The sequence below is a fragment of the Podarcis pityusensis genome (genome assembly GCF_964106645.2).
Source record: "Podarcis pityusensis genome assembly, chromosome: W".
NCBI classification, from domain to species: Eukaryota; Metazoa; Chordata; class Lepidosauria; order Squamata; family Lacertidae; genus Podarcis; species Podarcis pityusensis.
In genome coordinates, this window is record NC_138045.1 from 3,731,617 (window position 1) to 4,019,974 (window position 288,358).

A 288,358-nucleotide genomic window follows, 5' to 3' on the forward strand; every position below is an offset into this window, starting at 1 on the left:
CTCCCTCAGGGCTCTTAAGCTGTGGCGGTGAGTGCAGGCTCCGCCCCCTAGGCCAGATGGAGTTGGCAGGAAAGGGAGTGGCCCACCTAGCACTCACTAGAGCAGCAGCAGCAGCAACAGTGTCCCGGAAGCCTCCCTCAGGCCTCTTAAGCTGTGGCGGTGAGTGCAGACTCCGCCCCCTAGGCCAGATGGAGTTGGCAGGAAAGGGAGCGGCCCACCCAGCACTCTCTAGAGCAGCAGCAGTGTCCCGGAAGCCTCCCTCAGGCCTCTTAAGCTGTGGCGGTGAGTGCAGGCTCCGCCCCCTAGGCCAGATGGAGTTGGCAGGAGAGGGAGCGGCCCACCCAGCACTCACTAGAGCAGCAGCAGCAGTGTCCCGGACGCCTCCCTCAGGCCTCTTAAGCTGTGGCGGTGAGTGCAGGCTCCGCCCCCTAGGCCAGATGGAGTTGGCAGGAAAGGGAGCGGCCCACCCAGCACTCACTAGAGCAGCAGCAGTGTCCCGGACGCCTCCCTCAGGCCTCTTAAGCTGTGGCGGTGAGTGCAGGCTCCGCCCCCTAGGCCAGACGGAGTTGGCAGGAGAGGGAGCGGCCCACCCAGCACTCACTAGAGCAGCAGCAGTGTCCCGGAAGCCTCACTCAGGCCTCTTAAGCTGTTGCGGTGAGTGCAGGCTCCGCCCCCTAGGCCAGATGGAGTTGGCAGGAGAGGGAGCGGCCCACCCAGCACTCACTAGAGCAGCAGCAGCAACAGTGTCCCGGACGCCTCCCTCAGGCCTCTTAAGCTGTGGCGGTGAGTGCAGGCTCCGCCCCCTAGGCCAGATGGCGTTGGCAGGAAAGGGAGCGTCCCACCCAGCACTTACTAGAGCAGCAGCAGCAGTGTCCCAGAAGCCTCCCTCAGGCCTCTTCAGCTGTGGCGGTGAGTGCAGGCTCCGCCCCCTAGGCCAGATGGAGTTGGCAGGAAAGGGAGCGGCCCACCCAGCACTCACTAGAGCAGCAGCAGCAGCAGTGTCCCAGAAGCCTCCCTCAGGCCTCTTAAGCTGTGGCGGTGAGTACAGGCTCCGCCCCCTAGGCCAGATGGAGTTGGGAGGAAAGGAAGCGGCCCACCCAGCACTCACTAGAGCAGCAGCAGTGTCCCGGAAGCCTCCCTCAGGCCTCTTAAGCTGTGGCGGTGAGTGCAGGCTCCGCCCCCTAGGCCAGATGGAGTTGGCAGGAAAGGGAGCGGCCCACCCAGCACTCACTAGAGCAGCAGCAGCAGCAGTGTCCCAGAAGCCTCCCTCAGGCCTCTGAAGCTGTGGCGGTGAGTGCAGGCTCCGCCCCCTAGGCCAGATGGCGTTGGCAGGAAAGGGAGCGGCCCACCCAGCACTTACTAGAGCAGCAGCAGCAGCAGCAGTGTCCCAGAAGCCTCCCTCAGGCCTCTTCAGCTGTGGCGGTGAGTGCAGGCTCCGCCCCCTTGGCCCGATGGAGTTGGCAGGAAAGGGAGCGGCTCACCCAACACTCACTAGACCAGCAGCAGCAGCAGCAGTGTCCCAGAAGCCTCCCTCAGGCCTCTTAAGCTGTGGCGGTGCGTGCAGGCTCCGCCCCCTAGGCCAGATGGAGTTGGCAGGAAAGGGAGCGGCCCACCCAGCACTCTCTAGAGCAGCAGCAGTGTCCCGGAAGCCTCCCTCAGGCCTCTTAAGCTGTGGCGGTGAGTGCAGGCTCCGCCCCCTAGGCCAGATGGAGTTGGCAGGAAAGGGAGTGGCCCACCTAGCACTCACTAGAGCAGCAGCAGCAGCAACAGTGTCCAGGAAGCCTCCCTCAGGCCTCTTAAGCTGTGGCGGTGAGTGCAGACTCCGCCCCCTAGGCCAGATGGAGTTGGCAGGAAAGGGAGCGGCCCACCCAGCACTCACTAGAGCAGCAGCAGCAGTGTCCCGGACGCCACCCTCAGGCCTCTTAAGCTGTGGCGGTGAGTGCAGGCTCCGCCCCCTAGGCCAGATGGAGTTGGCAGGAAAGGGAGCGGCCCACCCAGCACTCACTAGAGCAGCAGCAGCAGTGTCCCAGAAGCCTCCCACAGGCCTCTTAAGCTGTGGCGGTGAGTGCAGGCTCCGCCCCCTAGGCCAGATGGAGTTGGCAGGAGAGGGAGCGGCCCACCCAGCACTCACTAGAGCAGCAGCAGCAGTGTCCCGGACGCCTCCCTCAGGCCTCTTAAGCTGTGGCGGTGAGTGCAGGCTCCGCCCCCTAGGCCAGATGGCGTTGGCAGGAAAGGGAGCGGCCCACCCAGCACTTACTAGAGCAGTAGTAGCAGCAGCAGTGTCCCAGAAGCCTCCCTCAGGCCTCTTAAGCTGTGGCGGTGAGTGCAAGCTCCGCCCCCTAGGCCAGATGGAGTTGGCAGGAAAGGGAGTGGCCCACCCAGCACTCACTAGAGCAGCAGCAGTGTCCCGGAAGCCTCCCTCAGGCCTCTTAAGCTGTGGCGGTGCGTGCAGGCTCCGCCCCCTAGGCCAGATAGAGTTGGCAGGAAAGGGAGCGGCCCACCCAGCACTCTCTAGAGCAGCAGCAGTGTCCGGGAAGCCTCCCTCAGGCCTCTTAAGCTGTGGCGGTGAGTGCAGGCTCCGCCCCCTAGGCCAGATGGAGTTGGCAGGAAAGGGAGTGGCCCACCTAGCACTCACTAGAGCAGCAGCAGCAGCAACAGTGTCCAGGAAGCCTCCCTCAGGCCTCTTAAGCTGTGGCGGTGAGTGCAGACTCCTCCCCCTAGGCCAGATGGAGTTGGCAGGAAAGGGAGCGGCCCACCCAGCACTCTCTAGAGCAGCAACAGTGTCCCGGAAGCCTCCCTCAGGCCTCTTAAGCTGTGGCGGTGAGTGCAGGCTCCACCCACTAGGCCAGATGGAGTCGGCAGGAAAGGGAGCGGCCCACCCAGCACTCACTAGAGCAGCAGCAGCAGTGTCCCAGAAGCCTCCCTCAGGCCTCTTAAGCTGTGGCGGTGAGTGCAGGCTCCGCCCCCTAGGCCAGATGGAGTTGGCAGGAAAGGGAGCGGCCCACCCAGCACTTACTAGAGCAGCAGCAGCAGTGTCCCAGAAGCCTCCCACAGGCCTCTTAAGCTGTGGCGGTGAGTGCAGGCTCCGCCCCCTAGGCCAGATGGAGTTGGCAGGAAAGGGAGCGGCCCACCCAGCACTCACTAGAGCAGCAGCAGCAGTGTCCCAGAAGCCTCCCACAGGCCTCTTAAGCTGTGGCGGTGAGTGCAGGCTCCGCCCCCTAGGCCAGATGGAGTTGGCAGGAGAGGGAGCGGCCCACCCAGCACTCACTAGAGCAGCAGCAGCAGTGTCCCGGACGCCACCCTCAGGCCTCTTAAGCTGTGGCGGTGAGTGCAGGCTCCGCCCCCTAGGCCAGATGGAGTTGGCAGGAAAGGGAGCGGCCCACCCAGCACTCACTAGAGCAGCAGCAGCAGTGTCCCAGAAGCCTCCCACAGGCCTCTTAAGCTGTGGCGGTGAGTGCAGGCTCCGCCCCCTAGGCCAGATGGAGTTGGCAGGAGAGGGAGCGGCCCACCCAGCACTCACTAGAGCAGCAGCAGCAGTGTCCCGGACGCCTCCCTCAGGCCTCTTAAGCTGTGGCGGTGAGTGCAGGCTCCGCCCCCTAGGCCAGATGGCGTTGGCAGGAAAGGGAGCGGCCCACCCAGCACTTACTAGAGCAGCAGCAGCAGCAGCAGTGTCCCAGAAGCCTCCCTCAGGCCTCTTCAGCTGTGGCGGTGAGTGCAGGCTCCGCCCCCTAGGCCAGATGGAGTTGGCAGGAAAGGGAGCGGCCCACCCAGCACTCACTAGAGCAGCAGCAGCAGTGTCCCAGAAGCCTCCCTCAGGCCTCTTAAGCTGTGGCGGTGAGTGCAGGCTCCGCCCCCTAGGCCAGATGGAGTTGGCAGGAAAGGGAGCGGCCCACCCAGCACTCACTAGAGCAGCAGCAGCAGCAGCAGCAGTGTCCCGGAAGCCTCCCTCAGGCCTCTTAAGCTGTGGCGGTGAGTGCAGGCTCCGCCCCCTAGGCCAGATGGAGTTAGCAGGAAAGGGAGCGGCCCACCTAGCACTCACTAGAGCAGCAGCAGCAGCAGCAGTGTCCCGGAAGCCTCCCTCAGGCCTCTTAAGCTGTGGCGGTGAGTGCAGGCTCCGCCCCCTAGGCCAGATGGAGTTGGCAGGAAAGGGAGCGGCCCACCCAGCACTCACTAGAGCAGCAGCAGCAGCAGCAGTGTCCCAGAAGCCTCCCTCAGGCCTCTGAAGCTGTGGCGGTGAGTGCAGGCTCCGCCCCCTAGGCCAGATGGCGTTGGCAGGAAAGGGAGCGGCCCACCCAGCACTTACTAGAGCAGCAGCAGCAGCAGCAGTGTCCCAGAAGCCTCCCTCAGGCCTCTTCAGCTGTGGTGGTGAGTGCAGGCTCCTCCCCTTAGGCCAGATGGAGTTTGCGGGAAAGGGAGCGGCCCACCCAGCACTCACTAGAGCAGCAGCAGTGTCCCGGAAGCCTCCCTCAGGCCTCTTAAGCTGTGGCGGTGAGTGAAGGCTCCGCCCCCTAGGCCAGATGGAGTTGGCAGGAAAGGGAGCGGCTCACCCAACACTCACTAGAGCAGCAGCAGCAGCAGCAGCAGTGTCCCAGAAGCCTCCCTCAGGCCTCTTCAGCTGTGGCGGTGAGTGCAGGCTCCGCCCCCTAGGCCAGATGGAGTTGGCAGGAAAGGGAGCGGCCCACCCAGCACTCACTAGAGCAGCAGCAGCAGCAGCAGCAGCAGTGTCCCGGAAGCCTCCCTCAGGCCTCTTCAGCTGTGGCGGTGCGTGCAGGCTCCGCCCCCTAGGCCAGATGGAGTTGGCAGGAAAGGGAGCGGCCCACCCAGCACTCTCTAGAGCAGCAGCAGTGTCCGGGAAGCCTCCCTCAGGGCTCTTAAGCTGTGGCGGTGAGTGCAGACTCCGCCCCCTAGGCCAGATGGAGTTGGCAGGAAAGGGAGTGGCCCACCTAGCACTCACTAGAGCAGCAGCAGCAGCAACAGTGTCCCGGAAGCCTCCCTCAGGCCTCTTAAGCTGTGGCGGTGAGTGCAGACTCCGCCCCCTAGGCCAGATGGAGTTGGCAGGAAAGGGAGCGGCCCACCCAGCACTCTCTAGAGCAGCAGCAGTGTCCCGGAAGCCTCCCTCAGGCCTCTTAAGCTGTGGCGGTGAGTGCAGGCTCCGCCCCCTAGGCCAGATGGAGTTGGCAGGAGAGGGAGCGGCCCACCCAGCACTCACTAGAGCAGCAGCAGCAGTGTCCCGGACGCCTCCCTCAGGCCTCTTAAGCTGTGGCGGTGAGTGCAGGCTCCGCCCCCTAGGCCAGATGGAGTTGGCAGGAAAGGGAGCGGCCCACCCAGCACTCACTAGAGCAGCAGCAGTGTCCCGGACGCCTCCCTCAGGCCTCTTAAGCTGTGGCGGTGAGTGCAGGCTCCGCCCCCTAGGCCAGATGGAGTTGGCAGGAGAGGGAGCGGCCCACCCAGCACTCACTAGAGCAGCAGCAGTGTCCCGGAAGCCTCCCTCAGGCCTCTTAAGCTGTTGCGGTGAGTGCAGGCTCCGCCCCCTAGGCCAGATGGAGTTGGCAGGAGAGGGAGCGGCCCACCCAGCACTCACTAGAGCAGCAGCAGCAACAGTGTCCCGGACGCCTCCCTCAGGCCTCTTAAGCTGTGGCGGTGAGTGCAGGCTCCGCCCCCTAGGCCAGATGGCGTTGGCAGGAAAGGGAGCGTCCCACCCAGCACTTACTAGAGCAGCAGCAGCAGTGTCCCAGAAGCCTCCCTCAGGCCTCTTCAGCTGTGGCGGTGAGTGCAGGCTCCGCCCCCTAGGCCAGATGGAGTTGGCAGGAAAGGGAGCGGCCCACCCAGCACTCACTAGAGCAGCAGCAGCAGCAGTGTCCCAGAAGCCTCCCTCAGGCCTCTTAAGCTGTGGCGGTGAGTGCAGGCTCCGCCCCCTAGGCCAGATGGAGTTGGCAGGAAAGGAAGCGGCCCACCCAGCACTCACTAGAGCAGCAGCAGTGTCCCGGAAGCCTCCCTCAGGCCTCTTAAGCTGTGGCGGTGAGTGCAGGCTCCGCCCCCTAGGCCAGATGGAGTTGGCAGGAAAGGGAGCGGCCCACCCAGCACTCACTAGAGCAGCAGCAGCAGCAGCAGTGTCCCAGAAGTCTCCCTCAGGCCTCTGAAGCTGTGGCGGTGAGTGCAGGCTCCGCCCCCTAGGCCAGATGGCGTTGGCAGGAAAGGGAGCGGCCCACCCAGCACTTACTAGAGCAGCAGCAGCAGCAGCAGTGTCCCAGAAGCCTCCCTCAGGCCTCTTCAGCTGTGGCGGTGAGTGCAGGCTCCGCCCCCTTGGCCCGATGGAGTTGGCAGGAAAGGGAGCGGCTCACCCAACACTCACTAGACCAGCAGCAGCAGCAGCAGTGTCCCAGAAGCCTCCCTCAGGCCTCTTAAGCTGTGGCGGTGCGTGCAGGCTCCGCCCCCTAGGCCAGATGGAGTTGGCAGGAAAGGGAGCGGCCCACCCAGCACTCTCTAGAGCAGCAGCAGTGTCCCGGAAGCCTCCCTCAGGCCTCTTAAGCTGTGGCGGTGAGTGCAGGCTCCGCCCCCTAGGCCAGATGGAGTTGGCAGGAAAGGGAGTGGCCCACCTAGCACTCACTAGAGCAGCAGCAGCAGCAACAGTGTCCAGGAAGCCTCCCTCAGGCCTCTTAAGCTGTGGCGGTGAGTGCAGACTCCGCCCCCTAGGCCAGATGGAGTTGGCAGGAAAGGGAGCGGCCCACCCAGCACTCTCTAGAGCAGCAGCAGTGTCCCGGAAGCCTCCCTCAGGCCTCTTAAGCTGTGGCGGTGAGTGCAGGCTCCGCCCCCTAGGCCAGATGGAGTTGGCAGGAGAGGGAGCGGCCCACCCAGCACTCACTAGAGCAGTAGCAGCAGTGTCCCGGACGCCTCCCTCAGGCCTCTTAAGCTGTGGCGGTGAGTGCAGGCTCCGCCCCCTAGGCCAGATGGAGTTGGCAGGAAAGGGAGCGGCCCACCCAGCACTCACTAGAGCAGCAGCAGCACTGTCCCAGAAGCCTCCCACAGGCCTCTTAAGCTGTGGCGGTGAGTGCAGGCTCCGTCCCCTAGGCCAGATGGAGTTGGCAGGAGAGGGAGCGGCCCACCCAGCACTCACTAGAGCAGCAGCAGTGTCCCGGAAGCCTCCCTCAGGCCTCTTAAGCTGTTGCGGTGAGTGCAGGCTCCGCCCCCTAGGCCAGATGGAGTTGGCAGGAAAGGGAGCGGCCCACCAAGCACTCACTAGAGCAGCAGCAGCAGCAGTGTCCCGGAAGCCTCCCTCAGGCCTCTTAAGCTGTTGCGGTGAGTGCAGGCTCCGCCCCCTAGGCCAGATGGAGTTGGCAGGAAAGGGAGCGGCCCACCCAGCACTCACTAGAGCAGCAGCAGCAGTGTCCCGGACGCCTCCCTCAGGCCTCTTAAGCTGTGGCGGTGAGTGCAGGCTCCGCCCCCTAGGCCAGATGGAGTTGGCAGGAAAGGGAGCGGCCCACCCAGCACTCACTAGAGCAGCAGCAGCAAAGAGCAAGATGATCCATGAGAATAAGTGCTTCAAAAACATGTTTTTGGGCCATGGTATGGCCAGGAGGCCGTGGATCCAATTTTTCTGTCGTACAGGCTGTGCCCCTGGCTATGACGTGTGATGTTTACGGTGAGTTATGGGTGGCCCAATGGAAAAAGCGTGCATCTGTGTTTTTTCTGGTGCAGGCTGTGCCCCTAGCTATCATGTGTAATTTGACGGTGAGTTTGGGTTGCCCCAATGCAAAAAACATGAGGATCAATGCGGATCCGTGCTTAGAAACAACGTTTTTGGGTTTATAACGGCCACATTTATGGGCCATGGAGCAGCCAGGAAGCAGTGGATCATAGATTTTTGTGGTGCAGGCTGTGCCCCTGGCTATAACGTGTGATTTGCCATAGAGTTTGGAATGGCCCAATGGAAAAAGAGTGAGGATCCATGAGGATCAGTGCTTTGAAACCCCGTTTTTGGGCCATGGAGCGGCTAGGAAGCTGTGGATCCGGGTTTTTTGTGGTGCAGGCTGTGCACATGACTATGATGTATGATTTGACAGTGAGTCAGGGGTGACCCAATGCAAAAAGCGTGAGGATCCATGAGAAGCCGTGCTTCGAAACCCCGTTTTTGGGTCTAGAAGGGCCAAGAAGCCATGGATCTGTGTTTTTTTCTGGTGCAGGCTCTGCCCCTAGCTATCATGTGTAATTCGACGGTGAGTTTGGGTTCGCCCAATGTAAAAAGCGTGAGGATTCATGAGGATACGTGCTTCAAAAACATGTTTTTGTGCCACGGTATCACCAGGAAGCTGTAGATCCATGTTTTTTGTGGTATAGGCTCTGCCCCGGCTATGATTTGTGATTTGACGGTGAGTTGGGTAGGCCCAATGCAGAAAGCGTGAGGATCCATGAGGATCAGTGCTTCGAAACCCCGTTTTTGGGCCATGGAGCGGCTAGGAAGCCGTGGAATTTTTTTAAATTTTTTTTGTGGTGCTGCTGTGACCCTAGCTATGATGTGTGATCTGAAGGTGAGTTAGGGAGGGGCCCAATGCAAAAAACATGAAGATCAATGAGGATTTGACTGCGATTTGACGGTGAGTTACAGTTGGCCCAATGCAAAAAGCGTGAGGATCCATGAGGAGCCGTGCATCGAAACCACATTTTTGGGCCTAGAACGACCAAGAAGCCATGGATCTGTTTTTTTCCTGGTGCAGGCTGTGCCCCTGGCTATGATGTGTGATTTGATGGTGAGGTAGGGGTGTCCCAATGCAAAAAGCGTGAGGATCCATGAGGACCCGTTCTTCGAATCCACGTTTTTGCGCCTAAAACGGCAAGGAAACCATGGATCTGAGTTTTTTGTGGTGCAGGCTGTGCCCCTCGCTATGATGTGTGTTTTGACGGTGAGTTATGGGGGGCCCAATGCAAAAAACATGAGGATCCATGCTTCGAAACCACGTTTTTGGGGCCATGGTTTGGCCAGGAAGCCGTAGATTCTTGTTTTTTGTGGTGAAGGCTGTGCCCCTGGCTATGATGTGTGATTTGACGGTGAGTTTGGGTTGGCCCAATGCAAAAAGCAAGATGATGCATGAGGATACGTGCTTCAAAAACATGTTTTTGGCCCACAGTATGACAAGGAAGTGGTGGATCCTAGTTTTTTGTGGTACAGGCTGTGCCCCTGGCTATGACGTGTGATTTTTACGGTGAGTTATGGGTGGCCCAGTGCAAAAAGCGTGAGGATCCATGAGGATCTATGCTTCGAAACCATGTTTTTGGGCTATGGAGTGGCGAGGAAGTTGTGGATCTGAGTTTTTTCTGGTGCAGGATGTGCCCCCGGCTATGACATGTGATTTGACGGTGAGTTTGTGTTGGCCCAATGTTAGAAGTGTGAGGATCCATGAGGATCCGTGCTTCAGAAGCACGTTTTTGGGCCACAGTGTCGCCAGGAAGCTGTGGATCTGTGGTTTTTGTGGTGAAGGCTGTGCCCATGGCCATGATGTTTGATCTGATGGTGACTTCGAGCTGATCTAGTGCAAAAACCATGAGGATCCATGAGGATCCGTGTTTTTTAACCATGTTTTTGCGCCATTGCGGCACCATGAAACAGTGGATGCGTGATTTGTTTGGTTCTGCCTACAGACTAAGATGTGGTCTGGAGTATCATGGTGTTTTTATTTTGTTTCAATATAAAAATCATATGAATTCATGAGGATCCATGTTTTTGTGGTGCTGCAGCGCGGCAAAGTGTTGGATCCACGTTTTTTGCCTTCCAGGTGTGATTTGACACTGGATTTGTTGGAGTTATTTTTTTAAAAGTGGAGGATCCATGAGGATCCGTGTAGATCCGCCTTTAACCCAGTCCCCCTACAGAGTAAGACATGGCCTACAGTATCATGGTGTTTTTATTTAATTTGAATGAAAAAATCATATGAATTCATGAGGATCCGTTTAAAATCAGCTGGATCCGCCTTTTCCCCTGTTCCTGTGAGGACTCTGCCGCCCAATCACCGCCGTGCTCAAGTCTCGTATTCCCGCCTCGCTTTACTTCTGCTCAGTCTAATCATATCGCGCAGCCGCAGTGTGCGAGCAAGGCATTTCCTAGATAACTCGGAAGTCTCGTCTCTAGAATGAGAACAATCATAGATTTCTAAGTCTATGCAGAGTCCGTAAGGAGACCGAGAAGCGGGAAGCAGAGCCGGAAGTGGCTCCGGGGTTCTTCCTAATACTGGTCTAAAATTTACTCTTTCCGGTCAGAGGCGGGACAGAAGGAGAGCGGGGCCACCTCCTAGGATGAGTATTTTCTGTTGCGGAGTGGGATGGGCCACTCCGACCGGAAATGCCTGGAGGGAGCGAGGCAAAGCCCCAGAACAGGAGAACGGGCTGGCGGTGTGAGGGTTGGGAAGGAGTGAGAGAGCGCAGCTGACTGCCTCGGAGACTCCTGCCCGGAGAAGCAGGTAAGGGGCGGTGGTGAAGGGGGAGTACAAAGAAATCATCATCATAACAACAGTTAATTATCATGAATTGTTGTTATGGGGTGCTGGTACTTCTATTCTCCTTCTCTCTCAGCTACTCCTCACAACTTTTTTTTTTTATTCCTCTCCCGTCATTTCTATCACATCCTAGAAGGTGCCTTTGCTTCTCCTCCTCTCCCCCATGCCAGGAGAGGGGTGCTCTCGTTATATATGGCTGTTTCTCTCCTGACTGAAGATGGGAAGGCCTGGGGGGAAACCGGGGGAAATGGGGAAAACCCCCAGGTATTTTCTGATTTTTTCCAAAGCCGCTTTTTTCCGGAAAAAATGAAAAAAAAGTTTCATATAGGTTGAATATTCCACACACTCTTTCCCCCCAATTTTTCCTGAAAAAAAATGGCTGGGGGGGGGGGGACTGAAAAAAACTGTTCCCTCCCCCCAATTTTTCCACCCCCCAGGCCTTCCAGCACCCACACTTTGGTGCCCCGTGCCAACTGGCACCAGGCAGGTGCTCTCACTGTACTCTTTCTGGGTGCTGCTCAAAACATTTTCGTTAGGGCCAGCCCATCTGAACACGTAGAAGCTGCATGTGATTTACTTCCTTTTAACCACTGCTGACTTTAAAGATCTTTTGAATACTCTTAAATACCTGCTTTTAACTGTGTTTTATCAATCATTTTAATATTCTGTTGTATATTTTTGTAAACTGTTTAGAAAGCTCTCTTACCATCATGCAGTTTATAATAAAGGTAAAGGGACCCCTGACCATGAGGTCCAGTCGCGGATGACTCTGGGGTTGCGGCGCTCATCTCGCTCTACTGGCCGAGGGAGCCGGCGTACAGCTTCCAGGTCATGTGGCCAGCATGATGAAGCCGCTTCTGGCGAACCAGAGCAGCGCACAGAAACACCGTTTACCTTCCCGCCGGAGCGGTACCTAGTGATCTACAGTGGTACCTTGGGTTACATACGCTTCAGGTTACAGACTCCGCTAACCCAGAAATAGTACCTCGGGTTAAGAACTTTGCTTCAGGATGAGAACAGAAATCGTGCTCCGGAGGTGCGGCAGCAGCAGGAGGCCCCATTAGCTAAAGTGGTGCTTCAGGTTAAGAACAGTTTCAGGTTAAGAACAGACCTCTGGAACAAATTAAGTACTTAACCCGAGGTACCACTGTACTTGCACTTTGACGTTCTTTCAAACTGCTAGGTGGGCAGGAGCAGGGACCGAGCAACGGGAGCTCACCCCGTCGCGGGGATTTGAACCGCCAACCTTCTGATCAGCAAGTCCTAGGCTCTGTGGTTTAACCCACAGCGCCACCCGCGTCCGGTTTATAATATATAATAACAAATTCAATAAAAAAACCAGAGTTTAAGCTGTAGTGCAACATACTATTCAGTAACTGGATGTTGGTTACTTCTTGGCCTGGCATGCAGAAAAAATGCCTTATGCTTTGCGCTGCCTGTGGTCAAGTAGAATCATAGAATCATAGAATCATAGAGTTGGAAGAGACCACAAGGGCCGTCGAGTCCAACCCCCTGCCAAGCAGGAAACACCGTCAGAGCACTGCTGACATACGGTTGTCAAGCCTCTGCTTAAAGACCTCCAAAGAAGGAGACTCCACCACACTCCTTGGCAGCAAATTCCACTGTCGAACAGCTCTTACTGTCAGGAAGTTCTTCCTAATGTTTAGGTGGAATCTTCTTTCTTGTAGTTTGGATCCATTGCTCCGTGTCCGCTTCTCTGGAGCAGCAGAAAACAACCTTTCTCCCTCCTCTATGTGACATCCTTTTATATAGTTGAACATGGCTATCATATCACCCCTTAACCTCCTCTTCTCCAGGCTAAACATGCCCAGCTCCCTTAGCCGTTCCTCATAAGGCATCGTTTCCAGGCCTTTGACCATTTTGGTTGCCCTCCTCTGGACACGTTCCAGTTTGTCAGTGTCCTTCTTGAACTGTGGTGCCCAGAACTGGACACAGTACTCCAGGTGAGGTCTGACCAGAGCAGAATACAGTGGCACTATTACTTCCCTTGATCTAGATGCTATACTCCTATTGATGCAGCCCAGAATTGCATTGGCTTTTTTAGCTGCCGCGTCACACTGTTGGCTCATGTCAAGTTTGTGGTCAGCCAAGACTCCTAGATCCTTTTCACATGTACGGCTCTCAAGCCAGGTGTCCCCCATCTTGTATTTGTGCCTCTCATTTTTTTTGCCCAAGTGCAATACTTTACATTTCTCCCTGTTAAAATTCATCTGGTTTGTTTTGGCCCAGTTCTCTAATCTGTCAAGGTCGTTTTGAAGTGTGATCCTGTCCTCTGGGGTGTTAGCCACCCCTCCCAGTTTGGTGTCATCTGCAAATTTGATCAGGATGCCCTTGAGTCCATCATCCAAGTCGTTGATAAAGATGTTGAATAAGACCGGGCCCAAGACAGAACCCTGTGGCACCCCACTAGTCACTCTTCTCCAGGATGAAGAGGAACCATTGATGAGCACCCTTTGGGTTCGGTCAGTCAGCCAGTTACAAATCCACTGAGTGGTAGCATAGTCAAGACCGCATTTTACCAGCTTCTTTACAAGAATATCATGGGGCACCTTGTCAAATGCCTTGCTGAAATCAAGGTAGGCTACATCCACTGCATTCCCTTCATCTACCAGGCTTGTAATTCTGTCAAAAAACGAGATCAGGTTAGTCTGACATGACTTCTTTTTCAGAAATCCATGCTGACTATTGGTGATCACAGCATTCCTTTCTAGGTGCTCACAGACTGTTTGCTTAATGATCTGCTCCAGAATCTTCCCTGGTATTGATGTCAGACTGACTGGGCGGTAATTATTTGGGTCCTCTCTTTCCCCCTTTTTGAAAATAGGGACAACATTTGCCCTCCTCCAGTCTGCCTTCGCCTGTTCTCCAGGAATACTCAAAGATGACTGCCAGTGGTTCTGAGATCACATCTGCCAGTTCTTTTAATACTCTTGGATGCAGTTCATCTGGCCCTGGAGACTTGAATACATCTAAACTAGCCAAGTATTCTTGTACTATCTCCTTAGTTATTCTGGGCTGTGTTTCCTCTACTGAATCACTTGCTCCAAATTCTTCAGGTCGGGCATTGTTTTCTTTATCGGAGAAGACTGAGGCAAAGAAGGCATGGAGGAGTTCAGCCCTTTCTGTGTCCCCAAGAGTGGTAGTCTCGTAATCTGGGGAACTGGGTTCGCGTCTCCGCTCCTCCACCTGCAGCTGCTGGGTGACCTTGGGCTAGTCACACTTCTTTGAAGTCTCTCAGCCCCACTCACCTCACAGAGTGTTTGTTGTGGGGGAGGAAGGGAAAGGAGATTGTGAGCCGCTTTGATACTCCTTAGGGGAGTGATAAAGGGGAATATCAAATCCAAACTCTTCTTCTTCTTCTGAGTGACCACACTGTTTCTTTGTTCTTCCTTTTGCTATGGACATACCCATAAAAGCCTTTTTTGTTGCTTTTAACCTCTCTAGCAAGCCTGAGTTCATTCTGTGCTTTAGCTTTTCTGACTTTGTGTCTACACGTGCTGGCTATTTGTTTGAATTCCTCTTTGGTGGTTTCCCCCCTTTTCCATTTTTTGTACACATCCTTTTTTAATCTTAACTCAGTTAAAAGTTCTTTAGATAGCCACCCTGGCTTCTTTAGGCACCTTCCATGTTTCCGTCTCATTGCTATTACCTGAAGTTGTGCTTTTACTATCTCCCTCTTAACAAACTGCCAGCCATCATGAACTCCCTTTCCTTTTAGTATTACTGTCCATGGGATCTCACCCAGCACTTCCCTAAGTTTTATGAAGTCGGCTTTCTTAAAGTCAAGAAATTGAGTCCTAGTATGCTTGGCTGCTCCTTTCCGCTGTATAGTAAACTTCAGAAGAGCATGATCACTCGCGCCTAATGATCCTTCCACTTCTACCCCACTAACCAGGTCATCAACATTGGTTCGGACCAGATCTAAAATGGCTGTTCCTCTTGTTGCTTCTCCCACTTTCTGGACAACGAAGTTGTCTGCAAGGCCAGTGAGGAATCTGTTTGACCTTATGCTCTTGGCTGAGTTTGACATCCAACAAATATCCGGGTAATTGAAGTCCCCCATTACTACTATCTCCCTTCCTTTTGCATGCTTGGCCATCTGTTCCAGGAAGGCATCATCTATGTCCTCCGTTTGGCTTGGGGATCTATAGTAAACTCCCACAATGAGGTCACTGTTATTCTTCTCTCCCTTAATTTTGAGCCAAATGCTCTCACTTTGGCTTTGAGGTTCTAAATCTTGGATCTCTTCACAGGTATACACATCCCTGACATATAACGCCACTCCTCCTCCTTTCTTGTCTGGTCTGTTTCTCTGAAATAGATTGTATCCCTCCATTATTACATTCCAATCGTGGGACTTACCCCACCAGGTTTCAGTGATGCCTATTATGTCATATTTAGTTTGCTGTACCAAGAGCTCAAGCTCATCTTGTTTGTTTATTTTATTTCCCATGCTTTGCGCATTAGTGTACAGACATTGAAGTCCATTAATCATTCCCCCGTGTCTCTTATTTAAGGATTTTTTCCTCCCACCACTAGGTCTGCGTGCTGTTTGCTCCATTTGGTCTATGACATTTGGATGATCATCTTCATCAATTGATAGACTCCTACCTTCAGGAGCACTGTCTCCCTCCCCCACATTAGTCAGTTTAAAGCCCTCCTGATGAGGTTTCTGAGATTTTTGGCAAAAACATTCCTCCCGACCGTTGTGAGGTGCAGCCCATCGCTTGCCAGAAGTCCATCTTCAAGAAACTGCAGTCCGTGATCTAAGAATCCAAACCGTTCCTGTTTACACCATTTGCGAAGCCAGCTGTTCACTTCCACTATTTTTCCCTCTCTCCCTGGGCCACGTCGTTCAACTGGGAGGACAGATGAGATGACAATTTGTGCATTTAATTGCTTCAATTTCCTGCCCAGAGCCTCGTAGTCTCTTTTGATCTTCTGGAGGCTATTGCTTGCAGTGTCATTGGTTCCCACATGAACCAAGAGGAAGGGGTATTTGTCAGTGGGTTTTATGATTCCTTGCAGTCGTTCAGTTACATCTTGGATCTTAGCCCCGGGGAGACAGCACACTTCCCGAGACATCTTGTCAGGCCCACAGATCACTGCTTCTGTTCCCCTCAGTAGGGAATGCCCTATCACCACTACACGCCTCCTCTTAGGTTTGGTCGGGGTTCTTCCGTGAGCTGTCCGTTCCAAGGTCGCCTGCACATTCCCTGAGGACTGACTTTGCCGCTCGTCTTCATATACCTGATCGACTGTAATGAGGGAGAGATCCTCAAATGGAGTCTGCTCTTCGTCTTCCATGCTAGGGGAGAGGACCTCAAAGCGATTGTGTATTTCTAAACAATCAGAGCGAACCCTGGGCCTCCTACTTCTTTGATTCATGTTTCTCCATATATCTGGCTCCTGTGTTGGTGAACTAGCCTCCTTCTCAGGGGAGTCCCCTGTCTCCTCCTTGGTGGAGACGGTGTGCTCTGTTGCTTCCAAGGAGAGCTCCAGCTCTCTAATTCTTTGGAGCGTAGCTTCACGTTCCTCCAGTTGCTGGACTTTGTCTTTTAAGAGGGTAATCAACATGCAGTTGCTGTAGGTAAAGCTGCCTGCAACCTTTGGCAAGATGGCAAACATTGCGCAGGAACCGCAGGCGACTGCAGCTGTTCCCTCCCCCTCCATCTTGAGAACGTGTCGTTGGGGGTGGCTACAGCGATCCTCCATCATAAAAAGCGTGAAGACAGGACAAATAACTCCCCCCACAAAAAAACCTAGGTCTCCCCCAACAAACGTTTGAGACTAGCTCCCCTAAATCTAAAAGAAACTTTGCTTTGAAACAGCAAAGCGGGAGAAGAGCTGCTGAATGGGGAGGAGAGAGGGACAGAGAGCCTGCTTCTTTAAAGGAGCAAAGCGGGAGAGGAGAGGAGCCGCTTACACGAGTGTAAGCGGCTCCTGTCCGGTTGGCTCCTTTAAAGCAAGCAGGCTCTCTGTCCCTCCTCCCCACTCAGCTCGCTAAATAGCAGCAAAGTTTTTCAGCTTGCTAAGCCGGGGGGGGGGGGGAGGATGAGCCAGGGAGGAGGGAGAGAAGCAGAGCAGCCTGCTTGCTTTAAAGGAGCCAAGCGGGAGAGGGGAGGAGCCTTCTCCCTTATACCCCTCTTCTGCATTATTAGCAGCATCCTTCTCCACACACTCGACGCGTGCTCCTTGTCCCTTGAGTGCTTTTCCTTCCCTCCCCACTTAAAACGTGGTTACAAAGCACAGATCCACATGGATCCTCAGGATTTTTGCACTGGGTCACCCCAAATTCACCATGAGATCACATAGCATGTCCGTGGCTACAGTTTGCACCAAAAAAATCACGCACCCACTGTTGCCTGGGGCCACAGTGGTGCAAAAACGTGGTTACAAACATGGATCCATATGGATCCTCAGGATTTTTGCATTGGGCTACCCCAAACTCACCGTCAGATCACATGTCTGTGGCCACAGCATGAACCACAAAAATCATACATCCACTGTTTCGTTTAGAATATTGTTTTCCTACTCTAAAAACTACGTGCGTGTTATGGTCGGGTGCGTGTTATCGAGCGAAAAATACGGTATATGTTATAAGAAAGTACTAGAAACTATAGTAAGAGTAAGGTAAGAAGTATAAGTACATTCAGTGTCGTAAATGTAAACTTACATCGGGAAATGACAGGAAGTCTGGGTTTTGTTTTTTTTAATAACTTTTATTCAAAATTAAAACAAAACATATTATCCAGAAACATATCATCCTTATTCCCCCCCCATTTTTCTCCCTCCCCTACCTCCCCCCACAGAACTCACCCCCCCACCCCCCGACTTCCCTCAGTTCCAGTCTTTGATTTCTCTAAAAATGCTGTTTCCTGCATGTTACGCAGTTGTATAAATCCTCAAACTATTTAGCTGATTATTATCAATAAAAAGTTTGTGAATGTTTATTCAAAACCAGCCAAGGAGTCCAGTTCGCTTTGTTGTGTCTTCGCATACTTTGTAGAGGGTTCCCATTCATCTTTAAAGTCACAGTTATCCTTGTCCCGTAGCTTGCATGTCAGTTTGGCCAGTTCTGCCTAGTCCATCCATTTTTCTGGCCATGATTCTTTAGTTGGGGTTTCTTCAGTCTTCCATCCGTGTGCTATTAGAACTCTTCCTGCCGTTGTCTTTTTTTTATAAAAAAAATGATATTTATTGAGAATTTAAAATTATAGAAAAAGAAAGGAAAAAACAAGAAAAAAGAAAAGGAAAAAAGGTAGACAAAAAGAGAGATTAAACAATATAAGTCAATAAAAACAAAAGTCAAAAAAAAACACACACACAATACATCAGAATCAAAAAACAAAAATAAACAAAAGATTTAAAAGCAAATCCAATATTCCCAAATCTTTATCTTTCATTAACTTGTTTCATCGACCTCCTCACACCTCCCTTTTTTGTATTCTAGTTTCTTCCTGCCGTTGTCGCATACATGAAGATGTTTTTCAACTTTTTTGGCAGGTCTTTCCCTACAATCCTCAACAAAAATGCCTCGGGTTTTTTAACAAATGTTAAATGGAACATTTTCTTCAATTCGTTGTATATCATTTCCCAATTTTTTTTAATTACCTTACAATCCCACCACATATGATAAAATGTCCCCTCCTTTTCCTTACACTTCCAACATCTATTTGAACTAGTTTTGTACATTTCCCCTAACTGCACTGGTGTTGTGTACCATCTGTACATCATCTTCATGTAATTCTCCTTCAATAGGGAACAGACTGTAAATTTTAAGTCAGTTTTCCATAATTTTTCCCAATCTTCCATCATAATGTTGTGACCTACATCTTGTGCCCATTTTATCATAACTGATTTTACCTCTTCATCTTTCGTCTCCCATTCTAATAGTATGCTGTATGCGGCCTTCAGTAGTTTCATTTTCCTTCAATCACTTCTGTTTGAAACCTAGATCTAGTATAGCTAAATCCTTTCTTGCTGTCTTCTTTATGTGTTTCATATAGTTGTCGATAATGCAACCAACTCTGAAAGTGCTCTTTGATCTCATCATAATCTCTTAATTTCCATTTTCCATCATGTTCCTTTAATAAATCAGCATATGTGAGCCATTTTCCTTTCTTTCCAAGTGGTTTGAGCAGTAATGCTTCATGTAGTGAAAGCCACCATGGGGTCTTTTGTTCCAATAAGTCTTTGTATCTCTCCCATACTCTCATTAGTGATTTCCTGATTATATGGTTGTAAAAACTTCTATGAACCTTCCCTTTCCCGTACCATAAGTATGCATGCCAGCCGAATCTGTTGTCATGTCCTTCTAGTTCTAATGCCTCTTGCTTATCCAATCTCATCCAGTCCCTGATCCATACCAAACAAGCAGATTCATAATACAATTTAAGGTCTGGGAGGGCAAACCTGCCTCTATCTTTTACATCTGTTTTATCCTTGGCCTTTTGTCCCCCCAGATAAATCTTGAAATCTCTTTCTGCCATTTTTTAAAACATTGATCTTTCAGAATGACTGGTATTGATTGAAAAAGAAATAGCATTTTTGGCAACACATTCATTTTAATCGCCAATATTTTTCCTAACGTTGAGAGATTCATTCTGCTCCATAGTTCTAAATTTCTTTTTACCTCAAGCCAAATTTTTTCATAGTTATTTTTAGATAGGTTTATATTTCTTGATGTTAACTGTAATGGATTTAGGGTTTGCTCGTGCGTAAGTTGCCGCCACTGCTGGCGAGGTTACCTGGTTAAACCCTTTCTGACTGAACAGCCTCCAGCATTGTGACTGTCTCAGTCGCTGGCAGAATCCGTCAGTGGGCGTTTCTTGAACTTCTTCCAGCACAAAAGTTCTTTGACGCCAAGTCTCCTCCTACTCTCCCTGCGCGGAAGTCTTCTGCGCAGGGAGGGTGTGGGCAGCGGAGGACCCGTACTCTCTCCGCTGGTCTCTGGTGAGGAGTCTTGGAGCCTCCTCTCCGATTCCCCCATCTGCCCCCCTTCTCTACTGGTCTTACGCTGATTTCCTTCCCCAGCGGACGGGCTGCCTCTCTCCCTACTGGGACCCTCTCCGCCATCCCTCTGGAGCCTTCCCTCCGCCTCTAGCTCCGATGGCAGTTCCCTGACATCCATCTCCCCCCCAGGACCCCCCCCCCACCCTCGGCCCGACCTTCTGATCCAACCTCGTCCTTTTCCTCGGCCGATGATGCGGGGAATCCCCTGAAGGAGCTGTCGCCATCCTCTGAGGATTCAAAACCCGCTTCCCACCCGCTCCGAACTCTTGCCGCGGGGTGGGCCTCCCAGTCTGATTCTTCTCCCTCTGACACCTCCCCTCCCTCCTCTTCGGAGGCAGGAAAACCCACAAATTCCTCTTCGTCGTCTGTGGTTCCAAATTCTTCCTCCCGGAATCTCGCTAGTGGTTTTGGTTTGTCTGGGAACAGGCTGTGGAATTCTTCCACTAGATACCCATCATTGACCGCCTCAGCGGGGACCCTGGCGCCCTCGCCACCTTGAATCGAGTATTTCCGTGGCTTGGTTGTGGAGTTCCCTCTCCTCTACCCGCGGGTGGGTGGTGACTCCTCCCTCCCACCCCGGGAATTCCCGCCCCTCCCTGTACGGTGAGAGTAGGGACCTATGGAACACCGGATGTATCTTCGTGCTGTCAGGCAACTTGAGCTTGAATGCCACAGGGTTCACCTGCTGTGTTACCTCAAAGGGTCCCAGCCGCCTCGGCTGCAACTTCTTGCACCCTCCCTTTAGGGGTAACCCTTGGGTTGACAACCACACTCGGTCTCCCAGCCGTATGGCCTCCCCCTCCCGACGGCGCTTGTCTGTCTGCCTCTTGTAAACTTCCTTGGCCCGCTCCAAGTTCATCTTGAGTTGCTGGAGCAAGGCCTCCATTTCTTCCACAAACTGCTCTGCCGTAGGTACACTCCACCCTTCCTCCCCCGTCCCCGGGAAGGCCCTGGGGTGACACCCATAATTGGCCATGAACGGGCTCATCCCCACGGGCACATGTTCAGCGTTATTGTACGCAAATTCAGCCAGTGCTAGTTGCTCTACCCAATCGTTCTGTCTCGTGCTGACGTAGCAGCGTAGGTATTGCTGGAGTATACTGTTCGCTCTTTCTGCTTGCCCGTTGGTTTCTGGGTGTCGTGCCGTCGAGAAGCCCACCTCTACCTGCAGCAAGCTCATGAGTTTCCTCCAGAACCGGGAAGTAAATTGTTTCCCGCGATCTGAGATGACCCTCGAGGGCGTCCCATGCAACCTGAAGATGTGATCCACAAACAACTTGGCTGTCTCCTCTGCCGTCACCGCATGTGAGCAAGCTATGAAATGGCACATCTTCGTCAGTAGATCGACTACTACCATGACTGCTGTCTTCCCCCTTGACTTTGGCAAATCTGTCATAAAATCAATGGACACCACCTCCCAGGGTCTTCCTGGCGTGGGTAAGGGTTCCAGTAACCCTGCGGGGGCAGCCCTCTCCCCCTTTGCCCTTTGGCAGCGGTCGCACCCCCGTACATATTCCCGTACATCCTCCCTCACCCTGGGCCACCAGAACTGCCTGGTGACGAGCAGCATGGTTTTGTGCTGTCCAAAGTGCCCAGCTGTAGGGTTGTCGTGGAGTTGTTTGAGTACCTTCCCCCTCAAGGTCTCCCCCAGTACATACAGCGCCCCCTTATAGTACAGCACCCCTTCCTTTTCTTCAAACCCTCCATGGTTTTCCCTTCCGTCTCGGAGTTCCCGGATTTTAGTTTGAGCGAACACGTCGTTTCTAGTAAGCCCGGCCAGTTCTCGTTTCCCAACCAAGGCTCCCCCCCACACCCATCGGTCCTCGGGGATCATGTGTCGGATCTCCGGTGGTCCCTCTCCTTCCATGTACTCCGGTTTCCGGGAGAGAGCATCTGGTCTCACGTTTTCCTCTCCTGGCACGTATCGGATTTCGAAGGAAAACTTGGAGAACTCCTGTGCCAATCGAATCTGTCTCTGGTTGAGTACTCGCGCGGTCCTCCAGTATTCCAAGTTCTTGTGATCAGTACAAACCTGGATCTTGTGCTGCGCCCCTATTAACAGATGTCTCCATCGGCGAAACGCCGCATAGATCGCCAGCAGGTCGCGGTCATACACCGTATAGTTTTGCTCCGACTTGCTCAGCTTCCTCGAGAAAAAGGCACACGGCTTCCAGTCCTGCTTGCCCCCCCCCCGGCTGCAAAAGTACCGCCCCAATGGCTCGGCCGGATGCGTCGGTCTCTAGCCTCATGGGGTTCTCCAGATTAACGTGCAGGAGCTGCTCTTCCGAAGCGAACTCCTTCTTCAGTCTTTCAAAGGATTGCTGGGCACTTTCTGTCCAGGCGAACTTCCTTTTGCTACTGAGACAATCTGTGATGGGCGCCGTCAAGTGGGCGAAGTTCTTGATGAACTTCCTGTAGAAGTTGCTGAACCCTAGGAACCTCTGCACATCCTTCAGATGCCCCACAATGTAGGCTACCCTTTGCTCATCGTTAGCAAAGTCATCATGCTGCAGTACCAAAGCGTACTCTATTTCCGTTCGGAACGCATTGTAGTCCTGGGGTTTCCCCCCAAACTTGTGTACCAGCCCCGGTACCTTCCTTGCGATGGGGGTGGGTCTGACCTGAGCATCCTGAGCTCGTCTTTCGTCCAGCCGCGCCGTCAGGAGAGCTACATGCTGTTCCAAGTCTCGGTTTCTCTCTACCAGACCTTGCACTGCAGCTGCTTGCTCCGTCTCTCCGGCTCCTCTGGTCTGGCTCATGGTGCTGCCTCTCTGGAGCTGCGCACAAGCAACGTTGGGGACTGACGGATTGCTGTAATGGATTTAGGGGTTGCTCGTGCGTAAGTTGCCGCCACTGCTAGCGAGGTTACCTGGTTAAACCCTTTCTGACTGAACAGCCTCCAGCATCGTGACTGTCTCAGTCGCTGGCAGAATCCGTCAGTGGGCGTTTCTTAAACCTTTTCCAGCATAAAAGTTGTTTGACGCCAAGTCTCCTCCTACTCTCCCTGCGCGGAAGCCTTCTGCGCAGGGAGGGTGTGGGCAGCGGAGGACCCATACTCTCTCCGCTGGTCTCCGGCGAGGAGTCTTGGAGCCTCCTCTCCGATTCCCCCATCTGCCCCCCTTCTCTACTGGTGTTACGCTGATTTCCTTCCCCAGCGGACGGGCTGCCTCTCTCCCTACTGGGACCCTCTCCGCCATCCCTCTGGAGCCTTCCCTCCGCCTCTAGCTCCGATGGCAGTTCCCTGACATTAACCAAATCCCTAAACGTTTAACCTTTTTATGGACTTCAATCTCAATGTTTTGTTCTAATTCAGTTCTTTCTTCTTATTTCATGTTTTTAACTAATAATTTAGTTTTATTCCTATTTAGCTTAAATTCTGCCACTTCCCCAAAATTCTGAATTTTTTCTATTACTTTAGGGAGTAAAGTTTTAGGTTCTTCCACTGTTATCACTAGGTCATCTGCATACGCTTTTAACTTGAATTCACTTTTCCCAGTTTTTACACCTGTAATCTCTTCATTTGCTCTTACGTTTTTTACAAGATCTTCCAAAACCAGAATAAACAATAATAGTGACAATGGGCATCCTTGTATTGTTCCTTTTTGGATCTTACAATCATCCGTTATCACCTGATTTATACTTAGTTTGGCTTTTTGTTCTGAATAGATTGCTGCTATTGCTTTAGGACCGCTTCTGATTTCTTCTAACAGCTTTATCATGAACTTCCAAGAAACATTATCAAAGGCTTTTTCAGCGTCTATATACATCGTTGCCACTTTCTTTTCATTTTTAGCCTCCAAATATTCTATTATATTCAAAATATTCCTTATATTCTCCTTCATTTGTTTTCCTGCTAAGAACCCGGCTTGATCTTGATGTATATATATATTTATTTATTTTTTAATCTGTTAGCTAGAATATTTGCGAACAATTTGTAATTGTTATTTAACAAGGAGATAGGCCTATAGTTTTTAATTTGCAGTAAATCTGCGTCTTGTTTTGGAATTACTGTTATATAGGCCTGTTTCCATGTTTCTGGGATTTCAGCTGTGTTCAGTATTTCATTCATGACATCTTTCAATGGGTTCGCTAATTGTTCATTTAATTTCTTATAATATTTTGCCGTAAAGCCATCTGGGCCTAGGGACTTGCCATTTTTAGAGCCTTTTATTGCCTCAAGTAGTTCTTGCATTGTTATCTGGGAGTTAAGGATATTCCTTTGTTTTTGTTTTAAATATGGCATATTGCTATTTCTGATGTACTCTTCTATCTTAAATGTTTTTTTCTTTCCCTTGTCTATACAGCTCAGAAAAATATTTAAGAAATCCTTCTCGTATTTCCTTCAGCTTGTCTATAATTCTGCCATTTATGTTAATTTTATTTATGGAGTTCCTTTGTTCATTTTTATTCACTTCCAGGCTAACAACTTCCCCGGTTTATTTGCATGCTCAAAATATTTTTGTTTTACTTTTTTTTATTTTCCAGCTGATTTCCTCGTTTATAATCATTGAATATTGGGTTTGTAATGTTTTGATTGCCTGTTTTACTGCCTCTTTATTTGCTTTGTTTGGCAGCTGTTTCTCCTTTTTCATAATTTCCTCTAATATTTCTTTTTTCTTTTTCTCTCTCAATTTCCTTTTAAATGAGTTTTGTTGTATAAAGAGTCCTCTCATTACAGCCTTGCTTGCATCCCAGACCGTCTGTAACTTTGTTTGCCCTTGACTATTTATTTCAAAATAATCCATCAAGGGCTTTTTTGCTTTTTCAACAAATTTGTGATCATCTAATAAATCATCATTTAATCTCCATCTAAAAGAGATTTGGCTTTCTTTTTGTAATTCCATAGTCAGGGAATTGTGGTCTGTAAAGGTTCTGGGATTGATTTCAAATTTTTTGACTCTTGTTTCCAATTCTTTGGAAATCCATACAGAGTCTATTCTTGAGCTGCTGTCATGTACATGGCTGTAAAAAGTATACTCTATCAAACATGTGTCTCATTCTCCAGATATCTATCAGCTTTAGAATTTGAGTCATGTCAAAAAAAGGTTTTGGCAGTTTACCATCTTTGGTCTCTTTTTTCCTGGCTGATCTGTCTTTGTCTAAAGTTGGAACTCCATTTAAGTCTCCCATTAATATAATCTTTTGATCTGCAAATTCAAGTAGTTCTGTTTCTAGTTTTCTGGAAAAAAAATGCTTTTTTATCATTAGGGGCATAAATACCAAGCAGTATCACTTTCTCTCCCTGGATTTTAATTTGTATTATTAAAATTCTGCCTTTTTCGTCCTGAATCAATTTGGGTTCAAGTGCAGGATTAATATAAAAAAACAACTCCTCTCTTTTTTGTTTTATCTGATGAGATGAAATCCATACCTAATTTTTTGTTAATTAAGACCCTTTTATGCTTTTTTGCAATATGTGTCTCTTGGGGACACATTATATCCAATTTCTGTTTTGCTATTACATGTTCAATCCGATGTCGTTTGGCTTCATAATTTAAACCGTTAACATTTCAACTCAGTAATTTAAGATTGGCCATTTCCAGAGTCAGTTACAATATCTGTTTTCCCTGAAAGCCTGTTCCAAGGCTTTCTTTTGCTCAGATCGGGGGTCTCCCCTGTCTTGTTTGGGGTCTAAGTCTCTCCTATTTTTATCCAGGAATTCTCTCGCCTGAAATTCTGATGTCAGTTTATATCTCCTCTTCATGTATGTAAAGGAGATACCCTCAGGAAATTCCCATTTGTATCTGATGTCAGCTCGCCTAAGAGCCGTTGTCAAAAACCGGTATTTTGTTGTTCTTAATCTCAATTTCAGAGGAATTTCTCTAAAAATGCCTACTTTCTGTCCAGCAACCACGAGATCATTTTCAAAGCTATTCTGAAGGATTGTGTCCTTCACTTTTTTTGTCACTAATGTTAACAAAATGTCTCCTGGCTGCTTCTGTTCTTCTCTGAAACGATTTAATTCCAAAACAGCTTTCAACTGAGCCATCCAGCCAATCTTTACTTTCCCCCATCCACTCTGAAATTGTCTGTGTCACATATGTCTCTAGGACTGGCTCAGAGTCAGAGTCTGGTAGCCCTCTGATTCTGACCGTCCTGTCCCGTTCTTGTAATTGCAGAAGTAAAACCTGATCTTCTAAATCACTCTGTTTCTCTTGAACCCCTTGTACCAATCCTGACATCCCTTTTTGTTCCTCTCTTACTTCTGTGACATCCTCTCTTAATTTTTCTAATTTATCTACCTTTGTCTCCAAATTGCTAACCTTATCTCCCAATATCCCAAACTGTTCTTTTAGAACTTTGTTTGAGTTCTCAATATCTCTATGTACTTGTTCCTTCAATGATAAATTAGATTTTTCCATGTCACTACAGACCTGTTGTGTAAATTCTTGCATTGATTTCATCATCTCTTTCCTAAATTCTAAAAGCTGCAGTGCAAAAGGGTCTGTCTGTTCTTTGTCGCCTTTTTCCCCATTATCGCCCTGTACACTGGCCCATCTTGCAGCTGCAGCAGCAACCGAAGCTGCTGTTTTACGTGTTGTTATTCTGTCTGGCCCCGACATTTATTATCTGTTGGTTCCATGTATTGTATGAGTTGTTCAAGGTCACACCTGCCAGCTCTGAATCTGTTCGGCTGTACAGCTATCACCCCCTCCCAGCTTTCTTCCGGTTTCCCTTTCCCTTTTGTCAGCTATCTCTCCCCCCGTCACACTTTCACATTCACTTTTATCCCCTAAGCAAAGGAAGATATAAAAAGAAAAAGGAAAAAAAAAGGGAAACTTTCAATAAAACATGTAACATAGAATATGTAAATACAATATTTAACAATAAGGGGGGGGGACCAGTTAATATTCCAAGAACAAGGGAGGTAAATTAAAAAAATATATTAGGCCAGTCAAATTTCCAGTATTGTCTTGGAACAAAAGGCACGCACAAAACAAATAAAAAAACCAGACTTCCGGGGAGGCGCCTCCGGCAATGGCTGAATTCCTCTGACCGGGAGGAATTTGCTCCGTGGGAACTTGGGTCTGGCCGCCACGGCGAAGGCGGAGACCCGTTAAAATCACAGGCGGGAGGAGCCTGTGAGCGTGGGATTCGGCGGGCACCTTTTGCGCCTCCCCCACTCACGGGGAACCCCGGTTTTTGGGGCTCCGGAGCGACATGGGGTGAGTGGCGCGGTGCATCGAATCGTCTGCTTCCACGGAGCGAAGCCGCATAGCGGTTGCCGGAGAGCGCTGACCTTTTCCTGTGGACAATTGGATTTTAAAAGTGGTTACCCGTGAGTAGAGTTTAAGCGGAAGAATTGGATTTCTAAATGTTGAATTTGGCATCGTAACGGGGAGGTTCAAAACAGGAAGTCCGCCTCCCCCTTTTGTAAATAGACTGAGGCAATGAAGTTGCAAGCTGGAGTCCTGGAAAGTCTTTTGTAAAAGATTAAATTTCCATCGGTAAAGAACAAAACCCCCCTTTGGAGGCAGGAGAAGAGGGGGGGAAGTTGAGGACTGAGTATGCCTGCAGGAGAGAGCGAAGAGATCTAAAACACCGCCGCTCTGACCCTGGAAACGGGCTGCTAGGAGGACTGACGTATTGTGGAATGTTCATTGACAGTGTTTAGAACGTTCATTGACAGCTAGTTAAACAAGAGAAATACATTGTTTCTACTGTTTCCGGCTGTTTCAAAAAGGAGTAAAAGTAACTGAAAATTGAAACTAACTTGAAACTAACTTTGGATTGTTTAAAAGAGGATACTATTGACTACTACAAATAGAAACTGTTTCCCCCTAGTGGAAGCTTTTGAAACCGGTTGCTTTACAAGAGTTGGGTTAGGGAAATTTCCAGCTGCAAGTTAAAAACCGTGAGACTCTGGGACTGACCTTGAATCTTTTAAGTGTTATGGTTAATGGAAGAGGAAAAACAGATCAGTTAACTGCTGACAAAACACTAAGGTCTGGGAGGACTTGGCAATAATCCAGGAGAGGTCCACCACCAGGTCCCCTTGCTCTTTTTGTTGCAGCCTTTGTACCAGTATATGTAAAACCAAGAGAAATGTTGACAGAAGAGGCCCTAGTGGCTGCGTTATTTAAGATAAATGACTCATTGGATCAGCTTCACAGGAAAATGGACACGATAAATGCGAAAGTGGATGTTCCAATCACTAAAATTAACGTAAATATAGAAAGTATAAATAATACCAATATAGAAATCACCCAGAAATTGACACAGGAACCGATTTTGGTATGGCAAACTGCGGAGGAGGCCAGGGAAAAAGTTGTTGTTGCTGAATGTAAAGAAACACAACTGGAGAGAAAGAGAGCCCCAGCTATACAGAAGCAACTTGATGAATATAAGTTGACGCTTGCGATGACTGAACTTAAAGAAAAACAGACGACTTTGAGGATTAGAGTTCACCTTTGGTGGACATGCCCAAGGATTAAGACACTTTGGGAGATGATTCATAATGAAATGGAAAAGGTATTTAAATATACCTTTTTGAAGAAACCAGAGGCCTTTCCCTTGGGCATGGTTGGCCAATTGGTGTTAAAGAAGGACAGAACTCTTTTCACGTATGTTACAATAGCAGCAAGAATACTCATTGTGAAGAACTGGAAGACACAAGATTTATCTATCCGGAAAGAATGGCAGATGAAGTTGATGGACTATATGGAATTGGCGGAAACGACTGGCAGAAATCCGAGACCAGGGAGAAGAGTCGGTGGAAGAAGATTGGAAAAAGTTTAAGACTATTTATAGAAATTTTGTTAAAATAATGAATGTTAGAAAAATGTTGGAATGAAGTTATACGGCTTCAGTAGAAATGCTATAAGGAATTAGGTATAAATAGATTAATAGAGTATTAAAGGGAAATATAAGATTAGAATATGTTAAGATAATTATAGAAGAGAAAACAGAGGAAGATGGAAAGGAATTGCTGAAACAATTAATAGAAGTGGAATACAAAAAGCGAGGTGTGAGGAGGTCGTGGAAATAAGGGAATGAAAGTTAAGATATCGAAATTGTTTTGTGTTTTAAATGGTTTGCGTCTTGATTTGTTAATCTTATGTTCTTTCTTTTTTTTGCTTTTTCTTTTCCTTTTTTGTTTTTCTGTTTTATTGTGTTTAAATGGTTGGAAAATCAATAAATATTATTTTTTTTTAAAAAAAAAAAACCAGCAGAGAAGACATTATTCTTTAAATTATACTTATCTACTTATAGTCTCTCAAATGGTGGTGGTTTGCAATATTTCCATAACTTGTAGGTCCTTTTAGTTAGTTCTTATTTTTAATCCCATGGCCGTAGTCTTGTTTTCCAAATCGCAAATTCACAGGCAACTAAAGTTCCAATTATCAAGCAGCTGAGGCTTTGATTAACAAATCTTATTTGGAGAACTCCCCCATTTCTTTTTTCTTTTTAAAGGGACGCGGGTGGCGCTGTGGGTAAAACGTCAGTGCCTAGGACTTGCCGATCGTATGGTCGGCGGTTCGAATCCCCACGACGGGGTGAGCTCCCGTCTTTCGGTCCCAGCTCTTGCCCACCTAGCAGTTCGAAAGCACCCCTAAAAAGTGCAAGTAGATAAATAGGTAGATATATAGCGGGAAGGTAAACGGCGTTTCCGTGTGCTGTGCTGGTGCTGGCTCGCCAGCTGCAGCTTCGTCACGCTGGCCACGTGACCCGGAAGTGTCTCCGGACAGCGCTGGCCCCCGGCATCTTAAGTGAGATGGGCGCACAACCCTAGAGTCGGACACTACTGGCCCGTACGGGCAGGGGTACCTTTACCCATTTCTTTTTGGGGTACTTTAGAGTACTTGGGAAGCTGTTCCAGGCTCTTTTCTACTTTTATTTTGGAGGTTGCCCCCCAAATGTGCAAGAGTTCCCTGCAGGCTTCCTGTCTTTACTTCCCCCTTTCTTCTTTAGCTCTTCCAAAATTTTTTATAAAGTTGCTTAAACCTCCAGCTGTGTAGATTTTCACTTATATCTCACTGGGTAACTGGATACAGTTAAAGTTGCAAGCCATTAGAATGTAACCATCCTTCCAGTCAAAGTTAGCTGTAGCAATTCTCCATAGCAATAAACAAGGTCTGAGTCCCATTCACAAAAAAATTCCCTTGCAGAGCCTGTCCGCAAAGATCGGAAACTGACTTCCTATTTTGTTTCCTTTTCGCCAAATTGAAGTTTTTGTTACGATATAGAAGCAATGCAGCTGCGAGCTGCTAGCTTGAAAACATCACATGATGTTGGGACTGTCCGTGGGAAACAGAGGGACAGTCAATTCACAGTGCGAAGCACCGGAATTAGCTCAGAGTGTAATATGAGCTGTACAGGAAGTACAGGAGGTGTTTGTCTCTCGACTGCTGGAGTTTGAAGAGAGCAGTCATGTTTTTTGTAACGCTGCAAAGACAGAAATAAAGGCATGTAAATACTTTTCTGTCTATCTCTTTCCCCTGCTGGGGGGGGGGAACAAAGAGGGGGGGGTGTTCTTCTCACGCTGAGAAGGATCGCCTATCGCGACCTCTGCCTGGGTCTTGCTGAGGAATGCAGACAGGGAGGTCAACAGGAGATCAAGCCAGGTGCCTGGAGAGTTGCCAGTTACTACTTAGATAGGCTTGAATCCCGACAGTTTTATGGTCTAACTGCGCCTTTAAATTGTTTTATTGGCTTTTACCTCTAATTAGGAAGGTCTGCTGCTTCTGGTGACGGATCGTAGCTTCAGCAGGAGGTTGCGTTGTTGCCTGGAGCGTTCTCAAGCCTCTTCCCCTTTCCTCCCGTGTGCTAAACAGCAGCCGGGGGGTGCTGGGGGGGGAGAATTCTTGCTCTGCAGGAACCCTTGGGTCCCCACACGCCTGTGGGGTTCTTTGGGGGGGGTGCGCTGAGCTCTGGCGCTGCCCTCAAAGCCTCTCCGCCGGCTCCGTGTCACAGACGACACTCAGCACACTGACATTTTCCTCTGCAGCAGCCGGAACTGAAGTCTGTTTTCATATAATTTAGTTTATTGGATTTTTTACTTTGGTTTATTTTTGTTTAGTTAGAAATTATAAGAAAAGAGTATGTACAAATACAAGTTTAAATCAATATTTAATGGTATAACTATTTAAGGCTGTACATGTACCTAAGATCGTGTATGGATATAAATTAATTAAAAAAAGAGAGAGATCGGCCCTTGGGGAGGATTGCGGCACCAGCAAACTATTAAAATACAATAGTTTTTCAGATATTAAAAGTTTCCCTAAACAGGGCTGCCTTCAGATGTCTTCTAAAAGTCTGGTAGTTGTTTTTCTCTTTGACATCTGATGGGAGGGCATTCCACAGGGCGGGCACCACTACCGAGAAGGCCCTCTGCCTGGTTCCCTGTAACTTGGCTTCTTGCAGTGAGGGAACCACCAGAAGGCCCTCTGGGCTGGACCTCAGTGTCTGGGCTGAACAATGGCTTTGACAGGGGCGCCAGTCATATCAGCCGAAAAATCCCCCAGACCTGTTTGGAATCCCACTGGATCCATCAGCCTTTGAGGGCAGACCTTTCTAATAGATCCCCCTCTGCGGAGGGGGAAAGGTGCTGACATCCTAAATCTCAACAGGAAGTGATCTGACCACGACAAGGGACTGATGTCAATGTCCGCCACCTTCAAATCACCCTCTTCCTGTCCAGTCCAGAAAACAAGGTCCGGAGTGTTGGCCTGCCTTGTGTGTTGGGCCGGTGACATGTTGAAACAGCCCCATGGTTGTTATGGCAGCCATGAAGTCCTGAGCCGCCCCAGAGCCAGCTGTCTCAACATGGATGTTGAAGTCTCCCAGAACCAGTAGTCTGGGAGTCCCCAACACTGCCTCCAAGACCAACTCTGTCATCTCAGGCAGGGAGACTGCTGGGCAGTGAGGCGGGTGGTAAACTAGCAGAATCCCTAATCTGTCCTGATTGCCCAACGCCAGGAACAAACAATCTAGGTCCCCCCCCCCACTGGACAGAGAGCCTGGAGATAGAGAATCTCTATGTTGTTGTTTAGTCGTTTAGTCGTGTCCGACTCTTCGTGACCCCATGGACCAGAGCACACCAGGCACTCCTGTCTTCCACTGCCTCCCGCAGTTTGGTCAGACTCATGTTTGTAGCTTCGAGAACACTGTCCAACCATCTTGTCCTCTGTCATCCCCTTCTCCTTGTGCCCTCCATCTTTCCCAACATCAGGGTCTTTTCCAGGGAGTCTTCTCTTCTCATGAGGTGGCCAAAGTGTTGGAGCCTCAGCTTCAGGATCTGTCCTTCCAGTGAGCACTCAGGGCTGATTTCCTTCAGAATGAAGAATAGGTTTGATCTTCTTGCAGTCCATGGGACTCTCAAGAGTCTCCTCCAGCACCATAATTCAAAAGCATCAATTCTGTGGTGATCAGCCTTCTTTATGGTCCAGCTCTCACTTCCATACATCACTACTGGGAAAACCATGGCTTTAACTATACGGACCTTTGTTGGCAAGGTGATGTCTCTGCTTTTTAAGATGCTGTCTAGGTTTGCCATCGCCTTTCTCCCAAGGAGCAGGCGTCTTTTAATTTTGTGGCTGCTGTCACCATCTGCAGTGATCATGGAGCCCAAGAAAGTGAAATCTCTCACTGCCTCCATTTCTTCCCCTTCTATTTGCCAGGAGGTGATGGGCCCAGTCGCCATGATCTTCGTTTTTTTGATGTTGAGCTTCAGACCATATTTTGCGCTCTCCTCTTTCACCCTCATTAAAAGGTTCTTTAATTCCTCCTCACTTTCTGCCATCAAGGTTGTGTCATCTGCATATCTGAGGTTGTTGGGGGAAAAAACAATTTAAAAGGCTATCGAAACAGTTTAAAAACAGTTTTTTTAAAAAAAGAGGTCCTCTCTGCTGAGCAGCAGTCCTCATGGGCCTGTCAGGCCCCGCTCTAGGCCAGGTGGAGAGAGGCAGGAATGGGGCCCTCAGGGACTCAGCAGAGGAGTCCTCTGGTTGAAACCCAGATATCGCCCAGTCCTACTATTGCATATCTCTGTCCAGGTGCTAAGTACTTTTATGCTGCTTTACAAATGTGTCCACCACCTAGTTGATTTGTGCAGTATATTTGCCTGTAAAATAAATATAAAGAAAGTAGTGGGGGTTATTGGGAATGTTTGATGTTTTATTGTGTTCTTTATCTGCAGGAAGCTGCCTAGAGTGGCTGGGGAAACCGAGTCAGATGGGCAGAGTACAAATAATAAAATTATGATTACTATTATTTGGTTACAAAGAACAGGAAGTAAGTGACACAGGGTGGCGTCACTAGAAAGTTATCTGTGATTAAGCCAAGAGTAAATGCAAACATGGGAAAAGTGAAAGTGAAAATTTCGCTAGCCTTTATCTGCTTTAATGTGTATTTGAGGTAAATATTTATATTTTATTAGAGAGAAATTTTGAATTGTCTTAAAACAAGCCTATCCAAGAAGCAGAGAACAGTTTACGTATTAAGGATCCATAGCTAAAGCTGAAGTTTGCGCATCCCATTTCTTGTGATCTTGTGGAATTTATCACTTCAAATTTCTAAACTGCTTCTCCTTTCCAAAAGGAAACTGGGGAGCTAACAACCATCAAACTGCTACATGTAAAAAACTGGAAGACATCAACTGAACCACAGGAAGCTATAGCTTTTAATGCATTCACTCTAAAACTTCCCTAAACTGTGTTAATGGTTTCAGAACTCACAGAGTTAAAGAGTTCTGGTGACGTCTCTTTCCTGAGGCGTGGTTAGAAACACTTAAGGGAGGGGTTTGACTCCGAGTGTTTCAGTCTGACTCTGGGACGCTATGCGAGAGGGAGAATGTGTCAGTTCTCGCCAGGTCTGAATTTATGGTGTTATTCTACATGATTAAAGGCTAAGAAGATAAGAAGGCCTTTGTGTCTGCTCTGAATTATTACACACGTGCTGCAATCCGCTTCTCACCGCTGTGTTCGCTCTGCTACCGGCAAGAGAAAGAGGCCTGAGGAGGACTTTCGCAGAGCACGGATAGCTTGCAAGCTACGCAAGGGAAGTGTGCCAGGCTCCATGTTCAGCCTCTGTTTACACTCTTGTCCGGCGTAATCCAAGAGGTTATGGATGCTTGCCAACGCTTTGAAGCATTGCAGGAACGTCCCACGTGTGGGGGAAGCCAGCAAGCTAGCTGAAAAGTTGCTGGGGCCAGCTGGAGCTCTGGAGCTGTGTCTTTGAAGCTGGAAGGAGCTCGCTGGGGAGGACCGGTCTGCCGGAGCCGGGAGGCGGAGGAAGCTACTGCCGAGACGTGAGTACGCTTAGCCCCCGGGGGAGGAGATGGCAGACGATCGTGAGTGCTGGTTTGAGGCCTATTGTTCTGGATGCAAGGAAGCCTGAGGTCGCTTGGGTAGCTCTCCAGGAAGCGTGTAAAGCTGGGGGCGGAAGCAAGGGCCGGGAGATGGCTGCATCAGGACAGGAGAGGCATGAGAGCACGGAAAGCCGGTACACAGCTGGGAAAGGCTGTGGGACCCCTGAGGGGGGCGAAGGGACTATTGCCACTGCTGCTGTTGCTGCTGGTTTAGCAGAGTCTAAAAGCTGCGTGGGTGATGCAACATGTCTGCGTGAGGAGCTTGGAGAGAGGCAAGCTCCTGGGGGCCCTTTACCCATCACTGGGGGTGCAGGAAAGCGTCCTGGGAGCCCTGGGAGCAGTGGGGGGGCGGTGAGCAGTAAAAGCTCAGAAAAGCCTCTTTTTCCAAAGGCTGCCAAGAGTTGTTTGCGTCGTGAGTCGAAGCCTGGGAAACAGGACAGAGCTAAAGGCTTCAAGGCCAGCCATCTGCTGCAGAGGGAGATACGTGCTGCAGAGCTGTCTGGGAACTCTGAGATAAGTCCAGTCTTCAGAGCAACGCCGGATGTTGCGGTTACGGACGCTGCCAAGGACAGGTGCAGCCAGGCGTTTGTTGGCATGGCAACGCTACAGAGCAATGCCAGCAGGGACACAGCTGTGAAGTGGGTGTTGGACTCAGGAGCGAGTCATCACCTGATAACGCCATCTGCTGGGGAGCTGCGGAATTGCAGAGCTGTTTCAGCTGGAATGACTGTTACATTAGCTGACGGGACAAAAAGAAAGTTTCTAAAGCAGCAAATGTCTATGTTTCTGTTTTGCAGGCGGAGCTGGAGTGCTTCATTGTACCAGGGATGAAGTGTTGCCTGTTATCGATTTCTGCTCTGGCGAAGCAGGGATACAAAATTTGTTTTGAAAATGATACCTGTTCCATTTTCAGAGGGGGGAGGCAACTTGTCAACATGGAAAGCAAGGACAATCTCTTTGTTCTGGAAACACCTCTGAAGGGTGGGGGGAATGCAGGGAAAGCACAGGCGCAGTGTGCTAGTGTTCCCAGCCATGATTCATGTGTTCATATATGGCACAAGAGAATGTCTCATGCTTGTTTGGAAGATGTTAAGAGGTTGCCAGGCTGCACCAAAGGTTGTAAAATCACGCCATGTGAGGGATCCCTAGTGTGCAGGGCATGCAGCAAGGTTCAAAGGTGCAGGTTTCCCGGGGTAAAGAGGGTAACCACAAAACCTTTTGAGTTGGTTCACACAGACCTTACAGGGCCAATGAAGTGTGAGAGTCTGGGTGGGGCCAGGTATCTGCTAACGATAGCGGATGATTTTTCTCAGAATTTATGGTCTTTCTCTCTCAGGACGCAGAGAGAAGCGGCGCAACTCATCCAGGATTGGGTTGCGGAGGTGGAACTAAGGTTCTCCACCAAGGTGCAAGAGTTCAGGAGCGACCGTGGGTCACAATTCACTGGGTCTGCTCTGAAGGAGTTCTTCAAGGAAAAGGGAATTCGTCACCAGGTGACGGGTGCAAAGTCTCCTCAAGAGAGAGGCGTGGCAGAGCACAGGAGTGAAGCACTGGCTGAAGTTGTCAGGGTTTTGCTGTGTGACTCTGGGCTGCCTCAGGGCTTTTGGAGTGAGGCTTGGAAGTTTGCCAGCTTTGTTTTTAACAGGTCCTACAATCACGATGTAGGTGACACACCGTATTTTCTGTTGCACAAGAGAAAGCCACAGGTGCATTTCTTCCGTTCGTTTGGTTCCAGGGCTTCAGTGCCAATACCAACAGCGCAACGGAAGGAGGGTGGTCCTAGGTACCAGGACATGATCTTCTGTGGGTATGATCCTGCAACAAATGGGTGGAAGTTTGCATACCCAGAGGGTGATCAGACCAAGCTGCTGGTCAGCAAGCATGCTGAGTTCTTTGAGCAGGGTGGTTGGTCACAGCCTAGGGTTGGTTCTGATTTTCTCTCAGAATGCTTGTCCGATTCTGAGGAGGAAGAAAGGGAGGAAGGAGAGGCAGAGGCGGAGCCTGTTGCTGAAGACCAGGTTGCTGATGATGGTCAAGCACAGGGGTGGGTTTCTCCACAGGTTAAGAGGGAACCCAAGAGCGAGCCTTCATCTCCTGTTAGCCAAGTGCAGGAGGCCCGAAGACGCAGCAAGTCAGAGGGGGAGTCTTCTGAGCTTGCTGGAGACACACTTGCTGACCCCAGTGGGTCAGGAGGAGCGCCCGAGGTTGTGCTCCGGCGGTCAACTCGGACCACAAAGGGGATTCCACCGGAGAGGTTTCAGGTCACCAGTGCGTGGGTTGGTTTCGCACAGTGTGATTCTAGGAGTGTGGAAGGGATTCAACAATTGCCTGGGATAGATGCCAGTGGGAGGCAAAAGGCAATGGGAGGTGAGTTGAACTCAAAGAGGTCTGTAAATAGGGGTTCACAGTTTCCCTCAGGATTCGTGACGAGAGGGGGTGTTAATGGTTTCAGAACTCACAGAGTTAAAGAGTTCTGGTGACGTCTCTTTCCTGAGGCGTGGTTAGAAACACTTAAGGGAGGGGTTTGACTCCGAGTGTTTCAGTCTGACTCTGGGACGCTATGCGAGAGGGAGAATGTGTCAGTTCTCGCCAGGTCTGAATTTATGGTGTTATTCTACATGATTAAAGGCTAAGAAGATAAGAAGGCCTTTGTGTCTGCTCTGAATTATTACACACGTGCTGCAATCCGCTTCTCACCGCTGTGTTCGCTCTGCTACCGGCAAGAGAAAGAGGCCTGAGGAGGACTTTCGCAGAGCACGGATAGCTTGCAAGCTACGCAAGGGAAGTGTGCCAGGCTCCATGTTCAGCCTCTGTTTACACTCTTGTCCGGCGTAATCCAAGAAACTGCATTTCAAAGGCCTTGAGAAATAATAATAAAAAGTGTTAACAATCTTCCTGGGTGCAACTATAGTATGAGACTGCCCAATTTCCCCTGGGAACATAGGAGGGTTGTGCATATATTCTCTTCAAGCATTGGCAGATTCCTTGTTCATTTTCTCGGTAGTGGTACCTGCCCTGTGGAACTCCCTCCCACAAGATGTTAACAAAAAAAACAACTACCAGACTTTTAGAAGATCTGAAGGCAGCCCTCTTTAGGGAAGCTTTTGATGTTTAACAGACCACTGTATTTTAATACTTTGTTGGAAGCCGCCCAGAGTGGCTGGGGAAACCCAGCCAGATGGGCGGGGTATAAATAAATAATAATAATAATAATTATTATTATTATTATTATTGCAACCACTTTGGATTACAACCATTTTGGATTACAACCACGTCAAACCCGGAACCTGTTTTGGTTTACAACCAGACCTCCAGAACGGATTATGGTTGTAAACCAAGGTACCACTGTATTGGTAGTTCTTGTATGTACAAGTATGGGTTTGTGTATGGGAGCTTCTCCCTGAGATAACTTGGGAAGGGCTGTAGCTCAGTGGTGGACCATCTGCTTTGAATTTAAACAGTCCCAGAGTCAGTTCTCACTATCTCCAGGTAGGGCTGGGTGTTGTCCTCTGTAGGAAACCCTGGAGAGCTGGTGCCAGTCAGTGCAGACAATATTGTGTTAGATGGAACACAACGATCCAACAGGAGGCAATGATGGCCACCAAATCAGATGGCTTTAAAAGAGGTTTGGGCAAATTCAAGGAGCATAATGCCGTCAATGACTACTACCTATGACAGCTATGCTCTGCCTCCATGGTTGGAGGCAATAATACTTCTGAATGCCAGTTTCTGGAAACAGCAGGAGGGGAGAGTGCAGTTGTGCTTGGGTGTTGCTTGCCAGTCTCCCACAGGCATCTGGTTGGCAACTGAGAACAGGGTGCTGGACTAGATGGGTGATTGGCCTGATATGTCAGGCTCATCTGTGTTCTTTTGTGTGGCTCGATATAAAGCAGCTTTCTATGTTGTTGAACTTTACTCAGAACATTTCTGTGTTCGTGTTTTCAAATAATTACAAATAATTATTTCTCTTTCTCTTTTTTTATTTTTGTGTTTATCTGCAGAATGGGTGCATGTCGTTGGTGCACCTCTGATGATTCAGTCATCAACCTGCTAAAAAGTTATGCTTCCTCTACATTGCCTGCAAATGAATTTGCTTCAGCCAATAATGACCTCTGTTACTGCATAGAGTGTGTGGATGAGTACCATAAAGCAAAGGATGAGTTGCCATCCTTCCATGAGGTAATTTGCTTTGATTGATAGCCCACTATATCCTGGCTGTGTTGGGGCTGGCTGATGACAGAGACAGTCATAGCAGATTTGGGCAGGCAGAAGGCCAGTAGTTATTTGATAGCTTCAGGGGTGGGTAGCTTGATTCAGCTGGTGGTAGAGGTTGGTGGGGTTGCTCACCTGAAGTCGCAGTGATGTCATCAGGTGACTCATTCCCCCCTCCCCTATGTGATGTGCAGCACTTTGAAGCCGCAACAACAACAAAATATTGGGGGTGCCAAACAAATCTCTTCCTTACCTTCCTCCCGCCTGCTGAAATCTGCTTTGGGCTGTAAAGTGGGTGGTAGCCACCCTGGTGTATGATCCTAAGAACTGGCTTAAAACAAGATCTCCAATTAAAAAAAGACAGCCCACATGACTGCCCCCTGGAGAGCTGATGGTCAAGCAGAGCAGGCAATACGTGGATAAATGGGCCAGTGATACAAAGCTGGTTTATATGTAAGAAATAGGATCTGTAAAGGTGCCCTTAGGAATGTAAGCACTGCGCAGTTCCAGCTCACTTAGAATAATAATAATAATTTATTATTTATACCCCGCCCATCTGGCTGGGTTTCCCCAGCCACTTGGGGCAGCTCCCAATCGGATATTAAAAACACAATACAGCATTAAACATTAAAAACTTCCCTAAACAGGGCTGCCTTCAGATGTCTTTTCCTTGACCTCTGATGGGAGGGCGTTCCACAGGGCAGGCACCTCTCCTGAGAAGGCCCTCTGCCTGGTTCCCTGTAACCTCACTTCTTGCAGTGAGGGAACCGCCAGAAGGCCCTTGGCGTTGGATCTCAGTGTCCGGGCTGAACGATGGGGTTGGAGACGCTCCTTCTGGACACAGAATTGACCTGCGCCTCCATGGACAGCTGTGAGTCCAAAATGACTCCCAGGCTGCACACCTGGTCCTTCAGGGGCACAGTTAACCCATTCAGGACCAGGGAGTCCCCCCCCGCCCGCCCCCCCAACAGTACTTCTGTCTTGTCAGGATTCAACCTCAATCTGTTAGCCGCCATCCATCCTCCAACCGCCTCCAGACACTCTCACAGGACCTTCACCGCCTTCACTGGTTCTGATTTAAGAGAGAGGTAAAGCTGGGTATCATCTGCATCCTGCATACACCCAGCCCAACCCCCCTGATGATCTCCCAGCGGCTTCATATAGATATAAAAAAGCACGGGGGAGAGGACGGAACCCTGAGGCACCCCACAAGTGAGAGCCCAAGGGTCTGAACATTCATGTTCATCTCCACTTTCTGGACACAGCCCAGGAGAAAGGAGCAGAACCACTGTATGACAGTGCCCCCAGCTCCCAGCCCCTCTAGACGGTCCAGAAGGATGTTATGGTCGATGGTAACAAAGGCGGCTGAGAGATCCAGCAGAACTAGGAAACAGCTCTCACCTTTGTCCCTAGCCCGCCGGAGATCATCGACCAGCGCGATCAAGGCAGTTTCAGTCCCCTGATGAGGCCTGAATCCCGATTGGAAGGGATCCAAATGGTTCGCATCCTCCAGGCGTGCTTGGAGTTGTTCAGCAACCACTCGCTCAATCACCTTGCCCAAGAATGGAAGATTTGAGACTGGGCGATAGTTGGCCATATTGACTGGGCCTAGAGATGTTTTTTTAAGAAGCAGTTTAATGACCGCCTCTTTCAGTGGGTCTGGGAAGGCTCCCTCACAGAGAGAAGCATTCACCACCCCGCAGAGCCCATCGCCCAGCCCTTCCCGGCTCGGTTTTATTAGCCAGGATGGGCAAGGATCAAGGAGTCAGGTGGTTGGTTTCACTCGTCCAAGCAGCCTGTCCACATTCTCGGAGGTAACAGATTGGAATTGATCCCATATAACATGACTAGACAGGACTCCAGCACTCTCCCGCCCTGGCCCTGCTCCCACGGTGGAGTCTACCTCCTTCCGAATCTGAGCGACTTCATCTGCAAAAAACTTTGCAAAAGCATTGCAGGAGACCTTGGGGTCCCTACCAGGCCCCGGTGACGAAGGTGGTTTCAATAGATTGCCAACCACCTGAAAGAGTCTCCTGCTGCTGTTTTCTGCAGATGCAGTAGAGGTAGTGAAGAAGGTCCTTTTCGCCGTCGCCACTTGGCAGGCTTGACGTTGAGCTCTAACCTGTGTCCGATCCGATTCAGAATGAGTTTTCCGCCACCGGCGCTCTAGCCATCTCAACGATTGTTTCACTGCCCTCAGATCCGGGGAAAACCACAGGGCTGTCTGGGCTCCATGCAATCGGAGAGGGCGCTTTGGAGCCAGGCAGTCAATAGCCCTGGTTAACTCCGGATTCCAACGGGAATCAGCTGAAAGGCCATCAACATGGGATAAAACATCCCCTACCACTCACTGGAAGCCATTTGGATCCATTAAGTGGTGGGGGCGGACCATCCAAATTGGTCCCACCTCCCTGCAGAGGGGAAGGGTCGCGGAGAAGTCCAGTTGCACCAGGAAGTGATCTGACCATTGGCACAGAATAAAAGTGTGGTGTAGCTTTTTCTGGGGGTGATGCACTTGCTCACTTAAACTTAATGGAGGGGAAAACACAGGGATTTGGACCAGGGAACAGCAATGTGAAAGGAGGGCAGGGATCTGTGAGTGGACAGAAATCTTCCTGTAAGACCTATTGCAGTCGTTAAGAGTCGTCAACAGGCTCATCTCAGCTATCTGCCAATCACCCATTCCCACCACCCTTCTGAGTAATACCCCTCCCCACCTTCTCACTATATAGAAGGATCTGGCAACTTCTGTTTCAGTGTATCTGAAGAAGTGTGCTTGCACACGAAAGCTCATACCAAGAACTAACTTAGTTGGTCTTTAAGGTGCTACTGGAAGGAATTTTTTTGTTTTGACTATGGCAGACCAACACGGCTACCTATCTGTAACTGGACAGAAATCTGTTAATGTTAATACATAACATAGCATACATTTAATATTGTTTCAGTTGTGTGTCACAAGCACATTAGCTATATAGCTTGCTGGGTTCTAGCCAACAATGTTTTCCAGGTAGACCCATTGAAATATATATCTGCCTAAATTAGTCATGCCCATTAATCTAAATCGGACTTCAGTTCAGAGAACACTAGATACAATCAACTGCATTTTTTTAAAGTTGCACTCATAAGCTGGCTGCAGCAATTATGAAAGTACCGTATTTTTCGCCCCATAGGACGCACCGCCCTATAGGACGCACCTAGTTTTTTTTTGGGGGGGGGGGAAAATAAAGGAAAAAAAAATATTTCCCCCCCAGGCACGGGGCTGGCGCGGGGGAAGCCCGAGCTTCCCCCGACCCCAGCCCCCAGAAGAGCCTGCTATCCGCAAGCCTAGGGAGCCACGCCGGTCTACCCAGGCTTGCGGACAGCTATGCGAAGCCCGGGCGTGCTGAGGCTTCCTAATGCAGGCAGCTCTGCCAAGCCGCGCCGGGCTCTGGAGGGTCGCGCAGAGCTGCGCGGACCCCGGGAGGGCAGGCAGCTCTGCGCGACCCTCTGGAGGCCGGCGCGGCTTGGCGCCGGGCTCCGGAGAGTCGCGCAGAGCTTCCTGAAGCCTGGAGAGCGAGAGCCTCTCGCTCTCCAGGCTTCAGCGAAAGCCTGTATTCGCCCCATAGGACGCACCCACATTTCCCCTTCATTTTTGGAGTGGAAAAAGTGCGTCCTATAGGGCGAAAAATACAGTAAATTTTCTGCATTTAACTCACTTTGTAAATAAGTCTTTCCTTGTGTGAAAAATAAAATTGCCTGCAAGTCCTTTTCTTCCCCTTGCAACCCTAATGTTTCTCTGTCTCTGTCTGTCTGTCTGTCTCTCTCTCTCTCCCTCTCCTTAAAAAGAAACGCCTGAGTTCCTCTTTGCTTTGAAAACAGCTCAAATTAACTGTTGCTGTTTAGACTTTCAAGTGGGAGCAGCTGCTTAGTTTTGTTTTGTCTCAGTCACCCTTGGTGTAACTCAAAATCTGAATTGCACGAAGCATGATCTAACTAATTAAGTCTGCTTAAGTGTACTATACAAAAAGCTATTACCAGCTGCAAACTTTGGAGGAGTTTTTTCACCATGCCCAGCTTTTTCCTCTCCTCTGTCTCATTCTTCTGGCATACACATTTTAATACTTATCTAACCCTGAAAAAGAGTTCCGGGGAGTGCCAAGACTTGCTGACTACATTCTGACATTTCAGCTTCTTCTAACAACAAGAAAAAAACTAATTAAAGTTGTAATGAATATAAGAAGAGCCTGATGAATCAAGCCAAAGGGGGCCCACCTAGTCCAACATCCTGTTCTCACAGTTAGTTGTGTGAAACCCATCAGCAGGACCCGAGCACAAGAGCCCCCTACCAGTGGCGGAGCGGAGAGCAGGCGGGGGTGGGGCTGGCATGCGCCACCCGCAGCGGTGTGGTACGGCCAGTGCAGGCGGGGGGGGGGCAGGTGCGATGGCACCCTGCCGGGATCGCGCTGCCGGGGGCGGTGCGCTCCCCCCCCACTCCTCGTCCTCCACCAGTGCCCCCTACCCTCCTGTAGTTTCCAGCAACTGGTATTCAGAAGCATTACTTCCTCCCAACTGTGGAGACAGATCATAGTCATCATGGCTAGGAGCCATTGATAGCCTTCTCCATGAATTTATCTAATCCTTCTTTTAAAGTCATCCAGGTTGGTGGCAACCACTGCCTCCTGTGAGAGCAAGTTCAATAGTTTAACTATGTGCTGCATGAAGAAGACCTTTCTTTTATTTGTCCTAAATCTTCAAGCATTCAGCTTCATTGGAAGTCCATGAATTCTAGTGTTATCAGAGAGGTAGGAAAACTTTTTTCCATGTCATGCAAACATTTATAAACTCCTACCATGTCACCCCTTACTCGCCTTTTCTTTAAACCAAGAAGTCCCAAACATTGCAACCTTTCTTCATAGGGGAGTCACTCTATTCTTTTCATCATTTTGGTGGCCCTTTTCTGAAGGTTTCCAAACTTTACAATATCATTTTTGAGGTGAAGCAACCAGAGCTGTGCACAGTACAGTGGTACCTTGGTTTAAGAACAGCTTAATTTATGAACAGCTTGATTAAGAATGCTGCAAACCCAGAAGTAGGTGTTTTGGTTTGTGAACTTTGCTTTGGAAGTAGAACATGTTCCGCTTCCTGTTGAGTGTAAATTGAGTCCCCTGCTGCTATGGGAAAGCATGCCTTGGTTTAAGAACGGACTTCCGGAACGGATTAAGTTCGTAAACCAGGGTACCACTGTATTCGGAATGTGGTTGCTCCATAGATTTGTATTGGTGTGCTTGGAATTTTTTTTTCTCTTAATGGACTAACGCTATGCCCTTGTTATTTTAACAATTTTCAAAGAGGTAGCCATGTTACTCTGTTGCAGCCTAAGCAACTAATTTCTTGGTCTTTAGGTGCCACTGGGCTTTCTGGGTTACTGCAGTTTTCTGTTTTTCTTTTGTCTGCCACCTCTTTGCCTTTCTGTTGTATTGCTTCCTTTCCTGTTTGGTTTAATGCTTAAGCGTCTTTTCAGTATTTTGTCTGGCCAGTTAGCCTGACTCATAAAACAGTTTGTTCTTCTTTGCCTGGATCTTCCAGGATCTTGGCTATATATCTTTTCTAAAACCTTGCACAGTTATTGAGAGTCCAAACGTGTGTTTGAAGACTGTGATTGAATTACAAGATGACCAGGGATATGTTTGTGTGGCTGCTGAATAGACTCCATGTAAGTAAAGTACACACCACCATTTGCCAGTGCTGAGCTCCATTCTGTCTTGACCCTTCCATTTGCAGCATTTTTGTGTTGGCACAGCTTTTAAATTTCATGTCTTATTTAAAAATGTCTTCTCTGCCTTTGAAATTGTTACAAAGGAAGCTGTCTTGTAGATAATTAGACCACTGGTCAATATAGCTCAGTATTGAGAGTCTCTCCCAGCCCTGCCTGGAGATGCCTGGGATTGAACCTGGGACCTTGTGCATGCAAATCAGGTGCTCTGAGCTGCAGCCCTTCCCCTTACAGCCCCTGCTGGGAATCTGAGGTGAGAGACCCACATAGCCCATAGTTGCCCCCAGTTCCAGTCACCACCACACAGAGGCAGCTGAAGGTCCAAAAAGTTTACTGATGCAGACGACATTACAGTTCTGGACAGTGCTATATACATACAGCTTGTAGGCTTTCCAGATACTATTGATGTCTAGCAACTTTAACCTGTTGCAGGATCTTAGCCAGACCCAGTTGAATATAGCAGAGCATATGCAGACTTCCAGAAGCAATCAGTTGCAGGCAGGTAGGATCCTCTTCATGGATCACTGCCTTGCCGTGGCGAAGGGGCTTGAATAACTCAGAGAAGCTATGAGCTATGCTGTGCAAGGCCACCCAAGATGGACAGGTCATAGTGGAGAGGTTTGACCAAACGTGATCCACCTGGAGCAGGAACCGGCAAGCCACTCCAGTATCCCTGCCAAGAAAACTTCATGGACAAAGACAACAGGCACATAAAAGTTATGATGCTGGAAGATGAGCGCCTCAGGTCGGAAGGCGTCCAACATGCTACTGAGGAAGAGCGGAGGACAAGTACAAGTAGATTCAGAGCTGATGAAGCGGCTGGGCCAAAGCCGAAAGGACGCTCAGTTGCGGATATGCCTGGAAGCGAAAGGAAAGTCCAATGCTGTAAAGAAAAATATTGTATAGGAATCTGGAATGTAAGAACCATGAACCAGGGTAAGTTGGATGTGGTCAAAAATGAGATGGCAAGAATAAATATTGACATCCTGGGCATCAGTGAACTAAAATGGACGGGAATGGGCGAATTCAGTTCGGATGACCATCATATCTACTACTGTGGGCAAGAATCCCGTAAAAGAAATGGAGTGGCCCTCATAGTCAACAAAAGAGTGGCAAAAGCTGTACTGGGATGCAATCTCAAAAATGATAGAATGATCTCGATACGAATCCAAGGCAGACCTTTTAACATCACAGTAATCCAAGTTTATGCACCAACCACTGGTGCTGAAGAAACTGAAATTGAGCAATTCTATGAAGACTTACAACACCTTATAGAAGTGACACCAAAGAAGGATGTTCTTCTCATTATAGGGGATTGGAATGCTAAAGTAGGGAATCAAGAGATAAAAGGAACAACTGGCAAGTTTGGCCTTGGAGATCAAAACGAAGCAGGGCAAAGGCTAATAGAGTTCTGTCAAGAGAACAAGCTGGTCATCACAAACACACTTTTCCAACAACACAAGAGACGACTCTACACATGGACATCACCAGATGGGCAGCATCGAAACCAGATTGATTATATTCTCTGCAGCCAAAGATGGAGAAGCTCTATACAGTCAGCAAAAACAAGACCTGGAGCTGACTGTGGCTCAGATCATCAGCTTCTTATAGCAAAATTCAAGCTTAAACTGAAGAAAGTAGGAAAAACCACTGGGCCGGTAAGATACAATCTAAGTCAAATCCCTTATGAATACACAGTGGAAGTGAGGAACAGGTTTAAAGATTTAGATTTGGTGGACAGAGCGCCTGAAGAACTATGGATGGAGGCTCGTAACATTATACAGGAGGCAGCAAGGAAAACCATCCCAATGAAAAGGAAATGCAAGAAAGCAAAGTGGCTGTCCAACAAGGCCTTACAAATAGAGGGAGAGAGAAGGCAAGCAAAATGCGAGGGAGATAGTGAAAGATACAGGAAATTGAATGCAGATTTCCAAAAAATAGCAAGGAGAGACAAGAGGGCCTTCTTAAACAAGCAATGCAAAGAAATAGAGGAAAGCAATAGAATGGGAAGAAGCAGAGATCTGTTCAAGAAAATTGGAGATATGAAAGGAACATTTCGTACAAAGATTACCATAATAAAAGACAAAAGTGGAAAGGACCTAACAGAAGCAGAAGACATCAAGAAGAGGTGGCAAGAATACACGGAGGAATTATACCACAAAGATATGGATGTCTCGTACACCCCAGGTAGTGTGGTTGCTGACCTTGAGCCAGACAGCCTATGGCAAGTTCTTAAAGAACTGGGAGTGCCTCATCTGTCTCCTGAGAAATCTCTATGTGGGACAAGAAGCTACAGTTAGAACTGGATATGGAACAACTGATTGGTTCAAAATTGGGAAAGGAGTACGACAAGGCTGTACATGGTCTCCCTGCTTATTTAACTTATATGCAGAATTCATCATGCGAAAGGCTGGGCTGGATGAGATTGCCGGAAGAAATATCAACAACCTCAGATATCAGGTTACATACGCTTCAGGTTACTGACTCCGCTAACCCAGAAATAGTGCTTCAGGTTAAGAACTTTGCTTCAGGATGAGAACAGAAATTGTGCTTCGGCAGTGCGGCGGCAGCAGGAGGCCCCATTAGCTAAAGTGGTGCTTCAGGTTAAGACCAGTTTCAGGTTAAGAACGGACCTCTGGAACGAATTAAGTACTTAACCCGAGGTACCACTGTACAAGGCTAAGATGCTTCCTTTCTCCCAACAGCTTCACGGGCCCAGAGTGTTCCTGATAAGCATCACCAGTCTCCTCCTCAAAATACCCAAACAGAGAGACAGTCTTTAGACAGTCAGGGATTTGAGGTTAGAGTAGGAAAAGGTTTTTGGTTGCTGCACTTCTGCATTGTTACTTGATTTAACTTTTGGCCCAGTATTTAGTTCTAGTTTTTCTGGTATACTGCTGCATTATTTCCTCTTTCTAGTCCCAGCTTTTGCCTTCTCTTTGAGAGAAGATAGAATTTAATGATTTCAAACACCCATCCCTTCATTATTTTGTTGTTCAGTCTAACTTTTGAGCTGCCATCCTGTGTTGGGGATTGGCTTAGGAACAGTTGTCTTTCATTTTTTTTTCAGTCTCTCTTTTCTCATTACAGAAGTCAGGTTAATTTTGTTTTTTGATTTCATATTGTTTCCTTTGTTCTCTGGTGATGCTCAGACAAAACTATTTTCACTTTTAAAGCTATTTTTTACTCTAATGTATTAACTGGATTAATTTTCCCTGGGCTTCCTTTGCTGGGTTGATTTAAACTTCTGCTTTGAATAGTTAGCTGTTTTTCTTTTTCTCCCTTTGGAAACCTAATATACTTTTAGGGGGGTGGTGGAGGAGGAAGGCCAGGAGCAGAATTGTCTCAGCAATAACTAATTTTGCCTGCTCTAATCAATGCATGTCACCATATGCTTTAATACAGTTTTATTTCACATTTAATTCACAGGCTAATTATTGTACTCTTCTTTTCTGTGAAGATGCTGTTCCTTAATTTTTCTTACCCCTAAATTTCATTGGGCTGTAGCCAATGTTAGTCCCACTCAGAGTAAACCCATTGAACTTTATGAACATGACTGGTGTACATTAATTTAAATGTGTCTACTCTGAGTAGAGTGAAGTCAAGTGGGCCTTAGAAAGCACTGCAAATAACAAGGCCAGTGGAAGTGATGGTATTCCAGCTGAACTATTTAACTTTTTAAATGATGATGCTGTTAAGGTGCTACACTCAATATGCCAGCAAGTTTGGAAAACTCATCAGTGACCAGAGGATTGGAGAAGATCAGTCTACATCCCAATCCCCAAGAAGGGCAGTGTCAAAGAATGCTCTAACTACCGCACAATTGCACTCATTTCACACGCTAGCAAGGTTATGCTTAAAATTCTACAAGGTAGGCTCAAGCAGTATGTGGACCGAGAACTCCCAGAAGTGCAAGCTGGATTTCGAAGGGGCAGAGGAACCAGAGACCAAATTGCAAACCTGCGCTGGATTATGGAGAAAGCTAGAGAGTTCCAGAAAGACATCTACTTCTGCTTCATTGACTATGCAAAAGCCTTTGACTGTGTTGACCACAGCAAACTATGGCAAGTTCTTAAAGAAATGGGAGTGCCTGATCACCTCATCTGTCTGCTGAGAAATCTCTATGTGGGACAAGAAGCTACAGTTAGATCTGGATATGGAACAACTGATTGGTTCAAAATTGGGAAAGGAGTACGACAAGGCTGTATATTGTCTCCCTGCTTATTTAACTTATATGCAGAATTCATCATGCGAAAGGCTGGGCTGGATGAGATTGCCGGAAGAAATATCAACAACCTCAGATATGCAGATGACACAACCTTGATGGCAGAAAGTGAGGAGGAATTAAAGAACCTTTTATTGAGGGTAAAAGAGGAGAGCGCAAAACATGGTCTGAAACTCAACATCCAAAAAACGAAGATCATGGCCACTGGTCCCATCACCTCCTGGCAAATAGAAGGGGAAGAAATGGAGGCAGTGAGAGATTTTACTTTCTTGGGCTCCATCACTGCAGATGGTGACAGCAGCCACAAAATTAAAAGACGCCTGGATACAACCTAATTATGCATAATGTACTTTTGCTTTCTTTTATCCTATATAATTCCTTGTGAGTTATACTTCTATAGCCAAGAAGCTTGAATGCAGTCATTTTTTATCTGTTGTGGTGTATATTTATATATATATATATGAAATAAATGATTCTGATTTATTCCTTCTTAAAACTGACGTGTTCTCTCTGGTTGTTGCCACTTGACCATTTAAGGCTTTTGAACAGAGATCTTCCTCAGTCTGCATCTCTATTGGAATAGCTTTTAGATAGTTTAATTATTTTATCACTTGTGTGTTTGGTGCCCTGGGTTCCTTTTGGGAGGAAGAGGGGGATATAAATTTAATAAATAATAATCTACAGATTCTGTTGTTTTCAGCTGGTGTCTTAGGACAGCAGAGTCAGTTGCTCTCTCTGTTCTAGAATTTTATAGGGTTCTCCCCCCCCCCCCCCATTGCAGATCCTGTGCAAGCTTGAAATCACTCGCCTTATTACCCACTTTGAGAAATCAATGCAGGAGGAAGATGACAGTGACCTCTTCATTGTAGACAAAGATGGGGAAACGCAACTGTGCCATTATACGGATTCCAACTTTGAGGAGAACCTCAGAGTGCCATTGTTGGAAATGCTGAAGTACCCCTACCTGTTACTTCATGAACGTCTCAGTGAGTATCTGGTGGCACCTGAACATGATCCAGTTCTCCCCCTGCATTAGTGGTTCAATAAAAGCAGCTATGGAAAGTCTTCTCAGAATACAGCTGGAGGTGATACGTTGACTGGGATTTGTTTTTTTGTTTTACTATCCCCCCCCCCCCCAAAAAAAAACCTATTACAAAAGGAGTATTATTTTTATTTATAGAATATATATTCTGCTGCTCATCTAGGGTTGTCACCTTTGGTTGGGCAAAATATGGGACTGGGCGGGGGGGGGGGGGCTAAAATTACTTTACCTGATGCAGAATGAAATGACTTCAAAGCAATCAATCAATGTTATTACGGCAAACAGCCAGCATACTAAACCAGAATTTCTGCATAATTCTCTACATAAGCAATAAAAATGTTAAATATGGGGTTTAACAATCAATATACTAATTGAATGTACTTAAAATGTGTGTTTAGAGGAATAAAATACCATAAAAGTTTAAAAGAATAGGAGTTTTAACTAAGAACTGTAGCAGTATATAACATTTTATGCAGCTGTGTAATCTTTTGCTTTCTTTGACTTATGGCTATTGCATAAAATCTAGCTACATTTCCAATGCTGGTCATACTCATAGGGAAGACCCAATGAAATTTATAGAGCTAAGTTAGCAATACACATTAATTTCAATGACTCATATCCTCCACACATGCTGAATTTCTGCCTGTCAGATGAATGGTAAATGTAGAACCCCAGCCAAAGAAAGAAAGAGAGCAACAAATTCTGTTTCTCTTCCTAACAGAGCTTTGCCTCCACCGTCCCTTTCTATATAGCTGCTAATGCCAATTCATTCACACACACACACACACACACACACACACACATATGCCTCATAGTCAGACAAGTTCATCCAACCACTAGGGTTACATCTTTTCTTGTCACATATTTGTTAAAAAGCTTTCATGTGTTATCTATAGGCATTCATAGAATCATAGAAATGTAGAGTTGGAAGGGACCCTGAGCGTCATTTAGTGCTATACCACTGTTCTTCCTCAGCTAGCAAAATGTACAGTGGTACCTCGGGTTAAGAACTTAATTCGTTCTGGAGGTCTCTTCTTAACCTGAAACTGTTCTTAACCTGAAGCACTACTTTAGCTACTTTACTGCCACTGCGCCGCCGGCATGCGATTTCTGTTCTTATCCTGAAGTAAAGTTCTTAACCCGAGGTACTAATAATATAATAATAATAACTTATTATTTATACCCCGCCCATCTGGATGAGTTTCCCCAGCCACTCTGGGCGGCTTCCAATCAAGTGTTAAAAACAATACAGCATTAACTATTAAAAACTTCCCTAAACAGGGCTGCCTTCAGATCTCTTTTAAAGAGAAGATAGCTGCTTATTTCCTTCACATCTGAAGGGAGGGCGTTCCACAGGGCGGGCGCCAATACCGAAAAGGCCCTCTATTTGGTTCCCTGTAACCTCACTTCTCGCAATGAGGGAACCGCCAGAAGGCCCTCGGCGCTGGATCTCAGTGTCCGGGCTGAACGATGGGGGTGGAGACGCTCCTTCAGGTATACTGGACCAAGGCCGTTTAAGGCTTTAAAGGTCAGCAACAACTCTTTGAATTGTGCTTGGAAGCGTACTGGGAGCCAATGCAGATCTCTCAGGACCGGTGTTAGGTGGTCCCGGCGGCCACTCCCAGTCACCAGTCTAGCTGCCGCATTCTGGATTAATTGCAGTTTCCGGGTCACCTTCAAAGGTAGCCCCACGTAGAGCGCATTGCAGTAGTCCAAGCGGGAGATAACCAGAGCATGCACCACTCTGGCGAGACAGTCCGCGGGCAGGTAGGGTCTCAGCCTGCATACCAGGTGGAGCTGGTAGACAGCCGCCCTGGACACAGAATTAACCTGCACCTCCATGGACAGCTGTGAGTCCAAAATGACTCCCAGGCTGCGCCCCTGGTCCTTCAGGGGCACAGTTACCCCATTCAGGACCAGGGAGTCCCCCCCACCCGCCCCCCCAAACAGTACTTCTGTCTTGTCAGGATTCAACCTCAATCTGTTAGCCGCCATCCATCCTCCAACCGCCTCCAGGCACTCACACAGGACCTTCACCGCCTTCACTGGTTCTGATTTAAAAGAGAGGTAGAGCTCGGTATTAGTAGAGCTGGGTACTATTTCTGGGTTAGCGGAGTCTGTAACCTGAAGCGTCTGTAACCTGAAGCTTCTGTAACCCGAGGTACCACTGTATTGGGCAAACCAAGTCCTGCCTATTTAAACAGACAGGAATAGCTTCCCTAAGCAGGTCACCATTTGGAGTTTCACCATTTGTCTAGAGGAAAGTAACTCAGTTCTAGCGATTCTGCCAGTCTCTGCTTCCTCTTCCTCCATTTGTAATCTAAGGGGTAGCAAGGTTGGTCTGCAATACAGGGGTATAAGAAGTGTTGAAAAAAATGATGACTTTTTAAAAATCCCACAACCAGTTCTAACAATTGTAGGTGACATGTGCCATCATAAAATATGCATTTAGTTCTGTGTGTGAGAAGGGCGGGGGGAAGCATCTTTCAAAAACAATTAATTGGCAGGATTAATAGAGGATACCAGGATTAACAGAAGACATCAGTGATCACTTGTATTCACACAGACCAGAGCTGCTGCTTTTGGGACAAAACACTAATAATAAAAAGGTAGTGGATCAAAACCAAGAAAGCCCCCTTCCCCAAATGCCTGACCATGTGATTCATTTTGCAAACAAAACAAAGCTAAGCTAAACACACTCCTTTCTGAACTTCATGAAACGGCGAGTCAGGTATCTCCCTTAAGACGCTTTATAGGATAAAACCATCTACATAGTGACTGTTCCTGTTCTATGATTCTTTGAGGATGACTTTCATCTTATGCAGGGATCATTTGCCTTCATATTATGGTGGTTCCAACAGCCCTAACATTTGGCGTTCTCTTTTTTAAATTGTTAGGTGAGCTGTGTGTGGAGGCTCTTTGTAAAATGGAGGAAATCAACTGCTCCTACCAGGTGGCTGGGAAACACCCTGGGATCTATCTGCTCATGGTACATCCTAATGAAGTGGTGAGCTGCTTTAATTTCCTTTTTCCGGTTATTCTTTTCTTCCTTTTCAGTTTTGCTACGTAGGATTAAGCTGTCCTAAACAGATGACAGATGAAATAGATCCTCCTTGACACAGTGCACAGTTAAACTATGGAACTTGCTCCCACACACTGGCATGTGGTCAATGGACATGGGGGACTAGGCTAGTCCCCTTAATCAGAGGTTTTCAACATGTGTGCCTTCATAGTCTGAAGCAATAATGCTTCTGATTGCCAGTTGCTGGAAACCACAGGAACGTGGATGCTCTTGTGCTTGGGTCCTGCTTGTGGGTTTCCCACTGGGGCATCAGGCTGGACACTCTGAGAAGAGGTTATAACAACAACAACAGCAACAACAACAACAACAACAACAACAACAACAACAACTATTTATTTATTTATTTATTCATTCATTCATTCATTCATTCCCCACCCATCTGGCTGGGTTTCCCCAGCCACTCGGGACGGGTCCCAACAGAATATTGAAAACACGATAAAACATCAAACATTAAAAACTTCCCTAAACAGGGGTGCCTTCAGATGTCTTCTAAAAGTCAGATAGTTGTTTATTTCCTTGACATTTGATGGGAGGGCATTCCACAGGGTGGGCACCACCACTGAGAAGGCCCTCTGCCTGGTTCCCTGTAACCTCACTTCTCGCAAGGAGGGAACCGCCAGAAGGCCCTCGGAGCTGGACCTCAGTGTCCGGGCTGAAAGATGGGGGTGGAGACGCTCCTTCAGGTATACTGGACCAAGGCCGTTTAGGGCTTTAAAGGTCAGCAACAACTCTTCGAATTGTGCTCGGGAACATTCTGGGAGCCAATGTAGGTCTTTCAGGACCAGTGTTATTTGGTCTCGGCGGCCACTCCCAGTCACCAGTCTAGCTGCTGCATTCTGGATTTGTTGTAGTTTCCGGGTCACCATCAAAGGTAGCCCCACATAGAGCATATTGCAGTAGTCCAAGCAGGAGATAACTAGAGCATGCATCACTCTTGCAAGACAGTCCACGGGCAGGTAGGGTCTCAGCCTGCATACCAGATGGAGCTGGTAGGCAGCTGCCCTGGACACAGAAATGACCTGCGCCTCCATGGACAGTTGTGAGTCCAAAATGACTCCCAGGCTGTGCCCCTGGTCCTGCAGGGGCACAGTTGCCCCATTCAGGACCAGGGAGTCCTCCACACCCACCCACCCCCTGTCCCCACAAAACAGTATTTCTGTCTTGTCAGGATTCAACCTCAATCTGTTAGCCGCCACCCATCCTGCAACCGCCTCCAGACACTCACACAGGACCTTCACTGCCTTCACTGGTTCTGATTTGAGAGAGGTAGAGCTAGGTAACATTTGCATACTGATGAACACATAGCCCAAACCCCCTGATGATCTCTCCCAGAGGCGTCATATAGATGTTAAAAAACATGGGGGAGAGGACAGAGCCCTGAGGCACCCCACAAGTGAGAGCCCAAGTTTCTGAACACTCATCCCCCAACACCACTTTCTGGACACGGGCCAGGAGGAAGGAGCAGAACCACTGTATAACAGTGCTCCCAGCTCCCAGCCCCTCTAGATGGCCCAGAAGAATGTCTTGGTTGATGGTATCAAAGTTTGCCCTGCGCCTTTGGGGGAAGCAGCCAGTGCCTGCCCGCCCACCCTGAACCCATCTCAGGGTGGTAGATTACTGCCAGTTTTTTATATTGGATCGTAGATCACAGCCTACTTGAAGATAGACATGCCTGCCCTAGGATAACCAAACTAGGTGTCTCCAGGAGAACATCTGCTATGACTTGAAGCAGCTTGGGCAGGGAATCCTTGGTGCAGCGGGGAAGTCGGTACACCAAAAGAAATCCTGTACTGCCCCTATTGCCCAACTTCCAGAACATGCACTCAGTAAACTGGGTCTTCCCAATAGGACGCCCGGTGTACACTAATGACTTCCTAAAAATCACTGCAACCCCCCCTCCCCACCCATATGACCTGGGTTGCTGTGGGTAAGAGAAACCTGGTGGACAAGCAGCGAGAAGGACAGGCCCATCTGCTTCATCCAACCAAGTCAGGTTACACATGCCAGGTCAAGTCCTCCATACTGGAGTAGATAGATGGGCCTGTTAGAACACGCTTCCTGCAAAAGGATGGTTGCTTCAAGATTGCATTACTACAATGCACTCTGTGTGACATTCCTTGCGCTTGATCCAGAAGCTGCAGTTAGTGCAGAATGGTGCATCATGGTTGCTGACAGGAATGAGACCGTGTCAGCATATAACACCTATGCTCACATACCTGCACTGGTTGCCCATTTGGTATATAAAACACTGAACAGCTTGCAACCAGTTTACTTGAGAGATGGCCTTACCCCATATATGCCCATTTGACTGCTTCAGTCTGCAGAACTGACACCGATACAGGTGTCACATAATACTCGTTCTGCCGTTGAAGGAAATCAATCTTTTAGCATGGCAGCACCTACACTTTGGGGCTCCCTGCCTACTAACATTACTGTACTCTTTTCAGCACCTGCTAAAAGCCAAGAAGAACACCATTCCAAAAATGAGTTTGACGATTCCCTTGCCTTTGATGAAAAGAGACACTTAAACTCTTTTTTAGCCCTCCCTTACCAGTCACAGGAAGAAATCATTAGCAGAACGACTTCCTTACAATACACCCTTATTCACTTTTGGCCTCCAGAGAAAGCTAATACAATCACGGATCAAATTATGGAAATAATGTCTAACCAACACAGAGGTAAACAAAGGGAAGAGGTGGAGAACCCCCCCCCCAATAAACAAAGATAATCAAATTGATAAGGAACACCCTCCTATCAGAGAGTATAACTATGCTGTCCCTTCAAGTTATTCTATAACCTCTATTGAATGGCTCCAAAGAAGATTTCTTAATCTGGAAGAATTAGCTCTCCCTGACCTGAAATCAACCACCCAAATTCTAACTACTAAAAAGGAGTTCTCTAACCCTTTGATAGGAGGCGGGTCTGTGTTTGTGGACAAAGTTGGGGAATCAAATCAAATTGTAGAACTGGATTGATATAATGATTCTTGTAATGAACAGTTCAATAGAGTTTTCAGCACCCAGTGCCACACAAACCTGGGGGGGGGACACACACACACATGAAGTTCAAGCCTTGTCTGACTATGAAGTTATAACTCCAATAAGGAATTCAGCAGGCCAGCCGCACAATCAACCTGTCCTCAACAATACATGCAAGGTCTTATCATGGAATGTGGCAGGATGGTCCCCCAAGTTAGAAGATATGAATTTTAAAGAATTCTGCATAAATTTTGATATTCTCTGCCTACAAGAAACTTAATAAAAACATTCCTTCCAGTAGCACCTTAGAGACTAACTAAGTTAGTTATTGGTATGAGCTTTCGTGTGCATGCACACTTCTTCAGAACATTATCTGTTGCTGGAATTCAGAAGCTGACAAAGACTTGACCAGCAATGAACTTTTTATTGCTTCACACACAGAGATAGCCAGACACACTCCACATTAGTAAGTTGCAGGATTGAGTTTCCGACTTCTCCTTCCCTCATTTAAGCCTCCCTCCCGGCAGCCTTCTGTGACTCAGCTCTAAATTGCTTTGCCCTTTTCTCTGCTGTACCCTCTCAAGCTCTGAAGGGAAGAGGGAAAGGGGCTGGAACAGAACTGTCTTGCAGAGCAGGAGACGTAGCCCTGTCAGAGTCTGTGCCCACACTGAGCCAATGTCAGGAACTGGCTAGATAAGTAGTGGTGGCAGCCAGTTAACCAGGAGGGACCAGGGAGTGACACTGGGGAAGAAGAGGATTTTGAGCCTGGTTCAGACTGGTGGGACATGGAAGAGCTATCCACGGAGGGAACTAGCAAGGAAGCATCAGAGCTGGAGAGTTTTGGGGAGGGGAGTCCTCTGATTTCCAGCAACAGACGGCGGCCAGCGCCTTCGCCAAAGACAATTTGGCTGCGCCGAGGGAGTGAAGCACCAGGATGGAGCTTTTTTCAGAGAAAGATGGCCAAGTTCTACGTCAGTGCCACGACAGCTCACTGGCGGGCCGCTTCGGACAGCATAAAACCTTGTATCACTTGATGCGGCAGGTTTTGGTTTTTTAAAAATCCTTTTTATTGGTTTTCCAATAAAAACAGCCAATCAACATATCCGGATCATAATCCAATTAAAAATAATAAACTAACATTTTAAAAAATGACCGATTATAGTCCAAATTGTAATTATTAATTTCCCCGGGCTCTCCATAGTCTGGACCTTTGAAGCATATCTCCAAATCTTTGTTCCTGCCTCTTCTCGTTGTTTCATATTTTCTGCCTTCTGATCTTAACGCTTTAAAGTTCTCTGTCCCTGGCTCTGCGATTCTCAGTCATGTCAGAATTCATATATCCTTTCATCTGTCGGATACAGCTTTATTTGTGTATATATATATTTTCCCCCTTCATGGATCACTGCCTTGCCGTGGTGAAGGGGTTTGAATAACTCAGAGAAGCTATGAGCTATGCCGTGCAAGGCCACCCAAGATGAACAGGTCATAGTGGACAGGTTTGACCAAACGTGATCCACCTGGAGCAGGAACCGGCAAGCCACTCCAGTATCCCTGCCAAGAAAACTTCATGGACAAAGACAACAGGCACATAAAAGTTATGATGCTGGAAGATGAGCCCCTCAGGTCGGAAGGCGTCCAACATGCTACTGAGGAAGAGCGGAGGACAAGTACAAGTAGATTCAGAGCTGATGAAGCAGCTGGGCCAAAGCCAAAAGGACGCTCAGTTGCGGATATGCCTGGAAGCGAAAGGAAAGTCCAATGCTGTAAAGAAAAATATTGTATAGGAATCTGGAATGTAAGAACCATGAACCAGGGTAAGTTGGATGTGGTCAAAAATGAGATGGCAAGATACTGACATCCTGGGCATCAGTGAACTAAAAAGGACGGGAATGGGCGAATTCAGTTCGGATGACCATCATATCTACTACTGTGGGCAAGAATCCCGTAAAAGAAATGGAGTGGCCCTCATAGTCAACAAAAGAGTGGCAAAAGCTGTACTGGGATGCAATCTCAAAAATGATAGAATGATCTCGATACGAATCCAAGGCAGACCTTTTAACATCACAGTAATCCAAGTTTATGCACCAACTACTGGTGCTGAAGAAACTGAAATTGAGCAATTCTATGAAGACTTACAACACCTTATAGAAGTGACACCAAAGAAGGATGTTCTTCTCATTATAGGGGATTGGAATGCTAAAGTAGGGAATCAAGAGATAAAAGGAACAACTGGCAAGTTTGGCCTTGGAGATCAAAACGAAGCAGGGCAAAGGCTAATAGAGTTCTGCCAAGAGAACAAGCTGGTCATCACAAACAAGCTTTTCCAACAACACAAGAGACGACTCTACACGTGGACATCACCAGATGGGCAGCATCGAAACCAGTTTGATTATATTCTCTGCAGCCAAAGATGGAGACGCTCTATACAGTCAGCAAAAACAAGACCTGGAGCTGACTGTGGCTCAGATCATCAGCTTCTTATAGCAAAATTCAAGCTTAAACTGAAGAAAGTAGGAAAAACCACTGGGCCAGTAAGATACAATCTAAGTCAAATCCCTTATAAATACACAGTGGAAGTGAACAGGTTTAAGGATTTAGATTTGGTGGACAGAGTGCCTGAAGAACTATGGATGGAGGCTCGTAACATTATACAGGAGGCAGCAAGGAAAACCATCCCAATGAAAAGGAAATGCAAGAAAGCAATGTGGCTGTCCAACGAGGCCTTACAAATAGCGGGGGAGAGAAGGCAAGCAAAATGCGAGGGAGATAGTGAAAGATACAGGAAATTGAATGCAGATTTCCAAAAAATAGCAAGGAGAGACAAGAACGCCTTCTTAAACGAGCAATGCAAAGAAATAGAGGAAAGCAATAGAATGGGAAAAACCAGAGATCTGTTTAAGAAAATTGGAGATATGAAAGGAACATTTCGTACAAAGATTACCATAATACAGTGGTGCCCCGCAAGACGAATGCCTCGCAAGACGGAAAACCCGCTAGACGAAAGGGTTTTCCGTTTTTGAGTTGCTTCGCAGGACGAATTTCCCTATGGGCTTGCTTTGCAAGACGAAAATGTCTTGCGAGTCTTGAGTTTTTTTTCGCTTTCCCCCCCTTTTTCTAAGCCGCTAAGCCGCTAATAGCCTTTTAGCAGCTATTCCGCTAAGCCGCTAAGCCTTTAATAGCCGCTAAACCGCTAATAGCGCTAATCCGCTAAGCCGCTAATAGGGTTGCTTCGCAAGACGAAAAAACCGCTAGACGAAGACACTCGCGGAACGGATTAATTTCGTCTTGCGAGGCACCACTGTAAAAGACAAAAGTGGAAAGGACCTAACAGAAGCAGAAGACATCAAGAAGAGGTGGCAAGAATACACAGAGGAATTATACCAGAAAGATTTGGATGTCTTGTACACCCCAGGTAGTGTGGTTGCTGACCTTGAGCCAGACATCCTGGAGAGTGGAGTCAAATGGGCCTTGGAAAGCACTGCTAATGACAAGGCCAGTGGAAGTGATGATATTCCAGCTGAACTATTTAAAATTTTAAACGATGATGCTGTTAAGGTGCTACACTCAATATGCCAGCAAATTTGGAAAACTCAGCAGTGGCCAGAGGATTGGAGAAGATCAGTCTACATCCCAATCCCAAAGAAGGGCAGTTTCAAAGAATGCTCCAACTACCGCACAATTGCACTCATTTCACACACTAGCAAGGTTATGCTTAAAATTCTACAAGTCAGGCTTAAGCAGTATGTGGACCGAGAACTCCCAGAAGTGCAAGCTGGATTTCGAAGGGGCAGAGGAACCAGAGACCAAATTGCAAACCTGCGCTGGATTATGGAGAAAGCTAGAGAGTTCCAGAAAGACATCTACTTCTGCTTCATTGACTATGCAAAAGCCTTTGACTGTGTTGACCACAGCAAACTATGGCAAGTTCTTAAAGAAATGGGAGTGCCTGATCACCTCATCTGTCTGCTGAGAAATCTCTATGTGGGACAAGAAGCTACAGTTAGAACTGGATATGGAACAACTGATTGGTTCAAAATTGGGAAAGGAGTACGACAAGGCTGTATATTGTCTCCCTGGGCCACTGGGCCCATCACCACCTGGCAAATAGAAGGGGAAGAAATGGAGGCAGTGAGATGTACGGGAATATGTACGGGGGTGCGACCGCTGCCAAAGGGCAAAGGGGGGGCGGGCTGCCCCCGCAGGATTACTGGAACCCTTACCCACGCCGGGAAAACCCTGGGAGGTGGTGTCCATTGATTTTATGACAGATTTGCCCAAGTCCCGGGGAAAGACAGCGGTCATGGTAGTGGTCGACCTACTGACAAAAATGTGCCATTTTATAGCTTGCTCACATGCTGTAACGGCAGAGGAAACAGCCCGGTTGTTTGTAGAGCACATCTTCAGGCTGCATGGCGCCCCCTTGAGGGTTATCTCCGACCGCGGGAAACAATTTACTTCCCGGTTCTGGAGGAAGCTCATGAGCTTGCTGCAGGTGGAGGTGGGTTTCTCGACGGCGAGACACCCGGAGACCAACGGGCAAGCAGAAAGAGCGAACAGTATACTCCAGCAATACCTACGCTGCTACGTCAGCGAGAGGCAGAACGATTGGGTGGAGAAACTAGCGCTGGCTGAATTCGCGTACAATAACGCGGAACACGTGTCCACGGGAATGAGCCCATTCATGGCCAACCATGGGTGTCATCCCAGGGCCTTCCCGGGGAGTGGGGAGGAAAACTGGAGTGTACCCGCGGCAGAGCAGTTTGTGGAAGAAATGGAGGCCCTGCACCAGCAACTTAAGATGAACTTGGAGCGGGCCAAGGAAACTTACAAGAGGCAGGCAGACAAGCACCGCAGGGAAGGGGAGACCATACGGGTGGGGGACCGGGTGTGGTTGTCCACCCAAGGGCTACCTTTCAAAGGGGGGTGCAAGAAGTTGCAGCCTAGACGGCTGGGACCTTTTGAGGTAACACAGCAAGTTAATCCCGTGGCATTTAAGCGCAAGTTGCCTGATAGCATGAAAATACACCCGGTTTTCCACAGGTCCCTGCTCTCACCGCATAGGGAGGGGCGGGAATTCCAGGGGCAAGAGGGAGAAGTCACCACACACCCGCAGGTAGAAGAAAGGGAACACCATCACAGGGCCACGGAAATACTGGACTCAAGGTGGCGAGGGCGCCAGGTGGAGTATTTGGTAGCTTGGGAGGGGGAACCCGGGTCCGAAAACACGTGGGTTCCCACGGAAGCCTTCGATGACAGGTATCTGGTGGAGGTATTCCACCGCCGGTTCCCGGACAAACCCAAACCCCTGGAGAGATTCTGGGAGGAGCAATTTGGAACCACAGACGATGAAGAGGTTTTTGAGGGATTTTCTGTCTCCGAGGAGGAGGGAGGAGAGGTTTCGGAGGAAGAAGAATCAGACTGGGAGAACCACCCCATTGGCAGGTGTAAGAGCGGGTGGGAAGCAGGTTTCAAATCCACAGAAGATGGTGACAGTTCCTTCCGGGGGTTCCCCGCCTCGTCGGCCGACGAAATGGAAGAAGTTGATCGCACAGGTCGGTCCAGGGGTGGAGGGGGTTCTGGGGGGGGAGGTGGATGTCAGGGAACTGACATCGGAGCGAGAGGCGAAGGGGAGGCTCCTAGATGATGCTGGAGAAGGACCCAGCAGCAGGGGGAGAAACAGCTCAGTAGAGGGGGAAGCAAATCAGCGCAACACCAGGGATAAAGGGGGGCAGATGGGGGAATCGGAGAGAGGGCTCCAGGACTCTTCACTGGAACTCAGTGAGGAGGGCACAGGTCCTCCGCTACCCACGCCCTCCCTGCGCAGAAGACTCCCGCGCAGTGAGAGGAGGAGGAGACTGGGTGTCAAACAACTTTTATGTTGGAAGAGGTTCAAGAAACGCCCACTGACGGATTCTGCCAGCGACTGAGGCAGCCACGATGAGAAAGGGCTGTGCAGTCAGAAAGGTTTAACAAGGCAAATTAGCCTAGAGAGGCACCAGTTTACGCACGAGTAACTCATACACACTACAACACGCTAGCAAGGTTATGCTTAAAATTCTACAAGGCAGGCTTAAGCAGTATGTGGACCGAGAACTCCCAGAAGTGCAAGCTGGATTTCGAAGGGGCAGAGGAACCAGAGACCAAATTGCAAACATGCGCTGGATTATGGAGAAAGCTAGAGAGTTCCAGAAAGGCATATACTTCTGCTTCATTGACTATGCAAAAGCCTTTGACTGTGTTGACCACAGCAAACTATGGCAAGTTCTTAAAGAAATGGGAGTGCCTGATCACCTCATCTGTCTCCTGAGAAATCTCTATGTGGGACAAGAAGCTACAGTTAGAACTGGATATGGAACAACTGATTGGTTCAAAATTGGGAAAGGAGTACGGCAAGGCTGTATATTGTCTCCCTGCTTATTTAACTTATATGCAGAATTCATCATGCGAAAGGCTGGGCTGGATGAGATTGCCGGAAGAAATATCAACAACCTCAGATATGCAGATGACACAACCTTGATGGCAGAAAGTGAGGAGGAATTAAAGAACCTTTTAATGAGGGTGAAAGAGGAGAGCGCAAAACATGGTTTGAAACTCAACATCAAAAAAACGAAGATCATGGCCACTGGTCCCATCACCTCCTGGCAAATAGAAGGGAAAGAAATGGAGGCAGTGAGAGATTTTACTTTCTTGGGCTCCATGATCACTGCAGATGGTGACAGCAGTCACGGAATTAAAAGACGCCTGCTCCTTGGGAGAAAGGCGATGGCAAACCTAGACATCTCTTAAAAAGCAGAGACATCACCTTGCCAACAAAGGTCCGTATAGTTAAAGCTATGGTTTTCCCAGTAGTGATGTATGGATGTGAGAGCTGGACCATAAAGAAGGCTGATCGCCGAAGAATTGATGCTTTTGAATTACGGTGCTGGAGGAGACTCTTGAGAGTCCCATGGACTGCAAGAAGATCAAACACATCAATTCTTAAGGAAATTAGCCCTGAGTGCTCACTGGAAGGACAGATCGTGAAGCTGAGGCTCCAATACTTTGGCCACCTCATGAGAAGAGAAGACTCCCTGGAAAAGACCCTTATGTTGCGAAAGATTGAGGGCACAAGAAGAAGGGGACGACAGAGGACGAGATGGTTGGACAGTGTTCTCGAAGCTGCTAACATGAGTTTGACAAAACTGCGGGAGGCAGTGGAAGACAGGAGTGCCTGGCGTGCTCTGGTCCATGGGGTCACGAAGAGTCGGACACGACTAAACGACTAAACAACAACAACATATATTTTTTCAAGTGTCTATTTGCTAGCACAGCTTTCCCTGACTCCGTTCCAATCTTCCAATCCGGGCTGTTGTCCAAGCTTTTCGTTTGAGATTTAATAACATAGTAGTTTCCACATTGTTATGTTATTACTGTAAATTGTTAAGCATGCTGTTTGCAATAATGCAATGTAAATGAGCTGTATTCCACAGATATAAGTCATTTGGCGATTGATCAGCCTCTCAGAGACCACACAATCCCCCCCTCTGGGCCCTAGAAGGGGGGCTGCTAGACATCCATCAGCCTTCTCTCTCGCTCATAATGAAAAACTTCTGCAAACAGCTGCACTATATGTAGTCCCAAATTGTTATCTCCAGTCATTACAAAGTCAGCCAGCAAATATCTCTCGCTTCTCTCAAAAAGGGGGGAATTCTCATTTTTCCGTTCTGCGTCATATTAACAAGCGCTGTCTTGTTTCTTCTTTCATCTTTATCATAGAATCATAGAATCATAGAGTTGGAAGAGACCACAAGGGCCATCGAGTCCAACCCCCTGCCAAGCAGGAAACACCATCAGAGCACTCCTGACATATGGTTGTCAAGCCTCTGCTTAAAGACCTCCAAAGAAGGAGACTCCACCACACTCCTTGGCAGCAAATTCCACTGTCGAACAGCTCTTACTGTCAGGAAGTTCTTCCTAATGTTTAGGTGGAATCTTCTTTCTTGTAGTTTGGATCCATTGCTCCGTGTCCGCTTCTCTGGAGCAGCAGAAAACAACCTTTCTCCCTCCTCTATGTGACATCCTTTTATATATTTGAACATGGCTATCATATCACCCCTTAACCTCCTCTTCTCCAGGCTAAACATGCCCAGCTCCCTTAGCCGTTCCTCATAAGGCATCGTTTCCAGGCCTTTGACCATTTTGGTTGCCCTCCTCTGGACACGTTCCAGTTTGTCAGTGTCCTTCTTGAACTGTGGTGCCCAGAACTGGACACAGTACTCCAGGTGAGGTCTGACCAGAGCAGAATACAGTGGCACTATTACTTCCCTTGATCTAGATGCTATACTCCTATTGATGCAGCCCAGAATTGCATTGGCTTTTTTAGCTGCCGCGTCACACTGTTGGCTCATGTCAAGTTTGTGGTCAACCAAGACTCCTAGATCCTTTTCACATGTACTGCTCTCAAGCCAGGTGTCCCCCATCTTGTATTTGTGCCTCTCATTTTTTTTGCCCAAGTGCAATACTTTACATTTCTCCCTGTTAAAATTCATCTTGTTTGTTTTGGCCCAGTTCTCTAATCTGTCAAGGTCGTTTTGAAGTGTGATCCTGTCCTCTGGGGTGTTAGCCACCCCTCCCAGTTTGGTGTCATCTGCAAATTTGATCAGGATGCCCTTGAGTCCATCATCCAAGTCGTTGATAAAGATGTTGAATAAGACCGGGCCCAAGACAGAACCCTGTGGCAGCCCACTAGTCACTCTTCTCCAGGATGAAGAGGAACCATTGATCAGCACCCTTTGGGTTCGGTCAGTCAGCCAGTTACAAATCCACTGAGTGGTAGCATAGTCAAGACCGCATTTTACCAGCTTCTTTACAAGAATATCATGGGGCACCTTGTCAAATGCCTTGCTGAAATCAAGGTAGGCTACATCCACTGCGTTCCCTTCATCTACCAGGCTTGTAATTCTGTCAAAAAACGAGATCAGGTTAGTCTGACATGACTTCTTTTTCAGAAATCCATGCTGACTATTGTTGATCACAGCATTCGTTTCTAGGTGCTCACAGACTGTTTGCTTAATGATCTGCTCCAGAATCTTCCCTGGTATTGATGTCAGACTGACTGGGCGGTAATTATTTGGGTCCTCTCTTTCCCCCCTTTTGAAAATAGGGACAACATTTGCCCTCCTCCAGTCTGCCTTCGCCTGTTCTCCAGGAATTCTCAAAGATGACTGCCAGTGGTTCTGAGATCACATCTGCCAGTTCTTTTAATACTCTTGGATGCAGTTCATCTGGCCCTGGAGACTTGAATACATCTAAACTAGCCAAGCATTCTTGTACTATCTCCTTAGTTATTCTGGGCTGTGTTTCCTCTGCTGAATCATTTGCTCCAAATTCTTCAGGTCGGGCATTGTTTTCTTTATCGGAGAAGACTGAGGCAAAGAAGGCATTGAGGAGTTCAGCCCTTTCTGTGTCCCCTGTTTGCATTTCACCATCTTCTCCTCTGAGTGACCCCACTGTTTCTTTGTTCTTCCTTTTGCTATGAACATACCCATAAAAGCCTTTTTGTTGCTTTTAACCTCTCTAGCAAGCCTGAGTTCATTCTGTGCTTTAGCTTTTCTGACTTTGTGTCTACACGTGCTGGCTATTTGTTTGAATTCCTCTTTGGTGGTTTCCCCCCTTTTCCATTTTTTGTACACATCCTTTTTTAATCTCAACTCAGTTAAAAGTTCTTTAGATAGCCACCCTGGCTTCTTTAGGCACCTTCCATGTTTCCGTCTCATTGGTATTGCCTGACGTTGTGCTTTTACTATCTCCCTCTTAACAAACTCCCAGCCATCATGAACTCCCTTTCCTTTTAGTATTACTGTCCATGGGATCTCACCCAGCACTTCCCTAAGTTTTATGAAGTCGGCTTTCTTAAAGTCAAGAAATTGAGTCCTAGTATGCTTGGCTGCTCCTTTCCGCTGTATAGTAAACTTCAGAAGAGCATGATCACTCGCGCCTAATGATCCTTCCACTTCTACCCCACTAACCAGGTCATCAACATTGGTTAGGACCAGATTTAAAATGGCTGTTCCTCTTGTTGCTTCTCCCACTTTCTGGACAACGAAGTTGCCTGCAAGGCCAGTGAGGAATCTGTTTGACCTTATGCTCTTGGCTGAGTTTGACATCCAACAAATATCCGGGTAATTGAAGTCCCCCATTACTACTATCTCCCTTCCTTTTGCATGCTTGGCCATCTGTTCCAGGAAGGCATCATCTATGTCCTCCGTTTGGCTTGGGGATCTATAGTAAACTCCCACAATGAGGTCACTGTTATTCTTCTCTCCCTTAATTTTGAGCCAAATGCTCTCACTTTGGCTTTGAGGTTCTAAATCTTGGATCTCTTCACAGGTATACACATCCCTGACATATAACGCCACTCCTCCTCCTTTCTTGTCTGGTCTGTTTCTCTGAAATAGATTGTATCCCTCCATTATTACATTCCAATCGTGGGACTTATCCCACCAGGTTTCAGTGATGCCTATTATGTCATATTTAGTTTGCTGTACCAAGAGCTCAAGCTCATCTTGTTTATTTCCCATGCTTTGCACATTAGTGTACAGACATTGAAGTCCATTAATCATTCCCCCGTGTCTCTTATTTAAGGATGTTTTCCTCCCACCACTAGGTCTGCGTGCTGTTTGCTCCATTTGGTCTATGACATTTGGATGATCATCTTCATCAATTGATAGACTCCTACCTTCAGGAGCACTGTCTCCCTCCCCCACATTAGTCAGTTTAAAGCCCTCCTGATGAGGTTTCTGAGATTTTTGGCCAAAACATTCCTCCCAACCGTTGTGAGGTGCAGCCCATCGCTTGCCAGAAGTCCATCTTCAAGAAACTGCAGCCCGTGATCTAAGAATCCAAACCGTTCCTATTTACACCATTTGCGAAGCCAGCTGTTCACTTCCACTATTTTCCCCTCTCTCCCTGGGCCACGTCGTTCAACTGGGAGGACAGATGAGATGACAATTTGTGCATTTAATTGCTTCAATTTCCTGCCCAGAGCCTCGTAGTCTCTTTTGATCTTCTGGAGGCTATTGCTTGCAGTGTCATTGGTTCCCACATGAACCAAGAGGAAGGGGTATTTGTCAGTGGGTTTTATGATTCCTTGCAGTCGTTCAGTTACATCTTGGATCTTAGCCCCGGGGAGACAGCACACTTCCCGAGACCTCTTGTCAGGCCCACAGATAACTGCTTCTGTTCCCCTCAGTAGGGAATCCCCTATCACCACTACACGCCTCCTCTTAGGTCTGGTCGGGGTTCTTCCGTGAGCTGTCCGTTCCAAGGTCACCTGCACATTCCCTGAGGACTGACTTTGCTGCTCGTCTTCATATACCTGATCGACTGTAATGAGGGAGAGATCCTCAAATGGAGTCTGCTCTTCGTCTTCCATGCTAGGGGAGAGGACCTCAAAGCGATTGTGTATTTCTAAACAATCAGAGCGAACCCTGGGCCTCCTACTTCTTTGAGTCCCGTTTCTCCATATATCTGGCTCCTGTGCTGGTGAACTAGCCTCTTTCTCAGGGGAGTCCCCTGTCTCCTCCTTGGTGGAGACGGTGTGCTCTGTTGCTTCCAAGAAGAGCTCCAGCTCTCTAATTCTTTGGAGCGTAGCTACATGTTCCTCCAGTTGCTGGACTTTGTCTTCTAAGAGGGCAATCAACATGCAATTGCTGCAGGTAAAGCTGCCTGCAACCTTTGGCAAGATGGCAAACATTGCGCAGGAACCGCAGGCGACTGCAGCTGTTCCCTCCCCCTCCATCTTGAGAACGTGTCGTTGGGGGTGGCTACAGCGATCCTCCATCATAAAAAGCGTGAAGACAGGACAAATAACTCCCCCCCCCAAAAAAAACCTAGGTCTCCCCCAACAAACGTTTGAGACTAGCTCCCCTAAATCTAAAAGATGGATCAAACCCTTTTTGCTCCTTCTTCAGCTGCTGCCCTGCAAGCTCTGATAAGCTCCTCCCACAGCTAATCACCTGCCTCAACAGAAACCCTGCCCCCTCTGACCTTTGCACAGGGAGAGCAGCTAATGAGCCACAAGTCTTTCAAGTCTAAGTAAAGCTGTGCAATTGAATACTTAATTATAAATAGAAGTCCGTCTGTACTCGTTTTTTTTTTAAGTTTCTTAATGAGGCTTGGCATTGAAAACCAAATGTAGATGTTAAGAAGAGAAAAAAGACACACCAAACACCTCCGTAATCCACACGCCATGATGAGAATCTCTTTGAAGAATCTCTTAAACACCAGGAACTGTACAGTTCTGCAGATTTTTCTTTAGTCTTCTTCGGTCCAGGCTATGTCTGTTTATTGTCCAATTCCAATCATTTTATCGAACAGATATTTCCGGCTATGAGAATGACATCGGAGAGTGCCAGCCGGGTCGTGCTCTGGGACCCAGTGTCCTGCCGCTTGCACCTTGATGCAGGCTGACAATCTCAGATGCGGCAGTTTTGGTGGCCGTGGGTGCCTGAGGACGTCAAGGAGTAGGTTCACGCCTGCAAAACCTGTCAGTGTGCCAAGTGGCCACAAGAAGCCCTGATGGGGCCACTGCAACCCCTGCCTACATCGCAGGGGCCCTGGGAGACCATAGCCATGGACTTCATTACTGAACTGCCGTCCTCGTGACAGCAGACTGTGATCTGGGTGGTGGTGGACCTGTTTACCAAGATGGCACATTTTGTGTCTTGCAAGGGGCTTCCAACAGCCTAAGAGACAGCCCAGTTCTTCGTAGATCATGTCTTCAAGCTGCACAGTCTGCCACAGCGAATTGTGTCTGAAAGAGGAGCCCAATTCACCTCCCAGTTCTGTAAGAAGGTCATGCAACTTCTGGACATGGAACTGCGCCTCTCTTCAGCTCATCATCCGGAGACCAACAGAGAGGCAGAGAGAACCAACAACACACTGCAGCAGTACCTGTGTTGTTACGTCAGTTACCAGCAGGATGACTGGGTGGCCTTGCTCCTCTTGGCCGAGTTTGCGTATAAAGAAGTCTGACCCATCTTCTTTAACTTTCCATATGCTGGTGGAATCCCACCATTCCAAATGGTTGGCTCGCATTGAAAGCAGAATCAGAACATGTGGCCTATCACTCGAGTCGCTGCTTATGCTCCCATAATTGGAAGCATTCCGGACAATCAAGTGCAGAATCCTAGAGATTGAATTCCAAGCCCTTAGCAGTACAGCCAATAAAACCGGTTCCCCATTGGGGTTGGGAATTCTACCCTCATTTGGCCAGGGCCCTCCATATTTACATTACCTTTATGCTCCCCACCTAAGCAGAGCTATTTCCCTCTCAAGATTTCACATCTTGCCATCTAGTAAGATGTTAGATTCTTGAAAATCCCTTATTCTGAAAGGCACTGCCCTTGTGGCACAAAACAGGCTGTATCTATCACACACGTTTTATTTCATTGCCCAGTTTATGCAAAAATAAATGATTAGTATTTGGCCCCCTTATTGAAGGAGGGGATCTTCCAGGGTGACCTATCTGTTGAATAACTGTAGGAATGACTTGGAGAATGCGGCAAGATTTTGGAGTGACGCCATGAAATTACGTCGCCATAGGTCCTAAGAGCCACCTTTGTATCTCACAACGTCTGGACAGTTTTATCCTAAAGTGCCTCCTACTATGTTTTGTTACCTGTGTTGTTTTCCAATCCATGTATACGACATACTCTTACTATGCCAATAAAGGAGATTGATTGAGAACTAACTTATACTTAAGAGTACACCCATTGAAGTTAACAAACCTAAGTTGATCGTGCCTGTCAGGGGACTGCCATCAAAAGGGGGGAGGGAGGCAGGAACGATAGGGAAACAGACATGCAGCTTCCGTCGCCTAGTTTTCACAAGGGAATCAAACATAAGGAAAAGAGGAGGAGATTGGGGGTGTCCAGGTTCTTATGTGGGGGGGGGGGGCGGAAGAACCCACTCTTGGAATCTGCTACTGACTGAGGCAGACATGAACTTTGGACTTCTGCACTGTACATAGTTTGCACCAAATAAAACCTATAAAAAGGCAGGTCGGAGTCCTGGCTGTTTACTCGTGAGCAACCATACGCATCCTTGACAGCGCCCATCAATTTCAGTGGGCCTGCTCTGCATAGGACTGACACAGGATACAACCCAAAGTAACATCCAAACTGTTCTACATTGTCATTAACACAGTTCTATTTTTAGTAATTCTGCCCAGAATCTTTTTTTTAAAAGGTTGTTGTTAAAAGGTGGTCTCTTGTCCCTCAGTGTCTAGGGTGGTTGGGAAGTGAGGAGGCTAGGAAGTTCACAACCTTCAAATAAGCATTTCTAGAAATAGATATCTAGGCTGTCTGGTTTGGAATTTGAACCTTTATTTTACGCTTTATAATAGTTGCTTTTCATGCCAACTTGCTTCCTGCCCCAATTTGTCTTAACAATTACTGTTGTGATTCCTTACTGTAGTAATTCCTAGTGTCCCTCCAAACCCACAGATTCGCCAGTGGGCCATCCTGAAAGCCAGGAGCCTGGGGAAGGTGGACAGGGACGACTATTACAACATCCAGGAAGTGTTGACGTGCTTGTTCAGAGTCATAGAGCTGGACCACTTTGAAAACTCTGATACTTATGACCTTGCAATAGTTGAGAAGGGGAATCTTATCTTGTTGCCTCGCCACCTGTATGATACCACCAGTTACAAAAACTACTGGCTAGGTGAGTAGAAGCAAGCTGAGATGTTAGGCATGAACCATTCTATAGAGAGTGGTAGCATTGTAGTACAGCAGAGATGGCTAAACCTTTTTGTCTTTTGGCGCATGGGCAACATTGGCTCATAACAAAACCTCTGAGGGCTTCATGCCAGCACTGTGTGTGCCCCCAAAATGGGCATGGGGTGAGCATGGGTACAACCACCCCACACTCAGTCTGTGTGTCTTCCCCTCCAGTGCATGCATGCGCACACACACACACAGACACACACACACACACACACACACACACACACGGAAAGCTACCTTACACTGAATTTGACCATTGGTCCATATAGCTAAAAGCTTACTAACCTGTGGTCTTAGATGTTGCTGGAATATGTTTCTCATAATCTTGGACTATTAGCTTGCCAGTTGGGGCTGATGGGAATTGTAGTCTAATAGAATTTAGAGGGCTGCAGGCTTGCGCCCTGAGGCTCCTTTTCTCCTGTTCCTTGTAGAATGAAAACTTTCCTTCCTTTACCTGTATCAGACATTTTTGTGTGGCATTTAACTGTTGCATATATCATTTTTAAAAATTACACCATCTCAACTATGTTTGTGCAACCTGTTCAAAGAAATGTGTAATGAAAGCTAACATGATGCCCTCCAGATGTTGTTGGATTCCCAACTCCCATCAGCCCTAGTCAGTATGGTCTGCTGCCAGGGATGATGGGAGTTGTATTCCCAAGCTCTAGAGGGCTCCAGAGATTAAAAGTTTGAGTGGCATGCTAGCAGGTGCAATGACAAAAGTAGGTTTTGTTTTGGTTGTGGATTAAGATCGGGAGTTAAGCCAACACCCAGTGATAGCTTCTGAACTTCCTCATTTTCATTGTTGTAGGTATCTGTATGTTGTTGATGGTGCTGGAAGAACAAGCCATGGATTTGTTGTTGTTTGGCCCAGACAAGCAGATTGACTTCATGCCGTGCATAATGAAGGCCATGAAGAAACCAACGGAGGGTAAGTAACTAATAATCATTGGGGGCAGTGATACAAGCAAATTAAAAACAGTCTGAGTGTCCACTCTCTTAAGGTAAAATCATTCCTTTCACAGAACTTGTACGCCAAGTAACTTACTTAATGTGGAAATGTTATGGTATAGTATATGATGGCTGACAGCTAGTTTCTTTTTTAAAAAAACTTTTTTATTTATTCAAAATGAAAAAGTAAAAGAAAAATCATCATTCCATTTTGCATATCATACTTTGGAAAAAAACAAAACAAAATCCATATACACAAAAATAAAGAAATACTAAAACTTTCACCCATGTAGCTTCCCTCCACCACAACTTGACATCCTTTATACTATAAATAGTTTAACATTGTGTCTTGTATTATCCAATATATATCCATTATTAATTTTAACTTAGTTTGATTCATCTTTACATACTTATTCTACGCATAGCAATATATTATTCTTAGAGCAGTGTTTTTTTCATATAGTCCTCAAAACATTGCCATTCCTTCCTTAGATTTTGGTTGGACTGATTTCTTATGGCTGCCGTTAATTTGGCCAATCTTATAAATTCACATAATTTAATTATCCAATCTTCTTTAGTGGGAATGATGTCTCCTTTCCAATTTCTAGCAGGTAGCAATCTGGCTGTGACTGTGGCATATAAAAACATCCTTTTCTTATCCTGTGGGATGTCATTTCCTAAAATACCCAATAGGAACGCCTCCAGTTTCTTCTCTCTAGAAATTTCAAACTTTTTTTTCTTTAATTCTTCATGGATACATCCCCAGAAGTTCTTAACTTTCTCACATCCCCACCATACATGGAACATTGTCCCCTCAATTTTATTACATTTCCAACACAGGTTGGATTTTAGTTTATATACCTTGACTAATTTAGAGGGTGTCATATACCACCTATATAACATTTTTACCAGATTTTCCATAATGGTGTAACAGGCGGTAAATCTGATGTCTGGTTTCCAAAGTTTTTCCCACTGCTCCATCTGCATTGTGTGGCAGATGTCCTGGGCCCATTTTACCATAACATCTTTTATTTGCTCATTTTTCAGGTCCCATTCAAGTAATAGATCTTAAATTTTAGATAATAATTTCTTATTGTTCTTTAATAATATAATTTGTAATTTGGATTCTTCTTTTCCGAAACCTATTTTTTTATCTGATACATTATTTAACTGGTGGTATTGTAGCCAATCGGTGAGATAATGCCTTATCTCTTCAAATGATTTCAATTTCATTTGCCCTTGATCTTCTTTTAGTAGTTGGCTGTAAGTTCCCCAATTGCTACTCATATTTATATTTTAACTGCGAAGGCCTCTAATGGGGACAGCCACCATGGCGTTTGAGGTTCAAGTAATGGTTGGTATCAGTCCACACCTTATAGAGGGCATTCCTAACTATATGATTAGTAAACCCACTGTGGACTTTGACTTTATTGTAGCCAAGGTAGGCATGCACACTGACAACTGGGAAATGCTGGCCTGTGAGCGCTCCAGTTGGAGAACAGCCTTTACCAAAGGTGTCCTGGGCTTTGAAGACACTCAAACTCAGGATGCAAGGGAGAAACGTGCTAAGAGGAAGGCACGCTTGGCAAATCCACACCGTGAACAACTCCTGCCCGGAAATCAATGTCCCCACTGTGAAAGGACGTGTGGGTCCAGAATTGGCCTCCACAGTCACTTAGGGACTCATTGTTAAAACCGTGTCTATGGAAGACAATCTTACTTGGCTACGAGTGATCGCCAAAGAAGAAAAAGAAGAAGCCACCCATATCTGTTGTTGTAACTCTCCAAGTCCAGTAAATCTGTCTTCTCTAACAAGATCCAATCCTTAATCCACGTCAGGAACGCTGCCTCGTAGTACTTTCTTAAATTTAGAAGTGCAAAGCCCCCTCTCTCTTTCTTACCCATCAGTAATTTGTTATTTATACGGGATTTCTTACTCAGCCAGATAAACATTGTCAAATCTTTTCTCCACCTATCTAAACATTCAATTTTCCCTATAATCGGGATCATTTGAAAAAAGGAAGATCATTTCGGGGAGCACATTCATTTTTATTACCAAGATTTTCCCCCAAAATGAAAGTTTTAGTTTGGTCCAAATTTCCAATTTTAAAAAAAATTCTTTCCAAGATTTATTATAATTATCATCAAAAAAGGTTAATATTTTACATTGTTACTTCAATTCTGAGATATTTTGCTTCTTTCACTATCATCAAACCCGTTTTATCCTGTAGCTCCTTTTTCTCCTAACCCCTTAAATTTTTAATCATTAGTTTTGTTTTTGATCTGTTGAGTTTAAATCTAGTACAATCCAGAAACCTCACCAAATGCTGATATTTTTTCCAACGCTTTAGGTATACTCGATTCTGGGTCTTCTACTGTAATGATTAAATCATCTGCAAAGGCTTTCACTTTGAAAGCCTTTTGGCCCAGGGTAATTCCTTTAATTTCTTCTTCATTCCTGAATACCAAGTTTAGTATTTCCAAAGTCAATATGAATAATAAAGGAGAGAGTGGCATAGCTGTCAACTTTTCCCTTTTCTTGCAAGGAATCCTATTCGGAATAAGGGAATTTCCCTTAAAAAAAGGGAAATGTTGACAGCTATGGAGAGTGGGCCTTTTTCTATTGATATATATTCTGTTTCTGCATTATTGATTATTAGGTTGGCTTTTTGTTTTTCATAAATAGCTTTTATGCCTTTGGTAAATTGTTCTCCCATTATAGCTAGGTCAATATCTTTCTTTAAAAATTTCCATGATAAATTATCGAAAGCCTTCTTGGCATCCACTAACATGAAAGCAACTTTCTTATTTGGCTTTAGGTCTAAATACTCAATTAAATCTATCACTACTCTCACGTTAGTTTTCATGTGATGGTCTGGGAGGAATCCGGCCTGATCTTGATTAATTACATCCTTTAGTACCGATTTCGGTCTGTTGGCCAGAATTCCTGCGTACAGTTTGTAATCGTCATTTAAAAGTGAGATAGGCCGATAATTGGTAACAGATTCACAAGGCGATCCTTGTTTATGGATTAGAATTATGTTCGCTTCTTGCCATGAATCTGAGATTTTACCATCTTAGATTATTTTGTTCATAAGTGATTTCATTGGTATGGCTAATGTCTCTTCCAATTTCTTATAATGGATTGCTGGTAGCCCGTCTGGATCAGGTGATTTGCCCAACTTTGAATGCGAAATAATCTGGTGCATCTCCATCATGGTAATTGGCGAATTTAGTTGGTCAATCTTCTCTTCTGGTATTTTGGGAATTTCTTTCCCTTGGAAATACTTTATTATGTCCTGTTCTTCCGCTATTCCTGCCTTATATAAATTTCAAAAGTATCCTAAAAAAGAATTGGTTATTCCTTCTTGGTTGTCAAGGTAAGTGTGGATAAGCCCCAAGGAGCAGAAATCAATTTGGTTGCACCTTCTTCAGATTGCTATTCTATGAATTAATTTCTGCAACTCTCACTCATTTATCCATAGTACATTTGTTGTAGCTGCTTCATGAGAAAAGCATCCAGTTCAGCAACATTAACCCCCCCCCCCATTATAACATTGCCTCATATATATTTACTTCTGCTTAAAATCTTCTGTCAGCACAGTTAATTCTTAAAATCATTAGGTTTTCAGACTTTCTTCATTTCTTACTGTTTGTTAAGCAGTGCTGTTGTATTGCATTCACCACTTGGGAGCACCATAACCATTCAAATGCAGTCATATCAGTGAAAATTTTCCTATTATCTGTTACTTTGTCAGTTTGCCAGCTCTGTGGAAGGAGGCCGTTACATATTAAAACACAGGGATAAGGAAGCCAGCCAAGCAAAGGCAAGACATATAGCAACATCCAGTTAAGGAGAGTGTTAAAATTGATTGATTGATTATATTTCTATCCTGCTTTTCACTCGAATGAATCCCAAAGCGGCTTACAAACAATAAATAATAACAACATGATAGAACATAAAAGAACATCACAGATGCAGGATAAATCATACAGAATAATTAACAAATTGTCAGTGAAACATCACAATTAAAGCAAAAGTCATATTATATGCTTAACAAATCAATGCAGCATTTATAATAAAAAACACTATTAACAATAAAAATATCGCAATCAAAAGATAAACTAAGCAAATTTTTGCAGTCAGGCAACAGCTTGATCACCTGCAGTAGGCAGCATGGAAGACTTGCAGGGGTTACAAGTTGCCCATGAATTCAGCATCAAGTCAGTTCTCCACCCCATTATATGTATTATAATTATATTATACATTATATGGAAAGGAAATATTTATTACAATTTATCCATCCAATCTCCTGTGTGTGGGTTAAGCAGAGTATTAAAACCCCGTATTTGGCAGCAAAATGTAGAAGCTTTGGAACTAGGCTGCAAAACCTTATCTCTTCTGAGCAATTCCAGCTTATAAACTGTCTTCCCTTTGGTTTCCCTCTTAAAAAAAGAATAGGGTAACAACTTATAATCTTATAAAGTAAACTTAAAATATAGTGTCTACTTACTTAACAGTCTTGCATTGGATCACAGGAATGAGTGAGTCTTTTTGTTGTTGTTTTTGCTGACTGTATAGAGCTTCTCCATCTTTGGCTGCAGAGAATATAATCAATCTGGTTTCGATGCTGCCCATCTGGTGATGTCCACGTGTAGAGTCGTCTCTTGTGTTGTTGGAAAAGCTTGTTTGTGATGACCAGCTTGTTCTCTTGGCAGAACTCTATTAGCCTTTGCCCTGCTTCGTTTTGATCTCCAAGGCCAAACTTGCCAGTTGTTCCTTTTATCTCTTGATTCCCTACTTTAGCATTCCAATCCCCTATAATGAGAAGAACATCCTTCTTTGGTGTCACTTCTATAAGGTGTTGTAAGTCTTCATAGAATTGCTCAATTTCAGTTTCTTCAGCACCAGTGGTTGGTGCATAAACTTGGATTACTGTGATGTTAAAAGGTCTGCCTTGGATTCGTATCGAGATCATTCTATCATTTTTGAGATTGCATCCCAGTACAGCTTTTGCCACTCTTTTGTTGACTATGAGGGCTACTCCATTTCTTTTACGGGATTCTTGCCCACAGTAGTAGATATGATGGTCATCCGAACGGAATTCGCCCATTCCCGTCCATTTTAGTTCACTGATGCCCAGGATGTCAATATTTATTCTTGCCATCTCATTTTTGACCACATCCAACTTACCCAGGTTCATGGTTCTTACATTCCAGGTTCCTATGCAATACTTTTCTTTACAGCATTGGACTTTCCTTTCGCTTCCAGGCATATCCGCAACTGAGCGTCCTTTCGGCTTTGGCCCAGCCACTTCATCAGCTCTGAATCTACTTGTACTTGTCCTCTGCTCTTCCTCAGTAGCATGTTGGACGCCTTCCGACTTGAGGGGCTCATCTTCCAGCGTCATAGCTTTTATATGCCTGTTGTCTTTGTCCATGGAGTTTTCTTGGCAGGGATACTGGAGTGGCTTGCCGGTTCCTGCTCCAGGTGGATCACGTTTGGTCAAACCTGTCCACTATGACCTGTTCATCTTGGGTGCCCTGCTTGGCATAGTTCATAGCTTCTCTGAGTTATTCAAGCCCCTTCGCCACGGCAAGGCAGTGATCCATGAAGGGGGAGTCTTTTTAGATGAGTGTAAAAAGCCTAGGACACACATTTTCACTGCCTTCTAATGGCTATGGTGGCTGATTTACCAGAAGTAATGTATTTAGAAGTAATGTATTTAGAATTCACCTCTATACCACCTCTGTTTGTAACCCAGGTGAGGGACCACCTTTTAAATAAACCTCTGGCACTTGGTAAGTGTGGATAAGCCCCAAGGAGCAGAAATCAATTTGGTTGCACCTTCTTCAGATTGATTTAATTAATTTCTGCAACTCTCATCTTGCTTTATTGGCCGAGGAAGCCGGCGTACAGCTTCCGGGTCATGTGGCCAGCATGACTAAGCCGCTTCTGGCGAACCAGAGCAGCACACGGAAACGCCGTTTACCTTCCCGCCGGAGCGGTACCTATTTATCTACTTGCACTTTGACGTGCTTTCAAACTGCTAGGTGGGCAGGAGCAGGGACCGAGCAACGGGAGCTCACCCTGTCGCGGGGATTTAAGAATATTGAGCTATAAGATCATAAAAATAAGACAAAAATTAAGCAGAAGTAATAAATATTTAAAGAACCGGAAGGGGAAGTTGAGGGAAGTCATGAGGAAGGTTTTTGTGTGTGTGTTTTTTATATGACAAATGTTACATTGTGTTATTTGGTTGAATATAAAATTGAAAAATCCAATAAAATTTATTTTAAAAAACCAGCATCATTGACCATATTACATGTATGGGAAACAAAACAGCTTTGACCATATCATTGCAAAAGTGTTTTACACAATAAAATGAACAAGGGCTCTGAGACGTATTTTGTTTTTATTAAATAATCAATAAAACTTATTTTTTTAAATACATCAGATGACATTGTAACATCAGAGGGTACAATTTTAACTATTCTCACGAATGTGTGAGTTATTTCAGGCTCAAAGAGACCTTAAACCTGTCCAAAAAAGTAATATTTTTTTTTTGTAAAAAAAAAACTTCAAAATCAATTTATTTTATAACCACAAAAAACGCCCTCCTTATTTTTACAGCATAATAAGTACATGGTTAGCCCATTCTACAACAAAAGTATGATACACGTGTTAGTTGTGGTTTGTGCGCTATGGCTTATTGAACATACCGGGAATAAAATGACAAAAATTCACTTTGAATGGTTGGTGACCTTTTTCTGTGGCACCTAATACCATTTTTATACCTTATTTTGAAAGAGACCACAATTAGCTTTATTTTGATACCAAAATAAGCCCAATCGGTTGAAAAATAAGCGAAACAGGAGTTTTTTTCTAAACTGACACAGAAATTGCATTAGCCTAAATTGCACAAAAATTGAAATTTTCAAAAAATTCTCCTGTGCCCAATTTTGGACCAAAAAATCTTTAAAAATTTATTTGAGGTTATCTCATAGTGGTGATGGCTTGTGAATGCTCTTTGCAATAAGTACCTCTGATCACTCAGAGATCAGATCACTCTGATCACTCAATCGCCACTTCCTGCCCACCTCCCTCTGCCTGTTCCTGCTCCTCCCTGGCATTCTCCGGCAGTACCATGACACATAAAAAAACCTGAAGAAAATCTGAGTCGTGAGAGCACGGTCAAATATTAAAATCAGGTGATTTGTGATTTGGCGTGGAATGATCCTCGGTTGAAATTCAACCTGATGGAGCCTTCCAAAGAACTCGTTCACTTATTTTTTGGAAGTTTTGGTTGGTCTGGATAAAAGGTGTTGCCTGATACTGGATTTTTACATTTTTTCTCTTGTACCCAACAAGTTTTTCTTTACTGTTTTTAAATTTACATGTTTTTATTGTCTTCTAAGTGCTATTTCCCATCTAAGCATGTTTTGATTTGTTTTTTTTTGTTTGTTTTTTTAGATGAAAGCATCAATCCTTTCTGGCCTGCGCTCCACTGTTTCATGGTGATCCTGGATAAGCTTGGGTCTAAAGTATGGGGACAGGTCATTGATCCAATCCAGGCATTTCAAACTATTGTCAACCATGCGAGCTATCAGAAAGCAAGAGAGACTATTCGCCAAAGTTGCATCAGGTTGGTCCTTTATCCTTTTATTATTATTTTTAAAATACAGCAGTTTGCACATTCTCTTTTCACAGAGGTAAATAATTCAGGTAAAATCCCAGTTAGCTGGAAGTATACAATTGTGGTCCCAATTTACAAGAAAGGACAACCTATAGATCTTGGCAACTATAGGCTAATTAGTTTGCTTTCCATAATGGGGAAATTATATGCCCATTTCATTTGCTTTAAATTAGCAACATTTCTTGAGGATAATAACATAACCTCTGAAGCCAAGGCTGCTTTCCGTACGAAGTATTCAACATCTGACCACTGTCTTGTGCTGTCACACCTAGCAGAGAAATATACTAGGACCACTCCAAGGCCATTTATATATGGCCTTTATGGACCTAAAATCTGCCTTTGACGCCATCCCTAGATCCAAATTATGGTCAAAGTTGTATTCAGTGATGGAGGACAAGAGACTCCTATACCTTATAAAAGCCTTATATAGTGATAGCAACATGTAGGTTGCTGGGGCAACTCTCTAACAAAATCACAATGTTAAGAGGGGTCAGATAGGATTGTATTCTGCCCCCCCCCCATTGTTTAATCTTTTTAGAAATGACTTAGAGGAAGTCTTAATGGGGCCAGAAGGACACTGTCCAAAGATGGGGGCAAGAAGCACCCCACTTCTGTTTGATTTGTATCTGAATAGAATGTGAAGTCTTTTTCAGTTGGATTTCTCACTCTCCATATGTCTGACAGGTCAAAAAAAACCTTTGGTAATCTGCCAGCATTCATTACTTTCTGTGTCTGTGTTTTATCCATAAGCGTTGATGCAACTCCATTCAGGTCCCCCATCAAAATCAATTTATAATCCAAATAGTCCAGAAGTCTTGTTTCCAAGTTCTTAAAAAATTCTGCTTTGCCATCATTTGGTGCATAAATTCCCAACAGCAAATATTTTTCGCCTTGTGCATTGATTTCTACTGCAATATATCTTCCCTCCTCTTTGAACATCATTTTGGGATTCCATTTTTCTTTCATGTAAACGACCACTCCTCTTTTCTTCACTTTGTCAGATGAAATGAATTCTTGACCAAGTCTCTTATTCTGAAGGACTTTTCTGTGTAATCTAGTAACATGAGTTTCTTGCAAACAAATTATGTCCAAATTCTGTTTTGCTAACACATGGTATACTTGGTTCCTTTTTGGTCGTGAGTTCAAACCATTAACATTCCATGAATATATTCTCAATACCATCTTAAACTATTCAGGAGATCCTGCGCCTGCCCCTGGCGTCTGCTCACTTTCCAATCCCAGACCCTTGGCATTTTTTTCCAGGAACCTTGTTTTTTCTTCGACGGTCCTAATTCTTTGTTTCCTTCCTTGAAATTTAAAGGAGAGGCCTTCTGGAAATTCCCACCTAAAAAAGATGTTCTTCCTTCTCAGAGTTCCAGCCAAGTCTGCGTAGTTATTCCTTAGGTTCAAAAAATGCTTTGGAATCTCCTTAAACAAAACAATTGGCTTATCTTTAATCTTCAAGCTTTTTTTGTAATGTAGACCCAATGTCAATCCTTAAGATTATCTTGTTCCAATTGGGGTGCGCCTCTTACTCTCAGTGGATTCTCCCGTTCCTTCATCTGTAAAAAAGCAATTGCATTGAGGGCATCCTGTTGAATCTTCTCCACGTCAGGCACTCTCACTGTTTCCAATTCCTTCAGTCTTGTTTTGTGGGCAGCAACTTCCTCCCTGACCTCTTGAATGCCTTTTTTCACATCTACAAATTCTTGTTTCAACTCCTGTACAGTCTGCTGAGTTCCTCTCACACCTGCTCTTATGTCTGTTAACATTTGCATCACCGACTCTTCAAAAGTTGGTGCTTTAGAAGGTCTTCTATCTTTACTTTTACTTTTCTCAGACTTATCTACCCCATTAGCCATAGCTATTCCATAGCTATTCCAAAGTTTCAAGGTCAGCTCACCCAGTCAGAGTCCACCAGGTTTTTAGTGCGCAGGCAGCAGCAGGCAGCCCAACAGCTTCCCTCTTTCAAAGTCTTATTCTCTTTCCTTATTTTATTTTATTTTATTGGAACCACAAAATTAGTTCAAACAGTTCAAGGAGGGTAAAAGAAACTCTGTGTGCTATTTTAACAATCTCAGATAGCAGCAGTTACTTTGTAATCCCCAAAGAGGAAAACGAAAGTTGAATGTATCTGCTCCCTTTGTGACATAATAATGGAGTCTAGCCTTCCCCTGCCGGGAGAACCGCTTCTAAAAAGAAAGAGTCTAATCCACTGTCAAGTCTATCTCAAGCAGGGTCTCAAATCAATCAAATTCTCCCCCCTTCCCCCTGCAGAAAGAGGGGTTTGACATATTTCCTTGGAAGTTTTGACAGGTCTTTTAAAGTTACGGCTTTGGTCAGCGGTAACTGCTTTCACTTTTACTTCAGCGGAAAGGGATTGACCTCCGTAATTTAAATCCCTTTCGTTCCAATTAACTGTCCAAATTAAAATCTTTTTTACTCACAATTGTCCAATCCTTGATAATTTGGTCGGAGAAATTGGTCGCTCACAATTGCCGGACTTGGAGCTTCGCGCTATGAAGAAAGTGAGTAAATTCCACAGTACCCGCGTCTCCAACCCCGCTCGCTCTCGGGGCTCTTATTAGAGCTTACCGGGGAGCAGAGGAGTCACTAAGGGTACCTGCCAGAACACCAGGTCCTCAGAAAGCCCGATCTGAGGTTTTTTGGGGGCTCCGCGACACTCTCGCGGTCGCCCCAATCTTCAAAACGCTGGGGCTCTTTCTTCCGAAAGAGCTCCCGTCCACCATTAATCGCGCGGCCAACCAGAAGCCTTTTCTTTTTTTTCCTTATTATTTACTGAAATTTTATTGATGTTAGCTGCCCTGAGCCCGGCTCTGGCCGGGGAGGGCAGGGTATAAATAAAATTTATTACTATTATTATATCATTTGCTATCTGTACTCCTAGCTCTTTACTCCATTTTTGACTTTCATATTCTAAATCGTATTTCTTCCTGTTAAGTAAAGTTTTATATAGGGCAAGTGTAGGATTTTTTGTTTTAGTTGCAGAGATTAAATCTTGTAACAGCATGGGTGTTTCCGATGCTGCTATAGCATCAGGGCCAAACTGCTTTTCCAACATATGTTTCAATTGGATATATTGCCAGTGTATTTCACTGGTTAATCCATACTTTACCTGCAAAGTCTTATATTCCACAAATTTGTAGTTCTCATCAATTAATTGATTCAGTGTCAAAATACCTTTTTCATCCAGTTTTGCCAAATTATTACAGTGGTACCTTGGGTTAGGAACTTAATTTGTTCTGGAGGTCCGTTCTTAACCTGAAACTGTTCTTAACCTGTGGTACCACTTTAGCTAATGGGGCGTCCCACTGCCGCCACACAATTTCTGTTCTCATCCTGAAGCAAAGTTCTTAACCTGAAGTACTATTTCTGGGTCAGCGGAGTCTGTAACCTGAAGCGTCTGTAACCCGAGGTACCACTGTACTTGATTTCCAATTTTTAGTTTTGGGTTGGCCCATATTGTTAATTTCTCATGCTGGTAAGGGTCATCCTTAGTATTTTTATATACGTTCATCCAAATTTTTATGGGTGCTTTAATAGTCTCCAGATTAATGGGATATTTCTTATAGTTGTAGCTGAGATTGGTCCACCCCACAAGAGATTCAATGAAACTATATTTGAGAGTAGCCCAACTGGGATTCCTGCTTGCTCTCCAGCAATTTGTCTTGCTCAGCAGGTAGGCCTGGTGATATAATTCCAGATTTGGGAGTCCAAAACCACCTTCCTTAGTTGGAAGTTGCATTTTATGTAATGATATTTTTGGCGGCTTTGTACCCCACAGGCACAATCTCAATATTTGATTTATTTTTTGAAAATATAAGTTGGGAATATATATTGGTAATCCTCTAAGAATGTATAAAAGCTTTGGAACAATAGTCATTTTGAGGACATTAACCTTTCCTCAAAGGGAAAGGTTTGGAGGTCCCCACCTTTCAATATCAAAATAAATTTATTTTATAATTTGATTCAAATGTAATTTTACAATTTGGTTAACATCTGATGAAATCATTATGCCCAAATATTTAATAAAGTCTTTGCACATCCAAAATTGATGGTTTTTATACAATGTAGCCTATTTGTATACAATGCCCTATTGGCAAAATCTCTGATTTTGTCCAATTTATGGAATAGCCCAATATTCAGCCAAAGGTTTTTATTTTCTCCATAATTATTGGAATTGTATCTTCTGGTTTTGTAATAAATAGAAGGTTGTCATCTGCAAATAATACAATTTTGTAATTTTCTTTGTTGTGTTTTACCTCCTTGATACGCTCATCTTGAATTATGACTCTTGTTAGTGGTTCCAGGCATAGATTAAATAGTAACGGAGACAGAGGGCATCCTTGTCTTGTTCCTTGTTTTAGATTAATCACATTAGATATTCTACCATTTGTAACAGTCCGAGATGTTGGATTTTTCTAAATCATTTTAATCCAGTTACTGTATTCTGTAGGGAAGGCAAATTTACATAACACGATCCCTATGAATTCTTTATAGATTCTATCGAAAGCCTTTTCTGCATCTAGTGACATTATCATAAACTCCTCTTGCTCTTTAAATTTATCAAATCTATTGTTAATCTTACATTATCTGTGGCTTGTCTTGTTTTTATAAAACCTGTTTGATTATTAAGTACCAAGTCTTGGATGACTTTTTGTAATTTTTCAGCCAGTATTGCATTCAGAATCTTTGCATCGACATTCATTAATGAAATTGGTCTGTAATTTGCACATTCAGTGGGGTCTTTGTTAGGTTTTGGTATAATTATTATTAAAGCTTCATTAAATGTTGCAGCATAGACACCTTTATACCTCATAAACTCATATTGTTTCCTCATAAACTTCTAGAAGTCTGGGGACTAATAAATTTTTGAATATTTTATACTATTCTATAGGGAAACCATCTGGTCCAGGTGATTTTCCATTACCCATTGTTTCTATTTCATTCTCAATATCAGGGGGGCTGATAGCATATCTTTGTGATATTCTTCAATGGTTGGTAGTTTAATATCCTGAAAAAAGTTTTCCACCTCATCCTCTGGTATATTTTCTGGCCCTTCATATAGCTTTTTGTAGAATTTTAAAAAATTGTTATTTATATCTGTTGATGAGGTCGCTGTGATTTTCCCCCCCTTTCTTATTAAAGGCATTATTTGGTTCATTTTCTTCTGCTTTAGATGATTAGCTAGAATTTTTGTCGGTCTTTCTCCCTGTTCCCAATATGTTTGTCTTAGACATAATAAGCTGAACTCAATTTTTTGAGCTAGTATATTATTCAGTTCTAGTGTTTGTTGTTGTATTCTTTCATATGTAACCCTAGACGGGTGTCAGGGAACTGCCATCGGAAGGAAGGGAAGTGAAAGGGCTCACACAGGTTGGGAGAGACTCAGCAGCTGAAGAGGGAACCAGTAGGGGGAGAGGAGCTGAGCTGAGGGAAAGGGAGCTGGAGGGATGGCTCAGAGACACTTCCAGCGAAAACAGTGGGGAGGTTTCAGGACCTCCTGTAGGGACACCCACTCCTCGCCGGAAACTGTCACGCAGAGAGTCCAGAAGACGTGTTTCCGTTAAGGAGCTTTTATGTTGGAAGCGATTCCGAAAGCAACCACTGTCGGAATCTGCCAGCGACTGACGGAGCCATGTTTAAGGGGCTCCGTTACAGACAGAGGTTTGCAAACTTGACCAAACTCTGAGGGACTAGGATTTTACACACAAGCAGCTCATCGTCCCATCACAGCATTCCGACAGTCTTCGTGAGCAGCTTGTGCAGGAGAAGGCATCATGAGCAACCCAGCCGGAACCGGAGAAGCAGGAGCTGGAGCGGGTCCAAGCCTGGAAGAAAGGTACCGGGTGTTGGAGGTCCAGCTAGCGCTGCAGACGGCGAGGCTTGAGGAGAGGAGGGCTCAGGATGCAGACAAAAAGGGGAAAGACACCCAGCTCGTCAGAAAGGTACCAGGATTGGTGCAGAAGTTTGGGGGGGAGCCCAAAGACTATCATGGCTTTCGGACAGAGATGCAATATGCCCTCAATCTGCAGTTTGATGAATTCCCTGACGAGGAATCACGAGTGGCTTTCGTGATTGGGCATCTTGAAAAGGGGGCGAGAGACTGGGTTAGACCCCTGATGGCAGCGAATAGTGACGTCCTAAAGGACACGATGAAGTTCTTTCGCGCCATGGATCTGATGTTTTCCAGCGATATTGAACAGGGAGTGGTCCGCAGACAGTTAATGGCTTGCAAACAGGGGAGCCGATCTGTCCGTGAGTACTGGACTGAGTTCACCATGTTGATCCATAAATTGGGGTGGGATCTATCGGCGGAACCCATTCAAATGCTCTTTGAAGAAGGGCTTTCTTCGGCTGTGAAAGACGAACTTTCCCGGGCGCCCAGGGCGGAGTCTATGGACCAGCTGACCAAATCAGCGCTGACCATAGGAGCGCGCCAGGAGGCGAGAGCATTGGAGAGGCGGGAAGGGAAGGGGGAACGTTGGAAGGAGTTCCGCATTCCAGACATTCCAGAGCCAACTTTCCCGCCGGCAGAGCCGATGGAAATCGGAACAGCGCGCGCGCGCGCAGTTTCAAAGCCCAGTGAGGGGGGAAAGAAGGAGGGAAAAGGCGCCCGGAAATGCTATCTCTGCCAACAGCCAGGTCACTTTGCCAGAGTCTGCCCCCAGAGGAAGGAATGGCAAGGGATGGTAGGAGCTGTGGAGGGAAGAGAGGAAGAAATACCGAAGCAAGTAAAAGCCAACGCCTGGCTGCCACCGTCGGGGCACAGCAGCCAGGCCAAAGAGCAGTGAAAGTGCCCACGCCAGAACCTCCTAAACCCGCCCTAGTGATAGAAGTGGCGCTAGAGCTGCCAAACGGACACCCTCTAAAGATAAAGGCGCTGTTGGACTCAGGCAGCTCCTGCAATTTCATGAGCAAAGAGTTTGCAGCTGAACACCAGATACAGACGATCCCTTTAAGCAACCCCCTGCAGGTGACCACGATCGATGGCAGGGAGCTGTTGGGAGGAGAAGTCAGCTTGCAGACCGTCCCAATGATAATGAAGGTGGCAAGGCACACCGAACTGATAGCGTTTAATGTGGCCACCTTGGGAGGAGCTCCCATTATATTGGGGATGAGCTGGCTAGCGTTACATGATCCGCTGGTGGGCTGGCATCAGAGAGTGGTTTCTTTTGGTTCAGCACATTGCTTAGAACACTGCAAAGAGGGAAAGGGTTTGGCAGGGGCCCAAGCCACCCTAGCAGGGACTGAAGTAACGGAGAACGTGAAGGTACCACGACAATACGCAGATCTCCGCGACGTCTTCAGCGAAAGGGAAGCTGACCAACTACCCCCGCATAGACCCTTTGACTGTCAAATCAATTTACTCCCTGGGGCACAGCTCCCTGTAGGCAAGCTGTACGCCATGTCAGACAGAGAGATGCAGGAGCTAAGAGAGTTCATTGACAAGAACCTGAAGAGAGGGTTCATCAGAGAGTCCAGGGCGGTGGGGGGCAGCCCAGTGTTTTTTGTGGATAAAAAAAACACGAACAAGCCGAGGCTTGTGTGTGACTTCAGGGCCTTAAATGCAGTGTCAGAACCAGTGGCTTTCCCTATGCCCAGGATTGACGGCATTTTGACAAGGGTCAGGAAGGGAAAGATTTTTACTAAACTGGACCTAAGGGGGGCGTACAACCTGATACGAATAAGGAAGGGGGATGAATGGAAAACCACCATGTTCACCCCTTTGGGGGCATTTGAATATTTAGTTATGCCCTTCGGCCTACAAGGAGGCTCCGCGTGCTTTCAATCGTTTATGAACCATGTCCTGGGGCCTTTGCTTTACAAGAATTGTGTGGCCTTCTTAGACGACGTGTTGGTGTATTCTGAGAATGAGGAGCAGCATGTGAGAGACGTCAGAGAAGTGTTGAGCAGGCTGCAAGCCAACCAGCTGTGGGTGAAACTGGAGAAGTGTCAGTTTCATACCAAGGAGGTGGAATTCCTGGGGTATCGCCTGTCAGACAAGGGATTGGCCATGGATCCCGGCAAGGTCCAGGCGGTGCTGGAATGGAAAACACCCAAAACAAGGAAGGATGTGCAGAGGTTCCTAGGATTTGGGAACTTCTATCGTAAGTTCATCCGAAACTTTGCCCACCTGACGGCGCCCATTACGGACTGTCTCAGCAGTAAGAAGAAGTTCGTTTGGACTGAGGAGGCGGAGCGAGCATTTGAGGAACTAAAAAGGGCCTTCGCCTCGGAACAACAACTCCTGCATGTGGATTTACAAAAACCGATGAGAGTGGAAACTGACGCATCAGACAGAGCTATTGGGGCGGTGCTTCTGCAGCCAGGGAAGGAGGAGTCAGAGTGGAGACCGTGTGCCTTTTTTTCGCGAAAGCTGAACAAATCCGAGAGGAACTACACGGTGTATGACCGAGAACTACTAGCCATTCATGAGGCGTTCCGGAGATGGAGGCACCTGCTAATTGGCGCACAACATAAGGTGCAAGTGTGCACTGACCACAAGAACCTAGAGTATTGGAGGACGGCACGAGTGCTCAACCAACGGCAAGTGAGATGGGCCCAGGAGTTCTCCAAATTTAACTTTGAGATTTGTTACGTGCCAGGCCCAGAGAACATTAGGGCGGACGCTCTCTCACGCAAACCTGAATATTTGGAGGGGGAGGGAGCACCCGAAGAGAGACATGTCATTCCAGAGGACCGCTGGGTGTGTGGGGCGGCATTGGTGGGACAAAGAGAACTGGTAGAGGAAACAGAGAATGATGAATACGCCCAGAATAAGCTCAGAGGTCTTAGGGGTGAGGGAGAGGAACCAGGGGGTTTCGAGGAAAGAAATGGAGCTTTGTATTACAAAGGGGCACTGTATATCCCTGAAGGAGACTTAAGGGGGAGGGTACTCAAGCAGTTGCACGACAGCCCCACGGCGGGGCATTTTGGACAACACAAAACCATGTGGTTGGTCACCAGGGAATTTTGGTGGCCTAAGGTGAGGGAAGATGTACGGGAGTATGTAAGAGGGTGTGAGCAATGCCAGCGAGCCAAAGGGGAGAGGCGGGCACCGGCGGGGCTATTAGAACCCTTACCAACCCCAGAACGACCTTGGGAGGCAGTGTCGATAGATTTTATGACTGATCTGCCGAAGTCCAAGGGGAAAACAGCCATCATGGTGGTGGTAGACCTACTAACAAAGATGTGCCACTTTGTAGCCTGCTCGCATGCAGTCACGGCGGAAGAGACAGCGAAGTTATTTGTAGAACACATTTTTAGGTTGCACGGGGTGCCATTGAGGGTGGTCTCAGACCGAGGAAAACAATTTACTTCCAGGTTCTGGAGGAAGCTCATGAGCTTACTGCAGGTGGAGGTCAACTTTTCGACTGCCCGGCACCCTGAAACCAACGGGCAGGCGGAAAGAGCAAACGGGGTCCTCCAGCAATACCTGAGGTGTTATGTCAATGACAGAGAGAATGACTGGGTAGAAAAGTTGGCGCTGGCGGAATTTGCCTACAACAATGCCGAGAATGTGTCCACAGGGATGAGCCCCTTCTTGGCTAATTATGGGTGTCATCCCAGGGCTTTCCCAGGGGGAGAAGGGGAGAGATGGGGTGTCCCGGCAGCCGAGCATTTTGTAGAAGAAATGGAAGCAATCCATCGTCAGCTCCAACTCAACTTAGAAAGGGCGAAGGAAGAATACAAGAGGCAGGCAGACAAGAACCGAAGGGAAGGTGAAACCATAAGGGTGGGAGATAGGGTGTGGCTGTCAACCCAAGGGTTGCCGTTCAAAGGAGGTTGTAAGAAATTAAGACCCAGGAGATTGGGTCCCTTTGAGGTCATTCAACAGGTCAACCCAGTGGCTTTCAGGCTCCGGTTACCCAACCACATGAAACTGCACCCAGTATTTCACAGGTCGTTACTGTCACCGTATGAGGGGGGACGAGAAGGGATGGCCACTCGGGGACCGGTCATAGAAGAAAGGGAATGCAGCAGCCATGTGGCAGAAATCCTCGACGCCAGGTGGAAGGGGGATCAGGTGGAGTATTTGGTAGCGTGGGAAGGAGAACCGGAGTCAGAAAACACTTGGGTAATGGCAGAAGATATCAATGACGAGGTATTGATAGAAACGTTCCATCAAAGGTTCCCAAGGAAACCTCAGCCTGTGGAGAGGTTCCGGAGGGAATACTTTGGGACCACCGATGAGGAGGAGGAGTTGGAAGGATTCTCGGAATCGGAAGGGGAAGGGGAGATGGACTCTGAGGAGGAGGAGTACTTCGAGACCAGGAACCGCAACAGGTGGAGAGAAGTGTTCGGGACATCGGAAGATGAAGGAAGTTCATTCCGGGGTTTTGCCTCCTCACCGCCCGTAGAGGAGGGGGCGAGAGGGGATGAAGGGGGCCCTGGAGGGGAGGTGGATGTCAGGGAACTGCCATCGGAAGGAAGGGAAGTGAAAGGGCTCACACAGGTTGGGAGAGACTCAGCAGCTGAAGAGGGAACCAGTAGGGGGAGAGGAGCTGAGCTGAGGGAAAGGGAGCTGGAGGGATGGCTCAGAGACACTTCCAGCGAAAACAGTGGGGAGGTTTCAGGACCTCCTGTAGGGACACCCACTCCTCGCCGGAAACTGTCACGCAGAGAGTCCAGAAGACGTGTTTCCGTTAAGGAGCTTTTATGTTGGAAGCGATTCCGAAAGCAACCACTGTCGGAATCTGCCAGCGACTGACGGAGCCATGTTTAAGGGGCTCCGTTACAGACAGAGGTTTGCAAACTTGACCAAACTCTGAGGGACTAGGATTTTACACACAAGCAGCTCATCGTCCCATCACAACGGGTTATTTGCCATATTGCCCCATAATGTTTTAAAAGTTTTTTTTAGGTTATTTTCTTTTAATTTTTGCATCTTGACCTTGTTGGCAGAGAAAGATATTTTCTTCCCTCTGATATAAGCTTTGTAGCCTTCCCATTCCTTCAGTCTTGGCGTTAATGATTTGGAGTTATTTTTAAAATATATTTGCGTATCTTGCGTTATATATTGAATGAAGTTTTTATCATTTAGTAATGATATATTAAGATACCATCTCCTCATACCTTCCTGGGTATTGGATAGATTACATTCCAATATTACTGCTGAGTGATCAGCTATAATGGGAATATCAATGTCACATCGGCTAGTAAAGGAGTGTAGTGATGCTGATGTTAAAAAAAAAATCAATTCTGTGCTGGGTATTGTGAATTCCTGCAAAATATGTATAGGATTTTTCCTTAGGATGGTGTAGTCTCCATGAATCCACTAAATTCCAGTATATCATATAATAATTAATTCTCTCTCTCTAACCTTCGTCTTTTTTTTCCTAGCTGTAGAAGTGGCGTCCATCTGCGGGTCTAAAATTTCATTAAAGTCTCCACCAATTATCAGATACTGATGTGATAAAGAGCTTAATTTCTTAAAACAGTTGTGAATAAACTTAATGGTCATCAGTATTAGGGGCATAGACATCGACTATTGCTATTTCTATCCCTTCTGTTTTAATTACAGTTATTAAACACTGACCATCTTCCTCTCTTATTATATCTTGCGTTTCATAAGACCAGCTGTAATGAGTATGGGTTGCTCGTGCGTAAGTTGCCGCCTCTCCTGGCTATGTTGCCTTGTTAAACCTTTCTGTCTGGACAGCCCTTCACTTCGTGGCTGCCTCAGTCGCTAGCAGAATCCGTCAGTGGGCGTTTCTTAAACCTTTTCCAACATAAAAGTTGTTTGACGCCAAGTCTCCTCCTACTCTCCCTGCGCGGAAGTCTTCTGCGCAGGGAGGGCGTGGGTAGCGGAGGACCCGTGCTCTCCCTGCTGGTGTCCAGTGAAGAGTCCTGGAGCCCTCTCGCCGATTCCCCCATCTGCCCCCCTTTATCCCTGGTGTTGCGCTGATTTGCTTCCCCATCTGCGGAGCTGCCTCTCTCCCTGCTGGGCCCTTCTCCAGCATCATTTGAGAGCCTTCCCTCCGCCTCTAGCTCCGATGTCAGTTCCCTGACACCAGCCTTTCCTAAATAGAATCGTGACTCCCTTTGCATTTTCATCTAGATTTGTTGAAAAAACTTCTTTTACCCATTGACTTTTCAAAGTTTGTGCCCCTTGTTCTGTCAAATGTGTTTCTTGTAATAGTCCTATATCAGCCTTTAATGACTGAAAATAGTTAAGTGTTAGGATCTGTTTTTTCCTTTCCTTTAATCCCTTGGCATCCATACCTATAATTCTCATATTATAAATTGCAGCTTTTATCTATAGGGTCTCTCATCCTCTATTTTTATCTTTGTCAAAGTTTTGGGAAGGCTTAGTATGAACCAAATATATTGCAAATTATTATCACTCTAATTAGAGACATCTATTAACCGTGCTTGTATTTAACATATGGATTGTGAAACAAAGTTAATTCACCTTCTTACATATCTAAATATATAGAGAGCAGATACTACCCGATCAATTTAATACACCCTGTAATTAAATTTTAAGTATTTCCAATCAAATAATTAGTATTTGAAAATATTCAAAGAGGGATAGAGAGAGAAAAGAGAGGAAACTAGGAAATAGCTCTAGCTACAAATAGGAAGAGTTCTGAAAAGGTAGGCACAAATATATACAAATGACCAACAATTTATAATAATAGTAACAGTACTAACGATAAAAAAGGAAAAAGAAAACTACTTAGTGTGAAATATTGCTCAGGGTAAAGGTCCTGCAGGCTTCCGTGGTTCATATCTGCTTTCCCCGGACCTCTGAGCACAGCAGAGTAAACACGGCGTATTTAGCCTTTTAGCCTTCTGCCCTCTGTGCTTGCCTTTAGTGTGCATAAATCAAAAGTCCAGTCAGCTTCTCTAATCTAGAAGCGTTTATTTACAGCAGTATAAATCATCATCCAGTGTCTGGTAAAAAGTACATCTCTGTTCCGTACAAAAAGGAATCCAGAATAACAGAACAAAGAAACAGATCCCGGATGTGTGACGTAGGATCTCTCCGCCCCCTCAGAAGGCAGGACATACGAACTGAGGTGTTTAACCCTGTAAGCTCAGGTTCTCCTCACACTTAGTACACTTAACAATAAAACACAAATAGATAACAAAAGAAAAAAAGAAAAAATGCATGACTTCCGCTCTGTAGAAGACGCAAACATTCACCCCTTCGAGCTCCTAATTTCACCAATATAATGGTTGGGAGCTTTTGACTTAGCACATAAGGATTTAAAGGAATTGTCGATTTGCTTCATTTCCCCCTTTTGATTATCAACTTACCGTATTTTTCGCTCTATAGGACGCACATTTTCCCCTCCAAAGATGAAGGGGAAATGTGTGTGCGTCCTATGGAGCGAATGCAGGCTCCTTGGCTCTGCGGCGACGCACCTGACCTGGAAGCCGGAGGAGGAACAGAAGGGTTTCCTTCTGTTCCTTCTCCAGCTTCGCTGAAGGGGCGCTGTGCCTTCTCCCTCTCTGCGCAGCGCCCCTTGAGCGACGCGGCTGTCATGCGAAGCCGGAGGAGGAAGAGAAGGGACAGGACGCGCCTGTCGTGGCTTCTGTCTTAGCCCTGCACAGCCTCTTCGGGCAGGGGAAGCCTTCATCCCGCTGCCCTGAAGAGGCTTGGCGCGGTTATCCCAGAAGCCAGAACAGCCACACGGTATCCCAGAAGCCAGATTCCTCTTGCTGTTCTGGCTTCTGGGATTCAGAATAATTTTTTCTTGTTTTCCTCCTCCCAAAACTAGGTGCGACCTATGATCCGGTGCACCCTATGGAGCGAAAAATACGGTATATACATAAGTAAACAACATATAATTACATGGTTTGAGACTTATTGAATGACAAATCAATATTTCCACGGCATTTCGACTTTAATAGTGGTATAAAACCAGTTGACTATTAACCTGAGGGTATATAGAATTCCACCATTATTAAATTACTAATATATCTAGAGTTTCATGGCTCTATGCCAAAGATACTTTGTTCAGATGGTGAGTCAACATGAGCTGGAGGTTCTTCAAGCAGAAAGGTCAGGTCAAAGAAGAGCTTCAAAATGGAGGGCATTACCCCACACCATTTTCAATTAGGGTAGGAGAAAAAGGAAAAGCCCCCCCTACCCTTCACCATGGCTCTTTATCCACAATTTATTGCTTGGAGGTAGGATATCGCATTATCATGGTTTTGAAAACGGCGCAGTTCATCATCTATCTTTAAGCAGAAAGTAGCTGGGAATATTGTAAAGTGTTGTATTTTTAATTCCCTTGCTAGTTTGTGAGCAGGAGCAAATAATCGTCTCTTTTCTGCCACCATTGGAACATAGTCCGGAAAAATAGAAATTATATTTCCCCTCCATTCAAGGGGTTTAGCATTCGACTTTTCCCGGAAAGTTTTAAGGATATAATCTCGCACCCTTGTGCACGCAAATTGAATTATTGTTATATATGTTTCCCCTCTTGCTTTCTTGGTTTTCAGTGGAAAACTTTTAACACCATTTATCTCCACCTTTAAATCCAGCTGTAGCTCCAGCATTTCCGTTAAACAGCTCTCTATATATTCAATTACCTGAATTCCTTCAGGAGGAAGGTTTTTAAGACCTAAAATTTTAAGGTTTTTCCTTCGATATCAGATTCCAACTGGAGTAAGCATTTGTCCATCAGGCTTTGTGTTGCAAATGATATTTCCTCCAAGACATTAACACGCTGTTCAAGTGTGTTCATATGAGATGTTAAAACTTGTAGATCTATTCTCATTTGTGATGTATCCTGTTTAATCGCTGACATTTCTGTCTTAAGCTCCCCAATGTCTTCTTTAATAGACCGTAATAAGTGAATCATCTCATGTGACTCTGACATTATTTGGCCTTCCTGCATTTCCGTTGCTCTTTTGTCAAAGCTTTTCTTTCTTTCTGTGGCTTTTGGGGAAGTTAGAGCTGATGCGTCTCGCTTCGTTTGTTTTGAGACTGTATTATTTTTTTGACATGCTCTTCTAGCCCTCAGCAAGCCCTCCGCGTCTTTTTGACGTTTGATATTGCCCAGCTGATAAAATGCTGATAAGCTCAGATATAATTGCTCTTAAGTTCCCTCCAAAACCTTCCTCCAGTCCATAAATCCTTAAATAGGTTTTAATCACCTTTAATTTATACTTCTCCTTGCATTCACGCTGCGGAGCTTCTCAGCGTGCCTGCTCACGCCTCCTTCCCAAGACCAGAAGTCCTCAGGACCCCAGGGCATCCTGATCAAATTTGCAGATGACACCAAACAGGGAGGGGTGGCTAACACCCCAGAGGACAGGATCACACTTCAAAACGACCTTGACAGATTAGAGAACTGGGCCAAAACAAACAAGATGAATTTTAACAGGGAGAAATGTAAAGTATTGCACTTGGGCAAAAAAAATGAGAGGCACAAATACAAGATGGGGGACACCTGGCTTGAGAGCAGTACATGTGAAAAGGATCTAGGAGTCTTGGTTGACCACAAACTTGACATGAGCCAACAGTGTGACGCGGCAGCTAAAAAAGCCAATGCAATTCTGGGCTGCATCAATAGGAGTATAGCATCTAGATCAAGGGAAGTAATAGTGCCACTGTATTCTGCTCTGGTCAGACCTCACCTGGAGTACTGTGTCCAGTTCTGGGCACCACAGTTCAAGAAGGACACTGACAAACTGGAACGTGTCCAGAGGAGGGCAACCAAAATGGTCAAAGGCCTGGAAACGATGCCTTATGAGGAACGGCTAAGGGAGCTGGGCATGTTTAGCCTGGAGAAGAGGAGGTTAAGGGGTGATATGATAGCCATGTTCAAATATATAAAAGGATGTCACATAGAGGAGGGAGAAAGGTTGTTTTCTGCTGCTCCAGAGAAGCGGACACGGAGCAATGGATCCAAACTACAAGAAAGAAGATTCCACCTAAACATTAGGAAGAACTTCCTGACAGTAAGAGCTGTTCGACAGTGGAATTTGCTGCCAAGGAGTGTGGTGGAGTCTCCTTCTTTGGAGGTCTTTAAGCAGAGGCTTGACAACCATATGTCAGGAGTGCTCTGATGGTGTTTCCTGCTTGGCAGGGGGTTGGACTCGATGGCCCTTGTGGTCTCTTCCAACTCTATGATTCTATGATTCTATGATAAAGATGAAAGAAGAAACAAGACAGCGCTTGTTAATATGACGCAGAACGGAAAAATGAGAATTCCCCCCTTTTTGAGAGAAGCGGGAGATATTTGCTGGCTGACTTTGTAATGACTGGAGATAACAATTTGGGACTACATATAGTGCAGCTGTTTGCAGAAGTTTTTCATTATGAGCGAGAGAGAAGGCTGATGGATGTCTAGCAGCCCCCCTTCTAGGGCCCAGAGGGGGGGATTGTGTGGTCTCTGAGAGGCTGATCAATCGCCAAATGACTTATATCTGTGGAATACAGCTCATTTACATTGCATTATTGCAAACAGTATGCTTAACAATTTACAGTAATAACATAACAATGTGGAAACTACTATGTTATTAAATCTCAAACGAAAAGCTTGGACAACAGCCCGGATTGGAAGATTGGAACGGAGTCAGGGAAAGCTGTGCTAGCAAATAGACACTTGAAAAAATATATGTTGTTGTTGTTTAGTCGTTTAGTCGTGTCCGACTCTTCGTGACCCCATGGACCAGAGCACGCCAGGCACTCCTGTCTTCCACTGCCTCCCGCAGTTTTGTCAAACTCATGTTAGCAGCTTCGAGAACACTGTCCAACCATCTCGTCCTCTGTCGTCCCCTTCTTCTTGTGCCCTCAATCTTTCGCAACATAAGGGTCTTTTCCAGGGAGTCTTCTCTTCTCATGAGGTGGCCAAAGTATTGGAGCCTCAGCTTCACGATCTGTCCTTCCAGTGAGCACTCAGGGCTAATTTCCTTAAGAATTGATGTGTTTGATCTTCTTGCAGTCCATGGGACTCTCAAGAGTCTCCTCCAGCACCGTAATTCAAAAGCATCAATTCTGTGGTGATCAGCCTTCTTTATGGTCCAGCTCTCACTTCCATACATCACAACTGGGAAAACCATAGCTTTAATTATACGGACCTTTGTTGGCAAGGTGATGTCTCTGCTTTTTAAGATGCTGTCTAGGTTTGCCATCGCCTTTCTCCCAAGGAGCAGGCGTCTTTTAATTCCGTGACTGCTGTCACCATCTGCAGTGATCATGGAGCCCAAGAAAGTAAAATCTCTCACTGCCTCCATTTCTTTCCCTTCTATTTGCCAGGAGGTGATGGGACCAGTGGCCATGATCTTCGTTTTTTTGATGTTGAGTTTCAAACCATGTTTTGCGCTCTCCTCTTTCACCCTCATTAAAAGGTTCTTTAATTCCTCCTCACTTTCTGCCATCAAGGTTGTGTCATCTGCATATCTGAGGTTGTTGATATTTCTTCCGGCAATCTCATCCAGCCCAGCCTTTCGCATGATGAATTCTGCATATAAGTTAAATAAGCAGGGAGACAATATACAGCCTTGCCGTACTCCTTTCCCAATTTTGAACCAATCAGTTGTTCCATATCCAGTTCTAACTGTAGCTTCTTGTCCCACATAGAGATTTCTCAGGAGACAGATGAGGTGATAAGGCACTCCCATTTCTTTAAGAACTTGCCATAGTTTGCTGTGGTCAACACAGTCAAAGGCTTTTGCATAGTCAATGAAGCAGAAGTATATGCCTTTCTGGAACTCTCTAGCTTTCTCCATAATCCAGCGCATGTTTGCAATTTGGTCTCTGGTTCCTCTGCCCCTTCGAAATCCAGCTTGCACTTCTGGGAGTTCTCGGTCCACATACTGCTTAAGCCTGCCTTGTAGAATTTTAAGCATAACCTTGCTAGCGTGTTGTAGTGTGTATGAGTTACTCGTGCGTAAACTGGTGCCTCTCTAGGCTAATTTGCCTTGTTAAACCTTTCTGACTGCACAGCCCTTTCTCATCGTGGCTGCCTCAGTCGCTGGCAGAATCCGTCAGTGGGCGTTTCTTGAACCTCTTCCAACATAAAAGTTGTTTGACACCCAGTCTCCTCCTCCTCTCACTGCGCGGGAGTCTTCTGCGCAGGGAGGGCGTGGGTAGCGGAGGACCTGTGCCCTCCTCACTGAGTTCCAGTGAAGAGTCCTGGAGCCCTCTCTCCGATTCCCCCATCTGCCCCCCTTTATCCCTGGTGTTGCGCTGATTTGCTTCCCCCTCTACTGAGCTGTTTCTCCCCCGGCTGCTGGGTCCTTCTCCAGCATCATCTAGGAGCCTCCCCTTCGCCTCTCGCTCCGATGTCAGTTCCCTGACATCCACCTCCCCCCCCAGAACCCCCTCCACCCCTGGACCGACCTGTGCGATCAACTTCTCCCATTTCGTCGGCCGACGAGGCGGGGAACCCCCGGAAGGAACTGTCACCATCTTCTGTGGATTTGAAACCTGCTTCCCACCCGCTCTTACACCTGCCAACGGGGTGGTCCTCCCAGTCTGATTCTTCTTCCTCCGAAACCTCTCCTCCCTCCTCCTCGGAGACAGAAAATCCCTCAAAAACCTCTTCATCGTCTGTGGTTCCAAATTGCTCCTCCCAGAATCTCTCCAGGGGTTTGGGTTTGTCCGGGAACCGGCGGTGGAATACCTCCACCAGATACCTGTCATCGAAGGCTTCCGTGGGAACCCACGTGTTTTCGGACCCGGGTTCCCCCTCCCAAGCTACCAAATACTCCACCTGGCGCCCTCGCCACCTTGAGTCCAGTATTTCCGTGGCCCTGTGATGGTGTTCCCTTTCTTCTACCTGCGGGTGTGTGGTGACTTCTCCCTCTTGCCCCTGGAATTCCCGCCCCTCCCTATGCGGTGAGAGCAGGGACCTGTGGAAAACCGGGTGTATTTTCATGCTATCAGGCAACTTGCGCTTAAATGCCACGGGATTAACTTGCTGTGTTACCTCAAAAGGTCCCAGCCGTCTAGGCTGCAACTTCTTGCACCCCCCTTTGAAAGGTAGCCCTTGGGTGGACAACCACACCCGGTCCCCCACCCGTATGGTCTCCCCTTCCCTGCGGTGCTTGTCTGCCTGCCTCTTGTAAGTTTCCTTGGCCCGCTCCAAGTTCATCTTAAGTTGCTGGTGCAGGGCCTCCATTTCTTCCACAAACTGCTCTGCCGCGGGTACACTCCAGTTTTCCTCCCCACTCCCCGGGAAGGCCCTGGGATGACACCCATGGTTGGCCATGAATGGGCTCATTCCCGTGGACACGTGTTCCGCGTTATTGTACGCGAATTCAGCCAGCGCTAGTTTCTCCACCCAATCGTTCTGCCTCTCGCTGACGTAGCAGCGTAGGTATTGCTGGAGTATACTGTTCGCTCTTTCTGCTTGCCCGTTGGTCTCCGGGTGTCTCGCCGTCGAGAAACCCACCTCCACCTGCAGCAAGCTCATGAGCTTCCTCCAGAACCGGGAAGTAAATTGTTTCCCGCGGTCGGAGATAACCCTCAAGGGGGCGCCATGCAGCCTGAAGATGTGCTCTACAAACAACCGGGCTGTTTCCTCTGCCGTTACAGCATGTGAGCAAGCTATAAAATGGCACATTTTTGTCAGTAGGTCGACCACTACCATGACCGCTGTCTTTCCCCGGGACTTGGGCAAATCTGTCATAAAATCAATGGACACCACCTCCCAGGGTTTTCCCGGCGTGGGTAAGGGTTCCAGTAATCCTGCGGGGGCAGCCCGCCCCCCCTTTGCCCTTTGGCAGCGGTCGCACCCCCGTACATATTCCCGTACATCTCACTGCCTCCATTTCTTCCCCTTCTATTTGCCAGGTGGTGATGGGCCCAGTGGCCCAGGGAGACAATATACAGCCTTGTCGTACTCCTTTCCCAATTTTGAACCAATCAGTTGTTCCATATCCAGTTCTAACTGTAGCTTCTTGTCCCACATAGAGATTTCTCAGCAGACAGATGAGGTGATCAGGCACTCCCATTTCTTTAAGAACTTGCCATAGTTTGCTGTGGTCAACACAGTCAAAGGCTTTTGCATAGTCAATGAAGCAGAAGTAGATGTCTTTCTGGAACTCTCTAGCTTTCTCCATAATCCAGCGCAGGTTTGCAATTTGGTCTCTGGTTCCTCTGCCCCTTCGAAATCCAGCTTGCACTTCTGGGAGTTCTCGGTCCACATACTGCTTAAGCCTGACTTGTAGAATTTTAAGCATAACCTTGCTAGTGTGTGAAATGAGTGCAATTGTGCGGTAGTTGGAGCATTCTTTGAAACTGCCCTTCTTTGGGATTGGGATGTAGACTGATCTTCTCCAATCCTCTGGCCACTGCTGAGTTTTCCAAATTTGCTGGCATATTGAGTGTAGCACCTTAACAGCATCATCGTTTAAAATTTTAAATAGTTCAGCTGGAATATCATCACTTCCACTGGCCTTGTTATTAGCAGTGCTTTCCAAGGCCCATTTGACTCCACTCTCCAGGATGTCTGGCTCAAGGTCAGCAACCACACTACCTGGGGTGTACAAGACATCCAAATCTTTCTGGTATAATTCCTCTGTGTATTCTTGCCACCTCTTCTTGATGTCTTCTGCTTCTGTTAGGTCCTTTCCACTTTTGTCTTTTACAGTGGTGCCTCGCAAGACGAAATTAATCCGTTCCGCGAGTGTCTTCGTCTAGCGGTTTTTTCGTCTTGCGAAGCAACCCTATTAGCGGCTTAGCGGATTAGCGCTATTAGCGGTTTAGCGGCTATTAAAGGCTTATCGGCTTAGCGGAATAGCTGCTAAAAGGCTATTAGCGGCTTAGCGGCTTAGAAAAAGGGGGGGAAAGCGAAAAAAAACTCAAGACTCGCAAGACATTTTCGTCTTGCAAAGCAAGCCCATAGGGAAATTCGTCCTGCGAAGCAACTCAAAAACGGAAAACCCTTTCGTCTAGCGGGTTTTCCATCTTGCGAGGCATTCGTCTTGCGGGGCACCACTGTATTATGGTAATCTTTGTACGAAATGTTCCTTTCATATCTCCAATTTTCTTAAACAGATCTCTGGTTTTTCCCATTCTATTGCTTTCCTCTATTTCTTTGCATTGCTCGTTTAAGAAGGCGTTCTTGTCTCTCCTTGCTATTTTTTGGAAATCTGCATTCAATTTCCTGTATCTTTCACTATCTCCCTCGCATTTTGCTTGCCTTCTCTCCCCCGCTATTTGTAAGGCCTCGTTGGACAGCCACATTGCTTTCTTGCATTTCCTTTTCATTGGGATGGTTTTCCTTGCTGCCTCCTGTATAATGTTACGAGCCTCCATCCATAGTTCTTCAGGCACTCTGTCCACCAAATCTAAATCCTTAAACCTGTTCACTTCCACTGTGTATTTATAAGGGATTTGACTTAGATTGTATCTTACTGGCCCAGTGGTTTTTCCTACTTTCTTCAGTTTAAGCTTGAATTTTGCTATAAGAAGCTGATGATCTGAGCCACAGTCAGCTCCAGGTCTTGTTTTTGCTGACTGTATAGAGCGTCTCCATCTTTGGCTGCAGAGAATATAATCAAACTGGTTTCGATGCTGCCCATCTGGTGATGTCCACGTGTAGAGTCGTCTCTTGTGTTGTTGGAAAAGCTTGTTTGTGATGACCAGCTTGTTCTCTTGGCAGAACTCTATTAGCCTTTGCCCTGCTTCGTTTTGATCTCCAAGGCCAAACTTGCCAGTTGTTCCTTTTATCTCTTGATTCCCTACTTTAGCATTCCAATCCCCTATAATGAGAAGAACATCCTTCTTTGGTGTCACTTCTATAAGGTGTTGTAAGTCTTCATAGAATTGCTCAATTTCAGTTTCTTCAGCGCCAGTAGTTGGTGCATAAACTTGGATTACTGTGATGTTAAAAGGTCTGCCTTGGATTCGTATCGAGATCATTCTATCATTTTTGAGATTGCATCCCAGTACAGCTTTTGCCACTCTTTTGTTGACTATGAGGGCCACTCCATTTCTTTTACGGGATTCTTGCCCACAGTAGTAGATATGATGGTCATCCGAACTGAATTCGCCCATTCCCGTCCTTAACCAAACAGTAGATAAAAACACATAAAACATGTAAATCAAGCCCTTTGTTTTAGACCTGTAGGGCACATACCATCCTCTGTGTGGTGTAGTGGTTAAGAGCGGTAGTCTCGTAATCTGGGGAACTGGGTTTGAGTCTCTGCTCCTCCACATGCAGCTGCTGGGTGACCTTGGGCCAGTCACACTTCTCTGAAGTCTCTCAGCCCCACTCACCTCAGAGAGTGTTTGTTGTGGGGGAGGAAGGGAAAGGAGAATGTTAGCCGCTTTGAGACTCCTTAAAGGGAGTGAAAGGCGGGATATCAAATCCAAACTCTTCTTCTTCTTCTTCTTCTCTGACGTATGTAAGGAGCAGTAAGGAGATATTGAACTGCCTTGTGTGTCCTGGGAATTTGTGTATGATCGGCAGAATAAAACTAACACGTATGTTAGTGTAATACTGGCAGTGGAGGAAAACATGGTCAATTGTTTCTATGTGTCCAGAACTGCAGGGGCATTTTCTCTCCTCATAAGGTGTCAGAGTGAAAGCTCTTCGCTGTTTTGGTATTTCAAGATTGTTTAAATATGCTATTGGATGAGGCGTTCCCAAAGCAAAGGAAGGATTAGACTCTGATAATAAAATACACACAGAGACTTGAACCAGCAAGACTCTGGGAGGAGTGTGTCTCTCACCATTTTTTATTTATTTCAAATTTATTTATTTTTTAATTTTAATTTTTTTTTGTAAGAAGAGTTTAAGATAGTAGAGGTTAAGGTAGCAGGGGTACTGTGTTCTCTTCATGTTCATGTATGTGTTCTTGTATCACATAACGATGTCTAGCAGATATTCCTAAAGGAGAGCGTAACATCCTCTGCCTATTCTTTTCTAAAATTGAGCAACGAGGCAGGACCCATTTCAGTCTGCTGAGGCAGCACTGAGTATCAGATAAATTTGCAGGAATGTAATTATAACTTCTTTGATTACACGTGAAAAACCAGCTATCTGGTAAGCGCACATGAGCATAATTAAAAGTAATCTGTTGAACACGTGAGCAGGTCCAAGTTGGCCTTCCTGTGTCCAGACAGCGAGTTGCTTTCTCACTGCAATTCACAATCCGAGCACAAGAGGTGTCTGGTGGTGCTGCAACTCTAGGTGTGTATAACAATATTGCATCCAGAGGTAACTTTTGTGTCACTGTTTCCCAATCATGGAGATTAGTATAACCAATGATACCTTTAGAAAGCCAGCCAGAAAATCACTTTCCCATGTTTGTGGCATGTGCCATATGGAAAGGCTGTGTACAAACAGGGAGTATACAATTTCCTAAGGTAGTGTGCATATCATATGTTTCACTCAGACAAAAATGAGAGACGTTAGCCACTTTAGCTAAACGCATCCACCAGTTATAGCTATGACTAGAAGAAGTTTCAGGGGGAAGATAGATACATTGAGTACTAAGGTATCAAGAAAACAAATAATACACGTGTTAAAATCAGCATAGAGTTCATATTTAGCTGAGTAATCAAGGCTATGAAAAAAGTCTCCGATTCCACTGGAACATCATGATGCTGAAATTGTGTCCTGGCATCAGAGGTCAAGGTCTTCAGCATTCCCCATGTCACCTTCGGGCATCCCTCAGCCTTTCAAGGATAAGGACGGGTGCGATGGACTTTCGCATGGGGTTGCTGAGCCTGTAGAGGCGGAGTCGGGGTCATGATCCTTGCAAAGTCCAGAATGGGGTTCTGCAGGCCTTGGTACCAGCGCATGTCTGGGCCGATAGGGATAGATACAGTGACTTGGAATCCACATAGGACCTGAGGAAGTAAGAACAGTAGGGTATCCCTGCCCCCAGGTAATCAAAGGAATGGGTCCCTCTCACTAAGGGTTGGGGAGCTGCTGGTACGTCACTAGAGGGTGTTCCAGAGGTACCTCTTTCCTACAATGGCATTTCATAGGAGAAAATTTATTAAGAAAGGGAACAGTTAATTGATTTAAGGTAAAGTTAACAGGAGTTAAAGCGCATGAAGGACATCCACCAACAATATCCTTAGCTCGTGTCAGAGGAATGGAAAAAATGTTTTATGCAGCTGCCTAGCTCCCTGGTGAAAAAATGTATGGCTGTCAATTGCATTAGAAAATAATGGTCAGAGAGATTTCAGAGCAGAATCAGCATGTTGATTACCTTCTGAAAGTGCATCTTTGCATCCTGTATGGGAGCAAACGTGAGAGTAAACATGAGCAGCATAGAAAGGCATAGTTCTATTTGTCAAGAGATATTTCAGTGTCAAGAACAAAGAGAGTAGATTAAAATCTAGCATCGGAGAAAGAGAGGAATTAGCCAAATGTGATAAAAAGATATCCCACTTCACACAAAATCACAAAATGCAGTGGACGTGTAGGCTGGTCTCTGTCAGTTTTCTGATTAGCTGCAAAAAAAAAATGCCAGTTATTTTCAGAGTCCTTATACGTTAAAACGCTCTAAAGGTGTTGAATAGGAACCTGTTTGAATCAAAACCAGGCATGAATCTTTTAGGAGGGTTAAAATAAACTATCCCAAATATAATCAGGAAATCCAAACTGATAGGGAAGAGAAGAACTCATTAAGGATTCGTGTTCCTGTTTAGAAAAAAGCAAATAAGCAGCAATATCAAATCCAGTGTTAGGCAATTTAGAGTGTAGCCACTCTAAAATCACTATTCTGTCAGCAGTGTCTGGGGGAAAAAGGAGTCCTGTAGGTGAAAACATTGTATTTAAGGAGAATCACGTGTATGAAGTGGCTCCAAAACTCTGCAACTGCTGTAAAGTAAATTCATTAGGAATTTTAAGTTCAGGGAGGAAAGGAGAAAAAACAGTCTGCAATAGCGATGAAGAATGAGTCTCACTGTCTGAGGTGGAAATCAGACCTGTATGCTATGTCTTAATTTTATAAACCACCGTAGGGAACTGGAACTGAAAAGTAGCAAGTTCTGCTGTCAGTAGATTCAAACCAGCACTGCCCTTAGCGGCATGGCGCAGATTTGTCACAGGAGACTGTGTGTTAGAAGAGCCAGCTATTGCTTCTAATTTAGCTTCAGTAAAAGACTGACAATCAGCTGGCACAACAGTCTTTGTTCTCCCATTTAGACTCAGGCTGGAAGGCCACCGGTCGCGGCATTGCCTGTCTTTAGCAGGATGAGCTGAAGGAGACAAAGCTGCTGCTAGGAGGGCAGATTTGTGAGTCTCGGTGTCAATATTCTGGCAAGGCTTACTCATTTGAGCAATCTCTGTTTCTGACTTCTGGTACATGACTTTAAGAGCAGTCTTGCAATCAGCATTTTCATAAGCCAATTGTTTCATTGAAACTTCAGAGGCTTCAAGATTTGGAATTAAAGTACTGGCTGCTCTTAGCCCATCAAGAATGCCATCCAAGCCATTTTCTGTCACACTTTGCTTCAATTTGTTAAAAACTGCGAAGGGCAATGATTCATGGGCTCTCTGTCCCTGTGCATTCTGAGCAACAGGACAGACTGCTAATAATGGCAATGTAACAGCTATTTTTTCTTCTTCACTGCTTCCTTCTGCCATATTTGGAATAGTCAATTTTTGCACTGTAGTCTGAGCCCTTTATGGAGCATTGCCCACTAATCACAGGTTAATCTGAAGAAGTGTGCATGCACACGAAAGCTTATACCTGAACAAACTTAGTTGGTCTATAAAGTGCTACTGGACAATTTTTTTATTATTTATTTCAACAGCGTCAGACCAACATGGCTACCTACCTGAATCTAGAATGACTGGTTTTGTTATGGCTGCCAAGGCCAGTAAAAAATTGCATTTTTTTCTGTAATGTGTTATTTTATCTAATGAAGGCCGGAAAAAGGAGGGGAAGGAGTGGAAAACTACCAAGAAGTGTTTCCTCTGTCAGCGGCCAGGACATTTTGCAAAGGTCTGTCCCCAACGAAAGGCCTGGCAAGGCATGAATGGGGACAGCAGGCCACGACGAGAAGGGGGAGGAGGGGCCGGTGCAGGGAAACGAGAAAGCCTGGCTGCCGACCAGCAGGGGCAGCAGCCAGGCCAGCGACCAATGGAGAAACGTGACTCAAAGAAGTAGGAGGCCCAGGGTTCGCTCTGATTGTTTAGAAATACACAATCGCTTTGAGGTCCTCTCCCCTAGCATGGAAGATGAAGAGCAGACTCCATTTGAGGATCTCTCCCTCATTACAGTCGATCAGGTATATGAAGATGAGCAGCAAAGTCAGTCCTCAGGGAATGTGCAGGCGACCTTGGAACGGACAGCTCACGGAAGAACCCCGACCAAACCTAAGAGGAGGCATGTAGTGGTGATAGGGGATGTTAAGCAGATTGATTTATTGCTCAGATAAGCCTGACGTCCGGCACGCTTCCACTGCGCAGCTCTGCTGGCCAGGCCTCTGCATTCCAAAGTCCACATTCCGATGCTCTGAGCAAAGCAGAGATCAACAGCGGCAAGAGAAAGCTGCAAAAACTCCAGTGCATGCTTCAGTGTGCTTAAATAAAGTCCACTCGGGATCTTAGCAGCTAAAAGCAGTTTTATTTACAGCAGACTATCCATTATCTATCACAGCGAACAGCATCGTGAAAACACGTCCTCTCTCCTCAAAAGCGAAAGTAGAGAGAAGAACAAAGGCTTGAGGCTCTTGGAAATGACGAACCTCCCCCCTCCCAACAGTAGGCAGGGCGGACTTCCGGGTTGGCGCCATCGCCGAATGGCGGACTCCCTCCGAGCTCCGGAGGGAGTCTGCTCGGCAGGGGCTGGGTCCTACCGCGCCGGTGACGCGGGGACCCTTAAAAACCACGGGCACGGAGTCTGTGGACATGGGTGACTCGGCTTGCACCATTAGCGCCCTCCCGACTCGTGAAGGAGCCTTTTTAAAGGCTTCGGATCGGGTGCCGGGGAGCGGCGTGGTGCTTTGAGTCTTCTGCTTTCCCTGCCGAGCGCAGCCGCATGCCATTCGACGGAGAGCGCTGACTTCTTCCATTGAAAGTTTGGACTGTTAACAACAACCCGTGAGTAATTGGGAAACCGGGTTCAAAATTTCGGATTTGGCACGAGCGGGGGCGATTTAAAAAGGAAGTCAATCCCCCCCCCCACTGTAAGCATTCCAAAACAAGGACTGGGTAACCAAGGTCCAAAGGGAAGTATACTCCTGATAAAAATCATTAATTTCACGATGGGAAATTATAAGAACTGTGCTGGAGGAGAAGAGTGGAGGGTGAGAAGAAAAATGCAACCCCCCCCCCCGGGAACCGGGGCGATTCGCGGAGCCTGGTGAAGAGAGACGGAGACTTTGACAGCTGTCAAAGTAGCTGTCAAAGCTGGAGAGTATAAAGAGGACTTTGTTATGAGGACTTTGCTGGTTAATTTTGTTACAATTTGCTATAATATGGATATAAACTGTTGGAAAATAAGCAACAATTTGACTTTTGGATTAGAGGATACAAAGTTATTACAATCCCCCTAGAGGGGTTTCGGGACATTACAAGAACGGTCGTAAGTGGAAAAATACTCTGGGATTCGCACAGGACTTGTTATCTTCTGGGAAAGCTGCAAAACTGAAATAGTATTTTGTCTACAGAGGTATTTACATTAAAGGAGACAATAGAATTTTCTATTGAAGAAAGGAAGGGACTGGACGTAAGTTTTTGTTCCTGAACAACAAACCTCTGTAGAGATACCAGATTTCTGAATTAGAAAGCTTTAGCAGCTGAACAGGACAAGAAACCTGAGAAAGTGAGGAATAAGAAGAACAAAGGACTGATTACGACACGGAAAGAACAACGGGAGGAGTGGTAAAGATCAAGGAAATTAAAGGCCTTTGTTAGATTGGACACTTGAAGTTAAATATTATTAAAATTAATAAATTAAAAGAAAACCGGCAAGATGGAATCGGGGAGAAATCTGGTCATGAATTGAGACTTCCAAGCTGATAATGTATAGACTGATGGACATGGGGAATTCAAACCGGGGAAGGGGGGGGGGAGATTTGGAATCCAAAGGCTGTGTAACCATCTTTTGAATTTTTCTATATCTCTTATTTTCTATTTCTTTACATAACTTACGGATGTCATTTTATTTTGATTGGACGTGTTTAAAAAAAAGGGAATTCGTGGAAGGAACTGGGGTGGATCTTGGGGAAAATCTTTTTTCTTTTCTTGTTAATGATGTGGGACGGTGGTAAGATTTCTACAATTCAATTTGGATAGTGGGTTAAACAAATTAAGCTTCAAATTGGGAGTGAGAGCTTGTAGAACCAAATTAAGGAAAGGGGAATACAGTCGGGGGGGGAGGGGGGGAGTCCCAGAAAGTAGGCAATGAAAGTAAGGTTTTTAAATATCTTTTTTTCTTTTTCTTTTTTCTTTGTATTTCTATATTTTTGGAAACTTTAATAAATATGATTTGAAAAAAAATAAAAAAAAACCAAAAAACAGTAGGCAGGGCGTACGCTCTGAGCTGTTTAACCCTGTAAGCTCAGGTTCTCCTCACACCCCCTCTCGCCCTGCGCTACTGTGGGGAAAGTAAGTACAGAACTTACCCCCAACTCCAAACCACCACAAAACTCCCCATGACGCTGGAAGCTTAAAGGTTTGGTAAATCCATCGGCCAAGTTACTGTGACTGGCACAGTACTTCAGCCGTATCAAACCTGACTGAACACTCTGACACACATTTTGGAAACGTATGTCCAGATGCTTGGTTCTGGCCTTAAATTGTGCAGATTCAGCCAATTTCAAACAGGGTTGATTGTCTTCCCAAACCGTGATGGGCAAGCTACAATCCCCATAGATCTCTTGCACCAAGCATCTATAGAACTCTAGTTCCCGGCACAAATCTGACAGTGCACTGAATTCAGCCTCAGTAGAAGACAGCGCAATGAGACTTTGCTTCCGGGACTTCCACCCAACCAGTGACTTCCCAAACTTTACCACCAACCCGGACACAGACTTGCGGTCCTGCGAATTCGCCCAGTCACTGTCCGCATAGCATGTGAGCTTCGCCTCACCTTCAGCTGGCAGCTTAAGACAGAAGTCTTTGGTATGCTGCAGGTAGCGCAGTACCCGCTTGATACCGTGCCAAGCACTCACACTGGGCTTTGACGCTTCCCTACTTAGCAGGTTGGTAGCAAAGGCAATGTCTGGTCTGCTCCATTGGGACAGATACAACAGACTACCTAGAGCTGACTGAAAGAGCTCAGCATTCTCAAACTCAGCACTTTCTGCTTGCTGGCTATCTTTCACGAAGTTCGTCTCCATGGGTGTCCGAACTCCTGCACAATCGGACATTCTGAACTTCTCAAGCAACTGCTCAATCTTGCCTTTCTGACTGAGCAAGAAGCTACCATCCTCAGTTCTCGCTATCTGGACGCCTAGGTAGATCTTTACTGCACCCAGGTTCTTGAGCTGAAACCGTTTCCCAAGCTCTTTGGCAAACTTCTGCACCTGTTTGTCTGCCTTTCCAACATGGATGATGTCATCAACGTAAAATAACACCGGTTCCTGTGAGTCTCCTGATCCTCTAAGGAACAGGCAACTGTCAGCAAGACTCTTCCTGAAACCTAGCTTCTCCAAAGCTTCATTCAGGCACAAGTTCCAATTCCTGGCCGACTGCTTCAGGCCGTAAATTGACTTGTGAAGTTTCCACACAGTACCTTGCTCATTGCCCTCAAACCCTGGAGGAGGAAGCATGTACAGATCCTCCTGGAGGTCTGAGTTCAAGTAAGCAACATCCACATCAAAGTGATGCACCAGCAAACCTCTTTGTGCAGCTACGGCCAAGACCAAGCGTAGAGATTCACTCCTAGAGGTGGGAGCATAAACTTCCGTATAATGCAACCCCCTGCACTGCGTGAATCCTCTCGCCACTAATCTGGCCTTATACTGCGGTTCTCCTGTCGCTGTGGGCTTAAGACGGTAAACCCAGCGGCTACCCACGGCCTGTTTGCCCACCGGCAACTTCGTGAGGGAGAACACACCTAGAGACTCCATTGAGTTCATCTCCTTCTGCATCGCCTCATGCCATTTCCTGGCTTCTTCCTGAGGCAGTTTCTGAACATCCTCAAAACTCTCGGGTTCAAACTGTGCCATTCCGACCCACACGCTAGTGACGGCAAACCTTTCAGGAGGTTTTCCCTTGGTCGTCTGAGTTGAACGGCGCAGCACTACTTCAGGAACCCCCTCTGACCCACTAGGGCCAGCCAGAACGTCCTTGGCATCAGAGAGCTCCCCCTCTGACTTACTGCGCCTTCTGGACTTCTCAGCCGAACCTGTGGGGGAAGATGGAGCACTGCATTGCTCAATCTTCACAGCCTTGGGAGAAGTTCTCCCCTCTGCCTGCACTGGGTCTGGACTCTGAGCCTCAGTAGCAGGTTCAACCTCTTTCTCTCCTTCATCAGCACAGTCTAGCAGACTCTCTGACAGGATGTCAGGGTTCCCATGTATCCTTGCCCAGCCACTCTGCTCACAGAATTCAGCACTGTTGCTGAGCAGAATCCTGGACTGATTCCCTGACGGATAAGCAAACCTCCATCCCTTGGTCCCTGGCTCATACCCACAAAAAATCATCTTTTGGGACTTGGGTTCACCTTTCTTGTGTTTGGCCTTTGGTATGAGGACCCAAGCCTCACAGCCAAAAACGCGGAAGTAGTGCACTTTCGGTTTCTTTCCGTGCAGCAAGAAATACGGTGTGTCACCTACCACTGAATTGAACGACCTGTTCAGAATAAAGTTGGCTGTTCGCCAAGCCTCCCCCCAAAAGCGCTGTGGGAGCCCGGCATCAAACAAAAGAGCTGCGGACATCTCCCCTAGAGTCCTATTTCTGCGTTCCGCGATCCCATTCTGTTGGGGACTGTGTGGAGAAGTCAACCTGTGTTGAATCCCCTTTTTGCGGAAGAAACTTTGCAGTGCAGACCCGGTGAACTCCCCACTGCGATCGCTCTGAAAGTTTTGCACCCATGTGGAAAACTGCAGTTTCACAGCCGCAATCCAGTCTTTGATTAGCGGCGCAGCTTCATTTTTGTGTCGGAGCGTGAAGATCCAGGAGTTGCGCGTATGGTCATCAATCAGAACCAGCGCAAATTTGGCTCCGCCCATACTGCTCACAGACATCGAACCAGACAAATCTGCATGAATCAACTGAAAAGCCCTAGTGTTCACCCTCTCAGACCTTGGGTACGTGCACGTTTTCACCTTTGCGGACTTGCACGCTCTGCAATCTAGAAACTTAGCACATGATTTCATTTTGCACCCTTGCGTACACTCTGGGAACTTCTTCACTGACCCCCAGGACACGTGTGCCATGCGTCGGTGCCATAAGTGAGCACACACATCATGAACTGGAACATTGGCACACTGTGCTTGAGCCTCCTCCGTGTCATCTGGACCTGCAAAAGAAGCATCTATCACAAACAACCTGTCTTTACATTTAACACTGACTAGGTGCTGTCCATTCTTAGAAATAGAACACTTATTGTTCTCAAAACACACTCTGTAGTTCTCAGCAAGAAGTGCACTGACAGACAGTTCCAGGACAGTCCTGGAACAACAAAAGCCTGGATTGAATCCTGTAAGAAAGAACAAAACAGTGAGCCAGTCTGCGTTAGTGGGTGTCGAGTCCCATCTGCTAAACAGACAGTCTTCCCAGAAGTTACAGAGGTGCAGTTCTCCAGGAATCCTGCAGATGGCACAAGATGATGGGAAGCGCCTGAGTCTATGACAAAAGCCAGCACAGCATCCTGTTGACAACTCTTGACTGCAGCCATAGAGGCTGCCAAATGTTTATGTTCAGTGTCTCTGCCAGCTGCCTTCGGCTTGCCTTTCCCACGCTTTGAAGAAGAGCCCTTTATCTGGTTGCTACGGGAGACGGCCTTCGGCTGTTCCTGTGCCTCCACTGGACATTCTCTCACCAGATGGGAGGGGGAGCCACAGCGATAACAGCGGCGACGCGTAGCAACAGCTCTCACAGCTCCCTCTTCAGCCATTCCTTTGTTCCCTGCACCCCCACTTTTGGGTGCACAGCCTGGGCCTGCACGCTCCCCAGCACTTTGGTTGTAGGCCTCAACATCACACGGCCCCTCGGAGACAAAGCAGCTACTCCCAGCTGTAACTTCAGGAACATGGCCAGCAGCCCCCTCTGGGCTCTCGGCTTCCTCCCTGCTCTCGGCTTTCTCCCGGCCCTGGGCTCCTGCTGAGCTCTCACACAGACTCCTCAGCACCTGCCAGGCGGCCTGAGCCGACTCAACGCCCTCCAGGTGGGGCAACAGCAAAGCGTCCACGCTTGCTCTCAACATGCAGAGCTCTCTTTGCATTCTCTGCTCTCTATCTTCCAGCAAAGCAGCCTCCATGTCTGCTGCACCATCTTGAGCAGCAACTGGCATGGGTGGGGCCGGCTCCTTCTGGGCTATATTCCAGAACCCTGTGGCCAAAAACCACCCCCTTACTCTTCTAACCCAGATATCCCAGGACTGGGTTGTGAGTTTTTCAAACGGGACATCATAAAAGTCCTGGAGCTCAGCCATCTCCTCCCCCAGTGCTCCCATTGGGGCTTTGAAGTACTCACGCGTACCAGCCAGCTTCAACGGAGAGGCCTCCAGTGGCTCTTTGCAGCACACAGCATGCAGCCAGTCTCCCTGCTTTTCTCCCAGGCAAAGCCTCAAAGCAGGATTTTTTTTCCCCTTCCGGCAGCAAAACAGCAGCTTCTCAGCTTTTTCACAGCCTTTTTAAGCACACAGCACTTCAAGCTTCAAAGCAGCTTCCTCTAATTGCAGTAACTGTCTCCCATAACCTGTTAAGCAGATTGATTTATTGCTCAGATAAGCCTGACGTCCAGCACTCTTCCGCTGCGCAGCTCTGCTGGCCAGGCCTCTGCATTCCAAAGTCCACATTCCGATGCTCTGAGCAAAGCAGAGATCAACAGCGGCAAGAGAAAGCTGCAAAAACTCCAGTGCATGCTTCAGTGTGCTTAAATAAAGTCCACTCAGGATCTTAGCAGCTAAAAGCAGTTTTATTTACAGCAGACTATCCATTATCTATCACAGCGAACAGCATCGTGAAAACACGTCCTCTCTCCTCAAAAGCGAAAGTAGAGAGAAGAACAAAGGCTTGAGGCTCTTGGAAATGACGAACCTCCCCCCTCCCAACAGTAGGCAGGGCGTACACTCTGAGCTGTTTAACCCTGTAAGCTCAGGTTCTCCTCACAGGGGATTCCCTATTGAGGGGAACAGAAGCAGTGATCTGTGGGCCTGACAAGATGTCTCGGGAAGTGTGCTGTCTCCCCGGGGCTAAGATCCAAGATGTAACTGAACGACTGCAAGGAATCATAAAACCCACTGACAAATACCCCTTCCTCTTGGTTCATGTGGGAACCAATGACACTGCAAGCAATAGCCTCCAGAAGATCAAAAGAGACTACGAGGCTCTGGGCAGGAAATTGAAGCAATTAAATGCACAAATTGTCATCTCTTCTGTCCTCCCAGTTGAACGACGTGGCCCAGGGAGAGAGGGAAAAATAGTGGAAGTGAACAGCTGGCTTCGCAAATGGTGTAAACAGGAACGGTTTGGATTCTTAGATCACGGGCTGCAGTTTCTTGAAGATGGACTTCTGGCAAGCGATGGGCTGCACCTCACAACGGTTGGGAGGAATGTTTTGGCCAAAAATCTCAGAAACCTCATCAGGAGGGCTTTAAACTGACTAATGTGGGGGAGGGAGACAGTGCTCCTGAAGGTAGGAGTCTATCAATTGATGAAGATGATCATCCAAATGTCATAGACCAAATGGAGCAAACAGCACGCAGACCTAGTGATGGGAGGAAAAAATCCTTAAATAAGAGTCACGGGGGAATGATTAATGGACTTCAATGTCTGTACACTAATGCGCAAAGCATGGGAAATAAACAAGATGAGCTTGAGCTCTTGGTACAGCAAACTAAATATGACATAATAGGCATCACTGAAACCTGGTGGGGTAAGTCCCACGATTGGAATGTAATAATGGAGGGATACAATCTATTTCAGAGAAACAGACCAGACAAGAAAGGAGGAGGAGTGGCATTATATGTCAGGGATGTGTATACCTGTGAAGAGATCCAAGATTTAGAACCTCAAAGCCAAAGTGAGAGCATTTGGCTCAAAATTAAGGGAGAGAAGAATAACAGTGACCTCATTGTGGGAGTTTACTATAGATCCCCAAGCCAAACGGAGGACATAGATGATGCCTTCCTGGAACAGATGGCCAAGCATGCAAAAGGAAGGGAGATAGTAGTAATGGGGGACTTCAATTACCTGGATATTTGTTGGATGTCAAACTCAGCCAAGAGCATAAGGTCAAACAGATTCCTCACTGGCCTTGCAGACAACTTCGTTGTCCAGAAAGTGGGAGAAGCAACAAGAGGAACAGCCATTTTAGATCTGGTCCTAACCAATGTTGATGACCTGGTTAGTGGGGTAGAAGTGGAAGGATCATTAGGCGCGAGTGATCATGCTCTTCTGAAGTTTACTATACAGCGGAAAGGAGCAGCCAAGCATACTAGGACTCAATTTCTTGACTTTAAGAAAGCCGACTTCATAAAACTTAGGGAAGTGCTGGGTGAGATCCCATGGACAGTAATACTAAAAGGAAAGGGAGTTCATGATGGCTGGCAGTTTGTTAAGAGGGAGATAGTAAAAGCACAACTTCAGGCAATAGCAATGAGACGGAAACATGGAAGGTGCCTAGAGAAGCCAGGGTGGCTATCTAAAGAACTTTTAACTGAGTTAAGATTAAAAAAGGATGTGTACAAAAAATGGAAAAGGGAGGAAACCACCAAAGAGGAATTCAAACAGCCGGCACGTGTAGACACAAAGTCAGAAAAGCTAAAGCACAGAATGAACTCAGGCTTGCTAGAGAGGTTAAAAGCAACAAAAAAGGCTTTTATGGGTATGTTCGTAGCAAAAGGAAGAACAAAGAAACAGTGGGGTCACTCAGAGGAGAAGATGGTGAAATGCAAACAGGGGACATAGAAAGGGCTGAACTCCTCCATGCCTTCTTTGCCTCAGTCTTCTCCGATAAAGAAAACAATGCCCGACCTGAAGAATTTGGAGCAAATGATTCAGCAGAGGAAACACAGCCCAGAACAACTAAGGAGATAGTACAAGAATACTTGGCTAGTTTAGATGTATTCAAGTCTCCAGGGCCAGATGAACTGCATCCAAGAGTATTAAAAGAACTGGCAGATGTGATCTCAGAACCACTGGCAGTCATCTTTGAGAATTCCTGGAGAACAGGCGAAGTCCCGGCAGACTGGAGGAGGGCAAATGTTGTCCCTATTTTCAAAAAGGGGGAAAGAGAGGACCCAAATAATTACCGCCCAGTCAGTCTGACATCAATACCAGGGAAGATTCTGGAGCAGATCATTAAGCAAACAGTCTGTGAGCACCTAGAAAGTAATGCTGTGATCACCAATAGTCAGCATGGATTTCTGAAAAAGAAGTCATGTCAGACTAACCTGATCTCGTTTTTTGACAGAATTACAAGCCTGGTAGATGAAGGGAACGCAGTGGATGTAGCCTACCTTGATTTCAGCAAGGCATTTGACAAGGTGCCCCATGATATTCTTGTAAAGAAGCTGGTAAAATGCGGTCTTGACTATGCTACCACTCAGTGGATTAGTAACTGGCTGACTGACCGAACCCAAAGGGTGCTTATCAATGGTTCCTCTTCATCCTGGAGAAGAGTGACTAGTGGGGTGCCACAGGGTTCTGTCTTGGGCCCGGTCTTATTCAACATCTTTATCAACGACTTGGATGATGGACTCAAGGGCATCCTGATCAAATTTGCAGATGACACCAAATTGGGAGGGGTGGCTAACACCCCAGAGGACAAGATCACACTTCAAAACGACCTTGACAGATTAGAGAACTGGGCCAAGAGAAACAAGATGAATTTTAACAGGGAGAAATGTAAAGTATTGCACTTGGGCAAAAAAAATGAGAGGCACAAATACAAGATGGGGGACACCTGGCTTGAGAGCCGTACATGTGAAAAGGATCTAGGAGTCTTGGTTGACCACAAACTTGACATGAGCCAACAGTGTGACGCGGCAGCTAAAAAAGCCAATGCAATTCTGGGCTGCATCAATAGGAGTATAGCATCTAGATCAAGGGAAGTAATAGTGCCACTGTATTCTGCTCTGGTCAGACCTCACCTGGAGTACTGTGTCCAGTTCTGGGCACCGCAGTTCAAGAAGGACACTGACAAACTGGAACGTGTCCAGAGGAGGGCAACCAAAATGGTCAAAGGCCTGGAAACGATGCCTTATGAGGAACGGCTAAGGGAGGTGGGCATGTTTAGCCTGGAGAAGGGGAGGTTAAGGGGTGATATGATAGCCATGTTCAAATATATAAAAGGATGTCACATAGAGGAGGGAGAAAGGTTGTTTTCTGCTGCTCCAGAGAAGCGGACACGGAGCAATGGATCCAAACTACAAGAAAGAAGATTCCACCTAAACATTAGGAAGAACTTCCTGACAGTAAGAGCTGTTCGACAGTGGAATTTGCTGCCAAGGAGTGTGGTGGAGTCTCCTTCTTTGGAGGTCTTTAAGCAGAGGCTTGAGAACCATATGTCAGGAGTGCTCTGATGGTGTTTCCTGCTTGGCAGGGGGTTGGACTCGATGGCCCTTGTGGTCTCTTCCAACTCTATGATTCTATGATTCTATGAATCCTCAGAAGATGATGACAGTTCTTTCAGGGGATTCCCTGCATTGTCGGTCGAAGAGAGAGAGGAGGAGGTATCGGAAGATCGTGCCGGGGGTGAGGGGGGTCCTGAGGAGGGGGTGGATGTCAGGGAACTGCCATCAGTACTGGAGGGGGAGTGCAAAAGCCAGAGGGATTTCAGAGAGTGTCCAGGGATCGGGAGAAGCAGCCCATCTTCTTGGCTAGAGAATCAGCGTAGCACCAGTGGAGAAGGGGGGCAGGTGGGGGAAGTGGCGAGGCGGTCCCATGACTCCTTACCTGGCACCAGCGGGGAGAGTAGGGGTACTCCGTTGCCCACGCCCTCCCTGCGCAGAAGGCTTTCGCGCAGAGAGGGTAGGCGGAGACTAGGCTTCAAAGAACTTCTTTGCTGGAAGAAGTTTAAGAAACACCCACTCACAGATTCTGCCAGCGATTGAGTCAGCCACGGGTGAGTGGCTGTCCGGACAGAAGAGGTTCAGTTTGGCAGCCCAGCCAGGTGTTTGCACCCAGCCAGGGAGATAGGCACCTGCTTACGCACGAGCAACCCCTAGAACCATTACAGTCCGTATAGTTAAAGCCATGGTTTTCCCAGTAGTGATGTATGGAAGTGAGAGGTGGACCATAAAGAAGGCTGATCGCTGAAGAATTGATGCTTTTGAATTCTGGTGCTGGAGGAGACTCTTGAGAGTCCCATGGACTGCAAGAAGATCAAACCTATCCATTCTTAAGGAAATCAGCCCTGAGTGCTCACTGGAAGGACAGATTCTGAAGCTGAGGCTCCAATACTTTGGCCACCTCATGAGAAGAGAAGACTCCCTGGAAATGACCCCCTTTCTCAGGCTGTGGAAACTTCGAGCAGTGAGAAAGAGTGGGTTGTTGGAAACAGAGTTCTGGAAACATCAAGTAAGATGGGAGCACCATGGGAAGGAGCTAATGAGAACTTTCAAGAATCTCTGAGAATACATCTCCACCCCAGCTACACTGGGAGACAACAGCAACTGTGGAAGAAATTCAAGGATGGAACAGCAGATAAAGGCCAAGGAATCCATAACTGGACCTAATTAGACTGACACATGTAGTGAAAAAGAAAATAATTAGAGCTTCTCATTTGAAAGCCTATGAAAAGTTAAATAATGACACGAAGAGAAATTACGAAGAATGCAACTGTTATTTAAATCTTTAATATAAGTTATAAGAACACGAATCACAGTAATATAAGAACTGGATAAACACATTGATCACAGAGCACGGGAAAGCACTAATTAAATTTTCTAAATCTGGAAATAATTGGAATTAATTTGATATTAATTGGTATTTGTATAATTGGGGGAAACTAATAAAAAATTGTTGTTGCTTTAAAATTTTTTTAAAACAGAACTCCACTCTGGACTTGTGTAGGCCTTTTCGTCTCCTGAAGATGTTCTGCAAGGCAGCAGAGGTTTAGGATCAGAGTTTTCCTTCTCCTAGATGGGCTACCTTCCCAGGTTGACGAGCCCCATCTGACCCTCACTTCCCTCTACAGCACATGCAGAAATTGCCTTCTTGACCATTGGACCTACTATTTGTCTTGTCCGCTCAATCTGTTGCAGCCTGTCTTTGCATGCAAGGGAAGTCCCTTACTCACTCTGGGTTTGAGACCCATCAGCTACCCTTACCTCATTTAGCTGGCCAGTGAAAGCCAGCTCCGTATTGCTCTCCTTTACTTTGGATCACATCAGCACTTTACATTCTTGGCACAATTTGAATTCCAACAGATATTGGGGAAGTTGAAGTCTCCCATGACTACTATACCTCTCTACCTCTCTTTTAAATTGGAACCAGTGAAGGCAGTGAATGTGCTGTGTGAGTGTCTGGAGGCGGCTGGAGGATGGATGGCGGCTAACAGATTAAGGTTGAATCCTGACAAGACAGAAGTACTGTTTTGGGGAGGCAAGGAGCAGGCGGGTGTGGGGGACTTACTGGTCTTGAACAGGGTAACTGTGCCCCTGAAGGACTAGGTGCGCAGCCTGGGAGTCTTTTACTTTTTCATCCTTAACCTCCCATTCCAATAATGTTCCATACATTCTTGAGATCACCTTGTTCTTATTTTGTAATAACTCTGTCTAGTAATGAGATTTCATTTTTAAAACCGTTTTTCTTGTCTGCCTTAAACACTTCATTTAGTTGGTGATACTGAATCCACCCTGTTAGGTGATGTCTTATTTCCTCGTACTCTTTTAATATCAAATTACTATCTTTTTCTTTTAGTAAATCCTTATATGTAGCCCAATTTAATTCTATGTTTTTCTTTTTTACCGTTATCGCTTCTAAGGGTGAAATCCACCAGGGTGTCTTAGGCTCCAGTAGTTCTTTGTATTTTACCCATACTCTATATATCAATTTTCTTATGATAGTATTAAGAAATCCCCTGTGGACCTTCACCTTTTTGTATCCTAAATACTCATGCCACCCATAGCAGTTATTAAGCCCTTCTAGGTCTAATAAGTCCCCGTCTTGTAATATTATCCACTCTTTTAAGTCTCTGACCCACTCTTAAACCTTTAATTTCTTGATTACATCTTATTATTTATGCTAATACTTCTAAAATAATCATTGTTTAATAAAGATACTGGTCTGAAATTCTTTGGGTATGGGGTTCCTTGATCCTGTTTGGGGATTAGTGTTATATATGCTTTTCCCCATGAAGATGGAATTTCTTCCCCTTGAAGAAAGTAAGAGCTTGACAGTAAGAGCTGTTCGACAGTGGAATTTGCTGCCAAGGAGTGTGGTGGAGTCTCCTTCATAGAATCATAGAATCATAGAATCATAGAATCATAGAATCATAGAATCATAGAGTTGGAAGAGACCACAAGGGCCATCGAGTCCAACCCCCTGCCAAGCAGGAAACACCATCAGAGCACTCCTGACATATGGTTGTCAAGCCTCTGCTTAAAGACCTCCAAAGAAGGAGACTCCACCACACTCCTTGGCAGCAAATTCCACTGTCGAACAGCTCTTACTGTCAGGAAGTTCTTCCTAATGTTTAGGTGGAATCTTCTTTCTTGTAGTTTGGATCCATTGCTCCGTGTCCGCTTCTCTGGAGCAGCAGAAAACAACCTTTCTCCCTCCTCTATGTGACATCCTTTTATATATTTGAACATGGCTATCATATCACCCCTTAACCTCCTCTTCTCCAGGCTAAACATGCCCAGCTCTCTTAGCCGTTCCTCATAAGGCATCGTTTCCAGGCCTTTGACCATTTTGGTTGCCCTCCTCTGGACACGTTCCAGTTTGTCAGTGTCCTTCTTGAACTGTGGTGCCCAGAACTGGACACAGTACTCCAGGTGAGGTCTGACCAGAGCAGAATACAGTGGCACTATTACTTCCCTTGATCTAGATGCTATACTCCTATTGATGCAGCCCAGAATTGCATTGGCTTTTTTAGCTGCCGCGTCACACTGTTGGCTCATGTCAAGTTTGTGGTCAACCAAGACTCCTAGATCCTTTTCACATGTACTGCTCTCAAGCCAGGTGTCCCCCATCTTGTATTTGTGCCTCTCATTTTTTTTGCCCAAGTGCAATACTTTACATTTCTCCCTCTTAAAATTCATCTTGTTTCTCTTGGCCCAGTTCTCTAATCTGTCAAGGTCGTTTTGAAGTGTGATCCTGTCCTCTGGGGTGTTAGCCACCCCTCCCAATTTGGTGTCATCTGCAAATTTGATCAGGATGCCCTTGAGTCCATCATCCAAGTCGTTGATAAAGATGTTGAATAAGACCGGGCCCAAGACAGAACCCTGTGGCACCCCACTAGTCACTCTTCTCCAGGATGAAGAGGAACCATTGATGAGCACCCTTTGGGTTCGGTCAGTCAGCCAGTTACAAATCCACTGAGTGGTAGCATAGTCAAGACCGCATTTTACCAGCTTCTTTACAAGAATATCATGAGGCACCTTGTCAAATGCCTTGCTGAAATCAAGGTAGGCTACATCCACTGCGTTCCCTTCATCTACCAGGCTTGTAATTCTGTCAAAAAACGAGATCAGGTTAGTCTGACATGACTTCTTTTTCAGAAATCCATGCTGACTATTGGTGATCACAGCATTCCTTTCTAGGTGCTCACAGACTGTTTGCTTAATGATCTGCTCCAGAATCTTCCCTGGTATTGATGTCAGACTGACTGGGCGGTAATTATTTGGGTCCTCTCTTTTCCCCTTTTTGAAAATAGGGACAACATTTGCCCTCCTCCAGTCTGCCGGGACTTCGCCTGTTCTCCAGGAATTCTCAAAGATGACTGCCAGTGGTTCTGAGATCACATCTGCCAGTTCTTTTAATACTCTTGGATGCAGTTCATCTGGCCCTGGAGACTTGAATACATCTAAACTAGCCAAGTATTCTTGTACTATCTCCTTAGTTATTCTGGGCTGTGTTTCCTTTGCTGAATCATTTGCTCCAAATTCTTCAGGTCGGGCATTGTTTTCTTTATCGGAGAAGACTGAGGCAAAGAAGGCATTGAGGAGTTCAGCTCTTTCTGTGTCCCCTGTTTGCATTTCACCATCTTCTCCTCTGAGTGACCCCACTGTTTCTTTGTTCTTCCTTTTGCTATGAACATACCCATAAAAGCCTTTTTTGTTGCTTTTAACCTCTCTAGCAAGCCTCAGTTCATTCTGTGCTTTAGCTTTTCTGACTTTGTGTCTACACGTGCTGGCTATTTGTTTGAATTCCTCTTTGGTGGTTTCCCCCCTTTTCCATTTTTTGTACACATCCTTTTTTAATCTTAACTCAGTTAAAAGTTCTTTAGATAGCCACCCTGGCTTCTTTAGGCACCTTCCATGTTTCTGTCTCATTGGTATTGCCTGACGTTGTGCTTTTAGTATCTCCCTCTTAACAAACTCCCAGCCATCATGAACTCCCTTTCCTTTTAGTATTATTGTCCATGGGATCTCACCCAGCACTTCCCTAAGTTTTATGAAGTCAGCTTTCTTAAAGTCAAGAAATTGAGTCCTAGTATGCTTGGCTGCTCCTTTCCGCTGTATAGTAAACTTCAGAAGAGCATGATCACTCGCGCCAATGATCCTTCCACTTCTACCCCACTAACCAGGTCATCAACATTGGTTAGGACCAGATCTAAAATGGCTGTTCCTCTTGTTGCTTCTCCCACTTTCTGGACAATGAAGTTGTCTGCAAGGCCAGTGAGGAATCTGTTTGACCTTATGCTCTTGGCTGAGTTTGACATCCAACAAATATCCGGGTAATTGAAGTCCCCCATTACTACTATCTCCCTTCCTTTTGCATGCTTGGCCATCTGTTCCAGGAAGGCATCATCTATGTCCTCTGTTTGGCTTGGGGATCTATAGTAAACTCCCACAATGAGGTCCCTGTTATTCTTCTCTCCCTTAATTTTGACCCAAATGCTCTCACTTTGGCTTTGAGGTTCTAAATCTTGGATCTCTTCACAGGTATACACATCCCTGACATATAACGCCACTCCTCCTCCTTTCTTGTCTGGTCTGTTTCTCTGAAATAGATTGTATCCCCCCATTATTACATTCCAATCGTGGGACTTATCCCACCAGGTTTCAGTGATGCCTATTATGTCATATTTGGAGGTCTTTAAGCAGAGGCTTGACAACCATATGTCAGGAGTGCTCTGATGGTGTTTCCTGCTTGGCAGGGGGTTGGACTCGATGGCCCTTGTGGTCTCTTCCAACTCTATGATTCTATGATTCTAAGAATTCGGTTCATTACCTCCATCAATGGCAATGCCAATGTTCCTTGGAATACTTTGTAATACACCAAGGATAGTCCATCAGGTCCTGGCGATTTCCCTAATTTGGCTTGGTTCACTGCCGTATTGACCTCCAGCACGGTTATCAGTGCATTGAGATTTTTGATTTGTTATTGGAGAGGTGTGGTGAATTAGATTCTAGGATGTACCGGTAGTTCTCTATTTTGGAAACTACAACTAATCCAGAATGCGGCAGCTAGTCTTGTGACTGGGAGTGGCTGCTAGGACCATATAACACCGGTCCTAAAGGATCTTCACTGGCTCCCAGTACGATTCCGAGCACAATTCAAAGTGTTGGTGCTGACCTTTAAAGTCCTAAATGACCTTATCCCAGTATACCTGAAGGAGAGTCTCCACCCCCATCATTCAGCCAGGACACTGAGGTCCTCTTCCGAGGGTCTTCTGCTGGTTCCCTCACTGCGAGAAGTGAAGTTAAAGGGAACCAGTCAGAAGGCCTTCTCAGTAGGTGGTGCCTTCCTGTAGAATGTCCTCCCTTCAGATGTCAAGGAGATAAAGATCTACACAACTTCTAGAAGACATCTGAAGGCAGCCCTGTATCAGGAAGTTTTTAGTGTTTTATTATGTTTTTATATATGCTGTAAGCCACCCAGAGTGACTGGGCAGGGTATAAATAATAAAATTATTGTTATTATTATTATTATTATTATTATTATTATTTGTTTGGTAATCTGCTCTAGTCATCCAAGTCTTCAGTCTGGCTTGGTGGTCTATAGCAGACACCCAAAATAAGGTCACTGTAGTTTCTCTCTCCTACAAGTTTTACCCATATACTCTCCTGATCAGGTTTGTGAGAGTCTTAGCAAACACATTTTTGCAAACCACTGTGAGATGCAGCCAGAAGTCCTTGCTTAAGAAAGTGGAGACCATGATCCAAGAAGCCAGACCCTTCCTGATGACACCACCTGTGCAGCCAGTGGTTTACCTCCAGTATTTCCCTCTCTCTTCCTGGGCCACAACCTTCAACAGGAAGGAGTGATGAAAAGACCACCTGTGCCCCAAGGCTCTTCAGCTTCCTGCCCAGAGTCTCTTTTTTTAAAAAAAAAAAAAATATTTATTCCAATTTTAAAATTACAGAAAAAGAAAGTAAAAAAACAACAAAAAAAAAAACAAATCACATGCATCTTATAAAAGACAAACAGTAAAAAGAGAAATACAAAAAACAAAAAATCACAATAAAAAATAACAAAAATCAAATTAAACCATTACAACCGTCTTCCCATTTACTTGTTTCCATGACTTCCTCTCACCTCCCTGCTTTGTATTCTAATTTGAATCGTATCTCCAGCAAATCCTTCTAACCTTCTTTTCATTTACTTATTTTAACATTCGAAAGTAGTTAATTCTCCTCTATCTTTATTTTACACTTCATATTTACTTATTCCATTATACCCTGTCTGCCAATACGATCTAATATTCTTCTCCAACCTTTTCTAACATTCTTTTATATTACAGTGTTTCTGAAGATATATTTTAAATTTTTTCCAGTCTTCTTCCATCGACCCTTCTTCCTGATCTCGAATTCTGCCGGTCATCTCAGCCAGTTCCATATAGTCTATCACTTTCCTCTGCCATTCTTCTCGGGTAGGCAATTCTTGTGTCTTCCAGTATTTCCCAATAAGTATTCTTGCCGCTGCTGTCGCATACATAAAAAAATTCCTGTCTTCCCTTCGCACCAATTGGCCGACCATGCCCAAGAGGAAGGCCTCTGGTTTCTTCAAGAAAGTATATTTCAATACCTTTTTTAATTCATTATAAATCATTTCCCAGAAGGCCTTGATCTTTGGGCACGTCCACCAAAGGTGAAAAAAGTACCTTCATTTTCTTTACATTTCCAACATTTATTATCAGGCAGATGATAGATTTTTGCTAGCTTGACTGGGGTTAAGTACCACCTATAAATCATTTTCATTATGTTTTCTCTTAAGGCGTTACAGGCCGTAAATTTCATACCTGTGGTCCATAACCGTTCCCAGTCAGCAAACATGATATTATGCCCAACATCTTGCGCCCATTTAATCATAGCAGATTTAACCATTTCATCCTGTGTATTCCATTTCAACAGCAGATTATACATTCTTGACAGATTTTTAGTTTTAGGTTCTAACAATTCCGTTTCCAGTTTAGATTTTTCCTCCTGGAAACCAATCTTTTTATCTAGGTTAAAAACCTCCCTTATTTGATAGTAGTGAAGCCAATCTCGAACTTTAGTTTTTAATTTATCAAAGCTCTGCAATTTTAATTTATCTCCAACTTGTTCTAAAATTTCACAATATTTTGGCCAATTTGTCTCCATATTTATTTTTTTCAATGCCTTTGCCTCCATTGGTGACAGCCACCTTGGTGTTTTACTTTCCAACAAATCCTTGTATCTCACCCAAACATTGAATAATGCTTTCCTGACAATATGATTCTTGAAGGCCTTATGCGCTTTGACTTTGTCATACCATAAATATGCATGCCATCCAAACACATTATCAAAACCTTCTAGATCTAAAATGTCCACATTTTCAAGAAGTAGCCAATCTTTCAGCCAACAAAAAGCGGCTGATTCATAGTAAAGTTTAAGATCTGGCAGGGCAAATCCCCCTCTTTCCTTCGCGTCTGTTAGTATCTTAAATTTTATTCTAGGCTTTTTGCCCTGCCAGATAAATTTGGAAATATCTCTTTGCCACCTCTTGAAACAGTCCATTTTATCCACAATTTGTAATGTTTGAAACAAAAACAACATTCTAGGCAATACATTCATCTTTATCACTGCAATTCGGCCCAACAATGATAACTTCAATTTTGACCATATTTCTAAATCCTTCTTCACTTCTGACCAACATTTTTCATAATTATCTTTAAACAAATTCACATTTTTGGCAGTCATATTCACCCCTAGATATTTCACTTTATTAACAATTGTTAATCCTGTCTCTTTCTGAAACCTCTCCTTTTAGCACTGGCTAAAAATTCCTCAGACATTCCACCAGACTTAGATTGTATTGCCGATACAGGCAAGCCAGCAGATGATTGCCTTCTATGTGTCCAAGGTTTCCCTGATCTCAAAGTTGACTGGTCTTTTTGACCATCAGCCATAACAAAGTGAAGGTCAAATTCCTTTCCCACGTCTGGTGTTCCTGTTTACAAGTGGAAAATTCCTTTCCTTTCCTGTAATTGCAGGGAGTCCCACTAGGTGGACACTGTTACCACCTAGCCAGTTACTGTCCTTTTAAAATAACAGGAGAAAGATACTAAGTACAAAGACAAAAATATAGAACAAAATGTAACTTTCCAGTTCTTTCCAATCTTTTCCCAACGAAATTGGCCACAATGTATCTTCTTTGCAGCCAACAAGCAGCTTTAACAGCCTTGACAGCTGAGACGTCCCACTGACAGGTCACTCTTTAAATCCTTAAATTTAAGCAGTCCGGTAGAATCAAGAGTCTTTCCCTTATCCCTCCAAAGGGTAGATCCCTCCAAAGTTCTCAGGTCAGAAAGAAACACTTATTTCTACCCGGACACTGAGGTCCAGCACCGAGGGCCTTCTGGCAGTTCCCTCACTACGAGAAGCCAAGTTACAGGGAACCAGGCAGAGGGCCTTCTCGGTAGTGGCGCCCTCCCTGTGGAACGCCCTCCCACCAGATGTCAAAGAGAACAACAACTACCAGACTTTTAGAAGACATCTGAAGGCAGCCCTGTTTAGGGAAGCTTTTAATGTTTGATGTATCATTGTATTTTAATATTCTTTTGGAAGCCGCCCAGAGTGGCTGGGGAAACCCAGCCAGATGGGCGGGGTATAAATAATAAATTATTATTATTATTATTATTATTATTTCAGTTCAATTTTCCCACGTTTAGCTCCAAATCTCTATGCTTTATTCCACATACAGTGCAGGGAAGCGGACTTCCTGTTTAGGCTTCCACCGCGGTAGCCAATTCAGACGTTTTTAAACGGCTTAAAACTTTTCCGCTTTTACGCAAGTAGTCCAATTAATCAAAATAATGCTCTTTTATCCAATTCTTCTACTCACGGTTAAATTTTAAGTCCAAATGTCCCAGGAATAAGTCAGCGCTCTCCAGCGCTCTCCAGCAACGGCAACACGGCTTCGCTCAGTGAAAGCAGCGATCCGCTCGCAGCACCGCGCTTCTCCCCCGCTCCCTTCTGAAGCCTTAAAAAAAGGCTTCCTTTCGGGTTGGGGGGGCGCTCCAAGGTGCCCGCCGAGCCTCCACGTTCGCAGGCGTCCGCGCCTGCGATTTCTAAGGGTCCCCGCTTCGCCGGAGCGCACAGGACCCGATCTCCCACTGAGCTACCCCCTCCGAAGATCAAAGGAGGTCAGCCATTGCTGCTGGCGCTAACCGGAAGTCCCTCCTGCCCAGAGTCTCATAGTCCTATGCTATACATTGAAGGCTTTGTGTGGCATTATTTATTTGTACCCACATGAACCAGAAGGAAGGGGTAGTGGTCAGTGGGCTGTATAAGACTTGGCAACTTCTCTATCACATCATGAATCACTACACCTGGAAAACAGCACCCCCCCCCCAGGACATACCTCCACACACTGCTGACTCTGTCCCCCTCAGTACCACCATCACACATCTCAGTGGCAGGAAGCATTCTGTACACTGTACCATCCGCAGCCAACTTGGTGTGTTTTGAATTCTGCAACTGCTGTACTTGATCCACTGGCTCAGAATCAGAAAATAGACTTCTAGCAGGGTAGGAGTTTAATGGGCTTGCAGGGCAGCAGTTGAGAGCTTGCAGGGCAGCAGTTGAAGAAGGAGCAAAAAGGGTTTTCTTGTGTGTGTGTGTGTGTGTTTCTTTGTGGCTGATTGGCTGCTCTCCCTGTGCAAAGGTCAGAGGGGGCAGGGTTTCTGTTGAGGCAGGTGATTAGCTGTGGGAGGAGCTTATCAGAGCTTGCAGGGCAGCAGTTGAAGAAGGAGCAAAAAGGGTTTTCTTGTGTGTGTGTGTGTTTCTTTGTGGCTCATTAGCTGCTCTCCCTGTGCAAAGGTCAGAGGGGGCAGGGTTTCTGTTGAGGCAGGTGATTAGCTGTGGGAGGAGCTTATCAGAGCTTGCAGGGCAGCGTTTGATCCATCTTTTAGATTTAGGGGAGCTAGTCTCAAACGTTTGTTGGGGGAGACCTAGGTTTTTTTGTGGGGGGAGTTATTTGTCCTGTCTTCACACTTTTTATGATGGAGGACCGCTGTAGCCACCCCCAACGACACGTTCTCAAGATGGAGGGGGAGGGAACAGCTGCAGTCGCCTGCGGTTCCTGCGCAATGTTTGCCATCTTGCCAAAGGTTGCAGGCAGCTTTACCTGCAGCAATTGCATGTTGATTGCCCTATTAAAAGACAAAGTCCAGCAACTGGAGGAACGTGTAGCTACGCTCCAAAGAATTAGAGAGCTGGAGCTCTTCTTGGAAGCAACAGAGCACACCGTCTCCACCAAGGAGGAGACAGGGGACTCCCCTGAGAAGGAGACTAGTTCACCAACACAGGAGCCAGATATATGGAGAAACGGGACTCAAAGAAGTAGGAGGCCCAGGGTTCGCTCTGATTGTTTAGAAATACACAATCGCTTTGAGGTCCTCTCCCCTAGCATGGAAGACGAAGAGCAGACTCCATTTGAGGATCTCTCCCTCATTACAGTCGATCAGGTATATGAAGACGAGCAGCAAAGTCAGTCCTCAGGGAATGTGCAGGCGACCTTGGAGCGGACAGCTCACGGAAGAACCCCGACCAAACCTAAGAGGAGGCGTGTAGTGGTGATAGGGGATTCCCTACTGAGGGGAACAGAAGCAGTGATCTGTGGGCCTGACAAGATGTCTCGGGAAGTGTGCTGTCTCCCCGGGGCTAAGATCCAAGATGTAACTGAACGACTGCAAGGAATCATAAAACCCACTGACAAATACCCCTTCCTCTTGGTTCATGTGGGAACCAATGACACTGCAAGCAATAGCCTCCAGAAGATCAAAAGAGACTACGAGGCTCTGGGCAGGAAATTGAAGCAATTAAATGCACAAATTGTCATCTCTTCTGTCCTCCCAGTTGAACGACGTGGCCCAGGGAGAGAGGGGAAAATAGTGGAAGTGAACAGCTGGCTTCGCAAATGTTGTAAACAGGAACGGTTTGGATTCTTAGATCACGGACTGCAGTTTCTTGAAGATGGACTTCTGGCAAGCGATGGGCTGCACCTCACAACAGTTGGGAGGAATGTTTTTGCCAAAAATCTCAGAAACCTCATCAGGAGGGCTTTAAACTGACTAATGTGGGGGAGGGAGACAGTGCTCCTGAAGGTAGGAGTCTATCAATTGATGAAGATGATCATCCAAATGTCATAGACCAAATGGAGCAACCAGCACGCAGACCTAGTGGTGGGAGGAAAAAATCCTTAAATAAGAGTCACGGGGGAATGATTAATGGACTTCAATGTCTGTACACTAATGCGCAAAGCATGGGAAATAAACAAGATGAGCTTGAGCTCTTGGTACAGCAAACTAAATATGACATAATAGGCATCACTGAAACCTGGTGGGATAAGTCCCACGATTGGAATGTAGTAATGGGGGGATACAATCTATTTCAGAGAAACAGACCAGACAAGAAAGGAGGAGGAGTGGCGTTATATGTCAGGGATGTGTATACCTGTGAAGAGATCCAAGATTTAGAACCTCAAAGCCAAAGTGAGAGCATTTGGCTCAAAATTAAGGGAGAGAAGAATAACAGTGACCTCATTGTGGGAGTTTACTATAGATCCCCAAGCCAAACGGAGGACATAGATGATGCCTTCCTGGAACAGATGGCCAAGCGTGCAAAAGGAAGGGAGATAGTAGTAATGGGGGACTTCAATTACCCGGATATTTGTTGGATGTCAAACTCAGCCAAGAGCATAAGGTCAAACAGATTCCTCACTGGCCTTGCAGACAACTTCGTTGTCCAGAAAGTGGGAGAAGCAACAAGAGGAACAGCCATTTTAGATCTGGTCCTAACCAATGTTGATGACCTGGTTAGTGGGGTAGAAGTGGAAGGATCATTAGGCGCGAGTGATCATGCTCTTCTGAAGTTTACTATACAGCGGAAAGGAGCAGCCAAGCATACTAGGACTCAATTTCTTGACTTTAAGAAAGCTGACTTCATAAAACTTAGGGAAGTGCTGGGTGAGATCCCATGGACAGTAATACTAAAAGGAAAGGGAGTTCATGATGGCTGGCAGTTTGTTAAGAGGAAGATACTAAAAGCACAACATCAGGCAATACCAATGAGACAGAAACATGGAAGGTGCCTAAAGAAGCCAGGGTGGCTATCTAAAGAACTTTTAACTGAGTTAAGATTAAAAAAGGATGTGTACAAAAAATGGAAAAGGGGGGAAACCACCAAAGAGGAATTCAAACAAATAGCCAGCACGTGTAGACACAAAGTCAGAAAAGCTAAAGCACAGAATGAACTCAGGCTTGCTAGAGAGGTTAAAAGCAACAAAAAAGGCTTTTATGGGTATGTCCGTAGCAAAAGGAAGAACAAAGAAACAGTGGGGTCACTCAGAGGAGAAGATGGTGAAATGCAAACAGGGGACACAGAAAGAGCTGAACTCCTCAATGCCTTCTTTGCCTCAGTCTTCTCCGATAAAGAAAACAATGCCCGACCTGAAGAATTTGGAGCAAATGATTCAGCAAAGGAAACACAGCCCAGAATAACTAAGGAGATAGTACAAGAATACTTGGCTAGTTTAGATGTATTCAAGTCTCCAGGGCCAGATGAACTGCATCCAAGAGTATTAAAAGAACTGGCAGATGTGATCTCAGAACCACTGGCAGTCATCTTTGAGAATTCCTGGAGAACAGGCGAAGTCCCGGCAGACTGGAGGAGGGCAAATGTTGTCCCTATTTTCAAAAAGGGGAAAAGAGAGGACCCAAATAATTACTGCCCAGTCAGTCTGACATCAATACCAGGGAAGATTCTGGAGCAGATCATTAAGCAAACAGTCTGTGAGCACCTAGAAAGGAATGCTGTGATCACCAATAGTCAGCATGGATTTCTGAAAAAGAAGTCATGTCAGACTAACCTGATCTCGTTTTTTGACAGAATTACAAGCCTGGTAGATGAAGGGAACGCAGTGGATGTAGCCTACCTTGATTTCAGCAAGGCATTTGACAAGGTGCCTCATGATATTCTTGTAAAGAAGCTGGTAAAATGCGGTCTTGACTATGCTACCACTCAGTGGATTTGTAACTGGCTGACTGACCGAACCCAAAGGGTGCTCATCAATGGTTCCTCTTCATCCTGGAGAAGAGTGACTAGTGGGGTGCCACAGGGTTCTTTCTTGGGACCGGTCTTATTCAACATCTTTATCAACGACTTGGATGATGGACTCAAGGGCATCCTGATCAAATTTGCAGATGACACCAAATTGGGAGGAGTGGCTAACACCCCAGAGGAAAGGATCACACTTCAAAATGACCTTGACAGATTAGAGAACTGGGCCAAAACAAACAAGATGAATTTTAACAGGGAGAAATGTAAAGTATTGCACTTGGGCAAAAAAAATGAGAGGCACAAATACAAGATGGGGGACACCTGGCTTGAGAGCCGTACATGTGAAAAGGATCTAGGAGTCTTGGTTGACCACAAACTTGACATGAGCCAACAGTGTGACGCGGCAGCTAAAAAAGCCAATGCAATTCTGGGCTGCATCAATAGGAGTATAGCATCTAGATCAAGGGAAGTAATAGTGCCACTGTATTCTGCTCTGGTCAGACCTCACCTGGAGTACTGTGTCCAGTTCTGGGCACCACAGTTCAAGAAGGACACTGACAAACTGGAACGTGTCCAGAGGAGGGCAACCAAAATGGTCAAAGGCCTGGAAACGATGCCTTATGAGGAACGGCTAAGGGAGCTGGGCATGTTTAGCCTGGAGAAGAGGAGGTTAAGGGGTGATATGATAGCCATGTTCAAATATATAAAAGGATGTCACATAGAGGAGGGAGAAAGGTTGTTTTCTGCTGCTCCAGAGAAGCGGACACGGAGCAATGGATCCAAACTACAAGAAAGAAGATTCCACCTAAACATTAGGAAGAACTTCCTGACAGTAAGAGCTGTTCGACAGTGGAATTTGCTGCCAAGGAGTGTGGTGGAGTCTCCTTCTTTGGAGGTCTTTAAGCAGAGGCTTGAGAACCATATGTCAGGAGTGCTCTGATGGTGTTTCCTGCTTGGCAGGGGGTTGGACTCGATGGCCCTTGTGGTCTCTTCCAACTCTATGATTCTATGATTCTAATGCCTCTAATCTGGGTTATCAGCATACTCATCCATGATCACCAGCCTTAGATCTGAAGGGGTTAGTTCAAGAATGGAAAAAGACTCCTCCAAGTCACTTTGGTGCTGCTAACACAGTGGTTTGGCTTAATCCCCAGAGGCGCACACCCTTGTCTCTCCAGACCAGGGCTTTTTTCCAGCCAGAACTGAGTTCCGCCACCTCTTCATAGCATACTGGCAGCTGTATAGCGTCACGGCACCCAGAGCTGCGTGTCAGAGGCTTTGGGCTGCATCCTGCCACTCGTGGCTTTGTGTCGGAGGCTGTGGGGCAGCACGTCAGAGGCGACTTTGTAATGTGGCAGTGGGGCAGAGAAGTGTGCCCCCCCAAAAGTGTTTTCTCCCTAAAAAAAGGCTTAGCAACTTTGGCTCCCCCCTAAAATAAGCTCAACAATTTAGTATTGTCCATCAAAAAAAATGGGAGTTCCTGCACCTCTTTTTCTAGAAAAAAAGCACTGTTCAAGACAGACTGATGCCAACAACAACATAATAGGGTCAGTCTCCTAAAAAATTCCTGTGTTTTGGTGCTCTCAAACATAATCTCTTATTGTCAGGGGTTCAGGGACAGAGGCACAGGGTAGGCAGGAGATGGAGAGCGATGGGGATGAATCCCAGGACAGCGAGGAAGAGGATGACAATGACTCAAGAGATTCCATGAGTCTTTCCAGCGAATCAGAGGATTCCCAGAAGGGGGCGCCGGTAGTCAAGGCCAGGGGAGCCCCAGGGGGGACGTGTCAGGAGCAGGGGGCCAGCGGGGATTCCCAAAGTGGCAGCTGGGCGTCAGGACCAGCCTCCCCGCCAGAGTGCAGCGAAGGGGGTGGAGGTTTCAGTGTATCAGGGGAAGCGGCTCCGGCAGCAGAGAAAGGAGGGAGGTCGGAGCAAGCCACCCTCCCGGAAGGGGAGGGGAGTAGTGAAGGGAGTAGTGTAGCTGTCAAAAGGAAGGTTAGAGGTTGGGCGCGTGCGCGCCAAGTTCAAATGTAGAGGCGCGCGGAAGTACAGGGAGCCCGGAGGAGGGGCCAGGTCCCAAAGCCCGCAGGAGGGGGCAAGAGCAGTCTGATTCCGCGTCAGAGGAATCCAGGAGGGGCGAAACCCCAGCAGGCAGAAAGACCCTGCGGAAAAGGAAAGAGAGAAAGAGGTGGAGCAGCGCAAGCCTCTTAAACTGGTGCAAGGGAGGGACGGATTCAGAGGGGACTTCAGCGGTCTCAGCCTAGCAGACGTAGGGCTGCGCGCCTCGGATGTGAAGCAAACAATGAACTGCAATAAACACTTTTGTATATAAGAAGAGACAGGCGTTGGTCTTTTGTGAGCTGAGACTTGAGGCAGCCCTGACACTTATACACTTCTAAACTAACATGTGATTTCTACTTCACCAATCACAGGATTATAGAAAACTTTCCTACAACTATTGCAACCCACTGACATCAATCTCGACCAGTGGCTTCAAAAAATGTGTGTCGTGACACCCTGGGGTGCCTTGGATGATGGTCAGGGGTGCAGCGAGCAACATGGGCCTCTGTCCCTCTTTCCTTCACTCCCTCGCATCTCTGCCTCCCATAGGCTTGCACAGCTGTTTGTTGCAGCAGCCCTGGCTACAAGCTCCCCAGGCGAGTGGTGCCTTTGGGGCTGGTCAGGGGGTGCTGGTTGCCAGGAGCTGAGGCAGCCTCGGAGTAAGCAAGCAGACTCAAGGGGCCCAGCCAGTCAGCCCACCAGCTCTTGCTGTTGGGAATGGACAGTGTGAGGAGACACTTCTCTTTGGGGCAGGGGGCACAGCTCAGACCAGGGACTGCAACAGCTACCTGGAGGACTCCCAATGAGAGGGAAGAGGAGAGGAGGCTGAGGGAACACTCCATGAGGGAGGGTGTTTGAAAAAGGGTGAGAGGCTGCCAGTTCTGCAGGTAAGGGGAAATGTAACCGGGCTCCTGAGCCCCACAGGGGTGCCACAGAAAGAATGTAGTTGGTCAAGGGATCCATGGACTCAAAAAGGTTGAAAACCTGTTCTAGACCAGTGAGAGAGCCCACCCCAAACTCCTCCTTTTAACAATGTCTTCATTAATCATTTATCAATGTCTTTTGGTTAATCACCCTGTTTATCATTTGTCTATCAACATCTGCTTTCCATTATCTGTGATTAATACATCAGTCCTATTGACCTAAGGTTAAATGCAAGTTCTGTTATGCCTAGCATTCTTTTATCCATTGTCACAGTGATTATATGCTTACATGTGATGGTTTGTGTATGCTATTCGCAATAAGCACCCTCTGCTCACTCAGAGAGGTATTTACAGTTCTTTATTTTGCATATGTAAAAGCAGCACAGTACAATCAGGCATCCGAATCGTCTGGTTCAGATTCGGGGAGTGGTCTTCTCCTGCTTCTCCTCCAACAGAAGAGATGGCTGGAATGTTCATGGGACCTCTCTGATCCCTGCGCTTTAACCCTCTCCTTTCCTGTGCCGAAGGCACAGGCATAGGCTCCCCGCCTGTACCTGAGCTCCCTGTGCGGTGCTGGGGCTCTGCTTCAGCATCGGAGAGCCTTGCCTCCTCCTGGCTCTCCCCCTCTTCCCCTTCCGTCATCTGCCGACCGTTTCCTTCTGACTGTTCCCACTCTGACTCTTTTCTTCCCCGACTCCAAGGCGTCCCTTGGCAGTCCCGTGACATTGCATTCCGTCAGAGTTTGTTCTCTCAGTGTACCAGGACACTGGGAACACATAACTTCTTGGTTAAAAATAATGTTTTTTCTCTGTTAGAATAGGTCAGTCAAAGTTCATACACAGATGATAAAACTAATACAGCATATGGAGTCCTAAAGGCTCAAAATGGATCCTGACAAGATGAAGGAAAATGGAAATTTCTCCTTCACGTAAACTATATCTTAGTGTTAAATTTGAAGCAGGCATTTGAGCAGAACCTGGGTCTCAGTTTAAGTTTGAGAATAATTTAAGTACTCCTTGTGACAAATTACATTGTAAGACCATAATCATTCCCATAGTCTTGGGACTCCAAGTCAGTGAGGAAATAACACTGAGCTTAATTACATTTTATTCTGTTCTTTTCTGCCTGCCCCGCCCCCCCCCCCAATCTCGAGCTTTCAGAATAGTGTGTACTACACATTTAAATAAGTAGCTAATGGTTTAAACCTGTCATGGACTGTCTGGATGCGGGGGAGTGGTGGGAGGTGCCAGCTGGAGAACCCCCAAGGGATCCTCCAGGGGAAGAAGGCTCAGAGCCAGGGGACTGATGGTGGGATGCTGAAGAGTGGTCAGAGGAAGAAGAGGGAGCGGACTGGGAGTAGGTGGTGTTGGAAGCTGAAGAGGTAACAGGGTTTAGTGAACAGGAAGAAGCTGGGGCAGAAAGTCATAATTCAGAGGCTGGAGAGGAAGGGGGCCAGTAGACCAAGAAGAGGCAGGCTGCTGAAGGACTAAGGAGTGTCTCCCTTCTGTGACCAGCTCCGCTCCCCCCGGCCTCCCAGAACATGCAGAGAAATGAAAAGAGCAGAGGAGAGATTGGTTGCGTGCAGACGTAGTCTCCGACTGCTTGGAAAAACCCCTGGAGAGGAGAGACCATAGGCAGCTGTGGGAGGGCAGGGACCTTCAGTCCTTGCAGCTTCTGCATTGGGCCAAGACCTACTGGGAAGAGTTGCTGGGATCACTAGGCCTGCACTGTTTTTGTTTCTTTGAATAAAGAGCTAACTTCACTGACACCAGTGTTTTTTTATTGCTGACCTTCACATGACTGGCTCCTGACAAAACCCTTGGCTTTCTTAATATTTTTGAAGGACTAAATCTGAGCCCATGTCGGACTATGGAGATGAATTTGTCACTTGCAGCCAACTGGCGTATGACTACCACATTGAAAAGCCCCACAAGGTAACTTGCTTGTTGATCTATCTTACTGTCTTCTTCCATGCTTGAAACATGGCTATGTGGACGGTTCTGGATTATAGTTATAGAGAAGTATCAAATCACATCTGTCCTCTAGAACAGAAGCAGTTTTCCTCCTCCATGTTTGTTTGAAGGGTGGTTTTTTATTGGCGACAGAATTCACCCCCTTGAAAACCTTGTCTTTTTTTCATTTTTTAAAAAAATGTTTCTAGCCTTGTTGGCTGGCAATACCCCCCCCCCCCAAAAAAAAAGATCACTGTATAGTGACTAGTATAGGGACAGGGGACCTGTGGCTACAACTCCCATAATCTCTGATTGTTGGCCATGCTAGCTGGGGCTGATGGAATTTGAAGTCCAGCAACACTTGAAGGGTGACAAATCCCCCTTTCCCCTCCTAGTGAAATCCTTGAAGTGAGGCGGGTTGTTGTTGGATATGCAGAGCAGGAAAGTTGAGAACATGCTGCTAAACATTGACTTCCTGTTTCCTGTTTCAGGATACCATTTGTCCTGATTACTGCCTCTACTTGTACAAAGATATCCAGACTCTGACCGACCTGTTACATTCTGACATCGGCCAAGACATGCAGTTGCACAACAGCACTTTTTTATGGTTCATCCCTTTTATCCACTCCCTTATGGACCTGAAGGACCTGGGGATTGCCTACAGCATAGTGGTCATTCATCACCTGTGTTTGGAAATCCAAAATGTCCTCAGTGGCACTGTTGAGACTTGTGACAAAGTGTCTGAGTTCTTCATCTGGATCTTGGTGTCTGTTGTTGAGTGCAGCCTTAAGAAAAATTGCCTTCATTTTCTGTGGATCAGCTCAGAAATGTGGGTGTGGATAGTGGTGAAATGTGTCATGCTTCCAAGTACGGTGTTCATGCCTGGCATTGAGAGAAGAGTAGTCAGGAATAGCTTAAGAAGCACAGTGACATCACCATCTTGGGAACCTGAACCCATACAGTTTGCCTGCATGAAACTGATCCGTAACATCCTGAAGGAAGGGTATCAGGTTGTGCAGTCACCCACTTGTAAGCAGTTCCTTGATGAACTCAACTTGCTTCGCCGTAGCCACAAGCACTGGGAGCTGAGTTCCCAGCAGGCTCTAGAATTACAGAACACTCTGAAGGAGATCATATGGAGCATCATGAGCAAATCGTTAAATCCTTCCTCCCTTGTGAAGAGCCCTCCTGTTTGTGTAACTTCACCTACTTTCCTGATGAACCACAAAAGGCAGGAAGACAGGTGTCCAATGAATATGGACAATGAGCACCTACCCTGCTTGTCTGTGTTAGCAAACAGACACATGGATGCCCAGAAAAATGTGGTGTCTCATCAATGGCCAGGGGTCCAAAACAAGCAAGATCCCTTCTACCAAAGCTTTGGCCTCGGTTTTCAAGACCTGGAGACCAAAGACTTCAGCACAAAGGAGAAGCCCAGTTCTTCCAGATCTCTTCCAGAAAAGAATGGTAACAGCAGCAGTGCTTTGGAGAGAAAGGTTGGTCTAAATGACCTTACAAGCAAAATCAGATCTCTGAAACCAGACAGCACCCTGCAATTAAAACTGTTACCTGAAAGCAGTAGGAGAGGAAATACCAATCTGGAGCCAGGAACAGAAAAGCTGCAGTTGGTCAGAGACAGAACAAAGAGCCAGGAAGGGCAGAGGAGTGAAATCATTGTAGCCAGAGGCAGCACATCAGACACATTGCCTTGCAAATCAGAGGCAAGCTCAGGCAAGGCCTCTGTTGTGTGTGCTAAAGGAAGCAGTTTACCCATTGACTCTAGCCAGGAAAGCATCATCCGTCACCAAAAATGCATTAAGAAGAAAGCTAAAGGAGCTGTTCAAACTTTGTCTGCCCGAGAGAGCAACAAGTTGTCTGCTGATGCAGATGATTCCCCAAACCAAGTCATTATTTCTGACGCTTCTTCAGATGAGGATGAAAACAAAATGAAAGCTGGTAGAGAGAGCAGGAAAGGGCAAGTGGACGTGTGCCTTGAGAAGAAATTCAGTGCCCCAGAGCAAGAGCCATTGACTGCTCCAGACCTCATACATCATACAGCAGCTCGTGAAGGCCACATCGGCAAGGGAAATGCAGTGGTATGCTCAAATTTCACAGGGATATGTGCTGGCAATGGAAGCTGTTCCAGGTGCACAGATCCAGTTCTGCCCAGTACATCAGCATCTGCCAGTCCTTCAGGGTCAGCACCTGCTGTCAAAGAATCCACTATTCAGCCAGGGAAGAGCTCTGCAGAATATGGGCAGGTTAAAACAGCTAGAGAAAGTCCCAAGGGAAGCATCAAGCCAAGCATGCACAGTAAAAAACCACTGCTGGCAAAACTGGCAAGATCTACTCCTGCTCTGGTCCCACCCAACGAAATCCAACATATGCCAGCCCCAACCTTAGTGACAGAAAAACATGGCCTATCAGAGAAAGTCCAAAGAGCAGCCGAAAATGCTCAGTGCACACAGGACAGTCTTCCTGAGTTGCGCAGTTACAGGGAAATTGTTGGCGAGGTGGATGTTCCCCAGGAAAGGACATCACAATTAGTAAATGCTCAGCAACTACCTACTAGAAATAAGAACAATTTTGCCTGCCAAAAACGTCAGCTCTATAGGCAGACAAACCCCAAAGAGAGAGAGAATTGTCAGTGTACTCACGGAGAAACTCAGGAGGCTCAGCCAGCCAAAAAACCCAAAGCGGCAGAGCTAAGACCTGTGCAGTCTGCCAGTATGGTGGGGGTGGAAAATCAGAAGGAAAGTTCTGCTGGAGCTAGTAAAACCAATCATTTGACCTTTCCAGATCCCTCCTCTAGCCCATGTGACGAGGATGTGGCTTTGAAAAAGAGAGAGCCCCAACTGAATGAGAACAAAGATGGTGACGGCTTCTTTCTTACACAGTTGGATCCAGTGGACATGGAACTGTGTTCACAAATAGAAGATGGCAGTTACCTCTCAAACATGGAAGTCAATATATCTGCAAGCCCACTGCAGGGTAGTGATGATGACTTGCAGTTCAAGACCCCGACGCTGAGCAGCATTCTCCAGCCTCGGATTTCAAACAACACCCCTCAGTTGCTGAATGTGCAAAATAACCATATTGTCATGGCGCTGCCCACCCCCAGAGCTGGTTCTTGGAACAAAGTGCACCAACCCTTTGCACAAGCAAACATTGTGAATGCCCAGCAGAGAGACCATGGGATTTTCACCAGAGAGGTGCTGAAGTGGAACTATGACATGTTTGCAAACTTTAAACTGTTTGGGCCACCAAGCCATCTCCTTCAGTCTATTGTTGCCCCTGTCACAGCCAAGTTTGAGGATTACAATGACTACTTCAATACTTTCTTCCCCTTAATGATGCTAAATGCATTTGAAACGGTAAGCTGGCAACAGACCACCTCGTTTTTCTCTTTCCTCCTCAAAGGAAATCCTCCCACTAGCTGCAATTAAACTCTCTCTCTGTCTCTCAATTTCAAAAGTTGACAAGTTGACACATGTTTCCAAATACACATCCATTTTGTGTTCAACTTCCCCGCCCCCCTCCATGGTTTCCCCCGTAATTTTTAAATTTGCTGCATATTATCAATATTCTATACCTTGTCTTTTCCACACTGTACTCAACAACAAGTATTCAGTTGCTGTTCTTCATTCAAATCCTACCTACATTTTAACATGTTTACAATAATTCTTTAAATATTCAACAAAAGGTTTCCACTCCTCCTTAAAACCTACCTCTTCTTGATCTCTAATTTCCATAGTTAAGTTTGCCAATTCGGCATACAGTGGTACCTCGCAAGACGAATGCCTCGCAAGACAAAAAACTCGCTAGACGAAAGGGTTTTTTGGTTTTTGAGCTGCTTCGCAAGACGATTTTCCCTATGGGCTTGCTTCGCAAGACGGAAACGTCTTGCAAGTTTGTTTCCTTTTTCTTAACACCGTTAATACAGTTGCGACTTGACTTTGAGGAGCAACTCATAGAACGCGGTGTGGTAGCCTTTTTTGAGGTTTTTAAAGACTTTGGTGATTTTTGAAGCTTTTCCAAAACTTTCCCGACACTGTGCTTCGCAAGAGGAAAAAAATCGCAAGACGACAAAACTCGCGGAACGAATTAATTTCGTTTTGCGAGGCACCACTGTATTCTGTCAGTTTAAACTGCCACTCTTCTTTAGTAGGTGTCTCCTGATTTCGCCATTTTTGTGCATAGAGTACTCTTGCTGCTGTTGTAGCATACAATTGGTTCGTCTGTCTTCTTGAAACATCTGACCCAGTTATCCCTAAGAGAAATGCCTTGGAGTTTTTTGGGAGCATCACCTTATGTAATTTTTTAACCTCATTATAAACCATCTCCCAAAAACTCTTAGCCACTTTACATGTCCACCACATCTGGTAAAAAGTGTCTTCTGCTTCTTTACATTTCCAACATAAGCCTGACTCTGATTTGTACATTTTTGCTAGCTTACTCGGTGCCAAGTACCATCTGTGAGTCATTTTCATAAAGTTTTCTTTCAAAACATAACACACTGAGAATTTTATATTCAATTTCTACAGTTTTCCCTATGCCTTCATCTCTATATTGTGCCCACATCGCTAGTTCAGTGGATCATAGCAGATTTATCTATTTCAATCTTTAGTTTCTCATCCTAAAAGCCTCTTATACATCTTTGAAATTAGTTTTTCTCTGTTCTCTAATAACTCTTTTTCAAACTGAGAGCTTTGATTAATAAACCCATGCTTCTTACCTTGTTTAAATACTTCAATCAGTTGATAGTATTGCAACCAATTGATCAACCAATCCTTTTTATCCTCTAACTTCTTAAGCAGGCATAGGCAAACTCGGCCCTCCAGATGTTTTGGGACTACAATTCCCATCATCCCTAGCTCACAGGACCAGTGGTCAGGGATGATGGGAGTTGTAGTCCCAAAACAGCTGGAGGGCCGAGTTTGCCTATGCCTGTTCTTAAGCATCACACCCTCTTCTGTGAGGTCCAGTAGGTCCCTATAGGTCACCCATTTCTTTTCCATGTTTTGTTTTTTTCTGTGAAATTGCTTTTTTAATTACATTTTTCAAAAATATTTTGACAAAAATACAGATCCAATATTTTCAAACAAATACCGTATTTTTCGCCCCATAGGACGCACCGCCCTATAGGACGCACCTAGTTTTTTTTTTGGGGGGGGGGGGAATAAAGAAAAAAGAGGTGTCTCGTTCATGCAAAAGGAATTTTTGTAAGCCTAACTGTTGCACTAGTGTAGTAGTGGACTCTAGGGTTTTTTGGCAAGGGGGAGCGGGGTTAAAAGTGTCCCATTTGGGTTTTTTTTGGATGGGGCAGGTGTTGAATGTTTTTATTTAGTTTTACAAATGTATGCATCAAAATTATGCTAATACATCAATAGACTTTTTTTTAAAGCAATACAGTCCTCCCTCCCAATCCCACTAAGCGAGAGCATGTGTATTTAACAAAATACATTGCATCACAATTGTCCATGAGTAGATGGAGGCTGCTAATTCGATGGATTCCCAAACAGGAAAGTAATAACAGAACATCATATGTCCATAAAATGGTTGGAGTCTTATGTTCAATATAGAGCTTTCATATATTTGGTAAGTTTCTTCGTTAATATCACTGTCCATACCTTTTGTCCTCATAAGAAAAGTTGCAAGTTTGCTAAATTTCTCCAGTTTTGTGCCACCAGTTGTTGGGCTGCTGCAAGCAGGGATTTTATTATTTCCTTAGACTGTAACTCCTCTTGCTCTCTGTGAAAATCAGTCAATAAAGTTAACTGTGGTGAGCCACAGACTCTCTGGGCCCCGTTTATGAGCAGGGAATCCTGCCCAATGGTTTTAGCAGCCCACATGTGGTGGAAGAGCAGTCTCTTAAGCCTATGCTTCCATTTCCCTGCAGATGGCACAGGAGTGGCTAGAGAACCAGAAATCAAAAGAGCAAAGGCCTTTTGAGTTGAATTTGCTGAACTTCAATGCAGACACAAATGAAGCAGATTTTACAAGTGAGTGAGAATTTCACTGCATATAAACAAATGGGAAGTAGAAATGCAGTCCTGTTTTTAATGGTGGTTGTAGTAGATAACAGAAGTGCTTGTGTTAACAGACTGTTGGGGTGAGCAGTCAAGGGCTATTATACTTTATTCTGCCTGTATCTTTTTTGCTTTTCTGCCCAACACAGAATGTTGATGTGTATTTTAGCCTGTTTTCAGTTTCTCGTTGATTTGATTTTTAAAAAATGTTTTAAATAATTTTTTTACCAATTATTTTATTGTTTTAATCTTTTGGTAAACTGCTTTGAAGTTGTGAAAAACCAAACAAGCGGTGTATAAATTTTATGAAATAAAATAAACCAATATCTGTGACAAACAAACTGATATCCAGGTGCTGCAAATGATGAAATGAATAATGAATAAAAATCAATATTATTTGATTAAAAAGGAAAAAAACGAGGTGTGCCTGCTTTATCGCAATACCCAGAATGCTTTCTCTCTCCAAAATGGACCTCAGCAGGTCTCACCAATGAAAAAGCTCATACAACTAAATTGAGTGAATATTTATTAGAATGTGCGACTGGGTAACCAAAAACATCTGGAATTCAAAGTTCAGCTGTAGCAACTTGTGCGCGACATGCCTACTGTTTTATTAAGAGCTTTTGGTAACAACGTAGTTGTATCTGTATGTGGCTAAATGCTTGCATATTTTTGTTGTGTTCAAATTACTTCTCCAGTTAACATCTCAAGAAGCAATTTAGACAAACAGCTGCACCCAAAGGAATGTGACTTGGTGTTCTTAATATTGTCTGAAAAGCAAAACTTCTGTAGCAAAGAAGGCAAGGCAGAGAGCTGTCCATTACGCCATGTGGGCTATGTGACTCGGTTTTATACTGGTAGGTGTTGTTGTTTTTTAAAAAAACTAATAAGTAAGTGTACAAAACAATTATGTTAGCCAACCCTTGGTGTCAGTAAGTTATTTGATTTGGGATGGGGGACCCATTTCTGCTATTTCAGCATGAAATTCTGGCTCAGTCCAGGTATTGCACCAAGCTTTGTGGTTAAGAAAGCTTAACTATAGTTTGGCATGAAGTTTTGAGTTGACAAACCATGGTTTATCATCCACTGGCAAGCCAAGAAGCCATGGATTGAGATCAGAAGCCATTGTTTGAAGTGGGGTTACAAGCCACGGTTTTGGGAAATGGAAGCAGGCAAAGAACTCTAAACAATGTACAGTCTGTTAATATGTATGCTAGAAAAGCTCTCAAATCATGATTTGAATGCTAGATGATAATGAATGCATACACTGTGGTTTCTGAATTGTACCCCTGTGTATCTCTCTCTCTCTCTCTCTCTCTCTCTCTCTCTCTCTCTCTCTCTCTCGCTCTCTCTCAGAGATGAAAGAGCAGGATGCCTGTCTCCTGTCTGTCAAGACACAAGGAAATTTGTCCGGTGTTGATAAGAATGTCAGGTGTGTGGTGGTCAGTTCTTTGGTGACAACGGAGCAAATGTTCAAGGCCCTCCTTCTTCTGAACCGAAGCCCTCTAGCCAAAGCCATAATCAGCCCACAAAACTCTGACTTCTGTCTGACAGGCTCAACTGTGGACTTGGAGACTTCTGTAAGTGTTTGTTTTAAAAGGCAATATAACCCACTTCTGACTTGGGGAGGTGCAAGATATTTTGCTACCCATTACACAAATCGTATGCCAATGAGCCAGGTGTTAAGCTGAAACTCCCTCAGAGGTGGGCAGAGAAGACCAGAGAGAGGCAAGAGAATATTTCTACTCCAGCAGCCAACTTTCCGGAGGTGGAGGCGGGGGATAGGAGGAGAGACAGTTAGCTGTTAAGATTAGCAGCAGATGGAAGCTTTCTCCTGCCATCTCCAGGGAAGCCTTCGGAATTATGGTTCACACACCGCCGCTTTTCAAGTGTTGCCCGTAACATGTGGTCACAAATCTGCATCTCTTGGGAACATGGTCTTTTAGATGTGAGACAAGGGTGGGGACCTCAGTCCCAGGGGCCAAATGCCACCCTCCAGGCCTCTCTGTTGTTGTTTTTTTAAATAATTTTTATTAATTTCCCAACACAAATAAACAATCATATCAGAATTTCCACAAATTTAACACTATTTGGACTTCCTTCAGCTTCTCTGACAATCATCCATATTTGCCTCCCAGTTACGCATTTCTTCTGTTTATATTGCCGTTAACCTTCCCTCCCACTTCTATTTCTTTCAAACAATATATCTCAACTTTCACGGTGCTTCTTGGAACCCCACTAGTGTTGTTTGCACATCACACGTTCTTTTCAGATATTCAACAAATTTCCCCCAGTCCTTGATGAACTTTTGGTCTCGTAGATATCTGATTTTCCCAGTTAGTCTGTCCAGTTCTGCATAGTCTGTCAGCTTCAGTCTCCATTCTTCTACCGTCGGTATTTCCTCTTGTTTCCATTTCTGGGCCAGTAGAATTCTTGCTGCTGTAACTGCATATTGGAAAAGTTTACAGTCCTTTCTTCTTATTTCCTTTCCTGTAATCCCTAAAAGAAATATGTCTGGTGTCAGGGCTGCCTCAAGTCTCAGCTCACAAAAGACCAACGCCTTTCTTTTCTTATATACAAAAGTGTTTATTGCAGTTCATTGTTTGCTTAAGATCCGAGGCGCGCAGCCCTACGTCTGCTAGGCTTAGACCGCTGAAGTCCCTTCTGAATCCGTCCCTCCCCTGCACCAGTTTAAGAGGCTTGCGCTGCTCCACCTCTTTCTCTCTTTCCTTTTCCGCAGGGTCTTTCTGCCCGCTGGGGTTTCGCCCCTCCTGGATTCCTCCGACGCGGAATCAGACTGCTCTTGCCCCCTCCTGCGGGCTTTGGGACCTGGCCCCTCCTCCGGGCTCCCTGTACTTCCGCGCGCCTCTACATTTGAACTTGGCGCGCGCGCCCAACCTCTAACTTTCCTTTTGACAGCTACGCTACTCCCTTCACTACTCCCCTCCCCTTCCGGGAGGGTGGCTTGCTCCGACCTCCCTCCTTTCTCTACTGCCGGAGCCGCCTCCCCTGATACACTGGAACCTCCACCCCCTTCGCTGCACTCTGGCGGGGAGGCTGGTCCTGACGCCCAGCTGCCACTTTGGGATCCCCCGCTGGCCCCCTGCTCCTGACACGTCCCCCCTGGGGCTCCCCTGGCCTTGACCACTGGCGCCCCCTTCTGGGAATCCTCTGATTCGCTGGAAAGACTCATGGAATCTCTAGAGTCATTGTCATCCTCTTCCTCGCTGTCCTGGGATTCATCCCCATCGCTCTCCATCTCCTGCCTACCCTGTGCCTCTGTCCCTGAACCCCTGACATCCATCCCCCCTCGAAGCCCCCCCCTTCCCCCCTCCCGCTGCTCGGGCGCAGGTTCCGGGAGCTCCGTTGTAGCGGGGGTAGATGCTGGATACAGTTCATCGACGTCGATCTCCTCTGCTTCCAGTTCAGTGTATGCGTGCTCGAAACCGGGGTCCTCCCCCAACACATCCAAACCCTTCCCTCCCCCTGTTACTTCAGGCGATGCTGCTTGCCAAGGCCCCCTTCGCCACCCCACTTCTGGTTGATCGTCCCACCAATAAGAGCGGTCCGTGTCCACCCCCGAGCACGATCCCCTTGGAGGGCTCGATTCCGGCGTGGTCTCCTCTGCGGAGGAGAACCCCCGGAAGGTGCTGCCTGAAAGTGTGGGCGTAAAAAGCCAGTCGTCAAAATACTCCTCTGGCATGGGCCTGTGTGGGAAGAGTGCATGGAACTCGTCTTTAAGAAGAGGTTCCTCCAGAGCATAATCTGGCACCCAACTGTTGGCGCTGGCCGGGGTACCTTCCCTGGCGAGGAGGTATTCCACTCCCTCCTCCCCCCATCTCGAGTCCAGAATTTCCGTGACCTCGTTGAGTGTCGGGGTCCTCGGTGACTTCCCCCCCCCTGGTGACTCTCTACGTGGGTCTGGTGCCGTCCCTGGCTCCTGAAATCTGTGTGGGGCCTTGTAGGGTGTAAGCACCGACCTATGAAAGACCGGGTGCATTCGGGAACCTTCTGGGAGGGTCAACCGAAAAGCTACGGGATTGATCCTGCCCTCAACTTGGTATGGCCCTAGCTGTTTGTGTCCTAGCTTCTTCTTAGCTAACGACTTGGCCGGCACCGCCTGGGCTGCTAACCATACCCAGTCCCCCACCTGGATGTCTTCTCCTGCCCTCCTGTGCCTGTCTGCCTGCACTTTGTAGGCGTGTTTAGCTAGTTCCAAGTGCCGTCGTAGCTCCTCGTGGACCTCCTGCAATTCTGCTGCTAAATGCTCAGCTCCCTGCGACTCCCCCTGCGTCGTTGTCTCCAACGCCGGGAAGGTTCTGGGATGTCGCCCATTGTTGGCGAAGAACGGTGTCAACCCCGTTGACGCATGCTTCGTGTTGTTGTAGGCAAACTCGGCCATCGGTAAGTAGTCCACCCAAGTTGCAGGCTTTTGATTGGCGTAACATCGCAGGTACTGCTGCATGATGGCGTTGACCCTCTCCGCTTGGCCGTTGGTTTGCGGGTGTCTCGCCGACGCTAAGTTGATCTTGACATTCAGGATGCCCAGGAGCTTCTGCCAGAAACTGGAAATGAATTGGCGACCCCGGTCGGACAGGATGGACCGCGGTAAGCCGTGCACCCGGAACACGTGGTCTATGAACAGCTTGGCGGTCTGTTCCGCTGTTGCCACCTTCGCGCAAGGAATGAAGTGCACCATCTTGGTGAACAGGTCTACAACCACAAGCACCGCCGTCTTGCCCCGCGAACTGGGCAGATCAGTAACAAAGTCCAGCGCCACCCTTTCCCACGGCTGTAGTGGCGTCTCCAGCGGTTCCAGCAATCCCGCTGGCTTCTTGTGCACTGGCTTGGACCTCTGACAAGTGTCACACCTGGCGACGTAATCCGCGACCTCTCCCCGCATCTGGGGCCACCAAAAGTCTCTGGCTACTAAGTCCGCCGTCTTTTCTTTGCCGAAGTGACCCGCGCTGGGTGCGTTGTGTAACTGCTGTAAAACCTTCGCGCGGAGATCGTCTCCCGGCACGTAGAGAGCACCTTTGCGGGTCAGCAGGCCGTCGCGTATCTGGAATTCGCCGTCCTTTGCTGTCCCTCTTCGCACCTCCTCCATCTTGGATTGTGCGAACGGATCCGTCTGTAGCGCGCGTCGTACCGCGTCCAGGTCCACGGCGGCGGAAGCGCACGCCCACGCTTGCGGTGCGAAAATGTGCCTGGCTGCCACTGGTGCCGCTTCCTCGAGATACTGCGGTTTCCTGGAGAGCGCATCCGCTATGACGTTGTTGTCTCCCGGGATATACTCTATCCAGAAATCGAAATCCGCAAAGAACTCCGCCCATCTCATGTGCCTCTGGCTCTGGAGCTTCGCCGTGCGCCAATACTCTAGGTTCTTGTGGTCCGTGCGGACCTGCACGGTGTGCTTGGCTCCGATAAGGAAGTGCCGCCACGCCTTGAAAGCCGCGTGGATGGCCAACAACTCCCTGTCCCAGATGGTGTAGTTCTGTTCCGACTTGCTGAGCTTCCGGGAATAGAAAGCGCAGGGCCTCCAGTTCCCTTGCGGATCTTCCTGCAAGAGGACGGCCCCCACTGCTCTGTCAGATGCGTCAGTCTCAACCCGCATGGGCCTGCTGGGATTTACGTGTAGCAGCTGGTCTTCGGACGCGAAGAGACTCTTAAGTCTCCTGAAGGACTGCTCCGCCTGGTCCATCCAGGTGAACTTTTTCTTCTTGGAACTGAGGGTGTCCGTGATAGCTGCCGTCTCTTTCGCGAAACCCCTGATGAACTTGCGGTAAAAGTTGGCGAAACCGACGAACCTCTGGACCTCCTTCCGATTGCGCGGGCTATTCCAGTCCAACACCGCGCGGACTTTGGCACTGTCCATGGCTAGTCCCTTGTCGGACAGCCGGTAGCCCAGGAAATCCACCTCCGTCACGTCGAACTGGCACTTCTCCAGTTTGGCGTAGAGTCTGTGCTCCCGTAGCCTCTGCAGGACCTCCTTTACGTCTCTCTCGTGAGTCTCCTGCGATTCTGAGAAGATCAGAATGTCGTCGAGGAAGCATACGCACTTCTTGTAGAGGAGTCCTGCTAGCACGTGGTGCATGAATGCTTGGAAACAGTGGGAGCCATTTTGGAGACCAAACGGCATAACTCTGTATTCATAGGTGCCCAGCGGCGTGAACATGGCCGTCTTCCACTCGTCACCTTCCCTCATGCGTATTAGATTGTATGCTCCGCGTAGATCCAACTTGGTGAAGATCCTCCCCTTCCTCACCGTCGCGAGCAGGTCGTCAATCTTGGGCATGGGGAAGGCCTTGGGCTTTGTCATCGAGTTGATGGCCCTATAGTCCACAATGAGCCTTTTTTGGGGCGTGTCCTTCTTCTTCACGAAAAACACAGGACTGCCCCCCACGGCCTTGGATTCTCGGATGAATCCCCGCTTCAAATTGTGATCTATGAACTCCCGGAGTTCCTGCATCTCATCTTCAGACATGGAATACAGCTTCGCAGTCGGCAGCGTCGCCCCTGGTAAGAGGTCAATTGCACAGTCGTAGGGCCGGTGGGGTGGTAATTGGTCAGCTTCCTTTTCGCAGAAGACCTCCAAAAACCCCTTGTACTTGTGGGGCACTGCCTGCACCATGCCTAGATGCAACTGTTGCCCTTCCTCCTGGCCCTCCTCCTCCTGGCCGGGCTGGATGCAATGTTGTGCGCAGTAGGACGAACCAAAGGTGAGCTGCCGCTGGTACCACGCTAATGATGGGCTGTGTCTATCCAGCCAACTCATGCCTAACACTATAGGCGTGTCTGACAGTTGGGTGACATTGAAACTGATGACCTCGCGATGATTCCCAATTTTCAGCAGCATGGGTGGCGTCTGTTGTACCACTTGCCCACCCAGCAACTTTCTGCCATCTACCGTGACTACGTTCAGAGGCAGCGTGGCTGGTAGTAGCGCTATGCGATGCTGCTTGATGAACTGCATCCCCACGAAGTCTGCGTTGCTCCCTGAGTCAATCGTAATGGGGACTTCCAGGGTGAGTCCATTAGGTAGCTGGAGAGTAGCAGTGAGCTGCACCACTGGCTTGGGTGGTAAGGGGTCTGTAGGCTGCAAAAGCGCTGGGGACTGCTTCACTGACTTGCCTGGCGGAGCCCCAGCATCTCTGCTTCCAGCCAGGCATTCTCGTTTCCCTGAAACTGTTCTCCTTGAAACGCTTCCCCTGTTACTGTTGCTAAGGCTGCAGTGTGCTTCTGGAGCCTCTGGGGACACTCTTTAGCCATGTGCTGTGCACTGTCACAGATGTAACACTTCCTGGTCCCTCTAGGAGGCTTCGCCTTGACTGCTCCGGACGCTGAGGCTCCGGCAGCTGGCTGAGCCTTTGCACCACCCAGATCCATTGGTTCCTCCCCTCCCTTCAGCATAGGCGAGGGATTTGTACGTCCCAGGTCCCTGGGAAGAAGAAAAGGAGGCGCTCTAGCTGGTGGGCGGACGTGACGCCCCTCCTCACTGTGCCAAGGGCGTTCTTCGTGGCGCACCCCTATCGTGAGTGCCCTCTGCACGACGTCTGCTAGGGTTTGAGGTCTGTCTCCCCTAGCCAGCTCATCTTTTACTGAGCCATGAAGCCCCTCCCAGAACAAGTCTCTCACTGCCAGGGAGTCCTTTTCCCAGCCCAGCACATTCAGCAATGCAAAAAAGCGAGAATGGTACTGACGCACTGTAGCCTTGCCCTGCCGCAATCCATGCATCTCCTGGTGCGCCACATCAACGTCAACGGTAGATTGGAAGCAAGCGTCCATGGCTTTGATAAATTCGTCAGAGTCCCTGCGGGCAAGACCATCTTCGCGCCACAAATTGCGTAACCAGGTTCTAGCTTCCCCATGCAAATGGGACACAATAAAGCCTACTTTCTCCTCCTCATCTTTGAAGTCTTTTCGAAGCAAATGCAGCGCGTATAGGACGTCTGCTCTGAAATTGGGATAATGCTTCAGGTTCCCATCGAAGTGGGCTACTAAATTGCCCCCCCTCCGTCCGAGACCGATTCCCTCTGATCTGGACCCCGGGAACCCCTGTTTGCACGCCTGATCCCACCTGGCTTGCAGATCCTGGCATCGCGCTTCTGCTTCGGCAACTGTCTTCTGAGAGACCCGTACTGCAACGGAGAGTTCAGCGACTGCGTTTTGCAGGGTCGTTATCTGCTCCTCAGTAGTCATGTCTGCCAAACTTCGTGAGCTTTGCAAAAAAAATTTTTTTGCAGTTTTTGAGAAGGGACTTACTGTCAGGGCTGCCTCAAGTCTCAGCTCACAAAAGACCAACGCCTTTCTTTTCTTATATACAAAAGTGTTTATTGCAGTTCATTGTTTGCTTAAGATCCGAGGCGCGCAGCCCTACGTCTGCTAGGCTTAGACCGCTGAAGTCCCTTCTGAATCCGTCCCTCCCCTGCACCAGTTTAAGAGGCTTGCGCTGCTCCACCTCTTTCTCTCTTTCCTTTTCCGCAGGGTCTTTCTGCCCGCTGGGGTTTCGCCCCTCCTGGATTCCTCCGACGCGGAATCAGACTGCTCTTGCCCCCTCCTGCGGGCTTTGGGACCTGGCCCCTCCTCCGGGCTCCCTGTACTTCCGCGCGCCTCTACATTTGAACTTGGCGCGCGCGCCCAACCTCTAACTTTCCTTTTGACAGCTACGCTACTCCCTTCACTACTCCCCTCCCCTTCCGGGAGGGTGGCTTGCTCCGACCTCCCTCCTTTCTCTACTGCCGGAGCCGCCTCCCCTGATACACTGGAACCTCCACCCCCTTCGCTGCACTCTGGCGGGGAGGCTGGTCCTGACGCCCAGCTGCCACTTTGGGATCCCCCGCTGGCCCCCTGCTCCTGACACGTCCCCCCTGGGGCTCCCCTGGCCTTGACCACCGGCGCCCCCTTCTGGGAATCCTCTGATTCGCTGGAAAGACTCATGGAATCTCTAGAGTCATTGTCATCCTCTTCCTCGCTGTCCTGGGATTCATCCCCATCGCTCTCCATCTCCTGCCTACCCTGTGCCTCTGTCCCTGAACCCCTGACATCTGGTTTCTTTGCAAATGTACATTTTAACATCTTTTTCATTTCATTGTATATCATCTCCCAAAATCCCTTCACTTTCTTACACTCCCACCACATGTGATAAAACGTTCCTTCTGTTTCCTTACATTTCCAACACTTATTACACGTCTTATACATTTTTGCTAATTTTACCGGTGTGATATACCATCTGTAAAACATTTTCTTTTAGTGCCATACAAGCAGTGAATCTTAAGTTCTCCTTCCACAGTTTTTCCCAATCCTCAAACTGTATATTGTAACCAAAATCTTTGGCCCATTGTACCATTACCGATTTAACTTCCTCATCTTTCGTATTCCATTCCAACAATATTTTGTACATTTTTGACAGAATTTTAGAATCATTATTTATCACTTCTGTCTGGAACTTTGAGTCTTTTTCTACATAACCCTTTTCTTTGATATCTTTTTTAAACATTTCATTAACCTGAAAATAATGCAACCAGTCATAAACATGTTCTCTAACTTGTTCGTATGGCTTTAGTTTCCATTTTCCTCCTTCTTTGATTATCAATTGACCATATGTAATCCAGTTACCGCTCATATTTATTTTCTTTACACTCATAACCTCTAATGGAGACAACCAGTGTGGAACTCTGGGTTCTAATAGGTTTTTGTACCTATCCCATATTTCTATTAGTGAGCGCCGAAATATGTGGTTCCCGAAACCTTTATGAATTTTATTCTTTTCACACCACAAATACCCGTGCCATCCAAATCTGCTGTCAAATCCTTCTAAATCTAATAACTCCTTATTCTCTAATTTTATCCATTCTTTCAACCAGCAAAGACATGCTGCTTCGTAGTATAGTTTCAAGTCCGGCAGAGCGAAGCCTCCTCTTTCCTTTGCATCTGTTAATAACTTAAATTTAATTCTCGGCTTCTTACCCTGCCAGATATACCTTGAGAGCACTCTTTGCCACTCTTTAAAAATTACTACCCCCTTTATTATGGGGATAGTCTGAAACAAAAATAACATCTTTGGAAGAACACTCATTTTAACCATAGAGATTCTACCCCAAAAAGATAACTTCAATCTTCCCCACATCTCCAAATCTTTCCTCATTCCATTCCAGACTGGTGTATAATTATTCTGAAACAAATCAATATTTTTAGGAGTTAACCAAATTCCTAAATATTTTACCTTTTTCACCACCTCTATCTCTATTCTTTGTTGCATTATTTCTATCATACTTTGATCCATATTTTTAGCAATTATTTTAGTTTTCTTCTTGTTTAGTCTGAACCCTGCCACATTTCCAAATTTCTCAATCTCTTCCAATATTTCTTTTACACTTTCTAATGGTTCTTCAATCGTAATTACTAGATCATCTGCAAAGGCTTTCACTTTGTATTCATTCTGACCAACTGTTACCCCTTTTATTAATTCATTTTGTCTCATCGACCTCAAAAAAACCTCTAGGACCATTATAAATAGCAGTGGTGAGAGTGGACATCCCTGTCTAGTTCCTTTTGTTATTTTGATATCTTCTGTAATCACATTATTAACAATTAATTTTGCTTTCTGCTCTGTATAAATTGCCTTTATCCCATTAAAAAACTCTATCCCCACATCCATATATTCCAAGTTCTTCAACATAAAATCCCAAGCAATATTGTCAAAGGCCTTTTCAGCATCTACAAACATTAATATAGTTTGTTTCTCATTCCTGGCAGTCAGATACTCCAAAATATTAATTACATTTCTTATATTCATCTGCCTGCCTGGAAGGAAACCCGCTTGATCTTTGTGAATAATTTCTTGCAATATCTTTTTCAATCTGTTCGCTAAAATCCATGCAAATATCTTATAGTCTGTATTAAGCAGTGAAATAGGCCTGTAATTTTTAACTTGTGTTAAATCTGAGTCCTGTTTAGGGATAAGTGTAATAAATGCTTCTTTCCACGTTTCAGGGATGCCTCTTTCTTTTAAAATAATGTTCATGACTTCTTTCAATGGTGTCATTAAAGCATCTCTCAGTTCTTTATAGTAGCCTGATGTAAATCCATCTGTTTCCAGGGGCTTTCCCCCTTTTCAGTTCCTTTATGGCCTCTTTTATCTCCTCGTTTCCTATTGGGGCATTCAGTTGGTCTTTCTTTTCTGCCGGGATCTTCTGCACCTTTTTTTCTTTCAAAAATCGTTCTATTTTCCTCATATTATTTCTTTTTCTGTTTTTATATAGTTGTCTATAAAAGTCCAAAAATCCTTTTCTAATTCCTTTCGGATTGTCAACCTCTTCTCCGGTTACAATAATTTTATTAATTGTATTTTGCTCTTTTCTCTTTTTGGTTTGCCACGCAAGCCATTTACCAGATTTGTTCGCAAATTCAAAGTTTTTTTGTCTTAACCTTTTAATATTCAGTTCTATTTCTTTATTTATGATCATTGCAAATTGTGTTTGTAAAGTCTTAATCTCTTGTTTTATTTTAAAATTATTTGGTTTTTTAATTAATTTTTGTTCATTGTCCATAATCTGCTTTAGGATTTCTTTTTTCCCTTTTTCTCTATTCTTATTCTTCAAAGAATTCTGTTGGATAAAGAAACCTCTCATCACTGCCTTGCTTGCATCCCATACTACACTCATCTTCGTTCCTTTATTGCTGTTGTCCACAAAATACTCAGTTAGTTTCTTTTGTGCTTTTTCAATGATTTTTTGATCGTCGAAGAGGTAATCATTGATTCTCCATCTAAAGGTTCTTTCCTCGAATCCTTTCAATTCCATTTTTATTGGATTATGGTCTGAAATTATTCTTGGTTGGATCTCAATTTGAAGAATTCTTGGAGTCAAATCGTTCGACACCCATATTTGATCTATTCTTGACATTGACTGATTCGGTTCAGAGAAATAAGTGAATTGTTTTTCCAATGGATATCTGAGTCTCCAAATATCGATCAAATTATAATTCTTTACCATTGCAAAAAAAGTCTTAGGCAATTTTCCTTCTTTGCTTGATGCATCTCTTAGTCTGTCCATTTCCAATGAGACCACTCCATTCATGTCTCCCATTACTATGATTTTCTGGTCCATATATTCAAATAGTTTTTCTTCTAAAGATTTATAAAAACCTGTCTTGTTTCCATTAGGTGCATAGATCCCGACAATTATCAAATTTTCGCCCTGCCATTTGATCCGTACTGCAATCATCTTTCCTTCTTCATCTTTGAAGATTTGTTGTGATTCAATTTTACTTTTGATATATAGAACTACCCCTCTTTTTTTCTCTTTATCTGAAGATACAAATTCGTTTCCTAATCTTTTGTTAATCAAAATTTTCCTATGTTTCCTTGCGACGTGTGTCTCTTGTAAACATATAATGTCCAGATTTTTCTTTTTTTTAAATTGTTCAATTTTATTCCGTTTCCCCCCCCTCATTCATCCCATTAATATTCCAATTCCATAATTTTAGTGCCATGGTGATTTCCAATTAAATAAATTTAGTTTGCTTTTTACGCTTTTATAATTTATCTGACTCTTCTTCTTCCTCTTCTTTTTCTTCTACCTTTTCCCCGTTCTCTTCTTCTTCTTCCCCCGATTCTAATTCATCCTTGGCACCTGCTCCTTTTTCTGCTCCTTTGACTTCTCCAATTTCTCCATCTTCTACTTTTAGTTCCTTATACCTTCTCAGAAACTTCCCTGTTTCTTCTGGACTCGTCAATCTGCGCTTTTTGGTTTTGTAGAAAAATGAAATTCCCTCCGGAAATTCCCACCTGAATTCAATGTTGTTTTTCTTAAGGACCTGCACCAGTGGTTTATACGGGTCTCTTCGTTTCAATAATCTTATTGGTATATCTTTAAAGATGATTATATAACTTCCATCTATATACAATCTTTTCTCTCTGTTCTTCTGTAATATCAAATTTCTCATTTCCCTGTCCTTAAAGGTGATTAGACAGTCTCCTGGGAATTTTCTTGTTTTTGATGTTCTTATTCTCATTCTAAATGCATTTTGTACTGTTTTAGCTACCTCTTCTATTGGTAATTCCATCCATTGGGCTAATTCCGATATCAGTCTCTCTTTAATATTTTCATTCTGTATTTCTGGAATAGCTCTCAACCTCAGATTAACTTCCCTCTGTCACAATTCATTCATAGCAATTGAATCTTTAATTTCTTCTTGTGATTTATTTAATTCCAACATCTCCACTCTAATCCTCTCTTCCTCTCGCTTCACTTCCTTCATTTCTTGTTTCGTCCTCTTAAATCCTTCCTCCAGCGATTGAGTTCTCTTAGATACCTCTTTTAATTGTCCTTTAAGTTCATTAACTGTCTCATCAATTTTTTTATCCATTTTCCCAATCTTATTATCTACTGATTCTAGTTTTGATTCTAAATTATTTTCACTTTGTTTTATTTCGGCAAACATTCTCAAAATTTCTGCTTTAAACTGTTTCTTGTTTGGACCCCTTCCTCTCTACTGGTGTCCCCCCATCTGCCCCTTTCTTTTGCTGGTGTGACATCTTTATTAATTATTCCTTATTATTCAAACAATCTTCAAATATTGATTGAACCAATTTTTACACTGTTACACTTTGTCAATTTTCCAATTTCTAATTATATCATATAGTTCAACTGTAGTTTGGGGATGATGAGGATAATGAAGAGTATAAGATCAGAGTAGAAACCGGAACAAAACAAACTAAATCTTCTTGCCACCAATTAGGCTATTCCTCAGAAAAAAATTGCTTCCCATATAAATCCAATACCTTGCCCAAAGGAAAAGGAATTTCCAAAAATCTTCCCACAAGGCTTCCCAGAAATCTTCCCATAAAAAACCCTTTCCAAGATTATATCCATAGAATCATAGAATCATAGAGTTGGAAGAGACCACAAGGGCCATCGAGTCCAACCCCCTGCCAAGCAATTCAATTAATTAAATCCAATTAATCACGTTCCAAAAAATTATATCCAAATGACAAAGGTCCAAAATTATATCCAAGTGACAAAATCTCAGAGGCAAAATTCCCAAAAAGATGAAGAAAAAAATAAAAACAAACGCAGAACCCTTCACTTGGACTAAAAAGGCACAAGTCACTTCTCAGTATTATATCCCTCAGTATTATATTCCTTCGCCAGGAAAAAAATCAGAGAAAAACAAATTGTAGTATCTCATTCCTTCCACTAGGGTAACAGACAGTTCCTTTAATATACGCAGTTTTAGACTTAAAAGTTCCCAATTCATAAAAAAAGGAAAGAAAAAAAAGGGGTTTCCCAATTGTAATTAATATGCTTAAGTGACAGAGGCAGCTATAATCCTATTTAGCATTAAGGATTCCCATAATAAAGTCTAAAAAGACCTTTATCCGCTGTTTCCACCTAACCGTCGTTCCAACAGAGTTTTAATAATGGAGTCGGAAGCTCCTTTTCCGTTTCAGTGTTCTTTGTTCTTTTAAAAGTGAAAGTAACAAAGCACTTCAGCCTTCTATGTTTCCCTCCGTTGCATCAAAGACCGCAAACTTCTTCAATCTTAACTTTCTGCTCTCCCTTTCTAACTTTAGCAGGCTTAAAACTTTGTAGCTTTTTAAAGAGTTACTTTTAAATAAAGTTCTAGGAGAGAAAGAAAACAGTAACCGCCAGTGGCAACTCACTTTCCCTTTCCAGCTCTGCGCGCCGTGTTGCGTCTATCCTGATTCCAGATGACAGCTGAACTCCAAACTTTTCTCTTTATATTTCGAATCTTTCCTTGATTTGTTACCATGAAATTATAATCCAATTAGGTCCGAATTTCTTCTATTTGAGAATGGAGCGCTTCTCTTGCAAGCTCGGGGCTTTGCTATTCGGGTGTAGAAAATGGCTTCCCGTAGCCCACAGCCCCGCTCCTCTGTTCTCTTCGCTCCTTTTGGAGTTACCTGACGGCCGGGCGGGCTGCTCCTGGCTTCGCTGGGAACCTGTCACTCCGGGTGACCCCCCAGAGATTAAATTTGGGGGCTACTGCGCCCTGTAGCACCCCTTTTCGCCCGAAATAGCACAGGATTCTCCTCACGGAAAAATCCTCGCTTGCGGCAGGATCGCGCTCCACCGGAAGTCCCTCCAGGCCTCTCTGGCTGGCACTTGCAAGTCTGCCTAGGCCACACACACTGTCCCCAGCGTGCGTACATTCCTCTGTACGCAGGAGAACTGCGACATACATCCAGTGGAGCTGTATGCATGCTTAGCAAAGTTCTGCAAGAAGCGAGGCTGTATAGGCGTGTGGCATCACGAAATTTATTAATTTACAGCAAATCAAAGCAACAAAACATGACTGGTGTGAGCAGTGTCTCTCACACACGTCTTCTCTGTCCGAAAGCAGAGAACAAAGAGCAGAAAAATAAAAACACACAGAACGGAAATTCTCTTGTCTGAGTTTCTGTTCCCACACTTCCAGCAGTGTGGAATGTAAATAAGGATCACATGATCCAGCAATGCGAGAATGAATTAGAGACACCCAGGCCTTGCCCTTCACTGGCCTTGCTTTGCACCCTCCTTGAGTGGTGGTGGTGTTATCTGCCTGGTTGGGATGTGTCCTTGAGCTCTGATCAAGCCTCTTGCTTGCCTGAATTTGGGAGGAGAGTGGTGTCTTGAATGTGAAGAAAGGTAAAACCCACCATGTTTGCGTTGCTCACTTTTGTCCCTGCCATGTGGCCCTCAGAATGTTGTTCTGGAAGGAATGTGGCCCTTGGACTGAAAAGGTCCCCCTGCCACTACCCAGTGCATAATTCCATCTACACCTTTTTTGTCTCCTGTTTGGCTGTATCTCACATGGACGTGAAATTTAGCTGCTTGGGAAATTCACTGAGTCCCACCTGTCTTTCCATAGCCAAAATTAAGCTTGAGCGCACATTACCTGTCTTAAGTCAACCTTCCCCCAGCCTGACACTCCCCAGGTGTTTGGGGCTACAACTCCCATCACCTCCAACCATTGGCCGTGCTGGCCAGGGCTGATGGGACTGGTAGTCCAAAACATCTGGTTGGCACAAAGCTGATGAACATCAGCAGCAGTCTTCCACAGTCTCCTCCTTCCTCTTCATTTATTTATTCAATTTATATCCCACTCTTCCTCCTGAAAGTTGAACTTGGGCCTTAGGAGAGAATGACATTGTGATAACATTCCTGTGGCAATTTTCTGCAAAATGAGAGGTCCATTGAAGAGAGACTTCCAAATCCTTGGGGCTTTTGTGCCTCTGAAGTGAGGACAGATAACGCAGGGTCAGTTTCCACAAAATGCTAAACCAAACCATGGCTTAGTTCAAACTTGCAGGTGCTCAAAGAGGAGATGGTGGCTAGTTTGATTCGCCTTGAGGTCCTGCTACTGTGAGCTAAACCATGGTTTGGCTTGCATGTGTCTTCTGGACTTGGACATGTGGTTCAAACTTTAAGTGAGGCAAACCACAGGCTTAAGTTTGGAAAACTTGCTGTAGCCCAAACCAAGACCTAGCTCACAGCAGTAGAATACTGTAAGCAAAGCCATCACAGTCTCCTGTTCTGCGAACCCACATGCTCACACTAAGCCATGGTTTGGCATTGTATTAGTGTGAACTAGGTCACAGAAATCTCGGAACGGTCCGTTCTGGTGAGAGATGCACCTTTGTCCTCTCCTTTGCCCCACAGTCTTCGTACATGAAGGAGCTTAATGAAGATCAAAGGACAGCTATTGAAACTGCTTACACCTTCGTGATGAAGCTGCCTTCATTGCCCAAAGTTTGCTTGATCCATGGGCCACCTGGGACTGGGAAATCTAAGACTATCCTTGGGCTCCTTTACCGAATCCTCAGCAAGGTAGGTCAGGTTGGTAACACCCTGCATGTGCTGGTCCTTGTAAGATGTGTGAGAATATCGAGAAGGCTGGACAACAAATGGCATTCCAGTAATAATAATAATTATTATTAATAATAATAATATAATTTATTTGCACCCTGCCTTCCATATGCAGCTTCCAGCGTATATAAAGACGTAGTAAAACATTAAGCCTTAAAAAGCTTCCCTATACAGGGCTGCCTTCAGATGTCTACTGAAGGTAATATAGTTACTCATCTCCTTGACATCTGATGGGAGGGCGTTCCACAGGGCACCACTACTGAGAAGGCTCTCTGTCTGGTTCCCTGTCACTTCACTTCTCGCAGTGGGAACCGCCAGAAGGCCCTCGGTGCTGGTTCTCTGTGTTCATGCTGGGCCAAGGGTGTTTAGGGATTTAAAGGTCAGCACCAACACTTTGAATTGTATTGGGAAACATACTGAGAGCCAAGGTACATCTTTCAGGACCAGTGTTATATGGTCTCGGCAGCCACTCCCAGTCACCAGTCTAGCTGCTGCATTCTGGATTAGTTGTAGTTTCCAAGTCACCTTCAAAGGTAGTCCCACATAGAGCGCATTGCGGTAGTCTAAGCAGGAGATAACTAGACCATGTATAACTCTGGTGGGACAGTGCGCAGGCAGGTAGGGTCTCAGCCTGCGTACCAGGTGGAGCTGGTAGACAGCCGCCCTGGACATAGAATTAACCTGGGACTCCATGGACAGCTGTGAGTCCAAAATGACTCCCAGGCCGCGCATCTGGTCCTTCAGGGGCACAGTTGCCCCATTCAGGAACAGGCTGTTGTGTGTCACATGCCTGTTTACTTTCAGCACTCGCTGGGAACTTCCGTTTGCATATAGCTTTTGCTTTGCTGTTTTGCTGGACACGAAGGGATGCAGACATGTTTTCCTTTGTTCCTGAACTATGCTGAATAAATGCTGTACATTATGCTTGCACATCTCTCTGTCTGCCTCTTCTGCTGTGAGGTGATTTACACACTCTGCTGACAGAGCGTGCACGGGTCTCTAAACGTATCTGAGGCTTGTGTGACTGTTTGATGCTGTTCCAAGGGAGACCGGCTGCCAACTGGTGGCTGGAGCCAGCTGGGGGCCTGTCTGATGCCTGCCTGATGCCCCCGACTCCTGGCAGTATCCCAACAAAAGGGTTTCGGGCCCAGATCCATGGCGCTTACAGGAGAGTAAGACTGCTGATGGCTCCCAGCAGAGACAGAGGTATGTGAAGCTGATTGTCCCGGCCACAGCTAGAAGGCTTTTGAAGTCTGTGCCAAGAACCAATTAGGCCGGAGAGAGAAGCACGCTATGTCTGATTTACGACGTGCTTAAGATAAGGCTGATTGTAAATTGTATCCAGTTCCAAGGCTTGCGTGAAGAGCAGGAATGGATCTTTTACAAGCCTCAGATGGGGTTCCGTGCCCAAAGCTTAATGGCCACAGTTATCAGACCTGGGCAAGGTACTGCAAGGCCAGTTGAGAAGGCTTGGTGTGTGGCACACTGTTTCTGAGGACCCCCAAGCACCTCTGATTGATGCATGGGTTGTACAAGATTCAAGAGCCATGGGGGTAATTCTGCTCTCAGTAGCTCCAGAAGAGTTAATTACCCTGGCTGGCAAGACCAGCTCGCGTGAGATGTGGGAGGGGCTTCAGGCCTCACATCTCCAACAAGAAGCTAGGTCTGTGTTGCTTTACTTCAAAAAGCTGCACAAGAAGTGTTTGGAGCCGGGGGGGGGAACCTCAGAAGTCATGTCCTAGAGTTACAGAAACTCAGACAGGAATTGACTCAAAAGAGGTTTCAACATGCCAGAATCTCTGTTTGCAATCCTTATCCTGGATTCTTTAGATGTGAGCTGCCGCGCTGTGGCGAGCCAGCTGGCAACTCTTCCTGCGCAGGAGCTCACAGCTTCAAAAGTTTTGGTGACCTTGCAAAACGAATATGATTGGAGGAATGCAGCTGAACCAGCTTGTGTGCTTCAGGGGGAGCAGTGTGGGAGAGCATTCCAGCCTCCAGGGGGAGCCAAGGCGTTGGCAGCTGTGAAGTGCTGGAACTGTGGAAATCAGGGTCACTTACAACGTCATTGCCCAAAGGCTGGAGGGAAACAAAAGAAGAAGCCTGCAGATGGCCAGAAGCAGGGGGGCAAGAAACCCAAGCTGGTGAAAAACAAGGCTTTGTTTGCTGGAACTGCTTCTCCAAAGGCCAAAGGCAGATTGGTTGTGGATTCAGGAGCGTTGACGCACGTAGTGAAGGATCGGCTTCTGTTTATTTCCTTCACACCTCAGGATGGGGAAATTCAGCAGGCTGATGGTAAGACTCTGAGAGTTGCAGGAGTCGGGACAGTGAAACTGGCAAGTCTGCATACAATCATCAGCAAAGTACTTTTTGTTCCAGATTCTGCAGACAATTTGCTCAGCATCCCACAGCTGACTGAGCAAGACTTTGAGATTTCTTTCAAGAAGGGCATCTGTGTCATCAGGAAGGGCAAAGAGGACATTTTGCATGCAAAGTTTGTTGATGGCTTGTTCTTGATAACTTATGATGACAAAGCTGTTGGTGTGTCTAATGTTGAATCTTTTTGTGTTGCACAAACTAACAAAGTTCTTCATGCAGGATGTATTCACGAGGCGCACCGAAGATTTGGTCACATGTCTTGTCAGGCACTGGCCAAAATGGCTGGGTTGGTTCAGGGTTTGAACATCAAGCCCTGTAAGTTTCACATGAAATGTGTATCTTGTGCAGAGAACAAGGTGAAGGTTGCTCCAAAAGGCAAGGTGTCTAGCAGACAGGCTTCCAAACCCTACCAGCTAGTCCACGCAGACCTGGTTGGTCCACTTGCTCCCTCTTTGGGTGGAGCAAGGTACTTCATGGTTTTAATTGATTCTTTTTCTAGGTACATTCATGTGTTTATGCTCCAGCAGAAGTCAGAAGTGTTTCCTAGGTTCAAGGCGTTCTGTGCTTGGTTGGAGAATGCTCACAGTAAACGCATTGGCTGTTTGTTTACTGATTGAGGCGGTGAATTCACTTCTCAGCAGTTTGAAGCTTTCCTGACTGAGAAGGGACTCCAGCACGACCTCTCAAGTCCCAGATCTCCATGGGAGAATGGACTTTGCGAGTGGGCAAACCAAACTTTGCTGCAAGGCCTAAAAACCTTGTTGCATGATGCCAATCTCCCTGAGAAATATTGGGCGGAGTCTTTGAATACTTTTGTTTATACGTATAATAGGAGACTGTCATCGCCTATTGGTTGTGCTCCCTATGAGAAGATGTTTGGTAAGAAACCTTACGTCAAGCACATGAGAATCTTTGGTTCTGACATGTGGGTCTGCACCCCACAGAGCAGCAAGCTTGGGAAGCGTGGGACACATGGTTTGTTCATGGGGTACGAAAAAGGTGCGTACAGGGTATTCATGACTGTCCATTAGGTTCACAAAGAGTGTTGAGTACAATCCTAAGTGGGGGGGGGGGATGTGGGAATTTTCCAGAGTCACTCAGAGGAGGATGAAGATGATGAGGAAGCTGAGGATGATGATCAGAGTTCGGATTCTAGTTCAGTGGGCGGCGCTGCTGCTGCTGTCAGCGACAGTGATGACACAGCAGACTACAAGAGCGCAAAGGCCTCAGTCAGACCATCTGATGCGTCTGACATTGAACTGGAAGAACCCCTGTTCACCATTGGCCACTTTTCTCCTAAGAAGGAGGAGATGAGTGCAGAAGACTTGCGTCTAGCACGCAGATCTGAAAGGGCCAAAAAAAGGCAAACCTCCAAAGAGATTTGCTGATGAGTTTGCTAAGACAGCAACTGCTGTTCTTGGTAGCTCAGAAAAGGTGTGGGAACCTTCAAGCTTCAAAGAGGTCCAGGAGTTAACCTCGAAGGATGCTGAACCATGGCTTAATGCCATGAAGGCTGAAGTTGATTACTTGAATAGGAACCAAACCTGGGAGCTGGTGCCAACAGTCCCAGGAATGAGGCTGGTTGGCAGCAAATGGGTCTTCAAGGCCAAGACAGACCAGAATGGCAAGGTTGTCAGGCACAAAGCCAGACTGGTCGCCAGAGGTTTTTCACAGATACCAGGACAGGAATAGAAGAAGAAGAAGAGTTTGGATTTGATATCCCGCCTTTCACTCCCCTTCAGGAGTCTCAAAGCGGCTAACAATCTCCTTTCCCTTCCTCCCCCACAACAAACACTCTGTGAGGTGAGTGAGGCTGAGAGACTTCAAAGAAGTGTGACTGGCCCAAGGTCACCCAGCAGCTGCATGTGGAGGAGCAGAGACGCGAACCCGGTTCCCCAGATTACGAGACTACCGCTCTTAACCACTACACCACACTGGCTCTCCAATACCAGAAGACCTACTCACCCACCGTCAAGTATGAGAGCATTAGACTAATGCTCAAGATTGTTGCAGAGGAGAAACTGCACGTTTCTCATCACAATGTGAACACAGCTTTTTTTGTACGGGATTTTGGGGGAGGAGCTGTATATGCTTCTACCTGATGGAGTGCAGGTACAGAAGGGAATGGTCTGTAAACTACGGAAGTCCCTATATGGCCTCAAGCAGAGTGCCAGGTGTTGTGACACAAAACTCACTGAGACATTGCTTTCTCTAGGTTTTCACCAAGGCATGTGTGTTTGTCAAAGAGGAGGGGCAAAACAAACGGTATTGTTTATGTTTTTTTGATGATCTTCTTTTGTTTTGGAAGAATCAGGCTTTGTACCAAAGCACCCTAGCTCAGCTGAAGGAGCACTTTGACATGAAGGATCTTGGTGAGGTATCTGTCAGGGAACTGCCATCGGAAGGAAGGGAAGTGAAAGGGCTCACACAGGTTGGGAGAGACTCAGCAGCTGAACCAGTAGGGGGAGAGGAGCTGAGCTGAGGGAAAGGGAGCTGGAGGGATGGCTCAGAGACACTTCCAGCGAAAACAGTGGGGAGGTTTCAGGACCTCCTGTAGGGACACCCACTCCTCGCCGGAAACTGTCACGCAGAGAGTCCAGAAGACGTGTTTCCGTTAAGGAGCTTTTATGTTGGAAGCGATTCCGAAAGCAACCACTGTCGGAATCTGCCAGCGACTGACGGAGCCATGTTTAAGGGGCTCCGTTACAGACAGAGGTTTGCAAACTTGACCAAACTCTGAGGGACTAGGATTTTACACACAAGCAGCTCATCGTCCCATCACAGCATTCCGACAGTCTTCGTGAGCAGCTTGTGCAGGAGAAGGCATCATGAGCAACCCAGCCGGAACCGGAGAAGCAGGAGCTGGAGCGGGTCCAAGCCTGGAAGAAAGGTACCGGGTGTTGGAGGTCCAGCTAGCGCTGCAGACGGCGAGGCTTGAGGAGAGGAGGGCTCAGGATGCAGACAAAAAAGGGAAAGACACCCAGCTCGTCAGAAAGGTACCAGGATTGGTGCAGAAGTTTGGGGGGGAGCCCAAAGACTATCATGGCTTTCGGACAGAGATGCAATATGCCCTCAATCTGCAGTTTGATGAATTCCCTGACGAGGAATCACGAGTGGCTTTCGTGATTGGGCATCTTGAAAAGGGGGCGAGAGACTGGGTTAGACCCCTGATGGCAGCGAATAGTGACGTCCTAAAGGACACGATGAAGTTCTTTCGCGCCATGGATCTGATGTTTTCCAGCGATATTGAACAGGGAGTGGTCCGCAGACAGTTAATGGCTTGCAAACAGGGGAGCCGATCTGTCCGTGAGTACTGGACTGAGTTCACCATGTTGATCCATAAATTGGGGTGGGATCTATCGGCGGAACCCATTCAAATGCTCTTTGAAGAAGGGCTTTCTTCGGCTGTGAAAGACGAACTTTCCCGGGCGCCCAGGGCGGAGTCTATGGACCAGCTGACCAAATCAGCGCTGACCATAGGAGCGCGCCAGGAGGCGAGAGCATTGGAGAGGCGGGAAGGGAAGGGGGAACGTTGGAAGGAGTTCCGCATTCCAGACATTCCAGAGCCAACTTTCCCGCCGGCAGAGCCGATGGAAATCGGAACAGCGCGCGCGCGCGCAGTTTCAAAGCCCAGTGAGGGGGGAAAGAAGGAGGGAAAAGGCGCCCGGAAATGCTATCTCTGCCAACAGCCAGGTCACTTTGCCAGAGTCTGCCCCCAGAGGAAGGAATGGCAAGGGATGGTAGGAGCTGTGGAGGGAAGAGAGGAAGAAATACCGAAGCAAGTAAAAGCCAACGCCTGGCTGCCACCGTCGGGGCACAGCAGCCAGGCCAAAGAGCAGTGAAAGTGCCCACGCCAGAACCTCCTAAACCCGCCCTAGTGATAGAAGTGGCGCTAGAGCTGCCAAACGGACACCCTCTAAAGATAAAGGCGCTGTTGGACTCAGGCAGCTCCTGCAATTTCATGAGCAAAGAGTTTGCAGCTGAACACCAGATACAGACGATCCCTTTAAGCAACCCCCTGCAGGTGACCACGATCGATGGCAGGGAGCTGTTGGGAGGAGAAGTCAGCTTGCAGACCGTCCCAATGATAATGAAGGTGGCAAGGCACACCGAACTGATAGCGTTTAATGTGGCCACCTTGGGAGGAGCTCCCATTATATTGGGGATGAGCTGGCTAGCGTTACATGATCCGCTGGTGGGCTGGCATCAGAGAGTGGTTTCTTTTGGTTCAGCACATTGCTTAGAACACTGCAAAGAGGGAAAGGGTTTGGCAGGGGCCCAAGCCACCCTAGCAGGGACTGAAGTAACGGAGAACGTGAAGGTACCACGACAATACGCAGATCTCCGCGACGTCTTCAGCGAAAGGGAAGCTGACCAACTACCCCCGCATAGACCCTTTGACTGTCAAATCAATTTACTCCCTGGGGCACAGCTCCCTGTAGGCAAGCTGTACGCCATGTCAGACAGAGAGATGCAGGAGCTAAGAGAGTTCATTGACAAGAACCTGAAGAGAGGGTTCATCAGAGAGTCCAGGGCGGTGGGGGGCAGCCCAGTGTTTTTTGTGGATAAAAAAAACACGAACAAGCCGAGGCTTGTGTGTGACTTCAGGGCCTTAAATGCAGTGTCAGAACCAGTGGCTTTCCCTATGCCCAGGATTGACGACATTTTGACAAGGGTCAGGAAGGGAAAGATTTTTACTAAACTGGACCTAAGGGGGGCGTACAACCTGATACGAATAAGGAAGGGGGATGAATGGAAAACCACCATGTTCACCCCTTTGGGGGCATTTGAATATTTAGTTATGCCCTTCGGCCTACAAGGAGGCTCCGCGTGCTTTCAATCGTTTATGAACCACGTCCTGGGGCCTTTGCTTTACAAGAATTGTGTGGCCTTCTTAGACGACGTGTTGGTGTATTCTGAGAATGAGGAGCAGCATGTGAGAGACGTCAGAGAAGTGTTGAGCAGGCTGCAAGCCAACCAGCTGTGGGTGAAACTGGAGAAGTGTCAGTTTCATACCAAGGAGGTGGAATTCCTGGGGTATCGCCTGTCAGACAAGGGATTGGCCATGGATCCCGGCAAGGTCCAGGCGGTGCTGGAATGGAAAACACCCAAAACAAGGAAGGATGTGCAGAGGTTCCTAGGATTTGGGAACTTCTATCGTAAGTTCATCCGAAACTTTGCCCACCTGACGGCGCCCATTACGGACTGTCTCAGCAGTAAGAAGAAGTTCGTTTGGACTGAGGAGGCGGAGCGAGCATTTGAGGAACTAAAAAGGGCCTTCGCCTCGGAACAACAACTCCTGCATGTGGATTTACAAAAACCGATGAGAGTGGAAACTGACGCATCAGACAGAGCTATTGGGGCGGTGCTTCTGCAGCCAGGGAAGGAGGAGTCAGAGTGGAGACCGTGTGCCTTTTTTTCGCGAAAGCTGAACAAATCCGAGAGGAACTACACGGTGTATGACCGAGAACTACTAGCCATTCATGAGGCGTTCCGGAGATGGAGGCACCTGCTAATTGGCGCACAACATAAGGTGCAAGTGTGCACTGACCACAAGAACCTAGAGTATTGGAGGACGGCACGAGTGCTCAACCAACGGCAAGTGAGATGGGCCCAGGAGTTCTCCAAATTTAACTTTGAGATTTGTTACGTGCCAGGCCCAGAGAACATTAGGGCGGACGCTCTCTCACGCAAACCTGAATATTTGGAGGGGGAGGGAGCACCAGAAGAGAGACATGTCATTCCAGAGGACCGCTGGGTGTGTGGGGCGGCATTGGTGGGACAAAGAGAACTGGTAGAGGAAACAGAGAATGATGAATACGCCCAGAATAAGCTCAGAGGTCTTAGGGGTGAGGGAGAGGAACCAGGGGGTTTCGAGGAAAGAAATGGAGCTTTGTATTACAAAGGGGCACTGTATATCCCTGAAGGAGACTTAAGGGGGAGGGTACTCAAGCAGTTGCACGACAGCCCCACGGCGGGGCATTTTGGACAACACAAAACCATGTGGTTGGTCACCAGGGAATTTTGGTGGCCTAAGGTGAGGGAAGATGTACGGGAGTATGTAAGAGGGTGTGAGCAATGCCAGCGAGCCAAAGGGGAGAGGCGGGCACCGGCGGGGCTATTAGAACCCTTACCAACCCCAGAACGACCTTGGGAGGCAGTGTCGATAGATTTTATGACTGATCTGCCGAAGTCCAAGGGGAAAACAGCCATCATGGTGGTGGTAGACCTACTAACAAAGATGTGCCACTTTGTAGCCTGCTCGCATGCAGTCACGGCGGAAGAGACAGCGAAGTTATTTGTAGAACACATTTTTAGGTTGCACGGGGTGCCATTGAGGGTGGTCTCAGACCGAGGAAAACAATTTACTTCCAGGTTCTGGAGGAAGCTCATGAGCTTACTGCAGGTGGAGGTCAACTTTTCGACTGCCCGGCACCCTGAAACCAACGGGCAGGCGGAAAGAGCAAACGGGGTCCTCCAGCAATACCTGAGGTGTTATGTCAATGACAGAGAGAATGACTGGGTAGAAAAGTTGGCGCTGGCGGAATTTGCCTACAACAATGCCGAGAATGTGTCCACAGGGATGAGCCCCTTCTTGGCTAATTATGGGTGTCATCCCAGGGCTTTCCCAGGGGGAGAAGGGGAGAGATGGGGTGTCCCGGCAGCCGAGCATTTTGTAGAAGAAATGGAAGCAATCCATCGTCAGCTCCAACTCAACTTAGAAAGGGCGAAGGAAGAATACAAGAGGCAGGCAGACAAGAACCGAAGGGAAGGTGAAACCATAAGGGTGGGAGATAGGGTGTGGCTGTCAACCCAAGGGTTGCCGTTCAAAGGAGGTTGTAAGAAATTAAGACCCAGGAGATTGGGTCCCTTTGAGGTCATTCAACAGGTCAACCCAGTGGCTTTCAGGCTCCGGTTACCCAACCACATGAAACTGCACCCAGTATTTCACAGGTCGTTACTGTCACCGTATGAGGGGGGACGAGAAGGGATGGCCACTCGGGGACCGGTCATAGAAGAAAGGGAATGCAGCAGCCATGTGGCAGAAATCCTCGACGCCAGATGGAAGGGGGATCAGGTGGAGTATTTGGTAGCGTGGGAAGGAGAACCGGAGTCAGAAAACACTTGGGTAATGGCAGAAGATATCAATGACGAGGTATTGATAGAAACGTTCCATCAAAGGTTCCCAAGGAAACCTCAGCCTGTGGAGAGGTTCCGGAGGGAATACTTTGGGACCACCGATGAGGAGGAGGAGTTGGAAGGATTCTCGGAATCGGAAGGGGAAGGGGAGATGGACTCTGAGGAGGAGGAGTACTTCGAGACCAGGAACCGCAACAGGTGGAGAGAAGTGTTCGGGACATCGGAAGATGAAGGAAGTTCATTCCGGGGTTTTGCCTCCTCACCGCCCGTAGAGGAGGGGGCGAGAGGGGATGAAGGGGGCCCTGGAGGGGAGGTGGATGTCAGGGAACTGCCATCGGAAGGAAGGGAAGTGAAAGGGCTCACACAGGTTGGGAGAGACTCAGCAGCTGAAGAGGGAACCAGTAGGGGGAGAGGAGCTGAGCTGAGGGAAAGGGAGCTGGAGGGATGGCTCAGAGACACTTCCAGCGAAAACAGTGGGGAGGTTTCAGGACCTCCTGTAGGGACACCCACTCCTCGCCGGAAACTGTCACGCAGAGAGTCCAGAAGACGTGTTTCCGTTAAGGAGCTTTTATGTTGGAAGCGATTCCGAAAGCAACCACTGTCGGAATCTGCCAGCGACTGACGGAGCCATGTTTAAGGGGCTCCGTTACAGACAGAGGTTTGCAAACTTGACCAAACTCTGAGGGACTAGGATTTTACACACAAGCAGCTCATCGTCCCATCACAGCATCCAACTATCTTTCTCTGCAGGTGGAGAAGGACCAAGCAGGTAATTTTCTGGTACACCAAACACAGAAAATTGCTGGTGTATTAACCAGGCTGAATTTGGTTGATGCAAACCCAGCAGAAACACTGATGGTGACAGTCCCCCACCCACCCCCTGCCCCCCTGAAACAGTACTTCTGTCTTGTCAGGATTCAGTCTCAATCTGTTAGCCGCCATCTATCCTCCAACCACCTCCAGACACTCACGCAAGACATTCTTTTTTTTAAAAAAAATATATTTATTAATAGTTTCAGAATTACAAAAAAAAGAAAAAATAAGAAACAACACTACAATACATAAAAAAGGAGAAAAAAAGCAAAACATAAAAGCCAATACAACAATACAGCAAAAATATAAAAAAGAAGAAAAAAAAGACACAAATCCCATATTACATATCTTTAACTTCCATTTGCTTGTTTCATTGACCTCCTCACACCTCCCTTTTTGTATTCTAGTTTAATTAGTTATTTCAGCAAGTTCTTTCCATCTTTCTCAATTTTTATTAGATAATTTATCTTAATTTATCTTAACAATTTAACCTATTAATTAACTCAACAAATCCTTTCCATCTTTTCCCCATATTCTGTTATTCAAATTACCATAATTTATTTAACCTTATCTTACCGTAAAATACCTTAGAGCTTGATACTTAATACTCAGTTATACATAACTCCTCATATCATTTCTACTAGAGCCATATAGTTTCATTCCAACATTTTCCCTAATATTCATTAATTTTAGATTAATTCCCTAAATAAAAATTTTTCTTTATAAATTTTCTTCCAGTCTTCATCCAACGTCTCTTCTTCCTGGTCTCGGGTCATGTCAGTCCTTACTGGTCCCACGATCTTAATCTCACAGCTGTAGAGTCCTCAAGTAGACTGCAGCAACAATTTAACAAGCTCCCTCTAGAGGAGACAATTTCTATTTGTATCCATCTTTTTAAGGCAAGTCCAACAAAGGAAAATTACTTTCATTTTTCAGATATTTTGTTTCTTTGGAATGCAAAAGGCAACATTGGAATCAGTTTATTTCTCTTCTTTAGCTATCTGTCAAAGTATTCCATTCACAGTCAATGAACCTCTCCAGCAATTTCTGTCTCTGACACCCCGTTCCCAGGTTAGAGACGGTGGAAACTTATCTTTCTTCACTCCCTCTCCTGCAGGCATTAAACAAAGTCCCCCCCCCCCCTTTTCTCCTGATTCCAAGGGGGTTTCAGTAGTTATAAATGAAGGAAATTTAGACTTTTTTACGACTTTCCAGGCTTTAGCTTACAAGGTTTTTGCTTCAGTCTATATACAAAAAGCGGAAGGCGGACTTCCTGTTTTGAACCTTCCCACTTCGGTGCCAAATTAAGATATTTCTTGATCCAATTTTCCGTTTCTACTCACGGGTACTTGTTTTAAATCCAATTGTCCACAGGAAAAAGTCAGCGCTCTCCGGCAATGGCTGTGCGGCTTCACTCCGTGAAAGTAGCAATCAGTTCGCAGCACCGCGCCGCTCACCCCACTTCACTCCGGAACCCCAAAATGGGATTCCCCGTGAGTAGGGGAGGCGCTCCTGGTGCCCTGCCGAACCCCACGTTCCCAGGCTTCCTCCGCCTGGGATTTCTAGTGGGTCCCCACCTTCGCCGCGGCGGGAAAACCCAGTTTCCACGGAGCCAGTTCCTCCGGTTGGAGGAACTCTGCCATTCGCCGATGGCGCTAACCCGGAAGTCCACTCACGCAAGACATTCACCCCCTTCACTGGTTCTGGTTCCTTAGCTGTCTCAGTGATTGTTTCATCGCCCTCAGCTCTGGAGAACATCACGGGGCTGTCCGGGCTCCATTCAGTTGGAGCGCTTTGGAGCCAGACAGTCGATAGCCCTGGTTAACTCCGCATTCCAGCAGTCCACCAGGGAATCCGCTGAAAGGCCATCAACATGGGATAAAACATTCCCTACCACTCTCTGGAAACCATTTTGTGAGGAGTGTGTGTGGTTGCTCACGAAGATAACAGCCAGGACTCCCACCTGTCTTTTACAGGTTTTATTGAGTGCAAAACTATGTACAGTCCAGAGGTCCAAAATCAATGTCTGCCTCAATCACTAGCAGATTCCGGAAGTGCCTTTTTCCTGTTTGCCCTCCAGCATAAAAGCCCGGGAAAACCACTCTCCCCCTCTTTTCCTTACGTGTAATTCCCTGGCAAAAAAAAAGAGGCACTTCCAACTCCCTGGGAGCGGTGCCGTGGCTCATCTCAGCCTGACTGAGCCTTTGCATCCTCCCCCCCTTTCTCTCGTCATCCGTTTCTCCTAAAGGCTCGCTTTCACCAGACTCTGACAAGGTGCAGCTGCTCAACAAAGGAGGAGGCTGTCTGTACGTTCCTGTCCTCCCTCCCTTGAAGGCAGACCCCTGACACATTTGGATCCATTAAGTGGCGGGGGCGGACCATCCGAATCGGTCCCGCCTCCCTGCAGAGGGGAAGGGTCGCAGAAAAGTGAAGGATCGCAGGAAGTGATCCGACCATGGCACTTCTTTTGTTTTTGCTTTTACTTAGCGTTGGGATTCAACTGCTGGAATTTGCCCTGGGGCCGCCTGCAAGCCCCTGAAACTCCGAGCGTCCTCCGATGTGTGCAGCACTGAAAAAGGCATCTCCCTTCTTCTCCAGGGTGCTCCAGCAACATAAATCAGCTTGATTTATGCACACTATACTTCTAGCGTTACGCAGCAACAAGCGTGGGACTTTGTAGATCTAAGCTACTATTTATTTACACTCTATATACAGACTGTTAGGATCGTCCTACTCACGTGTAGGACACTGGCAGAGACACATGCCTGACTGGCATGTTCTCTCCCTCCTGGTCAGTCGTTCGGGAGCTTCAAAAGCTTTCTTCAGCCCAAACATCACAGTGGCTGATACCAAGAAGCATCAACACACTTAGGGATCCTACAGAGTATTTGCAGTTTGCATAACAGAACTCAGTAGCACAGCATTTTGGCTAATCTACTTTTATTTACATATAATACTTCCTCTTTCTCATCAGACAGCAAAAAGAAAAAGAACAAAAAACAATAGTCCCACTTCACGGAACACAGTAACATAAACATCCTGTCTCCGTCACTTCCCATACTGTGGAATGAAAACATACACCATCATGTGATAGACAACAATCCCATGACTGCAGACACGGAGCAAGAATCCTAACATCCTCCCCCGATGCATGAGCAGTGTTGTAGTCATCAGTGTAACTGCAACAACCATACAGATGTCATACACACAGTATACCCCTGTACCATCCATTCCACCCTTGGAACTACATGCAACTGGATTGGCCTTGGGCCTTACCATCTTGCACTTCTGACTAGTCTTGGCGTCATAGTTCTCCTGACTATCAAGAAGTTTCACACCTGGCTTTGTTGGGACTCGAACCCCAGCCTCGTTCCTCTCTGAGGAATCGGGGTTGGCACACATGGCCTTTGGACATGGTTCAGCTTCCTTCTCCAAGGAAACAGTGTCTACCCTTACAGCCTTTGGGTGTGGTTTCCCGTCCTTTGAGGACAAACCCTGTATCCCTTTCAAGACTTCGGATTCCAAGACCTGTGTCGAGCCACTAGCCACAGCTAAAACTGCAATAGCTGTGTTAGCAAACTCCTGAGCATACCTGGTGGTAGCTGTCTCAGATCTGTACACCAGGCACACGTCTTTCACTGTATCAGTGGAACTCGCCTCACTTTCAGCATCAGCAGCAGACTCAATATCTGAGTCTGAAGCAATGGGGTTGCCTTGGAAAACACACACATTTCCTCCCCATTTTTCACTGCACTCAACATCCCTAGTGAGTAAAATCATCTTGGCATGAGGTCTCAGTACTTTGTACAAGCCACCATACCCGAGGAAGAATCTATGCTTCCTGCCTTGTGACGTCTGCACCCACATGTCAGACCCATCTGTTGGTCCCTTTGCACATCTTGGGTTTACCTTGTCGCAGTCCCTAGCAGAACTTTTGTCTGAATCCAGGGAAAGGCCTTGCAAACTATGTTTGCTGAGCGTGTCACTCTGTTGCCTCTGAATCCATACATCAGAATCTCCATTACCAATAGGGTGTGAGGAGAACCTGAGCTTACAGGGTTAAACAGCTCAGAGTGTACGCTCTGCCTACTGGTGGGAGGGGGGAACTTCTACGTCAGTTCCGAGAGACTCAAGTCTTTGTTCTTTCTCTCTACTTTCGCTTTTGAGGAGAGAGGACGTGTTTTCGCGATGCTGTTCGCTGTGATAGATAATGGATAGTCTGCTGTAAATAAAACTGCTTTTAGCTGCTAAGATCCTGTGTGGACTTTATTTAAGCACACTGAAGAATGCACTGGAGTGTTTTGCAGTCTTCCTCTTGCCGCTGTTGATCTCTGCTATGCTCAGATATGTCGGACTTTGGAATGCAGAGGCCTACGCAGGGGAAGTGTGCCGGACCTCACGCTTATCTGAGCAATAAATCAATATACTCTGACAGTGTCGGGGAAGCAGCCCACCAGGTGCGGAGGAAAATGACGAGGAGTCATGGGTGAAGGTTTAAGCAAGGAGTGAGCTCTCTCTCCCAGCAGCCTTGCATGTTTATTAGCCTTGTGCACATTACATCATGTTGCATATACACGTGTAGCACTCGGGTGGAAAACAGCTAGGGTATGCATTTCTTAGAATAACTATTCTCTACCAGGACATAACTCCAGACAGCATGACAGCCGCGTAAGCTTTGTGGTTAGGCAGCGCGACAGTGACCCAGGCGAGTGAGGGGAACAAGTCAGCAGATGCTTCCTCTTGCACAATCTTGCACAAGGGTGCTATTTTTCTATTGCATCCCCACATGCCCTCCTTTTTTATATTATTTAATCAGAGTCATAAATTTCATTCCGAGGCAGAAGCTCGCCAGGGTCGCACACAGCGCGCTGGTAACCAGGTAGGCCGTCCATCCAGGTCCACTGCCGCGTAGCCGCGTCCCCAGGAGATGAGTGGCACAGGACCATGCCATGTTGGATCAGGTAGCTGTCTGTAAGATACAAGAGGTCGAGCCAAAGGCTCTGCTTTTCGAAAATGAATCTCAGCCGGTGTATATTCCCTATTATGGGGATACAAAAGATGGTTAAGAGTGAATAAAACTATGCACAATTGAAGGAATCTCGGCAGAGGGGGCATTTCGACCTCTAAGTTGTTTGGACAGCAGAGTCTTGAAGGTCAGGTGCGCCCTCTCCACAATCGCCTGTCCTGTTGAATTAAAAGGCAAACCATGGATTAATTTCACATTCCATAAATCACAAAAGGATGAAAACTGAGAGGAAATATAGGCTGGGCCATTATCCGTTTTAATGCTTTGTGGCTTACCCATCACAGCAAAACAGCGCAGGGTGTGCTGAATGACGTGACGAGCGGTCTCACCCTTCAATGGGGTGGCCCAGATAAATCCAGATGAGGTGTCCACTGTCAAGTGAACTTTTGAAAATGGGGCGAGCAGAGGGGTGTGAGTAACATCCATCTGCCAAACCGCAAGAGGGGACGTACCCCTAGGGTTCACCGCATCAAAAGGAATCATGGTTCGAGCTTTAGAACAGGTAGAACATTGAGAGACAATGTCTCGTGCCTGTGCAATAGGGATTTTAAACATTTTTGCCAAAACTTTAGCAGGCTGGTGAAAGGTAGAATGAGAGAGAATAGGGTCAGAAAACAAGGAAAACACTTCAGATCGCAGTGCAGCGTCTGCCACGGCATTTCCCTGAGCCAAAAACCCTGGGTGATTGGTGTGGGAACGAAGGTGTGCAACATAAAAAGGATGACGGCGTTCTTGAATAAGATACTGCAAGGTAGAAAAAAGAACAAACAAATCAGCATCTAACGCAGGCGTGATATAAGAAACAGGCAGGGAAGACAGAAGGCGATACACATATTGTGTATCAACAAGCAAATTAAAAGGTTTATCAGGAAAGAGTTGAAAGGCAAGGATTACAGCAGCAAGTTCAGCCCGCTGGGCGGACCTCTGTTGCTCAGTAAATTCAGTTTTCCATTTTTCACCCTCCTCCCATGCTACCACCCCCCGCGTTTTTGACCCATCAGTAAAAAGGGTAAGGGCAGAGGGGATGGGGGTTGGAGAAAGAGCAGTTTTTAAAGTATAGACAGTTTGAGAAAGAAAAGCCAGGCGTGGATCAGAGGGGGGATTATGCGTGATGGTTCCCAAAAAATCCACAAGTGCTACTTGAGTAGCCACGGAGGTGGAAATCAGGTGTTGTGTTTCTGTGAGTGAAAAAGGCAAATAAATTTTTTCAACGTCCAGTCCAGAGAGGGCTTTTGCTCGAGCGCGCCCTTTAATTACCAAATCCATTACAGCCGCTGGAGAGGAATAAATGTTACGCGGTGGAGTATGCGGAAGGTGGATCCATTCCACAATGTTGACACCCGAGGGGGCAGCCGATTTCTGTGAGTAGAGAATGGCTGTAGGCAGCAAAGGTGTGGAAAAAATTGCCAAGGATAACTGCACATTGTGCAGAGTGTCTATGCGATCCACCATTCGGTCTCTTAATAAAGCATTAACCTGTTGTAAGGCTTGTAGCATTTCTTCTGTAACTGAGATGACTTCTCCGGGTAGTTTGTGTCCTTGTAAGGCAGAAAACAATGGTGACAAGGTGCTAGTAGGCAGATTAAGGTAATTCTTTATCCAATTCAGGTGTCCCAAAAGTTGTTGATGGTCAACCAGCCGTAGGCGGGCAGGAAAAGACAATTGGGGAACAACCGGAATGGCAGCTTGTTGTGTCAATTTGTGTCCAAGATATAACATAGGCAAAGTTTGCTGAACCTTATCTGGGGCAATACACAGTCCAAAATCTGTGAGGGCAGATGTAAGGTCTCTTAATAATTCCACTGATATGTGCTTCGCAGCCACAAGGATATCAACTGGGTGGAGGCTTTGACAGGCTGGCGCTTCTCCCCCGACACCCAAAACCTGCGCAGCTGCCTTTGTGGGCCATTCGGGAGGCCAGTCTTGTTTAGCAATCACAGTAACATCTGCCCCTGTATCCAGAACCCCCTCTACCTCACGTCCACCCAGTGTCATTTTTAATGTAGGGCGCTGAGCTGTGAGAGGCATTGCAGCAGCAATTAAGGGGGGATTTGTAGGAGTTGTGGCATCCGCAGGGAGCAGTATGACTTTAGCCACTGGCGTGCCAGATGAAAAACCTAAGAGGGGGGCTGCTTGTTTAATTGCAGTCCCCAGTGGCGTCGGCGGAGGCTGATAATCTGGTGGTCGTGGCGGAGTAAAAGGTGGTGGTAGAAGCGGTGCAGCCGGATATATGAAAGGCATATTCAGGACTGTTTTTTGTTGTGGTTGCAACGAAGCCAAGAGGATGTTTTTGGGCGTAAGAGTTGCCATGCAGCCACGGACTTTAGCCCAGGCACTGAGGACGTGAAGATTTATGCGGCCATGGCCATGAAAGTGGTCGCCAATTCTGTTCCAGGCTGGAATTTCCCATGTCCCATCCTCAGGGAACCATGGACAATGTTCATCTATGGCCAGAATCAATGCAATTAGATCACCTTCAGGAACTTGCTGTTTATTTTCCCGAAGGAGGTGCTGCATGTCTTTTAAAAATTGTTTCTGAGGGTTGGAGAGCGCAGAACCCATGATAAAAATAGAAAAATAGCTACTCACCGGGGATCCGAAGATGAGAAGGCGCCTTGAGCCACAGCCGGGCGGGTGAGTAGCAGGGAGGACCGTCTTTGACAGCACGCGTCCTGGAAGCCGTTCAGGCAATCACACGAGGCACCATTTGTCGGGGAACCAGCCCACCAGGTGCGGAGGAAAATGACGAGGAGTCATGGGTGAAGGTTTAAGCAAGGAGTGAGCTCTCTCTCCCAGCAGCCTTGCATGTTTATTAGCCTTGTGCACATTACATCATGTTGCATATACACGTGTAGCACTCGGGTGGAAAACAGCTAGGGTATGCATTTCTTAGAATAACTATTCTCTACCAGGACATAACTCCAGACAGCATGACAGCCGCGTAAGCTTTGTGGTTAGGCAGCGCGACAGTGACCCAGGCGAGTGAGGGGAACAAGTCAGCAGATGCTTCCTCTTGCACAATCTTGCACAAGGGTGCTATTTTTCTATTGCATCCCCACATGACAGGTTATGGGCAATTACTGCAATTAGAGGAAGCCTGCCTTTGATGTGCTGTGTGCCTAAAAAGGCTGAGAACCTGAGAAGCTGCTGTTTTTGCTGCCGGAAGGCAAAAGTCCTGCTTTGAGGCTTGGCCTGGGAGAAAGCAGGGAAGCTGGCTGCAATGCTGTGTGCTGCAAAGAGCCACTGGAGGCCTCTCCTTTGAAGCTGGCTGGTACGCGTGAGTACGTCAAAGCCCCAATGGGAGCACTGGGGGAGGACATGGCTGAGCTCCAGGACTTTTATGATGTCCCGTTTGAAAAGCTCACAACCCAGTCCTGGGATATCTGGGTTAGAAGAGTCAGGGGGTGGTTTTTGGCCACAGGGTTCTGGAGTATAGCCCAGAAGGAGCCGGCCCCACCCATGCCAGTTGCTGCTGAAGAAGGAGGAGCAGAACGGGAGGCTGCTTTGCTGGAAGATAGAGAGCAGAGAATGCAAAGGGAGCTCTGCATGTTGAGAGCAAGCGTGGACGCTATCCTGTTGCCCCACCTGGAGGGCGTTGAATCGGCTCAGGCCGCCTGGCAGGTGCTGAGGAGTCTGTGTGAGAACTCAGCAGGAGCCCAGGGCCGGGAGAAAGCCGAGAGCAGGGAGGAAGCCGAGAGCCCAGAGGGGGCTGCTAGCCATGTTCCTGAAGTTACAGCTGGGAGTAGCTGCTTTGTCTCCGAGGGGCCGTGTGATGTTGAGGCCTACAACCAGAGTGCTGGGGAGCGTGCAGGCCCAGGCTGTGCACCCAAAGGTGGGGGTGCTGGGAACAAAGGAATGGCTGAAGAGGGAGCTGTGAGAGCTGTTGCTACGTGTCACCGCTGTTATCGCTGTGGCTCCCCCTCCCATCTGGTGAGAGAATGTCCAGTGGAGCAACAGCCGAAGGTCGTCTCCCGTAGCAACCAGATAAAGGGCTCGTCTTCAAAGCGTGGGAAAGGCAAGCCGAAGGCAGCTGGCAGAGACACTGAACGTAAACATTTGGCTGCCTCTATGGCTGCAGTCAAGAGTTGTCAACAGGATGCTGTGCTGGCTTTTGTGATCGACAGTAGAGCCTCCCATCACCTAGTGCCATCTGCAGGATTCCTGGAGAACTGCACCTCTGTAAAATCTGGGAAGACTGTCTGTTTAGCAGATGGGACTCGACACCCACTCACGCAGACTGGCTCACTGTTTTGTTCTTTCTTACAGGATTCAATCCAGGCTTTTGTTGTTCCAGGACTGTCCTGGAACTGTCTGTCAGTGCACTTCTTGCTGAGAACTACAGAGTGTGTTTTGAGAACAATAAGTGTTCTATTTCCAAGAATGGACAGCACCTAGTCAGTGTTGAATGTAAAGACAGGTTGTTTGTGATAAATGCTTCTTTTGCAGGTCCAGATGACATGGAGGAGGCTCAGGCGCAGTGTGCCAATGTTCCAGTTCATGATGCGTGTCCCCACTTATGGCACCGACGCATGGCACACGTGTCCTGGGGGTCAGTGATGAGGATCCCAGAGTATACGCAAGGGTGCAAAATGAAATCATGTGCTAAGTTTCTAGATTGCAGAGCGTGCAAGTCCGCAAAGGTGAAAACGTGCACGTACCCAAGGTCTGAGAGGGTGACCACTAGGGCTTTTCAATTAATTCATGCAGAATTGTGTGGACCGTTTTCTGTGAGCAGTTTGGACGGAGCCAAATTTGCGCTGGTTCTGATTGATGACCATATGAGGAATTCTTGGTCCTTCTTGCTTCAACGCAAAGATGAAGCTGCGCCGCTAATCAAAGACTGGATTGCCGCTGTGGAACTGCAGTTTTCCACACGGGTGCAAAACTTTCAGAGCGATCGCGGTGGGGAGTTCACCGGGTCTGCACTGCAAAGTTTCTTCCGCAAAAAGGGGATTCAACACAGGTTGACTTCTCCACACAGTCCCCAACAGAATGGGATCGCGGAACGCAGAAATAGGACTCTAGGGGAGATGTCCGCAGCGCTTTTGTTTGATGCCAGGCTCCCACAGCGCTTTTGGGGGGAGGCTTGGCGAATGGCCAACTTTATTCTGAACAGGTCGTTCAATTCAGTGGTAGGTGACACACCGTACTTCTTGCTCCATGGCAAGAAACCGAAGGTGCACTACTTCCGCGTTTTTGGCTGTGAGGCTTGAGTCCTCATACCAAAGGCCAAACGCAAGAAAGGTGAACCCAGGTCCCAAAATATGATTTTTTTGTGGGTATGAGCCAGGGACCAAGGGGTGGAGGTTTGTGTATCCGTCAGGGAATCAGTCCAGGATTCTGCTCAGCAACAGTGCTGAATTCTGTGAGCAGAGTGGCTGGGCAAGGATACATGGGAACCCTGACATCCTGTCAGAGAGTCTGCTAGACTCTGCTGATGAAGGAGAGGAAGAGGTTGAACCTGCTACTGAGGCTCAGAGTCCAGGCCCATTGCAGGCAGAGGGGAGAACTTCTCCCAAGGCTGTGAAGAGTGAGCAACGCAGTGCTCCATCTTCCCCCACAGGTTCGGCTGAGAAGTCCAGAAGGCGCAGTAAGTCAGAGGGGGAGCTCTCTGATGCCAAGGACGTTCTGGCTGGCCCTAGTGGGTCAGAGGGGGTTCCTGAAGTAGTGCTGCACCGTTCAACGCGGACGACCAAGGGGAAACCTCCTGAAAGGTTTGCCGTCACTAGCGTGTGGGTCGGAATGGCACAGTGTGAACCCGAGAGTTTTGAGGATGTTCAGAAACTGCCTCAAGAAGAAGCCAGGAAATGGCATGAGGCGATGCAGAAGGAGATGAACTCAAGGGAGTCGCTAGGTGTGTTCTCCCTCACGAAGTTGCCGGTGGGTGAAAAGGCAGTGGGTAGCCGCTGGGTTTACCGTCTTAAACCCACAGCGACAGGAGAACCGCAGTATAAGGCCAGACTAGTGGCGAGAAGATTCACGCAGCGCAGGGGGTTGCATTATACGGAAATTTATGCGCCCACATGTAGGAGTGAGTCTCTACGCTTGGTCTTGGCCATCGCTGCACAAAGAGGTTTGCTGGTGCATCACTTTGATGTGGATGTTGCTTACTTGAACTCAGACCTCCAGGAGGATCTGTACATGCTTCCTCCTCCTGGGTTTGAGGGCAATGAGCAAGGTACTGTGTGGAAACTTCACAGGTCAATTTACGGCCTGAAGCAGTCGGCCAGGAATTGGAACTTGTGCCTGAATGAAGCTTTGGAGAAGCTAGGTTTCAGGAAGAGTCTTGCTGACAGTTGCCTGTTCCTTAGAGGATCAGGAGACTCACTGGAACTGGTGTTGTTTTATGTTGATGACATCATCCATGTTGGAAAGGCAGACAAACAGGTGCAGAAGTTTGCCAAAGAGCTTGGGAAACGGTTTCAGCTCAAGAACCTGGGTGCAATAAAGATCTACCTAGGCGTCCAGATAGCGAGAACTGAGGATGGTAGCTTCTTGCTCAGTCAGAAAGGCAAGATTGAGCAGTTGCTTGAGAAGTTCAGAATGTCCGATTGTGCAGGAGTTCGGACACCCATTTAGACGAACTTCGTGAAAGATAGCCAGCAAGCAGAAAGTGCTGAGTTTGAGAATGCTGAGCTCTTTCAGTCAGCTCTAGGTAGTCTGTTGTATCTGTCCCAATGGAGCAGACCAGACATTGCCTTTGCTACCAACCTGCTAAGTAGGGAAGCGTCAAAGCCCAGTGTGAGTGCTTGGCACGGTATCAAGCGGGTACTGCGCTACCTGCAGCATACCAAAGACTTCTGTCTTAAGCTGCCAGCTGAAGGTGAGGCGAAGTTCACATGCTATGCGGACAGTGACTGGGCGAATTCGCAGGACCGCAAGTCTGTGTCTGGGTTGGTGATAAAGTTTGGGAAGTCACTAGTTGGGTGGAAGTCCCGGAAGCAAAGTCTCATTGCGCTGTCTTCCACTGAGGCTGAATTCAGTGCACTGTCAGATTTGTGCCGGGAACTAGAGTTCTATAGATGCTTGGTGCAAGAGATCTATGGGGATTGTAGCTTGCCCATCACGGTTTGGGAAGACAATCAACCCTGTTTGAAATTGGCTGAATCTGTGCAATTTAATTTTTTTTTTTTTAATATAGATTTTTATTGGTTTTACAGCATTTTTTAAACAATACAAACAAATAAAAAGACAAACAAACATGTATAGTTTCACAACCTTTTTTCCATAACCTTCGTTTCTCGGACTCCCCCATACCTCCCCTTTCTGCATCCCTGTTTGCAAAATTATTTCAGCAGCTTTTGAGCAATTTTATCAAATATATGTCCTCTTAGTCCTTTCTCTAACTTAATCTTATGTCACTGTTTCCCCTTTTCTCTCAGCACCTCGGCATTTTAGCATTCATCAATTTTATAATAGCTCTTAAGATAAGTTTTAAATTTCTTCCAGTCCTCTTCCGCCGTCTCTTTCCTCTGATCACGGATTCTGCCAGTCATCTTGAATCTGCGCAATTTAAGGCCAGAACCAAGCATCTGGACATACGTTTCCAAAATGTGTGTCAGAGTGTTCAGTCAGGTTTGATACGACTGAAGTACTGTGCCAGTCACAGTAACCTGGCCGATGGATTTACCAAACCTTTAAGCTTCCAGCGTCATGGGGAGTTTTGTGGTGGTTTGGAGTTGGGGGTAAGTTCTGTACTTACTTTCTCCACCGCAGCGCAGAGCGAGATGGGGTGTGAGGAGAACCTGAGCTTACAGGGTTAAACAGCTCAGAGTGTACGCTCTGCCTACTGGTGGGAGGGGGGAACTTCTACGTCAGTTCCGAGAGACTCAAGTCTTTGTTCTTTCTCTCTACTTTCGCTTTTGAGGAGAGAGGACGTGTTTTCACGATGCTGTTCGCTGTGATAGATAATGGATAGTCTGCTGTAAATAAAACTGCTTTTAGCTGCTAAGATCCTGTGTGGACTTTATTTAAGCACACTGAAGAATGCACTGGAGTGTTTTGCAGTCTTCCTCTTGCCGCTGTTGATCTCTGCTATGCTCAGATATGTCGGACTTTGGAATGCAGAGGCCTACGCAGGGGAAGTGTGCCGGACCTCACGCTTATCTGAACAATAAATCAATATACTCTGACATAGGGTGCCTTTGTAAGATACCCATATCGCCTCCTTCCTTTGGTTTGTCCTGAGCACATTTGGTACACCTGACCATCTTCGTGTCAGACACCAGCAATCTGGAAGACCCATGCACACATCCTGCATGAAAAAGATGGTTATCAGACATAGCATCACTTGTCTCTCCAACTTTCCCACCATCCCCCATGTTAACATCACAACATAGTAAGAACAAGCCATTTATAATGTCGCTTTCGTTCTTCTGGATGGTTGCACGCTGTTTGTTGACATAAACAGAACATCCAGGCTGCATCAGCTGGGCTTCTCAACCTGGAATGAAAAACACATTAGACATCACAACTTTACAGCTTTTCGGTTCCACGATCCCGGTGCTATGTACCTCCAAGAAGTCTCCACCCGATTGGTGGATCAGACCTGTAATGGATTTAGGGGTTGCTCGTGCGTAAGTTGCCGCCACTCCTGGCTAGGTTACCTGGTTAAACCCTTTCTGACTGAACAGCCTCTAGCATCGTGACTGTCTCAGTCGCTGGCAGAATCCGTCAGTGGGCGTTTCTTAAACTTCTTCCAGCACAAAAGTTCTTTGACGCCTAGTCTCCGCCTAGACTCCCTGCGCGGAAGCCTTCTGCGCAGGGAGGGTGTGGGCAGCGGAGGACCCGTACTCTCTCCGCTGGTCTCTGGCGAGGAGTCTTGGAGCCTCCTCTCCGATTCCCCCATCTGCCCCCCTTCTCTACTGGTGTTACGCTGATTTCCTTCCCCAGCGGACGGGCTGCCTCTCTCCCTACTGGGACCCTCTCCGGCATCCCTCTGGAGCCTTCCCTCCGCCTCTAGCTCCGATGGCAGTTCCCTGACAGCTACAAAATGGTTATCCTTGGGATGAGACAATATCTTTGCTGCATCTTTGCATCTCTGGCCTTGCTTCATGTCGCCCGTCGGAAACGCTGCAAATGTTCCTGACTTTTGAACTCTGTCCAAACTTCTCACAGGAAAAACTTTCCAATGCTTCAAACACAGCAGTGCCACCTGCTGGTTGCAGTGAAGATTGGGATGACATGGCAGTCAACTCCCCTTGCTACTCCTGCTTTGGAGATTTCTGGCCCTTAACAGGAACAGGAAACAACCCCCTTGTGCATTCTTCCTTCAAAAGCCTCTCTTCTGTGAAGCTTTCAGTGTCAGGAACACAACCCTCTCTGGGATACTGTATCAGCTTTCCCTGGGGTATTACTTCTGGCAGTCCGCTCAGCAATTGCCTCCCACTGCGTGTGGGCGTCGGAGACAGCAAATCTAGCCCTCCGAACCTCTCTGGCATCCCGTTTAGCAGCCCCCGCCATCTTGAAGTGTCCATCGTGTGACGCAGCTTCAATTCCTGCTGAACATACACACTGTCTGGCATAAGACACAGCCTTTGTCTCAAACTGCCTTTTCAGTTCCAGGAACAAAACAACCCCCCCCCCCCTTCTTCCCAGGCTTTTTGCCTTGTCTGCTATTATGCAGCTTCATCGGGGGACTTACTCCCCCATAGCTTCACAAGTCTTGCCGCAGCACTCCTCCAGCTTTCACTTTCTGCCGCTACCCATTCTCTGCTCAGGGAATGATTCAGAAGCATCGGGAAATGTCCTCCCTTTGTAGCACATAAATCAGGGCTACATTCTTGGCAAAGGCTTGCAGCACCAAGCAGCTTTTCTCTCTCTGTCAAAAAGCAGCTTTTCCCATTTTCTCTACGTAACTTAGGGAGTGGGATTTTTGCCCCTTCTAGAAAGGTCTATTCCACAGCTTAGTTCAAGCTGAAACTACCTTTTTACAGTCCTTATCAGACGGCCACTATAAATCAACCCTTCTTCTGCCAGCTGTAATTAGTGCCTGGCAAGAACTTCAAAGGCCTCTCGCCTTCTTCTGTGCACGGGCACAAAAACAGTCCAGCCTGTCTTTGCTTTCACTTTTAGGCATTTGCTATACTCGCAGACTGTCTCCTTCTGCCTTCACTCTGCCAGTTCCAGGAGACTCCAACTGGGACAAAAACAGCCCCCGGTCCTTCCTCTGCTGGCACTGGGTCTGTGGGACCCTGGCAGAGACACATGCCCGACTGGCATTTTCTCTTCCTCCTGGTCGGTCGTTCGGGAGCTTCAAAAACTTTCTTCAGACGGAACATCACAGCGACTGATACCAAGAAGCATCAGCACACTTAGGGATCCTGCAGAGTATTTGCAGTTTGCGTAACAGAACTCAGCAGCACAGCATTTTGGCTAATCTACTTTTATTTACATATAATACACTTGGAGCATTCTGACTTAGCTGCTTCCTCTTTCTCATCAGACGGCAAAGAAAAAAAGAACAAAAGACAATAGTCCCACTTCACGGAACACAGTAACATAAACATCCTGTCTCCGTCACTTCCCACACTGTGGGATGAAAACACACTGTCATGTGATAGACAACAATCCCAAGACTTCAAACATGGAGTAAGAATCCTAACACAGACTACAGCATAATGGCGTCCGTTCTCTCCAGCGCCGCGAGAACAGAAGAAGTGAAAGTACAGTCCAAAGTACATACAATGAAAGAGAGATAAGGCTGTCTTCCGTTCCCACAGTCTTCTCAGACAGGCATGTGATTTACAACAAACTCAAATGCAGCGTCGGTGGAGTGAAATGTTAACACTCTCCCCCATTTCAGGTAACCAATGCTGCATAGGCTAACACAGCAGTAAGTGAAGTGAACATACTGTTGTCATACACATAATATACCCCTGTAGTACCCGTTCCACGTTTGGAACTCCCTGCAGCTGGACTGGCCTTGTGCCTGACCATTTTGCACTTCTGGTTACCTTCCTTCCATGGGACTAGAGCCTTAGCTCTGTTCCTGTCTGAAGAAACAGTGTTGACCCTTGCAGCCTTTGACTGTGGTTTCGCATCCTTTGAGGACAAACCCTGTACCCCTTGCAAGACCTCAGGCTCTGAAACCTGTCCTGAGCTACTAGCCACAGCTATATTTGCAACAGCTGTGTTAGCAAACTCACGAGCATACCTAGTGGGCTTTCCCCCCATAGCTCTTCCAGATCTGCGCATCAGGCACAGGTCTTCTTTATAGGGCTTCTCTTCTTTGAGAGAATAGTGACTCATAGTGAACAGTGGTTCCTTCAATTCTCGATCAGACTGTTCTGATGGTCTGAGCGATGTAATTGCACTCTGGTAATCTGCTGCATCAGTGGAACTTCTACCTGTGCTCCCACTGTCACTGTCATTATCAGATTCCCCATCTGAGCCATCATCAATGGGATAAGTTTGGAAAATAGTTACATTTGTTGGGAGATAACGCCAAGGCCTTGTGCCTTCCCCCAATGCAGCGTCGCCCAGGATTTATCACTCCAGTCTCCCGTCACGCTAATGCGACCCATACCCTCCTGGGACATGAGCACACGACCAGCAGAGTCCAAAATAGACACGTTAGCCTTGAGGTGTAACATCTAATCCTTATTTATTGTAACGAAATCAAACATAAGAGTACAAACACTACAAAATAAACATGGTTCCTCTTTCTCTTCCTCGGAGAGAATGCTGAAACAAAACATCACTGTGAGAGAACAGTGGGAGGAAGGGAGCAAACAGTGTATCTCCCTTTCTGCTTATATAGCTGTAACAATCAGCAGCTGAAATGCATTACATACAGACACGTGATCCAACAATCCTATAACTGCAGCATAGGGAGGGGTGAAATCCTAACATCCTCCCCCATTTCAAGTAACCCGTAGCTGCAGTGTTTCAGCCTAACTGCAACCGCTGTATATAAATCTGAAGTTGTTCCCTGTTAACAACTTTTGATAACAGATTGGCTGGAATTTCATTTCCCAGCATGTAGGACACTTGAATAAGTCCTTTCTGAATACACTCCCTTGCACGTTGTAATCTTAATTGTAAGTGTTCTTTGCTTACATCCCTCTGTAGCGAGTAAAGACAAACATGCTCTATTGTCCTGATACATTTAAATAGGACATTTCACATTCACTCTTAGGTCTTTAAACAGCTGTAATAACCATTCACAATCTAGAAGTGCATATGGCAGTGCATTCAATTCAACCTTGTAAGAATTTAGGCTTACTGTTGTCTGCTTTTTACATGACCATTCGAAAATACATTGGTTATACATGTAGCACACTCCAGAAGTGCTCTTGCTGTCTGTGATGTCACCTCTGAAACTTGCATCTGCAAAAATCTCAAGACCTCCAGATTTTTGGTTGGTAAATTTTAGTCTGTAGTGCATAGACCTCTTTAGATAGCGTGCTATGCGTTTCAGTGCCTTCCAGTCTTTAATCGTAGGATTGTTAGTGTGTCTGCTCAGCAAATTAGTGCTGACAGCTATATCAGGCCTCGAACACTGGGCAATAAAATTTAGCTTGCCTAGAATACATCTGTACAGAGCAACATCAGAAAATGCTTTGTCAGTGTCATCTAACAGCCTGTCACCATTGGTGTATCTACAGGGTTTGCGTCAACCAAATTCAGTTTGGTCAATACATTAGCAATTTTCTGTGATTGGTGTACCAAGATATCACCTCCCTGGTTTCTTTCTACCTCCAGAGAAAGATAGTTTGTTACATTGCCAAGATCTTTCATATCAAAATGCTCCTTCAGTTGAGCTAGGGTTATTTTGTACAAAGCCTTGATCTTTCCAAAAGAAAAGATCATCAACAAAGCATACACAATACAGTTTGTTTTGATAAACAAACATGGATCTGCTTTGCCTTGATGAAAGTCTAGAGAAAACAACGTCTCTGTTAATTAAGTATTCCAACATCGGGCACTTTGTTTGAGACCATACAAGGATTTTTTTGAACACAAATCAATCCTTTCTTTACCTATATTCCGTCAGGTGAATGTATATAAATCTGTTCACCCAGGTCCCCGTACAGAAATGCAGTGTTGACATCATGATGAGAAACGTTTAGTTTCTCCTTTGCAGCAATTTTGAGCATAAGCCTAATGCTCTCATACTTCATGGTGGGAGAGTAGGTCTCGTGATAATCTTGACCTAGTACCTGCGAAAATCCTCTTGCGACCAACCTGGCCTTATGTCTCACTACCTTGCCACTCTGGTCTGTCTTGGCCTTAAAGACCCATTTGCTATCAATTAGCTTCATTCCTGGTACCATTGGAACTAGTTCCCATGTTTTGTTTCTCTCTAAGGAATTTAGCTCAGCCTGCATGGCATTTAACCATGGTTCAGCATCCTTCGGGGTTAACTCTTTGACCTCTTGGAAGCTTGAAGGCTCTTGAATCTTCCCTGAGTTATTTATAACAGTTGTAGCTGTCTTTTCAAACTCATCAACAAATCTTTTAGGTGGTCTGCCCTTTGTGGCTCTTTCAGATCTGCAAATTATGCACAAGTCTTCAGGACTAATCTCCTCTTTCTTAGGAGAATCGCGGCCAATAGTAAACTGTGGCTCCAGACCCCAATCAGTGAGTGAGGCCTTTGCACTCTTGTAGTCTGCCGTGTCATCACTGTCATCAGCAGCACTACCACCTCTCACTGAACTGGTGTCTGAACCGGTGTCATCATCAGATTTCTCATCATTATTAGTATCAGGATAACATTGGAAAATTCCTACATTTTCTCCCCACTTTGCATTATATTCAACACTCCTAGTGAATCTCACTGTCTTCGTGTCAGACATTAATACTCTGTAAGCACCTTTTTCGTATCCCACGAATATTCCATGCATACCACGTTTGCTCAGCTTGGTGCTCTGAGGTGTGTGAACCCACATGTCAGAACCAAAAATTCTCAACTGTTTAACAACTGGTTTCCTGCCAAACAACTTTTCATAAGGTATGCAACCTATTGGTGAAGAAATGTTTCTGTTATGCACATAAGTAAAACAATTGAAAACTTCGGCCCAATATGAATCAGGCAAATTAGCATCACTCAAGAGATTTCATGCCCTGCTGGAGCGTTTGATTTGCCCTTTCACAGAGACCATTTTGCCATGGAGCTCTGTTGGATTCCTTTCTCAGCTAGAAAAGCTTCAAACTGCTGAGAAGAGAATTCTGCCGTCAGTGAAAAGACAACCCACTTGTCTCTTGTGGGCATTCTGCAGCCAAGCGCAGAATTCCTTGAACTTAGGAAACGCTTCTGACTTCTACTTGAGCAAGAAAACATAAATATATCTTGAAAACTGATCTATCCATACCATGAAATATTGTGCTTTACCTAAAGATGGCTTGAATGGACCAACAAGGTCTGCGTGCACAATTTGGTAGGGCTCTTTGGCTTCCTTGCCAGATATTTTACCCTTTGGAGCAACCTAGACCTTGTGTTCTGCACATGATTTACCGTATTTTTCGCACCATAGGACGCACCGGACAATAGGACGCACCTTGTTTTAGAGGGGGGAGAACAAGAAAAAAAAATCTCCCCCTCTCTGCCCAGCGCCCCTTCAGCGAAGCGGCAGGAGGCGCTGCGCAGAGAGGGGGAGAATTTTCCCCCTCTTGTTTTCCTACTCTAAAACAAGGTGCCTTTTAAGGTGCGTTCAGGCGGCTACCTTGGAAGCCTGGAGAGCGAGAGGGGTCGGTGTGCACCGACCCCTCTCGCTCTCTAGGCTTCAGGTTCCTTTCGACCTGCTCTTTGGGGCTGGCGGGGGGAAGCCCACCACCAGCCCCAAAGAGCAGGTCAGGGAGCAGCGGAAAGGCGCAGCGGAGAGGCTGCTGCCATAGTCGCGCGTCACCTCTCCAGCTGGGAGAGGGTCGCGGGGCTATGGCTTCTTTAGCCCCGCACGCGCTCTCCCAGCTGGAGAGGTGACGCGCGGCTATAGAGGCTCCTGCCATAGCCACATGTCACCTCTCCAGCTGGGAGAGGGTCGCGGGGCTATGGCTTCTTTAGCCCCGCGCGCGCTCTCCCGGCTGGAGAGGTGACGCGCGGCTATGGAGGCTCCTGCCATAGCCACGCGTCACCTCTCCAGCCGGGAGAGGGTCGCGGGGCTATGGTGTCTTCGCTCCATAGGACGCACACACATTTCCCCTTCATTTTTGAAGGGGGAAAAGTGTGTCCTATAGAGCGAAAAATACGGTACATTTCATGTGAAATCTGCAGAGTTTAATGGTCATCCCCTTTACCAGATCAGGCATCTTGGCAATGGCCTGAAAATTTAGATGGCCGAGCCTCCTGTGATGGTCATGGAAACAATTTGCATGCGAAATTTTGTTAGTAGACATTGCACAACACATCTCATTACTTTGCATATCAACATCAGTATCAACATCATCATTGGATAATAAGAATCAGCCATTCACACAGTCAGCATATAGAAGATCTCTTCTGTTCTTCCTGATGATACATTTCTTCCTGCTGAAGGAAATGTTCAACTCTTGCACTGTGAGCTGAGAAATGCTCAGCAAGTTGTCCACCAAACCTGGAACAAAAAGAACATTACAAATCGTGGTCTGCCGATTCCTTCCATTTTGCCGTGTACTCAACATCCCTAGTGAGAAGAACTATGTTGGTGTCAGACATCAATACTCTGTACTGGCCTTTTTTGTAACCCAGAAATATACCGTGTGCACCACATTTGCCGAGCTTCTTGCTCTGTGGTGTCTCCACCCACACGTGAGACCCGAAAATCCAAAGGTGTTTGACATAAGGTACCTTCTGGAACAGTTTCTCATAGGGTGTGCATTTCATAACTTTGGAGTATCTCCTGTTATGAATTTAAATATAACAATTCAGCAATTCAGTCCAAAACTCATTTGGCAAGCCTGCACTAAGCAGTAACGCTTTCATGTCCTGTTGCAACACCTGGTTTATCCTTACACACAAACCGTCGTTCCATGAAGACTTCTGGGTAGCAACTTTGTGCTTCACCCCTTGTTCAGTCAGGAAACTCCCAAATTCCTGTGAAACAAAATCCTGTCTCTGATCTGTGAAAAGACAATAAATTTTCACATCCTGAACAGCTTTTACCCATGCACAAAATTCTTTGAACTTTGTTAGAATCTGATTCTTCCTTTTTAACATATAAATCCATGAGGCAATGGGTCTTCTGCATGATGCCATTAGCAGGCAACAAGGCAAGTACCCCGAGGCTGCATTTCTTGTATGCGGGGATTTCAACCAGGCAGAGTTGAAAGTGGTCCTACCTAAATTCTATCAACACATAAAGTGTGCAACCAGGGGAGAAAAGACTCTGGACAGGCTGTATACAAATGTCAAACAGGCCTATAAGGCCGAACCATTGGCACATCTAGGCCAATCTGATCATGTGTCCCTGCTCCTGACTCCTGAATATATTCCATTGAGGAAACGGACTCCAGCTATAAAGAGGGATATTACAATATGGCCAGCTGAAGCATCCCAACAACTACAAGACTGTTTTCATGACACCGATTGGGAGGTATTCGCCCAACAGGATGTAGAGACTCATATTGAGCAAGTGTTGGACTATATTAGGTTCTGCACTGACAATGTAACACGGAGGCGCCAGATAAAGATCTACCCAAACAGGAAACCATGGATGACAAGGGAGGTCCAGGGGTTGCTAAAGGCAAGAAATACTGCTTTCAGAAGTGGAAATAAGTCGCTGTACAGCTTAGCTAGAGCCGATCTAAAGAGAGGTAACTGTGTAGCAAAGGAGGTGTATAGACAGCGGCTGGAGAATCATCTACAAAGTAACGACACCAGGCAGGTGTGGCAAGGTGTACAAGAATTAACAGGGTATAAATCCAAGGACTCCCTGGCAGACGAGGGAGGGGCATCCCTCGCAGAGGATTTGAATGCCTTTTTTGCCCGTTTTGAAGTAACATCTGCAGCAACACCTGCTGAGGCGTTACCAACACCACCACCACTCCCTGTGAAGGCTTTGCCATCATCACCACCATTACCATCATCAGTACAAAGGAATGTAGTAGTCTCTGTGGAAAATGAAGAGATGAGGAAGGTGTTGAAGGGAATCAACCCAAGGAAGGCCACAGGGCCAGATGGGGTAGCTGGAAGGGTATTGAGGGACTGTGCAGATCAACTAGCAGGAGTTTTCACTGGGATTTTAAATCGATCCCTAGCCCAGGCTATTGTTCCATCCTGCCTGAAGTCCTCTATTATCGTTCCAATAGCAAAAAAATCTAACCCGGAAGATCTGAATGATTTTCGTCCAGTAGCACTCACACCTATAATCATGAAGTGCTTTGAAAAGCTGGTATGAAATTATGTCATTGCCTGCCTACCAGAGGGACTGGACACATTCCAATTTGCTTATAAAACGAAAAGATCGACAGAGGACGCTGTTGCGATTGCCCTCCATGCCGTCCTTGCACATTTGGAGCAGCGGGGGGGTTATGCCAGACTGCTTTTTTTTAGATTTCAGCTCGGCATTTAATACCATTCTACCACAACGTCTGATGTCTAAACTGGAAGATCTGGGGCTTCCGTTATCACTTTGTGGGTGGATATTGGACTTTTTGTCAGACCGCCCCCAGAGGGTTCGGTTGGGCCCTTATACCTCTAATATGCTTAAGACTAACACAGGAACACCACAGGGATGCGTACTCAGTCCGCTCCTTTATGTCCTCTATACGTACGATTGTGTCGCTACTCACCCTAATAACAGGGTTGTTAAATTTGCAGATGACACAACCGTGATTGGGCTCATCCCTGAAAGGGAGGGTGAAACGGATTATAGAGATGAGGTGGAGCGGCTGACAGAGTGGTGTAGAGCTAACAACTTGCTCATAAATACAAGGAAGACAAAGGAGCTTGTGGTGGACTTCAGGAGACAGAAGAGCAACGTCCAGCCACTTTTGATTGATGGTGTCTGTGTGGAGAGGGTAACAACGTTCAGATTTTGGGGCATTGAATTACAAGAGGATCTGTCCTGGAGTGTCAACACAAGGGGGCTTGTGAAGAAGGCGCAGCAGAGACTGTACTTTTTGAGAATACTAAGGAAAAACCATCTTCCGCAGAAACTGCTGCTTGCCTTCTATCACTGTGCCATTGAGAGCGTGCTCACTTATGGCTTATGTGTATGGTACGGAAGCTGTACTACCCAGGACAGGATGGGGTTGTGCAGGGTTGTTAAGGCAGCAGAGAGCATTGTTGGCTGCCCACTCTCCACCTTAGAGCAGATTTATGCCACAAGGTGCCATAGGAAGGCACTGGACATAGTAAAAGATCCATCGCATCCTGGTCACTGTCTCTTCGAGCTCTTGCCGTCGGGACGGAGATGCAGGACGATGAAGACAAGAACGAGCCGTCTTAAGAACAGCTTCTTCTCCAGAGCGATCTCGGCCCTGAATGGGAAGCCCGGACTTTGAAAGTCATCTAATCTCCCTTGCTGTATTATACTGTATTGTTTAATTAGTGTTTTTATGGAGCAGTCAAGTAATTTTGTTGTCCCCGAAGGGGGCAATGACAATAAAGATATTATTATTATTTTATTCAGAATAGGAATCAACCACAATCAGGTAGTACTTGGCATTGCCTCTAGAGGGTGATAGAGGACCAATTACATCAGCATGCACCTGGTGAAAAGCTCTTTTGACTATTTTACTAGGCTTTCTGCCCTTTTGAGCCACAGTGACCTTTGTTTCTACACATCACATGTGTTACATCATTATCAACATCATCATTACATTCATTACTGTCAAATGAAAGTAAATACAGCCCGTCCTCATTGTAGGCAAACAGAAGATCATCTCCATCCTTTGCGATGATGCACTTCTCCCTGTCAAAAGAAACACAGAAATCTTGTGCAGTTAGCTGAGAAACACTGAGCAAATTATAAGTCAGTCCCGGAACATATAGTACATTTTGTACTGAGGTCTGGATGCTTTCAAGGTATGTTTTCCTAATACCTTCACTTCGCAGACAACGTCCATCTGCCTGTTTGATGGTGTCATTCTGCTCCTTAAAGGTAACAAACAAACCTTTCTGACTACAGAGATGAAATGTCGCCCCCGTATCTACCACAAAAGCATTATGGGTAGGTGAGGTGGTGCATTGCATGATCAAAGCAAGTGCCTGGGTAGAGCTGGGCTTGGCACAATTCTTGCCTCCCACCCCTCCGCTCCTTGTAGCTTCCTTGGGCTTCTGGTGCTTCCTGCAGTCACGTTGCAGGTGGCCTTTCTCCCTACACTTGAAACACGACAGGGCTTTCAAAGCAACGGCCCCCTCTGCACCTTGCACCGCCGACAGGGGTGCTTTTGAGGCTTCGGCCTCCCCCTCATCAGCTACAAGTGCCATTTGGCGGTCAGACTCATTCAGAAGCATTGAACAGACTCTCTGGACTGTTAAATCAGCAGCTGGCAGAGCTCCAAGCTGCGATGCAACAACCACATATGACGTATCCATGCTGTTGATTATCATAAAACAGAAAAGGGACTCCGGAAGCAGGACCTCCCTCTGCTCCAACTGGTCACACTGAAACTTCATCTGTGTAAGATGTTTTTGCAAATCTCCCCCAGTTCTCAGCTTCATACTGGAAAGCTTCTGGAAATATAATAGGGCGGATCCTGCGGCGATGCGAAGATGCGCTTCTCTTAGAGCAAGCCAGACTGCCTGTGCTGTCACCAAACCCTGGATATGGATCAGTTTGTTATCTGATACATGCAACATGATCACAGCCCTCACCTGTTTATTGGCATCACACCACCGTCTGGTTGGTACCTGTGGCATTGGGTCATCTGTAACAAACCACAGTCTTTGTCGAAGCAAAAGCGCTTCCATTTTTACACACCATCCTGAATAATTATTGCCCATCAGAAGCAGACAGGACATCGTTCCGATTCCGTGCTTGGAATCCATCTCGGCTTTTACTTTATAGCCAAAAGCCTTTGCAGCATCAAACAGCAGCTAGCAGTCAGCAGTCATAAATTTCAACAAGCAGCTCGCTAATTCCAGTGGCAGCGCTCACTTTCCGAGGTTTTAATTGCCTCGTAAATCACAGTACTCGCAGCTCCCCACTCCTGGCTGGAATGCAGGTCTCTTTCTCATGGCTCATTGCAGCTTCACACCGTGCTTCTGTGCCGATCGGCAGGCTCCCCCCGGACGCAAAACCGGCGTCGCTGCTCCAGAGTGCGATGGCCCGGAACCATCCTCTGCTACCAATGTTGGAATTTGCCCTGGGGCTGCCTGCAAGCCCCCGAAACTCCAAACGTCCTCCGATGTGCGCAGCACTGGAAAAGGCATCTCCCTTCTTCTCCAGGGTGCTCCAGCGACATAAATCAGCTTGATTTATGCACGCTATACTTCTAGCGTTACACAGCAACAAGCGTGGGACATTGTAGATCTAAGCTACTATTTATTTACACTCTATATACAGACTACAGCATAATGGTGTCCGTTCTCTTCCAAGAGAACAGAAGAAGTGAAAGTACAGTCCAAAGTACATACAATGAAAGAGAGATAAGGCTGTCTTCCGTTCCCATAGTCTTCTCAGACAGGCATGTGATTTACAACAATCTCAAATGCAGCGACGGTGGAGTGAAATGCTACCATCAACCTCAATCCATGAGCCACCATTCATCCTCCAACCACCTCCAGACACTCACACAGAACATTCACTGCCTTCACTGGTTGTGATTTAAATGAGAGGTAGAGCTGGGTATCGTCTGCATACTGGTGAACACCCAGCCCAAACGCCCTGATGATCTCTTCTAATGACTTCATATACAGTTGCAATTGAAATTATTCAATCCCCATTGCTCATCAGGCTTATTATCAAAATTTACAGACTTTAAACTGTTTGCAATGAGCAAATAAAACAAAAGCAATTGAAATAGCTCAACACTACAGATTCTTCAAGTGGTTTTCCCAAATTCAGCTGACATTGTAACTTATACTGCAACTTGTGGGGGACAGAACCCTGAGGCACCCCACAAGTGAGCACCCAGGGGTCTGAACACTCATCCCCCAACACCACTTTCTGGACACGACCCAGGAGGAAGGAGCGGAACCACTGTATAACAGTGCCCTCAGCTCCCAACCCCTCTAGACTGTCCAGAAGGATGTCATGGTCAATTATCTCAAAGGCTGCTGAAAGATCCAGCAGAACTAGGAAAAAGCTTTCACCTTAGTCCCTAGCCTGGCGGAGGTAATTGACAAGCGCAACCAATGTAATTTCAGTCCCCTGATGAGGCCTGAATCCTGACTAGAAGGGATCCAAATGGTCCACATCCTCCATACATTGTTCAGCAACCACCCGCTCAGTTTCCTTGCCCAAGAATGGAAGATTTGATACTGGGCGATAGTTGGCCATATGGGCTGAGTCCAAAAATGTTTTTTTTTAAGAAGCGGTTTAATAACCACTTCTTTCAGTGGGTCTGGGATGACTCCCTTACAGAGGGAAGCATTCACCACACCGCAGAGCACATCGCCCAGCCCTTCCCAGCTCTCTTTTATTAGCCAGGATGGGCAAGGATCAAGGAGACAGGTGGTCGGTTTCACTCGTCCAAGCAGCCTGTCCACATCCTCGGAGGTAACAGATTGGAATTGATCCCATGCAACTTGACTAGACAGGACTCTAGCACTCTCCCGCCCCAGCCCTGTTCCCACGGTGGAGTCTACCTCTTTCCGAACCTGAGCAACTTTATCTGCAAAAAAACTTTGCAAAAAACCATTGCAGGAGATCTTGGGGTCCTCACCAGGCCCCAATGGCGAAGGTTGTTCCCTTAGATTGCAAACCACCTGAGTCTTCTGCTGCTGTTTTCTGCAGATGCAATAGAGGCTCGCCGTTGAGCTGTAACCCATGTTCTGTCTGATTCGGAGTGGGATTTCTGCCACTGGCTCTCTAGCTGTCTCAACGATTGTTTCATTGCCCTCAGATCCGTGGAAACCCACGGGGCTGTCTGGGTTCCATGCAATCTGAGAGGGCGCTTTGGAGCCAGACAGTCGATAGCCCTGGTTAACTCCGCATTCCAGCGGGCCACCAGGGAATCAGCTGAAAGGCCATCAACATGGGATAAGACATTCCCTGCCACCCTTTGGAAACCATTTGGATCCATTACGTGGTGGGGCAGACCATCCAAGTAGGTCCCACCTTCCTGCAGTGGGGAAGGGTCATGGAGAAGTCTAGTTGCACCAGGAAGTGATCCAGGCTGTCTTATTTCAACGGCAAATAATAAGAACCACATATATTATGTTACGTAAAATGTGGGGTGCTGGGTTATTGTTGTTAATTAATGGGAAGGGACATAGCTAAAGTGGTAGAGCATCTGATCTGCATGCAGAAAGGGTCCCGTGTTCAATCCCTGGCATATTCAGATAGAGCTAGGAAAGGCTTCCCGCTTAAAACCCTGGAGACCTTCTGATTATTATTATTATTATTTATTAGATTTATATACCGTCCTTCCTCACAATATCTCAGGGCTGTTCACAGGATGAAAATGCAAGGTAAATAGTTAAAATAAAAACAAAACAATACGCCCCCTCCCACAAACACATTTAAAAGGCTGTAAAATAGTCTTATAAAACCAAAAAATACAAAAACAAAATACAAATTAACATGTAACACATAACATTTAAGAACAACTAAAAACAACCCTACCCCTCAAATAAGCAACACCCACCCAAGTTAAAATCCCATCCCCATTAACACCATTATTTTTGCAAAAGGGGGTTGGCCCACACCCTCATTGGCCCACACCCTTTGGTGTTGCCCTGCTGGAGGCATCCTTGCTGATGCCAGTCAGTGTACACAATATTTAAGGAGTTCGGCCAGTATAAAGACGCTTCCTATGTTTCCATATAAACAGTGTTCAATAAATTAAAGAATGAATGCTCCTCTATTATATACTGGTTTTAGACTGGTGCTGTTTTTTTATTTTAGATAGGGTTGAAATTATCTAATCTGGACCCCATTAAAGGTCAAAAGGTAAAGGACCTCTGGACAGTTAAGTCCAGTCAAAGGCGACTATGGGGTGTGGCGCTCATCTCGCTGCAGGCTGAGGGAGCCGGTGTTTGTTCACAGACAGCTTTCCGGGTCATGCGGCCAGCATGACTAACCACTTCTGGCGCAACGGGACACCGTGATAAGTGCCAGAGCGCACGGAAACACAATTTACCTTCCTGCTGCATTGTTATCTACTTATCTACTCACGCTGGTGCACTTTCAAACTGCTGGGTTGGCAGGAGCTTGGACAAAGCAATAGGAGCTCAGAGGCTCAGTGGTTTAGACCACAGCGCAACCCACATCCCTTGGACCCCATTTGTTGGGATGTGAATAGATGCTAGGAAAGGACAATATCTAATAAATATATCCTCTGCTAGCATCTATTCACATCCCAACACTTTCTTCTCTTTTAATTGGGCCTGTTCTTGTCCATTTTGTACTTGCAAGGAACCAATTCTTCCAGGACGCGGCACCTACTCTCTGGAATCCCCTGCCCACTGAAATTAAGCAGGTGCCTTCCTTGTACCATTTTATTTATTTTTATTTTTTTAAAAATAATTTTTATTAACCGACCAATCAAATCAAATCAAATCAAATCTCATCACATAAATTCCGAATTACAAAGCCGAATTTTAATTTTTTTGTTGGGGGGACCCATATTTCTAGTTCTGAATGGGATTCCAATCATCTTCTTGCTGCTGCGTTCATATCCACAAATCTGTCCAAATAATGTTCATAATTCTATCCAGTCCTATCTTGCTGTTCTCACATCTCATCTTGTTCGTATATTTTTCTTTTTTTCTTTATGATCTCTTCTGATAATCTCCTTAAGCAGGTAAACACCAGTTATAATCCTGTGTGAATTTTCCGTTCGTCCAATCATCATGTCGAGATGGTTTCCATATATCATCACTTTCATAAATAAAAGCACTCTTTCCATCATCAGTCTCGCAGATCTGTCGCCCTTCCTTGTACCATTTTAGACGTACTCAAAACATTTCCATTTAGGCAAGCCTACCCAGCTGTACAATTTTATTATGTACGTTTGTTCTTTTAAAAAAAATGTTGATTTTTATCTCTTTCTTTTATTGCTTTATTATTTTACTATTTTTAAAGTCTGATTTTTTTGCTATTTTGTATGAATGTTTTATTTCACTCTATGTATATATTTTTAATTAAGCAGTATATAAAACATGTTAAATAAAAAAAAAACAGAAAATATGCAGGCACTGTTTTTCTTTGGACAGAAATGCAGTGGTTTGCATTACATACGCTTCAGGTTACAGACTCCGCTAACCCAGAAATAGTGCTTCAGGTTAAGAACTTTGCTTCAGGATAAGAACAGAAATTGTGCTCCGGCAGCGCAACGGCAGCAGGAGGCCCCATTAGCAAAAGTGTTACCTGAGGTTAAGAACAGTTTCAGGTTAAGAAAGGACCTCCGGAACAAATTAAGTACGTAACCAGAGGTAGCACTGTAAAATGCTGGAGAATACTAAGCCTTCTAAATTGCTATGTATTGGGTCACACAAGGACACAAAAGATGCAAGAGGAGGGGGGAAAGTGACAACTCTAAATGGTTAAGGACTCCTTTTTTCGTGTCATTTTCCTTTAAAAATAAATTTCAGAGTGCACATCTGGGGTGTATCTATAGGAGGCAGTGATGTTAAAAGAGGATTGGATAAATTCATGGCTAGGCTATGCTCTGTTTCCATTGTCAGAGGCAGTAATCCTTCTGAATACTAGTTTCTTGAAACCACAGGAGGGGAAGGTGCTCGTATGCTCATGTTTTGCTCTCTGGTTTCCCACAGGCATCTGGGTGGCCCCCATGGGAACAGGATGCTGGACTAGATGGGTCATTGGAGTAGTCCAGCAGGCTCTTTTTAGTCCTACTTGGAATAGACCCTTTGAAATTACTGTGCATGAGTAACATAGGCCCCATAATTTTAATGTGTGCACTTTGAATAAAACTTAGTTGGTGTTATGTACTGAGTTGAATAGGATCCAAAATGCAGCAGTCTGATTGGTCCGCAGGAGCCACCCAATCCAGCTCCAGGTGGAAGTGAATCCGCAACCTGATTGGCCTACAGGAGAATCCCGGAATTAGCCAATCATGTGCGACCCATTGTTTAAATAATGTATATAAAGCAGACAGTTTGGGGAAACTTCCATTCCTCGCTACTATGAGCTGAATAAAGAGCATGAAATCCACACTCGACTCCGAGTATATTTCAGTTGGATATGACCCTTGGGCTTTAAAAAGGGACTTTGATCTGAAAAGGTGGAAGACGACTGCCCTGCATTATTGCACTTAACTTTTTCTCAGTCTTCTTTATGCCCAGAGTGCAGAACTAGAACTAATGGCTAAATATTAGAGGGTACTTCACAGGGGCAGGAGCTTTTCAAAAGTGCACAGGACTGCCTCTGGAGGTGGGCAGGCTTTCCATTACAGTGGGTCTTTTACCCAGCTATTTTTTCAGGGATGTTGTGGTTGCATCCTGCATTTTAGACCCTTTGTCCGGCAGGGGATTGGACTAGATGACCTCTGAAAGACCCAACTTCAATTACCGTATGCACTCCTAGTCTGGGCATGACTATATGGTTGATTTGTTTCAATGGGTATATTCTAGGTATATTTTACAACCCTATGACTTTTTTCCCCCTTTAAATCTCCAGAGATCTGGGAAAGAGACTCCTGTAGAAAGCAAGATCAAGAGGAACCGTGTGCTGGTCTGTGCTCCGTCCAACGCTGCTCTAGATCACCTCATGAAAATAATGATTGTTGAGTTCAAGGAAAAATGTCAGGACAAGGAAAAGCCTTTGGGTATGATGAGTTCTTGGCCAGTTCTCATCTGTGGAATTCATAGCTGGAGGGAGCAATTGGCTTGGTCATAACTGAAGAATAAGACATTATTCCGCGTTTAAGTCACTTAGACCCCCCCCCCCACCTGCCAGTATAGGTAGTGGGTGCTTTGCTTTTCCTAAGGCATTTGTCCTTGCAGAGAATCCATCTGAAATCCTTTGGAACAGGGTTGGATCTTGGTGGTGGACCATGTGTTTGGAATGCTGAAGGCCCCCAATCTAATCTCCCTGATGCCCTCTGTTTATCCTGTAGACTCCAAGCAAAGCCTTTCTTGTACATCCTTACACTTTTTAAAGGTTCTTTGGGATCCTTTTAGTGCTGCACGTACCTACTAAAAGCTTTGCTGCACTTATTTTTACTGGTTTTAGTGTTGTATTTTTATTTTGTTGTTTTGTCTTGTTTTCTGTAAGCTGCCCTAAGGGTGTCTGCAGCAAAAGAACCTTGACGAGGAACGAGTTTCATAGTTGACTGCGCACTGTGTGAATAAGTAATTTTTAAAATCTGTCCTAAGACTTCCAGCATTTAGCATTTTAAGATACCCACGAGTTCCAGTGTTATGAGACAGAGGGAGAAACTTTTCTGTAGCCACTCTCTCCATACCTTGCATAATTCTATAAACATCTGGCTTGTTGCCTCTTGCCTTTTCTCTAAACCAAAAAGTCCCAAATGTTACAACCTTTCCTTGTAGGGGAGTTGCTGTATCCCCTTGGTCATTTTGGTTGCCATTTTTTGAACTTTTTCTAACTCTTATTGAGGATGTGCAAGATGCAGATTTCAGGATTTGCTAAGCAGATCAAAAGTATTTCTTTGCCAAATGTCTTTCTAGTTTAAAAAAGCTAGCTGTACTTCAGCAGGGCTCTAAGTGTCTGTTTCACACCCAGGAAACTGTGGTGACATCAACCTGGTGAGGCTGGGGGAAGAAAAATTGATCAGCAAGGACGTACAGAAATTCAGTCTGGGTGCCCAGGCCAATCGCAGAATGAGTGAGTAGTTTGTAAAGGGTTCCTCCCTCACACCATTTGCTGTCTCCTAATTAGTCTGCTTAACAGTGGGGTTCAAAAGTTGGTTCGTCATAGCCCCGAGTCTCTGTTCTATCTGGGACAGACCTTTCCCAGATTGTGAGCAGGGATGAAATCCCGTAACACCATCCTATCCCTCCCATCCTATCCTGGTCTGCAGCCAAAGATGTTTATTTTATCAAATATATACTCTGGCTTTTACTCTGGCTTTATCTAAGCATAATTAAACAATAAAGCATCACACACAAAACAAAAAATATAACTGAAATCACTTCAGCTATAAAGTCTTCTTAAAAGTCATTCCCAGCAGTTTTAAATCAGTTTCGTAATTGGGGTATAACAGGAACCTCTGGGTTGTAATGTTAGTAGACCCATTGAAATCAATGGAGCTGACTGGCACTGGATATTGTTATAAAGATTGGGTGTCACCCCCCACTCTGCTAAGCAGTAGCAAACTTCTAGGCGGTGTTCCAGGTGCTCACCCAGGATCTGTGTTCCTTTGAGAATCAAGGTGCGGCAGAGGCTTGTGTAGCTTTAAGAAATATGATTTATTCACATATTTACACCTGAGTTTAGATAAAGGGAGTCCAGATCTTACAGTATGGTCATCTCAAGAAGGGCTTGTTCCCTGTTCTCCCAGCCTGCCTGCTCAAGATGGAACTTTCTCTCTCCGCCTCCCTTTCTTCTTCCCAGCACACCTTGCTAAAGGCACTCTTTTCATGTTACCTCAAATACAGTCACCCAGGGAAGCCTTCTAAATCCCTGGTTACTGTTCACACCTCAGGACAGTGGGGAAGGACAGCTCTCTTGCATTGCCAATGGCCCTTAATGGTCCTGTATTGTTCATCATGCGAAAGGCGGGGCTGGATGAATCCCTAGCCGGAATTAAGATTCGGAATTAAGAAATATCAACAACCTCAGATATGCAGATGACACAACCTTGATGGCAGAAAGTGAGGAGGAATTAAAGAACCTTTTAATGAGGGTGAAAGAGGAGAGCGCAAAATATGGTCTGAAGCTCAACATCAAAAAAACGAAGATAATGGCCACTGGTCCCATCACTTCCTGGCAAATAGAAGGGGAAGAAATGGAGGCAGTGAGAGACTTTACTTTCTTGGGCTCCATGATCACTGCAGATGGTGACAGCAGCCACGAAATTAAAAGACGCTTGCTTCTTGGGAGAAAAGCAATGACAAACCTAGACAGCATCTTCAAAAGCAGAGACATTACCTTGCCAACAAAGGTCCGTATAGTTAAAGCTATGGTTTTCCCAGTAGTGATGTATGGAAGTGAGAGCTGGACCATAAAGAAGGCTGATCGCCGAAGAATTGATGCTTTTGAGTTATGGTGCTGGAGGAGACTCTTGAGAGTCCCTTGGACTGCAAGAAGATCAAACCTATCCATTCTTAAGGAAATCAGCCCTGAGTGCTCACTGGAAGGACAGATCCTGAAGTTGAGACTCCAATACTTTGGCCACCGCATGAGAAGAGAAGACTCCCTGGAAAAGACCCTGATGTTGGGAAAGATGGAGGGCACAAGGAGAAGGGGACGACAGAGGACGAGATGGCTGGACAGTGTTCTTGAAGCTACGAACATGAGTTTGACCAAACTGCGGGAGGCAGTGGAAGACAGGAGTGCCTGGCGTGCTCTGGTTCATGGAGTCACGAAGAGTCGGACACGACTAAATGACTAAACAACAATTGTTTCTTAATGGCCATAGCTTGGCTAGGTCGTTTTGCATAGGCTAGCCCAGGAATTCCTCTGCAGCTTGTATATTACCTTCATATCCCAAATAATCAAAACCTTACCATTTATTAATTTCTAGGGATCCCCCCACCATATAACAATATAACAGTATAAACCCACAGTTTAATGAATGTCAGAAGCATTGAATTTCAGTGTGAGAATGGTAAGCAACCAAAGTTCCATTTTGAAAGTGGGATATAAATTTCTAAATTAAAAGCATTTGGTTGGATTCCTTAGGCCGAGCAGCCCTTGGGAAAGATCAAGACATCCACAAGCGGAAGAAAGAGATAGATCAACGACTGGATGCTCTTTCTTGCCAGTGTGCTATAGACAAAAGCCAAAGCAAAGAGAAGGTACTTGTTAGTTGCCATGTGTAATTTGACCAGGATTATTATATCCTACTCAGTCTGTCCGGTAGGCTGTGGTCTGAAACTGTAGTTCAGACATGCTCTTCAGTTCAAAGTGTGAAGGCTTGGAGGCACAGCGGATGGGCCGAAACCTGATGTGGGGTAGTGGGGAGACACATGTTTTACTTGCTCAAATGCTCAGTCTTCAGTTAAAGTGGGGATCAAGTAGCAGGGAGGCTGTTCAGAACTTTTTTCTTTCTTTCCGTAAGCAGCCCTATACTGAGTCAGAAAATAGATCCATCTAGCTCAGGCTTCCTCAAGCTCGGCCCTCCAGATATTTTGAGACTACAATTCCCATCATCCCTGACCACTGGTTCTGCTAGCTAGGGATCATGGGAGTTGTAGGCCAAAAACATCGGGAGTGCTGAGGTTCAGGAAGCCTGATCTAGCTCATTATTGTCAACATTGACAGGCAGCAACTCTCCAGGGTTTCAGACAGGGTTACCTGGCAGCCCTACCTAGAGATACCATTGGGGATTGAATCTGGGACCTTTTGCATCCAAAGTAGATGCTCTACCACTGAGCTATGCCCTTCCCCATGATTGGTTGAGTATTCGTGTCAAAAACGAGTAAATTCCCACCCACCTCATCTTTCTTTCAGAAACAACAGTTAGAGCAGGAAACTCGCAGGCTTGCAGAAGAGAGCAAGAGGCTCACTGTTCAACTGAAGGAGGTATGAGTTTTATCACTAAGATGCTCTTAAAAACAACCTTGGTGAACTGCTTCATCTCATCATGCAAAAAAGTGCTTGTGTCTTGGATTAGCTCCAGCTAGGAAATCAGAATATCTCTCCTGTTAGTACAGATCACTGATTGTGCTGCTACTCTGTTGCACATCAGCCACGTGCCATTATCTCAGCCAAATCATAGACTAGGGTTGCCATAGGTCTGGGAAATCCTGGACATGTCATCTTTTGTTGGGCCAACATGCCCACCCCGGGGGATTTTTACATTTTAAAGGAAATGTCTGGGTTGGGGGGGGGGGCTGGTTTGCTTGTTTGTTTGTTTGTGTTTGGCTTGGGCATGGGAGGCTTGGGCACTGGTGGCTTTCTCCCACTTCCTCTTTCAGCTCTATGGACTGTATACAATTAATTTTTACCCATTTAGATTAATGAGCCTAATGGGCTCGTCATGTTCATTCACTGGATTGGATACAACCCTATGTGCTTTCCAAGCTGGGTTAGGGTAACTTTCCTCACCACCTCATGCCATAGAAGGTGAGGCTGTGGCTTGGTGGGCACCGAGAGAAATTCTAAGGGGCACTGTTGCATTCCTGAGCACCACATGGGTGAACACATACACCTTCATACGGACTCTAAGCAGGTATTTGGCTGTGTTTATCCTGAGTCATAGGAGCATTGGGAAGCTGCTTTATACTGAGTCAGGCCATTGATCTAACTTGGTCAGTATTGTTTGCCCTATCTGGAGATATTGGCGATTGAAGCTGACACCTCCTGCATGCAAAATGGGTACCCCTTCACAGAACCATGGCCTGTCATTTTAGCATCCAATCCAGTTCTTCTTCTAAAAGCAGCTGACTTCATCTTCAACCACACACTGAGCATGGACTTGTTTTGCCTGCCTGACCATGGCTGCTGTTGCAAAAACAAAACAGGCAGCTGAAAGAAAACTGGTCTCTGTCTAAAAATTAGGTGCTCTTAAAAAGGAAGTTCCTGGCTCTTGTGTTTCCCAGGTTTGTGGGCGATCGCAAAGCGACATGAAAACGAACATCATCCTGGAGTCTCACATCATCTGCTGCACACTGAGCACCAGTGGGAGCAGCCTGCTGGGTGCAGTATTCCAGCGGCTGGACTGTGATCCTCTGAGTTGCGTCATCGTGGACATGGTTAGTGGGGGATATAGGCACTACAGTAGCAAGGGCATATTTGGGGCAGGAGGATGGAGGGTGTCTTTAGTACCTTTTACAGATTGCAGAAACAGCCCTGTTCACTTTGGCTGCCTTGTTTTGTATTTATACAAATGTTTCCCCACCACCAGCACCCTCTTCTGACATTAAAAGCCCTCAAGGCAGCTTTTTGGTTTGATGTGTTTTGACTGTTTTTAGTGGTGTTGCCTGCTTTTTTTCTCTTTTTTATTTCAAGGCGTGCAGAGGTGGTTTGCCAAAGGGGGGTGGGTGGGCAGACGGGGGAGTCAGATCATTGCCAGTTTTTCTTTTGTGAAATAAGTATTTTCTTGTGTCCTTAACTGTTACTTACCGTATTTTTCGCTCCATAGGGCGCACCGGACCATAGGGTGCACCTAGGTTTTTTTTTGGGGGGGGGGAATAAAGGGGGAAAAATATTCCCCCCCCCCCCCAGCTCCAAAGAGCAAAGAAGCCAAGACAGCGAGTGGGATCCATCCCGCTGGCTGTCTTGGCTTCCTCTTTAGCCACGTGCAACCTCTCCAGCCGGGAGAGGCTGTGCGCGGCTTCGTTTTTAGCCGTGGGGCTGGGGCGGGGGAAGCCCCCAAAACAGGTCCAGGAGCGGCGGCAAGATTGCGCGCAACCTCGCCGCCACTCCTGGAGCTTGCGGGGCTGGGGGCAGGGGAAGCTCGCCCTTCCCCGACCCCAGCATCCAGAACAGACAGCTATCCGCAAGCCTTCCGAGCGCAGCGGGAGTTCCTGCCGGGCTCCGAAGGCTTGCGGATAGCTGCCTGAAGCCGGGGGAGCGCAGCGGGAGTTGGCACTGCGCTCCCTGGGTTTCAGGCTGCAGGCTGCTATCCGGCTTCAGGCAGCTATCCGCAAGCCTTCGGAGCCCGGCGGGAACACCCGCTGCGCTCCGAAGGCTTGCGGATAGCTGCCTGAAGCCTGGAGAGTGAGAGGGGTCGGTGCGCACCGACCCCTCTCGCTCTCCAGGCTTCAGCAAAAGCCTGCATTCGCTCCATAGGACGCACACACATTTACCCTTCATTTTTGGAGGGGGAAAAGTGCATCCTATAGAGCGAAAAATACAGTAGATTTCCAAATATGCCCTTGAGCCCAAAAAGGTTGGGGACTCCTTAGGAACATAGGAATGTGCCTTATACTAAATCAGACCATTGCTCCATCTTGCTCAGTATTGTCCACACTGACTTACAGCAGCTCTCCAAGGTTTTAGGCAGGAATCTCTCCCAGCCCTACCTGGAGATGCCAAGGACTGAACCTGGGACCTTCTGCACACAAGACAGCTGCCTTCTGGAGGACATCATGTCAGCTACCCATGAGTAGCCTTAGGCAATCCCCTCTCTGCAAGAACCTTTTACATAATTACAGAAAGCTCTTTGAATGCTTATGGAAAATCGCTACATAAGTACTAAATAACATTAATGTCAGCGAAGCAGCTCCAGTCAAGCTCTAAGCCTGGGAGGCCATGAACCACTTGATCCAACCAGATGATCACCTGCTAATTCACCTGACCAGCCTAACCCTAATAGCATGTCACAGTGGGGAAACCTAAATCCCTGATTGGCACTTGTTCTGTAGTGGTTGGTAACGTGGGCCTGGTGTGTGCATGAAGACGAAAAGAGAGAAAGAGGAGGCAAGCTGCTGTGCTTACTGATTAAATGTATTTTTACTGTTGCTGCTCTATACGTTTCAGAGTACATAACTCCCTTCAGGAGCTTTAAATGCTTACAAATTCCTTAGACCCAGAAACACTCTCTTCTGTAAACCTGAGCTCAGAAAACAGCTCTGAATAATCTGCGAAGCAACCTTTTTTTCTTTCTGCACCTCTACAATGAATCAGGTTTACAGTTTGTTGTTGGGGTTTTTTTGGTTTTGTTTTTTTAAAACTTTAATCAGTAAGCACAGTAGCTTGCCTCCTCTTTCTCTGACCCTGGGCCTAATCACTACATTGAAAGCCTTCCTTTTGCTGTTCATCCAGTCCAAGCATGTTGGTGCTGAGCAGCATGCCCCTCATTGAAAATTCTTCCAGAGGAGTCGTACCCAAAGATACCTGGGGCAGGAAGGGGTGAGCATGGAATTTTATAGAACTATAGTAACAGCTTTATAGAATTATAGGAACAGCTGTAGGCTGCCAAGACACGCTTCTCACCTGACAGCCTGATGCCTAAATTAAGTGTCCGCATTATAAATGTAGGCCATCAGTTGAAAGCACTCGGTCTTCAACCATGCAGGTTCCCAGTTGTACCATTTAGCGAAAGTTGACACCATCCCTAGCCCTGGTCATGAGTGCTTTGCACATTTTGAGGGTGGAAATTTTGACTTCCATGCCTAGGTAACTTAAATCTCAAGTTGAAGAAGCTGCTGCCACCCTTTAAAAACAAAAACAGAAACAGAAAACCCCCCACACACTTCAGAATTCAGTTGCTGTAGTCCAGGGTGGCCAACTCCCAAGAGACTGCGATCTACTCACAGAGTTAAAAATTGGCAGTGATCTACCCCATTTTGGGGGGTGCAGCCAGTGTTCTACTAGTCTTGTTTGCACGCTAACATTAAGATGTGTGGTTTAGCATTATGTGATACAGCTTCAGTTGATGGAACTTGTCGTTCCAACATTTTTGGAAGGCACCAGCTGGGGTGGGAAAGCTGAACTATATCAAAGTAATCATACAGGGAAAGCAAATTGTATTGAAGTTGGAGGCAACCAAATAAACGTTGGAGAGCTAGGAACTTATTTTTTTTAAGCAAGATCCTTGAGTAGCTCCCTGCTATGGATAGGCCCTTGTGGTCTCTTCCAACTCTATGATTCTGTGATTCTATGATTCTATGATTCTATGATTCTATGATTCTATGATTCTATTCTATGATTCTATGGATCGAAAGAAAACTGGATCCAGAGGGTCAGGGGAGGCTATTATGTCAGAATGGATGAGTTGCAGATGTGGTATAGCAGGATTTGATACAAGGCGACTTGTGCGGCGAGATCTTAAGATCTCTCTCGATCTCTCTCATTTAAACTGGTCCCTTTGTCTTTTTAAAAGGCCATGCAGGCTTGTGAGGTTGAAACTATCATCCCACTCATTCATGGCTGCAAAAAGCTGGTCCTGGTTGGAGACCCAAAGCAGCTCCCTCCTACAGTTCAATCTATGGTGAGTATGTCAACAATTAAGGTGTTTTGACTATCCCAGAAAAAAGTTGTAGAGCTGAAAACTGACAGGCTGTTTATAAGCATCTAATGACCCTGCTTTTGGCATAAATGAAGTAAAACATCTATCAGGTCCTTAATGGTGTATGAGCTGCCTACGGTGAAAATGATTCAATTAGTTTATCTGATCAAATTATTTACACAATTCTGTGAGTTTCTGTGAAATCAGCCTGTGTGATTACCATGTTAGTAGACAACATCCCTTTTGGTTAAAAAGAAGTGTATATACCAAGTACTGTTTTTCTGGGAGACACTCCAATGGCTGGTAGGGCAGAGGCAAGAGTAGATAGGGCCAATGCTTTAAGAATGTATTTTTGTATATGTATATCACGGGATATTCCCATAGCAGTAGCCTTTGAGAGACTTTTATTTTTCTCAAGCATCACCATTTCTCTTAGTTCTGATATGCTGCAAAGAGCATAAGGAGAGGGGAGAAGTTCCTGCACCCTCTTACGCTGCCATCTTTCCCACTTTCAAATAAATAAAAGATTGGGTTATTTTGTGGGACTGTTTCCCAAGCCTCTTGGGTAGCCCAGAATAGTTCACTCATTCCTAATCTCTAGTTCAAATACAGGTGAAACTCGGAAAATTAGAATATCGTGGAAAAGTTCATTTATTTCAGTAATTCAACTTAAAAGGTGAAACTAATATATGAGATAGACTCATGACATGCAAAGCGAGATATGTCAAGCCTTTATTTGTTATAATTGTGATGATCATGGCGTACAGCTGATGAAAACCCCAAATTAACAATCTCAGAAAATTAGAATATTAAATGAAATCAGCAAAACAAGGATTGCAAATAGAGCAATATTGGACCTCTGAGACATGAGACCGAGCAATGCAGAAGGGCTGAAGGCTGCTATTGAAGCAGCCTGGTCTTCCATAACACCTCAGCAGTGCCACAGGCTGATAGCATCCATTCCACGCCGCATTGAGGCAGTAATTGATGCAAGTACTGAGTACATATGCATGCTTCTACTTCTCATCTCTTGTTCTTTAATTGTTGCTGCCTGTGCTTAACCCATTCTCTGAAAGTTTTACTCCTCCTCCCCTCCCTTGCTTTGGCAGAAAGCTGAGGATTACGGCTACAGGCAGTCTCTGATGGGCCGACTCTGCAGACACCTGAATGGGCAAATCCAAGAAAAACACAGTGACAGGCTTCCAGTCCTGTGCTTGAGGACTCAGTACAGGATGCACCCAGAGATCTGCCTCTTCCCTTCCAATTACATCTACGACCATGGCCTGAAAACTGACCGGTGTGTAGACATCTTACTAATTTTTTTACCTTGCCTCAAGGCAACAGGCATTTCATGAAAAGGTGACCTAAGTGTAGACATCAGTTCCACATTACCCTGGAATTTTGGCTGGTGGTCAGGGATGGTGGGGGTTGTATTCCAGCAACACCTGGAGGGTCCTGCTTTAGCTCATCATATCTGGTGTGTTTGTGTGAATGAATGTACTTGCTCTGACACTACTGGTGAGTACTTAGTTGAATGAAAATTCTGTGCATGATCATAGGCCTCAAACCTGACTCTTTCCAGCAACCTAATTTGATACTTTAATTTTTTTCTTCCATTCTAACCACTTTCTTGTTCTTTCTTTTTTAATATACTGTATATTAAAAATGATGGTGTTAAAGTCCATCCATGTACAGTTTTTAGTGAACGTTCCCTAATAGTTGCTGACAGAAATTTATATGGTGCTTTTGTCCATAAATTGTTCTGTTTAACCTCTTCAGTGTTTATATCCCAATTTAATTCCCACCAGCTTTTTAGATTTTGTTGGGGGCAAAATTGGTTCTCAATAAGTGTTTTGTATAAAAGGGAAATGCTATCTCTTATTACTATATTTTCATATTCTGTTAGTTTACTTGTAGCTTCATTTTTAATCTGTGTATTTGTAAGAAATGATCTCGGCTGATATCCTAACAGCCATGAAATTTGATTATTTTCTAAACGTACTTGCATTTCTGCTATTGTAAGAGGTTGTATAAGCCTCTGGATTTTTCTGTATAAGCCTCTGGATTTTTTGCCCTTCCACTGCTATTCACTGAATATGTTTGTCATGCTGTTTGAATATTCCCCTTCATGTAGAAAACGATGACATCAGGGAGAACAGTTTCTGTCATCCCCCACACCACCTCCCTGACATGCTAGTTTTCTCTATGTGGGGAACATCATGTGAATGATTATGTGACGGATAGTGTTTCCTCCTGCAGTGAAGAATTGAGCAAATAGACCTCAGCACACTGCTTTTTAAAAGCTATTATGATTTCTCTTTTTTTATATATAAATAATTTTTATTAACCGACCAATCAAATCAAATCAAATCACATCACATAAATTCCGAATTACAAAGCCGAATTTTAAATTTTTGTTGAGGGGACCCATATTTCAAGTTTCGAAGGGGGATTCCGATCATCTTCTTGCTACTGTGTTCATATCCAAATCAGTCCAAATAAAGTTCATAATTCTATCCAGTCTTATCTTGCTGTTTCCACATCTCATCTTATTTGTACATTACATTTTTTCTTTTTCTTTATGATCTCTTCTGATAATCTCCTTGAGCAGATAAACACCAATTATATCCTGTGTGGATTTTTCCGTTCGACCAATCCTCATATCGTGATGGTTTCCATATATCATCACTTTCATAAATAACATCGCTCTTTCCATCATTAATCTCAGGATCTGTCGTTTTTTAGTCCCACTGAGGAGTCTCACCCACAGTATAAAAACAGCTCTTTTCCTCCTCCCACACTCAAGTCCTCCGACAGAGCTTACCAATATGGCGACGGTATTTTTAACTGCGTCATTCCAGAGCTCTTAAACTTTCCACACTCTTCTTAAAACATGCTTTCGTTAGAAAAATTATCTCCACACAGACGTAAATCCACAGCTTAAGTCATTAAAGCGGCATTTCTGACTTGTGAGGGGGGGGGGTTCTTGTTTTATCACATAGAGGAAAGAAAGAAAGGTTTTTTCCCCCTCCCCCATCAGTCCTTTTGCCATACCGAGTCTTAGCTGTCTTCTCATGATTGATTCTTGTTCCTCCGACTCGTCTTGTTTATCAGAGAACTCTTCAGTTAGCAGTCTTTACTCCCCCTCCTTCCTTGAAATATGTGCATTCGCTTCTTCCTAATTGTTCCTTTTGAAGTTCTTGCAGCTAGCGGCGCGGATCAGAGACGGCGTCCAGGAGCGCCGAGATCCACAGGGGGGCATTCTGCCTAGTGCCCCCATCCCCTCAAATTCGGGGGTGGTATAGGGCATAGCAGGCACGGGCAGCCCCCCCAATCCTGGGGGGGGGGGGTAGGGAGGCTATTTACTCCCATCCCAGCCTCCTAATTACCCCCTGTGGGTCGGAGAGATGTTATTGTCAGCCATCTTCCGATGCGCCCCTAGTGGCCCCTCAAAAGCTATTATGATTTCTCATTGCATTATAGATGGACAGAAGAGAGCCGATTCTCTTTGGAATGGCCCTTCCTACCGTACCTCCTCTTTGATGTTTTGGATGGCCAGGAAGAACAGGAGAGCAAGTAAGTTTTTCATTTATTTGCTTTGTGAATTTGTAGTCGCACTTTTCAAAGTGGCTAGCAGGAGTAAAATAAAGAAACAAAATTTAAAATCCCACATAAAGCCAACACTGTTTTTTATTAATTACATTTGTTAGCTCCTTTTTACACAAACAAATCTCAAAGCAACTTAACAGATAAAAACAATGAAAACTTAAAACACAATGTGTAATTTCATACATTTCTATCATGTCGCCTGTTTTCTAAAGTAAAAAGTCCCAAATGCTGCCACCTTTCCTCTTAGGGGAGTCACTCCATCCCCCTCATCATCCCCCTCATCAAGCAAGCTTGTTTTCTCCTTCTCTGGAGGGTAGGACTCAAACCAATGGCTTTAGGTTACAATAAAGGAGACTCCAACTATATACCTGGAAGAACTTTATGACAGTAAGAGCTGCTTGACAGTGAAATGGACTCCCTCAGGTGACTGTGGACTCTCCTTCCTTGCAGGATTTTAAGCAGAGGTTGGATGGCCATCTGTCATGAGTGCTTTAGTTGGAATTCCTGCATTGCAGGGGGGTTGGACTAGATTACCCTTGGGGTCCCTTCCAACTCTACAGTTCTTTGAGTGTATGTCCCAAAAGAACCCTAAGAGAGAGAATCTGTGATAACTTTTAAAATGAGGCACACATCCAGATACAAGGCCTTCAGCTCATCCCTTTCTCCCTCCCCTTCTATTTCTTTCTTGTTCAGTTCCTTCATTAATCTCCAGGAAGTTAAGCTGGTAATAGAATTAATGAAGTTAATTAAGAGCAAAAAGAGAGACATCAGCTTTCGCAACATTGGGATCATCACCCCATGCAGTGCTCAGAAAAGAAGGATCCTGAGCCAGCTGGAGAAAGAATTTGGAGAAAATAGGTAAGAATTTCACAAGCCTTGAATGGCATTAAAATCCCTTTAACTGGGCCTCTTGATTCAGCAGAGTGTCAGTCAAGTTACTGGAGGTGAAGTTTACTCTCAATTGAATCATGATTAAGTTGTTGAAATACTGCATTCAGTGTGCAATAGGCCCTCCAGATGCTGCTGGACTTCAGCTCCCATCAGTCCCAGGCAGTATGGCCTGTTGGCAGCGATGATGCGGGATACCGTCCAGCATCATCTGGAGGACCATGGGTTTCTCATTCCTGGTGTACAAAAGCACTGTAAGTATCCCCCCTGTCTGCCTCCAAAAGTGATGTCGCTTGTGAGGCCTTGCATGCTGATGAAGTACATCCCAAGCAAATGAGACTACGCTTGTGCGTAGTCATCCCTTGTTAGCCTTATCTCTCACTTCCCTGAACTTATTATTTAATAAAATAAAAACTTCCCTCTGTTGTTTCCCTGTTGCTAAAATGTGCGGTACATTGTTGGTTCCCTGGGGCAGGGATCTTCCTTATTTGTTGATGGTAGTCGGTAAAGCGTCTGTATACTGATAGCTCAGCACAATATCCCTGTGGGATGTAATCCATTGGTGCAGTCAAATGCAACATTCCTTATTTCCCTAGCGTGGGCACAGGCAGGGGGACATCCAGTCAGGGTAACGTCCTCTTCCACTGGTGTGGAGCATCCCTCCCCTGCATGTGACCTAGGAGATGGGCATCGCTCTGGCTGACTCCATAAAAGTGCCGAGTCATGCAGCCATTTTCTCAGTCTTGTTTGTCTTGCTTCACTTGCTTTCTATTCTCTTGTTTATCTTTTGCTGCCATGCTGCTCTCCTCCATCCATTTTGTTGTCTTAATGTAATTTTGCTGTCTGCTGGCTCTCAGCCAGCAGCACATGAGTTCAGTCTCCATATGAGATGAACTCAGACTCTTTATTGTGTAACTACCAAGTAAAGCCTGCCTTTCAGGGATCAAATGAACTGAAATGTGAGTAAACATTTTGTTACTTTACTCAGAAAGACTCTTGTGTCTTTATTCTTTGAAGAGGGATTAAAGGGGACACCAGGAAAGATAAAGTCACTCAGATTCGGGAAGAGGTAGACTCCACCGTGGCAGCAGGGCCGGGGCGGGAGAGTGCTAGAGTCCTGTCTAGTCAAGTTGCGTGGGATCAAGTCCAATCTGTTACCTCCGAGGATGTGGACAGGCTGCTTAGACAAGTGAAACCAACCACCTGTCTCCTTGACAGCCCATCCTGGCTCATAAAAGCAAGCTGGGAAGTGCTGGGCTGGGAGATGGGTGGTGAATGCTTTCCTCTGTGAGGGAGCCTTCCCAGACCCACTGAAAGAGGCAATTATTAAACCGCTTCTTAAAAAAGCATCTTTGGACCCAGCCCATATGGCCAACTATTGCCCAGTCTCAAAACTTCCATTCTTGGGCAAGGTGATTGAGCGGGTGGCTGTGATAGCATTTCACTCCACCGTCGCTGCATTTGAGATTGTTGTAAATCACATGCCTGTCTGAGAAGACTATGGGAACGGAAGACATCCTTATCTCTCTTTCGTTGTATGTACTTTGGACTGTACTTTCACTTCTTCTGTTCTCTCGGAAAAGAACGGACACCATTATGCTGTAGTCTGTATATAGTGTGTAAATAAATCCCTAGGGCGTTTTCCTCCCCCCCCCCAAATTTTTTTTATTGGTTTTCACAATATTATAAACAAACAAACACAACAAACATAAATCATAGCCTTATTGAAAATTACACTTATTAACTTTGTTAAGTGACTTCCTCGCTTCCCCTTGGTTGAATTTCACTGCATGTCCTTTTAACGGTTTTCCAAATCCCAATTCTTATGAAATTTAACTTCAACATTAACATCCTTAAATCCTCACCTTATGGAATTAAACATATTAATTCATCACTTAACATAAATAAAATCCTAAGCCAATCAAGTATCTGCAAGCTGTTTTCAGTTAATTTAACTTAACAAATTTAACTAGATAATCATTAAATTTAATCCACTCTTCCTGATACTCCTCCTCCTTCTGGTCGCAGACTCTTCCGGTTAGGTTGGCTAGCTCCGAAAAATCCATCATCTTCATCTGCCATTCTTCTATCATTGGTAATTCTTGGGTTTTCCACTTTTTAGCTAACAAATTACGAGCAGCAGTTGTGGCATACAAAAATAATTTAACATCTTTCTTGGGCAATTCCAAACCTGTTATTCCAAGAAGAAAGGCCTCTGGTTTCTTTATAAATGTATATTTCAACATTTTTTTCAATTCATTATAAATCTTTACCCAGAAGTCTTTCGCCTTGGGACAGGTCCACCACATATGATAAAAGGTTCCTTTCTTTTCTTTACATTTCCAACATATATTGTCACAATTATGATATATCTTTGCTAATTTTACAGGAGTCAAATACCATCTATACATCATTTTCATTATATTTTCCTTTAACAGAGTACATGCGGTGAACTTGACCCCTTTCTTCCACAATCTTTCCCAGTCCTCAAACATTATATTATTTTCTTCATCTCTTGCCCAATCTATCACCATAGATTTAACTTGTTCATCTTTTGTGTGCCACTCCAACAATAGCTTGTACATTTTAGATAAATTTTTATCTTTAGTATCCAACAACTCGGTCTCCAACTTAGATTTTTCATAAGCAAAACCATTTTTCTTATCCAATTTATACAATTCGTTGATCTGGTGGTAATGTAACCAGTTTAGCTTATCTTTAACTTGATCAAATGGTTTTAATTTGTAACCTCCTTCTTCTTCTATTAATAAATCATAATATCTCAACCATTTGGTGTCCATATTTAGTTTTTTCTGGGCCTTTGCCTTCATTGGTGAAAGCCATCTGGGCGTCTTTCTTTCTAAGAGTTCTTTATATTTTATACAAACATTATACAACGATTTCCTAATTGCATGGTTTTTAAATGCATTATGGGCCTTTACCTTGTCATACCATAAATATGCATGCCAACCGAACACATTGTTGAATCCCTCCAAATCTAATAGATCTGTGTCTTCTGGTTGCATCCATTCTTTAATCCAGCAAAGTGCAGCAGCTTCAAAATAGATTTTTAAATCTGGTGGGGAAAATCCCCCCCTTTCTTTAGAATCCGTAACTAATTTATATTTAATTCTGGGTTTCCTCCCCTGCCAGATAAATCTAGAGAGTGCTTTCTGCCATTCTTTAAAGCATTTCGCATTATCTATAATTGGGAGGGCTTGAAACAGGAAGAGCATCTTTGGCAGCACATTCATCTTAATCACAGAAATCCGGCCCATTAATGACAATTTTAAATTTGACCATATCTCCAAATCTCTCTTAATTTCATTCCATAATTTCTCATAATTATCTTTGTACAAGTTCAGATTTTTCCCAGACAGGTTCACGCCCAAATATTTAACTTTTTTCACAAAATCTAGGCCCGTTTTTTCTTGTAATAGTTTTCTTTCTTCATTATCCAGATTTTTCTCAATTACTTTGGTCTTGCTCTTGTTTAATTTAAATCCTGCTACCTGACCAAACTCTTGTATCAGCTCCAGTGCTTTGACTGCACTGGAATCTGGATCTTGTAATGTCAGAACTAGATCATCAGCAAAGGCTTTTAATTTATATTGTTTCGAACCTACTGTAATACCTTTGACTTGTTCATCTTTTCTAATCATAGACCTCCAGGACTGAAATAAACAGCAGAGGGGAAAGTGGGCACCCTTGTCTGGTTCCTTTCTCAATTCTAATTTCCTCTGAAACCACATTATTTACAATAATTTTGGCTTTTTGTTCTAGATAGATCGCTTTAATACCATTTAAAAAATCATGACCTATCCCCATACTCTCTAAATTATGTAACATAAAACTCCAAGAAACATTGTCAAAGGCTTTCTCTGCATCAATAAACATTAACATTGCTTTACAACTCTTTCTTGCTTCTAACTTTTCCAAAATAACTACAACATTTCTAATGTTGTCTTTCATATGTCTTCCAGGCAGAAATCCTGCCTGGTCTTTATGAATATACTCAGATAAAACCTTCTTTAGCCTTTTGGCCAGTATGTTTGCAAAAATTTTATAATCCACATTGAGTAGGGAGATTGGTCTGTAGTTTTTAACATTGGATCTATCTTGACCCTGTTTAGGAATCAGAGTAATATAAGCTTGCTTCCAGGTTTCAGGTGCTTTGCCCCCTCCCAAAATCGAATTAGATACTTCTACCAGAGGTTGAATGAGCCAGTCTTTCAATGTCTTATAATATTTCGCTGATAGACCATCAGGTCCTGGTGTCTTGCCAAGTTGCATTGAATTTATTGCCTGTTCCACTTCCTGGTTTGTAATTAAACCTTTTAGTAGATTCTTTTTATCCTCTGGAATCTGTTGCAACCCATTAGTCTTTATAAATTGCTCGATTTTCCCTATATCTTCTTTATCCTTTTTATACAGTTGTTTATAATATTTGTAAAAGCATTTTCTAATGTCTGCAGGATTCTCTACAGATTTTCCTTCTGCATCAATGTTTGTAATAGTACTTTGTTTTTGTCTCTTCTTTAGTTGCCAGGCTAATAATTTCCCACATTTATTTGCAGATTCAAAATTTCTTTGTCTCATCCTTCTTATCTTCCATTCAATTTCTTGATTTACTAACTGTGAATATTGAACCTGTAGGGCTTTAATTTCTTTTTGGATCTGCAAATTCTTTGGGTTTCCTCTAAGCTTCTTCTCTCTATTGTTTAGTTGTTCCATAATTTTATCTTTTGTCTCATTCTGTGACTTTCTCCTAATTGTGTTTTGTTGTATCAGAAACCCTCTCATTACCGCTTTGCTGGCCTCCCAAATAACCCTTATTTCCGTTCCTTGATTCATATTAAGTTCAAAATAATCCTTTAGGGTTTTTTGGGCCTTATTAACAATTAATGAACTTCTCAACAGATCATCATTCAGTTGCCATCTGAAGAAGCCTCCCCAGGGCGTTTTCCAACAGGTTGCAGAACAACTCCAGGCAAGCCTGGAGGATGCGGACCATTTGGATCCCTTCCATTTGCGATTCAGGCTTCATCATGGGACTGAAACTGCCTTGGTCGTGCTGGTTGATGATCTCCGGCGGGCTAGGGACAGAGGTGAAAGCTGTTTCCTAGTTCTGCTGGATCTCTCAGCGGCCTTTGACACCATCGACCACGACATCCTTCTGGACCGTCTAGAGGGGCTGGGAGCTGGGGGCACTGTTAGACAGTGATTCCTCTCCTTCCTCCTGGGCCGTGTTCAGAAAGTGGAGTTAGGGGATGGATGTTCGGACCCCTGGGCTCTCACTTGTGGGGTGCCTCAGGGTTCCGTCCTCTCCCCCATGTTTTCTAACATCTATCTGAAGCCTCTGGGAGAGATCATCAGGGGGTTTGGGCTATGTGTTCATCAGTATGCGAATGTTACCCAGCTCTACCTCTCTTCCAGATCAGAACCAGTGAAGGCAGTGAAGGTCTTGGGTGAGTGTCTGGAGGTGGTTGCAGGATGGGTGGCGGCTAACAGATTGAGGCTGAATCCTGACAAGACAGAAGTACTGTTTTGGGGGGACAGGGGGCAGGTGGGTGTGGAGGACTGCGTGGTTCTGAAAGGGGCAACTGTGCCCCTGAAGGACCAGATGCACAGCCTGGGAGTCATTTTGAACTCACAGCTGTCCATGGAGGCGCAGGTCAATTCTGTGTCCAGGGCGGCTGTCTACCAACTCCACCTGGTACGCAGGCTGAGACCCTACCTGCCCGCGGACTGTCTCGCCAGAGTGGTGCATGCTCTAGTTATCTCCCGCTTGAACTATTGCAATGCGCTCTACATGGGGCTACCTTTGTTTTTTTGTTTTTTAAAAAATAATATTTATTACTTTTCCAACAATTTAAACACTACAAAAAAAATGAACAATACAATACAATACAAAAACACTACATAACACTAACACATTAAACTAACAAAACAAAACAAAAACAGTTTAGAACACATCAAACAATTTCAATATCTTATCTTTCATTCACTTATTTCAACGACCTCCTCATACCTCCCTTTTTGTATTCCACTTCTATTAATTGTTTCAGCAATTCCTTTCCATCTTCCTCTGTTTTCTATCCTATAATTATCTTAACACATTCTAACCTTATTTTTCCCTTTAATACTCTATTAATCTATTTGTACTTAATTCCTTATAACATTTCTACTAAAGCCATATAACTTCATTCCAACATATAACAACATTCCTCTTTGTTTTTGTCTTAATCCTTTAACTTAATATATTATAACTTTGGATTCTCATCTGTTAACAATCCATTTTTACGTACACCTTTATAACACTGCTGCTAAGACCACTTAATTTCATTCTGACATCATTCTAACATTCATTAATTTTGCAATATTTTTGTAAATAGTCTTTAAATTTCTTCCAATCTTCTTCCACCGACTCTTCTCCCTGGTCTCAGATTCTGCCAGTCATTTCCGCCAGTTCCATGTAGTCCATCACCTTCATCTGCCATTCTTCCAGAGTGGGTAAATCTTGTGTCTTCCAATACTTTGCAATAAGTATTCTTGCTGCTGTTGTGGCATACATAAAGAAAATTTTGTCCTTCTTTGGCACCAATTGGCCGACCATGCCCAGGAGAAAGGCCTCTGGTTTCTTCAAGAAGGTATATTTATATACCTTTTTCATTTCATTATAGATCATCTCTCAGAAAGCCTTAATCCTTGGGCAAGTCCACCAAAGGTGAAAGAATGTACCTTCAGTCTCTTTACATTTCCAACATTTATTATCGGGCAAATGATAGATTTTTGCAAGCTTGACTGGTGTCATGTACCACCTGTATATCATTTTCATAATATTCTCTCTTAAGGCATTACATACCATAAACTTCATACCTGTGGTCCATAACTGTTCCCAGTCAGCCATCATTATGTTATGTCCAACATCTTGTGCCCACTTAATCATAGCAGATTTCACCGTTTCATCCTGAGTATTCCATTTCAACAGCAAGTTATACATCTTTGATAAAATCTTAGTTTTGGGGTCTAACAGTTCTGTTTCTAATTTTGATTTTTCCACCTGGAAGCCTATTTTCTTGTCCAAATTGTATGCCTCCATTATCTGATAATAATGAAGCCAATCTCGCACTTTGTTTTTTAGTTTCTCAAAACTCTGCAGTTTCAATCTATCTCCCTCTTGTTCCAGAATTTCCCAATATTTCGGCCATTTGGCCTCCATATTGAGCTTTTTCTGAGCTTTCGCTTCCATCGGTGACAGCCACCTTGGGGTTTTATTTTCCAGTAGGTCTTTATATCTTATCCAGACATTAAACAATGCTTTCCTGACAATATGATTTTTAAATGCTTTATGTGCTTTGACCTTATCATACCACAAATATGCATGCCATCCAAATACATTATTAAAACCTTCTAAGTCCAAAATGTCTGTGTTTTCAAGAAGCAGCCATTCTTTCAGCCAGCAAAAAGCTGCTGATTCATAATAAAGTTTAAGGTCTAGCAGGGCAAATCCACCTCTTTCCTTTGCATCCGTTAGTATTTTAAATTTTATGCTAGGCTTCTTGCCCTGCCAGACAAATCTAGAAATATCTCTCTGCCACTTCTTGAAGCAATCCATTTTGTCCAAAATTTGCAATGTTTGAAAGAGAAATAACATTCTAGGCAATACATTCATTTTTATCACAGCTATACGGCCTAGCAGTGAAAGCTTCAAATTTGACCAAATTTCTAAGTCTTTTTTCACTTCAGCCCAGCATTTTTCATAGTTGTCTTTAAATAGATTCCCATTTTTAGCTGTAATGTTAATCCCCAGGTATTTCACTTTCTTAACCACTGTTAAACCTGTCTCATTCTGAAACCTCTCTCTCTCAATCGCAGTTAAGTTTTTCTCTAAGACCTTTGTTTTTAACTTATTCAATTTAAATCCTGCAACCTGACCAAATTCTTGAATCAATTCCAAAACCCTTTTAGTACTAGATTCTGGCTCCTGTAATGTCAATACTAAGTCATCTGCAAATGCTCTCAATTTGAACTGTTTAGCTCCGACTTGTATACCTTTAACCAATTGGTCCCTTCTAATCATATTCAGCAGGACCTCCAGGACCGATATAAAAAGCAATGGGGAGATTGGGCAACCTTGTCGTGTCCCTTTTTCTATCTTAAATTCCTCCGTCACCACGTTATTTACAATTAATTTAGCCTTTTGTTCTGAATAAATTGCACTTATACTGTTTTCAAAGCCTTGGCCTACCCCCATCCCCTGTATGTTCTTTTTCATAAAACTCCAAGAAATATTGTCAAAGGCTTTCTCCGCGTCCACAAATATCAAAACTGCCTTGGTATTTATATTCACTTGTAGCTTTTCTAAAATATTGATTATGTTTCTCACATTGTCAGACAAATGTCTACCCGGGAGAAAGCCTGCTTGATCTTTATGTATCTCTTCCATTAGGACTCTTTTTAGTCTTTTAGCCAAAATGTCTGCAAAGATTTTATAATCCACATTGAGCAGTGATATGGAGGGAGGAGCCAACATGGCGCCGAGGTAAGACGCGCTTACCGGTGCTCTTCGGACTTCTTTTAATCTTCTTTTAATCTTTTATACTTTTATCTCAACTGACTCAGTCAGTTTTTGAAGTATTTTATAATTGCTGCAGCCGCATACTATGGAAACTCTTTGAGAGATTTGGCCCTGCTCCAGACTGCTGCAAGCTGCTCTTTGTTTCTCTCGTATCAGCGGGCTGGTTTTAGCTGCTAAAGGAGTTGAGAACGCCATTATCTTAATTGCGTGTCAAGTGTTATGTTATTTTAAGAATCGTATAATCTCTGGCCTGAGGAAAGCATGGGTCAGAAAAAACGCTTGAGAGACTTTGACGAGCCCCTATCATCCCCTAAACCAAAACTATCAAGGTTGGTGCCACACCGGAATGGAGGAGGGAGTGACCACGCCGAGCAATGCTTTGCAGTGGAAACCCAAAATCGCTTCCAACCTCTAATTGATTTAGAAGCTACTCCGATTCCGATGACTCAAAATGTTTCAAATGTAAAGCCTGTAAAGGAGAATATGAAAGAAAAACTCTCATCGCAGGAAGATGGTTTGGCATCTGTTATGGGGGAGTTCCCCAGTTGTGAGCAGTTACACTTAGTAATTAAGACCCTTCACTGTATTTTTAAAAGGCTGGACGAGGTATCTTCACAATTATCCAATATCCTGCTGAAAATCGGAAAACTTGAATCAACAACACAATCTTCAGTTTGTGAGGTCAAAAACTTATTGCCTCACCCCCATTCAGATAAAATACTGGAGACTAAAACTAAATATGTCTTAAATTCCCAATTGAACAATCAGATATTAACTTTGCAACCCAAGAAAAGTTGCCTTTCTGTCAGGTCGGAAATAGGAAGATGGTCAACGCTAGAAGGAGCTAAAGACTGCTTAAGCAAACTTTTAAAAATTAAGAAACATCAGATTGACCTATATGCTGTGATGCCCCTTCCCCGGCAGACCAACTTCTTGAAGGTGATACTTGCGTTCCACTCTGAAAAGATACCATCTATTATTGTTAGGAGGAAAACGCTTTTGTCCATGGCCGACATTGTAGCAACGAGGGTTTTTACAGACAGCAAGATCAAACCCCTTCTAAATAGGTGCCCTGGCGGTGAGGACATTAGGACAAGAGACTCTGCCTTACTTCAAAATACTGTCAGGCCCAACCATGATGACTCTGCAGCGTGCCATCCGCGACCAAACTCGATACCCTCTCAAACTGCTATATATGAGGATGATAATCTGCAGACTGCCCTCGACGAAAGGGAACTTATTGATTCATTCAGAGCCCTCCCTCCGAAAGAACAGTCGGTGATGATGCAAAGATTTGACACGCTTAAATCTCAGCTTTTGCAAGTCCAACATAGAGGGGAAGATACTAACGATGTCTCAAATAATCCCACTTGGGCCCACCGGACAGAAGTGGTTGACCTTCTTCAGCTCAGCCCCACTCTGAATTCAAAAACCATCCGACAAGACTCAAATCTTCAAGTTGCTTCTGCAGCGTGCGCTACATCACGAGACGACCAGGCTCTGCCATCCTCACTGAACCTTCATCTATATTCATCAACCAACATACCTAAGGACGAAATTCTGATTTCCCTGCTTGACTCAAATCCCTCTTTAACTCACTCATCTATGCCAGAGCTAGAATCTTCTCCAGTTTCGTCCAGATATAGAAGTAGTCCACAAGTGATGCCCCTGAGAGAGTCTTCCGCAATTTCCACCTCCGTGATGCCCCCTCAATTACCTCCTTCAAAGGAAACTGCGAATGTTACACCTCGGGACCCGCCGTCAGAAACGATTGAAGACCCGATGGGACGCATCAATAAAATAATCCGAATGTCGGATGATAAATCTGCGAGAGGGTCTACCCCGACGGACTCAATTTCCCCCTACCTGGGTATTTCTCTGTCAAGTTGTACCAAGAATTTCGAAATGAAGAGACTTCCTGTTCAGAGATCTACTTTCAGTGGATCATCCACGGTGTGCCAACAGTCGAACAAATTGTTAAAAACTTTAATTTGCAGGGCGCCTCACAGTTACCATCTTCCCAAAGTAAAATAACTGACTTTTTTGTTACATCTTCAGTCTTTAACAGAGAGTCTGCCCCCCCTCCGTTTTGACTGTTAAAAGAACAACATAGAAGTCCCCAGCTAGCAGTCCTAAGTTGGAACATTGCTGGCTGGAAAAGGAAAAGATTAGATCCCGAATTTCTGTCCTATATAAACTCTTTCCAGATAATCCTTTTGCAAGAAACATGGGAAGAAGATAAAATAGATATAAATGGCTTTGAACTGATATCACTTCCAGCTATCCCCTCCCAGAAAGGTGGCCGGTCCAGAGGCGGTCTTGCAATCGCCATATCGCTTAAAATGAGAGCTAAACTCTCGCTAGTTCATACCTTTCCTCCTTTTGCTTTTACTGGTCTGATTTCAAGTGAAAAATTCTCACTATTAATCACCAATGTTTATCTTCCTCCAGGTGGTCTGATATCAGACCTTCATTATAGATGGGATTCTCTGGAAGATCATTTATTGGCATGCTATGTTAAGTACCCTAATATTCCATCGATAATGGGTGGTGACTTCAATGCACGTACAGCTGCCAACTGGAATGGGATAATTAAGGCCAAGTGGTGGGTATCTCCCCCCTACCCAAAATCTGATTTAATCTCTTTCACATCAAGAAGATCTAAGGACAACAGAGTGAATGAGGCGGGAGTCCTTCTTTATCAATTGGCCATTCGTATGAATTTGAACATTCTAAATGGCAACTGCCCTCCGGACGTGCCAGGTGAATTCACTCATTTGGGCACAACATCAAATAGTGTCCTAGATTATCTTCTAGTCTCAGAAGACCTATTTTCAAACTTCTTTTATCTCAAAGTAGATAATGTACAATCCAGTGATCACCTACCTCTAGCGGCCAAGCTAACGCTTGACTGGCACCCGGTTAGCGGAACACACCCAATTCATGTAGGTTTAAATGCCACAGCTCAAGTAAGAGGCATTAAATGGTCCATGAAACAGGCCCAAAAATATGCAGAATTCTTCCAGAGGAATAGCTCCGAATCCCTTATTGTTTCATTGGCGGAGCTGTCTGAACCAAATAGGATACTGGAGTGGTTCTTCCACTTCTCTGCAGATTTAACTAGCTTCTTTACGATGCCGGCTCACCTGGCTAACCGAGATCAACCCAGGTTCGGTGCACCTTGGTTTGATGCCAAATGTAAGCAAGCTAGACTCTCTCTCTGTTGTATCTACAACAGATATAAAGCCTCTGGAGCTGAAACTCTCCCCCCAGAGTACTTGCAGGCCAAAATTGCTTACAAACAGGCACAGAAGTCAGCCAAGCACGAGTGGCAGCTAAGACGTTGGCAAGCGCTGATTGCTGCCTCTAAGCTTCGCAGCTCTCGCGGTTTTTGGAATTTAATCAACAAAAGATCGAGGAAATACCCATTGACGGTTATCCCAGCCCCGACATGGGAACAATTTCTAAGAAAATATTTCTCCCAGACAGACATCTCTAACATCCAATCTGATACTCTCTCAAGTCACTTGCCCATATGGCCAGATACTGACCCGGAGGAAATAGTAGATTTAATTGCTAAACTGAAAACTGATAAAGCCCCAGGGCCCGATCTGATCCCGGCGGAAGCTATTAAACAACACCCAATATGGTGGGCTAAAATTCTTGCAAAAATCTTTGATGCAATCAATGCCACGGGCCAGATACCTACATCATGGAAGGAGTCCATCATAATTCCTATATATAAAAAAGGACCACCAGAGGACCCAGGAAACTATCGTAATATCAGTTTATTATCAATCATCGGAAAAATCTACACTCGCTTCTTGCTAACCAGACTAACCCAATGGGCCGAAGATTCCAATCTGATAGGCCATGAACAGGTCGGGTTTAGACCAAATCGCGCTTCTATTGACCATGCTATAATTCTATATCATTTGGCGCGGAAGTATTCTTCCCTTACTCATGGTCTTCTATGTGCCGCTTTTATAGACCTGAAGGCGGCTTTTGACAGTATCTCTAGAGAGCTGTTATGGGAAAAACTGGCAAAGTGGGGCATAGAAAAAAGTCTGTTGTGGCTATTGATTAAATTACATGAAGGGACGGCTGCTAGGGTTAGGTTAACACCTGAGGGCGATCTCACAAACTCAGTTCCAATAAACAAGGGGGTACGACAAGGGTGTATCCTTGCCCCCTATCTTTTTAACCTTTATATTAGTGACATGAGGACGCCCCTAGCTGAGGCCCAAACCTCCATTCATGCACCCAGGCTTGCAGACTATCGCTGCCCCTTATTATTGTACGCTGACGATGCGGTGATCCTCTCTTATTCTCGAATCGGTTTGAGGAGGGCCCTTAAGATTTTTGCATCATATTGCCAAACAAATTTACTTACTATTAACCATTCCAAATCTAAAGTCCTAATTTTTTCCAGGAGTCGTAAACTGTATAGATGGGAACTTGAGGGGAAGCCAATTGAACAAGTTTACAAATTTCAATATCTAGGAATTTACTTCCAGTATAATATGGGATGGAAAGCGCATATCACATATTTACAAAACAAGGTGAAAGCCCTTATCTACGCTCTACTACGCTTCTTCTTTACTGAGGGGGCTATGCATGTTCCATCCGCCTTAAAAGTTTATAGTGCAAAAGTGGTTGCAACTATGGCCTATGCGGTCCCTTTATGGGGCGCCTTTGTAAACCTCTTGCCTCTGGTGACATTGCAAAATCTTTTTCTAAGACGCCTTTTGAAACTACCCTCCTGTGTAAGCAACTCTGCCATTCGCTTAGAACTTAAGACCCCCTCCCTTGAGATTCTGATGTGGAGACATGCCTTTAATTATTGGCTGTCCCTTTGGCATAAATTGCCAAACTACCATCTTATTCAGTGCCTTTGGAGAGATGAATTCACCAGCCCATGGGCAACAAAAATCCATTCCAAACTGTTGTCTTATGGAATCTCTCCTTCCGATATACTTAATTTAGATCTAATTACAGCTAAAAAGGTCATCAAACAAAGACTGGAGGAGGTAGATTTACAACAAAATCTTACCACAGGTGGAGGTACATGTTCCCCGATATACCAGGGCATTACATCTATGTCCCAGATACCTCGATATCTGTCTACTTTATCGGCTGCGTCGCATAGATTCGCATTTGTTAGAGCCAGATTTAATGTGTTCCCCTCAAATGTGCTGAGCAATAGATTTTCTAACGGTAAAATCTCTGTTTTGTGCGCATGTGACAACAAATCGATAGAATCCCTTTATCATATCTTGTTTAATTGCCCCTTATACAATGTTCCCCGATCAAGGATCCTGAGTTCAATCATTCTGGAAATTGCTGCTAAACCACCTGAATTACATCTAGCTTATCTACTCCAGGACATTGACTCTTATAGAACTTTACAGGTTGCTAGATTCCTGATCTCAGTTCTGTCATATAAAAGACTTCATGGAATGCTGCATGACTATTAAAAATTCAGTAAACTCTATGCACCATCTTTATCTTCAAGGCCATAACACGGTACATTTAGAGATTATGCGTTGAAATATTTTAGTTGATATTTTAGATTGTAAAATGCTATTGATTTTATCTATTGATTTTTATCTATTGATTTGTTTTACCTTGTGGGCTTATAGCCGAATAAAGTATTATCTATCTATCTATCTGAGCAGTGATATGGGGCGGTAGTTCTTAAGCTGGGTCTTTTCAGTCTCTTTTTTCTGTACAAGTGTAATATACGCTTCTTTCCACGACTCTGGTGCCCTTTTCTCACCCATTATTTCTTTACAGACTTCCTTTAAAGGTTGTACTAGCCATTCTTTCAAGGATCTGTAGTATCTAGAAGTCAGTCCATCCGGTCCTGGAGATTTACCTAGTTGCATATTCTGAATGGCACCTTCTACCTCCTGTTCAGTTATTTTATAGTTCAGCATTAATTTATTTACTTGAGAGATTTTTTGTAATCCATTTGTTTTCCAAAATCGGTCTACATCAATTTATTTCTGTGGCCCTTGTGTATATAGTTGTTTAAAGTACCTCTGGAATCAATTTCTAATCTCAACTGGGTTCTGTATATTCCTTCCTTCCACTTCTAAATTTGTGACAGTATTTAGTTTTTGTCTTTTTTTCATTTGCCAAGCCAACAATTTCCCACATTTATTAGCCGACTCAAATGTCTTTTGTCTCATTTGTTTAATTTTCCATTCTATCTCCTGATTCATCATTTTCATGTATTGTACTTGATGTAACTTTATTTCTCTCCAAATCTCTTGCGACTTTGGTTTTGCTCTCAATTTCTTTTCACTTTCCTTTATTTTCTCCAATATTTTATCCTTCTTCTCATTTTGGATTCTCTTCTTTAATGCATTCTGTTGTATCAAGAACTCTCTTATAACAGCTTTGCTTGCGTCCCAGATTACTCTTTTTTCAACATTGGTGTTCATATTTATCTCAAAATAGTCTCTCAAGGTTTTTTGGGCCTTCTTAATCACTTCTTCATCTCTAAATAAGGTATCATTCATCCTCCATCTGAAGGAACCGGTTGGTGTTAGTTTCATCTCCATCTTAACAGCATTATGGTCGGAGCAGGTTTTCGGGCAGATTTCCGCTTTTCTTGTCTTTGGTGCCATTCCTCTAGTTACCCATATTTGGTCAATTCTTGTCCATGTCAGTTTGGCTTCAGAGAAGAAGGTTCCCTCTCTGGCCAAGGGATTCTTTGTTCTCCAAATATCAACTAAGTCCAAGTTGTCTGTCATCTCAAAAAAGGTTTTCGGTAGTCTACCATCCTTAGTGACTACCTGTCTTTGTGCCTTGTCCATATGTGTAGATACCACTCCGATCATATCTCCCATCAAAATCACATTATAGTCCAAATAGTCCATCAAGGTCTCATGCAACTTTTTAAAGAATTCAGATTTCCCCTCATTTGGTGCATAAACTCCTACTATTAAGAATTTCTCTCCTTGTATTTGAATTTCAATTGCCACAAATCTTCCTTGGACATCTTTGAAGATAAATTTCGGTAATAGTCTCTCCTTTGCATAAATCACTACTCCTCTTTTTTTAACTTTATCCGAGGAAATAAATTCCTGGCCCAGTCTTTTATTGATCAATACTTTCCTGTGTAGCCTTGTTACATGTGTTTCCTGTAAACCAATCAAGTCCAATTGTTCCTTTTTTAATAAATGAAACACAGATTTCCTTTTCTGAGGGGAGTTGAGACCATTACAATTCCAGCTTAATAGTTGCAGAGCCATGATGTAGTTACTTTACTTCTCCTCCAACTGCACCAAGTGCCTGTTCCTGTTCTGTCGGTGGTATCACCTTATCCAGGCGGTCTTTTAATTCAAAAGGTAGTCTTGGTATGTCTAAAATTCCTCTTTCTAGTATTCTTGACTCTTCTCCAGCTTCTTTCTGCAGGTCTTCTCCATGGTCTCTCAAAAATCTTTCTTTGTCTTCCTCTGATCTTATTTTTATCTTTCTTCCTTTGAAGCTAAAGGAAAGGCCTTGGGGGAATTCCCACCTAAAGATGATTTTGTTGCTTCTCAGCAGGGCAACCAGATCTCTATAATTGGACCTAAGGTCCAAAAGATATTTTGGAATGTCCTTAAATATCTCCACCTTTGACTGATGTATTTCCAAAGTCTTCTGGAAGTGCAGACTCAAGATTTTGTCTCTCTCCTCTTTTGTTCGGAGGGTGATCAAACAGTCTCTCACCCTGTTCTTCTTCCCTCCTCTTCCAAGCCTGAAAGCACTCACTATCTTAAAATTATCCTTCTCCAAATCTGGGTTCCAAAAGTCTGCAAATTCCTGCGTAAGAAAGTCAGTCAAGTTGTCTTTCTCAAGTTCAGGTACGGCCCTGATCCTCAAATTCGTTTGCTTCTCCTTCAATTCAATCATAGACAATATTGACCTGTGGTCTTCAAGTTGCTTGTGTATCGGTGGTATCTTCTCTTCTACAGCAACTGCTATTTCCTTTGCTTCTTCAGCTGTCTTCCGGGTCAAAATAGATTCCTGTAGCAATTTCTCAATAGTTTCTGTGTTAGTATTTACCTTCTATCCCAAATTGTTGATACTTGTGGTATTTTGATCAATTTTAACTGATGCTTCAGCTACTTGTTTACTTAGTTTTTCCAGAGATTCATTAATTTTACCTAGTGCCTGAGCTAAAACATCTTCGGATGCCATTCCTTTGGGTTTAGATTGTGCCAATGCAGCCCCTGTTGGTAAGCCAGAAGGGCCAGATGTTGATGCTGTTCGCTGCAGCCCAACGTCTGGGCGAAATGATCTACCAGACCTCGTTGTTTTTGCCTGAAGCAAATCTATTTTCTCTTTTCCATTTGCCATAACACTCTAGATAAGGCCCAAGGTCAATCCCACGACCAGAATTTGTTTTGAAGTGGAAAATCCCCCTGGCCCAGTTGTTATTGTAACAGTTTCAAACTTCCTCTAGGGGGACGCAGTAGCAGTCCGAAGTTGTTACCTTAAAAAAAATAACCTTTTTTCTTTTAATCCCCCAGTTCACAAAATAGACGACAGTTTCAATTTTCAGTTATTTTCCAGTTACTTTGAAACCAGGAGAATCATAGAATCATAGAATCATAGAGTTGGAAGAGACCACAAGGGCCATCGAGTCCAACCCCCTGCCAAGCAGGAAACACCATCAGAGCACTCCTGACATATGATTGTCAAACCTCTGCTTAAAGACCTCCAAAGAAGGAGACTCCACCACACTCCTTGGCAGCAAATTCCACTGTCAAACAGCTCTTACTGTCAGGAAGTTCTTCCTAATGTTTAGGTGGAATCTTCTTTCTTGTAGTTTAGAAGCCAGCCAGAAATATTGTATCCCACTTGTATCTCACTTGCAGAGTTATCTGTCAAAAAGTACTTTCACCAACAGCGCATTTCACAGTACGGCATTCTTATTGTTCATTGGCAACCCGTTCCCAGGTTTTAAGCGGTGGATTTTAGCTTCCTTTTCTCTCTTTTTACAGGGAAATACAGTTCACACCTTTCCCCCCTCCTCTCCTGCAGTCAAGGGGGGAAATCGCTTGTTTTGATGATAGAATTATAGTCCTTTTCAAGCGTCTTTCAAGGTTTTAGCTTACAAGTTCATTGCTTTACTCTATTTACAAAGAACGGAAGGCAGACTTCCTGTTTATGCCTCTCCGCTTCGGTATCAAATTACTTCTTTATTCTTTGTTCTCCTTTATTTCCCAAATTAGCCTACTCACGGATAGTTGTTTTGTAGTCAAATTGTCACAGGAAAAAGGTAGCGCTCTCTGGTAACGGCTGTGCGGCTTCGCTCCACGGAAGAAGCAGTTGACTCACAGCACCGCGCCGCTTCCCCGCTTCACTCCGGAGCCCGTAATCGGACTCCTTTGCAGATTGGGGGGGGGCGCAAAAGGTGCCCGCCGAGTCCCATGGTCACAGGCTTCACCCGCCTGTGATTTTTTCAAGGGTCCCCGCTTCGCCGTAGCGGAACAGACCCGATTTCCGTAGAGCTGGTCCCTCCAGATCAGAGGGAGTCCGCCATTACCGATGGCACCACCCCGGAAGTCTAGGAAGTCCAAAATGTCTGTGTTTTCAAGAAGCAGCAATTCTCTCAGCCAACAAAAAGCAGCTGATTCATAATAAAGTTTAAGGTCTGGCAGGGCAAATCCACCTCTTTCTTTGGCATCAGTTAATATCTTAAATTTTATTCGAGGCTTCTTGCCCTGCCAAACAAATCTGGAAATATCTTTCTGCCACTTCTTGAAACAATCCATCTTATCCAAAATTTGCAATGTTTGAAACAAAAACATCCTTGGCAACACATTCATTTTTATCACAGCAATTCGGCCTAACAATGATAACTTCAAATTTGTCCATATTTCTAAATCCTTTTTCACTTCAATCCAACATTTTTCATAATTATCCTTAAATAAATTCACATTTTTGGCAGTCATGGTAACCCCTAAATATTTCACTTTCTTAACTAATGTTAGTCCTGTCTCCTCCTGAAACTTCTCTCTCTCATTCACAGTTAAGTTTTTCTCTAAAACCTTAGTTTTCATCTTGTTCAACTTAAAACCTGCTACCTGTCCGAATTCTTGAATCAGTTCCAATACCCTTTTAGTACTAGATTCTGGCTCCTGTAAAGTCAATACTAAGTCATCAGCAAATGCTTTCAATTTGTACTGTTTAGCTCCCACTTGTATACCTTTAACCTCTTGGTCCTTTCTAATCATATTTAATAAAACCTCAAGGACCGATATAAAAAGCAATGGAGAAATTGGGCAACCTTGTCGTGTCCCTTTCTCAATCTTAAACTCTTCTGTCACTACATTATTCACAATTAATTTTGCCTTTTGTTCTGAATAAATTGCACCTATACCATTTTCAAAACCTTGACCTACCCCCATCCCCTGTAGATTCTTCTTCATAAAACTCCAAGAAATGTTGTCAAAGGCTTTCTCTGCATCCACAAATATCAAGACTGCCTTAGTATTGATATTCACTTGTAGTTTTTCTAGAATATTAATTATATTCCTCATATTATCAGACAAATGTCTGCCCGGGAGAAAGCCCGCTTGGTCTTTATGAATTTCTTCCACTAACACCTTTTTTAATCTTTTAGCCAAAATATCTGTAAAAATTTTGTAATCCACATTAAGCAGCGATATGGGGCGGTAGTTCTTGAGCTGTGTCTTTTCAATCTCTGTTTTCGGTATAAGTGTAATGTAAGCTTCCTTCCACGACTCTGGTGCCTTTCTCCCTTCCAATATTTCATTGCAGACTTCCTTCAATGGTTGTATTAACCATTCTTTCAAAGATCTGTAATATCTTGAAGTCAAACCATCTGGTCCTGGAGATTTACCTAATTGCATGTTCTGGATGGCCCCTTCCACCTCCTGATCCGTTATTTTGTGATTCAACATTAGCTGTTTTTCCTGAGAGATTTTGTATAGTCCATTTATTTTCAAAAATCGATCAATGTCCATTTCTTTCTGCTTCTCCTGTGTATAAGGTTGTCTGAAATACCTCTGAAAACACTTCCTGATCTCCACTGGGTTCTGTATATTCTTTCCTTCCACTTCCAAATTCGTAATAGTATTAAGTTTTTGTCTTTTTTTCATTTGCCAGGCCAACAATTTTCCACACTTATTTGCCGATTCAAATGTCTTTTGCCTCATCTGTTTAATCTTCCATTCTCTTTCCTGATTCATCAGCTTTGTATATTGTACTTGGTATAACTTTATCTCTTTCAGGATCTCCTGTGACTTTGGTTTTGCTCTCAGTTTCTTCTCTCCTTCCTTTATTTCCCCCAGGATTTTGTCCTTTTTTTCATTCTGAGTTCTCTTCTTAATTGCATTCTGTTGTATTAGGAATCCTCTCATAACCGCTTTGCTTGCGTCCCAAATTACTCTTTTTTCCACTGTAGTATTCATGTTTATCTCGAAATAGTCTTTTAGAGTTTTTGGGGCCTTCTTGGTCACCTCTTCATTCCTAAACAAAGTATCGTTCATCCTCCATCTAAAGGAACCAATTGGAGTCAATTTCATTTCCATCTTAACAGCATTATGGTCAGAACAAGTTTTGGGGCAAATCTCCACTTTGCTGATCTTCGGAGCCAATCCCCTGGTTACCCAGATTTGGTCAATTCTTGTCCATGTCATTTTAGCCTCAGAGAAGAAAGTTCCCTCTCTTCCCAGAGGGTTCTTCATTCTCCAAATGTCAACTAAATCCATATTTTCAGTCATGTCAAAAAAAGTTTTTGGTAGTCTACCATCTTTGGTGACTACCTGTCTCTGTGCCTTGTCCATATTTGTAGACACCACTCCATTCATATCTCCCGTCAAGATCATATTATAGTCCATGTAGTCCATCAGAGTCTCGTGTAGCTTCTTAAAGAACTCTGATTTTCCTTCATACATGGGGCTACCTTTGAAGGTGACCTGGAAACTGCAATTAATCCAGAATGCGGCAGCTAGACTGGTGACTGGGAGTGGCCGCCAGGAGCATATAACACCAGTCTTTTTTTCTTTCTTTTTTTTTGAATTTTTTTTATTAACAATTTCAACATAGCAAATTATCTAAGCAAATCATCTTGGACACGGGGACTTGTAATTTGTAAAAAGATGTTGACAAATGTTTATTTAAATAAAGTTCTATTTATCCCTTGTGAAAAACAAAAAAAAACAAATCATCTTCCTTATTCCCCCCCCATTTTTCCCTCCCACCTCCCCAACAAACCCTCCCTCCCTCCCCCCTACGACTTCCCTCAGCTCCTCTCTGATTTCTCATCCAGTGTTAACTTTCGCATATTATAAAACTGTATACATCCTTATATTATCTATCTTCTATGTTATCCCTCAATAAATTTGTGTATGTTTATTCAAAACCTGCCAGGGAGTCCAATTCATTTTGTTGTTTTTTTAGGTAATTTGTAAAAGGTTCCCATTCTTCTTTGAGGTCACAGTTGTCCTTGTCTCGTAGTTTGCATGTCAATTTCGCCAGTTCTGCATAGTTCATCAGTTTCTCTTGCCACTGTTCTTTTGTCAGGATTTCCTCATTCTTCCATCCTTGTGCAATCAAGACTCTTGCCGCTGTTGTCACATACATAAATAAGTTATTTCTTTTCCTTGGCAGGTCTTTCCCTACAATCCTTAACAAAAGTGCTTCTGGTTTTTTTACAAATGTTAATTTAAGCATTTTCTTCAACTCATTATATATCATTTCCCCAAAATTTTTAATTTCTCTACATTCCCACCGCATTTGGTAAAAAGTCCCTTCTATTTCTTTACACTTCCAGCATACATTTGACCCGGTTTTATACATTCCTGCAATCTGTACTGGTGTTATATACCATCTATACATCACTTTCATATAATTTTCTTTCAAAAGAGAACAGTCTGTAAATTTTAAATCTATTCTCCACAATTTAACCCAATCTTCAAATTGTATATTATGTCCTATATCTTGTGCCCATTTGATCATGACCGATTTCACCTCATCTTTTGTTTCCCATTCTAGCAGAATACTATATGCGCCGTACAGCAACTTCACTTTTCCTTCTATCACTTCCTTTTGAAATCTAGAAGTAGTATAACTAAATCCTTTCTTGTTGTCTTCTTTGTATATCTTGTGTAATTGCTTGTAATGTAACCAACTCTGAAAATGATCTTTTATTTCCTCATACTCTTTTAGCTTCCATTTTCCTTCTCGGTCCTTTAGTAAATCACTGTATGTAAGCCATTTTCCTTTTTTACCAAGTGGCTTGAGCAGCAAAGCTTCAAGTGGTGAGAGCCACCAAGGTGTCTTTTGTTCTATTAAATCTTTATATCTCTCCCAAACCCTCATTAATGATTTCCTAATTATATGATTATAAAATCCTTTATGTACTTTTCCTTTCCCATACCATAGATATGCATGCCATCCAAATCTATTATCATGACCTTCCAAATCCAATGCTTCTTGCTTTTCCAGCTTTATCCAGTCCCTAATCCATACCAAACATGCAGCCTCATAATACAATTTAAGGTATGGGAGGGCAGGCCAAACCGCCTCTTTCTTTTGTATCTGTAAGTAACTTATACTTTATCCTTGGCCTTTTGCGCCCCCCCCCCCCCGATAAACTTTGAAATTTCCTTCTGCCATTTTTTAAGGCAATCATCTTTTACCATTACTGGGACTGACTGGAACAGAAATAGCATTTTTGGCAAAACATTCATTTTTACCGCTACTATTTTTCCTAGCAGGGAGAGGTTCATTCTGCTCCATAATTCTAAATTTCTTTTTATCTCGAGCCACACTTTTTCATAATTATCTTTGTAAATATTTATGTTTCTTGATGTTAACCATATCCCTAAATATTTGACCCTTTTATGGACTTCTATCTCGATATTTTGCTCCAACTCTTTTTTCTCTTCTTCCTCCAAACTTTTGACTAATAATTTAGTTTTATTCCTATCTACTTTAAATCCTGCCACTTCCCCAAATTTTGAATCTTTTCTATAACTCCAGGGAGAGATTTTTTTGGACATATAACACCAGTCTTGAAAGACCTACATTGGCTCCCAGTATGTTTCCAATCACAATTCAAAGTGTTGGTGTTGACCTTTAAAGCCCTAAACGGCCTCGGCCCAGTATACCTGAAGGAGCATCTCCACCCCCATCGTTCAGCCCAGACACTGAGGTCCAGCTGCGAGGGCCTTCTGCTGGTTCCCTCACTGCAAGATGTGAGGTTACAGGGAACCAGGCAGAGGGCCTTCTCAGTGGTGGCACCTGCCCTGTGGAATGCCCTCCCATCAGATGTCAAGGAAATAAACAACTATCTGACTTTTAGAAGACATTTGAAGGCAGCCCTGTTTAGGGAAGTTTTTAATGTTTGATGTTTTATTCTGTTTTTAATCTGTTGGGAGCTGCCCAGAGTGGTGCCCATAATAATCAAATGCGACCCCGCAGAAACCAGGCTCCCTGGTTTACTGAGGAGCTCCGGAAAATGAAGCGGGACCTCAGACGGCTAGAGCGAGTAATGGCAGGGTGCCCGCGACGGAGCCTCAAGAACATCTTATAGGGTTTTTATGAAAACCTACGAGATGGCAGTGAAGGCCGCTAAGAAGTCTTACTTCTCGGCCTCCGTTGCATCCGCTAGCTCTCGCCCGGCGCAATTATTTAGTATAATTAGGTCTTTAACGTCCCTCGAGGGACAGCCAAATTTAAATAACAATTTGACACACAGCTGTGAGGCATTTGCAAGCTTTTTTGCGGAGAAGGTCCTGTTGCTCCACTGTGACCTCCCTGCCAATTTGGATACAATAACGGAACTGGAGGCCCCTCGACTGTCCTCGGGTCCAGTATTGGACCACTTTGACCGGATATCCCCAGCCAATGTGGACAGACTCCTCCGAGCTGGAAAGCCCACCACCTGTCCTCTTGACCCGTGCCCGTCTTGGCTGATTAGAGCGTGTCCAGACGAGGTGCGGACCCCCCTGGGGGGTATCATCAATTTGTCCCTTGGCACCAGGACATTCCCAGAGGAACTGAAGGAGGCAGTGGTGCGTCCGCTCTTAAAGAAAACATCATTAGATCCCTTAGATCTATCCAATTACCGCCCGGTTTTGAATCTTCCATTCCTGGGTAAGGTGATTGAGAGAGCGGTTGCTGAACAGCTTGGTGGGTTTCTGGATGAAACATCGGCTTTGGATCCATTCCAGTCCGGCTTCCGCGCTGGTCATGGGACCGAGACGGCTCTGGTCGCCCTAACAGATGATCTCCGCAGGCAGCTGGATCGAGGTGGGTCGGGGCTGCTGATTCTTCTAGACCTGTCAGCAGCTTTCGACATGGTTGATCACGAACTTCTGGACCACCGCCTTGCCGACGTGGGGATCCAGGGCACAGTCCTTCAGTGGCTGCGCTCGTTTCTCTCTGGTCGGGGACAGAAGGTGGCGCTTGGGGGGAATTGTCATTGCGCCACTCCTTGCTTTGTGGAGTGCCTCAGGGTGCGATACTCTCCCCGATGCTTTTCAACATCTTTATGCGCCCCCTCGCCCAACTTGTCCGGAGTTTTGGGCTGGGCTGCCATCAGTATGCTGATGACACCCAACTCTATCTGTTGATGGATGGCCATCCTGACTCGGCCCCAGACACACTGATCAGATGTTTGGAAGCTGTGGCTGGATGGTTATGTGGGAGTCGGTTGAAGTTAAATCTTTCGAAGACAGAGGTCCTTTGGCTGGGTCGGGACGATATAGGATTGGGGGGGCAACTCCCATCTCTTACAGGGCCGCAATTAGTGCCAGCACTGTCCGTTAAGAGTTTGGGTGTAATCTTCGACACCTCCGTTTCCATGGAGGCGCAGATTACAGCTATAACAAAGATGGCATTTTTTCATCTCCACCAAGCTAAGCAGTTGGCTCCTTACCTCTCTCGCCCTGACCTAGCCACTGTGATCCACGCGACGGTCACCTCCAGACTGGATTATTGTAACTCGCTCTACGTGGGGCTGCCCTTGAAGACTGACCCAGAAACTCCAGCGGGTGCAGAATGCCGCGGCAAGACTCCTTACGGGGTCCTCGCTGCAAGATCACATTCACCCGGTGCTATACCAGCTGCACTGGCTCCCGGTGGAGTACAGGATCAGGTTTAAGGTGCTGGCTTTAACCTTTAAAGCCCTGTACGGCCTAGGACCCTCATACCTACGGGACCGCCTCTCCTGGTATGTCCCACAGAGGAACTTACGGTCTTCAGACAAAAACATCTTGGAGGTCCCGGGCCACAGAGAGGTTAGGCTGGCCTCAACTAGAGCCAGGGCTTTTTCGGCTGTGGCTCCGATCTGGTGGAACGCTCTGTCACAAGAGACTAGGGCCCTGCGGGACTTGACATCTTTCCGCAGGGCCTGCAAGACAGAGCTGTTCCACCAGGCCTTTGGCCAGGGCACAGCCTGACTCCCTCCTTTGGCAATCTTCACAGAACTCTAGCCCAATGGTTGCCATCAATTTGATTTGAATTAATTTTAGAATGAAATGGTTTCTAATGTTGCATTATTTTATTGTTGTTAGCCGCCCTGAGCCTGGCTTCAGCTGGGGAGGGCGGGATATAAATAAAATTTATATTTCAAACGAATCCGCAAGCTAGCTTCCAATGAGGGGAATCTGCTCTGCTACATCACTTACTAGCATGAGTGAAGGAAGGATAATACTTATTCAATATATCCTTTCCTACTATCCTTAACATTCCCACAACCACCCCCCCATCTCATTTGTTCTTGCAACAGCAGTGTGTAAAATACAGGTTATATTCCCATTTTACATTTGAGAAAAGTGAGGCGCAACAGCCCGCCTACTGTCTCAAGTAATCTCTCCAATCTACCATGTGCTCCCTCGCTTGCTCTCTCACTGTTTACATAGTTTTCTATTTCAGACAAGAAGTGTGGAGTTTTCTTTAACTTCATAAAAGTGTGGTTTGTTTCCTTTTCAATCAGTTTCACCTCTCTTTTGGGGATGAGTGGTGGTGGTAAAGAGAGAAGTGTATTTAGGATGGCACCATACGACATTCCTTTTCTCTACAGAGTTGGGGAAGTTGACCTCGTGGATGGGTTCCACGGCCGTGAGAAGGACTGTATCATTGTGTCCTGTGTTCGAGTGAACAGCATGCAAGGATCAGTTGGGTAAGACTTTGCTGTCATAGTGCGAGGTGACAACTGAGGTGCCTCAACTTGGCAATTCTGACACTTAAGATGTGATCCTTGGGGTGGTCAAGTATGTGGGCCACTGTCCACAATTCAAGGTTGGAACAAGGGGTGTTGGAGCCCCTATGGTGGTCTTGTACTCCACTCTTGACCACCTGTGATGCCCGCAAGGGATCTTATGAGAGGAGTTCCCAAAGTGTGGCACTCTGGCAGGGCCAAGGCTGTGTTAGCTTCCTCATTTCACCTCCCTTATCCCAATGAATTTACAATTCCTTATGTTGGCGAATCTGGGAGGGGGCTTCCACTGTATCTAGCTGGAGGGGGGGGGAGAAGAGGGGGCCTCTAACCAGTGGTAGCAACTCTTCTGGCTCTTCCAGAAAAAAATAGCAGGATGTGAAAGTGCCTGCCTGTCCCACAACCCAAAAACTGTGTGTATGTGCCCTTCTGTCAAACTGCCTGGAAGGAACCTAATGGCAGTCTAGGGTAGCACACAATAAAAGCCAGATCTTGAAGCCAGAAGTTCATATTGTAAGTGGAGGTGCAGTGTGTGTTGAAGGTGAGGGGCACTTTGTCAGCTTACAACTGAACTATATATCTGGGAGGTGGGCGAACAGGGAAGTTGAGGGGTTGGCAAGGCCAGAAGGAAGCATTGGGCTTTGGGGCAGAATGGAGGGCAGAGTGCAGACACCCTCTTGCCTCTCCTCTTCTGTAGCTTCAGATGGGTCACAAAATGGGGAGCCCCTATCAGAGGGCTCCTGGCTTCTATGGGTCCAGTGCTTTTAGATGCGCCCCAGAAGAACTGCTGTTCAAGTGTCAAGGTGGGAGTCGAGAGCAGGTCAGGAATAACTCACAAGGGGCTGAAATCAGGCAAGCAGGGTTGGACTTCTTTTTATTATTTTATTTAAAAGTTGGGGGGGGGGGTTAGAAGGAGAAAAAATTTCACTGTTGTGCTAATGATGCATTTCTGTTTTTCAAGTCACCTGAATCACAACAAATAGTATTACTCCACCAACAGGTTGTGCTGGATAGGCAGCTGAAGGTCCTGACGTGGAATGAAGCTGGTTTCCACCACCAGCCCACTTCCTTTCCACATGTGTTTTTTTTATGGTGGTGGGGGTGTCTGCGCTTGGAAGCCACATGGTGGCGGGTAGGGAGCAGCTGAAATTGCAAAAGCAGAGCATGGACAGATTTTAAGATTTATTCCTCCTTGGTGGGAATGCCTGAAACTTTTTTAAAGCCTTTGAAATTTAAACAGGGATTTAGTTGAACCCCACAGTGGTAGCTAGTAGGGCACTGTGGACATAGCTGCCCATCCTGAGCCAGCCTTACATACAGGGTTTTTTCCCATCCCTAGGTGTCAGAGGCTTTATGCTGTCAAGCCGGCATAGATAAAACTCCGGGCTCACGGCCAGTTCCAATCTATTTGATTCATTGACAAAGTTCAAAAGTACATCTCCAGTGTTTCAATTAACGTCCGACCCCTTTGGCACAGTTGCCGCGTCTGCTCCCCCCCCCCTTTTTTTTTTACCCAGCATGCAAGTCTGCGGAAACCCCGCCCCTGACTTCCTCTGTGTACAGAATGACTTGTTCCAGGCTCATCCTCCTCCCCCCCTGCCTCTGACTCGCTGTCAGATGACAGGCTGCTAATGATCTCTTTAGGCTCTCTATAAGTGCTGGTTTCTGTTCTTAAATCTTCTCCCGTCTTCCTCTCCCTGACACTAGGTTTCTGAAGAGTCTGCAGCAACTGAATATCACCATCACCCGAGCCAAGTACAGTCTCTTCATCCTTGGACACCTGCAAACGCTCATGGTACGTGGAAGAAGAAATAAACACCTTTGTGGAGGGTTAATGGTGGTGTCCTGGGCTTGGCCCAAAGACACCTGGATTTATACACACACACAAACTCCCCATATCACCTCCAAAAGCTATAAATCAAGCCTACTTCATAGGGTTGTTTGGAAGGAGAGCATAACAGGATTCAGGGGTGCCCACAGGATTTTCTGAGCACAGTACCCTGTATAGATTGGGCCCTCTGCCCACACTTGCAAAAGAGGGCACACGTTGGCTCTGCTGGCTGTGGCAAGTGGGAGTTGTAGTTCAAAACATCTGGAAAGCATCAGGCTGGCCAAAAGGTGTCGTAAGTAATTATGTATTTTGAATCAGCAGTGTTAGGGGAAATATTGGGCAGCATTTGCTTATTTATTGAATTTATGTTCTGCCCAAATGAGCCCAGTGTGGTAAACATGCCACACACAGAATAAATGTTAAAGCATTCTAAAAACAGCTACGATTAAAAATCTGGGGGGGGGGGGGGACCTTTCTCTCATCCAGTGATCTCAGCATTGCTATGAACAGTGTTCTTCAACCACCAAAAGTGCCTGGCTAAACAAACATGTTTTCAAATGCCTCCTGAAAGCCAATGATGAGGGAGAAAGGCATAGCTCCCCAGGGAGGGCATTCCACAAAGAGGGAGCCACCACTGAGAAGGCCCTGTCGCTTGTGGGTGCCCAGAGGAACCTGAAACTCAGGTTTCATAAATTATAAAACAATTAGGTTACTTTAGGTCTTTCCACAATTGAGCTTAAACTGGCAATACTATATTCCAGAGCTAAGGAAGCTCTGCTGCCTCCCAGTGTTGCTGGACTACAACTCCCGTCTTCTGACCTTTAGCTATGCTGGCTGGGGCTGGTGGGAATTGGAACCCAACAACACAGCTTCCCCACCACTGCTATTTTTCATGCAAGACCAAGCATGGCACTTCAGGGGGTGGACCATTTGATCTGATCCACCAAGGTTGTTCGTGAGAGGCTGTAAGGGCAGGGACTGGGAATCCTACAGCCCTACAGATGTTGTACAACTCCCATCAGCCACAGCCAGCATAGCCAATGGTCAAGGGATGGTGGGAGATGTAGTTAAGCAGCATATAGAGGGCCACAGAAGTTCTCCACTCGTCTCAGTGTTTTAACATGCCAAACTGTGTGGTGGGGAGGGTTTATTTCAAGCAGAGAAAGGGATCGGGTTCTCTACCATGCCAGTTGCTTCTGCGCCATCAGACTCTTCTCTATCCTGACACTTTTCTCCCAGCCAGGCTCTTGGACTGGGAGTGAGCCCTGTCGGGAGAAAAGTAGGTGGAGTGGGGGAGACTTCAGCACCCTCTTTCCCATCCTGCCACTTTTCTGTGTGAAATCACAATCACTCACATACGTATGCACTCAGTCTTATTATGGTCACTTTTGTCAGTCTTGTACTGCAATGACTTTGCCACTAGAGGGCCTCCAATCCAGATTTCTCCATTTGGAAGTCCTGGTGATGATGGTTTGCTGTTGCTCCTGTAAAGTGGCAGAGTTGTTAGTGGACTTGCATTAAACAATACTTGTTTCTCTGTCACTGGTGGTTCTATAGCTGCAGTGAGGAGGGAAGAATAATTGTAGCCTATGTACAAATATATCAAAAATCGAAAGGAAGTTCTGTGTCCTAATTTCTACTGACACCCATTATTAGTGGTCTTTAGTATTTCAGATTAATTTAGCCAGTCTTTTTCAAGCTAAGGTCTCCTCCATTTTTCCTTGTGGAATGCTGTTGAGAGGCATACTCCAAAAGCAGATGGAGCCAGAGACCCACACAATCACACTCGCCCTTTCCTGCAGTGCAACAGAAGTTAGAAGAATCTCCTCAGAGGGAGCAGGTGGGATTGACAAGTTGAAGGGTGGTGGGCTGACTGGGAATGCTGGGGGGGACTGATTTGGTCACCAGGTTCCTGTCCCTGCCTTTGAAGAAAAGAGAACTGGGAGCAAGCTACAACAGCCTCTACTTTGAGGCAGCAGGATTAACTTCGAATCCATGAATTTTCCCAACTCTTGTTTATAAACCGTCACTACCGCACCTGCCCAGTCTCCTGTCCTAATAATTTATTGTTTCTTAAAATAAAATAAAAACCATTGTAGGAAAATGAAGATTGGAGTGCTTTGATTCAAGATGCTCAGAAAAGAGGTGCCATCATCAAGACCTCCAGTGCCAAATACAATGTTCCTTGCTATGCAAGTGATGCTAAGAAGATCATGAAGCCCATGGCAGTCCAGCAGAGCCAAACAAGGACAGGTGAGTGCAGCATCTGAGTTGCATGGAGCTCCTGGACGACATACCTGGCAATACTCAGCTGGTGCTCCTGCTCCAGGAAACAGTGAGGCATGGCCCTTGCCAGTATCTCAGGATTCCTCTTCCCTAAAGCCATTCTTTCCTACACAGGCTAAACCTGTCCAAGAGCTGGCCAAAAGATCCAGCAATGAAAGTGAAGGCCTCAGATGAATTGCTGGAAATCTAGGCCCCCCTTGATGCCAAGCGACAGAGGACAATGCAGTAGCCCCACAGTCCCTCCCGTATACTCAGAACCTTTTATTGTGGCTGCTGGTGTACTTTGCTCCACAGCCTTTTCCTGGATTGCAAGGTCATCTGCCTGAAAGATAATGCATTTTGAGTGATTGTTTTCTATATCATGGAGAGTTAGGCAGCCTGCTTCCTGTGCTGTAAACTTCAAGAAATCACACACTGTAAATGTTGGGTGTAGTGTATATCTGTACGGCATGTAGAGAAACTTATCTTTTAGAGGTGAAACAGGCCTGGCTGTGGCCACAGTTAAATCACATGCCCCTGGGGTGAGTGTCCTGACATGTGCCTCGTCACATGCAAACAGCTCACCATGAGAGTTTGGCTTGCTGGTGTCTCAGGTTAGCATGTCCAGCCCTCATTGGGCCAGCACGCCTGGGTGAGTGCTGAAGTTGTTCCTGCTGCCATATTTCTTTCTGGCCCTAAAATTTAATTTGGCAAGAGCGACACCACTTATTTCTTAGTTCACATTTTTATTCTTTTGTATACATGATAAAAATATTTATAGATAATAATTTAAAAAGAAGGCACTGTGTACATAATGTTGCAACAGGGAACATAGCAGGCATTTCATAGAAGTGATTTGTGCAGATTTCTGCAAGTGTAAAAGATGAAGATTTCCTTTTGCATTGGATCTGCTGCCACTTAGGAGCCAAGGAGCCATGGGCCAAGTGCATCCTCACATTGCAGCCTCCCCGACAAATTGACATCCAGCAGTCTGGCAAGATGAGCTTTGGCAGGAGAGACTGTAATCTAACCTGGTGCCTTCCAGATGTTTTGGACTACAATTCCCATCAGCCCTGGCCAGCTGTATGACGCTGAAACTGATGTGAGAGCGCAAAACCTTCACTGACTGGGGCTGATGGGAGTTGTAGTCCAAAACATCTGGACAGCATCTGGTTGGAGAAGTTTGCAGGCTGGAGAGGACTGTTGTTATGATTATCACTGATGTTTTGGAATGTGTTTCTAATGTACATCGCCCTGAGATCTTTTGATAAAGAGCAGTATATAGATCAAATCATTATTATTACTACTACTCTGACAGTTAATTCTTGGTTTCCTTCACATAGAACAGGAGATCAAAAAATGCTATTCAGCAAAGTGTTCGAGCAGCATTAACATTTTGGTACAACTGTCTGCTTCTTCAGTGTAATAGCTGAAATGTAAATTTAAAAGTACATTTACATTTTTTGAGAAAAATAAAACCAAAAGTAATGAAATACAAATTGTTTTCACAATATGTTCTGCTTTTTCTGAATTGTATGTGTGTTGGCCTCAGAGATGATTTTTAATAGAGAGGAGTTCCCTTCAGCTATTTCCCTCATGCTCTCTCTTGTGTCCAACTTGTGAAGTAACCTCAGTGGCCTTACAGCTGTTTAGTGTGCTGTACCCAAGGCGGTAAGGTCAAAGGAAAGGAGCTAGACAAAGAATGATCCAATAAGTCCTCAACGGCAGAACAGGCGGATGATAATGGTATGCTACAATGGCTGTGAGGGCGGATGAAGGCTGCAGCAGATAAGAATCTACTGGTTGTCGTGATTACTCAGGCCATCAGAATAGAGGCTTACTGCGAAGACAGCACGTTGGTCAGCGTGCACTGATCTACACACACAAAACAAATTCACAAACGGGCATCTTCCAAAAGCCAGTCCCAAACCTGTTATGACCACTTAGGTCCTTTTAATCTGTTTACATGTTTAGCATAGATGAGACCCAGTACACTCTAGGAAGGCACAAGTAAACCCCAGACAACCAATACTGGATTTTCTCTATAACATTGCTTTATTGATCAACAAACATGACAAGACAGGGAACATGCACTCAGTCATATACGCATCCATACATACTCACCCATACTCACCACTCTTCACTGAATGGGCCAGATTCAGTAAGAGTCACGGGTGACCAGACGACAGCGCTGTCAAATGTCTGGCACGCAACTGAGGCTGGAGAGCTTTGTCATTTATACACCTTATTCATTTGATGTGTGGCATTACACAACTCCTTGCTCCTTGTTTTTAGCGTGTTTTTGGCATCTCATATCCTTGTCCTTGGCATCATCTCACAACTCTTATCTGAATGTTGTGCAAAGTTTTGCAGCCCACCTCCAAGCCTCCTTGCTGTACTGTTCCCGGCACACACTGTTTTTGCCAAAACAATGTGATGTTTTCCACAGTCCATTAGCGCTTATACATTTTTGTCTACTTGAAGAAGCCATGGTCCGATCTGAAAAATACAAATATTTAGGTTACAAAACTATAAAAAATAAAGAAAAATTAAGTTTGCAAATCAATAATTACCATGTGCTTAGGGTAGATCAACGTGTCAGTGTCCACTTATCCCCAGTGTAAATATGACATATTGGCAAAAGTTGGAAATTGAAAGATAACTATAGCACGTGCACAAAAATCGATTTCAAATTTGAAATCAGCATTGAAAGAACATAAAAGAACAGTTGAAAAATCTCATGCAACAGAAAATGAAAAAAAAATTGTTCCCCAGTATACTGTGTATCCCAAGGGAATACATTTTTTTGCATACCTCCAACTGTACATAGATATACATATTCAATGCTATATAAGTCACTTACATTTATACTCATATTGTACTACTTTGGCTATGTGTTTAATAAAATATTGAATTCTTGCATTGTGAAAAACAAAGCTTATGGTGAAAAGTGAAAAACATGAATTAAACTAGAGCTTACAGAACAAAACCAACTTCAGATATGAAAACAGCACGTCAAAATTAGGTTAGAACAACTGCAGTTGTCAATGCAAAAAAAATAAAATGTTTCCCAGTGTTAATAAACTGTGTTAATAAACTGGGAGGGGTGGCTAACACCCCAGAGGACAGGATCACACTTCAGAACGACCTTGACAGATTAGAGAACTGGGCCAAAACAAACAAGATGAATTTTAACAGGGAGAAATGTAAAGTATTGCACTTGGGCAAAAAAAATGAGAGGCACAAATACAAGATGGGGGACACCTGGCTTGAGAGCAGTACATGTGAAAAGGATCTAGGAGTCTTGGTTGACCACAAACTTGACATGAGCCAACAGTGTGACGCGGCAGCTAAAAAAGCCAATGCAATTCTGGGCTGCATCAATAGGAGTATAGCATCTAGATCAAGGGAAGTAATAGTGCCACTGTATTCTGCTCTGGTCAGACCTCACCTGGAGTACTGTGTCCAGTTCTGGGCACCACAGTTCAAGAAGGACACTGACAAACTGGAACGTGTCCAGAGGAGGGCAACCAAAATGGTCAAAGGCCTGGAAACGATGCCTTACGAGGAACGGCTAAGGGAGCTGGGCATGTTTAGCCTGGAGAAGAGGAGGTTAAGGGGTGATATGATAGCCATGTTCAACTATATAAAAGGATGTCACATAGAGGAGGGAGAAAGGTTGTTTTCTGCTGCTCCAGAGAAGCGGACACGGAGCAATGGATCCAAACTACAAAAAAGAAGATTCCACCTAAACATTAAGAAGAACTTCCTGACAGTAAGAGCTGTTCGACAGTGGAATTTGCTGCCAAGGAGTGTGGTGGAGTCTCCTTCTTTGGAGGTCTTTAAGCAGAGGCTTGACAACCATATGTCAGGAGTGCTCTGATGGTGTTTCCTGCTTGGCAGGGGGTTGGACTCGATGGCCCTTGTGGTCTCTTCCAACTCTATGATTCTATGATTCTATGATAATACACTCCATGATGGCTATCAAGATTATACCTCAATGCAGGCTTCAAGCAAGGAAACCAAGGCGTAAAATGAACACTCAAGCCCTTCAAGATCCTATTAAGCAGGATTGCTTCCAAACAACTCTTAAGGACCATCTGTTTTCAGAATTCCCTGATAACATCAAGGAACACTGGGCCAAGCTAAAAACATCCATTAGTGCAGCCTGTGAACAAATTATCGGATGCTGTAATGGTTCTAAGGGGTTGCTCGTGCGTAAGCACGTGCCTATCTCCCTGGCTGGGTGCAAACACCTGGCTGGGCTGCCAAAGTGAACCTCTTCTGTCCGGACAGCCACTCACCTGTGGCTGACTCAATCGCTGGCAGAATCCGTGAGTGGGCGTTTCTTAAACTTCTTCCAGCAAAGAAGTTCTTTGACGCCTAGTCTCCGCCTACCCTCTCTGCGCGAAAGCCTTCTGCGCAGGGAGGGTGTGGGCAACGGAGGACCCCTACTCTCCCCACTGGTCCCAGGCAAGGAGTCATGGGGCCGCCTCGCCACTTCCCCCACCTGCCCCCCTTCTCCACTGGTGCTACGCTGATTCTCTTCCCCAGAAGATGGGCTGCTCCTCCCGATCCCTGGACGCTCTCTGGAATCCCTCTGGCTTTTGCGCTCCCCCTCCAGTACTGATGGCAGTTCCCTGACAGATACCAAACCAAGAAACACCAGGACTGGTTTGATGAGAATAACAGTGAGATTGAACGCCTTATGAACAAGAAAAGGAAGGCCTTTCAGATCTGGCAAAGAGATAGAAACTATGCCACTAAGTAAAAACATGCCAACACTAAGGCCGAGGTTCAAAGAAGAACCAGAGAACTAAAGAACACCTGTTGGATAAAAAAAAGCTCAAGAGATCCAACACTTAGCCGACACTCATGATACACAGAGTTTCTTTAAGCCACAAAGACCATCTATGAACCAATAAATCATGGCATATGCCCCCTATGCTCAACAGACGGTACCACACTTCTAAAAGATAAAAGAAGCTGTTGCACTGCGCTGGAAAGAACATTACCAACATCTCCTTAACCACAACTCCCCCGTAGCTGCTGAGCTCCTCTAGCAAATTCCGCAAAACCAAGTTAGAGATGAGCTTGTACACACATCAACACTACCAGCTTTCTCTAACCAACCCACAACACAACACTAACATTGACCACTCTATATATACAGGTAGAATTAGGTGAAAGGTTGCATGAGTCATTGTAGGCCGTTGACTCATGCTGACTTAGTTCTTTTAGCATTAAAGAAACAGCGGCCAATTTTTAGCCGTGACACCCCTTCTGTTTCTTAAATGCAAAAAACCCCAACAGAAAACAAAACATACATACACTATATACATAAACCCAGTTTTGTCATCAATTCATTACGACATGTTGCTGGCAAAGGCTTGGTAAACAAATCAGCAATATTATCTTGTGATTGACAATACTCCAGTTTGATTACCCCATTCTGTACGCAATCTCTAACATTTGCATGACGGATAGCAATATGCTTTGATGCAGACTTCGTTATTTCTGAGCCCACTAATTCAATGCACAATTGACTATCTTCATATGCTTGGATAGGCAAATCTATTTTACAATCTAGCTCTTTTAGTATCTGTATAAACCACATGATTTCATTGCATGCTAGTGACAGGCTCCCATATTCTGCCTCACAGGATGAGGTTGCAACAAATCCTTGTTTCTTTGACCTCCATCCAATTATGGAATTGGCAAACATCATAACCATTCCACTTGTAGGTTTTCTGGTAGCTACACAGCTTTCCCAGTTCGCATCAACAAATACTTCTAGTTTTTCATCTTGTGTACTAGATATCTTCAAACATACATTTAATGTCCCCTTTAGATATCTGATAAGCCTTTTCAAAGCACACCAATCGGCAGTACTGGGTTTAGATACACGTTGGCTCAGAACATTTGCAGCACACGCAATGTCTGGCCTTGACCACTGGCTCAAATATAACAGTGATCCTATTTTTGAGTGATACAACTCAGGCTGATCAAATTCACCATCACACACTGTCTTTGGGAAATCTGGTGTCATGGGAGTCTGAACTGGCTTGCAGTTTTCCATGCCAAACTGCTCTATCAAATGAAGAATTTTCTCCTTCTGGCTCAATAGGAAGCTTCCTTCGGCTTCCCACCTTACTTCTACTCCCAAGTAATTGCTTACAGGCCCTAAGGCTTTAAGCTTAAACCTCTTTTCCAGCTGACTTGTTAGCTTCTGGATCTCATCTGTGGAACTCCCTGCTACAAGCAAATAATCAACGAAGACTAAGAGCATTAGATATTTGTTGCCTGTCCCCTTTGTGTAGAGGCATGGATCAGCCACACTCCTTTTAAAACCAAGTTTTACAAGGGCTTCATTTAAACGCTGGTTCCAACACCTTCCACTTTGTTTGAGACCATAGACAGCCTTTTTCAAATGCCAAACTGCACCATTCCCCTCTTCAAACCCAGGGGGTTGTCTCATTAACACTTCATGGTCTAAATCTGCATGCAGATATGCAGCATCAACATCAAAATGGTGCACTGCTAATTGTCTTACAGCAGCAATGGAAAGCATTAAATGAAAGGTTTCACTCTTTACAGTGGGATAAAACACTTCATCATAACTCTCCCCTTTAATCTGAGTGAACCCTTTGGCTACTAATCTGGCTTGAAAACATGGTTTCCCAGATGCAAGGGTTTTCCTTTTATAAACCCACTTGCATGACACCACTCTGCCATCAGGTGGCGGCATTATGACCTCAAACACGTACATTTAAAAGAGTCCATTTCTTCTTTCATAGCTTGTTCCCACAAAGCACGTTCCCCAGGGGGTAAGTCTAAGACTTCATTATAACTTTGTTGTTCCACACAACTCACATTGTTTTCTGCTGCTCCAGAGAAGCGGACACAGAGCAATGGATCCAAACTACAAGAAAGAAGATTCCACCTAAACATTAGGAAGAACTTCCTGACAGTAAGAGCTGTTCGACAGTGGAATTTGCTGCCAAGGAGTGTGGTGGAGTCTCCTTCTTTGGAGGTCTTTAAGCAGAGGCTTGACAACCATATGTCAGGAGTGCTCTGATGGTGTTTCCTGCTTGGCAGGGGGTTGGACTCAATGGCCCTTGTGGTCTCTTCCAACTCTATGATTCTAGGCATATTTTCACTCCTCCTAGGGTCAAACGTTGAGGAGGTACACCCTTGTTTGAACACTGAGAGCGTCTAGCCACAACTACTTCCTGCTCCCTTATCTCTGGCTCTTCTTCCTCTACCTCTAGAGAAATATTATCTATTGCCAAATCTTTTGGGAAAATCTGCCTTCTCCTGCTCCTGTGTTGCCAATGGCTGAGAAGAAACCTCTTCTCTTACTTGCAGGAGCAGTAGGTAATCTGGGTTGGCATGGATCGTAGTCCATCTGTCCTGGTCAGCAAAGTCTGCACTTTGTGACAAAACCAAGCATCCTGGGAGTAAATTGAAACACCACCCTTTGCCATAGGACTGATACCCCACAAACTGCAGTCTCTGCAATCTAGCACCCCCTTTTTGGTGTTGAGCTTTGGGGATATTTACATGTGCCCAAGAACCCCAGTTATGATCATCAACCACTCTGGTTCTTTCCCAAACAACACACGATAAGGAAAATCCTTTATAGAGCTTGACCAGGTTCTATTAATCAGAAAGTTACTCAAGGGCATCCTGATCAAATTTGCAGATGACACCAAACTGGGAGGGGTGGCTAACACCCCAGGGGACAGGATCACGCTTCAAAACGACCTTGACAGATTAGAGAACTGGGCCAATACAAACATGATGAATTTTAACAGGGAGAAATGTAAAGTATTGCACTTGGGCAAAAAAAATGAGAGGCACAAATACAAGATGGGGGACACCTGGCTTGAGAGCAGTACATGTGAAAAGGATCTAGGAGTCTTGGTTGACCACAAACTTGACATGAGCCAACAGTGTGACGCGGCAGCTAAAAAAGCCAATGCAATTCTGGGCTGCATCAATAGGAGTCTAGATCAAGGGAAGTACCGTAATAGTGCCACTGTATTCTGCTCTGGTCAGACCTCACCTGGAGTACTGTGTCCAGTTCTGGGCACCACAGTTCAAGAAGGACACTGACAAACTGGAACGTGTCCAGAGGAGGGCAACCAAAATGGTCAAAGGCCTGGAAACGATGCCTTATGAGGAACGGCTAAGGGAGCTGGGCATGTTTAGCCTGGAGAAGAGGAGGTTAAGGGGTGATATGATAGGCATGTTCAACTATATAAAAGGATGTCACATAGAGGAGAGAGAAAGGTTGTTTTCTGCTGCTCCAGAGAAGCGGACACGGAGCAATGGATCCAAACTACAAGAAAGAAGATTCCACCTAAACATTAGGAAGAACTTCCTGACAGTAAGAGCTGTTCGACAGTGGAATTTGCTGCCAAGGAGTGTGGTGGAGTCTCCTTCTTTGGAGGTCTTTAAGCAGAGGCTTGACAACCATATGTCAGGAGTGCTCTGATGGTGTTTCCTGCTTGGCAGGGGGTTGGACTCAATGGCCCTTGTGGTCTCTTCCAACTCTATGATTCTATGATTCTAAGTTTGCTGTGAGGAAAGCCTCACCCCACAGCCTATGGTTGTGACCTGATCCTGCATCCACTAGCAGGTAATCCTTTACTGACTTTATTACAGCCCCACGTCTTTCACACAGACCATTTTCAGCAGGGTTATAAGGGTTAGTCAAATGATGAGTGATACCCTTACGTCGCAACCATGCCCAAAATTGTTTGTTCAGAAATTCTCCGCCCCTATCTGTTTGCAACTGCACAACAGGGTGAGCGAAGAGCTTTTCAGCTTGGGCAACCCATTCTCTGAATGTGGGGAAACACTCCGATTTCTGCTTTAACAACAACAACCAACTAAAACGTGATTTATCATCTATTACCAGAAAAGCATATCTGGTGCCCCCTTCAGTCTTCTGTGGGAAAGGACCTATCATGTCACAATGGACAAGTTCTAAAACTTCTTTAGATACTCTGTCACTTTTAGAAGCCACAGGCTTCCTCTTAGATTTGGCCATTTTACGTACATTGCAATCTAGGAAACAGTTACAGCTATTTACTTTTAGGTTCTTGCACACCTTTTGCATCTTTGAAAGCACACGAAAATTTGCATGACCCACTTTCCTATGTAATTCAGGTACACACCCCTTATGAACTGGCAAATTATCCTGAACCACCTAGGCTGCTTTAACAGGCTTGTCCTGCATTACATATAACCCATTTTCCATCTTTGCATGGCCACATACCTGTGTTCCATTCTTTATCAAACAACCATCCTGCATGAACTTAACACTATTTATTGTTGTTGTTGTTTAGTCATTTAGTCGTGTCCGACTCTTCGTGACCCCATGGACAAGAGCACGCCAGGCACGCCTGTCTTCCACTGCCTCCCGCAGTTTGGTCAAATGCATGCTGGTAGCTTCGAGAACACTGTCCATGTTAGATAATTGATTTATTGCTCAGATAAGCCTGAGGTCCGGCACACTTCCCATCGCAGCTCTGCATTCCAATGTCCACATCTGAGCATAGCAGAGTTCGTCAGCGGCAAGAGGAAACTGCAAAAAAAACTCCAGTGCATTCTTCAGTGTGCTTAAATAAAGTCCACACAGGATCTTAGCAGCTAAAAGCAGTTTTATTTACAGCAGACTATCCATTATCTATCACAGCTGTCAGGGGTTCAGGAGCAGAGGCAAGGGCAAGGGAGGAAACAGAGAGCGAGGGGGAGGAGGCAGAAGAAAAGATGAGTGATGACGACGACCCGAGATCTCCGAGTCTTTCCAGTGAATCAGAAGATTCACAGAAAGGAGCACCAGTGGCCAGGGCAAGGGGGGAGCCTAGGGGGACACCCCAGGAAGATAGAGCCAGAGGGGACTCAGAGGGGAGCAGTTGGAAATCGGGACCAGCGTCACCGCCAGAGAGCAGGGAAGAGGAAGGGCGCCAGGGATCAAGCGCTGGCAGCTCACAACAGGGGGGAGGGCACGAGTCAGGAGTGGCCACACCTCCATCGGGGAGCGAAGAAACGGTCAGACGGAAGGTGGAAGGTTGGGCGCGCGCGCCAAGTTCAAATGCACAGGAAGGTGGCGCAGTAGGCAGCCCGGAAAGGGAGCCAGGTCCTAAAGCCCGCCGAAAGGAGGGAGAAGAGTCAGGGGGGTCAGCGTCAGCGTCAGAGGAATCCCGGAAGGAAGAGACCCCGGGGGGCAGAGGGACCCAGAGAAGAACAGTCAGGCGGAAAAGGTGGAGCAAGGCTAGGATATTAAGTTGGTGTACAAGGGGCGGAGACTCAGATGGAGCTTCGCCGATCTAACCATTAGACGTAGGGTTGCACGCAGCAGCTTGAGAATGGAAACTGTAACTCAATAAAGACTTTTATTTAATGATCGCTGGCTAGCGTGATCCTCTGTGAGCTAGGATCTGGAAGCAACTCTGACAGTAAGCTCCATCCCTTAAATTGTGGGCATCTACAGCCTCGCGGAGAGGAGAGAAAGCGGGTGCCTACTAGCGAGCTCACGAACGGCAGACAACATGACGGCCGAACAGCAGATAGTGGAACTCAGAGAAGCAGTGTCGCGCCTGAATGCCGAGGCTCTTGCATCCAGGAAGAGAGAGGAGGACGCAGCTGCCGCCTACAGGGATCTCCAGGTCAGGTTGGAAGTGCTTACGAAGCAAGGGCAACTGACACCCAAACCGGAGGGGATTGGGTTGGGGAGACGAACAGGCGGTTTGGTCTCTCACTTCGATGGGAATTTGCAACAGTACCCCAACTTTAGAGCAGATGTAATGTGTGCACTGCAACTGCTGAACAAAGACTTTAGAGATGAGCAAGAGAAGGTGGGATTCATCATGTCCCATTTGCATGGAGATGCTAAAGCATGGCTGCGCAATTTGTGGAGAGATAAGGATCCGGCGCTCCAAAATGCGGATGCCTTTATTAAAGCGATGGATGGGTGCTTTTTATCAAGCATTGACGTGGATCTTGCTCGGCAGCAGATACATGGACTGAAGCAAGGGAGGGCCAGCGTAAGGCAGTACCATGCCCGCTTTTTCGCTTTGGTCAGTGCTCTGGAATGGGACAGAGATTCGGCTCCTGTAAGAGACCTGTTTTGGGAGGGATTGCACGGCTCGGTTAAAGATGAAATTGCGAGGGGGGAGAGACCCCGGACCACGCAGGAGATCGTTCAGAGGGTGCTGGCGGTGGGGGTGCGGCTGGAAGGACGTCCGTGGAGCAGGGACGAAGGGCGTGGAGGGCGCGAACCAGCCAGGGGCTCCTCCTTCCTTCCCAGAGAAGCAGCGCGTGCGCAATCCACGCCTCTGCCAGGAGGAGGAGCGGAACCTATGGAGGTTGGAGGTGCAAGGGCTCAGTCAGCAGCCAGAGCCCTAGCACCGGCAGCAGTGAAAGCGAAGCCTCCTAGAGGGAACAGGAAGTGTTACATCTGCGATGATCCACAGCATATGGCGAAAGAGTGTCCCCAGAGGCTCCACAAGCACACTGCAGCCTCAGCAATGGTAACTGCAGCAACGCAGCAAGGACAACCACAGCAGGGAAACGAAGGAGTCTGGTTGGAAGAAGAGGCACTGGGGCCCAGCCAGACGTGTCAGTGAAGCAGTCCCCAGAGATTTTACAGCCCATGGACCCCCTCCCGCCCAAACCGGTAGTGAAGCTCACCGCGTCGCTCCAGCTGCCCAATGGAATCACCATGGACGTGCCAATCACCATTGACTCCGGAAGCAATGCGGACTTTATAGGGCAGGACTTTGTCGACCGGCACGCTATACAGTTGCTGCCTGCCACGCTGCCCCTGCAGGTTGTCACGGTGGATGGCAGGGAGCTGCTAGGGGGGCAAGTGGTGAAGCAGACGCCACCAATGGTGATGCGACTTGGGAATCACAGGGAAATCATCAGCTTCAATGTCACTCAACTATCGGACACGCCCATTGTATTGGGCATGAGTTGGCTGGACAAGCACAGCCCGACGCTGGCTTGGTACCAGAGGCAGCTGACCTTCGGCTCTTCCTTTTGCGCTGAACACTGCATCGTGCCCAGGCAGGAAGGAGGGGAAGAGGAGTCACAGCTGCAGCTAGGCACGCTGCAAGCGGTTCCCCACAAGTACGCGGAATTTTTGGAGGTTTTCTGCGAGAAGGAGGCAGACAGGCTACCCCCCCACAGACCATATGACTGCAAAATTGACCTGCTGCCGGGGGCGGCGCTGCCCAAAGGGAAGCTGTATTCCATGTCTGAGGACGAACTGCAGGAACTCAAAGAGTTCATAGATCATAATTTGGAGCGCGGTTTCATCCGAGAGTCCAAGGCAGCGGGGGGCAGTCCGGTATTCTTTGTTAAGAAGCGGGACACGCCCCAAAAAAGACTTGTAGTGGACTTTCGCATCTTGAACAGTGTGACCAAGCCATCGGACTTCCCCATGCCCCGAATCGACGACCTCCTCGCAAAGGTACGGAAGGGCAGAGTGTTCACCAAGTTGGACCTGCGAGGGGCATACAACCTCATTCGCATGCGGGAAGGAGATGAGTGGAAGACAGCCATGTTCACGCCCCTGGGCACCTACGAATATAGAGTTATGCCTTTTGGATTGCAAAATGGCTCCCACGTTTTTCAAGCTTTCATGCATCACGTGTTGGCGGGGCTCCTCTACAAGACGTGCGTCTGTTTCTTGGATGACATCCTGATCTTTTCAGAATCGCAGCAGGAGCATGACAGACACGTCAAGGAAGTGCTGAGCAGGCTACAGCAACATAGGCTTTACGCCAAGCTGGAGAAGTGCCAATTCGACGTGACAGAGGTGGATTTCCTGGGCTACAAGTTGTCTGATAAAGGGCTCGCCATGGACAGCGCCAAGGTCCGAGCAGTGTTGGATTGGAAAAGCCCACGCAACCGGAAGGAGGTCCAACGGTTTGTCGGCTTCGCGAACTTCTATCGCAAGTTTATCAAAGGCTTTGCGATGCAGACAGCGGCCATCACAGACACGCTCAGCTCCAAGAAAAAGAAGTTCATCTGGACAGAGCAGGCGGAGCAGTCCTTTCAGGCACTCAAGCGTCTCTTCGCGTCGGAAGAGCAGCTGCTTCATGTCAACCCCAGCAGGCCGATGAGGGTGGAGACAGACGCTTCGGACAGAGCCGTGGGAGCAGTCCTGCTGCAGAAAGACCCGCAGGGGGTTTGGAGGCCGGGAGCGTTTTTTTCAAGGAAGCTCAGCAAGTCCGAACAGAACTACACCATCTGGGACAGGGAGTTGCTGGCCATTCATGCAGCGTTCAAAGCGTGGAGGCACTTCCTGATCGGCGCCAAGCACACGGTGCAGGTCTGCACGGACCACAAGAATCTAGAGCACTGGCGCACGGCACAGTTCCTGAACCAGAGGCAGATACGTTGGGCTGAGTTCTTTGCGAATTTCGACTTCCGAATAGAATATGTCCCGGGGGACACCAACATCATGGCGGATGCTCTCTCCCGTAAGCCACAGTATCTGGAGGAGGCAACGCCAGCGGCCGCCATGCACATCTTCGCACCGACAGTGTGGGCGTGCGCGGCGGCAACAGTTGACCTGGATGCGGTGCGACGAGCGTTGCAGGATGACTCCTTCGCGCAAGCAAAGATGGCAGAGGTGCACAGGGGCACGGCAGCGACCGACGAGTTCCAGCTGCGAGATGGTTTGCTCATCCGTAAAGGGGCCATCTACGTGCCGGGAGACGAACTTCGCGCCAAGGTACTGCAGCAGCTGCACGACGCGCCCACTGCCGGGCACTTTGGCAAGGAGAAGACGGTGGAATTAGTAGCCAGAGACTTCTGGTGGCCCGGAATGAGAGGGGAAGTCGCGGACTACGTGGCGAGGTGTGACACCTGCCAGAGGGCCAAACCAGTGCACAGACCGCCGGCCGGACTGCTGGAACCGCTGCAAACTCCGTTCGAACCATGGGAGAGAGTGGCCCTGGACTTTGTCACGGATCTGCCCAGCTCGAGGGGCAGGACGGCTGTGCTGGTGGTGGTGGACTTGTTCTCCAAGATGGCACATTTCATTCCGTGTGCGAAGGTGGCCACGGCGGAACAAACCGCCAAACTGTTCATAGACCACGTGTTCAAGGTTCACGGTCTGCCGCGGTCTATTCTGTCCGACCGAGGGCGACAGTTCATCTCGAACTTCTGGCAGAGGCTGATGGGCTTCCTGAACGTCAAGATCAACCTGGCGTCGGCTAGACACCCGCAGACCAACGGGCAAGCGGAGCGGGTCAATGCCATCATGCAGCAGTACCTGAGATGTTATGCGAATCAACAGCCTGCGACGTGGGTGGATTACCTGCCTCTCGCCGAGTTCGCCTACAACAACACGAAGCACGTGTCCACGGGGGTCACGCCGTTCTTCGCCAACAACGGGAGGCACCCCAGAACCTTCCCGGGACTGGAAAGAATGGGGGAGGGGGAGCCGCAGACAGCAGATGCGTTCGCGTCGGAGTTGCAGGAGGTCCACGATCAGCTGCGGCGGCACCTGGAGCTGGCTAAACACGCATACAAGGTACAAGCGGACAAACACAGAAGGGTTGGCGAAGAGATCCATGTGGGAGACTGGGTCTGGTTAGCAGCCCACGCAGTGCCGGCCAGGTCGTTGGCGAAGAAGAAACTAGGGCATAAACAACTGGGGCCCTACCAAGTCGAAGAACAGGTCAACCCGGTGGCTTTCAGGCTGGCTCTTCCGGAGGGTTCCAGAATGCATCCGGTGTTCCACAGATCGGTGCTCACTCCCTACAAGGCACCTCACAGGTTTCAGGAACCAGGAACGGCACCGGGTCCGCTCCGAGAGAGAACCGGGCAAGGGGGAGTGGCACAGGAGGAGTGCATCAACGAAGTCACGGAGATTTTGGACTCCAGATGGGGGGAAGAGGGGGTAGAATACCTTCTCGCCAAGGAGGGCACCCCGGCCAGTGCCAACAGCTGGGTGCCGGGCTACGCTTTAGACGAACCTCTGCTCAAAGAAGAGTTTCATGCCCTCTTCCCACATAGGCCAATGCCAGCAGACCTTTTCGACGACTGGCTTTTCACGCCCACGCTTTCAGCCAGCACGTTCCGGGGGTTCGACTCGGACGAGGAACCGACACGAGACGCCCGTTCCCCGGAGGGGTCACCCTCGGGATCTGCTTCAGAACCCTCGTATTGGTGGGATGATCGACCAGAGGAGCAGTTCCGCAGAAGGTGGCTGGAGGGTCCAGGACGAGCAACGTCTCCAGAAGGCAACGAGGGAGAGACGGACATGGACGTTTTCGGGGACGACCCGGGTTTCGAGCACGGCGGCACAGAGATGGAAGCGGAGGTGACCGTCGTCAACGAGAGCAGGGAGGAAGAACCGGAAGACTTCGGATGGCGGCCCGCCAGGGGAAGCGAACTGTATCCGACATTCGTCCCCCTGACACGGCAGCACCCAGATCCCGCACCGGAAGGAGGGGAGGGGGGAAGAGGGGGCTTCGAGGGGGGGATGGATGTCAGGGGTTCAGGAGCAGAGGCAAGGGCAAGGGAGGAAACAGAGAGCAAGGGGGAGGAGGCAGAAGAAAAGATGAGTGATGACGACGACCCGAGATCTCCGAGTCTTTCCAGTGAATCAGAAGATTCACAGAAAGGAGCACCAGTGGCCAGGGCAAGGGGGGAGCCTAGGGGGACACCCCAGGAAGATAGAGCCAGAGGGGACTCAGAGGGGAGCAGTTGGAAATCGGGACCAGCGTCACCGCCAGAGAGCAGGGAAGAGGAAGGGCGCCAGGGATCAAGCGCTGGCAGCTCACAACAGGGGGGAGGGCACGAGTCAGGAGTGGCCACACCTCCATCGGGGAGCGAAGAAACGGTCAGACGGAAGGTGGAAGGTTGGGCGCGCGCGCCAAGTTCAAATGCACAGGAAGGTGGCGCAGTAGGCAGCCCGGAAAGGGAGCCAGGTCCTAAAGCCCGCCGAAAGGAGGGAGAAGAGTCAGGGGGGTCAGCGTCAGCGTCAGAGGAATCCCGGAAGGAAGAGACCCCGGGGGGCAGAGGGACCCAGAGAAGAACAGTCAGGCGGAAAAGGTGGAGCAAGGCTAGGATATTAAGTTGGTGTACAAGGGGCGGAGACTCAGATGGAGCTTCGCCGATCTAACCATTAGACGTAGGGTTGCACGCAGCAGCTTGAGAATGGAAACTGTAACTCAATAAAGACTTTTATTTAATGATCGCTGGCTAGCGTGATCCTCTGTGAGCTAGGATCTGGAAGCAACTCTGACAACAGATGTCAGGGGTTCAGGAGCAGAGGCAAGGGCAAGGGAGGAAACAGAGAGCGAGGGGGAGGAGGCAGAAGAAAAGATGAGTGATGACGACGACCCGAGATCTCCGAGTCTTTCCAGTGAATCAGAAGATTCACAGAAAGGAGCACCAGTGGCCAGGGCAAGGGGGGAGCCTAGGGGGACACCCCAGGAAGATAGAGCCAGAGGGGACTCAGAGGGGAGCAGTTGGAAATCGGGACCAGCGTCACCGCCAGAGAGCAGGGAAGAGGAAGGGCGCCAGGGATCAAGCGCTGGCAGCTCACAACAGGGGGGAGGGCACGAGTCAGGAGTGGCCACACCTCCATCGGGGAGCGAAGAAACGGTCAGACGGAAGGTGGAAGGTTGGGCGCGCGCGCCAAGTTCAAATGCACAGGAAGGTGGCGCAGTAGGCAGCCCGGAAAGGGAGCCAGGTCCTAAAGCCCGCCGAAAGGAGGGAGAAGAGTCAGGGGGGTCAGCGTCAGCGTCAGAGGAATCCCGGAAGGAAGAGACCCCGGGGGGCAGAGGGACCCAGAGAAGAACAGTCAGGCGGAAAAGGTGGAGCAAGGCTAGGATATTAAGTTGGTGTACAAGGGGCGGAGACTCAGATGGAGCTTCGCCGATCTAACCATTAGACGTAGGGTTGCACGCAGCAGCTTGAGAATGGAAACTGTAACTCAATAAAGACTTTTATTTAATGATCGCTGGCTAGCGTGATCCTCTGTGAGCTAGGATCTGGAAGCAACTCTGACAACAGATGTCAGGGGTTCAGGAGCAGAGGCAAGGGCAAGGGAGGAAACAGAGAGCGAGGGGGAGGAGGCAGAAGAAAAGATGAGTGATGACGACGACCCGAGATCTCCGAGTCTTTCCAGTGAATCAGAAGATTCACAGAAAGGAGCACCAGTGGCCAGGGCAAGGGGGGAGCCTAGGGGGACACCCCAGGAAGATAGAGCCAGAGGGGACTCAGAGGGGAGCAGTTGGAAATCGGGACCAGCGTCACCGCCAGAGAGCAGGGAAGAGGAAGGGCGCCAGGGGTCAAGCGCTGGCAGCTCACAACAGGGGGGAGGGCACGAGTCAGGAGTGGCCACACCTCCATCGGGGAGCGAAGAAACGGTCAGACGGAAGGTGGAAGGTTGGGCGCGCGCGCCAAGTTCAAATGCACAGGAAGGTGGCGCAGTAGGCAGCCCGGAAAGGGAGCCAGGTCCTAAAGCACGCCGAAAGGAGGGAGAAGAGTCAGGGGGGTCAGCGTCAGCGTCAGAGGAATCCCGGAAGGAAGAGACCCCGGGGGGCAGAGGGACCCAGAGAAGAACAGTCAGGCGGAAAAGGTGGAGCAAGGCTAGGATATTAAGTTGGTGTACAAGGGGCGGAGACTCAGATGGAGCTTCGCCGATCTAACCATTAGACGTAGGGTTGCACGCAGCAGCTTGAGAATGGAAACTGTAACTCAATAAAGACTTTTATTTAATGATCGCTGGCTAGCGTGATCCTCTGTGAGCTAGGATCTGGAAGCAGCTCTGACAACAGCGAACAGCATCGCGAAAACACGTCCTCTCTCCTCAAAAGCGAAAGTAGAGAGAAAGAACAAAGGCTTTAGCCTCTCGGAAATGACGCAGCATTTCCCCCCTCCTTTCCACAGTACGCAGAGCGTACACTCTGAGCTGTTTAACCCTGTAAGCTCAGGTTCTCCTCACACCCCCTCTCGCTCTGCGCTACTGTGGGGAAAGTAAGTACAGAACTTACCCCCAACTCCAAACCACCACAAAACTCCCCATGACGCTGGAAGCTTAAAGGTTTGGTAAATCCATCGGCCAGGTTACTGTGACTGGCACAGTACTTCAGTCGTATCAAACCTGACTGAACACTCTGACACACATTTTGGAAACGTATGTCCAGATGCTTGGTTCTGGCCTTAAATTGCGCAGACTCAGCCAACTTCAAACAAGGCTGATTGTCTTCCCAAACCGTGATGGGCAAGCTACAATCCCCATAGATCTCTTGCACCAAGCATCTATAGAACTCTAGTTCCCGGCACAAATCTGACAGTGCACTGAATTCAGCCTCAGTAGAAGACAGCGCAATGAGACTTTGCTTCCGGGACTTCCACCCAACCAGTGACTTCCCAAACTTTATCACCAACCCGGACACAGACTTGCGGTCCTGCGAATTCGCCCAGTCACTGTCCGCATAGCATGTGAGCTTCGCCTCACCTTCAGCTGGCAGCTTAAGACAGAAGTCTTTGGTATGCTGCAGGTAGCGCAGTACCCGCTTGATACCGTGCCAAGCACTCACACTGGGCTTTGACGCTTCCCTACTTAGCAGGTTGGTAGCAAAGGCAATGTCTGGTCTGCTCCATTGGGACAGATACAACAGACTACCTAGAGCTGACTGAAAGAGCTCAGCATTCTCAAACTCAGCACTTTCTGCTTGCTGGCTATCTTTCACGAAGTTCGTCTCCATGGGTGTCCGAACTCCTGCACAATCGGACATTCTGAACTTCTCAAGCAACTGCTCAATCTTGCCTTTCTGACTGAGCAAGAAGCTACCATCCTCAGTTCTCGCTATCTTGACGCCTAGGTAGATCTTTACTGCACCCAGGTTCTTGAGCTGAAACCGTTTCCCAAGCTCTTTGGCAAACTTCTGCACCTGTTTGTCTGCCTTTCCAACATGGATGATGTCATCAACGTAAAACAACACCAGTTCCTGTGAGTCTCCTGATCCTCTAAGGAACAGGCAACTGTCAGCAAGACTCTTCCTGAAACCTAGCTTCTCCAAAGCTTCATTCAGGCACAAGTTCCAATTCCTGGCCGACTGCTTCAGGCCGTAAATTGACTTGTGAAGTTTCCACACAGTACCTCGCTCATTGCCCTCAAACCCTGGAGGAGGAAGCATGTACAGATCCTCCTGGAGGTCTGAGTTCAAGTAAGCAACATCCACATCAAAGTGATGCACCGGCAAACCTCTTTGTGCAGCGATGGCCAAGACCAAGCGTAGAGACTCACTCCTACACGTGGGCGCATAAATCTCCGTATAATGCAACCCCCTGCGCTGCGTGAATCCTCTCGCCACTAATCTGGCCTTATACTGCGGTTCTCCTGTCGCTGTGGGCTTAAGACGGTAAACCCAGCGGCTACCCACTGCCTTTTCACCCACCGGCAACTTCGTGAGGGAGAACACACCTAGAGACTCCATTGAGTTCATCTCCTTCTGCATCGCCTCATGCCATTTCCTGGCTTCTTCCTGAGGCAGTTTCTGAACATCCTCAAAACTCTCGGGTTCACACTGTGCCATTCCGACCCACACGCTAGTGACGGCAAACCTTTCAGGAGGTTTCCCCTTGGTCGTCCGTGTTGAACGGCGCAGCACTACTTCAGGAACCCCCTCTGACCCACTAGGGCCAGCCAGAACGTCCTTGGCATCAGAGAGCTCCCCCTCTGACTTACTGTGCCTCCTGGACTTCTCAGCCGAACCTGTGGGGGAAGATGGAGCACTGCGTTGCTCAAACTTCACAGCCTTGGGAGAAGTTCTCCCCTCTGCCTGTACTGGGCCTGGCCTCTGAGCCTCAGTAGCAGGTTCAACCTCTTCCTCTCCTTCATCAGCAGAGTCTAGCAGACTCTCTGACAGGATGTCAGGGTTCCCATGTATCCTTGCCCAGCCACTCTGCTCACAGAATTCAGCACTGTTGCTGAGCAGAATCCTGGACTGATTCCCTGACGGATACGCAAACCTCCACCCCTTGGTCCCTGGCTCATACCCACAAAAAATCATCTTTTGGGACTTGGGTTCACCTTTCTTGCGTTTGGCCTTTGGTATGGGGACCCAAGCCTCACAGCCAAAAACGCGGAAGTAGTGCACCTTCGGTTTCTTGCCATGGAGCAAGAAGTACGGTGTGTCACCTACCACTGAATTGAACGACCTGTTCAGAATAAAGTTGGCCGTTCGCCAAGCCTCCCCCCAAAAACGCTGTGGGAGCCCGGCATCAAACAAAAGAGCTGCGGACATCTCCCCTAGAGTCCTATTTCTGCGTTCCGCGATCCCATTCTGTTGGGGACTGTGTGGAGAAGTCAACCTGTGTTGAATCCCCTTTTTGCTGAAGAAACTTTGCAGTGCAGACCCGGTGAACTCCCCACCGCGATCGCTCTGAAAGTTTTGCACCCGTGTGGAAAACTGCAGTTCCACAGCCGCAATCCAGTCTTTGATTAGCGGTGCAGCTTCATCTTTGCGCCGAAGCGTGAACGTCCAAGAATTCCTCGTATGGTCATCAATCAGAACCAGCGCAAATTTGGCTCCGCCCAAACTGCTCACAGAAAACGGACCTGACAAATCTGCATGAATTAATTGAAAAGCCCTAGTGGTCACCCTCTCAGACCTAGGGTATGTGCACGTTTTCACCTTTGCGGACTTGCACGCTCTGCAATCTAGAAACTTAGCACATGATTTCATTTTGCACCCTTGCGTATACTCTGGGATCTTCATCACTGACCCCAACGACACGTGTGCCATGCGTCGGTGCCAGAGATGTGGACACGCATCATGAACTGGAACATTGGCACACTGTGCTTGAGCCTCCTCCGTGTCATCCGTGTCATCTGGACCTGCAAAAGAAGCATTTATCACAAACAACCTGTCTTTACATTCAACACTGACTAGGTGCTGTCCATTCTTGGAAATAGAACACTTATTGTTCTCAAAACACACTCTGTAGTTCTCAGCAAGAAGTGCACTGACAGACAACAACGCGCAGGACAGTCCTGGAACAACAAAAGCCTGGATTGAATCCTGCAAGAAAGAACAAAACAGTGAGCCACTCTGCGTGAGTGGGTGTCGAGTCCCATCTGCTAAACAGACAGTCTTCCCAGATTTTACAGAGGTGCAGTTCTCCAGGAATCCACCAGATGGCACGAGATGATGGGAGGCGCCTGAGTCGATAACAAAAGCCAGCACAGCATCCTGTTGACAACTCTTGACTACAGCCATAGAGGCAGCCAAATGTTTACGTTCAGTGTCTCTGCCAGCTGCCTTCGGCTTGCCTTTCCCACGCTTTGAAGAAGAGCTCTTTATCTGGTTGCTACGGGAGACGGCCTTCGGCTGTTCCTGTGCCTCCACTGGACATTCTCTCACCAGATGGGAGGGGGAGCCACAGCGATAACAGCGGCGACGCCTAGCAACAGCTCTCACAGCTCCCTCTTCAGCCATTCCTTTGTTCCCAGCACCCCCACCTTCGGGTGCACAGCCTGGGCCTGCACGCTCCCCAGCACTCTGGTTGTAGGCCTCAACATCACACGGCCCCTCGGAGACAAAGCAGCTACTCCCAGCTGTAACTTCAGGAACATGGCCAGCAGCCCCCTCTGGGCTCTCAGCTTCCTGCCTGCTCTCGGCTTTCTCCCGGCCCTGGGCTCCTGCTGAGCTCTTACACAGACTCCTCAGCACCTGCCAGGCGGCCTGAGCCGACTCAACGCCCTCCAGGTGGGGCAACAGGATAGCGTCCACGCTTGCTCTCAACATGCAGAGCTCCCTTTGCATTCTCAGCTCTCTATCTTCCAGGAGAGCAGCCTCCAGTTCTGCTCCTCCTTCTTCAGCAGCAACTGGCATGGGTGGGGCCGGCTCCTTCTGGGCTATACCCCAGAACCCTGTGGCCAAAAACCACCCCCTGACTCTTCTAACCCAGATATCCCAGGACTGGGTTGTGAGCTTTTCAAACGGGACATCATAAAAGTCCTGGAGCTCAGCCATCTCCTCCCCCAGTGCTCCCATTGGGGCTTTGAAGTACTCACGCGTACCAGCCAGCTTCAAAGGAGAGGCCTCCAGTGGCTCCTTGCAGCACACAGCATTGCAGCCAGCTTCCCTGCTTTCCTCCCAGGCGAAGCCTCAAAGCAGGACTTTTGCCTTCCGGCAGCAAAAACAACAGCTTCTCAGTTTTTCAGCCTTCTTAAGCACACAGCACATCAAAGCAGGCTTCAAAGCAGCTTCCTCTAATTGCAATTACTGCCTCCATAACCTGTTAGGTAATTGATTTATTGCTCAGATAAGCCTGAGGTCCGGCACACTTCCCATCGCAGCTCTGCATTCCAATGTCCACATCTGAGCATAGCAGAGTTCGTCAGCGGCAAGAGGAAACTGCAAAAAAAAACTCCAGTGCATTCTTCAGTGTGCTTAAATAAAGTCCACACAGGATCTTAGCAGCTAAAAGCAGTTTTATTTACAGCAGACTATCCATTATCTATCACAGCGAACAGCATCGCGAAAACACGTCCTCTCTCCTCAAAAGCGAAAGTAGAGAGAAAGAACAAAGGCTTTAGCCTCTCGGAAATGACGCAGCATTTCCCCCCTCCTTTCCACAGTACGCAGAGCGTACACTCTGAGCTGTTTAACCCTGTAAGCTCAGGTTCTCCTCACAGTCCAGCCATCTCGTCCTCTGTCGTCCCCTTCTCCTTGTGCCCTCCATCTTTCCCAACATCAGGGTCTTTTCCAGGGAGTCTTCTCTTCTCATGAGGTGGCCAAAGTATTGGAGCCTCAGCTTCACGATCTGTCCTGCATATATACCCTGCATTAATCAAACAGCTTACAGAGAGTAAACAATCATCCAAACTGCTGACAAACAGAATCTCTGGTAGAGTAGTGTTCAAGCACTGCAGGAAACATATTCCCTGGCCATCAATCTTGCTCCTACGACCATCAGCAAGATAGATCGAGTCTTTTCTGTCGACTGGCTTCTCGAGGGTCCTATAGTCCTCCTTATTGTTGCAGATAACCCTGCTGCTGCCAGAGTGCAGCAACCACATTCCTTGAGGTATCCTCTCCTTTCAAGAAAATGCAGACCCAAGCTGAGCAGAACGCGTGTTCTTCTTCCCTGAAGAGAACCCCTTCTGCTTACATTTCTGTGTCGATTGCTGTCTCTGCTCCATGTCGTCTCCTGGAAGTCTTGCCCTGCATTGACGCTGGAGATGCCCAGGTTGGTTGCATCTATAGCACCTCCTCAATGCCATGGCCAAGTCCAAACCTTGGCGTTGCTCCATTGGCAGATTCTGCTGCTGGCCCCCTTGGCTGTAACTCCTTCGCTCTTGGAGTTCAGCCTGTCTATCTGGCCTCCTTTCTGCTTCTTTGGTCAATCTTCCAACCACATACTCAAGGGTCAGATCTCAGGGACACATACTCTCCATGCTGTTAATCACGGGCAACCAGCTTTCAGGCAAACTTGAAAGGATAATGTACGTTTGGTCAGTCCCATCATAACGCTTACCTCTTTGCTGCAGTTGAAGAAACAGATTTCAGCATTTGAAGAGTTACAATCCCCACAGATCTCTTGTACCAGGCATCTATAGAACTCCAGTTCCCGGCACAAATCCGACAGTGGAGGACAGCGCAATGAGACTTTGCTTCCAGGACTTCCACCCAATAAGAGATTCCCCAACCTTTATTACCATCCCAGATACGGACTTCCCGTCATCCAGATTCGCCCAGTTGCTGTCTGTCCAGCACGTGAGCTTCGTCTCACCAGCAGCTGACAGTTTGAGACTGAAGTCCTTGGTATCCTGCAGGTACCACAGTACCCGCTTGATACCATTCCAGGGACTTACACTGGGCTTCGTAGCTTCCCTACTGAGCAGATTGGTAGCAAACGCAATGTCTGGTCTGCTCCATTGGGACCGATCCAACAGACTACCCAGAGCTGACTGAAAGAGCTCAGCGTTCTCGAACTCAGCGTGTTCTGCTAGCTGACTGTCTTTCACGTAGCTTGTCTCCATGGGTGTCCTGAGTCCTGCACAATGAGACATTCTGAACTTCTCAAGCAACTGCTCAATCTTGCCTTTCTGACTGAGCAAGAAGCTACCATTTTCAGTTCTAACTATTTGCACACCTAGGTAGATCTTTACTGCACCTAGGTTCTTGAGCTGAAAACGTTTACCAAGCTCTTTGGCAAATTTCTGCACCCGTTTGTTTGCCCCTGAGAAGTGAATGATGTCATCAACAAAGACCAAAACCATTTCCTGTGACTCTCCTGACCCTTTAAGGTACAGGCAGCTGTCAGCAAGACTCTTCCTGAAACCTAGCTTCTCTAAGGCTTCATTCAGACACAAGTTCCAATTCCTGGCTGATTGTCTTAGCCCATAAATCGATTTGTGCAATCTCCACACAATGCCTTGCCCCTCGCCCTCAAACCCTGTAGGAGGGAGCATGTACAACTCCTCCTGGAGGTCTGAGTTCAAATAGGCTACATCCACATCAAAGTGATGCACCTGCAAACCTCTTTGTGCAGCAATGGCTAAGAGCATGTGCAGAGTTTCACTTCTGGAAGTAGGAGCATATACTTCAGTATAATGCAGTCTCTTCCACTGCGTGAACCCTCTGGCTACTAGCCTAGCCTTGTACTGCGGTTCTCCAGTTGCTGTGGGTTTAAGACAGTAAACCCAGCGGCTACTCACAGCCTGTTTGCCAGCCGGCAACGTTGTGAGGGAGAACAGACCTAGAGACTCCATTGAGCTCATCTCCTTCTGCATTGTCTCATGCCATTTCCTGGCTTCTTCCTGAGGCAGTTTCTGAACATCCTCAAAACACTCAGGTTCACACTGTGCCATACCAACCCACACACTTGTGACTGTAAACCTGTCAGGAGGTTTACCTTTTGTTGTCTGAGTTGAAAGTCTCAACTCAACTTCAGGTACCCCCTCTGACTCACTAGGGCCAGCTAGAACGTCCTTGGCATCAGAGAGCTCCCCCCTCTGACTTACGACACCGTCTAGACTTCTCACCTGAACCTGTGGGAGAGGAAGGAGCACTCCTCTGTTCAAGCTTCACCGCTTTAGGAGAAGTTCTCCCCTCTACCTGTTCTGGGTCAGGACTCTGTGCCTCAGCAGCAGGTTCAACCTCTTCCTCTTCTTTATCAGCAGAGTCAAGCAGACTCTCTGAAAGAACATCAGGGTTCCCATGTATGCGTGCCCACCCACTCTGCTCACAGAATTCAGCACTGTTGCTGAGCAGAATCCTGGACTGCTCGCCTGTTGCATAGGCAAATCTCCACCCCTTGGTCCCTGGCTCATACCCACAGAAAATCATCTTTTGAGACCTAGGGCCACCCTTTCTGCATTTGGCCTTTGGTGTAAGGACCCAAGCCTCGCAGCCAAAAACACGGACGAAATGCACCTTGGGCTTCTTGCCGTGCAGCAGAAAATAGGGTGTGTCCCCTACAACAGAGTTAAAACAACCTGTTCAAAGTGAAGTTGGCCGTCTTCCAAAATCCCCCTCAAAAGCGCTGGGGAAGCCCGGCATCAAACAGCAATGCTGCAAACATTTCCTGCAGTGTTCTTGACGGAAGCCAGCCGTCGCAAATGGCGCAGTTTAGCATAAAATAAAGACACAGAGAGCCAGCAATATTTTCAGGATGGTATGAGCAGCTCCTTTCGAACTTCTCTCCTCTCCGGTCTCTTTTATTATCCTTTGTTCTCTCCTGTCGCATGGCCGTTTGCCAATGTATCACGTTACCTACATCCGGTCATGGCTTTAACCCACCCATCGCCATATAAGGTTATACACTTAATACACTGCAAGGCACGGACATGCAGGTCACCGAGGTCAGCGAGGCACCAGATGGCTCTACAAGCCTTTGCCATGACTTCATGGCTCCCACATGCCCTCTTTCTTTATTTTATTAATCAGAGCCATATATGTCAGTACCAATACGGTTATATTGAGCGCGATAGGCGACTCTTGTGAGGCCAGAAGCAGGCCGCTGACGGGAGAACCATGCAGTACATACAGAGGTTAAAGAAGGAATACATTGTATACAGCAACACAAAATAATGCAAATAACTACTATAATGATCACTAAAATCAATAAATGTCGAAGCCAACTTCCATCCGGAAGCCAAGAATATAAGAATTCTGATTCCAAGCTGCATGGTAGGCTTCCTTTCTAGTTTATTAGCCATGCACTGGTGTCACTCCTATAGCACTGAGATTGGTCACTGTATGTTCCTGTAAGAGAACAAGCGCTATTAAAAGTGAAAATCAATGTATATTGACAGTTTGGATATATGCCCCATGACTCTTTCCCCTCTTTAATTTGAAAACAAATGGGGGCAGGCTCATGGAGGGTCAATTGTACTGGAGGCCAAAAAGTTTGCTTAGGGGATATAATATTAGTAAATTGAAAAGATCCATTGACAGGCACACCATGAAGCATTATGCCGGAATGACTGGCAAAAGGCGGCATGTGCATACACAGCCAACATTTAGAAGCATGCAATAAACTGGTAAACATAATCATATCTTGTACAAAAATATTATCCCTCCATATCTTATGATAATTTCCTCCCCTAAAAGTCTTATTCAACAATACCGTTCTTCTAGTTCAAGAGTGGCTGAGCCGTGGATACTGCCAGCCAGAGTAGGAAGCTGGCAACAGCTGCTTGCCAGCTGATGAGGTGAAATATGGTGGTTTCAACTGGACTGGGTCGTCTGCTTCTCTTCCTTGTATAACGGTGCAGCAAAGGATGGCAAGGCAGATGGTGAGGAAGACAAACACTGCCAGATGCAGCTCGTGTGCAGCACCTCTAGGTGGCGCATGCGGAAAGGTTCCAATGCTTCACCCACAAAATGTTGACAAAGTGTAGGGGAGTTCCACATGCCCTGAGGCAGGACAACCCACTGATATCGCTGGGTGGGCTGCGAATTGTTCTATACTGGCAATGTAAAAGCAAACCGTTCCCTGTCTGCTGGAGCCAGTGGGATGAAGATGGTTCAATGTGGCCGAAAGTCAATTGTTCAGAAATAAGCTGTTCAGAAACCAAGCTGGTGCCGCTGCTGCGGATTTTTCTTTTGGTAGAGGCCACTGTTCTACCCACACTGGGGTATCGGTGATCCTGGTTTGCCACACTGGAAACAAGTTGTATCGGTGGCTACAGGCTGGTTTTCATTTAGCGCCGCCGCTAACAGATGAGCCTTGTGGGTGGCTGTACCTACAGACTGACAAATGCGAAGCATGGCTGCTGTGTCTGTGGTAGGATTGTGTATTATCGGTCGCAATGCAAGTTTACAATCCTCATTGGCATTTTCAAAGGCCAATTGTTTGATAATTATTTGTTTGGCTTCAGGATTTTCAATTTGGCGACTCACTGCTGTAAGCAGCCTGTCCATAAAGGAAGAATATGATTCTCTTGCCTCTTGCCTGGTTGAACCCCACCTTGATTGAATACTGGGTTCTGGGATTTTTCTCATTGCTTGTTTAGCAGCAAGAGCAGTGTCCCTCAATAAGATTTGCAGCAGTGTGGCTTGCACTGAAGCCTGAACGAAGGGACCACGCCCCATCATGGCATCTATGACGTCTGCGAGGGTAATAGTTGGATTATTTCCTCTGACTTGTTGTAACAAAGCCGGGGCATAAGCACGGCAGGCAGTTTCCCATTTGTGGGCAAACAAAACACCAGCTGATGGGGGTAACACTGTATGGGCCAAAAGCTTGATGTCCTCTGGAACCAAGAGCTGGGCTAATGTGGCTTCTAAAAGCGCCTGCGTATATGGGGCTTGGAGTCCATTGGTCTTTACTGACTGCTGCAGCTCTTTCAAGATCTTAAAGTCAAAAGGTTGGTGTTGGGCTTGAGTTGCTGCTGGAGCGCCAGCAGGGGGCACAATAACAGGGAATGCCATAGTATCCTGAATTAAGGAACAGGCAAGGACTGCACGTTGAAAAGGGGTAGCTGGTTCTGCCGCGGAAAGAGCAGGATCATTGCCAGCCAGACCACGGTATTTTTGCAGGATTGGGTCCTCTGGTGAGGAACTGTAGTCCGGAGGTTTGGGGTCTGGGGCTGCTGGCAAGGCAAGTATCGGAACAGACGCTAACACAGCAGGCTGGACTAAGGAAGCTGGAGGTTGTGTTGGCAATGCAGCCATGGAGATATTTTTTGGTGATAAAGAGCCCATGGCGTAACGAACCTTGCACCATTCATTTAGAATCCGAATACCAATGCTGGGGTGCCCATGAAAATGTGCCCCAATCTTGTCCCAATGTTTCAATTCCCAAGTCCCATCTGCAGGAAACCAGTGGCAATGCTCATCAATGGCCAGAATAAGCTGTATCAAATCACCCTCCGGAACTTCCAATTTGTTGGAGGAGAGGAGAAATTGTAAGTCTTTTAAAAATTTCTGTTGGGGAGTAGACAAAGAGCTGCCCATTTTCCTAAAATCGAGATAAAAGGGATCGAACTCACCGGGATCTTTTTAAGATGTGAAGCGCTTGCAACCCTTGCTGGGCGTGGTGAGCCGATGATATGGGTTGCGTGGATCGAAAAACCTCATACGGTTTTCTTTTAAAAGCCTCAGACGTATTCTTTTAGTCAGCCTCACACGGGGCACCACTTGACGGAAGCCAGCCGTCACAAATGGCGCAGTTTAGCATAAAATAAAGACACAGAGAGCCAGCAATATTTTCAGGATGGTATGAGCAGCTCCTTTCGAACTTCTCTCCTCTCCGGTCTCTTTTATTATCCTTTGTTCTCTCCTGTCGCATGGCCGTTTGCCAATGACTCACGTTACCTACATCCGGTCATGGCTTTAACCCACCCATCGCCATATAAGGTTATACACTTAATACACTGCAAGGCACGGACATGCAGGTCACCGAGGTCAGCGAGGCACCAGGTGGCGCTACAAGCCTTTGCCATGACTTCATGGCTCCCACATGTTCTGTTCCGGCATTCTGCAATGCCATTCTGTTGGGGACTGTATGGTACTGTCAACCTGTGTTGTATTCCCTTCTGGTGGAAGAAACTTTGCAGAGCAGACCCAGTGAATTCCCCACCACGGTCACTCTGAAAGTTCTACACACGCATGGAGAACTGCAGTTCCACTGCCGCAATCCAGTTTCTGATCAGTGGTGCAGCCTCACTCTTATGTTTAAGCATGAAAACCCAGGAATTTCTTGAGAAATCATCTATCAGCATGAGCACATATTTGGCCCTGCCCAGACTGGCTACTGACATAGGGCCACACAAATTTGCATGCACCAGCTGAAAAGGTCTAGTGGTCACCCTTTCAGACCTTGGGTAGGTCACATTTTCACCTTTGCGGGCTTACACGCTCTGCACTCAAGAAAATTAGCATATGACTTCATTTTGCACCCCTCCGTGCACTCTGGGATCTTCTTCATGTAACCCCACGACATGTGAGCCATTCATCTGTGCCAAAGATGTGCACATGCATCATGGACTGGAACGTTGGCACATTGTGCTTGAGCTGTTTCCGTGGTACCTGGACCTGCAAGAGAAGCTTCTAGCACAAACAGCCTGGCTTTACATTCCACACTGACTAGTTGTTGCTCATCCCTGGAAATAGAGCACATGTTATTCTCAAAACAGACTCTATAATTATCAGCAACAAGAGCGGCGACGGATAGCAGCCCGCAGGACAGTCCAGGAACGACAAACGCCTGTATCGAGCCCTGTAAGAAAAAGCAAAACAGTGAGCCAGACTGTGTCAGAGCACGTTTAGTCCCATCTGCAAGACAGACGGATTTTCCAGAGACTACAGAGGTGCAGTTCTGCAAAAAACCACCAGAGGGCACAAGGTGGTGTGAAACTCCTGAGTCAATCACGAAGGTCAGCACAGTGTCCTGTTTACAGCTCTTGACTGTTACCATGGAAGCTGCCAAGTGTTTATGTTCAGGGCCATCCCTGCCAGTTGCGTTTGGCTTCGGTTTCCCACGTCTCACAGCTGTGGAAGAGCCTCTAATCTGGTTGCCACGGGAGACGACCTTGGGCCCTTCCTGTGCCTCTACCGGGCAGTCTCTCACGAGATGGGAGGGGGCGCCACATTTGTAGCAGCGTCTCAAAGCAAATGCTCTGTTCGGGTCTGGTACGTTTCCATAGCTCCAGAATTCCCGGACTTGTAGCAGAGCGGCACAGCGAGTGCTTCTTGTGTGAGTGAAGAAAGAGTCCACACACTGTTGTTCTTCTAAACTAACAGCCTTATTTACATCAGACAGATAAAATAAACAGACCATCAGAGACAGCCGACATGGCTCCTCCGTCTCTCGGCAGAAAAGTGAAAGTAACTCACAGACAAAGAATTCAGCTTCCCGGATGTAGGGATAGCTCCTCCCCAGATGCAGGACACACAGAGATGTTAACCCTGTAAACTCCAAACTTCACACCCCCTCTTGCCCTGCACTGGGGAGTGTAAGTGTAACCACTTACCCCAAACACAGACCTTCACAGAACTCCCCATGATGCTGGAAGGTCAGCGGTTTCGTGAACCCATCTGCCAGGTTCTTTGAACTGGGACAGTATTTCAGTTCCACTAATCCCAACTGAACACTCTGACACACATTCTGGAAATGGATGTCTAGGTGTTTGGTTCTGGCCTGAAACTGCCCAGACTCTGCTAACTTCAGACAGGGTTGATTGTCCTCCCAAACCGTAATGGGTAAGCAACACTCTCCGCAGATCTCTTGAACCAAGCACGCATAGAACTCCAGTTCCCTACAAATCTCAGACAGCGCACTGAACTCAGCCTCAGTAGAGGAGAGCGCTATGAGACTTTGCTTTCGGGACTTCCACCCAACCAAAGAGTCCCCGAGCTTCACTACCATACCAGAAACAGACTTCCTGTCTTACAAATTCACCCAATCGCTGTCTGCCCAGCACGTCAATTTGACGTCGCCCTTGGCTGACAGCTTGAGACAGAAGTCTGGTATCTTGCAGGTAACACAGCACCCACTTGACACCATTCCAGGCTTGTACGCTTGGGTTTGTAGCTTCCTGGCTGAGCAGATTGGTAGCAAAAGCTATGTCAGGTCTGCTCCACTGGGACAGATACAACAGACTACCCAGGGCTGACTGAAAGAGCTCAGCATTTTCGAACTCAGCGCGTTATACTTGTTGACTGTCTTTCACGTAGCTTGTCTCCATGGGTGTCCTGACCCCTGCACAATCAGACATCCTGAACTTCTCAAGCAACTGCTCAATCTTGCCTCTGACTGAGCAGGAAACTTCCATCTTCAGTCCTAATTATCTGCACGCCTAGGTAGATCTTTACTGCACCTACGTTCTTGAGTATAAAACGTTTACCAAGCTCTTTGGCAAACTTCTCCACCTATTTGCCTTTGAGACAAAGACTATGTCATCAACAAAAACTAAAACCATTTCCTGTGACTCTCCTGACCCTTTAAGGTACAGGCAGCTGTCAGCAAGACTCTTCCTGAAACCTAGCTTCTCTAAGGCTTCATTCAGACACAAGTTCCAATTCCTGGCTGATTGTCTTAGCCCATAAATCGATTTGTGCAATCTCCACACAATGCCTTGCCCCTTGCCCTCAAACCCTGTAGGAGGGAGCATGTACAACTGCTCCTGGAGGTCTGAGTTCAAATAGGCTACATCCACATCAAAGTGATGCACCTGCAAACCTCTTTGTGCATGCTAAGAGCATGTGCAGAGTTTCACTTCTGGAAGTAGAAGCATATACTTCAGTATAATGCAGCCCCTTCCGCTGCGTGAACCCTCTGGCTACTAGCCTAGCCTTGTACTGCGGTTCTCCAGTTGCTGTGGGTTTAAGACAATAAACCCACCTGCTGCTCACAGCCTGTTTGACAGCCGGCAACGTTGTGAGGGAGAACAGACCTAGAGACCCCATTGAGCTCATCTCCTTCTGCATAGCCTCTTGCCATTTCCTGGCTTCTTCCTGAGGCAGTTTCTGAACATCCTCAAAACTTTCAGGTTCACACTGAGCCACCCCAACCCATACACTTGTGGCCTCAAACCTGTCAGGAGGTTTACCTTTAGTGGCCCGAGTTGACCGTCTTAGCGTGAGCTCCGGTACCCCCTCTGACCCACTAGGGCCAGCTAGACCATCCTTGATGTCAGAGAGCTCCCCCTTTGACTTGCTGCACCTTTTGAACCTCTCAGCTGGACCTGTGGGCGAGGTTGGTTCACTTTTTGGCTCTGACTTGACAGCTTTAGGAGAGGTTTTAGGCTGCTCCTGCTCTGGACTCTGTTCCTCAGCAGCAGGATCAGTCTCCACCTCTTCCTCATCAGCTGAGTCAAGAAAACTCTCTGAAAGTACATCTGGGTTACCATGTATGCATGTCCATCCTCTTTGCTCACAGAACTCAGCACTTTTGCTGACTATAAGTCTGGACTGATAGCCTTTTAGATAGGCAAATCTCCACCCCTTGGTCCCTGGTTCATACCCACAGAAGATCATCTTCCTGGACCTTGGTCCACCCTTTCTGCGTTTGGCCTTTGGCACAAGAACCCAAGCCTCACAACCAAAAACATGGATGAAATGCACCTTGGGCTTCTTGCCGTGCAGCAGAAAATAGGGTGTGTCCCCTACAACAGAACAATAGGAGCGATTCTGAGAAAATGAAGCACACTGCCAGGCTTCGGCCCAAAAGCATTATGGGAGCCCAGAATCAAAGAGCATAGCTGCAACAGCCTCTTGTAGCGTTCTGTTCTTGCGTTCAGCAACGCTATTCTCTTGAGGACTGTGTGGGACTGTCAACCTGTGGCGTATTCCCTTTTGGCGGAATAAATTCTGCAGCGCAGACCCGGTGAACTCTGCACCACGATCAGACTGAAAGCTCCGGACCTTTGAAGAGAATTGCAATTCTACAGCAGAGATCCAGTCTTTCACCAATGTTGCAGCTTCCCCCTTTTTTTTAAGCGGGAAGACCCAAGAATTCCTTGAAAAATAATCCAAAAGCAAAACAATGTGTTTTGCCCCACCCAGACTGGCTACTGGCATAGGGCCACACAAGTCTGCATGCATCAGCTCAAAAGGCCTGGTTGTCACTCTGTTAGACGTGGGGTAAGAGCACATTTTTACCTTGGATTGCTTACAAGCTCTGCTATCTAAAAACTTATCACATGTCTTCATTGTGCACCCCGGGACGTTCTTAACGTAACCCCAATTCACATGTGCCATATGTCGATGCCATAAATGCTGACAGCCATCATGTGTTGGAACATTGGGTGTAATCTTCGACACCTCCCTTTCCATGGAGGCGCAGATTACAGCTATAACAAAGGCAGCATTTTTTCATCTCCGCCAAGCTAAGCAGTTGGCTCCTTACCTCTCTCGCCCTGACCTAGCCACTGTGAGCCACACGACGGTCACCTCCGGACTGGATTATTGTAACTTGCTCTACGTGGGGCTGCCCTTGAGACTGACCCAGAAACTCCAGCGGGTGCAGAATGCCGCGGCAAGACTCCTTACGGGGTCCTCGCTGCAAGATCACATTCACCCGGTGCTATACCAGCTGCACTGGCTCCCGGTGGAGTACAGGATCAGGTTTAAGGTGCTGGTTTTAACCTTTAAAGCCCTATACGGCCTAGGACCTTCGTACCTATGGGACTGCCTCTCCTGGTATGTCCCACGGAGGACCCTTACGGTCTTCAAACGAAAACATCTTGGAGGTCCCAGGCCACAGAGAGGTTAGGCTGGCCTCAACCAAAGCCAGGGCTTTTTCAGCTGTGGCTCTGATCTGGTGGAACGCTTTGTCACAAGAGACTAGGGCCCTGCGGGACTTGACATCTTTCTGCAGGGCCTGCAAGGCAGAGCTGTTCCACCAGGCCTTTGGTCAGGGCGCAGCCTGACTCCCTCCTTTGGCAATCCTCACAGAACTCTAGCCCAATGGTTGCCATTAATCTGATTTGAATTGATTTTATAATGAAATTATTTTAGAATGTTGTATCATTTTACTGTTGTTAGCCGCTCTGAGCCCGGCTTTGGCTGGGGAGGGCGGGATGTAAATAAATTATTATTATTATTATTATTATTATTATTATTATTATTATTCCATCCTCACTAGCTTTGCAGGATCCATCTCTTTCATCCTTCCTGAGGAGTCAAGGAGCCAATACAAGCTGCAGGGTCCTGGGAGAGAGGAAGTAAAGGGAGCCTCAGAGGCCCTGCAGGGATTCTCCTACTCTTGATATTCCCCTGCCCCTGGAGAAGCACAAATGGGGCAGCCCCTTCCCAACAGAAGCCCCATTTCTAAACATTACCAGTGGTTCCAATTTCATCTGTTTGCTCCTGACCCCACTTCATAAGGCTGGCATGGTCTGCACAGTAGTGACCTGAAAGTAGATCCCATTGAACTCAGTGGGGCTTATGGACAGAACTTGGTGCCAAAACCAGTCGCCGTCCTGTCCCCAAGCCTGAAAACTGCAACACCAGGCATGCTTATCTATGGTATCATAAGGCAAAAGTTCATAAAAGTTTTTATAATCACTTATAATTGATTCTTAAAGTTTTGGAGAAATATAAAGCTTTATTAGAACAGAAAACACCATTGTGACTTTCCCCATTAGAAGCAATATCTTTGGATAAAGTAAATATGAGAATAAATTGGCCGACATATAGAGAGCTGTTAACAGAAATTGACAACCAATTAAAATTAACAGACTTTGAAGAAGTAAGAGAAAAGGTAATAGATGGGTTACAATATTTCCAACTAAAACTTTTAAAAATGACAAAAAGAATTTAGATATGAAGTGTAAGATTTCAGAGAGAAATAATAATAACAATAATAATAATAATTTTTTATTTATACCCCGCCCTTCCCGGTTCAGGAAACCGGGCTCAGGGCGGCTAACAACAAATTTAAAACAATTGATGCTACGAAAAACAACAACAGCATAAAATACAGTATAAAGCGTAAATAACAATAAAATCAAAAATCAATTTAGAGGGGAAATCCATCCAATAAACATTAGATGATCACCAGGGCTAGCTGGCTAAATTAGTCCCACTTGGGCCAGTGAGGAGAGCAGGGGAGAACCAGCTGTGGGATCCCAGAGCGGGCAATCTTCACAAAAAGGGAAGGCGGAGGGAAGGAAGGGGAACAAAAGATCAGGCTGAGTTCAAATGGAAAGCCAGGCAGAATAGCTCTGTCTTACAGGTCCTGCTGAAGGAAGTTAAATCCTGCAGGGCCCTGGCCTCATGGTACAGAGCATTCCACCAGGTCGGAGCCATCACTGAGGCGGCCCTGGCCCTGGTGGAGGATAGTCTGACTTACTTAGGGCCCGGGACCTCTAAACTATGATTATTCATGGACCTTAACAATAGTAGAAGGTAGTACAAAACTGCTGTCAAAAATGAACAATCTGCATTTGGAATGGGACACTGAAGAGGAACAGGTCAAATGTATTATGATAAAATGGGCAAAGGATGTGGGACATAATATATTAATGATGGATTGGGAAAGGCTTAGATTTGACATTTTCTGCATGTAATTTACTGAAAGAGAACTACATGAAAATGATGGTATAGGTGGTATTTAAGCCCGGTTAAATTAGCAAAAATGTACTTCTCACTCACCTTGTCATGGTGAGTGGGCTTGCACATTCCTATGACCCTTGGGAGTGAAGCCATCGGGAATCTCGTACACCCAGCAGGGTCACCTAAGTACTTAATTCATTCCGGATGTCCGTACTTAACCTGAAACTGTTATTAACCTGAAGCACCACTTTAGCTAATGGGGCCTCCTGCTGCTGCCGTGCCGCCAGAGCACAATTTCTGTTCTCATCCTGAAGCAAAGTTCTTAACCTGAAGCTCTATTTCTGGGTTAGCGGAGTCTGTAACCTGAAGCGTATGTAACCTGAGGTACCACTGTACTTTACTAATTAGTACTTTACTAATAATAGTGGAAGTGATGCAGAGAGTGACTCTCTCCTTAAGCTCCGTACCAGTAGTATACAAGGAATCTTTACAACCCCAAGTAGCTGATTCCCAAAAGAATCTGCCCTGCAAGCAAAAGAAACCTCTGACAAGCACAGAAGAAGCCCAACCTGGAGATATATCCTCATGTGCTTCCCCATCTCAGAAGCCCCTCCTGGCCCTGAGGGAACCTGATTCACAGGAGAAACAGTTCCCCTCCTCTCCTTGGACAAGTTAAAGGATGTCTCCCCTGTTAGGATTTTTATCTCACCAGCTGCGCAGCGAGCAGCACAATGGTTGTTTGCATCATGTGAGTGTCTGAGAGCGTGAGACAGGAAGTCTCTGCTCAGTCTCAATACTGTAAGAAAGTTACTTTCGCTTCTGAGTGAAGTGTGTTCTTCTGTACTGCTGCTCAGAGAGAGCAGACACGCTCATGGAGTCTCTGTGTATAGACAATGAATAAAGTAGGTTAGAGCTACTGATTGTCTCTTTCTTCTGCAATGAGATGCCAGAAGACGAGTGTGCTCCTCTCTCAGGAGGGAGGGGTCGCTTATTACCGGTCTCTCTGGACTGAGGAAGATTTACAGCCAGAGGGTGACCACCGGAGAGACACCTCGGTGTCTTGGGAAGGTGGCGGCCTTCCCGGGTGTTTTTCCAACATCCCCTGCTAAAGTGATGACACCCCTGCTTGCCATTTTTCTGACTGATTCTCCCAGTCTCCTCGCTAGAACAGATGGCAGAGAAGGGAGAGCAGGAACATGATGGTACAGCACCTTCCCCCTCGTCACAGAAGGAGACACAGTTACAACCATCTCAACCATCACCCAATGCGCAGCTATTGCTCCTGCAAAAATTACCCACCCAGGCCCTGGTTCACAATGCAACTGCTTGACAACCAAGTGACCAGCATAAGGTCACCCTTTTATCCTGGAATGTGGCCAGGTGGTTTGCTCCCACCAGAGATCCTTGTTTTAAAGACTTTCTCTCCCACCATGACATCATAATGATCCAGGAAACATGGACAGCGGATGAGCTGTTACTCAATGGATTTCATTCATTCTCAACTGGGGCAGATCTAGGGTAAAGCGTGGAAGAGCGAAAAGGGGCATGGTGGGTCTCCACTACCCTACATGCCATTTCAAGCCCTCTCCCCTCATTCAAGTCATAAGCCAGGGCAGTGTTAATCCAATTCAGCCACCAGGCCCTGTTGGTAATTAATGCTTACATGCCCCCAATGAGGCAGAACTATCAGATCAGAACCTTGTGGGCTGAACTTTAAATTTATACCACTGACCTTCTTTTGCTTAACCCAAATGCACCTGTAGTTTTGGGAGGGGACCTCAATGCCAGATTGGACCCTAATGATCATGCCCTTTATGCACAGCACAAATGTTCTCCTCCCAACCTTGAAGCCGATGGATTCCTCCTCTCCCGTTGTTCAAAAGATCAGAAATCAAACTTTGCAGGCATCTGCTTGGCTCAAACAGCATTTAGGCTAAACCTCTACATCTTAAATGGTGCCTTTGAAAGTGACTAGCTAGCTGAATTCTGGCTCCAGAAGGCGTGCTATAGACCAGGGACATCCAACTCCCAAGAGACTGTGATCTACTCCCACAAAGAAAAAGAAAAAAAAGCAGTGATCTACCCATGGGGGGGGGCGCCAGCGGCGATAACTCCCGTCTTCCGTTTTTGCAATCATGTGCGAATGACACAGCAAGGGGGCGATACTCTCCCTCCCCCCCCCGGTGGAGGAATTTTTTTTTAAAAAAACAATTATTTTTATTGAATGGTTTTATGTGACAAAAAGCAATACAGCCATACTACCACAAAATATGATTAAGAAATAAAAATTACATACATCGATATTTAGTTTGTTATTTGTTATTTACTGTCTTATTTCCTCCCAAACATTGCATACAACAACACACATATGTGCAGACTGTCAGGGAACTGACATCGGAGCCTGAGGCGGAGGGAAGGCTCTCAAATGATGCTGGAGAAGGGCCAAGCAGGGAGAGAGGCAGTTCAGCAGAGGGGGAAGCAAATCAACGTTACACCAGGGATAAAGGGGGGCAGATGGGGGAATCGGCGAGAGGGCTCCAAGACTCTTCACTGGACACCAGCGGGGAGAGCACGGGTCCTCCGCTACCCACGACCTCCCTGCGCAGAAGACTTCCACGCAGGGAGAGTAGGAGGAGACTAGGCGTCAAACAACTTTTATGTTGGAAGAGGTTTAAGAAACGCCCACTGACGGATTCTGCTAGCGACCGAGGCAGCCACGAATTGAAGGGCTGTCCAGACAGAAAGGTTTAACAAGGCAACATAGCCAGGAGAGGCGGCAACTTACGCACGAGCAACCCCATACCCATTATAGCAATCCGTCAGTCCCTGACGTTGCTTGTGCACAGCGGCAGGCAGCATCATGAGCAAAACCGGAGAAGCTGGCGCCACGGAGGGAGCAGCCGGAGTGCAAAATCTGGTGGAGAGGAACCGAGATTTGGAGCAGCATGTGGCTCTTCTGACGGCGCGGCTGGATGAAAGGCGGGCTCAAGATGCACAGGTCAGACCCACCCCCGTAGCAAGGAAGGTACCGGGACTGGTACACAAATTTGGAGGGAAGCCCCAGGACTATAGTGCGTTCCGAACGGAAATAGAGTACGCTTTGGAACTGCAGCAGAATGATTTTGCAGACGACGGGGAGCGGGTTGCTTATATTGTTGGGCATCTGCAGGATGGGGCCAGGGAATGGATCAGGCCCCTAATGGCAACGCAGAATGCCGCCTTGAAGGACCTGAGGAAATTTTTCCAGGCAATGGACGCAATGTACTCCAGTGAAGTACAGCAAAGTGTGACTCGGCGGGAACTGATGAACTGTAAACAGGGGCACCAGTCAGTTAGAGACTACTGGTCACGCTTTGCCATGTTAGTTCACCGGCTCGGGTGGGAACTGGACTCTGAACCCATTCAAATGCTGTTCGAGGAGGGGTTGTCCCCAACGGTGAAGGACGAGCTTTCCCGCGCACCCCGCCCGCAGTCGATGGATCAGCTGACCAAGGCTGTGCTTGCGATTGGTGTAAGGCAGGAAGCGCGGGCTCAGGAGAAGCGGGAAGGGAGAGAGCAACGTTACCATGACTACCGCATTCCTGAAATACCAAGGCAGCCTTCCCCGCCGGCGGAGCCAATGGAAATAGATGGGGCGTGCGCGCGGGAGGTTTCAAATTCCAGCGACGGTCGCAAGAAGGAGGGAAAGGATTGGAAAACTAATAAGAAGTGTTTCCTCTGCCAGCGGCCAGGACATTTTGCCAGGGTCTGCCCTCAAAGAAAGGCCTGGCAAGGGATGGTGGGAGCTGCAGGGGGTGAGGAGGGGGTGGAAAAGGGAAAGGAGCAGGGAAACGACAACGCTTGGCTGCCACTCAGCGGGCACAGCAGCCAGGCCAGCAACCAATAGAAGTGCCCCAACCAGACCGCCCCAGGGCGGCTATAGCCATAGAAGTGGTGCTAGAACTCCCAAATGGGCACCCAGTCAAGGTGAAAGGGCTGTTGGATTCAGGCAGTTCCTGCAATTTCTTCAGCAAGGACTTTGCACTAGAGCACCAGCTCCACCTGCTACCCTTAGATTTCCCCTGGCAAGTAACCACCATTGATGGCAGAAAGCTTCTGGGAGGGGAAGTGACACACCAGACCCCACCAATGAGAATGAGGGTTTCCAGGCACTCGGAGACCATCGCCTTTCACGTAGCCTCACTGGCAGGGCCCCCAATAATATTAGGGATGAGCTGGCTAGCACAACATGATCCGGTGTTGGCGTGGCATCAGAGGACGGTCACCTCTGGGTCCGCTTACTGTTTGGAACACTGTCTAGGGGGGGAAACCCCAAGAATGACTGTGGCCAGGGTGGCTGGGATAGCTGTGGAGCGGAAAGGGGAGGTGCCACCACAATATGCTGACCTGCAGGAGGTCTTCAGCGAGAAGGAGGCGGATAGACTACCCCCCCATAGGCCCTTTGACTGCCAAATCAACTTGCTCCCGGGGGCGCAGCTGCCGGTGGGTAAACTGTATGCCATGTCGGACAGGGAGATGAAGGAGTTGCGGGAATTTATTGACAAGAACCTGAAAAGAGGCTTCATAAGAGAATCAAAAGTGGTGGGGGGCAGTCCGGTGTTCTTTGTGGACAAAAAGGACACAAATAAACCCAGGCTCGTTGTGGACTATAGGGCTGTCAATTTGGTGTCAGAACCCGTGACCTTCCCGATGCCCAGGATTGACGACATTTTAACACGGGTGAGGCAAGGGAAAATTTTTACCAAGCTGGACCTCAGGGGAGCATACAATTTGATTAGGATGAGGGAGGGGGACGAATGGAATACCACAATGTTCACACCCCTAGGGGCCTTTGAGTACCTAGTTATGCCTTTTGGATTACAGTCGGGCTCCGCCTGTTTTCAAGCTTTCATGCACCACGTGCTGGGGTCCCTGCTGTACAAGAACTGCGTAGCCTTCTTGGACGACGTCTTAATCTATTCGGACAATGAGGAGCAACATGTCAGGGACGTCAGGGAAGTGCTAAAATGACTGCAGAAGCACCAGTTGTGGGTCAAGCTGGAAAAATGTCAGTTTCACGCCAGAGAAGTCGAGTTTCTGGGGTACAAGTTGTCAGACAAGGGACTAGCTATGGACCCAAGCAAGGTGCAGGCAGTGCTGGAGTGGAAGGCTCCCAAAACCCGGAAGGACGTGCAAAGGTTCCTAGGGTTCAGCAACTTCTACAGGAAGTTCATCAAGAACTTCGCCCACTTGACAGCGCCCATCACAGATTGTCTCAGTAGCAAAAGGAAGTTCGTCTGGACAGAGGGGGCCCAGCAGTCCTTTGAAAGACTGAAGAAGGCGTTCGCATCGGAAGAGCAGCTCCTGCACGTGGATCTGGAGAAACCCATGAGGCTAGAGACCGACGCGTCCGACAGAGTCATTGGGGCGGTTCTTTTGTAGCCAGGGAGGAGCAAGCAGGAATGGAAGCCGTGTGCCTTTTTCTCGAGAAAGCTGAGCAAATCGGACCAAAACTATACTGTGTATGACCGTGAACTGCTTGCGATCTATGCGGCGTTTCGTCGATGGCACCATCTACTAATAGGGGCGCAGCACAAGATCCAGGTTTGTACAGATCACAAGAACTTGGAATACTGGAGGACCGCATGAGTACTCAACCAGAGACAGATTCGATGGGCACAGGAGTTCTCCAAGTTTTCCTTCGAAATCCGATACGTACCAGGAGAGGAAAACGTGAGAGCAGATGCTCTCTCCCGGAAGCCAGAGTACTGGGAAGGAGAGGGGCCGCTGGAGATACGACACGTGATCCCCGAGGACCGGTGTGTGTGGGGGAATCTTGGTGGGGAAACGAGAACTGGCCAGACTTACTAGAAACGACGTGTTCGCACAAACTAAAATCTGGGAACTCCGAGACGGAAGAGAAACCCAAGGAGGGTTTGAGGAGAAGGAAGGGGTGCTGTACTATAAGGGGGCACTGTATGTACCGGGGGAGACTCTACGGGGGAAGGTACTCAAACAACTCCACGACAACCCCACAGCGGGACACTTTGGACAGCACAAAACCATGATGCTCGTCACCAGACAGTTCTGGTGGCCCAGGGTGAGGGAGGATGTACGGGAATATGTACGGGGTTGCGACCGCTGCCAAAGGGCAAAGGGGGGGCGGGCTGCCCCCGCAGGATTACTGGAACCCTTACCCACGCCGGGAAAACCCTGGGAGGTGGTGTCCATTGATTTTATGACCGATTTGCCCAAGTCCCGGGGAAAGTCAGCAGTCATGGTAGTGGTCAATCTACTGACAAAAATGTGCCATTTTATAGCCTGCTCACATGCGGTTATGGCAGAGGAAACAGCCAGGTTGTTTGTAGACCACATCTTCAGGTTGCATGGGGCTCCCTCGAGGGTTATCCCCAACCGCGGGAAACAATTTACTTCCCGGTTCTGGAGGAAGCTCATGAGCTTGCTACAGGTCGAAGTGGGCTTCTCGACGGCGAGACACCCGCAAACCAACGGGCAAGCAGAAAGAGCGAACAGTATACTCCAGCAGTACCTACGCTGTTACGTCAGTGAGAGGCAGAACGATTGGGTGGAGAAACTAGCGCTGGCTGAATTTGCGTACAATAACGCTGAACATGTGTCCATGGGAATGAGCCCGTTCATGGCCAGTTATGGGTGTCACCCCAGGGCCTTCCCGGGGAGTGGGGAGGAAAGTTGGAGCGTACCTGCGGCAGAGCAGTTTGTGGAAGAAATGGAGGCCCTGCACCAGCAACTTAAGATGAACTTGGAGCGGGCCAAGGAAATTTACAAGAGGCAGGCAGACAAGCACCGTAGGGAAGGGGAGATCATGCGGGTGGGGGACAGGGTGTGGTTGTCAACCCAAGGGTTACCCTTTAAGGGGGGGCGCAAGAAGTTGCAGCCCAGGCGGCTGGGACCGTTTGAGGTAACACAGCAGGTGAACCCCGTGGCATTCAAGCTCAAGTTGCCTGACAGCATGAAAATACACCCGGTGTTCCATAGGTCCCTACTCTCACCGTACAGGGAGGGGCGGGAATTCCCGGGGCGAGAGGGAGAAGTCACCACACACCCGCAGGTAGAAGAGAGGGAGCACCACCACTTGGCCACGGAACTACTTGATTCAAGGTGGTGAGGACGCCAGGTGGAGTACTTGGTAGCTTGGGAGTGAGAACCCGGGTCGGAAAACACGTGGGTTCCCGCGGAGGCAATTGATGACGGGTATCTGGTGGAGGAATTCCACCGCCTGTTCCCGGACAAACCCAAACCACTGGCAAGATTCTGGGAGGAGCAATTTGGAACTACAGACGATGAAGAGGATTTTGTGGGTTTTTCTGCCTCCGAGGAGGAGGGAGGAGAGGTTTCAGAGGAAGAAGAATCGGACTGGGAGGCCCACCCTGCGGGAAGGGATCAGAGCGGGTGGGAAGCGGGCTTCGAATCCTCTGAGGATGGCGACAGCTCCTTCCGGGGATTCCCCGCCTCGTCGGCCGGAGATAGGGACAAAGTTGGATCAACAGGTTGGGCCAGGGGTGGAGGGGGTCCGGGGGGGAGGTGGATGTCAGGGAACTGACATCGGAGCCTGAGGCGGAGGGAAGGCTCTCAAATGATGCTGGAGAAGGGCCAAGCAGGGAGAGAGGCAGTTCAGCAGAGGGGGAAGCAAATCAACGTTACACCAGGGATAAAGGGGGGCAGATGGGGGAATCGGCGAGAGGGCTCCAAGACTCTTCACTGGACACCAGCGGGGAGAGCACGGGTCCTCCGCTACCCACGCCCTCCCTGTGCAGAAGACTTCCACGCAGGGAGAGTAGGAGGAGACTAGGCGTCAAACAACTTTTATGTTGGAAGAGGTTTAAGAAACGCCCACTGACGGATTCTGCTAGCGACTGAGGCAGCCACGAACTGAAGGGCTGTCCAGACAGAAAGGTTTAACAAGGCAACATAGCCAGGAGAGGCGGCAACTTACGCACGAGCAACCCCATACCCATTATAGCTGACAGACACCCACACCCGCACAGAAAATGATAATAATGAAAGTAAATATTTTTCCCCTTTTATCTTCCAAAATCTTTTCTTCCTGTCAAGTCCCTTTGCATAGGATTTATCTTACATTTGAATGTACACAAAACAATAAACCTTTCTATATAATTTTTCTAATACATTCTGAAAACATATTAAATCCTTTATTGTAGTCCACCTCCTTTTACTTCCTTTATCACTCGAATGCTAGCACGGAGTCAAAACTATTATTGTATTTTTGAACATATTTTTTATAAACATCCCATTTTTCCGCTAATTTTTGCTTTGAGTTTCCTCTGAGTTTACTAGTCAGTTGAGCCGTCGCCACCAATTCCTGTAATTTGATTTGCCAATCTGTTATTTTTGGAGCCTTGTGATCTTTCCATCCCTTGGCCACAAGTATACGAGCTGCTGCGGTTGCATACAAAAATACCTCTCTTAGATTTTTTGGGATCTCTTTATCTAAAATACTTAATAGAAATGCCTCCGGTTTTTTGGTAAAAGTTATCCCCATCATCTTTTTTATCATAGAATCATAGAGTTGGAAGAGACCACAAGGGCCATCGAGTCCAACCCCCTGCCAAGCAGGAAACACCATCAGAGCACTCCTGACATATGGTTCTCAAGCCTCTGCTTAAAGACCTCCAAAGAAGGAGACTCCACCACATTCCTTGGCAGCAAATTCCACTGTCGAACAGCTCTTACTGTCAGGAAGTTCTTCCTAATGTTTAGGTGGAATCTTCTTTCTTGTAGTTTGGATCCATTGCTCCGTGTCCGCTTCTCTGGAGCAGCAGAAAACAACCTTTCTCCCTCCTCTATGTGACATCCTTTTATATATTTGAACATGGCTATCATATCACCCCTTAACCTCCTCTTCTCCAGGCTAAACATGCCCAGCTCCCTTAGCCGTTCCTCGTAAGGCATCGTTTCCAGGCCTTTGACCATTTTGGTTGCCCTCCTCTGGACACGTTCCAGTTTGTCAGTGTCCTTCTTGAACTGTGGTGCCCAGAACTGGACACAGTACTCCAGGTGAGGTCTGACCAGCGCAGAATACATTGGCACTATTACTTCCCTTGATCTAGATGCTATACTCCTATTGATGCAGCCCAGAATTGCATTGGCTTTTTTAGCTGCCGCGTCACACTGTTGGCTCATGTCAAGTTTGTGGTCAACCAAGACTCCTAGATCCTTTTCACATGTACTGCTCTCAAGCCAGGTGTCCCCCATCTTGTATTTGTGCCTCTCGTTTTTTTTGCCCAAGTGCAATACTTTACATTTCTCCCTGTTAAAATTCATCATGTTTGTTTTGGCCCAGTTCTCTAATCTGTCAAGGTCGTTTTGAAGCGTGATCCTGTCCTCTGGGGTGTTAGCCACCCCTCCCAGTTTGGTGTCATCTGCAAATTTGATCAGGATGCCCTTGAGTCCATCATCCAAGTCGTTGATAAAGATGTTGAATAAGACCGGGCCCAAGACAGAACCATGTGGCACCCCACTAGTCACTCTTCTCCAGGATGAAGAGGAACCATTGATGAGCACCCTTTGGGTTCGGTCAGTCAGCCAGTTACAAATCCACTGAGTGGTAGCATAGTCAAGACCGCATTTTACCAGCTTCTTTACAAGAATATCATGGGGCACCTTGTCAAATGCCTTGCTGAAATCAAGGTAGGCTACATCCACTGCGTTCCCTTCATCTACCAGGCTTGTAATTCTGTCAAAAAACGAGATCAGGTTAGTCTGACATGACTTATTTTTAAGAAATCCATGCTGACTATTGGTGATCACAGCATTCCTTTCTAGGTGCTCACAGACTGTTTGCTTAATGATCTGCCTCAGAATCTTCCCTGGTATTGATGTCAGACTGACTGGGCGGTAATTATTTGGGTCCTCTCTTTCCCCCTTTTTGAAAATAGGGACAACATTTGCCCTCCTCCAGTCTGCCGGGACTTCGCCTGTTCTCCAGGAATTCTCAAAGATGACTGCCAGTGGTTCTGAGATCACATCTGCCAGTTCTTTTAATACTCTTGGATGCAGTTCATCTGGCCCTGGAGACTTGAATACATCTAAACTAGCCAAGTATTCTTGTACTATCTCCTTAGTTATTCTGGGCTGTGTTTCCTCTACTGAATCATTTGCTCCAAATTCTTCAGGTCGGGCATTGTTTTCTTTATCGGAGAAGACTGAGGCAAAGAAGGCATTGAGGAGTTCAGCCCTTTCTGTGTCCCCTGTTTGCATTTCACCATCTTCTCCTCTGAGTGACCCCACTGTTTCTTTGTTCTTCCTTTTGCTACGAACATACCCATAAAAGCCTTTTTTGTTGCTTTTAACCTCTCTAGCAAGCCTGAGTTCATTCTGTGCTTTAGCTTTTCTGACTTTGTGTCTACACGTGCTGGCTATTTGTTTGAATTCCTCTTTGGTGGTTTCCCCCCTTTTCACGTTTCTCCATATATCTGGCTCCTGTGTTGGTGAACTAGCCTCCTTCTCAGGGGAGTCCCCTGTCTCCTCCTTGGTGGAGACGGTGTGCTCTGTTGCTTCCAAGAAGAGCTCCAGCTCTCTAATTCTTTGGAGCGTAGCTACACGTTCCTCCAGTTGCTGGACTTTGTCTTCTAAGAGGGCAATCAACATGCAATTGCTGCAGGTAAAGCTGCCTGCAACCTTTGGCAAGATGGCAAACATTGTGCAGGAACCGCAGGCGACTGCAGCTGTTCCCTCCCCCTCCATCTTGAGAATGTGTCGTTGGGGGTGGCTACAGCGGTCCTCCATCATAAAAAGCGTGAAGACAGGAATAAATAACTCCCCCCAAAAAAAACCTAGGTCTCCCCCAACAAACGTTTGAGACTAGCTCCCCTAAATCAAACGCTGCCCTGCAAGCTCTGATAAGCTCCTCCCACAGCTAATCACCTGCCTCAACAGAAACCCTGCCCCCTCTGACCTTTGCACAGGGAGAGCAGCTAATCAGCCACAAAGAAACACACACACAAGAAAACCCTTTTTGCTCCTTCTTCAGCTGCTGTATATTTCCCCCAAATAATCTTAATCTTTCCACACGTCCACCACATGTGGATCATGTCACCGTTATTTTCTCCACATCTCCAACAAGCATTTGCCAAATTATTATACATTCTTGATAATCTGGAAGGAGTGAGGTACCACCTATGAGCCATTTTCATCATGTTCTCTCTTATATTATAGCTGGCTGTAAATTTCAAATTTACCTTCCATAAGTTTTCCCAATCTTTTAGCATAATTGGACGGCCCACATTCCACATCTTGGGCCCACTTTATCATTGAAGCCTTAACCTCCTCATCCATTACTTCGTAGTCTAAAAGAAGTCTATACATTTTTGCGATTATTTTAGTTTTACTATTCAGTAATTCTCTTTCAAATCTTGAAGGCTCCTTTTCAAAACCTATCTGCTTATCCTGTCTGAACATTTCATTCACCTGGAAGTAATCTAGCCAACTAGAAAAGTGATCTTTTATTTTCTCATAACTTATCAATATTATTTGACCCTCCTCCCTTAATATTGTGTTATACGTTATCCAGTTCTCTTTGATGTTGTTGTTTTTTTTAACAGCGATTACTTCTAATGGAGAGTTCCATCTTGGGGTTTTCTGTTCCAAATATCTTTTGTATTTTTCCCACACATTATATATAGCATTTCTTATTATATGATTTGAAAAACTCCGGTGCGCCTTTATTTTCCCATAATTAAGATAGCCATGTTGGGTTTGGAACTTAACAGGTTAAGAAGTTCCCATGATGCCTCAGCATTCTGACGTCAGCTGTAGAAGCTGGGAGGAGTCTGGGAGGAGTTTCGTCTCTGTTCCTCTCTGGTTCTGTGAGAGAGAAGGTGGCAGTCTGTCATGGCTGCGGTGAGCCCAGGAGTTTCCTGGGGAAAGTCGGAATAAAGGACTGATATTAGACAAACCTGGTCTCTGTCTGTGTTTGTCGGAAGCTAAGTGGAAG

General features: G+C 46.4%; 1 protein-coding gene across 1 annotated transcript; it reads left to right on the forward strand.

The window, feature by feature from the left end:
- Positions 1 to 10,326: 10,326 nt before the first annotated feature.
- Positions 10,327 to 242,350, forward strand: LOC308467792 (putative helicase senataxin). The gene is made up of 26 exons (XM_080989496.1): positions 10,327 to 10,448; positions 37,830 to 38,007; positions 48,799 to 49,003; positions 51,957 to 52,066; positions 69,606 to 69,825; positions 70,699 to 70,818; positions 78,313 to 78,484; positions 134,078 to 134,168; positions 134,678 to 137,560; positions 140,086 to 140,188; positions 140,914 to 141,072; positions 141,572 to 141,795; positions 156,880 to 157,047; positions 198,112 to 198,259; positions 199,180 to 199,281; positions 201,301 to 201,416; positions 202,072 to 202,143; positions 203,163 to 203,315; positions 206,390 to 206,497; positions 207,625 to 207,812; positions 209,999 to 210,091; positions 210,818 to 210,982; positions 236,650 to 236,748; positions 238,492 to 238,579; positions 240,715 to 240,868; positions 241,016 to 242,350. Exons 2-26 carry the CDS (start codon positions 37,831 to 37,833, stop codon positions 241,018 to 241,020), a joined length of 6,123 nt encoding a protein of 2,040 aa, XP_080845622.1. The 5' UTR covers positions 10,327 to 10,448; position 37,830; the 3' UTR covers positions 241,021 to 242,350.
- Positions 242,351 to 288,358: the final 46,008 nt, after the last annotated feature.

Bases quoted from the DNA above. Each gene is read 5' to 3' on its own strand.
- LOC308467792 (XM_080989496.1), top strand. From the start codon at position 37,831: ATGGGTGCATGTCGTTGGTGCACCTCTGATGATTCAGTCATCAACCTG. The intron at 52,067-69,605 runs GTGAGCTGCTTT...CCAAACCCACAG, and splicing joins TGGTACATCCTAATGAAGTG to ATTCGCCAGTGGGCCATCCT. The intron at 203,316-206,389 runs GTTAGTGGGGGA...TCTTTTTAAAAG, and splicing joins GTTGCGTCATCGTGGACATG to GCCATGCAGGCTTGTGAGGT.